The sequence below is a fragment of the Macaca fascicularis genome, chromosome 1 (assembly GCF_037993035.2).
Source record: "Macaca fascicularis isolate 582-1 chromosome 1, T2T-MFA8v1.1".
NCBI classification, from domain to species: domain Eukaryota; kingdom Metazoa; phylum Chordata; class Mammalia; order Primates; family Cercopithecidae; genus Macaca; species Macaca fascicularis.
The window spans coordinates 80,586,737-80,800,763 of NC_088375.1; the positions used below are offsets into that span (position 1 = coordinate 80,586,737).

Consider the following 214,027-nt stretch of genomic DNA (forward strand, 5'->3'; position numbering starts at 1 on the left):
TAAATTATATTATGTTAAATTATATTATGTTTTGTGTGGCATGCAGCTTAATTAGTGGTGGATTCTTTGGGTCATGTGAAATTTTCATTTTCAGTATAAGTCTTATTTGGTTTTAAATTTAGTCCTAGCATATTCCCCTTACTCTTTTGTATGGGTCTTTCTCCTAAGGCTTGGTTCTGGATTCTCAATTAAGTGCTCAAGGTATTAGTGAAGTTACTCCACTGCTAGGTTGGAAATCTAATGTCTTCCAGCACTGCCTCACCCTTAGTATCACTCTTCAGCCTTTCCCCTACAGCAGGCAAGCTCTGCTAAGTCTTGCAAGGTCTCGCCTGGCACATCTGTATCCTCAGTGAATTTCCATACAAGCTTTCAGTATTACCCCCTTCTCTGTCTCCGTCTCTCTCTCTCTCTCTCTCCCCTCCCCTCCCCCTTCTCTGTCTCTTTCGCTCTCCTCTCTCTGTCTCTTCCTCTCTCTCTCTCTCTCTTTCACACACACACACACACACACACACACACACACACACAGAGAGAGAGAGAGAGAGAGAGAGAGAGAGAGAGAGAGAGCGCTCAGATATTCTAGCCTACAAAATTTCAGCCATTCCAACAACCTTGAACTCCGATAATTTCCTCCTCAACTCAGCAAAGCCACCACTTTACTTAAGTGTCTCCTTCCTGATTATGGAGTTCACCTGCGTGTTTTGCGCTCATGGATCAGTCACGTGCTGCCTGTTTATCATTGCCTGAAAACAGTTGCTTTAAGTAGTTTTTCTAGTTTCTTACTCGTTTGTGACAGGAAGGCAAGTCCAGTACCAGGTACTTAGTCATGGTTCAAAGCGAACATACTAACTTCCTTATACACTTTTCCATCATTCGTGGTGAAGACACTCATTAAACGGCAAATTATAGAGAAACTCTGTAGCATCTCTTTTAATGTCCATGAAAACCAAAATCAGCTGAAGGAGTAAACCCCAACATGGGTCTACGAAAAATAAGCTGGCCAAAATTTATGAGGCAATATGACTTAAATGATCATATGTTTTACCAATAGTTTTATAAGCATGAAATCCACAATAACTAGACAAATAAATGTTAACAGATGGACTCAAAACTTTTTACTGCAATTCAATATAGTCCTTTATGATACTTTATTAGATGATAGTTCTGAAATTATTATAAAATACTAATGAACATAACAGATTAAAACGTTCTTTTCAACTGTTTTGAAACACGTTGTCATTTTCTACAACCCAAAGATTAGATACACCTCAAAATGCGCTAGAAAATACATTTCTTAAACCTCATCAAAATGAACTTCATTTGTTGTTTTTCACCTTTGACATGACACAGTGCCAAGATTTCTAGCTCTGTAGGGAGGAGACGTTGGTCCCAACAATTAGCAGCTCCTTGATCCCATTTCATACAACCGATTCTAGCAATAAAAAAAGAAAAAAAAATGCACATGTATTCTGCTGACCTTTCATTTACAATCTATATCAGGAGTCAGCAAACATTTTCTGTAGAGACAGAGAGTAAGTATTTTAGATTTTGCATGTCATACAGTCTTTGTCATAACCACTTGACTCTGCTGCTATATAGCATTAAAACAGCCATAGACAATATAGTAATGAATTAGCATGTCTGTGTTCTATTAAAACTTTATTTACAAAAGCAGATGTGAGGCTGGATTTAGCTCATGGGCCATAGTTTGCTAACCATTGCTCTGGAGTACCTATAAAGGTTTATACTCACAATAGAGGTTTGGTTGTGCTATATAACTAAATATGTATATATATGTATATACATAAATATAGTTTTAAAGACACATAGTCATATTGGTGGTGATTTTTGTGTCCAAAAAGAGATCTACTAAAAAATTACTGATGTCATCATGCATCTCAGTCATTATGACAGTCATTAACTCTATATTGCTTCTTCTGCAATCTCGAACATACAACTAGTAGATGTCAATGCTAGGAGTGAGTTTGCTGTTCTGTAGTGGAGGGCACTGATTATAATGGGGTAAATGAGGTCAACCATCATGAACCGATACATATTTATTTAATTTCAATTTCAGTTGTCATTCTAACGACCATGTACTAAGTCTCAACCTATATTCCCTAGGTCCTAATTGAGAAACATGTGCTTTAATTAAAATAAAGAAAAAGTCCTTCACATCCATTCCAAATAGGTCAAATTGTATCAATGGTTCAACTATTAACACGCACACACACACAAACAATAGAACTCATTAACGTGTAAATTTGAGGTAAGATAGTGCAGAAGAGGGAACAAATGTGAGAATGTGGAAGTAGAACAATATAAGACCCCTTTTGTGTTCGTTTTTTTAACTTTCTGTTTCAGTGGGTACATGCGCAGGTTTGTTATACAGGTAAATTGTATGTCTCAGGGGTTTGGTGCACAGATTATTTCAACACTCAACTAATAAATAAGCATAGTACCTGATAGGTAATTTTTCAGTCCTCATTCTCCTTCCACCCTCCACCCTCAAGTAGCCCCTGTGTTCTTTCTTTGTGTCCATGTGTACTCAATGTTTAGCTACCATTTATGGGTAAGAACATACAGTAATTGGTTTTCTGTTTCTGTATTAATTAGCTTAGGATAATGGCCTCCAGCTCTATCCATGTTGCTGCAAAGAACATGATCTCATTCTTTCTTATGGCTACGTAGTATTCCATGGTCTTCCGTGGTATTCCATTTTCTTATCCACCCTACCATTGTATAAGTATTCCCTTTTCTCTGCGACCTCACCAGCATCTGTTATGTTTTGACTTTTTAATAATAGATAGGATCCCTTTTGGAGGTCAGGAAATATAAATTCAGAAGTGTGAGACATCCTTTAAGGTGATGTTAGCTTTAAATGAAAAAAAAAAAAATGTGAAGCAAAGTCAGTTGAATATGGAAAGACTTTTGAGTTTATGTGGGTTTTACTGTTTTTGTTTTTATATTGATGTTATAATCTTCTCCTTTTTGCTGGTAAGAGAAACTACAGAAAACAGAATGTTTACAACCACAGGTGCCTTGTTAACTGATCAAATTTTAACAAAAGTCTCAAGCAGTGCATCTCAAACTGGGAGGGTGGTATCATTCCCACTAAGGGGAGTTTGGAAATGCGTGGGAGCAATTTTTATTTTGCTACCATGACTAGGGATGCTACTAAAAGTTCACGACCAGGGCATGGATGTTACACATTTGCACAGATAATATGCTCTGGTCCTTTACCTAACTGCAACTGTGTTTTCCTATAGCTCTGTCTAAAGGGATAAGGGCCTTCCTGAAGTCATATTATTTTCTTATCCATTTAAATGCAATGTTTAATTATTTTGTGTGTCATGACTAGTAAATGTATTTAAGATAATTATGAGAAGCGATAAAAGCATGACTAGTATAGGAGCTTAATGATGGCTTCTGGCTTATACTTTCTAATTGAAGACTTCACATTCATTTGAAATGGTGATAAAATTCTCAAATGTCCCAAAAAATATCTCAACCTCTGATTGCAAACAAAAACTAAGGTCTTTCAGATAGCAATCATTATTCTTTCTCTCTTCTGTAGAAGTTCCAAGAGAGCTTGGGCAGAAATATTTTAAATACTAAATGCAAGTTGAAGCTTTGCTTTTCTTTAAAAATGGTATATAGAAAATAATCTACAAATATATAGTGTGACTCTGGTGTTAATTTCCAATCCCTACTTTCTAGAGCTGTGGCTGTCTTTAAATGTGCCTAGTCTGCATTGGAATGTGCAGTAAATGTAAAATATACTTCAGATTTCAAAGACTCTATGTGAAATAAAGACTGTAAAATATCTCATTAATAATTTTTATATTGATAATGAGTTGAAATGATAATTTGCATAGATTTGGTTAAATAGAACATATTATTAAAATTAAGATCACCTATTTTGTTTAACTTTTTTTAAAAATTAATTTATTATTATTATTATACTTTAAGTTCTAGGGTACATGTGCATAATGTGCAGGTTTGTTACATATGTATACTTGTGCCATGTTGGTGTGCTGCACCAATCAACTCGTCAGCACCCATCAACTCATCATTTACATCAGGTATAACTCGAGTGCAATCCCTCCCCCCTCCCCCCTCCCCATGACAGGCCCCGGTGTGTGATGTTCCCCTTCCCGAGTCCAAGTGATCTCATTGTTCAGTTCCCACCTATGAGTGAGAACATGCAGTGTTTGGTTTTCTGTTCTTGTGGTAGTTTGCTAAGAATGATGGTTTCCAGCTGCATCCATGTCCCTACAAAGGACACAAACTCATCCTTTTTTATGGCTGCATAGTATTCTATGGTGTATATGTGTCACATTTTCTTAATCCATTCTGTCACTGATGGACATTTGGGTTGATTCCAAGTCTTTGCTATTGTGAATAGTGCCGCAGTAAACATACGTGTGCATGTGTCTTTATCGCAGCATGATTTATAATCCTTTGGGTGTATACCCAGTAATGGGATGGCTGGATCACATGGTACATCTAGTTCTAGATCCTTGAGGAATCGCCATACTGTTTTCCATAATGGTTGAACTAGTTTACAATCCCACCAACAGTGTAAAAGTGTTCCTATTTCTCCACATCCTCTCCAGCACCTGTTGTTTCCTGACTTTTGAATGATCGCCATTCTAACTGGTGTGAGATGGTATCTCATTGTGGTTTTGATTTGCATTTCTCTGATGGCCAGTGATGATGAGCATTTTTTCATGTGTCTGTTGGCTGTATGAATGTCTTCTTTTGAGAAATGTCTGTTCATATCCTTTGCCCACTTTTTGATGGGGTTGTTTGTTTTTTTCTTGTAAATTTGTTTGAGTTCTTTGTAGGTTCTGGATATGAGCCCTTTGTCAGATGAGTAGATTGCAAAAATTTTCTCCCATTCTGTAGGTTGCCTGTTCACTCTGATGGTAGTTTCTTTTGCTGTGCAGAAGCTCTTTAGTTTAATTAGATCCCATTTGTCAATTTTGGCTTTTGCCGCCGTTGCTTTTGGTGTTTTAGACATGAAGTCTTTGCCCATGCCTATATCCTGAATGGTACTACCTAGGTTTTCCTCTAGGGTTTTTATGGTATTAGATCTAACATTTAAGTCTCTAATCCATCTTGAATTAATTTTCGTATAAGGAGTAAGGAAAGGATCCAGTTTCAGCTTTCTACTTATGGCTAGCCAATTTTCCCAGCACCATTTATTAAATAGGGAATCCTTTCCCCATTTCTTGTTTCTCTCAGGTTTGTCAAAGATCAGACGGCTGTAGATGTGTGGTATTATTTCTGAGGACTCTGTTCTGTTCCATTGGTCTAGATCTCTGTTTTGGTACCAGTACCATGCTGTTTTGGTTACTGTAGCCTTGTAGTATAGTTTGAAGTCAGGTAGCGTGATGCCTCCAGCTTTGTTCTTTTGACTTAGGATTGTCTTGGAGATGCAGGCTCTTTTTTGGTTCCATATGAACTTTAAAGCAGTTTTTTCCAATTCTGTGAAGAAACTCATTGGTAGCTTGATGGGGATGGCATTGAATCTATAAATAACCTTGGGCAGTATGGCCATTTTCATGATATTGATTCTTCCTATCCATGAGCATGGTATGTTCTTCCATTTGTTTGTGTCCTCTTTTATTTCACTGAGCAGTGGTTTGTAGTTCTCCTTGAAGAGGTCCTTTACATCCCTTGTAAGTTGGATTCCTAGGTATTTTATGCTCTTTGAAGCAATTGTGAATGGAAGTTCATTCATGATATGGCTCTCTGTTTGTCTGTTACTGGTGTATAAGAATGCTTGTGATTTTTGCACATTAATTTTGTATCCTGAGACTTTGCTGAAGTTGCTTATCAGCTTAAGGAGATTTTGGGCTGAGACAATGGGATTTTCTAAATATACAATCATGTCATCTGCAAACAGGGACAATTTGACTTCTTCTTTTCCTAATTGAATACCCTTTATTTCTTTCTCTTGCCTGATTGCCCTAGCCAGAACTTCCAACACTATGTTGAATAGGAGTGGTGAGAGAGGGCATCCCTGTCTTGTGCCAGTTTTCAAAGGAAATTTTTCCAGTTTTTGCCCATTCAGTATGATATTGGCTGTGGGTTTGTCATAAATAGCTCTTATTATTTTGAGGTACGTTCCATCAATACCGAATTTATTGAGCGTTTTTAGCATGACGGGCTGTTGAATTTTGTCAAAAGCCTTTTCTGCATCTATTGAGATAATCATGTGGTTCTTGTCTTTGGTTCTGTTTATATGCTGGATTATGTTTATTGATTTGCGAATGTTGAACCAGCCTTGCATCCCAGGGATGAAGCCCACTTGATCATGGTGGATAAGCTTTTTGATGTGCTGCTGAATCCGGTTTTCCAGTATTTTATTGAGGATTTTTGCATCGATGTTCATCAGGGATATTGGTCTAAAATTCTCTTTTTTTGTTGTGTCTCTGCCAGGCTTTGGTATCAGGATGATGTTGGCCTCATAAAATGAGTTAGGGAGGATTCCCTCTTTTTCTATTGATTGGAATAGTTTCAGAAGGAATGGTACCAGCTCCTCCTTGTACCTCTGGTAGAATTCAGCTGTGAATCCATCTGGTCCTGGACTTTTTTTCGTTGGTAGGCTATTAATTATTGCCTCAATTTCAGAGCCTGCTATTGGTCTATTCAGGGATTCAACTTCTTCCTGGTTTAGTCTTGGAAGAGTGTAAGTGTCCAGGAAATTATCCATTTCTTCTAGATTTTCTAGTTTATTTGCATAGAGGTGTTTATAGTATTCTCTGATGGTAGTTTGTATTTCTGTGGGGTCGGTGGTGATATCCCCTTTATTTTTTATTGCATCTATTTGATTCTTCTCTCTTTTCTTCTTTATTAGTCTTGCTAGTGGTCTGTCAATTTTGTTGATCTTTTCAAAAAACCAACTCCTGTATTCACTGATTTTTTGGAGGGTTTTTTGTGTCTCTATCTCCTTCAGTTCTGCTCTGATCTTAGTTATTTCTTGCCTTCTGCTAGCTTTTGAATGTGTTTGCTCTTGCTTCTCTAGTTCTTTTAATTGTGATGTTAGAGTGTCAATTTTAGATCTTTCCTGCTTTCTCTTGTGGGCATTTAGTGCTATAAATTTCCCTCTACACACTGCTTTAAATGTGTCCCAGAGATTCTGGTATGTTGTATCTTTGTTCTCATTGGTTTCAAAGAACTTCTTTATTTCTGCCTTCATTTCATTATATACCCAGTAGTCATTCAGGAGCAGGTTGTTCAGTTTCCATGTAGTTGAGCGGTTTTGATTGAGTTTCTTAGTCCTGAGTTCTAGTTTGATTGCACTGTGGTCTGAGAGACAGTTTGTTATAATTTCTGTTCTTGTACACTTGCTGAGGAGTGCTTTACTTCCAATTATGTGGTCAATTTTGGAGTAAGTGCGATGTGGTGCTGAGAAGAATGTATATTCTGTTGATTTGGGGTGAGAGTTCTATAGATGTCTATTAGGTCTGCTTGCTGCAGAGATGAGTTCAATTCCTGGATATCCTTGTTAACTTTCTGTCTCGTTGATCTGTCTAATGTTGACAGTGGAGTGTTGAAGTCTCCCATTATTATTGTATGGGAGTCTAAGTCTCTTTGTAAGTCTCTAAGGACTTGCTTTATGAATCTGGGTGCTCCTGTATTGGGTGCATATATATTTAGGATAGTTAGCTCTTCCTGTTGAATTGATCCTTTTACCATTATGTAATGGCCTTCTTTGTCCCTTTTGATCTTTGATGGTCTAAAGTCTGTTTTATCAGAGACTAGGATTGCAACCCCTGCTTTTTTTTGTTCTCCATTTGCTTGGTAAATCTTCCTCCATCCCTTTATTTTGAGCCTATGTATGTCTCTGCGTGTGAGATGGGTCTCCTGAATACAGCAGACTGATGGGTCTTGACTCTTTATCCAGTTTGCCAGTCTGTGTCTTTTAATTGGAGCATTTAGTCCATTTACATTTAAGGTTAAGATTGTTATATGTGAACTTGATCCTGCCATTATGATATTAACTGGTTATTTTGCTCGTTAGTTGATGCAGTTTCTTCCTAGCCTAAATGGTCTTTACATTTTGGCATGTTTTTGCAATGGCTGGTACCGGTTGTTCCTTTCCATGTTTAGTGCTTCCTTCAGGGTCTCTTGTAAGGCAGGCCTAGTGGTGACAAAATCTCTAAGTATGCTTATCTGTAAAGGATTTTATTTCTCCTTCACTTATGAAACTTAGTTTGGCTGGATATGAAGTTCTGGGTTTAAAATTCTTTTCTTTAAGAATGTTGAATATTGGCCCCCACTCTCTTCTGGCTTGTAGAGTTTCTGCCAAGAGATCTGCTGTTAGTCTGATGGGCTTCCCTTCGTGGGTAACCCGACCTTTCTCTCTGGCTGCCCTTAAGATTTTTTCCTTCATTTCAACTTTGGTGAATCTGACAGTTATGTGTCTTGGAGTTGCTCTTCTCGAGGAGTATCTTTGTGGCGTTCTCTGTATTTCCTGGATTTGAATGTTGGCCTGCCCTACTAGGTTGGGGAAGTTCTCCTGGATGATATCCTGAAGAGTGTTTTCCAACTTGGTTCCATTTTCCCCCTCACTTTCAGGCACCCCAATCAGACGTAGATTTGGTCTTTTTACATAATCCCATTCTTCTTGCAGGCTTTGTTCATTTCTTTTTCTTCTTTTTTCTTTTGGTTTCTATTCTCGCTTCATTTTGTTCATTTGATCCTCAATCGCTGATACTCTTTCTTCCAGTTGATCGAGTCGGTTACTGAAGCTTGTGCATTTGTCACGTATTTCTCGTGTCATGGTTTTCATCTCTTTCATTTCGTTTATGACCTTCTCTGCATTAATTACTCTAGCCATCAGTTCTTCCACTTTTTTTTCAAGATTTTTAGTTTCTTTGCACTGGATACGTAATTCCTTCTTTAGCTCTGAGAAGTTTGATGGACTGAAGCCTTCTTCTCTCATCTCGTCAATGTCATTCTCCATCAAGCTTTGATCCGTTGCTGGCGATGAGCTGCACTCCTTTGCCAGGGGAGATGCGCTCTTATTTTTTGAATTTCCAGATTTTCTGCCCTGCTTTTTCCCCATCTTTGTGGTTTTATCTGCCACTGGTCTTTGATGATGATGGTGACGTACTGATGGGGTTTTGGTGTAGGTGTCCTTCCTGTTTGATAGTTTTCCTTCTAACAGTCAGGACCCTCAGCTGTAGGTCTGTTGGAGATTGCTTGAGGTCCACTCCAGACCCTGTTTGCCTGGGTGTCAGCAGCAGAGGCTCAGTTGAAAATGCAGAAATCACCGGTCTTCTGTGTCGCTCGCGCTGGGAGTTGGAGACTGGAGCTGTTCCTATTCGGCCATCTTGCTCCGCCCTTGTTTAACTTTTTAAAATGTGACTTCTAGAAAATTCAAATTGTGTATGTAGCTAACACATTTCTATTGGACAGCATTGTTCTAGGGAATCAGTGAGAAATAAACAAAAGTAGGTTGCAGGTCATGTTTAGATGTAGGTCATGTTTAGATGCTATATGTAATGATTCTGGTTGAATGTCATTCACTGATCCTCTTATGTATTCCATACCATTTCACATTCCACATGTATTTAGATAGCAGTGAACTTCCATACCAATTACAGCATACTCTTATTTTTTCTGTGTCAGTTGATCAGTATCCACACTTGAGTATAGTTTTCATAATGGTACTTATGTTCCTGTTTCTAATTTTATACTACATGTATCAATAAAAAACGCTGAAGATTCAGGAGGTTTGTCTTAATGTATGATCTATAACAAATCAGCTGTGATTGTATAGTATTCTCAGAAATCTATTTTCTCCTTCTCAGTTCTCAGTGTCTCCTCTAGAAGGCGCTTTCAATTTTCCAACCACAGCTTGGGAGGCTGTTCCAGTCTTGCTGACTTTTAGTGAGAAGAAAACAGTTTCCAGTGAAGGTACTATCTAAAAATGTCTCCTTTGTGTAGAAGTCATTGGTTTGCCATCAAACAATTCTTTTTTTTTTTTTTTTTTTTTTTGAGACGGAGTCTCACGCTGTTGCCCAGGCTGGAGTGCAGTGGCGCGATCTCGGCTCACTGCAAGCTCCGCCTCCTGGATTCACGCCATTCTCCTGCCTCAGCCTCCTGAGTAGCTAGGACTACAGGCGCCCGCCACCGCGCCCAGCTAATTTTTTGTATTTTTAGTAGAGACGGGGTTTCACTGTGGTCTTGATCTCCTGACCTTGTGATCCGCCCGCCTCGGCCTCCCAAAGTGCTGGGATTACAGGCTTGAGCCACCGCGCCCAGCCGGTTTGCCATCAAACAATTCTTGTTGCGTCATCAAACATCTCTTGACTGTAACAGCTTGCAATTTTGCTGTTTAATTATTTATATAACATAAGTAGACAATCTTTTTATGTAGTATCTGATTGCCTTCTCAAAGAAACACTATAAAGTTTTGACTTTAGCCCCAATTTTCTAGAAGAGAGATCTGAGACTCAGAAAAGCTAATGGCTTGCCTATAGTCACACAATTAGACTTCTGATTCCTAGCCAATGCTTTTGACTCTATTCCCTGCCTCCACTGTTGCCCTGGTAGGGAAGTAATTTATATCTGAAAATTACATGGAAAAGCCAAACTGTGGAAATTGAGTTGTACAGGCCACACCCTGCAATCTGTTCTACATTTGTTTCAAAGCACCAAATATTTGACTTCTGTGGAAATGGTGCCAAGGTAAATTAGGTGGAACCGGAAACAGGAACTTGCGTGTATGTCTGTATATTAGTAGCAATTTGAGATGTTTGAGTTTCTTTCTTTGTACAATAGAAATTGGAATAATATTTGCCAGGACTAGACAAATAGTACATGCTGATAGACCTTATATTATGGATGACTCATTCCCAATAGATCATAGCCTTTGACATGACTTTTTAGTTGTTGGGAGAGATTTTTCCCTACTAACCATGCCCAACACAAACTTCTGTTCTTACTGGCTTTCAGAACAAGATACTTGCATAAATTCCCCTGTAGTTATATGCTCCCTTTACTTAAAATCTGATAGCTTTCTGTATTTTATTCTATTAAATCTAAATTCTCATGCTGATTTTCAAGGGCTCTCAATAATCTGACCCATCCTAGCTGCCCAAACTTTTGTTTTTTCTTTCTTTTCTTTTCTTTTTTTTTTTTTTTTTTTTTTTGATGGAGCCTCACTCTGTCACCCAGGCTGGAATGCAGTGGCGTGATCTCAGCTCACTGTAACCTCTGTCTCCTGGGTTCAAGCGATTCTCCTGCCTCAGCCACCACCTGGGCTAATTCTTTGTATTTTTGGTGGAGACTAGGTTTCACCATGTTGGCCAGGCTGGTCTCAAACTCCTGATCTCAAGTGATCCACCCACCTCGGCCTCCCAAAGTGTTGGGATTCCAGGCTTGAGTCACCGCACCCAGCCTGTCTCCCACTTGTCTAATAGAACTCTTTCACTCTAGTAAGTTTAGGTCTCCGTACTGTCCTTTAAACAAATTGCTTTCTGCTACTGCTGTGTCTTTTCCTATCTTGTTTTCTTCATTTGCCCTATCCTCTCTGTTTAGAATCTAAATTCTATGTATTCACTAAGGCTCAGTTCAAATTCCACCACCATCACTTACTTTCCTCCTTGTTTTAACTCATTAGTGCTTAGAATTTATAGTAAAACACATTTGAGCACTTATTGTGTGGCAGGACAGGGTTCTTTGTATGCCCCACCCCCTTATTCTTACTGAGAGAAGTAACTGGTATCAGCAAGAGAGGCTTGTTTATCTTTTAGGAGTTCCCACTCTGAAGAATATGGATGAGGATTCAGAGTCATCCTCCACCCTCGGGGATGGAGCCAAATTTAGGGCTCCTTGGGCACAGGCATAAAGGTGGACCCATCTTCTAGACACTGGCCAAACACACACAAAAAGTGAGAACTTGCAGAAGAGGGAAGAAAGAAAAGAGACATCATGATGCCCAGCAGGAAATGAGATTTTGCAGGCTGACCTGATAGAATAAAGAAATATATGTTTGTTATCATTTTTCTGACTCACTGTATTGTGACCAATCATAGTGTTTTTATTTTTACTAAGACCTTTACCAGGCTTTACTTGGTTTGTAACTCTTGAGTTACCTTTAAGGATAATTGAATTTTATCTCTTTCTGTCTAACTTACAAATTTTCTCAACGTAAGTTTTTTTGACAACTCTACTTCAGTATAAAGGATATTTAAGTATTTTAATTGTACAGTTTTATGAGTTTTGACACATGCATATACACCTGAAGCCATCACCACATTCACGAGGGGGAGGACACCCAAATTTCTTTGTGTCCATCTCTTCCTTATCTTGCCTCCTTGCCCCTTCACCAGGCAGCAACTGATCTGTGTTCTGTCATTATAAATTAGTTTGAATTTTCTAGTATTTTACATAAATGGAATTACATAGTATGTCTTGTTTTTATCTGGTTTATTTCACTCAACCTCCCTGTTGCTAGTATTGATAGTTCCTTATTATTGCCCAGTAGTATTCTAAAATTTATTATCTATTTACTTGATGATGTGCATCTGGGGCTCTTAACTATTACAAATGGAGCTACTATGAACATTTGTGTGTACAAGTCTTAGTGTGGACATATACTTTTATTTCTCTGGAGTAAATACCCAGGGGTGGAAAGACTGGGTTCATATAATAGATGTGGTTTCACTTTTAAAGAAAATGCCAAACTGATTGTACCATTTAAATTCTAGCTGGCAATGTTATGAAATATCAATTGCCCTTATCTTGTCAATCTTTGTTATGATCAGCCTTTCCAATTTTAGCCATTCTAGTGGATGTGTAATAATAATATTGTGGCTTTGATTTGCATTTCACTAATGGCTAATGACGTTGAGTATCTTTTCATGTATATATTTGCCATATGCATGTCTACTTTGAAGAAATGTCTGTTCAAATCTTTTGCCTATTTTCCCCAATTGAATTGTTTTCTTTTCTTTCTTTTCCTTTTTTTGAGATGGAGTCTCGCTCTTTTGCCCGGGCTGGAGTGCAGTGGCATGATCTCGGCTCACTGCAACCTCCGCCTCCCGGGTTCATGCCATTCTCCTGCCTCAGCCTACCGAGTAGCTAGAACTACAGGCACCCGCCACCACGCCTGGCTAATTTTTTGTATTTTTTAGTAGAGACGGGGTGTCACCATGTTAGCCAGGATGGTCTCGATCTCCTGACCTCGTGATCCATCCACCTTGGCCTCCCAAAGCACTGGGATTACAGGCATGAACCACCACACCCTGCCTGGATTGTTTTCTTATTGATAAGTTGTAAAAATTATTTATATGCTCTAAATACAATTCTTTTTTTGAGTAGATGTTTTGCAAATACTTTCTCCTAGTCTGTGGCTTAGCTTTCTATTTTCATAACAGTGAATGTAGAGAGCACAAAAGTTTTTTGTTGTTGTGTCAGACAGGGTCTCCTTCTGTTTCCCAGGCTGGAGTGCAGTGGCACAACCATGGCTCACTGCAGCCTCAACCTCCCAGGCCCTAGTGATCCTCCTACCTCAGCCTCCTGAGTAGCTGGGAGCACACGTATGTGCCACCATGCCTAGCTAACTTTTTAAATTTGGAGGGAAGAGTTGGGGGGTGGGGTCCCTCTGTGTTTCCAGGACTGATCTCAAACTCCTGGGCTCAAACGATCCTCCTGTCTTGGCCTCCCAAAGAGTGAGATTACAGGTATGAGCCACCATGCCCAGCCAAAAGTGTTTAGTTTTATTAAGCCCAATAGATTAATTTACTTCTTTTAGAGATCGTGGTTGTGTGTGTATTTAAAAATCTTTGCCTATGTTTTATTCTAGAAGTTTTATAGCTTTAGTTCTGACATTTACGTCTATGATCTATTTTGAGTTAATTTTGTATATGGTATGTGGCAAGGATTGAAGTTTTTAATTTATTTTTTAGTTATGGCTATGCAGTTGTTTCAGCACCATTTATTAGAAAGATTACCTTTCTCCAATTGAATTCTCTTGCCATGTTTGTTGAAAATCAGTTGTCTATATATGTGTGTGTCAATTTTTAGACCCTCAGTTCTGTTCCATTGACCTGTATGTCTGTGTTTACACCAATACCACATTGTTGTAATTAATACAACTTAATAATAAATCTTGGTAAAGGCAATGTAACTCCTCCAACTTTGTTGTTCTTTTCAAAGATATTTTGGCTCTTCCCTGTCCTTATTATATGATTTCCATATAAATCTTAAAATTAGCTTGTCAGTTTCTACAAAGAAGCCTTCTGAATTTTGATTGGGCTTGTATTAAGTCCATCAAGTAATTAGGGGAAAATGGACATCATTACACATTTAAGTCTTCCAATCTGTGAAGATGGCATAGCTTTCCATTTAATTATTCTTTACTTTTTATCAGTAATGATTTGTATTCTTCAGTGTTCAGTTTTTTCACATCTGTTGTCAGATCATATTGATCTTTTATTCTGCAACTTTACTAAACTCACTTTTTAATTTAGTGGCTTTATTTTAGATTCTTTAGGATATTCTATAGTGCCAATCATTTTGTCTGCAAATTTTACTTCTTTCTTTCCAATTTGTAAGCATTTTATGTTTTTCTTGCCTTATTTCACTGGCTAGAACCTCTATTACATTGTTAAGTAGAAGTGGTAAAAGCAGACCTCTGTGACTTTTTCCTTCTTTGAGGGAAAGTTTTCTATCGATCACCAACATGACTGACACCAGCAGTAGATTTTTTGTAAAAGCACTTTATCAATTTGGGAAAGTTTCCTTCTATTCTCAGTGTGCTGAGAGTTTTTTGTTTGTGTTTATGTTTTTGCTTTTGTTTTTGTTTTGAGACAGAGTTTTGTTCTGTGGCCCAGGCTGGAGTGCAGTGACATGATCACAGCTAACTGCAACTTCTGCCTCCAGGTTCAAGCAATTCTCGTGCCTCAGCCTTATAAGCTGCTGGGACTACAGGCATGCTCCACCATGCTTAGCAATTTTTTATTATTTTAGTAGAGACGGGGTTTCGCCGTGTTGGCCAGGCTGGTCTCAAACTCCTGACCTCAAGCGTTCCACCTGCCTCGGCCTCCCAAGGTGCCGGGATTATAAGTGTGAGCCATGGCACTTAGCCAAGTTTTTATTAGGAATAAATGTGGGGGCCGGGTGCTATGGCTCACACCTGTGATCCCAGCACTTTGGGAGACTGAGGCAGGCAGATCACCTGAGGTCAGGAGTTCGAGACCAGCCTGGCCAACATGGTGAAACCCCATCTCTACTAAAAATACAAAATTTAGCTGGGCATAGTGGCACATGCCTGTGACCCCAACTACTCAGGAGGCCGAGGCAGGAGAACTGCTTGAAGTTAGGAGGCAGAGGTTGCACTCAGCCGAGATCATACCATTGCACCCTAGCCTGGGAGACAAGCATGAACACTTTGTTTGAAAAAAAAAAAAAAGGAAGGAAGGAATTTGTCAAATGTTTTGTGGCATCTATTGGGATGATCATATAGATTTTATTGTTTAATCTATTAATATGATAAATTACATCAATTGGCTTTTGAATGATAACCTTGCATTGCTGTGATAAAACTTGCTTGGTGGTGATGCATTACCATCATTATATACTGACAGGTTCAACTTGCTAAAATTTTGTTAAGGATTACTGCATCTGTGTTCAGAAGATGACAATCTTCTGTAATGTCATTATTATAAGGTTGTTTTCCGGTTTGGATATCAGAGTAGTACTGGTGTTAAAGAATTAATACAGACATATTTCATTCTCTTGAATTTTTTGGAAGAGTTTGTGTACAGTTGGTATTATTTCTGCCTTAAATGTGTAGTAGAAATCACCATTGAATTTATCTGGATCTGGAGTTTTCTTTGTTGGAAAGTTTTTCTTTTCCTTTTTCTTTTTCTTGTTTTTTGTTGTTGTTGTTGTTGTTGTTGTTTTTATGGAGTCTTGCTCTGTCACGCAGTTTAGAGTGCAGTGGTACGATCTCAGCTCACTGCAACTTCTGTCTCCTGGGTTTAAGCTATTCTCCTGCCTCAGCCTTCCAAGTAGCTGGGACTACAGGTGTGTACCACGGCACCCGGCTAATTTTTGTGTTTTAAGTAGAGACGGCGTTTAACCATGTTGGCTGGGCTGGTCTCAAACTCTTGACCTTGGGTGATCCACACACCTCAGCCTCCCAAAGTGCTGGGATTACAGGCATGAGCCACTGTGCCTTGCCTGGAAGGTTGTTTTTTTCTAGCCACCAATTAATTTCTATAATAAATACAGGGCTTTTCAGGTTACCTTGTTTTTAACTGAATGAACTTTGGTAGTCTGTGTCTTTCAGAGGCTAAATATTTTATCTAAGTTGTCTAACTTATTTCTTCTTCTAATGTCTAGAATTTGTAGTGATGTCCTCTCTCTCATTTCTATTATTGGTATTTAGTATCTTCTCTCTTTTTAACCCCCGGATCAGTCTGACTAGAAGTTTATGAATTTTATTGATATTCTTAAAGAATCAACTTTTAGTTTCATTGATTTTCTCTACTTTCTTTTTGTTTTACATAAATCTTATCCTTATTATTTCCTTTTCCCTGCTCACTAGGGTTTTAATTTGCTCTTCCTTTTCTAGTTTTTAAAGGTAGAAGCTGAGGATATTAATTTGAGACCTTTCTGGTTTTTCTAATAGAGGCAAATTAGGGTGATAATTTTATCTCTAAGCAGGATTTTAGTGGCTTTTTATATGTTTTCTTTTTCATTTTCAATCACTGTGAAACACTTTCTTATTTCTCATTGGATTTCCTCTTTGCCTCATGCATTATTTAAAAGTTTGTTATTTAGTGTATTAGTCTGTTTTTATGCTGCTGATAAAGACATACCTGAGACTGGGCAATATACAAAAGAAAGGAGTTTATTGGACTCACTGTTCCACATGGCTGGGGAGGCCTCACAATCACGGTGGAAGGCAAGGAGGAGCAAGTCACATCTTACCTGAATGGCAGCAGGCAAAAAGAGAGTTTGTACACGGAGACTCCCATTTTAAAAACCATCAGATCTCATGAAACCCATTCACTATCATGAGAACAGCACAGGAAAGTCCTGCTCCTGTGATTCAGTCATCTCTCACTGGGTCCCTCCCAAAACATGCAGGAATTATGGGAGCTACAAGATGAGATTAGGGTGGAGACACAGAGCCAAACCATATTATTTCACCCCTGGCCTCTGCCAAATCTGATATCTTCACATTTCAAAGCCAATCATGCCTCCCCAAAAGTTCCCCAAAGTCTCAACTCATTCCAACATTAACTCAAAAGTCCACAGTCAGCCAGGCATGGTGGCTCACGCCTGTAATCCCAGCACTTTGGGAGGCCGAGGTGGGCAGATCACCTGAGGTCAGGAGTTTGAGACAAGACTGGCTGATATGGCGAAACCCCATCTCTACTAAAAATACAAAAATTAGCCGGGTGTGGTAGCACACTCCTGTAATCCCCGCTACTTAGGAGGCTGAGGCAGGTGGAGGTTGCAGTGAGCTAAGATCGTGCCATTGCACTCCAGCCTGGGCAACAGAGTGAGACTCTGTCTCAAAAAAAATAGTCCACAGTCCAAAGTCTTATCTGAGACAAGGCAAGTCCCTTCCACCTATGAACCTGTAAAATCAAAAGCAAGTTAGTTACTTCCTAGATACAAGGGTGGTAAAGGCACTGCATAAATAGAGCCATTCCAAATGGGAGGAATTGGCCAAAACAAAGGGGCTAAAACAAAGTCCTTAATCCAGTGGGGTAGTCAAATCTTAAAGCTCCAAAACGATCTCCTTTGACCCCAGGTCTCACACCCAGGTCATGCTGATGGAATAGGTGGGTTCCCATAGTCTTGGGCAGCTCCAACCCTGTGGCTTTGCAGAGTACAGCCTCCCTCCCAGCTGCCTTCACAGGCTGGCAGTGAGTATCTGCAGCTTTTCCAGGTGCACGGTGCAAGCTATCAGTGGATCTACCATTCTGGTGTCTGGAGGATAGTGGCTCTTTTATCACAGCTCCACTAGGCATTGCCCCAGTAGGGACTCTGCATGGGGGCTCCCATTCCAAATTTCCCTTCTGCAGCGCCCTAACAGAGGTTCTCCATGAAGACTCCGCCCCTGCAGCACACTTTTGCCTGAGCATCCAGGCCTTTCCTTGTATCTTCTGAAATCTAGGTGGAGGTTCCTAAACCTCAATTCTTGACTTCTGTGCACTCGGAGGCTCAACATCACATGGAAGCTGCCAATGCTTGAGGCTTGCACCATCTAAATCCATGGCCCAAGCTCTACATTGGCCCCTTTCAGCCACAGCTGAAGCAGGTGGGATACGGGGCATGAAGTCCCTAGACTGCACAAAGCAGAGGGACCCTGGGCCCAGCACACAAAACCGCTTTTTCCTCCTAAACCTCCAGGCCTGTGATGGGAGGGGCTGCCACAGAGTTCTCTGACATGCCCTGGAGACATTTTCCCCATTGTCTTGGCTCCTTGTTACTTATGCAAATTTCTGCAGCCAGCTTGAATTTCTCCCCAAAAATGGGATTTTTTTTTTTCTATCACATTGTCAGGCTACAAATTTTCCATTTTTTTTTTTTTTTTTTTTTTTTTGAGACAGAGTCACCAGGCTGGAGTGCAGTGGTGCGATCTCGGCTCACTGCAACCTCTGCCTCCCAAGTTCAAGTGATTCTCCTGCCTCAGCCTCCCAAGCAGCTGGGACTACAGGTGCACACCACCACACCCAGCTAATTTTTATATTTCTAGTAGAGATGGGGTTTCACTATGTTGGCCAGGATGATCTTGATCTCTTGACCTTGTGAACCACCCACCTCAGCCTCCCAAAGTGCTGGGATTACAGGCATGAGCCACTGTGCCCAGCCAAATTTTCCAACTTTTATGCTCCATTTCCCTTTTGAAGCTGAATGCCTTTAACAGCACCCAAGTCACCTCTTGAATGCTTTCTTTTAGAAATTTCTTCTGCAAGATATCCTAAATCATCTCTTTCAAGTTCAAAGTTCCACAAATCTCTGGGGCAGGGGCAAAATGCTGCCAGTCTCTTTGCTAAAACATAACAAGAGTCACCTTTGCTCCAGTTCCCAACAAGTTCCTCATCTCCCTCTGAGACCAGCCCTGCCTGGACCTTATTGTTCATATCACCATCAGCATTTTTATCAAAGTCATTCAACAAGTCTCAAGGAAGTTCCAAATTTTCCCACATTTTCCTGTCTTCTTCTGAGCCTTCCAAATTGTTCCAACCTCTGCCTGTTACCCAGTTCCAAAGTTGCTTCCACATTTTTGGGTATCTTTTCAGCAACGCCCCACTCTACTGGTACCAATTTACTGTATTAGTTTGTTTTCATGCTGCTGATAAAGACGTATTTGAGACTGGGCAATTTACAAAAGAAAGAGGTTTATTGGACTCACAGTTCCACATGGCTAGGGTGGCCTCACAATCATGGCAAAAGGCAAGGAGCAGCAAGTCACATCTTACATGGATGGCAACAGACAAAAAGAGAGCTTGTACAGGGAGACTCCCATTTTAAAAACCATCAGATTTCGTGAGACCTATTCACTATCATAAGAACAGGATGGGAAAGACCAACCCCCATGATTCAATAATCTCTCACCGGGTCCCTCCCACAACATGTGGGAATTATGCGAGCTACAAGGTTAGATTTGGGTGGGGACACAGAGCCAAACCATACTATTTAGTTTCTAAAACTTGGGAGATCCTCCAGATATCTTTTTGTTATTGATTTCTAATTCCATGTAGTCAGAGAACATATTTTGCATAATTTGAATTTTTAAAAACATATTGTTCTGCGGCCCATGACATTGTTGTAAATATTCCACAAAAACTTAAAAAGAATATGTATTCTGTTGTCGATGAGTGGGGTTCTACAAATATCAATTAGGCCAAGTTAATTGATGGTGTTAAGGCTTCTACATTCTTACTGATTATCTGGGTTCTTGTTTGATCAATTATTGAGAGAGAGGTGTTGAAATCTCCAACTATTTGTGCAGTTCTCCTGTTAGGTTTTTATCAGTTTTTGCTTCATGTATTTTAAAGCTCTATTATTAAGTGTATATACATTTAAAATTGTTGTATCATCTTGATGAGTTATCTTCTTTAACATTATGAAATGACTATCTCTGGTAATATTCTTTGCTCTTAAATCTATTTTGTCTGATATTAATATGGCTTCTCTAGCCTAATTCGATTAGTGTTAGCATGGTTTATCTTTTTTTACATTTAATGTATTTGTGTCATTATGTTTCAAGTGTGTTTTCTTGCAGACAGCATCTAGTAGGGTATTGCTTTTGAATTGTGTCTAACAATCCCGCCTTTGACCATTTACATGTAATGTGATTATTGGTATGATTGATAAAATCTAGGGTCTTGTTATTTGCTTTCTATCTGTCCCATCTGTTTTTTTTCCCTTTTACTCTTGTCATCTACTTCTGAATTAACCACATGTTATCGCCTTTGTGAACTTACTAGCTATAACTGTGCTTTTTTGGTTGTTGCTTCAGGGTTTATAATATATATCTTTAATTTATTATACTATACCTTCATGGAATATTTTATCACTTCATCTATAGGTTAAGACCTTTATTTCTATTTCTTCTCTCCTGCTTTTATACTTTTGTTGTCATTCATTTTAATGTACATATATTGTATATTTTGTGATATACTGTTATTAGTTTGCTTTAAATAGGTAATTATCTTTTAAAGAGATTTTTAAAATAAGAAACATGTTTTATATATTTTAAGTAGAAAAATATTTTATATTTGCCTACATATATACATTTCCGGCATTCTTTTATTCTTTTTTGTATATTCAGATTTCCATCTGGTATTTTTTTTCTGCCTAAAGGGCTTCAACATTTCTTGTATTGTAGATCTTGTAGTGATGAATTCTTTCAGCATTTGTGCATGTGAAAATGTATTTTACCATATTTTGTCTTGCTTTATTTTGCATATTTAGAAATTTTTGACATGAGAGTCTTTTGGAGGGGTACAGCTTTATTGACCTGTAACTCGCATACCATACAATCCACCCACTTGAAGTGTACAGTTCTGTGGTTGTTAGTATAGTCAGAGATATGCAGCCTTCATCACAATCAATCTTAGAACATTTCCATCACCCCAAAGAGAAACGCTGTACACTTCATCTGTCAGTCCTTGAGTTCCCATCTCTTCCAGCCCTACTTTCTGTGTCTACAGATTTTTCTATTCTGAAAATGTCATCTAAATGGAACCACACAGTATGTGGCTTTTTGTGGCTAAGTTCTTTCATTTAGAAAAATGCATTCAAAGGTCGCTTATGTTGTAGTATGTATCATTATTTCATTCCTTATTGTATTGATATACCTACCATATTTTATACCTACCATTAATTCATCAGTTGAATGAACGTGTGGATTGTTTTCATTTTTTACTTTCATGAATAATGCTGTTATGAGCATTGGTGGACAAGGTTTTGCGTGGATATAAGTTTTCAGTACTCTTGGTTATATCACTAGGGATAGATTTATTGGGTAATATGGTAATTCTATGTTTATCTTCTTGAGGAACTGCTATTTTCCAAAGTGCCGGTACCACTTGATATTCCTACCAGCAATGTATATGTGTTTCCATTTCTCCACATTCTTGCCAACATCTGTTATTCTCTTTTATCTTATAGCCAACCTAGTAGTTATGAAATAGTGTCTCATTGTGGTTTTGATTTACACTTCTCTACTAGCTAATGATGTTGAGTATCTATCTTCTCATTTGCATAAGGGCCTTGAGTATTTTCTTTGGAGAAATGTCTATTCCAATCCTTTGCCCATTTTGGTTGTGTTTTGTTTTATTTTGAGATGGAGTCTAGCTGTGTCACCCAGGCTGGAGGGCAGTGGTGCAATCTCGGCTTACTGCGACCGCCTCCTCCCAGGTTCAAGTGATTCTCCTGCCTCAACCTCTCAAGTAGCTGAGATTACAGGTGCACGCTGCCACGCCCAGCTAAATTTTTTTGTATTTTAGTAGAGACAGGGTTTCACCGTGTTGCCCAGGCTGGTCTAGAACTCCTGAGCTCAGGCAATCGGCCTCGGCCTCCCAAAGTGCTAGGATTACAGGTGTGAGCCACCACACCTGGCCTCTTTGCCCGTTTTCAAATTGGGCTATTTATTTATCTTTTTGTTATTGAGTTGTAAGAGTTGCTTGTGTATTCTAGGTACAAGTCCTTTATCAGATATATTACTTTGAAATATTTTCTTCTGTTCTTTGTGACTGTCTTTTCATTTTTATTTTTTTAAATTTTGTTTTGATATAATGTCTTTTCATTTTCTTGATGGTAACCTTTGAAGCGTAGAAGTTTTATATTTGATCAAGTCTAATTTATCTGTTCTTTTATTTTGTTCCTTGTGCTTTTGGTGTCATAGATGAGAAACCATTGCCTATTCCAGGATTTACCCCTAGGTTTTCTTCTAAGAGTCTTATGGTTTTAGCTATTACATTTAGGTCTGTGATCCATTTTGAGTTAATTTTTATATGTGGTATGAGGTAGGGTTCAACTTAATTCTTTTGCACATGGATATTCAGTTGTCTTAGCATCATTCATTGAAAAGACTTTACCCCATCTTTGAAAGAAAGACTTTACCTCATCTTTGGTATATAATTCCAGAATGTCAACTTTATTTTCTTTCAGAACTTAAAAATGTTGATCTACTGCATTCTAACTGACATGGTTCTGAAAAGAAGTATACTGTCATTTTTATCTTTGCTCCTTTCTATATATTATGTATATTTTCTGTAGATCTTTTTAAAGTTTTTTTCCTTACCACTGGTTTTAGCCAATTTGATGGGCATTGGTTTTTTTGTTTTTTTGTTTTTTTAATGTTTCCTGTGCTTGCGGTTTGTTGGGCTTCTTGAATCTGTGAGTTTTCATTAAATTTGGAATACCTTCACTCATTATTTATTCAAAAATGTTTTCTGTCTCTTCATCTCCTTCAGAGACCCCAATTACACATATATTGGACTGGTTGAAGTTGTGCACACTGACAGTCTATTCATTTCTTTCCGTCTCTTTATTCTTCATGTTTCATTGTTTTATTTTTTTTCTTTTTAAAAGTTTTTGTTTTTCTTTTTTTGCTTTGTACATCTGTCAGCTCATACCTATGGGTTTCATTGTGAGGAGTTTATATTGCGACATCTTCAAGCTCACTAATATTGTCTTCTGTAGTATACAATCTTCTGTTAATCCTATCCAGTGTATTTTTTATCTCAGGCATTGGTTTTTTTTACCTAAGTTTGAATTCAATTGTTTTTATATCTTGCTTCTCTTTTATATACATATGTTTTCCTATAGCATTTTGAACATATGGACTATAACTGTGTTTAAATACTTGTGTAATAATTCTATCATTAGTGTATTTTTAAATAATTTCTATTGATCGATTTCTCTTCATTATGGGTTGCATTTTCTTACTTCTTTGCATACCTTATAATTTTTCACTGCATTCCAGACATCATGAATTTACCTTGTTGAATGTTAGATATTTTTGTATTCTTTTAAATATGCTAGAGCTTTACTCTGGAATGCAGTTAATTTACTTGGAAGCATTTTGATCTTTTCAAGGCTTGCTTTTAAGTTTTGCTAGGCAGGACCAGAGTAGCCTCTAATCTTGGGCTAATTTTTCCCTTTTACTGAATACTTTACTTGATGCCCTGTTTATTACAGATTTTCTACTCTGGCTGGTGATAATACAAACTGTTCTGCACTCTAACAATTGTCTCTTCCATTCCTCCCTGGTGTTCTTTTCCTGGCATCAGCTAGTTCCTCACACATATATGCTTATTGTTACTCAGCTGAAGACTTGAAGGAAATCCTCTGTAGATCTCTGGCGCTCTCTCTGTACAATTCTCTCTTCTCCGTGTAGCTTTTTTTTTCCCTGTCTTGGACTCTGCCCTGTGAACTCTAGCTACATTGGCTTCCTTAAACTCTCAAATCTGTCTCTTTAACTTGAGAAGATTTCCTATTTAAGTTTCCCTTCCCTGGCTGTGTCCTGGAAATCTCCAGGCAGTAAGCAAGGACAATCATAGCACTCATCTCATCTTTCAAGTTTATCTTAGGGATTACTGTTCTATATTGCTTATTGTCCAATGTCTGAAAATATTTCATACATTTTGTCCAGGCTTTTAGATGTTTAATGTGAAAGGGTAAATCCTGTCCCTGTTACTCCATCTTGGATGGAAGCTATAGTCCTCAATAAATGTTTTACTCCATTCTCTAAACACTGAGTGATTTCATCATTGGCAATAGACTAGGTTCTTACTGGTAACTTCAGTGTTAGACCTTCCGGATGTTCATGGCTAGGCACCATGGCAAGTTTACAATGATATGTATTATTGTGATGTCTCCTATTTGTTTCAGATATCTCTTGTTTTCTCATTTAGACTGCAAATTCCCTGAGGTCAGAAACCCTCCAATCTTATGTTTCTATGTATCTTCCACCCAAAACTAGACAAATCTATTTTTAACTCTTACTCAATCTTGACCCATTTGAAAATTCCATTTGAAGTGTTACCAAATAATACACGTAAGAATAGAGTTTATGTTAAACATCAATACCACGTATTCAAATGCTATGAGTGAAAATGAATGCTGATTCATCCCCTAATTTTATAAACTCTAGCAGGAAGAACCACCACCCTTACCTTCATTGTGGTCAGTTGAGAACTGTCTTCTAATTATCCACCGGCTTGTCAATATCTTTTTAAGAAAGTAATTTTTTCAAAAATGTAGATAAATCAAAACCCTATAAATTCTACACACTTAAGTAGCTAGTTCTTCAGTAACAGAGCGCTCTGACCTTTCATGTAAAAGCATAGTAAATATTAGTCAAATTAAATATTATTCACTTTGTAAAGTAATAATATTCAATTAGATCATTTTGGAATTTTGTTTTTTTCATCAACGAATTGTTATTAATTCTAATCTAAGGAGAAATAAGATAAAATCATGTTTTAAATCTGCTTTAATATTCTGGTAGTATATAGGGAAAAAATACGTGCTATTTCATCCACTCCCTCTGCAACAAATACACCCTCATTCAACAGTAAATACTTTTCAGGTTCTGTCTTTGGTGTTAAGGATGCCGCTGAGGGGAAGACACCAAATGCCTTGTTTTCATGGTATATTCCCTCTTGGTACTATTCATTTTATGGAGGCTTTATTTAGGTTAATAGCATAATATATTTATAATACGTGAAGATCCATGGGTTTATTCAACAAACCATTTGTTGAGTACCTTATATATTCCAGACATTGTTCTAGGCACTGATATTACAGCAGTGAACAAAACAGACAAATCCCCTGCTTTCATGGAGCTTATATTGGAGGTTGGGTGGCAGTAAAGTAGATAAACATAAGGCAGGTGGTAAACGCTCTAAAGAAAAATAAAGCAGGGTGATGAGCCAGCTAGTCATGAGAAGGAGTTCTGTTTTATGTAGGGGTATCAGGGAAGGCCTCACTTGTAAGATATGGCACTGTTACAGAGACACAATTGAGGAAACTAGTTAGCCAGGCAGACTATTTGGGGAATTATTCCATTCTGAAGGAACATTGCAAGTGCAGATACATGAATGCAGGAGTAGGCTCGGCGTATTTGGGTGGAACCAACAGAGCAAGGGAGGAGTGTCAGGAAATGAGGGTAAAAGGGGAGAGGAGTAAAATTAAATAAGACAGTATACTCCATAAAGAAGTAATTGCATTTTACTTGGAAATGGGAAGCCACAGGAAGGTTATGAGCAGGGGAGAGACATTACCACATTTATATCATAAAACTATTGCTTTAGCTACTATTGAGACTGACTTTGGAAGGGTAAGAGCAGAAGCAAGAAAATGACAAGGCTATTGCAGTTATTCGGGCGAGAGATGGGTGGCCTGGCCTGCACTGCTGCCACTGGAGATGGGGAGAAGTGGTCAGATTCTTAATATTTCAAATATTTATGCTGAGTGAAACAATCAGACAAAGAATGTATACTGTATTATTCCATTTATATCAAATTCTAGAAAATGCAAACCAATCTACAGTGACAGAAGGTTGTCTGAAGACAGCTGGAAGAAGGGAGGGAGGGATTATAAAGGATCATGAGAACTCTTTCAGAGGTGATGAATATGTTAATTAACTTCATTGTGGTAATGGTCTCATGGGTGTAGACATATGTCAAAAATTATCAAATTGTACCCTTTAAACATGTGCAATTTATTGTAGGTTAATTACACTTCAATGAAGCTATTAAAAAAGACATGGGATTGTCTGATGGATTGGACTCGGGTGTGAGAGAAAAGAGGTCAAGGATGATTTGTATGTTTTTGGCTTAAGGACCTGGAAGGTAGGAATTAAATTGTCATTCCTATTCCTATGTCAAATAGGGAAGACTGACAGGAGCAGAGTTTGAGAGAAAAAAATAAAGAGTTTGGTTTTCAACATATTGTTAGAGATGCCTATTAGACACATCTAAGATATTAAAACAAATAAATACACAGTAGAAAAGAAATGAAGAATGAACAGAACTACTACTTGGATGGAGAGTGCTTGTTCATGACCTTACCAAATGTATATTTTCTCAGGACTGCGTTGGAATTACATTGGCCCAATAGGATCTCTCACGGCTCCTACAGACAAAAATTAGTGAGCATCTGTTTACTGTTTTTTCCTTATTCAATATAATGGATTGCACAGACAAGCCACATTCTTTCTTCTTGCTTTTAAATAATACGGTTTGGGAAACCAGCTGCTGGGTTTGTTGTTCAAGGTTGATGAATAACCTTAGAGACTGCAATGAGAAGCTCCTGGTCACAGAAAAATGCCAAGTTCTTCAACCAGGGCTGGAGAGTATTGTAGCCACTCTTCTCTGGGCTGATCTGCTCATGCCATCCCCGCTTTTTTAATTGCACATATAAATAATCCAGTTATAATATGATTTAAATAAGATTTTGTTTTCCTACTCAGAAAGAAAGTACAAAAATTGCTTGTTGCTTGATGGAGGCTTTACAGAGTTGTGATTAAAAAGGAGCATACCACCTGGGTTTGAATCTTAGCTCCACACTCACTAGGTGTTTGAATGCCTTATGGTAGTCATCTCTGAAATGGGGATCATAATAGGACCTACTACTCTAAAGTGATATTGTTGTGAAGATTAAATTAATCTTAATTCATGTGTAGAAAGACCCTAGAATAACAACTGGGCATAAAGTACTCAATAAATGTTAGCTGCTATTAACTAATTTTCCCTACTCTGACATTTATTGTTTAGTTATTTTCATGTCAGTTGGTTTTCACTAAGTCGTGGACTTGTTTAGACAAGGTGCTCTCCCACCACCCTGGGTGCTTTATACAATGTCAGGCATGAAGTAAGTACAAAATGGAAGCTCATCACACTGTTATTGAATTAGTTTACTTTTTCCCTATGGATATAGATCTAGGAATCTCAAGATCTCAGCCCAAGGAATATTACCCATTTCTATTAAAGACCAAGCAGGCCACAGGCTCTGATTTACATCCTCAGCCCCCTATTCCATTCACCTCCCGCTTTCGTAAAGAGCATCACGGTATGGTGCCCCCAAGGAAGCCCTGGGAGGCTGAAGGGGAGGGAGCCTGAAACCAGAGACTAATAGTGGCAAATCGCGGGTGGGATTTGGTAGTTCAGAAAAGGAGGTACCATACCAAAAGTGGGGGTAGCGGGGTGAAGTGGAGGGACGCTGGTTCGGGACAGGCCACAAACCAGAAGCTGCAAGAAAGGGCTAGAAGGGACCTGTTGAGATGGCGCAGGGTTGAGGGACCCTAGCGCGCAGGGAGGGGTGAACAACGAATGGAGTCACGCGGAGGTTCTGCGAGGGACTGGGGCAAAGGCAGGTGATTGGACGAGGGAGAACACTTAAGAGTCCTGGTTGCCAAGGCAGCGACCAGAGGAGAAAGCTTCGAGGAGAGGACGAGGCGGCTGCCAGTCCTCCTCCTGGAGGTCTCCCGCATCCCTCCTAGAGCCTCTGCTGACGTGTCAGTCGAAAACTGCTCAGACCTTCCCGGGCGCCGCCCCTCCGCGCTTGTCTTCCCACTCGCCCCCGGCGCTCCGCCCCGTCCCTGCCCTCGTCCCTATCCCGGTCCCCGCCCCCGTCCCGCCCCCGCCCCGTCCCTGCCCCCGTCCCCATCCCCGCCCCCGTCCCCGCCCCCATCCCCGCCCCCGCCCCGGCCTCCTCCTTCGCGTCACCGGCTCCCCGAAGTGACCACAACATGGCTGCGGCGCCTGGGCTGCTCGTCTGGCTGCTCGTGCTCGGGCTGCCCTGGCGGGTACCGGGCCAGCTGGACCCCAGCACTGGCCGGCGCTTCTCGGAGCACAAACTCTGCGCGGACGACGAATGCAGCAGTGAGTGCGCCGGTGGGCGGCCGGCCTCGGGGTCTCCGCGGCGGCGCCGCCTCGGCTCTGCGGGGGCCGGAGTTCCGCAGCCCAGCGGGCCGTCCCGGGGGTCGCAGGCGGGACGGGCGGAACGCGGGGATGGGCGCGCTCCGGGTCGCTGTGTCTGCCTTCTCCCGCTCTGTTAGCGCTCAGCTCTGCGGGCCTGACCATGGGGGGCTGCACCTCCCACTTGTTGCCAGCGTTTTATTTTCCTCTGCTGGGGCTGGGGGTTGCTTGCGGTGGTCCCCGGCTTCCCCAGGAGTGGCTCACAGCGTCCCCGTCCCACCCCCCGCCATCCGCCCGGGCTGGGAGGGTAGATGATGTTGCGCGCCACGCGTCTGGGCTCCCCACGCCGCAGCCAAAGCTTTCCTGCCCGCGCTGCGGGGACCTCGGTGGGTGCAATACCCGGGCAGATGCGCTAAGGGCTCAGATGCCGGTGGGCGTTTTCCCACTGGCAGGTTGATGGTGGGGTTTCTCAGGAAAGGCTCTCTGGCGCTGCTCCTTTGCCCTTCTACTTTATTGGGATTTGGGCTTGTACCGCCTTTTGAACAGAAATTGGGAGTTTAGGTTTGGGACGAGTCCGGAGTCCAAGCACTCATTTTATTCCGAGGTCTCTGCCCCGACTTTGATCAATCCTGTCGTTTCTGTGCTTGGAAGCCTCCTTGCAGACTGCCAGGCAGGGCTGCAGGAAGACCAAAATCTTTCGCTCTGCGAAGAGACCGAGGATCTGCACCGGCCACCTGGGACCGGCAGCCTCCTCTTCTGTGCGCAGGAAGCGGAATTGCTCTCCAGTCTGGGATTGGAGGTGGGCGGTGGAGAGGGCACAGATCTTCAGGCTCGGATGAAGAGGGTTATTACAGGAATGACAGTAAATACTCCAAGGGTCTCATAAGCCAAGCTTGGTTTAGCCTTAGCCACTTGTGTGTTGAAACCTCTTCCCTTTGTGTTCGCCGGACCAGGATCATTTTAGGGCCTCCCAGGCAGGCTCAACCTTGTAACTTACTGATAGCCGCTGCAGAAACGGTTTTTCATACATTGTTAAGCAATGCCTATAGAAAAGTATTCATTTTAACAAGGCCAAGAACCCTACGGTTTAGCTATTTATATTCAAATTGATGTTATGAAAACCAAATTTCATAATATGAACTGTTTATATCTCTACAACACTAATCAAGAAAAGTGGTCTCTAATGAGTGTGAAGCCATTCCTAGAGAGAACCCTATGGTTGATGTAAATAAACACTACAAAAGCAGTACAACTGCCATGATTTTTCCCTTTAGTTTTCTTGGGTCAAAACCACACTGTTACCCATTTGCCGCTGGCAATGGCAAGATAGTTGGTATTCTTTGCTTGCAAGCGTTGCCCTGCCTGGGTCCCTCAAAACAGGTACCTGGAGAATCATCACATCACTGGTGCTTCTTCAGTACTAAGGCGTGATGTTAGAAGAGCTCACGGTTGTAACATAACTTGAGAAATGGTATGTGTTCAAACAGAGTAAACCAAATACAATAGGCATCAACAGGAGCAAGATCTAGATGCGTGTGTGTTGTGTTGTATAAAGTGTTTAGTAATGTGAGTGTGTATGGTGCCCTTGTGTGCTTTTCAAATAGCTGTTCCACAAGGTGCAGTTTTTTGGCCTCTGATATATTATTATAAATCCTCTATGATCTATTATGAGGGGGAGCAAGAAAAACATTGCCATTTTCAATTCTGGTCTTATTCTCAACCTTAAATTGTCCATCACCTTAAACCTGGCCTCACACTCAATTATATCTGAGCTACAAAGCTGACATGTTGGAAAATAATCAGAGTTTAGCTTCAAAAAACAAGTAACCCCTTCCAAATCTATATGCATGTACAGCCATTTAAAGGCAGGTTTTTAATGTATTTTATAGCAAATTGGCTTTTGGAAAAAATCTTATTTCCATTCATCCTTCTTTGTCTCTGCTATTTCAGCGTATTTATTGTCCATTTCGTCTTACATGGGAAACTGTGTATGTGGTCAACAAAAATAAAAGTACTGCTTCTACCAGTTTCTAGATCAAGTGTGATTGAATTACTGACCTATTCTCATAGTTTTGCTTAGTCCCAGCCAAATGGGATGTTGACTTTTGATTTTGTTTATAGAAAAATATACATAAGGGTATTTTTTCCTTTGTTTTGAAACTTAATGTTGGATACAGTCAACATTATTTACTTTCAGAAAAGATTCCCTTGTGATGTAATTGAATCTACAGTAGGGTGTGATAGATATCCTTTCCCATCAATTTATCCAGACACTGTACTGAGGGAACAACTTGGCTGCAAATGAAATTGACAGTGTTTACTGCTACATAGTAGCGGTTATAGCCACTTGAAGATAGAGACTTTTAGTGGTTAGTTCAAGTTAATTGACCTCTTGGGGGTTCCTGGGCACTCTAGCTCCCTATTACCCTTCATGTAGTCATGCTTAAGCTAGTCATCATCTGGGCTTGAATTTACCCATTTGCAAAAGGAAGCTTTTTATGAATATGAAACAGAAAAGATTGAGGACTAGAAGGTTAGAGAGGGAATCGAGAGTTTCACTTGGGTGAGAAAAGCCATGTGTGGCAGTTGACACATTGCTTTTTGTTTCTCAATATTATCCATAGAGAAAAATAGAGAAGGTTTTCCTTTCCCCTGTCTGCTTGTAGAAGATATGATTTATAGCAGTAAAGCTCTAAGGATTTGAGATACTTTCTTTGAGCACATGAAAGAAATTCCAGAGAGTACTGGAAAAACTTGGTTGTTGTTTATAGTGGGATTCTTATATTTCCTGATAAATCAATATGCACTGTGAACACTGAATCCTGATATCTGGCTATTTTTTTTTTCTCTCTCTCTCTCTTTATATACAGTGTTAATGTACCGCGGTGAGGCTCTAGAAGATTTCACAGGCCCGGATTGTCGTTTTGTGAATTTTAAAAAAGGTGATCCTGTATATGTTTACTATAAACTGGCAAGGGCATGGCCTGAAGTTTGGGCTGGAAGTGTAAGTAAAATTTTGACATACTTTATTTGCCTAATTTTTACTGGCTTCTTTAGCACTGTAGATTTAAATGACTGCATTTTCTTGGGACGCTTGATGGAGTTAACCTGTCCTCTCTGCCTGACTGTGAAAAAAGATGGCCCCGTGTACCCAGCAGACCTTGGGTCTGCACAGAGTAGGGGCTCAGCAGAGTCTTCTGAAATAGAACTGATTCTGGCAAGTTCCCCTCAGCGTCAACCTCTAGGATACTCCATACATATTAGGGGTTGAAATGGTAAGAGCTGAAAAATTCTTTACTTCATTGCTTCAAAAAGGAAAGATTCATAGGAATTAGGAATTAGACTTACTATGTAAACTATGTTTGAGAGAGTGTTTCAGGCATGTAAGTTTAAAGTTGATTTTATGTATATTTCTTTGTTTATATTTTTATTTATGAAAAAGTGGCAGTCTTGGGAACAGTTCCCTAATCATCTGTGCTATTATAAGTCTGTAAAAAAGCAAAATGTTGTGTTTCCCATGTGCTTTCTTGTTTGTTTTTTGTTTGCAGCTTTGGGTTCATCCTTGTCCTGCTTTTCAGACACTTGTGTCTGGAGGTTACCCCAGGGGCTCTGTTCCCAGCTGATTTTATGGGTGCCCTGATACCAGACATGGCAATCAATGCTTTAGTGTTTTTAACGAGGATATTCACTGGGAGTGACCTAATTGAGAGGCCTGTCTTATGAGTTATTGTCCTTTCCTTTTTAGAAAGAGTGATGTGTGGACTGTGTTTTTACTTTAAGTAGTAAGGGTCCTCGATATCTTTAGGATTGTCCCCACTTAGAGAAATACCCACCCCAACTATGAAAGTTTTCACTCTCAATAAAACAACAAACAAACAAAGAGAAAATAAGAAATCCCCTTGGGAAAAATAGACTGATTTTGTTGGCATTCCAGGTTCTTCAGGAGTAATCTTGGGAAACAACCACTGGTCAGGTTCAGCTCTCCTATTTAGAGAGCATCCCAAGTGGCTCCCTCCGTACGAAGACAAATCTATTCTGTTTCTTTCAAGTCTACCTAATGAGATTTGTTGATATTCTTTACTCTTGGAAATGTTTTTCCATGTATCTAGGCTGCGGTTTTCATAGAACAGTTAAGTTTTTTTTTTTTCTCTCCTCATCTATGAGCATTTGAATGAATGAACTTGACTTAACATTTTCCTCCCACTGCAGTTTTGCTCATTCACGTATTCACCTCTGGATGTCCTGTCAGTCTTTCTGGGTCGCACCTCTCATCCTGCCTTCTTAAGGAACGCTGCCTTCGGCACCCAGCCAGAAGGGATCTTTGCTGCCTGGTGATTGTTTAGGTGGCACTTTGTTTGCACTGTTCATGTGGCATTTGCTTTACTGCTTTGTATGGCAGTCAATTTGTATACTGTCTTAGCTCACATAAAGTCGAAGACTCTTTAATGGAAAGGCTCATGCCTTATCTGTCTTCCTTTTCAGTATTTCCTTACAGGGCATTGGCATTTATTTGTATTTGTCCTGATATTATCTTATGCAGAATTTGTTCTCTTAAGGTAATACTCTACTTTCCCCCCCACCCCCTGCCCAAAAGAAATCAACAGTACCTTGGCAGAAATGATGTGTGAAAGCAAAATTAGACATAAAGATTGCTTCTGGTCATGTGGACCTATGATTTTTTTTTTTTTTTTTTTTTTTTTGTCAAATCATAAGAAATGAGATGCCACCTGTGGTCCCAATTGACAAAGATTAAGGAAGGTAAATGTATAGTATTTCCCTTTCTCTCTATACCTCTACCTCTGATTTGTTTCCTTTTTCCAGGTTCTCCCTTAATAAAATAGTCTTCCCTCTAATTTGATGAACCTTATTCTTAGGAATTTAAAAACTCTGTCTTCAGCTTTCAAAATGATTCTCATTTCTGTTTCTTAGTTTTCATTCTGCAGTCTTTTTTGGTTTCTTAGCATTTTAGACTTGATCTGCCAATAACACAGAGTTTAATTGCCCTTATCTAATCTCCATGGCAGTATTTTACTACTACTACTGGCTTTCAGATAGTTTTCAGATAGAACGAGAGCACTCATGAATGGAGATGTTTTGTGAATTAGTGACATAATGGTCTTTTTTTCTTTTCATGCATTTGATTTACATGCCACCTCCTCCTTTAATGATTGGAAGATATACCTCTTCCTTTCAGACAGTAGCTAGTAAAAGACTGTATGTTTCTCAAGAGGGCACATTTTACTAGTGCTGAAAATGAATGGAATTATTTTCTATAGAGATTTTGGTTTGCATGAAACAAAAGCTTGGTGTGCAGATTAGTGTGTATTACATTGTAATTTTGTTTTGTCTCCAGTTACCTGTAATATCCTTTTGGAAAATGGCAGTATAACACATCATATCCGCAAATACAGTTGATCCTTGGGCAACACAGGTTTCAACTCTGTGGGTCCACTTATAATGCAGATTTCTTTCAATAAATATATTGTAAAATTTTGTGGAGGTTTGCAATAATTCGTTAACTCTCAGACTGCATAGCATAGAAATTACTAAAAAAATTAAGAAAAAGTTAGATATGTTATTAGTATGTAAGCTACATGTAGATCATAGTGTATTTTATTCTTTACTGCCATAAGACATACACAAATCTGTATAAAAAGTTACAATTTATCGAAACATACACACACAAACGCAGATCTTAATGGCGCCTTTCGCAGTCGAGTGAAATGTAAGCATGTAAAGATAAAATATTAAATTGTAATTGCATAAATTAATTGTACTACATACTGTACTATATATTGCATAGCCACCTCGTTTTGCTGTTCTAGTGAGCTTAAGTATTATGAGTATCCACTTAAAATGCCATGTAACGCTGTCATTTCCACGTGATTTCCACGTCATTTCCATGTCATTTCCACGTGAGCAGTTCATCTCTCCAGTCAATTGTATAGTGCATAAAAAGTGATCTCTTGTGGTTTTCATGTATTTTTTGTGTTTAGTGCAATACTATAAACCTTGAATAACACTCTGGGACCCATACAAGGTGTCACTAGTGATGTTGGAAGTGCTGTCAAGTAGCAGAGAAGAGTAATGACATTACAAGAAAAAGTTGATTGCTTGATATGTGCTGTAGATTGAGGTTTGCAGCTGTGGTTGCAAGATTAACAAATCTAGCTTTTATAAAAAAAGAAAAGGAAATCCATGAAGCTGTTATTGCAGCTATGCCAGCAGTTATGAAAATCTTACACTTTTTGCAAAATACCATTTTATGTACTATTAAAAATACAGCTTTTATGTGGGTACAGGCTTGCTGTTAGAAAGACATTCCTATAGACTCTAATGTGAATCAAGACAAAGCAAAGTCATTATATAACAACTCAAAGTAAAAGAAAAGTAAAGGGTCTAACACTGAAGAATTTAATGCCAGCAAAGGATAGTTTGATAATTTGAGAAAGAGGTTTGGCTTAAAGAAAGTCAAGACAACAGCAGAAGCAGCTTCTGCCAACCAAGAGGGAGCAGAAGAGTTTCTAGGTGCCATTAAGAAAATCATTTAGGAGAGAGGCTATCTGCCTGAACAGGTTTTTAATGTTGACAGAAGTGCCCTATTCTGGGGGGGAAAAGTGCCACAAAGGACATTTGTAAATAAGAAAAACAAATGTGCACCAGGATTTGAGACAAGAAGGGATAAGCCAACTCCATTGCTTTGTGCAAATGCAGTTGGGTTTATGATGAGGACTGCCTTCTGCTTTTATCTGTCTTGAAGGGAAAGTTGAATACCAACTGCCAGTCTTTTGGATGTACAGTAAGAAGGTCTGGATAATGAGAACCCTTTTTCTGGATTGGTTCCATCAATGCTTTGTCCCTGAAGTTAGGAAGTACCTTGCCAATAAGGAACTGCTTTTTAAAGTTCTTTTCATATTGGACAAATGCCCCTGGCCACCCACAACCTTGTGAGTTCAACACCAAAGGAGTTGAAATGGTCTACTTGCCCTAAACACAGCATCTCTAGTTCAGCCTCTAGATTAGAGGGTCATGAGGAACTTTAAGTCTCATTACATACATACTTTATGGAAAGGATCACCAACGCCTTGGAAGAGAATGCCAATAGAGAGGACATCATGAAGTTCTGGTAGGATTATATCATTGAAGATGCCATCATCATTATAGAAAAGGCCATAAAAGCTGTCAAGCCCTAAAACTGTATCCAGACGTTGTGCTTGATTTCACAGGATTATGATAGAGCCAGTCAAGAAAGTATGAAACAGATTGTAGATATGGCTAAAAAGGTGAGGGTGAAGGGTTTCAAGATATGGATCTTGAGGAAATTCAAGAGCTAATAGACACCACACCAGAGGAATTAACAGGAGACAACTTGATGGAAATAGGTGCTTCCAAACCAGTGCCAGAAAATGAGGAAGAAGACATAAAGACCACAAAACAAGTCAACACCAGACAATCTGATAGAAGGGTTTTAGTTGTTAAAGACAGCTGTTAACTTCTTTTATAACATGGACCATTCTCTGATAGGGGTACTGAAAATAAAGCAAACAGTAGAAGAAGGGTTGGTACCATATAGAAACATTTTTAGAGAAATGAAGAAGCAAAATAATCCAGACAGAAATTACATTGTGTTTCCACAAAGGTACATCAAGTGTGCCTGTGTCTCCTGCCTCCTCTTCTACCTCCTCTGCCTCTACCACTGCTGAGACAGCAAGACCAACCCCTCCCCTTCTTCCTCTGCCTCAGCCTACCCAATATGAAGATGATGAGGATGAAGACCTTTATGATTATCCACTTCTACTTAATGATGAATAGTAAATATATTTTCTCTTCCTTTTGATTTTCTTAATAACATTTATTTTCTTTTCTTTTTACTTTCTTTTTTTGAGACAGGGTCTCACTTTATCACCCAGGCTCAAGTGCAGTGGCGCCATCATGGGTCACTGTAGCCTCAACCTCCTGGGCTCAAGTCATCCTCCCACCTCAGCCTCCCTAGTAGCTGGGACTACAGGTGCATGCCACCGTGCTCTGCTAATTTTTTAAAAGAAATTTTTGTAGAGACGAGGTCTCACTATGTCACCAGGCTGGTCTCCAACTCCTGAACTCAAGCGATCCACCTGCCTCTGCCCAATGTGATTACAGGCATGATCCACCATGCCTGGTCTTAATAACATTTTCTTTTCTCTAGCTTACTCTATTGTAAGAAGAGAACATATACATATAACATATAAAATATGTGTTAATTGACTGTTTATGTTATTGGTAAGGCTTCTGGTCAATAGTAGGCTATTAGTAGTTCAGTTTTTATGGAGTCAAAAAAAGTTCTATGCAGATTTTTGACTGTGCCCCTAACACCTGTGTTGTTTAAGGTCAGCTGTATTTGCCTTTTGTTGTAGTGGTCATATATTTCAGAAACTCTGCATTCTTTTTACTTATTACATGGCTGTTGTTTATTGTTTAAGAAAGACTTATAAGTTCTGGGTTGTGAGCAATACTATGAAATGGGTAGGTACATTTTTGCTAGAGGTTATTTGGAATTGTGTTTATAACCAGCTTCACTATGCATAGTTTTAATAATATAAAAATATTCAATAATATTCCCTTACATAGCTCTTTTATCTACTTCTAAACACTAACTTTACATGTACTATGTTTAGAATTAAGCCGAATATAATAAGAAAACTTCCAGAGTTTTAGAAATGTTCGCTTAACAGTTTTCTGTACTTAAATTATCAGAGTAGTAATAATCTCAGTGTAATTATAACAGCAACTACCTACCTCTCTTAGTTATATCTACTTACCTATATATTTGTATATTTTCTACACTACTAAGAAGTCTCTCATTTATATTTCTCACACAGAATTTGATTGATATTTGTCCCTTTTGCCCATTCTTTTGTATAGGTTGGGCGTATTTTTGGATATTTTCCAAAAGATTTAATCCAGGTAGTCCATGAATATACCAAAGAAGAGCTACGAGTTCCAGCAGATGTAAGTTGTGGATTTCTGTCTTGCCCTCCGTTGTAAGTTGGCTTATAAGTGACTACCTAGAAAAGAAGAAAAATTTCAAAATAATTTCAATGAGATTTTATCATAATCTGATAGTTATCTAATATATTGAAATAAATGTTGTTTAGATATTCTTATATAAGGCTGTGTACTCTTTTTTTGTTTGTTTGTTTGAGTTGGAGTCTCGCTCTGTCGCCCAGGCTGGAATGCAGTGGTGCAATCTCGGCTCACTGCAGGCTCCGCCTCCTGGGTTCACGCCTTTCTCCTGCCTCTGCCTCCCATCTAGCTGGGACTGCAGGTGCCTGCCACCACACCCAGCTAATTTTTTGTATTTTTAGTAGAGATGGGGTTTCATTGTTAGCCAGGATGGTCTTGATCTCCTGACCTCATGATCCGCCCACCTCAGCCTCCCAAAGTGTGCTGGGATTACAGGCGTGAGCCACCACTCCTGGCCAAGGCTGTGTACTCTTATAAAAGGCTTCTCTTTCCTGCTTCATATGTGAAAAATTAAGAGTTCTGTAGTTTTGTATTTACTTATTAATGTTAGACGGCAAATAATTTCATTTCACAAGCAAAAGGAGAAATTTGAAAACTACTTATTGGATAGCTGTTAGACATTTTAAGGATACAGAAATCAGGTTAAATTAATTAAGCTCTAATTTTTATACTGAGCCAGAAATGCAAACTTACAAAGGTTTTCTTATTATTGACTCCTTAGTGATTTAAGGGATTATAGTTATAGATTTAGAAAAGGGAACCAGAGAGTTTCAGGTAAGGTCCAGTCTCGTATCTGTAAGGCACTAACTACACATTCTAAGAGCATTTATCTATAGCGCACAATGGCTTTATGACTAAAAGGATTTAAATATATTTAATATTTAAATATTTAAAAAATTGGCTCGGAAGTGTGCATGATGGAATGGGGGAAATCATTCATCTCTGGTATACTGGACAGGTCTCCCCAGAAGATTGTGAATGTTTATTTAGGGGAAGAAAAGTATCTTTGTTGTTTTTTTAACTTTTCCATCATTTTATGGCTCCTTGTGTGTCAATTTGCTTACTGGTGGAGGAAAGGAAAAATATAGATTTACTCAATATTCCTGAAAGCAGATCTTAGTGACTGCCTAGAATGCTTATTTGGAGTCAGGTACCTACCTTAGCGAACCTTGTTTTCAAGTTGTTCTTGTGGCAGTAGTAAAATGGGAAGCCTCCTTTACACCATTCTTTGTTCTCTTACATTTTTATATCTCATGCATCTGTATCTCAGTAAGTTCCTTCTGAAGCTGGTTTATCTTTCCCAGTCCAAGGAAAATATGAGTCCCAAATCCATGTAGACTGAGAACCTGACAGCCAGGTGATTCTGCCTGTTTCTGACTGGGGGAGCAGAAGTATGACATAGAGGGCACAATGTAGAGAAGCTGATGGTCTTTCAGCTCCTTCTGGATGCGTTATTATGAAGTGAATTCCCAGAACACCAGGCATAGATGTTGGGAGTTGGGGAACCCAATAAATGACACCTCACTTTTCCCCACCTGTGCTCAAAACAAATTGAGAGACCCAGAAATTGGGCAAATAGGAGATCAAAATGACCCCGTTACTTACTGATAAAGCTGTTTGGAATGTGCAGAACTAATGGGCTTTCTAACATGGCAGTCTAAACTAAGATGGACTTATCCAGTCACAGACAGAGCTACCCAACTAGGGGTCTCCCCAGGCGGGACCGTCTCTGTCAAATGGACAGCATGGAGGAGCAGAATATGTGTTTTCTCTCCAGCAGGTCCCAAACAGAAAACAGGAATGGGACTGAGCAAACTCACCAGCCACATGAATCATTCTTCCCCTGGGGAAGAGAGAATGAAGGGAAGCCAGGAGTATTACTCAGATGGGAAAGTGGGTTCCAGTGTCCTATCCACCCACTGCCCAAGAACAGTCAGTGCCCAGTGTTGATGCAAAAGCTCCTCTAGAGCCAAACGTGAATTTGAGATTATCTCAATCATTAACATGGATAAGAGTTTGCTCTGGTGACACTTGGCTGTTGACACACTAATGTTTTTCTTTTTCTTGCAGGAGACGGATTTTGTTTGTTTTGATGGAGGAAGAGATGATTTTGATAATTATAATGTAGAAGAACTTTTAGGGTTTTTGGAACTGTACAATTCTGCAGCTGGAGATTCCGAGAAAGCTGTAGAAAAAACTTCACAGGATATGGAAAAAAACTCTGAATTATCTACGGAAAGGGAACCTGAACCTGAACCAGTAGAAGCCAACTCAGAGGAAAGCGATAGTGTATTCTCAGAAAACACTGAGGATCTTCAGGAACAGTTTACAACTCAGAAGCACCACTCCCACGCAAACAGCCAAGCAGATCATGCTCAGGGAGAGCAGCCTTCATTTGAATCTTTTGAAGAAATGCTGCAAGATAAACTAAAAGTGCCAGAAAGTGAAAACAACAAAACCAGCAATAGTTCTCAGGTCTCAAATGAACAGGATAAGATTGATGCCTATAAACTTTTGAAAAAAGAAATGACTCTAGACTTGAAAACCAAATTTGGCTCAACAGCTGATGCACTTGTATCTGATGATGAGACAACCAGACTTGTTACTTCATTAGAAGATGATTTTGATGAGGAATTGGATGCTGAGTATTATGCAGTTGGAAAGGAACATGAGGAGAACCAAGAAGACTTTGATGAGTTGCCATTACTTACCTTTACAGATGGGGAAGATGTGAAAACTCCAGCAAAGTCTGGAGTTGAGAAATATCCAACAGATAAAGAGCAGAATTCAAATGAAGAGGATAAGATTGAGCTAACTGTGCCCCCTGGCATCAAAAATGATGATAAAAATATACTAACAACCTGGGGGGACACTATCTTCTCTATTGTCACAGGAGGTGAAGAAAATAGAGGTACGATGGATTTAGAGAGCTCTAGTTCAGAGGAAGAAAAAGATGATGATGATGCATTAGTCCCAGAGAGCAGACTGGGGAAACCACAGTCAGCAACAGATTATAGTGACCCTGACAATGTAGATGATGGTCTTTTGATTGTAGATGTTCCTAAAACAAATAATGACAAAGACCCGGAAGTAAACACAGACCATCACATTAAAGGAAAAGGGAGGGGAGTTCAGGAATCCAAGAGGGGCCTGGTACAAGATGAGACAGAATTAGAGGATGAAAAGCAAGAAGGCATGACTGTGCACAGTTCTGCTCACAGCAATAACCTCAACTCTATGCCAGCTGCTGAAAAGGGTAAAGACTCATTAAAATCAGCTTATGATGATAAAGCAAATGACCTAAAAGGAGCAGCTATTCATATCTCAAAAGGAATGCTCCGTGAAGAAAAGCCTGGAGAGCAGATTTTGGAAGGTGGCTCAGAGAGTGAATCTGCACAGAAAGCTGCAGGGAATCAAATGAATGACAAAAAGATTCAACAGGAATCCTTGCGTAATGCACCACTCATGGGAGATAACCACCCTAACGCATCCAGAGACAGTGTGGAGGGAGACGCTTTGGTTAATGGGGCCAAACCTCACACGCTTTCACTGGAGCATCAACGTGAGGAATTGAAAGAGGAATTAGTTCTTAAAACTCAAAATCAACCTAGATTCTCCTCTCCAGATGAGATTGATTTGCCCAGAGAACTGAAAGATGAGGTTCCCATTCTGGGAGGAAATCTTTCCTGGCAACAAGAAAGAGATGTGGCTGCCACAGTCAATAAGCAAATGAGTGAGAAGATAAGGCTGTCTGAGGGAGAAGCCGAAGAGGACTCCTTGGATGAAGAGTTTTTTCATCACAAGGCAATGCAGGGCACACAGAGAGTAGGACAGACAGAACAAACTGACAGCACAGGAGGACCAGCTTTCCTTTCTGAAGCAGAAGAGGACGATTATCCCTCTGAAGAACTACTAGAGGATGAAAACGCTGTAAGTGCAAAACGGTCTAAAGAAGAAAACCCTGGGAATCAGGGCAGGCAGTTTGATGTTAATCTGCAAGTCCCTGACAGAGCGGTTTTAGGGACCATTCATCCAGATCCAGAAATTGAAGAAAGCAAGCAAGAAACTAGCATGATTTTAGATAGTGACAAAAGTGACACTGCTGCCAAAGGGGTCAACACAGGAGGCAGGGAACCAAATACAGTGGTGGGAAAAGAACGCCCTCTGGCAGATGAGAAAGCACAGAGGCAATCTGAAGGAAGTGACTTTTCTGACAGCATAAAAACTCAGACTCCAGAATTAGGTGAAATGTTTCAGAATAAAGATTCTGATTATCTGAAGAACAACAACCCTGAGGAACATCTGAAGACCTCAGGGCTTGCAGGGAAGCTTGAGGGAGAACTCTCAAAAGAGGACCATGAGAACACAGAGAAATACGTGGGCACAGAAAGCCAGGGTTCTGCTGCTACACACCCTGAAGATGACTTGTTCCTCTGGACCCCACATACAAGTGTAGAGCCAGAGTATAGTTACAAGAGGGAGGACTTGCTTATCATAAGCAGCTTCTTTAAAGAGCAACAGTCTTTGCAGCGGTTCAAGAGGTACCTTAATGCCTATGAGATGGAAGCCTTGCTACAAGAAATGTCATCAAAACTGAAGTCAGCACAGCAGGAGAGCCTGCCCTATAATATGGAAAAAGTCCTAGATAAGGTCTTCCGTGCTTCTGAGTCACAAATTCTGAGCATAGCAGAAAAAATGCTTGATGCTTATGTGGACGAACATAGAGATATGGGAATGCAGGTCATATTTGAAGAGGCTGCAGTGCTTGATGACATTCAAGACCTCATCTATTTTGTCAGGTACAAGCACTCCACAGCAGAGGAGACAGCCACACTGGTGATGGCGCCACCTGTAGAGGAAGGCTTGGGTGGAGCAATGGAAGGTGAGGTGCCTATGGTCTTGCAGAATTGGGCTGGAGAACCAGGCGGGTGGGTCGCTGAGGTGCCTCCTATCTTGTGAAGCTCTGTTCAGTTTCCAATGTGCCTAAAGGAGAGGGACAACACAGGGAGGTCCGCATGTTCCTTCCTGCCTTCTTTCTTTTAGGCTGGAGCATGGAGAAGGATTTCTTGCTGTTTCCCTTAGAATAGTTGAGACTGGTTAGCATTTTCAAAAGGAAACTTTGTAAAAACCTAAAGAGAGAGATATAAACCAGAAAATAATGTACAAAATACAAATGTCATGTAAAATTATGAAAGGGTTTTATTGAACACAATTTTTCAATTGTAAAATAACTGCTCTCTAACCATGGATTGACTGGTATAACTTTTAGATCAATGTCTTGGCTAAATTCCTATGTTCTCCCCAATTTTGTCTTTTGTGGATGGCTTGTCCTTCCTGTTTCTTGGGAGCGCTTACTCCAGTTAAACCTTCCGGGGCCATAAAGGTCTTGCATTCAGATTAATCAAGGTTGGGACAGGGATGCCTTCTAATGCAGTGCTTGATGCGTGGAAGCCATTCAGTTGAATTAACCCTGAGCCAATATCCTGACATAAGCATTCTGATTCCTAGTTCCTTGTTCTGTTCTCTGCATCTGAGCTTTTCTCTTTCTTTTCTTTTCCTTTACCCACCCTTCCTTCCTTCCTTCCTTCCTTCCTCTTTCTTTTTTTTTTTTTTCTTTTTTTCTTAAGACAGGATCTCACCCTGTCACCCAGGCTGGAGTGCAATGGCATGATCATAGCTTATTGCAGCCTCCAACTCCTAGGCCCAAGCAAACCTCTCATTTCAGCCTGTAGTAGGCATGCATCACTGTGCCCAACTAATTTTTTATTTATTGTAGAGACAGGGTCTTGATATATTACCCAGGCCGATCTTGAACTCTTGGCCTCGATTGACCCTCCTACTTTGGCCTCCCAAAGTACTGGGATTACAGGTGTGAGCTACCGCACCTGGTGTATCCCAGCTTTTCAGACAGATGTATCTGAATTGAGAGTATCAAGGGGACAGGAAGCCACAGGAAAATGTACTACTCCAGAGTGCTAATTTTTCCTGAGAGTTGGGGGAGGAGAACTTTTTTGCATTTAATTAAAACATGTATTTTGGATAAGAAGGCAATATTCAGATGAATTTTCAGGGTAAAATATCAGGCTACAAGGAAATTCACCTTTGCTGTGGATCACATTGGACTGTCCCCTGAGCCTCTTAGGAAAGGAGATGGCTTCACTTTCTTTGACTCTTAGAGGTACTTTGAAAGTATTCGAAGGACATTTCAGCAAGCTGCCCTGGCATGGAATGTCCCTGTCTGTACTAGTTCTGTGAGAAAGGCATGCTTGTGTATGCAAGAGTTCATGTTACTTCTCTGCAGAATAGATGTTTCACATTTCTGCTCTTGAGTAGAATTCTCTTTTGCAAATTTATTTGTGTGGGCATAGGTTGATTTGCCAAGGAAAGATGTTACTGAAGTCCCTACCATAAATATATTTATGAAATACTCCTCTGTAGATTTTATGTAGATTAGTCATCATTTAAATGGAATAAAGTGAAACTCTTATTTCCCTGCCCAGTTATGCTCCATGGGATGCCCATGCATGGAGGGCAATGTTGAGGTGCCCTGGAGCTGGTATGGTCAGTGGGATTACCCTAACAGGTAATGTCATCAAGTTGTGCTAACCCAGTGTGTTCTTCTCACCTATAGAGATGCAACCACTGCATGAAGATAATTTCTCACAAGAGAACACAGCAGAACTTAACGTGCAGGTTTCTGAAGAGCCCACCCATTTGGGCCAGCATGTGATTGGGGACACTCATGCCTCGGAAGTTTCAACGAAGCCAAATGCTGAGAAAGACTTGGACCAGCATGTGATCCGGGACACTCATGCCTCGGAAGTGTCACCGAAGCCAAATGCTGAGAAAGACTTGGACCAGCATGTGATCCGGGACACTCATGCCTCAGAAGTGTCACCGAAGCCAAATGCTGAGAAAGACTTGGACTGGCGTGTGATCCGGGACACTCATGCCTCGGAAGTGTCACCAAAGCCAAATACTGAGAAAGACTTGGACCCAGGTAAAGCTTGCTAATTTTTTTCTACAAAGTGGAGACATCATAAAGAAGGCCTTCTAGGAGATTCATTGTCAAAGGTAGGAGCTAGAGACTTGTTAAACTCAAATGAAAAAAGGATCCCAGAGCTAATTGAGAGAAAAGCAGGCGTCAAGACAGATGGAGATCAAAAATAGGAAAGACACCAGAGGCTGTAACTAACCTACAAACCAGTGTTTGGCTGTCACTATCTTGTGTAAATTATTTCAATCTAAAATATTATTCTTAAAAGGCCTTATGCTCTAAAACAGTAGTTTTCAACCAGACCAGCAGCATCAGAAACTCTGGGGGTGGGACCAGCAGTCTGTGTTTAACAAGCCTTCCAGGAAAGACTGACCTGATGCAAATTACGGTTGGAGAACCACTGCTCTAAAACTCACAAATTCAGTTTTTCCTCTGCTTTACCCCTCTCTTTCCAAATACAGTGCAATGCAGTTCTTTTTTTGATTTGCTATCTGGACTTGGTAAATAAAACTTCTTAAAATACAGTGAAGGGGTCCAAGTATGTTTATAGCATAAGCTCATAGGAGACAGTACAGAACACTGTAGTGTGTAATAGTCCAGGATAGACTGACTGACACAAAGAGTATTTCACCACAGTGCACAGTAAACATCCAGTGAGAGATGAGAATGTTTACTTTCCAGGCACAGTACCTAATATTTAGTGGATATTCAGTCAGTATTTTTTTAAAAGAGAAACCATTCTTATTCTAAAGCACAAAATATCTATTTTCCTCCCAATTCCAGGGCCAATTACAGGAGAAGACACTCCTATGGATGCTATTGATGCAAACAAGCAACTAGAGACAGCTGCCGAAGAGCCAGCAAGTGTCACAGCTTTGGAAAATGCAATCCTTCTAATGTATTCATTCATATTTTATTTAACTAAGTTGGTAAGTTTGACACATAGTTTTTTTTTTTAACTAAAATGTTGATTATTACAGTTTTTAAGTTGATTTTGAGCATGAGGTGAAGAACTTAAGTTGTCTTTATGAACATGACTCTTGATCCTTTGAGGAGAGATCTTGAAATGAGCCACAGGTGTGTGGCTTTAATGCGCTCTTAGTTCAGCACATGCGGAGGCTTTGCTGTATGCTGGAGCTGGGCACAGGCACACCTGTCAAACATGGTTCTTCCTTTCAGGAACCTTTCAATTTAGCCAGGAGAGAAGGACATTCACTTGAAATGTAATATGATAATGGGCAGGAAGAGAAGTATTTACCTGATGGTAGAACAATCGATGGCATAAATTGGTTCATTGTGGAGGGAGAGTGGTAGGAAAGGCCAGAAGTTTGCTGAGACATGCTTTAAGCAGAGTTGAAAGATAGATGGGAGCTTGACTTGGAGTTGTCAAATAGAAGGGCTAGGGGAGGGAGATGGGCGGGGGTGGGGCGGGCAGCATGCAGTCAGGCAGAAAACACATTCAGAGAAATGGAGGCATGAAGAAAAGGTTATTTGGGGAAGTCAGGGAAGCATGGGTAGTTGGTGTTTTCTTTTGTTGTTGTTTTTTTTTTAAATTAAGACAGGGTCTTGCTCTGTAGCCCAGGCAAGAGTGCATTGGCGTAATCTCAGTTCACTGCAGCCTCTGCCTCCTGGGCTCAGTGATCCTCCTGCCTCAGCCCCATGAGTAGCTGGGATCACAAGTGCGCACAACCATGCCTGGCTATTTTTTGTAGAGGTGGGGTTTTGCCATGTTGCCCAGGCTGGTCTCGAACTCCTGAGCCCATGGGAGCCCACCTTGGCCTCCCAAAGTGCTGGGATTACAGGCAAGAGCCACTATTCCCCGCCAGTTGGTGGTGTTAAAGCGTGGAGTTAAGATTAGCTGGGCAGGGTGGGGCACACCTGTGATCCCAACTACTTGGGAGGCTGAGGCAGGAGAATCACTTGAGCCCGGGAGGCAGAGGTTGCAGTTAGCTGAGATCGTGCCACTGCCCTCCAGCCTGGGCAACGGAGCAAGACCCTGTCTCAGAAAAAATAAAAATAAAAAAGTATGGAGTTAAGAGGGGGAAAATCTGTTGGAGGGACGCAGGGAAAGTCAGAAAGGAAATAAGGAAATTGTGTGCCATGGTGAGTGGTCAGACCATTGTTGGCAGAGATCCTTGGAAGATTTTAAGCAGGAAAGGGATTGTCAGGTCTGCTTCTTAGCAAGAGTCACTTACGGCAGAATATTTATTCAGATCTTTCTAAAGGGAGCCATGCTCCAAATGAGACATTTAATGTCTAGAAGCTTATCTAGGCTTTTTAGGACTTAGCTCCCCCTTGTGGTACTTGGTAGAATTTGACATTTTTTTCTTGTTAAATTAGAGGAACAAGCAAGCTCTCGAAGTTGGAGCTCAGGTTGCCCTTAGGGCTACAGAGAAAGTATGCTCCTCACCAAAGCCATTTCCTTTAGGTCCTGTTATTTCAAGACTCGAATAGGAAAGAGCATTTTTGTTGTTTTTCTGTTAAAATCTATGGGTTTCAAGCCAAGATGATTTTATTTCAAATCCCAAAACTATCGATTAGAAGTTTAGGGAAAATTACTAAACTTTGAACCTCAACTTTCTCATCTGAAAAATTTAGATAATACCTACTCCAATTGTTGGTAAGAATTAAATGACATGGTAATGTAAAATGTCTGGTGTAGCATCTGGCATTGTGTAAGATCTCATCCCTCACCTAATTCTCATTTGGATGGTCAAAGGGCATAGAAAGACATTGAATACCTGGGGGTTTTAGGGGAAAGACCACCAGGATGGAAAACAAGTAGGAAATCCAAACCGTTTTTCAGTATTATTCATTTTTGTGCTGGTGATAGTCACCTGGGTAAAGGTGTGTATTTTAATTTGTACAGTTGGAATAATGAAATTTTCAGGGATTAAGACAGTCTCAGAATTCAGAATTTGGTTTCCAGAATGAAATTATCACTTGAAAAATTTAACAGCCCCAGTTGTAGAAGGAATTTTTTATTAATCATATTTCTAGATACACACAGAACCCTCTTCTAGGCCTGGGTTGGGGCATAATAGGAGTGGTGTAGGATACAATCTGTGATTAGGGGATAACAGGGAATGACCGACATGAATGGCAAGATATAAAGGCACAGTGTTATAAGATGCTGACTTGAGAGGGATTGTCAAAAGAGCATTTTGATGGCTAAATATGTACCAGAAATTGTGCTAGGAATAAAAGATTCCAAGAGGTATAAAGTGTAATTCTGACTTTTGAAAGGCTTAAAAAAACTTCTCAGTAGTCATAGCAATTCCCTGTACTCTAATCCTGCCTTTTTAGGACCTGTGCATCACCAGTTCCTAGTGTGAGCCGCCTACCTTGCAAGGCTATACATTCCTTTGTTGCCTAGTTCATTCTTATACTGACTCCAAATTTTCCTCCATGATTTCCTCTATAGAATCTAATTCTGTTTTTACATAGTAATCATTTAAATATTTAAAGTTATATTTTAATTTATTTTAGCATTTTATCCTGGAAAATTTCAAATATACAAAAGCAGAGAATCCATGGGACCATCGCCCAATAATTCCCAAAAGTGACTGTCCCATTTTATACTTCCATCAGCAATTAATGAAACTTCCATTTGACCACACCTCCCCTGACACTTGGTATTATCAGTCTTAAATTTTAGCTATCGTAGTGGGTATGTCTTTGCGGTTTTAATTGTAATTCCTGATGATTAACGATACTGAGCACTTTTTCACTGCTTATTGGCCATACTTTTTGTGTGTCAGTTCACTCTGACTAGCTGGAATTCAAATGTCTCGCAGCCCTGTGACAACTCTGGGAATTGTTTAGCTTACAGTTGTTCTTTTTTCCCTTAGTTATTCTTTGCCCATCCTTAAGGAGTCTTACCCTACACAGATACTGTTTAGAATTCAGGCTGAGGCTGAAGGGGAGACCTCCTTGCATATTTCTGGAACTCTTTTTGTTCATAGTGTCCATCTTTTTTTTTTCTTTGAGACAGAGTCTTGCTCTGTTGCCCAGGCTAGAGTGCAGTGGCGCCTTCTCGGTTCATTGCATCCTCCACCTCCTGGGTTCAAGTGATTCTCCTGCCTCAGCCTCCTGAGTAGCTGGGATTACAGGTGCCCGTCACTGCGCCTGGCTAATTTTTGTATTTTTCAGTAGAGACGGGGTTTCACTATTTTGGCCAGGCTGGTCTCGAACCCTTTGGACATCACTTGATAATGCCAAGAATAATGAGTTGTCTAGCTCATTATTTTGAAAATTGTTTAAATAAAGAAAAAGAATCAAATATTTACCCTGCCTTAACTATACAAGCCAAATCTCAGTGTAAAGAATGCTTGATCATAATTTTCTCTTTGTAGAAATACCCCAGCCTTTAAATGAAGGAACAATATAAGAGAATTTAAAAAAAAGAGGGACACCCAGATGTTAAATGCCTCCCGATAGACGTACACAACATCTCCTATTAGGTATTCTTGACAAACAAAATTGAATTTGAATTTGACTACTGATCCAACTACCAATTCCCAGGAAATATAAAGAACCAGAGAAACATGTTAAAATATACCAGGGGGATGTAGTCAGCAAAATCTAGACCATCATATACCTTAGGAGCCAAACAAAACTGTTTCTTCAATGAATGCACTGCAGTAACAACAACAACAACAACAGAAAGAACTCCATAGACAGCGTAACTGGGATGAGACTCACCCTCCCACTGAAAGCAATAAACAAACTAGACAAAATATATTTTAAAAGCTGTTTTTCATATAGAGAACAACAGGCAGCACAGAATTCTGACCCCTGAGAGAAAGGAAACAAATAGGTGAGCTCTACAACCTCCCAGCTTTCTACCTGGCAGTACTTTCTTGACCTCAGTGCAGGGATGGGGAACACAAGCGGAGTACACCCATCTTGCAGAGGAGGCAGAGATCAAAGTTCAGGGAGACTGAGACATCTGAAATATGCAGGAAAAGGTACCAGAAAGATGGATACTATGGGCTGGGCGTGGTGGCTCATGCCTGTAATCCCAGCACTTTGGGAGGTTAGGAGTTCGTAAGCATGTGTGTAACAGAACTACTCAAAGTCACAGAAATCATCTAAGTGATCAGAAGGAATGGTTTTTGACACAGGGCTAGAAATAGTGCCTGGAAAACCTAATAATAGTAGGGAGATCCAGAGTTCTTAGAAGGGTCTTGCCTCTGACTAAATGCTACTAATGTCTTGCCTGACAAATTTTAAGACTCAAAACCAAACTGTTTCCAAGTAATTGAATTGCATCCTAGAGCAAAGCTCAAGGATATGTGTTCGTAAGCATGACATACAATCAAAGATTATCAGGCATGCAAAGAAGCAAGAAAATATGACCCAGGATGAGGAGAAAAATCAAACCATCAAAGCCAACTAAGAACTGCCAGAGATATTAGATTTAGGCAAGGGTATTAAAACAGTGACTATTCCTGTATTTTGGATGTTAAAAAAGTAAGGAGAGACATGAAAGAGTTGTTTTTTAAAAAGACCCAAATCAAATTTCTGGAGATGAAAAACTACACAGTGCCTGAGACAATAAATGCACTAGAAGAGATTCGTGCCAGAGTAGCCACTGTAGACGAAAAGATTAGTGAACTCAAAGATACAGCAGTAGAAGCTATCCTCGATGAAACACAAAGGGGGAAAAAGACCCTGAGAAATGTGAACACAACATCAGTGACCTGTGGGTCACTGTCAAGCAGCCTAATAGATGTATAACTGGAATTTCTGTATAAGAGGGGAGAAAAGGCATTTGGAAAAATATTTGAAGAAATAATGACTGAAATTTTTCCAAAATTTATGAAAACTGTAAAGCCACAGACCCAAGAAGCTAAGTGAAACCCATAGCACAAGAAGCATGAAGAAAACTGCTCCAAGGTCTGTCATAATCAGATTGCTCAAAACAGAGCAGAAAGACATTTTACACAGAGAGAGGGGAACTATGTCACGGATGACATCAGACTTCTTGTCAATAATAAGGCATGAGAGCATACAATGGAGTAATAGCTTTAATATACTTGAAGAGCAATACTGTTGACCTGCAACATCAAACCCGGCAAAATATCTTTCAAAACCAAAGGTGATGAAATGAAGACCTTTTCTGACAACAACATACAAGAGCTGAAAGAATTCACCAACACACTTGCACCATAAGAAAGGTTAAAGGAAGTCCTTTAGACTGATGGAAAATGACAATATGACACTACACAAAGGAGTGAAGAATGCCAGGTGATAACCTTGTGGATAAATATATAAAACCATTTTCTTATTATTTAAATATCTTTAAATGTTAATTGACTTTAAAGACAATATCAGTATAATATGGGGTTTAGAAAATATGTAAAAGTTAAATGTATGATAATAGTGTAAAGGTCAGAAGAGGGAGAAATGGTAGTAACTACCATAAAGTTATTATTATATAAATGAAATAGTGTAGTGTCATTTGAAGATAGACTGTGATAAGTTGAGAATGTATACTATAAACCCTATAAAGCAACCACTAATATAACAGAGTTATAGCTAATAGGCCAATAAATGAGATAAATTGGAATAATTAAAAAGACTGATATAGGAGGCAGAATAAGAGAAAGAAGATGGGAACAAAGAACAGGTGGGACAAATTGAAAAAAAAGAGGATGCTAAACTTTTAACTATATCAGTAATCACAGTAGGTGGAACTTGTCTAAATACCCCAATTAAAAGGAAAAGTTTGTCAGATTGGGTAAAGAAGCAAGACCCAACTAGATGTCTGTAAACTTTATATAAAAAGATAGAAAAAAAGTTAAAACTAAAAAGATTGAGAAAAGATATCCCATGCTAACACTAGTCAAATGGAAGCTGGAGTGGCTATATTAAACCAAAGAAGATTCCAGAGCAAAGTACATGACTAGGGATAAAGAAAATCCATTTCTTATGATAAAATGGTCCATTAATTAAGAGGATATAAAAATCTTAAATGAATGTGCTCCTAGTAATGTATCTTCAAAGCACATGAAGCAAAAATGGATAGAACAACAATGAAAAATAGATAAATTTACAATTATAATTAGAGATTTCAGTACCCCTTCTCAATAACTGATAGAATAGGAAGTCAATAAGGATCTAGAAGTTATGAACATCATCATTAACCAACTTGACCTTATTGATGTTTATAGAACATTCCACCCAAGAAGAGCAGAATACATATACTTTTTAGTGCACATGAAGCATTTACCAAAATGAACTATATTATCAGCCACAAAACAAGTCTAATGAATATAAAATGATTCAAGTAGTACAAAATGTGTTCTCTTCACAATATAATTAAGTTAGAAATCAATAATGGAAATATCTGGAAAATCCCCAAATATTTGGAAACTAGGTGACACACTTTTTTCTTATCATCTTATGAGTTTAAAAGGAAAAGGAGAAATTAGTATTTTGAGATGAGTGAAAATGAAAACAGGCCAGGCGCAGTGGCATCTTAGCACTTTGGAAGGCTGAGGCAGGAGGATCACTTGTGCCCAGAACTTCGAGACCAGCTTGAACAACATGGTGAAATCCTGTTTCTACAAAACATGCACACACACACACACACAAAAGCTGGGCATGGTGGCACATGTCTGTAGTCCCAGCTACTCAGGAAGCTGAAGTGGGAGGGTTGCTTGAGCCCAGGATATTGAGGCTGCAGTGAGCAGGGATTGCACCACTGCACTCCAGCCTAAGTGACAGAATGAGACCTTGTCTCAAGAAAAGAAAAAAGAATAAAGACAATAAAATGAAAACAAATATATCAAGTGTGTACAATGTCGCCAAAGCACTAGTGGGAAATGTATAGCACTACCTATATTAGAAAAAAGAAAGGTCTCAAATAAGTGACTTCATTTTCCACTGTAAGAGACTAGAGAAAGAAGAGCAAACTAATCCTCAAGTAAGCAGAAGAAAAGAAATAATGAAGATAAGAGCATAATTTAATGAAATAGAAAACAAAAGGAAAAGAGAGAAAATCAATGTAACCAAAACCTGGTTCTTTGAGATTAATAAAATGGATTAACCTATAGCCAAAGTGAACAGGAAAAGAAGACAGGGAATACAGATTACCAATAGCAGCAATCAGAAAGACATCACCACAGATTCTTCAAATGTTAGAATTATAATAAGGGAATATTATGAGCAACTTACGTCAACTAATTTGACAATTTAGATGAAGAAATTCTGTCTAAGACACAGACTGCAAAAGCTCATTTGGGAAGAAACAGATAACCTTATGACTATTAAATAAATTGGATTTATAGCTAAAAACCTTTCCAGAAAGAAAACCCCACACCCAGATGGCTTCACTGCTGAATTCTATTAAACTTACGAGGAAGAAATAATACAAGTTCTACACAAACTCATCTATTAAACTGAAGAGCAGAAAATACTTCTCAGCTCATTGTATGAAGCTAATGTTACCAGGATATCAAAACAAGGCAAAGACAAAGACAAGTAAGAAAGAAAACCACAGACCAGTATCTCTCATCAACAGTGGTACAAAAACTCTAAACAAAAATTTTAGCAAATCTAATCCAACAATATATAAAAAAGAAAATACTCTATGACCAAATAGGATTTATACCGAGAATACAAAGTTTCTTTAACATTTGAAAATCAGTGTAATTAACCATAATGACAAACTTTAAAAAGACAATCCATATGTTCAGTTCAGTAAACACAGAAAACCACTTTGAAAAAAATCTAAAATTGATTACTGTGTAATTTAAAAAACAATAAATTTATCAACAAACTAGGAATGGAAGGGAACTTAAATCGCTTTTATGAAAGATTTAAAATGAACATCATACTTAATAGTGAATGATGGAATGTCTTCCCCCCCAAGATCCAGAAGTGAAACAAGAATGTCTGCTCTCATTACATCTGTTGAGTGTTGTAAGGCAATAGCCAGTGCACTAAGGCAAGAAAAAGAAATAAAATGCGTCCAGATTGGGAAAGAAGTAAAATTGTCTTTTTTTGCAGACAACATGCATAAAATCTGGTGGGATGTAGAAAAAATCTGCTAGATAAGTACTAAGTTTAGTAAGGTTTCTAGATAAAGATTTACATCTAAAAGCAATTGTATTTATATGTACTAGCAATGAACAATTGGAAATTGAAGTTAAATTCCATGTACAATACTATCAAAAATATGGAGTACTTACAGATAAATGTGGCAAAAAGTGTGTAAGACATATGCATTGAAAACTATAAAATATTGCTGATAGAAATTAAAGAAGACCTAAATACATGGAGAGATAGACCTTGTTTATGAGTCAGAAGACTATATTGTTAAGCTCCCCAATTTGATCACTTGCATTAACATAACCCCAATTAAAATCTCAGAAGGATGTTTTTTAAATGACAAGCTGATTTTACAATTCATATGGAAAATGCAGAGGACCTCGAATAGCCCAAGCATCATGTAATTTCAAGACTTATTATAAAACTCTAGTAATTAAGACAGCAGATGAATAGACCATTGGAACAAAATAGAAAATCCAGAAATAGATTTATACATGTATGACAATGGACTTCTGACAAAGGTGGAAAGACAATTAAATGGAAAAAGGAAAGTCTTTTCAACAAATGGTACCCAAACTATTAGATATTTATATACAAAAAATTGATCCATACCTCACATCATGTACATAAATTAACTCAAAGTGGATCATAGACTTAAATGTAAACCCTAAAACTATAAAACTTATAGGAAAAATTAAGAGAAAAATTTTGTTGAACTTGGATTAGGCAAAGATTTCTTACAGTTGACATCAAAAGTATGATTCATAAAGGAGAAATTTGATAATTTGGATTTAATCAAAATAAAAACATCTCTTTAAAAAACACTGTTATACAAACTACAGACTGGGAAAGAGTCACTGCAAAGCATCTATCTGATAAAATATTTGTATTCAGAATACATAAAGAACTTCAACATTCATCTAAAAAAATGTAATGCAGTAAAATTACACTTTACCAAGGAAGATACACCAATTGCAAGTAAGCACATTAAAAAATGTTCAGCATAATTATCAGGGAAATGCCAATTTAAAGCAGAATGAGTTACCACTACACACTTATTACATTGGCTAAAATTTAAAAAACTGATTATACCATGTGTTGGAGAAGATGTGGAGGAAATGGAAGTATCATACACTGCTGGTGGGGATGTGAAGTGGTACAGCTATCTTGGAAAACAGCTTGTCAGTTTCTTAAGAAGGTATACACCTACACTGGGCATATGATCCAGCCATTCTTCTCCTAAACATTTACCTGAGACACATTTACCCAAGTGAAAATAAATTATACATGCATAGAAAGACTTGTAGATCAATGTTTTTGACAGTTTATTTTTTCTGCCCAGCTGGCACATTTATTGGCATTAAACATAAGACCTTTCCCCTCCCTGGCACCAGGAAGCCACGCCCAAGGGGTATCCCTCTGCCCCATTTCTGCAACAAATTCTCAGGTCTTAGCAGTAGCCTGAGGTGCCCCCAGGGCTCTGGGCTGCTGAATCGTCTGGCTCATCATTTCTATGACAGCCGGTTTCATGGCGTGCTCCTGGAGAGCTGGTGGATTTTCTCCATCTGCTTGGTTAGGAAGTCTGTCTTCCTCTTGAAGAAGTCCTTGGCATCCTCAGCTATCTTTTCTACATAGTACCCAGTTCCTACATCGATGAGCACATGTTCCACATCATGCAGCTACTCAGGGACATACATCGAACTCATCAGTGGGATGAGTAATTCTCTTCCCTTGTTGCTCTTACTAAGCATGTTCAGACAGTCCTTGGCTTCTGCATACTTGGTCTGTACCACTTTGAGCTGGGCAAAGGACGTGGACAAGAACTCCACTTCCTGGTCCAGCTGGTTCTTGAGCATTTCTAGCTGTGGCAGATTCATCTCCATGATAGTCTTGGAAGTTTTATTTATAAAAGCCTAAAACTGGAAAAAATCAAATATCCATCCATAGATGACAGATAAACAGATTATGGCACACCCATACAATGAAATGCTACTCAGCAATAAAAACAAATGAACCATTATGGATATGTGCAGCAATGTGGGTGAATTTCATATTATGCTGAGAAAAGTCAGAGAAAATATAACCGTGCATTATTACATACATATAAAACTTTAGGAAATGCAAACTAATCTATTATGACAGAAATTGTTTCAGGGGCAGGGAGGGGTGAAAAGGGGCAGGAGATTACCAAGGGAATAAGGAGACTTTGGGAGGTTCACTATGTTGGTTGTGATGATGGTTTCACAGGCATATTCATATGCAAAACTGATCAAACTGTGTACTTTAAAAACATATAACGTATTGAATGTCGTATTTCCCTCAAAGCTATAAAGAAAAAAATCCTGACTTTCTTAGATAAAAGTAGTAGTCTACTTTTCTCTACCTTTAAAAAAATGTATTCTGACAGCATGCCCTAGCAGTATATAAAATTACTTTCTTTTATAGCTTTACAGTATACTCTGTTGTATTCAATATGTCTTTCATTCATGGCCATTTTGGTCGTTTCTAGTCTTTTGTTTTAAGTAATGCTGGAATAATACAGTTTTGTGCATATATTTTTTCAGCATTTGTTGTTATATCCCCAGTATCTTTGAGATAGATCTTTAGAAGTGGGATTGTTGAGTCAGTAGATAAATATACAAGTTATTTCTGGAGACGTTGCCAAATCATAGGGGTTGTATGATTTTATATAGAGATCAGCATAGAATGAGAGTGCCTGCTTCCTCCACATTCTCTCACCTATAGAGTGTGCTGTCAAATGTTTGGATCTTGCCAAGATAAGTGAGAAATCGTATTTCATTGTAGGTTCAATTTGTATTTCTTGTATTATGAGTGAGGCAGAGCATGTTTCCATATGTTTTTAAATTATTTGCATTTCTTTTCCTGGGATCTGTTCATTACCTCAGCCCATTTTCCTATAGGTTTGCTGGTGGCTATCTTCTTATTTGTAAAGCACTTTATATTTTAGGAATATTAATCCTTCATAATATGTTACAAATATTTTTTCTTAGGTTACCATTGCCAAACTTGGATTATTTTGCAATTTTTGTGGATGGGGTTGCGCGTTTTTTTGTTTTTGTTTTTCAGTAATCAAATTTACAAATCATTTTCTTTGTTGCTTTCGGATTTTGATACATAATTAGGAAGGTCTTGCCCACTCACATAATACACAGAGACAGTCACTCAATTTTTTCAACCATTTGTTTTCATGTTTTACATTCAGGTTTCTATTAACTTGGAATTTATGAACAATGAGAGAAAAAGATCCAGTTTTATTTTCCATATTGTTATCTAGATATGTAATACCACTTATTAAAAAGTCTGTTAACCGGCGGACTTGCTGTATCCCAAATTTCCAGGGCAGTGGGGTCTATTTCTGGATTTTTTATTCTGCCCCGTGGTGGGTCTGCATTCTTGGGCCAGTACCATACTGTTATTACAGATCCTGCCCTCCTCTTGTACCACACCCTTCATATGTCTTCTTTCTTAGGGTTTTCCTGCTTGTTCTTGCTTGATTGTTCCTCTGAGTTGACTTTATATTCAACTCGAAGATAAACCTTTAAAGGTCTAAAAATGGTATTTTTATCTACAGATACCATTTTTTCCCCCACAGATTAAATGTCCCCGGTTTCTTCAACTTTTGGAACGTGATTTCCATACTATTCATTATCCTTGTCCTTTTCCACAAGTCATGTAACCCCAACCTTAAGATGTGGCCGGCCACTTGTAGTCCCAGCTTCTCAGATGGCTTGAGCCCGGAGTTTGAGTCCAGCCTGGGCAACATAGGGAGACTCCCTCCCCTTTCCCGCAGCCACCATCTAAAAAAAAAAAGTGGGACCCATAACTGAACCCCTGTGCATGGGGGTGACACGATGACATGACTCCTGGGTAAGGCTTTTTAATAAGAGTGTCGGCAAGAATGTGAGACAGCGAGTGCAATGGAGGTCAGCAGGCGGAACGCTAAGCAGAGGACTGAGTAGGCAGGGAAGAAAGGCCGCGCACGGCAGCGGCGCCCCCTCTGAGCGGTGATCCTTCCACGCTGTGACAGGAAGGGTCAGCTCCGGGCCGGCACGAGAGGCCTGCCTTTCTCCTTTTCCCCAGCTGCTGCCCACAATCCTCCTCTACGTAGATCCCTGCCTCCTTACTCCGGGGCTCTGTAAGTCGCAGGTTCCTAGCGGAAGCGCCAGTCACTTCCGCCTCCCTTTACTTGAAGTCTTCCGCTCCCCATTCGCTCTTCTCCCCCGCCCCCTCGACAGTTGGTTCCGTCTGCTCTGGTCCCGCCCTCGCGGGCCAACTCTTTTGGTGCCTTGACATGCGCCAGGGGCCGTGGCTGATGACGTGCTTTATAGGCGGCATAAAGCGAAAGTGCCGGCAGCGGTGGAAGGCGAAGTTCAATCCCAGAGTCCGCCCCCTGAACTGGGGCCTTTCCGCAGGAGGAAGCTCTGAAAGACAGGGGACCCAGTGCCATTCCCCTGGGAATTGTCGCTTGCATTCAGCTGTTCTACACAATGGACTCAGTACCTGCCACTGTGCCTTCTATCACCGCTACCCCGGGGGACCCGGAACTTCTGGGACCCCTGTCGGTGCTCTACGCAGCCTTCATAGCCAAGCTGCTGGAGGTGACAGTCCCCATTCCCAGGGAGGGACTCAAGCTGTCACAGGCGGGTGGAAGAGTTCTGAGCAGAGTGGGTGCATTGATTGTGCAAAGGAGAAATGGAGTGTGTCAGATCCGAGGAAAGCAAGACGTTTTCTATGCTGTTTAGGGAGGCAGATGGGAGTGTGTTTGAGATTTCGTCCCTTTTTTTTTTTTTTTTTTTTTTTTTTTTTTTTTTTTTTGCGTACTTACGAAGTTACAGCACTTTATGTTATGGTGTGAAGTCACGATCAAAACACAGAGGGCTTACAGGTCTTTTCCGCATAACCCCCGGCTCTGTTGGGGGATGGGACCAGTATGATAGTGTACTTGTAGAGGGCTGTGAAAACGGCATAGATCAGACAGGTGTTTAATGCACTGTTTTCAAGGAAACATTTAGAATTAAGGCACTAAATTCAAAGCGGTTTATCTAGATCAGTTATCAGGAGCTATCCAAACTTAGCATTTGTTCTTTGTTTATGTAAGAGTCGATTTAAGATTTTAAATCTTAGAGGAATAACACATTATTTGTGGTATTCATTATCATCATATTGGTTTTATTTGCAGCCATAAAAAGTTGGTTACTTATATATATAAGGTTTTATATGTTGTGTGGTTTTTTCAGCAATAAAAAACAACCTATTCAAGAGAAATTCCAGCCATGTTTTAGATAACATATTGTATCAGGGCCTATTGTAAACTAGAAATATATGCCCAACCTAAAGACATTCAGACTCATAGTACTTCAGAACACAACAAGCCAAACAATAAGTGTGAGACTCCCAGTATCCTATTTTTCTTGAAGCAGTGAGAGCTACTGAAGATTTTTGAGGGGATAGGTATCTGATAGAGTTGGTTTAGAATTTCTATGAATGAGTCTTTGTGACTGCTTTATGGTAAGCTTCTTTAAGGTTTCTCATTATTTCTAACATGCCCATTTCAGCTAGTTGCTACATTGCCTGATGATGTTCAGCCTGGGCCTGATTTTTATGGATTGCCGTGGAAACCTGTGCTTATCACTGCCTTCTTGGGAATTGTTTCGTTTGCCGTTTTCTTCTGGAGAACTGTCCTTGTTGTGAGTAAATTAATGCATACTTTAACTCATAAATTCAAGTATGGTTTTATAATCACAGCCCTTTTGTTTCTTTTTCAGTTTCTAATGTGAACAGATATTAATGCTTTTAATTCAAGCTAACCTTGTACAATAGTTTAGTATAATTTTTGTGTTGGTACGTTCTTAAGTGGATAAGACAACATGTATAATCTCAATGGGAAAACTTCAGTTTATATGTCCCTTATATCAAAATCTAAATATTAAGAATTAGGTGGGTCTTTATTTCAACTCACAAAGAAAAAAAAGAAAGAATTAGGTAGGACATATGTACACTGTTAGTAGAACTAGGAATTCTTAGAGCCATCCTGAAAAATAGTTTCATGATGTGTATCATAAGCCTTAAAAATGGTTATATCCTTTTATATTGTATTAATATCATGTCTAGTAATCAATCCTAAAGAAATAACCAGTCGGCCAGACACAGTGGCTCAACGCCTGTAATCTCAGCACTTTGGGAGTTTGAGGCAGGTGGATCACTTGAGGCCAGGAGTTTGAGAACAGCCAAGCCAACATAACAAAACCCCATCTCTATTAAAAATACAAAAATTAGTGGGGTGTTGTGGCACATGCCTGTAATCCCAGCTACTCGGGATGCTGAGGCAGAGAATCGCTTGAACCTGGGAGGCGGAGGCTGCAGTGAGCCGAAATGCATCACTGCACTCCAGCCTGGGTGACAGAGTGAGACTCCTCCATCTCAAAAAAAACCAAAAAAAAGAAAGAAAGAAATAACCGATCATGCGTTAAATATCTTACATGGCCAGGTGTGGTGGCTCACACCTGTAATACCAGCACTTTGGGAGGCAGAGGCGGGTGGATCACATAAGGCCAGGAGTTCGAGACCAGCCTGGCCAACAAGACGAAACCCCTTCTCTACTAAAAATACAAAAATTAGCCGGGGGTGATGGCGAGAGCCTGTAATCCCAGCTACTCGGGAGGCTGAGGCAGGAGAATCGCTTGAAACGGGGAGGCAGATCATGCCACTGCACTCTAGCCTAGGTGGCAAAATGAGACTCTGTCTCAAAAAAAAAGTTTTAAATATCTACATAAGAGCATTCAGCAGAACAGTATTTATTAGAGTGAAAACTTTAACACAACCTACTGTGATTCACAGTGGGAAAGTTGTTAAATTATTGTATGTTCATATAATGGGATATTAGGCTGCTTGATACAATTCAAAGACATAGGGGCACAACAAATACTCACAATTTAACATGAAGTAGAAGAAAAGTAGAAACCAAGACTTTAAGGTATAAACTGTATATTACATCAGCATACACACAGAAAATAAATGCTGCAAGAAAATACAACAAAATGATAAAAATTCTTATATCTAGGAGATGAGGTAAGTTTTCAGTTTTTAAAAAATGTGTATTTCCCAGATTTTCTGATTTGATCATGTACTGTTTTAGTCAGAAAATACCTTTTTATTTGGAAATACAAATTATATCCTGTGTAAAGACACAACATTAATTTTTTTATCTTCTGTGCAGAATTTGTCTTTCAGACTTAAACATATGTATGTATAAGTGTGTATACTCATACTTGTACATACTTATGATTATACTATGTAGCATTCGGCTTCATAGTTATTTAACATAATTGGGAGAAGATTATTTTGTGTAAATGAACTTTGCAGATGAAAAGCTTCCTATTGAAACTTCACAGTTAAAATGGCCAAAATTATTGTGTGCCAATCTTTCTAAAACAGTACTGTTTTTCTGATTTCATAATTATATCACATATATCATCATTAATAAATTTTCTCTGCTTTCACAATTGATTGTAAAATTACTTAAAAAGAAGGGTCTTTTCTCCTGTGAGGCCTTCTCTAACCTCGTGGTGCTTTTTCTCAGATAAAAAGGGAGAATCAAAGGGTAAATGGAAGGGGAAAAGGTGAAAACATTTTACATTTCCCTCTCGTTTCTCCTATTTGTTAATAAAAAATATTCTGACGCCATTTTCATTTTTTAGAAAGTTGTATAGGCTCTGTGTCCTAACTGTCGTTCCTCAGCACTTGACTTTTGGAACCTTGGTCTCTACTTGCCTGTTAGTTTGGGTGAAATGGAGCAGAGGAAGTTAACTCTCATTAGCAAGGCCGTGACATTAGAGAGATAGTAATTTCTTTCCATGTTGGAATTTTCTGAATGCATATTCCTATAACAACGGTATTATAAGTGAGATTTAAATACTGTAATTATTAGGTATGCAGTATATTAATTACTGTATACAGTAATATAGTATATTATGTAAACAGTATATTTGCTGGGATTATGGATGATTTGTGGACTGGTGTTAGCATCTCATCAACATAATATTTGAAAGGGAAAATATGTTCTGGGTTGCAAAGAAATTTAGTAAGATTCTTTTTAAAAAATTAGTTACTGCTTAGATTTTTTTGTCCTATAATTTAGTGCTGTCTTTAGGGGATGATTTGGGTTTTGCCCTTTCAGGAAGATGATAGTTGTCATTTCTCTTGTTGCTTATGCATTTTCCTCTAGCAGTCTTCCCTTCCCTGTCAGGTTTATGAGCACTGTTTTTAGTGGTCTAGGAAAATCAAATGATCTAGTTTAGTATTAATAGAATTATTTTTAAATTCAGCCAGTAGTCAATTTTGAATAGGATTTCTGAGATGTTTTCTGGTGAGCAAAAGAGGTGTGTGTCTTAGTACGAAGATCATACCTTTAATTTTGTTTCCTCAGAGTCTTTTTGAGTAGTCATTGTTTTTAGATTTCATTCTGGCTATTTGGAGTTGTCAAATAAATAAAATGAATAAATAAGATGTTGATATATTTATTACAAAAATATTAGCCATTTCTGTTATTCAAGCTAAGTGCTTATTTCATAAAACTGGTGCTCATTTAGATATATAAACATCTCTTTAGCCGCAGAGTAAGATATTTACCTTAGTGCTGTATCTGTCAGACTACAGCATATCACTACTGGTTACATTTGAAATGCTTTTTAACCTTTTTAAATTTTTTTCATCTTGTGGATTCATGCTAAACCAAACTATTATTAAATTCTCATTTGGTTACAATTCTGCCAGTTGTATTAGAAACTATGTACATCTGTTAATAAAATGTTTGACATCAAATTTAATTTTATTTTTCTTTTCTAGGTGAAGAGTAGAGTATATCAAGGTAAATCTTTTGGCTTATTTTGTACTATTCCCTCTGTATTGTTGTTTGATATGGGTTTTATATATAAGTAGTTTTAGTGACTTCTGATATCTGACTGACTTATAGCTTCTGAAAACTTTACTATTCCTAGGTTGCCAGGTTGGATGATAGAGGAAATAGTGATGCTACCAACTGAGATAGGAGATGAAGAGGAACAAATTGCAGGAGTAGGGAGAAGATAATTAATTTGAGGCAGATTGACCTTAAATGTTGACGTAGTACCAATTTATTCCTTGTGACCAGTGTTCCTTTGCTAATGATTTAGTCAGTACATTAAATATTTATTTAAGTAGATAATTTGAGGACTAGAAATGTAAATCAGCATGACTGCGTTTTTTATTTCTCTTTGCAAATGACATATTTGAAGTGATGCCATTTTCTGAGAAGAAAGATGCTTCATGCAGGGAAGAATACTGAGCTATAACATTTTACTGTATTTCCTATCTTGGAAATAAATTAGACTCTCATTGAAATAAAGGTTCTTACTATATTTTTCTTAAATTGTAACAGTATTTTTACATCCTTATTCTTGTTAGCAGATTGGTTTTTGTATTAATCTGTTTTCACACTGCTATAAAGAAATACCCAAGGCCAGGTGTGGTGGTTCACGCCTGTAATCCCAACACTTTGGGAGGCCAAAGCAGGAGGATTGCTTGAGCTCAGGAGTTCGAGACCAGCCTGGGCAACATGGAGAAACCCCGTCTCTATTAAAAAAAAATACAAAAGTTAGCTGGGTGTGGTGACACACACCTGTAGTCCCAGCTACTCAGGAGGCTGAGGCAGGAGGATTGCTTGAGCTTGGGAGGTGGAGTTTGCAGTGAGCTAAGATTGTACCACTGAACTCCAGCCTGGGCAACAGAGCAAGACCCTGTCTCAAAAAAAGAAATACCTGAAACTGGGTAGTTTGTAAGAAGTTTAATTAGCTCATGTTTCTGCAGGCTATAGGAAGTATAGCGGCATCTGCTTCTGAGGAGGCCTCAGGGAGCTTTTACTCATAGCAGAAGGCAAAGCGAGAGCAGGCCTTCTTACATGGTGGGAGCAGGAGCGAGAGAGAGTTAGCGGGGAGTTGCTGCATACTTTTAAACAACCAGATTCCACAAGAACTCAGTCACCATCATAGAACAGCACCACAGGGATGGTGATAAACCACTTGTGAGAAATCTACCCCTGTGATCCAGTCACCTTCCACCAGGCCCCACCTGAACACTGGGGACACTGGGGGCTATAATTTGACAGGAGATTTGGTGGAGACACAGACCCAAACCATATCACTTTTTAAAACCATAATAGTTATGCTAAGAAGTTCTTTTTCCTGATAGTGCCAGATAACATGTCTTTGCTGCTGATCCATTGGGTAATTCAGTTTCATTTAGTGATCATAATAACCTCATTATTTTTTTCTTTTTTCAGTCACGGAACAGCAAATTTCTGAGAAGTTGAAGATTATCATGAAAGAAAATACAGAACTTGTACAAAAATTGTCAAATTATGAACAGAAGGTATAGTTATTCTTTTGTTTTTTTTTTTCCATGGTCCCAGCTTGAATTATTTTCACCTATCTTATAGTTCAGTTACTATGGTATTTTTAAGTAATATTTATTATTCCATTAATTCCTATAAACCATCCAGATCTTAAGCAGTCATATGTGTAAAGTACTGTTTTCCTCTGTAAGAGGTCAGTCACTTGAAATTGAGTTCTGGTAGCACTATACTTTGTATTTCTGGATTCTGAATGCTTTATTTTATGTAGATCAAGGAATCAAAGAAACATGTTCAGGAAACCAGGAAACAAAATATGATTCTCTCTGATGAAGCAATTAAATTTAAGGTAAAAACTTATTTTGGGGATTACATTTTAAAACAAAAGTATAAGTAATGACTATAACTAACCTTAATATCTTTTTTGTAGGATAAAATCAAGACACTTGAAAAAAATAATGAAATTCTGGGTGACGCAGCTAAAAATCTTCGTGTTATGTTAGAGTCAGAGAGAGAACAGAATGTCAAGAATCAGGACTTGGTAAGAGTTTTGCTGCTAAGTGTTACTAACAATTTGGGTTTTGAACTCTTTTGTAGATTGAGTTGAACCCTTTATTTTCCTTGCTGTTACGTGAAGTAAGAGTGCGAGTCAGGGAAGTTGAACCTACTTCTGTCCATTTTTGTGGAATTTTAAGTACTTACACAAGAAGTTATTCTTATGGGCCTAGGAAGTATTTTGGTTTTCAACTCTAGGTAATTGTCATATTGCTTGGCTCTGCCCTCTGAAACATGTGGAACAACTAGGAAACCACAACCCAGTTGAACAGTCCTGGGTGTTTTGTTTTGTTTTGTTTTGCAAAGTTTTTTTTTTTTTTTTTTTGCTGTAAACATTTTACTTTATTAATAGAATACTTTTAGAATGACCTAAAAGTTGCAAAGATAGTAGAGAGCATACCCATAAATCCCACACCCTATTAATCTTGATGACCTCACTGAGGTAGTATTGCCACATTTCTTCACTGTAAAATTACCTTTTTTTTTTTTTTTTAAACTTTTTGCATTATTGTACCCTTTGGAAGGAAGTTACTAACACAGCCCACAGTGAAAAAGGGTTATGCTCTGTCCCCTTGAGGAGCCAGAATCTTCATAAATTATCTAGAATTCTTCTGTATGGGTGATCTGTCTATTTTCACTCCAGTCCTACCATTTTTAATTTAGGCAAGAGCATTTTTAAAGTACCTTGGGGATTTTTTTTCTCTTGCTACAAGAAAAAAAAAGTCACATTGATTTGAACTGGTTTACTTAAAAGTTTTTTCAGTTTCTCTTCTTTCACCTTTTAGTCTGGTCATCTACCACATTTTATTCTAACCAGGAAGGCTGTGTATGCCATGAAATATTTATGCCTTTGATTATTTTCCCTTACCTCTTTAAGTTCTTGATTTTTCCCTAGGGCAAAACTGAAACACCTGCTTTTACCTGAAACATAGGGGATGGCTCTGGGACATACTTTGTTGATGTTTCTTCTTTTCAGTACATATCCCAGTGTTTCTACTGAAATCCTAATATACATTTTGTGTTCTGTTTTTACATGGCAGATATCAGAAAACAAGAAATCTATAGAGAAGTTAAAGGATGCTATTTCAATGAATGCCTCAGAATTTTCAGAGGTAAAGCTGACTGTAATTCCTGTAGGATATTAATACTATATTATAGTTTGATTGCAGAGCAAAAGTTTGATGTGTGCTAAAATGTGCAAAAAATGAAAACTACATGATGTTGGGCTGGGAAAGTAACTTTTTTTGATTTTCTTTGGAATTAATTCACTAATAGGAGTATTTTGCATTAGGTTCAGATTGCGCTTAATGAAGCTAAGCTTAGTGAAGAGAAGGTGAAGTCTGAATGCCATCGGGTTCAAGAAGAAAATGCTAGGCTTAAGAAGAAAAAAGAGCAGGTAAAGGAAAGTGCGTGTCCTAGGTCGTGTAAAATAGAGAACCCAGTATCATACCTCATGAATGCCTTTTCTCAGATCTATTTTTAAGGTAATATATGTGCAGGATTCTGTTCTTAGATATGCAAAGTTTAAAGTATGCTTCCAAAATTGAGTGTAGGTATACATTCTCTGTCTGTTCTGGATTTTCTGTTCTGTACAATTTATTTTGGCTATCAGAGTATGTAGTCTTGTTTTGTCAAACACCAATTGCTGTTTAACTTGAGTAGCCTCCAGTGGGTAATAGATTGGCTTTTTAGACCTAAGAGTTAGATATTTTATAACCCTCCTTTGAGTAGTTACTGCTTCACTAGCCAAGGGAATGTTACATGAGCAGGAGTCTGGACTTGGGAGATAGCAGGATGAACCCTTCTGTTCCTTCTTGAAGTGAATTATTTGAATTGGCTACCATTTTCTGAAGGATGCAATAAACGAGATCCAACTTCCTTGACAGCTCTGATGTTCTCACTGTAGCTCTGAGGGTTGGGACCACTCTCTCCTCCTGCTTAACTAAGGTCTTAGCACATAGTGATAGGCCAAGGAGAGGCATGGCTCCTTATTTCCCTGTCTCATTCACTTGGTCCTAATGTCTCCAGTACAAAAGCCCTAACCTGTGGGAATCTTGTGTTTTAACTTTTCAGTTGCAGCAGGAAATCGAAGACTGGAGTAAATTACATGCTGAGCTCAGTGAGCAAATCAAATCATTTGAGAAGTCTCAGAAAGATTTGGAAGTAGCTCTTACTCACAAGGATGATAATATTAATGTAAGTACGTTCTCATGAATACAAGCTTAATTCTTGTGAATTATCATGAAATCTGTAGAATTAAATGGAAAGACTCTTAATGCCCTTTTACTTCTTTTCTAGGCTTTGACTAATTGCATTACACAGTTGAATCGGTTAGAGTGTGAATCTGAATCTGAGGGTCAAAATAAAGGTGGAAATGATTCAGATGAATTAGCAAATGGAGAAGTGGGAGGTAAGATCAGTCCCAAGGAGGATGGACCCGTTTTGCCTTCCTGTCTTTAAGTGCACCAGTGCTACTTTTCACCTGGCTGAATTTCCTCTTAAGCTTTCGAGTTGTAAACACATATTGGATTTGAATGTATGTCTGCTTGCATTGCGCAGAGGTGGATTGCTAGGGTGTGGTGTAGCAATAAACATGCAGTGAACACTGACTTTGTTTTTACATTGAGACTAGAAGGGTGCATGGGAGCTGCACTGGTCATGTCTTACACCTCTAAGTATTGAACACATACAGTAGTAGAAACTTGTTTCTCAGTTTCATGAAGATAACATGTTAAAACTTGTCATCTCAGTAGCTGTGTGGTTTTAAGGCCCACAACTGTTTTTAAGAGTACTGAGGTGGTTGGAGGCATAAACTGACTAAGGCCATGAAAGAAAACCACAACTGGTTTTGAGAGTGCCGAGGTGGTTGGATCCATAAACTAAGGCCATGAGAGTGGAGGCTATAGGGTAGCAGTGTTTACTGATGAGGACAGTGTTTCTAGATGCCCTCTCTCAAGTTGGATATTGCTTGTGTAGTGGGTGTTTAAACCACACCTGGTAGCAGATTCTGGAGGAGAATAGGAGGGAATGTTTCTGAATAAGACACTAAGCCCAGATGGAGGTAGATATGAGAGAGAAGAAAGAGCTTTATCTCACATGTTTCTTCTTGCTCAAGAATGGCATGTATAACATGTTTATGTACAAATGGGAATTCACTCTTTCAGTCTTAAGTTTGCAGTTCTCTTAAAAGTCAGTCTAACCCTGTTCTGTTTTTGTTTGTTCTTTAAATGTTTGAACATGACAATTGTTTGGTTTTGGGTAAATCAAGAAAATATGGATTTAAAAAGCAAAGGAAGAAAAAGCAATGAAAGAAATCCTTTTGTTTTTTAGGTGACCAGAATGAGAAGATGAAAAATCAGATTAAGCAGATGATGGATGTCTCTCGGGTATAATCCTTTTTAGAGTCCCATGATTACCTGTGAATGCTTTTACTATGCCTCACTTTTATGAATACTTCTCTCTTCTGCAATTTTTAGACACAGACTGCAATATCGGTAGTTGAAGAGGATCTAAAACTTTTACAACTTAAACTAAGAGCCTCTGTGTCCACTAAATGTAACCTGGAAGGTAGGTTGCTTCTTGAGAAGAAATTGCTATATCTTGGAAAGATACAAAATTGCATTAGAAAGATAAAGAGCGGCTTCCTGCTTTCATTCGTCTCATTTCTCTCAGCACCAGCCCCCAAACAAGTTCTCAAGTTCTTGTGCACACACATAAAACTCTAATGTTTAGGCCGGGCGCGGTGGCTCAAGCCTGTAATCCCAGCACTTTGGGAGGCCGAGACGGGCGGATCACGAGGTCAGGAGATCGAGACCATCCTGGCTAACCCGGTGAAGCCCCGTCTCTACTAAAAAATACAAAAAACTAGCCGGGCGAGGTGGCGGGCACCTGTAGTCCCAGCTACTCGGGAGGCTGAGGCAGGAGAATGGCGTAAACCCGGGAGGCGGAGCTTGCAGTGAGCTGAGATCCGGCCACTGCACTCCAGCCTGGGTGACAGAGTAAGACTCCATCTCAAAAAAAAAAAAATAAATAAATAAATAAACTCCAATGTTTTATCCTTTACAGACCAGATAAAGAAATTGGAAGATGACCGCAACTCACTACAAGCTGCCAAAGCTGGACTGGAAGATGAATGCAAAACCCTGAGGCAGAAAGTGGAGATTCTGAATGAACTCTATCAGCAGAAGGAGATGGCTTTGCAAAAGTAAGACTGTCATCATTTCCTGTGAACTGTATTGTCATGTGACTAAATAAATGTGTAACTAATATAGATACTGTTATCATTTTTTAGGATTATTTATACTTTTTTACATCTGTAATTAGTATAAATTTGTCTTTCTTTCTTTCTGCTTTGTTTCTCATAAGCTGCATTTTTCTTTCCTTTCTAACCAGTAGTCAGAAACTGTTGCCTGTAGCTCCCTGAAGGGGGAGCAGTGTGCTGGTGCCAACAGGTGCTGCTGTGGAGTGCTTCTCTTTGGAAGATCTAGCCGTGCCTTGTCTGTGGCTCCACCACTTGTTTCACTTTCCTTTCTTTGTGGTCAATTATGTAATTTTAAAAGTCTGAGTGATTTTGTATGACATGTGTTTTAGTAGAATAAAAACTTCAAAAAAGGAAAATTTACTTATTGCAGATACATTTAGTTTTGGACTTCACATTCAAATATTCAAACTAAATATAATTGTGGCAAAGATACTAGGAGTTTTGAATATAAAACTATTTGGCGTGTATATTTAGATATTAATCCTCTGAAATACATGTCTCAAATTTCAAGCGAGGCACCTTTTGAAAGCTGTATTTTTATAGTTCAAGTTTTTTCTCCACAAAAACATCTGAATTCTCTAAAAATAGGTTATCTGTGGCAGTTGCTATTTGTGTTTGCTCTTATATTTTATTCTTTGGTGTATATGGCAGTGTGTGAGAAGGCCTCTCTTGCTAAGCAAATTTAACTTTTTAAAATGCTTAGACTGCTACTGCTGTATGCCATTAAATATTGAAACTATGCCATTAATGTTTTTTCTAATTCTTTGCTCACCAAGCAGCCAGTTTAGATTTTCCAGGTTTTGTTCAGGCCAGCTCTAAATGCCTGTTCTGCTTCAGAGAGACATTCCCCGTTTCATTACTTTTTAAAAACAAGCACTTCTCTGCCTCCAATAGTAATGTGAATTACTTAAATGGCAACTGTTTTTCTTCATTATACAATTAACCCATTGATGTGGCAGTATTTTACTCAACTTCCCCGACATTCATTCAGTCTCCTTGTGTGGTTTGTACTCTGCTGTCTACCACTAAAGTCACTGTGTTAGTTCAGGCCCTTGTCATCTTTTATGCCAGTCCCTAGCTAATCACGTATCTCCAGTCTTTCCTTTCCTTTCCTTTCCTGTCCTGTCCTGTCCTGTCCTGTCCTGTCCTGTCCTTTCCTTGTTTTCTTTCTGACGGAGTCTCACTCTGTCACCCAGGCTGGAGTGCAGTGGCACAGTCTCGGCTCACTGCAAGCTCCGTCTCCCAGATTCATGCCATTCTCTTGCCTCAGCCTTCCAAGTAGCTGGGACTACAGGCGCCTGTCACCACGCCCAGCTAATTTTTTTTGTATTTTTAGTAGACATGGGGTTTCACCCATGTTAGCCAGGATGATCTCGATCTCCTGACCTCGTGATCTGCCCGCTTTAGCCTCCCAAAGTGCTAGGGTTACAGGCGTGAGCCACCGCGCTCGGCCCCCCATCTCCAGTCTTTCTTATACAGCTTCTTCCCAGTTCCGATTGTCTATATAGTTGCTAGAGTTAACTTTTTAAAATACAAGTCTGTCCATGTCATTATGTGCTTAAAATCTGTCAAGGATGCTCCATTCCCTTCAGGGTGAATTCCAGACTCCTTAACAGGTAGAGGCCACTTTCCCCTCAGCTAGTCCTGAGCTGCCTCTCCAGGTGCATTTCCTGTAGTTTCTTCTGATGCTTCTTGAACTGCAGACTCAGAACCGTTCCTCCATGCCACTCTAAACCTCTTTGTCTTCATGTATGTTGTTTTCTCTGTAGTAAAAATGTCCTTTATTGTTTCTCCCTGGCAGTCTCCTACCTACTCAAATGTTTATGCTCCTAAAAGTCTTTTTGGAGTGAGTTGTAGCATAAATAAATAGGTAGCCATAGAGACTGAGTACTCATTTGCTTCTTAAATGTAATTTGTAAATATATGTTTGAGTTGAAATCTACATATTGGTATCTGCTCTCTATTTGATGGCCTGTTCTATGTTCCTTTTTTCATTTTTTTGAATTGTTAGAGTATTTTAAATGATTCTGCTCTTCTCTATTTAAACTTGGTGGTTACAAGTTGTTCTACTTGTCCTCTTGTTAAAGGCCACAGCATGTATCCTGGACTTTTAAAAAGTCTGACATAGTATAGTTACCTCTTTCTTAATAGAGGAGTTACCTGTTTCTGGGCTTTAACTTCCTCCTGACTTAGATGTTATTGTGGTCATGTATTTTAATGGTCTGTGTAGCTCAAACTCCACAAAATGTTTGTCTTTTACGGCGCTAACCTGCTGATACTCAATTTACACACCTATTTATAGTTCCTGTCATCCTTCATTTTCCTACATCTTCAGTCTTCCATTTGGGATCACGTTCATTCTACTTGAAGAATATACTTTAATATGCAGGTTCAGTGAGTTTACTTTTGTGTGGAAATGTCTTTATTTTGACTCTGTTTTAAAAGGGTCTTTCTGCTGGTTATGGAATTTTGATAGTTGTTTAATTTTAGCGCTTTAAAGATAACCAATTATCTTCTGGTTTTAAAATTTCTTTGAGGAATCTATTATCATTCTTATTTTCTCTTTTCTCTTTTTTCAAATGTATTATGCCTGCCCTAGCTGCCTTTAGTCATTTTTCTTTTTGGTTTTTCAGCAGTTTTCCTGGGAGGTGCCTACATGTAGGATTTTGTCATCACCCCTCCACCGCTACGCCCCTGCTTTTTCTTTTGCATTTATACCGCTTGAGGTTATAAACATCTCTTGAATTTGGGGACTCTTTTTTCACATATCAATTCTATCTCATTCTCACTTGTCCTGATAATCCAATTAAACATACTAGGATCTCCCACTCCTACCCCTCACCCAGTGCCTCCTACGTTCTGAATTTGCTTCATTCTGGTTGTTTTCTTCTGACCTATCTTCCAGTGTGCTAAAATCTCACCTCAGTTGTCTAATCTGCTAAAATCATTGAGTTCTTTTTGGTTTCACTGTTTTTCACTTTTATAGTTTCTAATCCTCTGCTGAAATGTGTAATCTTGACTTGTACTTCCTTCAATATGTAAGGCACAATTGTTTTAAAATCTATGTGGTAATCCTATTATGTGGATCCCTTATGAGTGTGTTTCTCTGGTCTTTTAGATTCTGATCACATTGTCTTGTCTTGTGGAATGCCTGGTTGGTTTTGATGGAGCGGTGAACTGTCAGGGAAATTTGAGGTCTAAGATGATGTTAGCGTCCTACAGAAAATATATGAGATTACCTCTAGTGGGTGGTCATTACTTTATTCCAGTTAGCAATTAAAATCATTCAAAAACGGCTTAATCCCTTTAAAGGACATTGTATTTATTGCCTGTTCAGTACTCCAAGTGTGCAGCTCTTTTCTGGTCTCAACCCAAAGCCTAGGGCTTTTACTAGGGGTCCTTCTCATTGGCAGTCCTGAACTCCACTTCTTGTTTCTCTGAACCCAGGGATATGTTGAAAGTTCTTTTCAACCTTCTTATATGTCTGCATTGTCTTCAATGCACGGATGAACCTGGGGGAAAATGGCTTAAGATGCCAGGCTTACTTATAATTCTGTGTTTTTTCCTACTGGATTTTCTTCACTGCCTTATTAGCTTTCTGATGCCTTTGAGCACATTCTTTATATTTTTGTCCATATGTTCTTATTTTCAGTGTTTGCAGACTAACTCATCCATTATTGGAAACAAAATTCTCTTGAATCTTTCTTCAAGACTTGTTTTTTCCACACCCCTTCCTAAGCCAGAGTCAGAGAGGGATTGTTCTGTTCTTATATGCACCTTTTACACATTCAACTGTGAACCCCTTTAGTGCAGAGGTGGTACTTACCATACCCATGCCTTTATCTTAGCCTCTTACAAGGTAACTAGTATATTATAGTCACTCATGAAATATTTGCTGAAGTATTGAATGAGCAGTTGTAAAAGAGTACATAAACTTCTTTCTCTTTAGTGTTAATAACCTTTTTTACTATTTTACTATAGCTCCTCTATTTTTGTTTCCAATTTATAGAAAATGTTCAGGTACCTTTTGCATCAGAACTATAAGTAAAGAAATATAAGGGTAGCTACAGGTAGCACTTTTAAACCATTAAACGTTGCTGCCTTTACAATCTGTGTTATAGTTGGCTGACCTCTTGAGCTTGAAGGTTGTCAGGTTAAAACCAGTTTCCAGTACATAGCACCCTGATTACGGTACAGTTTGGATTCCTTTTCTGTTCAACAGACATTGCTGATACTCAGATTTGTCTCTCTGCTTAATCATGATTCCATTGAAATAGGTAGGAGAGCTCCATGTCTGTAGTGTGAAAATGTTCTGGGGTTAATTGTACAGTTAAGGACATGTTCTAAAAAGCTCTTTCATTGGCTGTCTTTATCGTGGTACCATTCTTGGATTGAGAAACAGCCCATAAGAAAATTAATTAGTGGTCTTTCCATGGCTAGAAATAAGAGAAGTAATTATCTCCTGCATTATCCTAATAAGCTTAACTGTGTTAGGTTGATCAGTCCTGGTTTTCTACATTGAAGAAAAGTGCGCATTCATCATTTCAACACAACAGTCTTTCCCATGGGACACATAGTGCTTTTTTACATTTGTATTATTTACTAATGAGGAGAGAATTATGAGACATTAGAAAATGCAGGTGATGTATCAACAGGCCATAGTTGGATTTTTATCCTGAAGAACAGTTTGGGTTCCTTCCTATGACTTTGTATAATCTATGCATTTTTAAGAATAGGATAGGAAGTGAGATTTTATTAGAGTATTCAGACAGAATGCCAGGAGGAAAAGAGAAACACTTCCACTGACAACCAGTTTTATCTTAGGAAACTGAGTCAAGAAGAGTATGAACGACAAGAAAGAGAGCACAGGCTGTCAGCTGCAGATGAAAAGGCAGTTTCGGCTGCAGAGGAAGTAAAAACTTACAAGTAAGTTCACCTTCTAAAGAGGGTATCAGTGGCTAATGAAACTAGTGTTGGCTTTTTTTATTAGCACCAAAGCACAAATAAATGGTTAGAGGACATGAATACATCAGTTCACAAAAAAGAAAAACTATATTTTAAGTTAACAAATGGAAAAATATTAACAAATAGCCAGTGTTGGCAAAACTGTAAGAGAACTTGATTCATGCAAACAGTTCTGGGGGTCGGGGGGGGCGTGGGGGCAGTTTGTTGTTTGTGTCAAAAGCCATTAAAGTGATTTTGCCATTTGATAGACCCAGTAGTCCTAACTTTTGGAAATTTTTTTATAATATAATTAAAGGATGAAAAAAGGTTTATAGTGGAAGATATTAATAATAGGATTATTTGAGAACATATTTAGGAACAGTTAAAGAAATTTTAATTTATCAACTCAGAATCTCCAGCTGTTAAAGGAAATTATGTATCATTAGTTTTCATCATATTGTACTTTTGTTATAACCAACCATGTAAAATATGCTTTATATTTCTGGATAAGCTGTATTAGGGTACAGTTGTTAGGGTAAAGGTTAACATAGTCAGATGGTTTGGGTTTTTATTTGGTTGTGCTTTAAATGATAAAACCAAGTGTAATTCTTAGGCGGAGAATTGAAGAAATGGAGGATGAATTACAGAAGACAGAGCGGTCATTTAAAAACCAGGTAATAATTCTAGTGCTCTACTATATAGTGCCCGGAATTCTTTGATAAGTACTACAGGCTATTATAATGAATCTGTAAGCATATTTTGTGATATATTATCTTTTTCAGATTGCTACCCATGAGAAGAAAGCTCATGAAAACTGGGTAAGATTTGTTTTTTCTTTACCTTATTTTGTGCATAGTCTCCCACAGCTGAATTTGGATATTTTTCTTCAATAGCTCAAAGCTCGTGCTGCAGAAAGAGCTATAGCTGAAGAGAAAAGGGAAGCTGCCAACTTGAGACACAAGTATGTGATTTTGATGCCTGTATTTTCAGTGTGTGATGTCTTAAGGAATTGGTTTCTGTTTCACATTTAAGTCTTTCTTAAATATTCTTTCTCTATATTCAAGATTATTAGAATTAACACAAAAGATGGCAATGCTGCAAGAAGAACCTGTGATTGTAAAACCAATGCCAGGAAGACCAAATACACAAAACCCTCCACGGAGAGGTAAGGGAGCACCTTGTAAAGGGCAGCAATCTGTTTTTTGATGTAAAATATATATACGTGACTTTTTGTTTCTGTGTGTAATGGTATGGTACCCTAGGAATAATCCCAAGAACTGAGTAAAGAAAAAAAGTCTGTCTTAAAATGTTAACACGACGCTGCCATCTTTAGGTCCTCTGAGCCAGAATGGCTCTTTTGGCCCATCCCCTGTGAGTGGTGGTGAATGCTCCCCTCCATTGACAGTGGAGCCACCCGTGAGACCTCTCTCTGCTACGCTCAGTCGAAGAGATATGCCTAGAAGTGAATTTGGTGAGTATTCACGTGTTTCCTTGCAATACTCTTGGGTGGTTTTTTCCCTTTTATTTGAGAATTCTAATGCAAACACTTTAGAATTCGGGTCTGTCCAGTATAGAAAAGAAAATTTCTTACTTTGTCTTGGTGGATTCAACTGCAAGTATTCAACTGAAAGATTTTGCTTTAGAACAGAAGGCATTTATTACTTTCCTTTATTGTTTTCTTTCTTAGTTTTTTACTCTGAAGTATAAGCTTTTATCTTTCAATTAAAGTTCTGTGGGATTCCTCTCCCAAATACAGCTGACACTTGAACAACACAAGTTTGATCTGTGCAGGTTCACTTCTATGCAGATTTTTTTCAAAAAATATCTTGGGAAATTTTTTGGAGCTTTGCAATAATTTGAAAGAACTTGCAGATGAACCACATAGCCTAGAAATATTAAAAAATTTAAGAAAAATTTATGTATGTCGTGAATGCATAAAATATATATAAATACTAGTCTATTTTATCATATACTATTGTAAAATATACAAAGATCTATTTTTAAAAGTTAAAATTTATCATAACTTGCACAAGCACAGATGTACCTGATACCATTCACAACTGGGAAAAAATAAACACATGTAAAGATGCAGTTTTAAATCATAAATGCGTAAGATTAGCTGTAGTACATACTGTACTACTGTAATAATTTCATAACCACCTCCTGTTGCTACTACAGTGAGCTCAAGTGTTGTGAGTATCCACTTAAAACACCATGTGATGTTAATCTGCATGTGGGCAGTTCATCTTTCCAGTAAATTGTGTATCACAGTAAACATAATCTCTCATGGTTCTTGTGTATTTTTCATGTTTAGTGCAATACCATAAACCTTGAATAATACCATGGGACCCATATAAAATGCCACTAGTGATGCTGGAAGTATTCTCCAGAAGCAGAGTCATGACACTACTAGAGAAAGTTGAATTGCTTTGATATATACCATAGATTGGGGTGTGCAGTAGCAGTTATCAGTCATTTCAGTCAGACGATTCATCTTGTAAACAGACCATGTACGTGTACAGTACAAATACAATACAGTGCTATAAATACATTTCCTCTTATGATTTCAATAACATTTTCTTTAGCTTGCTTTATTAAAGTAAGAATACAGTATACAATATATATACAGAATATATATTAACTGTTTATGTTATTGGTAAGGCTTCTGGTCAATAGTAGGCAGGTTTTGGGGAGTCAAAAGTTACACGTGGATTTTTGACTGCGCAGGGGATCAGCACACTTAACCCCTGCATTGTTCAAGAGTCAACTGTATTATAAAGTAGCCTTAATAACTTTATAGTTTATGCGGCATACATGTTTCCACTTCTCATTACTGTAGTATGAAACGCTGTTAAGTCTATTTTGAATCCTAAATATGTCTATAATACTCGGTAAGATACAGAAGTCAGATTACATATACACTGAACAAAAATCACCATGTAGAATACAATACATGGAAGTCTGTAGCTTGAAGTGTAGAACCAGAGCCATTAATGTGCAGGATTTATTGTTCTTTCAGTGCAAGGCAGTTTTTATTTTAATTCTTTAAGTCCGTGCATAAATTGTAAGTGATTTCCCTTCATAAGGATTGGGAGACCCATTTTTAATATTACTTTCCAGATAGACTTGAACCCTGACCTGTCCACAATTGATTATTTCTTCCAAAAAATACATATAAGGGCTCTGTTATTTCTTTCTCAAGGATCAGTGGACGGGCCTCTACCTCATCCTCGATGGTCAGCTGAGGCATCTGGGAAACCCTCTCCTTCTGGTAAGGGAGCAAGAGTGTTCAAAGAGTCTAAAACCATGCAGGAAGTGGGCAGAGGAATTTTTTTTTTTTTTTTTTTTTAATCCTCCTCACAGAGTACACAAGTCAGAATAAGTCTAAATCAGTTCTCTGGTCTTTAACAGATCCAGGATCTGGTACAGCTGCCATGATGAACAGCAGCTCAAGAGGCTCTTCCCCTAACAGGGTAATCGATGAAGGCAAGGTAAATGCACCCATTTTGAATAATTAGTTATTTCAGGACATTTAGCTTTTCCTACAACTCTGTCTTTGCCTCATCTCCTATTTGTGTGTTCTACCTGTACTATCTCATTTATTTTTTAAAAAAGCAAACTGTTCTGCAAGAGCCTGAAGTCCCCTCAGTTCCCAGCATTACATCTTTGGCTGAGCATCCAGTAGCAGTAAGTACTTAGAAGTGTGGACTGAACTGGGCTATAAGTTGCATGGCAATATTGATCTTACTTTTATCCTTGACTTGGGAGTGTTGCTGAAATCTGATGGATTCATTGGCCTTTTCTCCTCTCTCCTGTTTAGTTAGACATTTAACCTGTGTAGAGCATCTGCTGTAACTGTAATTAACTTAAACAAAAGTGAAAAGTCCCCACTCTTGTGTGTTTCAGTGTTTAATGCTATTAGGCAAAGTAAATTCATTGTAAATTGTGTAATTCATTACTATGTCTTCATTTGGAAGTGTGGTATTTAAGAATACCTCCAATTGTATATTAGGCAAACCCTATTTTGAATGGTCTGAAATTACAGATCGATAACAGAAGAATGTTTGCTGGAAGTGAAATACTGAATAGTGAAAGTCTATAATTACCCATTGAGCCAGTTCCCAGCAGTGTCCTTAAACAGTGTTCACATAAGTATATTCTCTTGTAACTTGTGTAGCTGTTATGGCTGGTAAGTCCTCTGATCATACCTCACCGTGATTCTCTACATTGAAATTAAAATAAGTTTAATGATTGAGAGTTTCCAACCCACTTTCCCATAGGAAATTATTAATCAGTATCTCATAGTAGACAGTATTACTAGTGAATGAAGGTAGATAGAGCTGTGCCTGTGTAATTTGTGTACATAACATTGTTTCTCTTGGAAAATACTTCCAAATTCCAGCAGAGGACTCCAGGAATACACATCTCTTGAGAAATGTTTTTATCCAAGGGCAGCTTGGATAAGACCCAAGACCTCTTTGAAGTAGGAGACTTCAAAGAGTGTAGAGGCTGCTTTGTGAGACAGGAGAAGCAGAGGTGGAAAGAACGTGGCCTTGGAGTCAAACCTGGCATTGAATTCCAGCCAGCCTCTTACATGCTGTGTGACCGTCAGCAAATCTAATACTCTCTGTGCCTGTGTTCCTGCATATTTAGAACAAGATGGTCCTATTAGAGATTTAGAGATGTGATAATTCGAGTTAATATATGTAAGGCCTACAGAAGGTACTCTGTTCAATCACTATTACATGGTAGAGAATGGATTTTTCATTCCCATTCATTCTCTGCATCCTTAATATGGAAATTACTCTGATGGGAGGGATGTGCAGAGGGAGTGACTGCCTTAGAAATAGACGTATGAATGGCATAACTTCTATATTAGTCAGGAATGACCTCCATTTATAACCTGTGCGTTCCCTTCCATTTGCAGATGTAAGCAATAATACGATTATAGCAAGTGTTCACTCCTGTGGCGTACTTTTAACCTTTCTAAGCTATCAGTGGTAACAAATGAGAGGGGTAGAGTTTTTTGCACTAATTCTGCTCTTCGGACAAATGCCTGATATCTGCTTCATTGGGTTTTAGTTTTTACTGGTGTTGGTGCTTTTGTCTGTCATACCAGAGTATTTCAAAACTTCAATTGCTTCTACTCTGCAGGTTAATATGGCTCCAAAAGGGCCCCCTCCTTTCTCAGGAGTCCCTCTCATGAGCACCCCTATGGGAGGCCCTATACCACCACCCATTCGATATGGACCACCACCTCAGCTCTGCGGACCTTTCGGGCCTCGGCCACTTCCTCCACCCTTTGGTAAGATGATCTGAACAGTAGTGATTGACTTGTAAACACATTCATCTCCCTCTATCCCTTGCTAATACAACTGCAATTGCAGGGCTTTGCAATGCAGTGATGAAGCTGATTGAGTACATTGTTAACTTTTCCCCAAGTTCCTTAGGACACAAAGGGTGCTGCATAATCTCCTGTGATTAGATGGGCAATAATTGTCTCTAATAGAACAAGGAAAGGGGCTATTCATAAAAAGCCAGAAATATTAAGTACATGTTTATTGAACATTTGTGGCTGTGTACTAGGCTCTGCAATGGATAGCAAGGTAGATAAAATATATCCCCTAATTAAGATGTCTTGTAGGTCACAAATATACACACTCTACAACATAAAGCTTCTAATCACCCATAATGGAAGCATAAGCAGTAGGTCACAGGATATTAGGGAAAGATACAAACCCTCAGTCCTCACCTTGGGAATACAAAGGAAGGAGATATGAAAGAGAAGGTAGAATTTAACAGCTATCTAATGAATGCTGCTGAATTTAATTAGATGCAGCTGGAAGGCCTTTTCCAGCAGGGCAAGCACCTTAATTTTTATGGCATTATTAGCTCCATCTTGAGCTACTGCATAATTTTTTTTTTTTTTTGAGATGGAGTCTCACTTGTTGCCCACGCTGGAGTGTGGTGGCACGATCTCTCCTCACTGCAAGCTCCGCCTCCTGGGTTCACGCCATTCTCCTGCCTCAGCCTCCCAAGTAGCTGTGACTACAGGCGCCCGCCACCACACCCGGCTAATTTTTTGTATTTTTAGTAGAGACGGGGTTTCACTGTGTTAGCCAGGATGGTCTCGATCTCCTGACCTCGTGATATGCCCGCCTCGGCCTCCCAAAGTGTACTGCATAAATTTGTAACTGATACACAGTAGTTAATGGAATTTATCAAAATTTTTATTGCAATGAAGCCATATTTAGTCTGTCTTCTTGGTATGGTGGAGTGCAAATCTCTCTCTTTTTAAGATAAAGATGATAGGCCAGGCACAGTGGCTCACGCTTGTAATCCCAGCACTTTATGAATCCCACCATTCATTAGATGAGGCTGAGGCAGGTGGATCCCTTGAGTCTAGGAGTTTGAGACCAGCGTGGGCAACATGGTGAAACCGCCATCTCTACAAAAAATACAAAAATTAGCTGGGAGTGGTGGCATCCATCTGTAGTCCCAGCTACTCGGGAGTCTGAGGTGGGAGGATCGATTGTGTCCAGGAGATTGAGGCTGCAGTGAGCCATGGTCACTCCACTACACTCCAGTCCAGGTGACAGGCAAGACTCTGCCTCCAAAAAAAAAGAAAGGATGACAGACCGTATTAACATACCTGGCATTATCTTAGATATGTTCCTAGGAATTTACTAGAAATAATTTTTGTTTTCCAGGCCCTGGTATGCGTCCACCACTAGGCTTAAGAGAATTTGCACCAGGCGTTCCACCAGGAAAACGGGACCTGCCTCTCCACCCTCGGGAATTTTTACCTGGACACACACCATTTAGACCTTTAGGTCCACTTGGCCCAAGAGAGTACTTTATTCCTGGTGCCCGATTACCACCCCCAACCCATGGTCCCCAGGATTACCCACCACCACCTGCTGCAAGAGACTTACCGCCATCAGGCTCTAGAGATGATCCTCCTCCTGCCTCTCAGAGCACTAGCCAGGACTGTTCACAGGCTTTAAAACAGAGCCCATAACTATGACCTCTGACATTTTGTTGGAGAGAAAGTGTACTGTGCATTATTCATTACAGTAAAAGATTTCATTGGCTTCAAAATACAAAAGTTTATTTTAAAAGGTCTGTTGTTAGAACTGCGCTGCCTCGGCAGTGTGCATTTTTGAGCCAAACAATTCAGAAATGTCATTTCTTCCCTAAATAAGACACCTTTTAAGCTAGAGCGTCCTTACAACTTTGAAATGTGCAATAAAGAATACCTGTGTTTTAGCTAATGTAGCATATGTAATTGCTAAATGATTTAGAATGTCATGAAAAATATGAACATTTCCTGTGGAAATGCTTTAAGAACATGTATTTCCATTATCCTATTTTTAGTGTACACCAGCTGAATACGGAGCAATGGTGTTTATAAGCGTTTTTTTTTTTTTAAACTATCTGGTCACAAAGACTGTTACGCTAAAAATGTTTACTAAAAGATCACTAAACTTCATCTCCCCTCTTGCTGAAGTTCTTTGTAGTAACAGCTCATAAAAATTTGTTATTAATATTTCCCAAGTGTCTGTTGATTCATTGGACTGTTAATGAGGTTTGTGCGATTTGGGGAACATGTACACTCCGGCCCCCAGAACTGAAGATGGTGGCTGGTGGCACACTTCCGGCTGCTACCCCCTCACCTGTGAACTCTACAAGTGATGTCTTTTCATTTCAAAGAAGTTTATTTCCCACTTGTATAGCATTCACATGCTTTCTTTACGATCCTCATTGTCTGTTTAGAATGGTTTTCTGAGAGTGAGTTTACATTAGTAGCAAGAGTTGTTTGACCTGATGTTCTATTGCTTTTACCATTCCTGTAGAAAAAAGGTACACAACAGAAAAATGAAAATGATGTGTCATGGCCATAAAAGTACAGAAATCTTTAAAAATTTTTAAATGTACAGTCTCGTCTTTCCCATTCCTTGCCACTGATTTTTGAGGAATATAATAAAAAGATTGGAAGAGTATAATGCCATGAGAAAGAATGATTTAGGACTATGAGGCTTACAACATGCCCTAGGTCAGCAATCAAGGGTTGAAATCAGTTTTTTTTTAGGGAGGAAGGGGGGGGCGACAGGTGTTATTCCAAAATTAATATTTAAACATTGGTGCTTTTATTTAAAAATCAGTAACTAACCATCTGGAATTGTAGCATACTTAAAGTTTTATCCATTACTACACTGTGCCTTTAAAACAATGTTTCTTTAAATACTCTACAGCATTTCTAAGAACTAACTTCAGACATTTTAATTACAGTAATAATAGCACTCCTTTTAAGGAGTTTAAGATCTAGACTAAAACTAAAATCATAAAAGGCTGATACTTTTGTTTGCTGCTAGGTTACATTCTTCCATTCATTGAAGTCCTATGATGTAATATTTTTGAAACCTAGTGTATGTCTTGTCACTGTTGTGATATTTAATTGATTAAGAATATCTTGTAAAAAGGAATAAAAGCTTCAATGTGGAACAATTTTCTCTTTATACTAAACAACTGAAGATAGTTTAGAAAGATAAGGACTTTGAAAGAAGGCAACTCTGTCAAAGTTCATAAGGATATATAAATTCTTCAGGAAAAGAGAATTCAATCTATATGTCCTCCCATTTAATATCAAGAATAGAAGAAATTAAGAGGAAAACTCCACAGAGGAGCATAGGCCACTTTTAGCCAGATGTAAAATAAGATTAAGTCACAAATACAATTTTTGAATTTACCTGTCAGTCTCTTTAGGACACAAAACAATGCTGAAATTAATATAATTTCTAATTTTAAATGTCATTTAAGTGTAGATTATGCCATCTAGGAAGGTAAGTAGAATAGGTAAATTAAATCTATTTTTAAAATTCAAAATTAAGAGTATTTTTCCCCTCTAAAGCCTTTTTTGGTGATTATTCTGTATCTGACATAATTGAGAAACTGGCAAGCTGTGGAGATTCCAGTGTAGCTTCTCTGAGAAGTTGTGAGCCAGTCCATAACTGCTTCCTCTCACATCCATCTGATTGCACCATTTCTGCAGCAAACCCCAAAGCAGGGCGCCAAAACGCAGATGGCATAGGGAGTATCATCCCTCAGTCAAATCACTTTTCCATCTCTAAAGTTTCATCTATTTCGGAAGTCATCTCCAACTAATTGTGTCTGGATTTAGTTGCTAAAATTGTCTTATTTATGAAGCAGCAATATTCAGCCTGAAGGCATTTCTGCTATGGTTGTAGTGACATCGTCAATGGCTGATTTTTTTCATTGGAAAGTAAGTAATTTGTGGGATGTAGTATATTCTGTGTCAACTGCAAGACAATCACTCATTTTCTCATTATATTCAAGTCCGAATTAAGCTAATGACACAGTGTTCAATTTAAGCTTCTTTAATGTTGATGAAAGGTATTTGTAGTTCATATAAACCATACTTATGTGAAGGATAGCAGATGCTTCATATAAATTATCACTTTGATATACATATCTTACGGTTTATGAGAAAAGAGAAAAAATAATACATCGGTTTTGCTACATTTTAATCGTTTTTTTAAGGGATTATTTTTTAGTTCTTGTCAGCAACATCAAACAAAAGGTACTGAGTACTCCACAGGGTACAGAGTGCTGCCAAGCACCTTAGAAAAATTACATGACACGGAGAAAATGCGCTTCTTGCTCCTTGAAGAGCTTACAGTCTAGGGATTTGACAACTCACAGTCTTAGGAACTGAGTGAACAATAAAGTAAGGCAAATTCTTCATCCCCTAGAGCTATTGTGGACTGACTCATTTTAGAATTTGGAATTAATCCAATCAAGATGAGAGACAAGACTAAATTTGGCCGAGAATTCGTTCAGGCTCACATAGTTTTTATTAACATCCGTCTAGTAAACAGAATGGACCTAACAGACAACTGAAAGTAAAGACTAGATCTCTTGAAGTGCAAGGGCTAAAACAACTTAATTGTGGTTACTTATTTTAAAAAGCAAACATACTGAATGGTATGACTAGGGTGATTACACTAGTTTAAAAATAGGCCAGGTACTGACACTGCATTCCCCTCATGCATTGCTCATTTAAAATAGTGAATATTAAAATATGTGGGCTTTACATCTAACCCACAGAAAGCCCACCACAAATGTTCTGTGTATCAAATATCCACCTCATGTGTACTATGAAAGTTTTATTTATGCCCCATTAAGTCAAAAGTAAATAGTCAAATTATAGTAAGCTAATGACCTGCATATTTTCATATGGATGAATGTCAGTATATCTAAATAGGAAATAAATGGCAATCCTATCTACCTATATAAAAAAAATAGAATATCTTTCCAGATTTTGCATACTCCTCACTATAAGAAGAGGTATGCGGGTTTTAAGGTTTCACAATCAGTTGTCAGAAAAACAGCAGTTATGCCTGCAGTATCTCGTTAGCATCTGACTCAATTATTTTTAGATTACATGTTTAGAAGACATTGTAAACCCATCTAAAAATTTGTAATTACTTTGAGATGGTTCCAATGTTAACCCTAGAATCATCATCAGAAAGAGTAACAATGTGATGTAGAAGAACAGCTAATCAACATGACTAAAAATATGCTCATTTTCAGAAAAACAATCTGGTCATCTGGAAACAATCACAGCTACAACCTAGGGAACACTCCCATATGGGATACTGATCTGGCCAAGGCACACTTTCTAAGCAGGAAAACTATCAGATCAGGGTGAATTTAGGCCACTTCAGAGGAGCTGCCTATAAACATCCAGACAGACCTTCTTAGGCCGCAGAACTGGTCCAATTCCTCTTAAAGCAGTTTGACACTACCCTACCCACATCAACCCAAAGCTTGAAGTTAAGTCAAAAGAGCATACTGGAGCAAAAGTGAACAGATGTGTAAACTCTAGCACATTCTTATTGCTGTATTAAGTCTGAAGATGAGCACATCCTACCCACAACAGTATTGTTCCAGGAAGCAGGGTAGGAGTAGTGGTAAATTAGAAAATAGACTATTAATTGCACAATTAATAGAAAAGTAAAAACATGTTTCAAAATCTACAATAAACCTGTATCCAAAGGAGTCCTATATGTCAGTGATGTGCTGGACTTTGAATTCTGTGGTACAGCTTTGCATTGGACTCCCTCTGGCCTACTGGTCTGGGTGCGGCTTGCTTCCTGCCTGTTGAAGGGTGAATACGCTACACAGAGCTATGATGGTTTCTACTGAGTGGTAAAATTCACAGAAGTTCCAGGTTCATGATGTCAGGATCATTCCTTGTGCAAAGTTTGATGTAGATGAAGATAAAGTGGTTTCTTGGTCAATAATTGTAATTTCTTTCTTTTAAAGTCAGTGGGTTTCTTGTATCTGTAATCACAACAGAAGGATGATTGTTTAAAACACTTTGATAACTGAACTCTTCCAAGGTTAAATACTGGATATGGGGGATTTAGAAGAAATACATACTAGTCACCATCAAATTAGTACTAACTCTATATGCACACCACTTACAGTTCTATTACAATTGGCCCAGGTTTAATTTCATCCATCTCCATGAAAGCAAAACACTTGGTGCTGGTAAACCTTTTTTTAGGCTTGTAGTGTTTGAATTCAAAGAAGATAGCTGCACCTAAGGAATTAAAACAAGCCGCATAAACCACAGATAGCACATTTCTTGTGTGTCAATTCATTTTCTTTGATCACCAGAAGCATATGAACAGCTACAGCGGGCATAATTCGACAAAACAACTTGTGCCAGTCTCAATGATTTGACAGTAACTTACTATGGTTGTCACCCCAAACTCGTCTGTATCTGAGAAGAGTGACATTTCTCCTTATCATCCAATTCTACAAACTATAGCAAAACTTCTTGAGCTAGACTGCTTCAAGAATGTATAACAGTTATGTACACAGGTAGAATCATAAGCTGCTATAAAATACGAAATGCCACAGAAGAACAAAGAAGATACTTCAATACACATAGAAACTCATTAGGTAGAAAATGCATTTAAAAGAGTTCCTAAAAAAATTTAAACTTGAATTATTTCCCTAACCCCGAAACAAAAACTCAAAAATTCAATCCTGGGGGTATTTTGGAATTCAAACAACATAAATCACATGCTGGCTGAGCTGTAAAATGTTATCTCTTTCCCTAATACCTTTTGCAGTATTCAAAGCACTGTTGTGATGTTTTTCCTGGAACTGCATGTTTGTGTCAAGGCAGTGCTGTAGAAGACAAAAGGTTCAAAGAGCAAATCTATCTATTCTGCCACTCTCCTCCAATGAGCAAGTGATAATGAGAAATTTAGACAGTTCTGGCCAGGTGCGGTGGCTCATGCCTGTAATCCCAGCATTTTGGGAGGCAGAGGTGGGCAGATCACTTGAGCCCAGGAGTTTGAGACCAGCCTGGGCAACATGGTAAGACCCCACCTCTACAAAAAAATTTTTTAAATAGCCGGGCTTGGTGGCAGGTGCCTGTAGTCCCAGCTACTCAGGAGGCTGAGGAGGGAGGACTGCCTGAGCCCAGGGAGACTGAGGCTGCAGTGAGCCATGATCATGCCACTGTGCCCCAGCCTGTGTGACAAAGCAAGACTGTTTCAAAAAAAGAAAAAAATAAGCAATTTAGACAGTCCTATGTCCCCAAAGTCCAACAGATAAACTCTTCCCCCAATCCTGCAGGAAAAAGCTAAAAATGGAGAAATAAGTTGCCTCATCAATGTGGCCAAGAAAAATGAATTTCTAAAGAAGGCATGGAAAGTGAAGGAAGGAAGTCAGTGTCTCACTCTTCACTGGTTACTTCTAAATACTGCCTTAACCAGAGCAGTCCAGGAGCTTGGCTTTCAAAGATAACATACATTTAATACTGTCACTGATGACAAAACTCACAAGTCACTAGAAGTTCAGCAGTGTTCAGAAATGTGTGTACAGCATTGGCACTTGGGTCCAAATGGACCACATCACATGGCAAGCGAGGAAAGAAAAACCAGTTGTTCAGGAGACAATGGGATGTGGGTGAGAGAGAGATGGGCATATTCAGCCATCTACTCCCAACATGCTCGAAAGGATTACAATAGTTAGGTTACTGGTAACATCTCTTCCCTAGGTGTGTGACCTTGCCATTTCCACAAACGGTGGCTTCTCTTCTCCCTCCCACAATACTCAGAGGCATTTTGTCATTAGAAAACCTCAAAGATTTTTAAGATACCAGAGTCTTTTCAGCTAGGAAACCCATCTCCTCCTCATGATTGTGTCTTGAGGTTTGAATAAATGTGAATGATAAAGTCACATTTCAAAACAATGCCAAAGTTCAAATATGTTACCATCATTCTGAGGAAGTTAAATTATTAATCTGTATCACCTGTAAATAATATATTTCCTGCATCCCTCATCATGCTTTTTATAAGAAAGAACAAAACATAAAACAAGAATATCCTGGGAAGATTAAGTTAAAATGTTTGTAAACATGAAAGTATGGTCATTAACACTAATATCAGTTAAAACTACAGTAACGGTAAACAGTAAGTTTGAAGCTGGCGAAAACGAATAGAGTCAAATTTTTAATCTAGTTCTACTTTTATTATCTGGTGAGTCGAGTCATTAAGAAAGAACACAGTGTAATAAAATAGAAAAGTTAACCCATGAAACACTCCACCTTCTCCCCTCCACATCACAAACATTTCTTAAGGCAACAGAGTTAAAGAAATGAAACAAATCAACAGTTTTGTTCAGAAGACATACTTTGTAACTGAAATTTCTTCAACACTATTTATTAAGCACCTCCTACATACATAGTCTTCTAACACAGCGACTCTGGAGCTTTGGTGTATGTCAGAATCACCTAGAGGGCTTCCTAAAACAGACTGCTAGGCCCGTCCCCATGGTTTCGGATTCAGGATGTCTGGGGGTGCCACCTAACAAGGTTCCAGGTGCTGCTGCTGTTCCAGGAATCATACTCTGAGAACCACTGTTCTAACAGAAGCACTGAAAGGTCTTTTAGTAGAAGAACAGAGGAGGCTGCAGCATCAGACTTGAGAAGTGAAATATCGAATATTTCAGATGCCGAGGCAATCACTTCAAAAGGCACTTGAATATCCTATAGAGCTTGAACATTTCAGAAACTGCAATTGAACCCTCAGGTGATAAAGGGATTCTGAAGTCACCTTTTTGGAGAACACCGAAATTTTCACTGGGCAAAAAGCATGGGTATTTAATACTAAGAACTGTACTTGGAAATGTAACCTCACTGTTTCAAAAATTTGCTTTTGTCCTTTCCTATTTCCTAACAATTAACGGCAAGTTATCGTTCTACCAAACTAGAAATCCTGGAAGAAAACCCTGGTTCTTAATTTCAAGATTAAAACTTAATCATTAAACTTAATCATCAGGGAGCCTTAGGGTGCTCCTGCTTCTCCCAGCCCTTCAGTGTGTGAAAAACTTTGTTTTGTTGGTAAAGACAATAAAATTGTATTATCAAAGATTGTTTTACTATATAACAGTGTTATCAGACAAGTAGATAACACAATTCCTAATTTCTAAATTTTAAAAATACGTATATTTATTCAAATCAATAAACACTATGTTACATTTACTTCTGCCAGATACTAACTATGCTAGGTCCCTCACATGTACAAACACAAATAAGATGAGAATTCTGTCCATAAGAAGCCAATGATTATTTAGGATTACAAACCTTTGGTTAATTTTTCAACATGCTTCTGGAGCTCAATGTCCACATTAAAATGAACATATGTATCTTCTTTTCTTGAAGCCACAGGGGTATCTTGCACAGGAGTTAAGTCTATGCCATTCAGATCTAAAGAGAAAAGAAGTTTCTCTTTAGGAACATTCAAGTATACAGACTTAAAAACTGCAGGCCGGGCACGGTTGCTCACGCCTGTAATCCTAGCACTTTGGGAGGCCGAGGCAGGCAGATCATGAGGTCAGGAGATCGAGATCTGGCTAACACAGTTTCACCTGGCTAACACGCTGAAACCCCATCTCTACTAAAAATACAAAAAAATTAGTCGGGCATGATAGGAGGCACCTGTAGTCCCAGCTACTCGGGAGGCTGAGGCAAGATAATGGCATGAACCCAGGAGGCGGAGCTTGCAGTGAGCCAAGATTGCACCACTGCACTCCAGCCTGGGTGACATCTCAAAAACAAAACCAAAAAACAAAAAACTGCAAACTAGGTAGGGCATGGGGGCTCACGCCTGTAATCCCAGCACTTTGGGAGGCCAAGGTGGGTGGATCACTTGAGGTCAGGAGTTCAAGACTAGCCTGACCAACATGGTGAAACCCCGTCTCTACTAAAAATACAAAAAATTAGCCAGGCGTGGTGGTGCGCACCTGTAATCCCAGCTACTTGGGAGGCTGAGGCAGGAGAATCTCTTGAATCCGGGAGGCAGAGGTTGCAGTGAGCCAAGATTGCGCCACTGTACTCCAGCCTGGGCAATAAGAGTGAAACTCCGTGTCAAAATAACAAAAAACAAACAAATAAACAAAAAAAAAAACCCTGCCAACTACAGGGGGTATATTTCATAAGGATGCTTGCAGAAAGGTGAGAGGAAATTCTTGGACTAATAGAAATTCCCATTTGGTGTGAGCAGGTATCTGAAGAGTTGCAGGTGATCACAGAGGCATGTGGAGAGGCTGAGTGAGGGGATGGGAGGCTTCGCGGTGGGAAGGAGGAAACCTGTCTCAATCAGGTACAAAAGAAAGCTTGTAGAACACAAAATTTCATCTTTATAGGGAAGAAGTGAAAAGAACTTTTTGTTTTCCTTAGGAAATAGGCCACTATATTTTTGTCTGCAATAAAAACTTAGAATGTAAATAATATGCCTCAATGGGACCTTACCCCTAATTTCCAAACTTGATCAAGTATATGGTTTGGAAAGGCCTTTAAATCTAACATTATCAGAATCCCCCTGCTGTATTCAAATCTAAGGACCAAAAATGGACATGAAAATTGCCACTGAAACCCTTCCATCAATGAATAATTTTACAAATATTATCTAAATTCTCATTATATTTGTTATAACAACCTGTTTTATACCAACCAGACAGAACACTAAATTATTGTGTATGGTTTTAATTTTCTGGATCCAGGAATCTTCCAGTTTAATCAAATTCAACATGGACTCATTTAATGACTACTCAAGTGTTTACGTATTACTCAACAGATTTGTCTTAGAGAACTTAAAACAATATAGTTCATTGATTGTTTCAGTTCTTAAAGATATTTACAAAAATATGTTTTAGTTCAACATGTATGCAAAGGTAACTTAACAGCTACTACAATATCATTAAATATCTTTGTGTTTTACAGTGTACATTCCTGAATGAGTTACACAGTTCTGTAAATGACCGATCAAACTATAATGTAGAGTATATATACTTTCCAGTAGGCCATATATTTGATAACTGATAACATCAGAAGTTAAAGTTTCACAGCATTAGTGCTGTGGATCATGGTCTCCAAATAATCCCTCTCTGTGGCCAAATTCCTTTTTATTTTAATTGGTACTAATGAACTTTTGAATCTGAACTTATTTCTATGACTGACAAAAGTTCTCTTCATTTGATTTCAGTCCCTATCTGTTTCTTTGACTTGCCTCAAATTACAGATTAAAGTAAACCACTTGGATTAGCTGTGCAGTTGTTTCTGGATAGGAGTATGACAACTTCATTCTCAATTGCCCAATAATTATTTTTAAAAGACTGTTAAGTACTTTATAAAGAAAGTACTATATACAATGTTTGGCAACAACAAAAGAATTCAACCAATGTGGTTTCCCTCTGAAAGACTGAAAAGGTTAACTACCTTTTCACTGGATAGGAGAAAAAAACCAAATCCTAAGAATAATCATGCTTCCTAACCACAGTAACATAGTTAAGGATAAGAAATACTTCACTTGTTGAATGCTCCACAGGATTACGTTCAGAGCAGGCATGCTATGGATCTGTCCTCCTCCCTGTCCTCACTGATCATTCACTTAAGGCCTGATTCTCATCCACCTTTGGAGGACTCTCCAATGTAGACCTCTCTCTTGGACAGGAAGGAGAGGGCCTAACGCAGGAGGGAAACAGAACACTGGGCTTTGCAAACAAACCTACACACCTTTGGAAGGTGAGGGATATTCTGTTAACCTGTATCCTAAATGATGTATCTGCTGATAAAGATGTGTAGCCAGCACCCCAGGTGGGATTTTTAGAATAAAAAGATATACACAAAGAAAAACTTAAAAGCAAAACAGTGTAAGTTATAAATAAGAAAATAAGTAAATCTCTCAAAAGTGTTCAGTGAAGAAGTGATGATCTCTTTCAGGGACTTTGCCTCATTATATAATAGAATGAACTAAAACGAGTTGTCACATACAGAAGACTCCTTGCCCCACCACCAAAAAAAAGCTGTCCCAAATAAGAAGCAACATTATAAAATTCACCTGAGGGAAAAAAAGTAAACAGAGTTACTTACCCTTTACACTAACTGTAATATAGGGATCAATGCACTGCCCAGCATCTTTCAAACCAATTTTCTCAATTCTGATAGTGAGTAACGTCATTCCTGGTTCTGATGGCAACCTTGGTAATAAAGTACCTGGCAACAGGGAAAAAGCAATAAAAGCTTCATGTCATTTCACAATAAGCATTTTAACAAACACAGAGAAGATACAGCCTTGCTCGTAACTGACTTAATAACCAGCCAGGCATTATTTTGGTTCCCAAAACTCCCAAACGCTTGGCATTACTTTTTTCAAATGTTTAATTATACATAAGAGAAATCTGCACTTCCATGTCTCATAGTCACCACTAAAGCAGAAATTATTCAAGTTTGTCAGAAATTCAAGTCACTCCAGGAAGCCCAATTATAAATTACCACATAATTAATAATAAACTCATTACTTTGTATATGCTTATTTATATAATATACTTCGCATCTCAGTATGAAGTGGTAGAAGAAAAAACTTTTAAAATATTTCTTATATTATCCTAATGTTTGAGAAATATAATACCACAGTTGATCAACAAATCCTTTTAAATTACTTTTTATTTGACACAGGGTCTCACTCTTTCACCCAGGCTGGAGTGCAGTGGCACAATCACAGCTCATTGCAGCTCAACCTCCTAGGTTCAAGTGATCCTCCCACCTCAGCCTCCCGAGTACCAGGGACTACAGGCATTTGCCACTAGTTACTATTGATACAGGAAATAATTTACAACTTAGTAATTGTGTATTTAATGGAATAATCTTACAGTCTAATTTCCCATTCTTTTCCTTATGAACATTAAGGGAAAAAAAAAAAAACCCACCTGTTGAAATTGCAGTGAAGTTTAGATCAATTTTAGAAAGAATCACATCTTTAGAAATTGCTTCTTCCAATCCATCAACTGTTATCTCTCAGCTTTTTAAAGACTTTCAATTTTCTCAATGGAATTTTATTCTTTTCTTCACGAAAGTCTTATACTTCTTTTGTTGGGTTTATTATAAGATACTTGATATTTTTCTGATACTATTATAGATGTTATAATATTTCATTTTCTGAGCACTTATTGCTTATTTAAAGAGATAGGATCGATTTTTTAATAATACCTCTGCTGGTAGGAAGAACTGATTTTTATGTACAGATTTTATACTCAGGAACTCTACTCTCTTATTAATACTAACGACTTATCCATAGGTTCTCTTTCATGTTCTAAATACATATTCATAACATCTGCAAATAAAGGGACAAGTTTCCTCCAATTTTTATATTTTATTTCTTTTTCTTATACTAGTACACTGGCTAGAACTTCTAAAGCACTGTTGAGGAAAACAGTTAATAGTAGGCACCCTTGTTTTGTTCCTGATCTGAAAAGGAAAGCTTTCTATTTTATCACTAAATATGACTGAGGCACTAAATGTCATTATAGCTACCTTTTATCGGATTAAAAATGTTCTGTTCTTGGTCTGCTAAGAAAGTTTTAAAATCATGAAAGAAATTAGAATGTAATTGAAAACTTTTTCGGCATCTCTTGAGATCATGAGATTCTTCTCCTTAATCTGCTAATGTGAATTACCTTGATATATGCATCTTGCTGATTTAACAATATATTCTGAAAAAAAAAAAATCATGCAATAGTTTATGGAGATTTTCCTAATTATTTTCTGTAATAGTCCATGTGTTGGCTATTCATTCAGCCAATCTTCGTATGGCAGTTAGGTTGTTTCTAATAGATTACTATTACCAAAAACACCTCAATAGAGAACCTGGTGTATATGCAAGTATTTTAAAAAAATTTTTTTACACGTTATTGGAAGTGTATCTTCAGAGAAAATTCCTAGGAACAGGATTGCTAAACTAAGAAAACTTGTATATTTTTGTTATTATTGAGCTATTGCTGAACTCTCCTTTAAAGGGACTATATCACTTTCTATTCCCACCAGTGATGAATGAGCCCATTTCCCTATTGCCTCAACAGCAGTAGTTTTAATTTGCATGTCTTTTATCATGTGTGAAGTTGAGTATCTTCTAATATGTTCAAGAGCTATTTGTATATCTTGGGGGGGTGTGTGTGTGTACTATCTGTTCATATATTTTAACCAATTTTCTAATGTTTGGGGGGTGTTGTCACAACTTAAAATTTTCTTTATATATTAAGGATATTAGTCCTTTGTCATTTTGACTTTGATTATGGTGTTTTCTGACAGACAAAAGAGAGAAGTTCCTTTTATGATAGACTATTTTCTCCCAAGTAAACATTAAAAATTCTTCTACCTTTAGGTGAATCACTTTCATAACCTATAATTATCTAGATCTTTTAGTTGAAATAACGAGGCTAACATTTCTTTCTTCCTTACCAACAAACTTTTTTTTCTGCCTGAGAATATAATAAGGTTTAATCTAACTACTAAATATATTTCTAACAATGTAATATGGAGGCAGTGATTCCAAGCCGGAAAGATACCTAATTTATTCAGTTCTTCCCTAATTCAAGGTAGAACATAAAACATTGCACTCCATCATGAAGGTTCAGTTTTATCTTGACTAAGGAACAGCTGAAGCTATGTAATTAAGACGATAGATAGTACAGAAAGGTGTATTTCTCAGTGGTTTCTAATGTGCTCTCTCCCTGCCTAATCAACTCCTACACACCCTTCAAGTCTCAGTTCTGGCTAGATTACTTTTGCTAAACTCCTTCAGTCCTTTTTTCGTTCACTCATAATATACTGTGTCCACCTCTAACCATGATGATGTACTTTTTTTGGCTCTGTCTTACATGGTGAGCATCCTGAAAAACGGGAATGAGTAACTGTTCATTTTTCTATTGTTTGCACTAGTAATAAAGAGATCTTTGTTTTAGAAATATTTTGTTGAATGATAAATGAATTTTACAGTTTTAGAGATTATTATGCTCTAGTAAACACGTGGCCTGAAAACATATTATCAATGTACTGCCTTATATAATATGCATGAAAGAAGATAAAATACTAGGGTAATACCATACCATTCCAGGGCTAGATTAAAGTTAACATATTTGGGCCGGGCGCGGTGGCTCAAGCCTGTAATCCCAGCACTTTGGGAGGCCGAGACGGGTGGATCACGAGGTCAGGAGATCGAGACCAACCTGGTGAACATGGTGAAACCCCGTCTCTACTAAAAAATACAAAAAACTAGCCGGGCGAGGTGGCGGCGCCTGTAGTCCCAGCTACTCGGGAGGCTGAGGCAGGAGAATGGCGTGAACCCGGGAGGCGGAGCTTGCAGTGAGCTGAGATCTGGCCACTGCAACTCCAGCCCGGGAGACAGAGCGAGACTCCGTCTCAAAAAATAAATAAATAAATAAATAAATAAATAAATAAATAAATAAACAAACATATTTGTGTGTCAAAGATAAAAACATACAATAATTAAAAATCAAGGCAATGTATTAAAAGCCAGATTTCTAAAACAAAAATGGATGCATTCAACTGTATAGAGTAACATGAGAATAAGTAACTACATTTATAAAACTTTACCAACTGCAGTTCCTGCAATGGGCTTTGTACTGAGCAATGCAGGTTCACAGTGATGAAAAGAGACTATGCAGCCCCTATAGCAATTTTATTATAGGTCTTTGAGCCTCATATGGCAGTAAGCAGTTAAGATTATGCTCACTTGATTTGGTCCATTTAATTTTTTTTTTTCAGGAGACAGGGGAAGCCACTGGTAGCTGATGAGCTCTATACAGCAGTCTGATGTCAGCCTCTTCAGCTTCATCTGCCCCAACCTTCCCTTATGCACCAACAGCTGGAGCAAACATGCTCTACTTGTAGCAAAGAAAACTGGAGGAAATTTTTCAATTCAATGTGACTTCTAAAGAAGAGGTATGAGCTAGGAGAGGAAGGTTCTAAGCCTAAGCATAGAGACAATTCTAAGTAAAAACAATGAATTTCAAGCTTCTGAATCCTTTCACTGCACTAGTGCACTGGGGAACACAAAAAAGTCCATTTAATGATGAGACCTACTTATTAATAAGGTTGTACCTGGATGGATAATTTCCAAGTTGCATCATCTGTGAAAAACACTTTATCAATGCAGTGATGGATCCAACAAAATTGAAAAATCGCAACTACAAGTCACAACCATTGATAAGTAAAGATACTGATTATTTTGATATCCTAATGGCCATTTAAAATAGAGTAAAGCTTTCTTTTTTTTTTTTAAAGTAATGTTCAGTTAAAAAAGGCTCAAAAAGGAAATTAACAGCACAACGTAAGGCCCAGAGAAAGAAAAGTCACACAGTGGGCAAGGATCTCATAATGCCTGCATGTGAAATTACAAGATGTTTTTAGGACAAGATATAGTGTAAGAAATTTAAAAGATTCTACTCCCAAACTGCACAATAAGTGCACACAGAGATGACTTTTCATATCCTGAAGAGGTTTTGTGATAAACTATAAAAAAATAGCTTCTCTACTGAGTCTACAAATTTTACCAATAAATGACATGCTACAGCATTTGTAAGGTGTATAACTAATGGTGAACTCAAGAAAATTTTTTCTGCTGTGAAGGCCCCAAACAAGCAAAGGCCAAGCTGGATTTCACGCCCTGTCTTCACGTGTACCTCTGAGGAACTGCCCTGGGCTGTACACTGTGGTGTCAAACAGAAAACCCTGACACTGTCAACTCATGGCTTTCTTCACTGAGGTGCTACTGTCAAAATTCTCACAAATAAAATGAAAAGAGGTTCTAGGTATCACAGAAATGGCTAAGTTTGTTCAACAAAGACCAGTTCACTCAAGAATGTTTTGAAAATTAGCCGGGCACGGTGGCTTACACCTGTAATCCCAGCACTTTGGGAGGCCAAGGTGGGTGGATTACCTGAGGTCAGGAGTTTGAGATCAGCCTGGCCAACATGGTGAAACTCTGTCTCTACTAAAAATACAAAAATTAGCCAGTGTGGTGGTACATGACTGTAATTGAAGCTACTTGGGAGGTTGAGGCAGGAGAATTGCTTGAACCCGGGAGGCAGAGGTTGCAGTGAGCTGAAATTGTACCACTGCACTCCAGCCTGGACGACAGAGCGAGACTCTGTCTCAAAAAAAAAAAGAATGTTTTGAAAACTGTACAAGTGCCTAACCTAGCAACAAGGCAGGTTCTCAGAAGAGTGTGTTATAGCCACTGCCACCATGGGGAGGAGATGGGGACTGTGCAAGCAAGTCCTCTGTCCAGGCTGGCCATGTGAATCCCCGACCACCAAGGTGTCCAGCAATCAGTACCACTCTCCCTCCTACAGCTGGTACAGAGAAAAGTGGAGGAATATTTGAGGACCCTCACTTACAACTTCTCTGTTCCAAGAGGAAGCTGATAAAAATGGAGATCCCTGCAAGGAGTAGGATCTTCTCACATTGACTAGTTCTGTGTGTGGCCAAAGGCACTCTGGACAATGGAGATTATGGAGAACCAGACTATGAATGGATGAGGAGTCTGGGGTCACATGGAAGGAACTTGAAGTCAGGGAAATCCTTTAAGACCCTGTCCTCACAAAGAGAAGAGGAAGGCTGCCATTTCCTTTTTTGTCTCATTATTTCTGCTTTAAAAAAAAATTGCTATTGTTTACATCATATACCACAGCAAAAGGAAAATTTTTCTTTTGGTCCAAAAGGGCAAATGGCATGATGGTCTTTGTTCTAAAATAGTAGTGTATCATCACCTAGACCAGAACGTTAAAGAGGCAAAGCCTTCTCAGAAAATCACTAAGGATTGTATCTTCTGAAAACACTGTAATTTGAATTTGCTTATTAAGTTTGTTTGATTTTTATATAATATTTTATAGATGCTTGTCACAGGCACTGGTACTTCAATGAAAGGTCAGTCCTTATGTTGTCTTGGTGCTTTGAAAATTAAATGTCATGAACAAGGAATACATAATTTTTTTATCTACACTTTCAGGACAGAGTTCATTGAGGTGTCTAAAATGCAAACTCAACATTATCACATCATAATACATACATATGATAATATATATACATTTTGATAATATACGCATTGCTAGTTTTCACCATTTTTATCATACTTGTAATTAAATTTGTACATCTGGTACGTATCTGATTTTCTCTGTCATCCAAATTTGTTTTGAGTATATATTTCTTTGTGCTGCCAAAATATAATAAAAAAAGATATACTTGATAATGCTTTGCATTATTTTGAGATAATTTTTAACACAATTTAAGATAAAGATATTGCTCAAACTGGCTACAATATTTGGTAGATGGCAGATAACACATGAAATGTGTCTTGAAAATCTGGCAATAGAAAATCTTTGCAATTTGCATTGCACATAGATAACAGGTCATGGTGATACCATTTATTTGTTTGAATTGCTGAGTTACATTTAGAGGTAGAACTTGTGGTAAAATATTAAAATACATATACCATTTATTTTAGCTAGCAATTGATTAGCAGTTGAAGAACATGGGTTCCTCAAGCTTTTACGAGAAAGGCTTTGAAAATATAAGTTAGTTCATTTTGAAATTATTTTAAAAGTTTGAAAAAATTTTAGGGGCCATTATCATTGAAATTATATTATATGTAGGTCTGTTGAATTAAAACTATACCTGATTAAAGTTGTTTGTAAACATAACCATACACTTCAGGTGATATTAACTGCTTGGCCCCTAAACATGTTCTGGATTTCCATAAAAAAAAGAATGCCCTGATAGTCACAGGAAAGCAATGAACATTTGCCGCAGTTTTTGACTTTCTTACATGTGTGCGAGCAAGAAAAGAAACTGCTTCATTTCAGCTGAAAATAAAATCCATGTTTTCTTCTTTCAAGTTCAACTCAGAATTGAGTAGTTATACAGCAGAAAATAAATACAGGCTTGACATTAAATAGGTAAATTTCATTGTTTATTTTGAGTGTCAAAAATAATGTTTTATGCATACATAAGCCTATGTAAGAGATGAAGAACCAGTACCTATGCATAATAATTCTGAAACTGCTAGGACTATTTGAGCTTGAATCACATTACTTAGTAAGAAAATGCTTTTAAAAGTCTTGTAAAAAGTTGTGTCTTGGCTATTTTTAAAGTTATATTGCTTTGGTTTATCATTTTATAGCTTTACAATTCGAGAGTATCAGTAAATTTCTAGGTTATAAATAATAGGCTATAAGCTTATACTTTCTATTTAAATGAAATCTACCAAGACTATCTTTAGAAAAGTTAACTCCCATTTGGCTAAGCCAATTATATAACATAAATATGTTTGCCTTATGAAATGAAAAAATTTTGAAAAGGAAGGAAGGAGATTAATATCAAGAAAGGTAAGTAAGCTTGACTACCTTTTTTTTTTCTTTTCATGACAGACTGCCTAGAAAGTCATTTTTAAATTTTAAATCAGAAAAAAACTATTTTTGGTCATACCGTATCTACAAACCATACGTCATACCCTCACACCTCATTAGCTTAACAGTGGTAGTGGTTAGTATATAAGTTGTTCAAAACTCATTAAAGGTATATATTAAAAAGAGTGAATTTTTCTTTTTTCTTTTTTTTTTTTTTGAGACACAGTCTCACTGTTGTTGGCCTGGGCTGGAGTAAAATGGCACAACCTTGGCTCACTGCACCTCCGCCTCCCAGGTTCCAGCAATTCTCCTGCCTCAGCTTCCCAAGTAGATGAGATTACAGGTGCCCACCACTACGCCTGGCTAATTTTTGTATTTTTGGTAGAGATGGGGTTTCACCATGTTGGCCAGGCTGGTCTCGAACTCCTGACCTCAGGTGATTCACCTGCCTCGGCCTCCCAAAGTGTTGGGATTACAGGTGTGAGCCACCACGCCCAGCCAAGTGAATTTCACATATGTAAATATCCCAGTAAAACTGATTTTAAATCTTGTGTTCCCTTTGGGTCACAAGAAACTCTTTCTTGCTCTATAATTAAAAGTATCATCTTGCTATGTCAATGAATATAATTTTACAAGCTATTTTTCAATAAGACAGGCCCTGAACAATATGATCCCAAACCAAATATAGCTAATTAAACTATACATACTCTTTCTTTTAGGGGGAAAAAAATTCAGGGACTAGAATGGTTCAGTAATGCATTTGTATCTCTGAAACCGAAATATCACAATGCTGTATCAGAATATAAATTCAGTTCGGGCTTAATCTTACATAGCAAATGGATTTATGATAGAAGTTCCTTTTCAACTGGGCAATCTGAACCCCATAAAGACCTTCATCTGCCCATTTCATGATTTACATCATCTGCTTCTTGTTTGCTACAGAAGTACAATAAGCAGGAAAACAACCAAATCAGACAGAAATTTATAGAACTGGAAGCTACACCAATTACAGTATGTAGTTTGAAAAGGCAATAAAAATTATCGAGTCAGTGAAACAGCAAAATATCTCACCATCTTGGCAATCTTGAAATACCCTATAAAAGCAAGAAAAATATAGCTCTCTCTTCATAAAGCAAAGTAGATTGGAAATAATGCCCTTGTACCAAAGAAACATTATTAACAATAAGAGCTACCATTGATTGATAGTGCCTGCAATGTTTCCAATAACCCTGCAGTGTAGGTACTGTTATCCCCATGTAGAGATGATGATAAGAGTAACAGCCACCACTAATATTCAGCATATGAACAATACAATGCTAAATGGTTTATACTTAGTATCTTGTTAATCTTCACAATAACCTTATGTATGAGTTAGGCACTATCATTATCCCATTTTATAAAGAAACAGAAGTTCAGATTGGTTTAAGACACAGGTGCAAAGTACCTCAACTAGTGATTAGCAGAGCCCAGACTCAAAAGCCCAGTTATCTGTTGGTCCGAGCCTATATTGTTCCTACTCCAAATGACTCCTCCTCAAGAAGTATTCAAAATACTGGAATATTAATTATGATGAAAGCTATCTGAACAGCACACAGATTGTATTTAACTATAATGGAAAGCTTCTAGAATCTCTTCTAAAATGCATCACAATATTATAGCAGATTGCTATACTTCCCAAAGTAAACTAGTTTATCAGAAATAAAAACTATACTTTATAAGAACAGAACAGAACAGAGTAAAGCGGTAATTGGGAGAGGCAAGAAATTTACCCAGGCTGCTTGCCAAGGTTATTTACAGGGAGGGAAGATACTCATGGAGAGCTTCCAGAAATAAAAAAGTTTGCCATATATTCTTTGCTTCCTCAAAACAAGATGGGGAAGAAAGGGCAATCGTTCAGTATCCACTCCCATGGGTCCACTTTTAACCACCACAAATTGATTAATTAAAGAAGTACTTATGGCTGGATGCAATGGCTCATGCTTGTAATCCCAGCACTATGGGAGGCTGAGGCAGGTGGATCACCTGAGGTCAGGAGTTCAAGACCAGCCTGGCCAACATGGCAAAACCCTGTCTCTACCAAAAATACAAAAATTAGCCAGGCGTGGTGGCATGTGCCTATAATCCCAGCTACTTGAGAGGGTGAAATACGAGAATTGCTAGAAACCTGGGAGGCAGAGTTTGCAGTAAGCCGAGACCATGCCACTGCACTCCAGGTCTTAGGTGACAGAACGAGACTCTGTGTCAAAAGAAAACAAAACAAAATAAGTACTTATGACAGTATACAGAAAAGAATTAACATAGCAGGCCTAAGATTGTTATTCTTAGAAAACCTCCTTGCAAAGTCAGTCCACGGCTGGCATCTGGGATCTTGGATTTGGGGAGGGTTCCCACCATTCCCTGGTAAGAATGGTCATTGTGCCTAAACTGTGTAAACAATATGATTTGTGCTAAACACCTTGTTTCCTCTGTAGTCTGGAATTTTGGTCTGTGCCAGGCAGAAAGTACCCACATACCCAGTCCCCAATAAAAGCTTTGGGCACTGACTCTAAAGAGCTTCTCTAGTAGACAACATTGTGCATTTCATATATGTTGTCGCAACTTGTTGCATGGGAAATTAAGCACATCTTATGTGACTCTACAGGAAGGGGATTCTTGAAAGCCTGCACCTGGTTACCTCCAGACTTTGCCTGAATGGCTTTTCTGTTTGCTGATTTTGTTCTTGCATTCTCTTGTAATGATTCCTAGCTATGAATATAACTATATAGTGAGCCTCGTGAGTCATCCTAGAGAATCACTGAACATGGGGATGGTCCTGAGGACCCCTGACACGGAGAGTAAGATAACTTCACACCCTACTTATGAAATAGCTACTGCCAATAAAGTTTGCCTAAGATTAGCATGAGCTTTAGAGTGGTTGTATTGCCCCACTAGCAAACACCAAAGTAAGTTTCAAACACCCTGACTTTGGATGCAGTTAAGTAATGTTTATTTTTAATAAGTGATACCTACCGGGAACTCTAGCAGGAAAAGAATCAGGAGACCCTGCTCCAGCACCACCCTCTTCTTCATCTTCTTCAAATTCCAAATTCTCTTCTTCACCAGGTGCCAAAATTCTTCTACATGAAAAAGGGCAGAAAAAACAACGAACTGCAAAACTAAATATACTAGAGAAGCCTCACAAATACTCGTTTCCCAGGCAAGATACTGATATTTTAAAATGCTGATAGGCTGGGTGCGGTGGCTCATGCTTGTAATCCTAGCACTTTGGGAGGCCGAGGTGGGTGGATTGCCTGAGCTCAGGAGTTCGAGACCAGCCTGGGCAACACGGTGAAATCCCGTCTCTACTAAAATACAAAAACATTAGCTGGCCATGGCACCGTGCACCTGTAATCCCAGTTACTTGGGAGGCTGAGGCAGAAGAATTGCTTGAACCTGGAGGCGGAGGTTGCAGTAAGCCGAGATAGCGCCATTGCACGCCAGCCTGGCTGACAAAGCAATACTCCATCTCAAAAATAAAATAAAATAAAATAAAATAAAATAAAATGCTGATATACTGTTATCACTGTTGATGTCAATGATATCAATAGTACTAAAGTTGATATTTAAGAAAACCCAGAAATATCTGAAAAAGAGGTAAAAAATAAGAAAACAAATATAAATGTTTCTTTTACCTTAATGGGACAGGCTGAACATCAAATGGGAATTCTTTATTATATGTAAGAATATTCTTTAGGACTAGAATAAGAAGATAAAGAAACATGAATTCTTCCGTGAAGCAAAATAAAAAATTATATCTTAAATGATTAATTTTTAATCAATTTTATTATGCATATTAATATATATTTTTAAATTCCCAGCCTTACACCATTTGAGAGCTACACAGTACATTTGTCTACTGAAGGTCTTAGCAAAATTAAAATATCCATGGTGTACTCTAGGTACCAGTATCCTCAGAGTAATGTCAGATCTCCAAGAAGAGTAAGTTCCAGAGTCTCAGAGCCCTCATGGAAAATGAATCCTATCTACAAGGTCTTAGGTGAGACATGGGGTACCAGAAAAAGAGAAGGCCTCCTCCCTATAGTACTTTAATTAAAAGATTTGAGCCTGAGCAACACAGGGAGACTCCTGTCTCTACAAAATAAAAATAAAAATGAGCCAGGCATGGGGGTGCAGGCCTGTGGTCCCAGCTACTCAGGAGGCTGAGGTAGGAGGATCACTTGAGCCCGGGGGGGTCAAGGCTGCAGTGAGCCATGATCATGCCATTGCATTGCAGCCTGGGCAAGAATGATACTCTGTTTAACAAAAAAAAAAAAAAAAAAAAAAAAAAAAGTTGTATAGAAGATGCCCAGTTAGATACATGAGTACATTTTATTCTCAGTCCTGAGAAGATTTCCTCTCAATGTCATCAAACTGGTAGTTTGTAGCAGCAAGGTTATAATTCTCATATTTCTTTTATGATAAAATTTATTATACTGAGTCCTGGCATTCTGAGGCTTAAAAATTATTATAATCAGTCATGTACCACTTAATAATGTTTCAGTCAGTGACAGACCACATATGTGACAGTGGTCCCATTAGATTATAATGGAGCTGAAAAATTCCAACTGCCTAGTATATACTATACTTTTTATAGTATATTGTTTACATAGAACTTACTGTACTTACTATATTTTTATCATTATTTTAGATTGTACTTCTTCTACTTATTAAAAAAAAAAGTTAATTTTCTTTCTTTTTTTTTTTTGAGACAGTCTCGCTCCATCGCCCAAGCTAGAGTGCAATGGCATGATCTCGGCTCACTGCAACTTCCGCTTCCCAGGTTCAAGTGATTCTCCTGCCTCAGCTTCCCAAGTAGCTAGGATTACAGGCGTGAGCCACCACACCTGACTAATTTTTGTATTTTTATAGAGATGGAGTTTTGCCACATTGGCCAGACTGGTCTTGAACTCCTGACCTCAGGTGATCGCCTGCCTCAGCCTCCCCCTAAAAAAAGTTAATTATAAAACAGCCTCAGGCAGGTCCTTCAGGAGGTATCCAGAAGAAGTCATTGTTATCATAGGAGATGACAGCTCCATGTGTATTACTGCCCCGGAAGACCTTCCAGTGGGACAGGATGTGGAGGTGGATGACAGTGATATTGATGATCCTGACCCTGTGTAGGCCTACGCTAATGTGTGTGTGTTTCTTAGTTGTTTAAAAAAAAAAAAAGTTTAAAACGTAAAAACAAACAAAAATTAAAATAGAAAACATTTATAAAATAAGGACATAAAGAAAAAATATTTTTGTGGCCAGCGCATTGGTTCACACCTATAATTCCAGCACTTTGGGAGGCTGAGGCAGATGGATCACTGGCAGACAGGAGTTTGAGACTAGCCTGGTCAACATAGCGAAACCCTGTCTCTACTAAAAATACAAAAAAAATTAGCCAGGCCTAGTGGCACACGACTGTAATCCCAGCTACTCCAGAGGCTGAGGCATGAGAATTGCTTGAACCCAGGAGATGCAGGTGGCAGTGAGCGGAGATCATGCCACTGCACTCCAGCCTGGTCAGCAGAGCCAGACTGTCTCAAAAGCTGTCTCAAAAAAAAAAAATATATATATATATATATAGAATATATATATATTTGTACAGTTGTACAAAGTGTTTGTATTTAAGCTAAATGGTATTACAAAAGAGTCAAAAAGTTTTAAAAAGTTAAAGTCAATAAAGTTTATATATAGTAAACTAAAGTTAATTTGTTATTAAAGACAGGACAATTTTTACAATAAATTTAGTTTAGCCTAATTGTACAGTGTTTATAAAGTCTACAGTAGTGTACGATAATGTCCTAGGCCTTCATATCCACTTATCACTCACTCACTGCTCACCCAGAGCAACTTTCAGTCCTGCAAGCTCCATTCACAGTAAGTACCCTATAAAGGTATACCATTTATTATCTTTTATATGTATTTTTACTATCCTTTTTCTACTATGTTACATACATAAAAACTTACCACTGTGTTACAATTGCCTACAGTATTCAGTATGGTAACAGGCTGTAGAGGTTTGTAGCCTAGGAGCAACAGGCTCTACCAGCTAGGTTTGTATAAGTGCACTCTATGATGCTCACACAACGAAATTACCTAAGGCTGTATTTCCTTGACTGCATCCCTGTCATTAAGTGACAAATGATTGTATATATACGCATAGGTACTTACATATGTATATACACACATGTACTTCCATATTTATATACACACTTTCACAAAGAGGGATTTATCCTGAAGAGAAGTCTTCAAACAATATGGGATCACCTCCTGTGTTCTGGCTGTGATCAATCTGTATTTCAATGGTTACCTTCCGACATGTATACTTAAAGAGAGGCATCTTACAATTCTAGCTACCTCTGAAGGGTACTATAAGTATGTAATTCAGCTTCATTTCTGGCCTTATGGGTGCCCAGTAACTACCCGTGATTACATTAAAGTGAATTCACAGCGTTAACTGGAAGACCTAAAAGGCTTCCATGATTTTGTATTCAATTTATTCAATCTTTAATTTTGGAGTTCTGGAGTTCAGAGCTAAAATGGTTGTGGCATATTGGCATCCCAAAGGAGGAAAACCAGAGACTGCACGTTGCAATTCCATGACTTCCTCCAACATTCCTTCATCTTCTTCTTTTATATATATAATCTATACCTGTATATATATATAAAATCTTATATATAATCTATACTCTCCATACATATAATCTATACCTTCTTATATATATAATCTTATATACATAATCCATAGTATATTCATTCTTATATATGTAATCTATACCAAACCCTCCAGTGAGAAAGAACTCTGAGGCTTGTGTCTAGATTCTCATTTATTCTCTTTCTTTCTTCTTCTCAACAAATATGGATTGAGTGCCTATAATGTTCCAGTCACTGATTTAGGTGCTAAAGAGAACAGTGATCAAGACAGAGAGTCTTTGTCCTCATATATGGATCTCAGACTCTCATCAGAAAAAGCGATAAGCCAACAAGTAAGATAATGTAACTGTGATTAGTGTTATAAAGGACACAAACAGGATGAGTGTGCAAATGGATTAAGTAGAGAAGAAGGAAAACTTTAGCTAAGGTAGTCAGGGTAAGCCTTTCAAAACTAAATGATTAGAAGACATTGAGCCATGACCTAGGATGAGAGGCACCATCTGCAGGCAGCTGTAGGGAAAGGGCTTCCCAGGGATCAGCCTGGAGCAACAACAAAGGCTCTGACGCAGAAACTAGTCAGGCTTGTTCAAGGAATAGAATTAACTGTATAGCAAAAGTTTGATAAGCAAGGCAGAAGTGTCAGAAGATGAAAGTTAGAAGGTTTGAAATCAAATCCTAGCCCAAGAATTATGCCAATGACTTAAACATTCACATAGCCACTCTGAATCTCAGTTTCCTCAATTCTACAATGAGAACATTTCCTCAGAGTGTTGTGAGAATTAAAATCATGAAATTACACAGAAAAATTTAAAGTATAAACCTACATTATTGTACAACTCATTCTCTATCACTATTCAGCTGACTAGAATCTTTGCATTTCAGATCTCACTAAAAAGCACTATTTTTTAAAAAAAAATTATAAGAACATCCTTTCTAAACTTTGTACATGATAGCTCATTGTGAGTAAATAATAACTTCAACTCAATAAATATCAGTTAATCACTAACATAATATTGTATTAGATACTACGAATGGGAAAGGCGAACAGGTGACAAAAAGGACCATGTGTCCTTCATATCAGAAACAAAAACGTACAGTAATATTTTAATAATAAAACGGGGGAAAAATCAATCTTTAATTTGTGTAAAACACCAATTAAAAAGTTAAAAACTGTATCAGTTACTAGGAATATCTTCCATTTGTATTGTAATAGAAGAATTAAACAGTATTTTCTTTTCTTAGGTATCAATGCTTTGAAAAGGAAATGTTTGTTTTGGCATAATAACCTTTCATTATTTTGTTTTTGCAAGTGTAGAGTGTATCAAATATTTAATTTATGTGGATAATTTTGGAACCAAAAACAGATCCTTTCTTACTTTCTGTAGAATAGGTTTCCATTTTCATCAATTATAGAATAACAGGGATTCTCATGTACTTTAAAAACAGGATTTACCTTAAACTTTACATAGGGTTTTCCTTCCACTAGTAGTACTAATTATACTTTAGGAGGATGCAGAGAAGGGGAGAGGTGAGTTTATAATTTCATATAAGGTATTAAATGAACACAAAGTACACCATGGGCTGGGGACTCACTGGCTCATTCCGTAGACTCTACACACTGAGGACCTCTGAATGGCAGATGCGGGGACGTACCCCACTAGTAAAAACTGCACTCCCAGCTTGCTCTCACAGAACATGGACCTGCCACCCTCCTGAAGCTTACACTCTAGAAATGGGACACACACACAAATATCAACATGTGTTCTCTTTGCCACTGACTTATTTCATTTTTGTGGTAGGCAAAATGGGTAACTGTTCCCATCTGAAAGATTATTTTCTAATATGAGAGAAGTTTCCCTGAAGATATTCAATTCTATTCAATGTAACAAAATTTGCCATGCCCATACTACATACAAAGCACTGAATTAGGCTCTGTGGGAAAAATACAAAGGTTATTCACAATCTCTTTGAGGAGTGAAACAAATACAGGACAAACAATGAAGATGGATATAAAAAGTGTTACTATAAAAGATAGGAAGCCGAGTTTAATATGGCTAGAGGAACAGAGAAGGACGGGACATCTGAGGGACTTTGAAGGACGAATTTATTGAAGGGAATTTTACAGGGTCATGAAGAGATATGTTTGAGTAAGAAGTAGTATGTGACTGAGGATTATTATAAGCAAATTAAATGTATTTTCACAATCAGTATGAATTTCAGACACGATTTTCAAGACATTTTTTAAAACTCTGAATAATACATTAGCAAAACCAACCAACCTAGTTCAACATAATGCAAGTTACAGTCAATAATTTTCCTTAGAAGAGGCTACTAAGGGTTGAAGTGAAACAGCGAATTGTTTCAGCTTTGTTCAACTATAAAGTGAGAGAACTCAACTATATGACTCTTAAAACTCCTTTCTGTTCTAAAATGCTATGATTTTATGATTCCTTGCTTAGAAATTTGACTTAGATGGATAAATAAACTCTTTTTACATGAAAATGTTAAGATGTGCAATCTTGTCTCAATGAAAAATGAGAATACTGACTTAGATTCAGTTTTATATTCAACTCTTGTGCATTTGCCCATATTGCAAAGAACATTCATCCGAATTAGCAAAAAAGCTTTACGTGGCAGCACGCTAACCACCAAAACATTTGAATAAATTATTTACTTCAAAAAAGTTTTAAAGAGAAAGGAAAATGAAGACAACAAAAAAATATTTTGCAGAGCAGCTCCAACAGCTGGACTGTAGTTTTCAATGACATGCAGTGTAAATGGGCATCAATGACTAAAGCTTTACTTCCTCCACTAGATGCTGCTGCAAATGTTTACCAAAGTAACTGTGGTTTTATTAAAGTGAGCAAGACAAAATAAAGGCTAATACACATTTAGATGAGGTACAACCTCATACATTCTATAGCGAAGATAAAATCCAAAAAATAATTACTATAAATGTTACAGAAGTAACAAAAGCACCCAAAAAAAATCACATAGGACTAGATATTAACAGAAATAAATCAAATCAGAATCTTTGTTATATAGCCTTAACATCTATAATAGATTAATTTTCCAAAGGAGTATCACAAAAAAATATAAACTTAAACTTACTTGGTTCTAGCTTCTTCAGGTCCTCCAGTTTAAATTCTTCTTGAGACTGTGTGGACTAAATTTAAAATAAGCATATTACATCTTTGCACTACAAAGATTTCACTGCACCCTGTCTTTTAAGCGGCAAGAACCAAATATTCAAAAGGAATCTATTTCTTGCTTTCAAGGTAGAAAATGAAAAGTCTCAAACTGGTTTTTGTTTATTTTTGGAACACTCAGGCCAAAAATAACAGAAAAAACTGAAGTCATATATTTTATTTTACAATGTACAAAACATGAACTTAAAAAGTATGAATTTAATATATGCTGTTATAAAACACTTCTGAGACAATACTGCTTTTGAAATGAATGTCTAATGTTTTATGAGAATAATGCAGAATAATTTATTTTCCTTGTATAAGAGAGGAGAAAAACTCCTTACCTGTAAAGCTGCACTTCGCAATTCCAAGCATGTTGCAATTTTGCCTATGGTTTTCTGCAGAGGAATAGAAAAAGCTATAAATACCAAAACTGTCATAACTGTTAGTTCAAATCATCAAGTTAATTTTTATTAATAAAAGATCCATAATTCTCTTAAATAAGTTAAACTTTATTTCTTTCTGGCATCTTTCAGACTTCAGAGAAAAGAAATAAGAGGCAAAGGGTTGGGATGAGGGAGAGAAGGTGAGTATGTATATTCTCCCCTGACCTAATGTGCCACAACTAATTCTAACTCAAGTTTGCTTTGATGACAGCTGTAGATATGATTTGAAGGGCTGCCTGGTATCTTCTGTTCCAAGCTTCACCTTTTCTTCTCCATAAAGCCTAAAATTCACTTTTTAAAAGGCTTAAAAATATCTGAAAGTTAGCACAATGATATAACTAATTTAATTTTGACTTAAGTCCAACACCAACTTGTTTAATTAAATACATAGGCAACACTAAGCAAAACTGATATTGTGATAAACGGTGATAAATTTTATAGTTGGATCTGTTTTATATAACATGAGCTGTAAAATGGATATTAATGATAGGGCATAGATAGCATTTGCCTTTAATAAGCTCATGTTGTATTAGGAGAGATAAGACAAATACAGAATCATTATAAAAGAAAGCAGACATTTGATTGTATGAGCTTTAGCAAGATATGCCATTATATGACCTAAAGAAACAGAACAAGATCTGTATTAGGAATCAAGCCCCAATGACCAGGAGGATTTTTTTTTTTTTTTTTGAGACGGAGTCTCGCTCTGTCACCCAGGCTGGAGTGCAATGGCGGGATCTCAGCTCACTGCAAGCTCCGCCTCCCGGGTTCACGCCATTCTCCTGCCTCAGCCTCCTGAGTAGCTGGGACTACAGGCGCCTGCCACCTCGCCCGGCTAAGTTTTTGTATTTTTAGTAGAGACGGGGTTTCACTGTGTTAGCCAGGATGGTCTCGATCTCCTGACCTCGTGATCCGCCCATCTCGGCCTCCCAAAGTGCTGGGATTACAGGCTTGAGCCACCGTGCCCGGCCTGTTTTTTGTTTTTTTTTTAAACTCTTTCAGATCTGCCCTTTAAGAAGACTACTGTGGCCAGGTGTGGTGGCGCACGCCTGTAATCCCCAGCACTTTGGGACTCCGAGGCAGGCAGATTACTTGAGGTCGGGGGTTCAAGACCAGCCTGGCCAACATGGTGAAACTGTCTCCACTAAAAATACAAAAAAGTAGCCGGGTGTGGTTGCAAATGCCTGTAATCCCAGCTACTGGGAAGGCTGAGGCAAGAGAATCACTTGAACCTGGGAGGTGGAGGTTGCAGTGAGCTGAAATCACGCCACTGCACTCCAGCCTGGGTAACAGAGTGAGACTCCATCTCAAAAAAAAGAAGACTATTGAAATAAAAGTATACATAGATTGAAGTAGGAAAGGGCAAAGACTAAAGGCAAAATCAATCAGGTTATTTCAATTGTCCAGGTAAATAGTAATCAGAACAAAAATAGGAATAACTAGGGTGGAAATTAAAGAGAGATTCATATAAGAAACATGTATCAGGGCAGGCAGCTGAATTATGTCCATCAAGGCTTTTAAGTCCTTCCAAAAGAGATGCTTCTTAAGTTTTTATTAGGAATAAATCCAGATCATAAAAGTATTTATGTACAATGTCTGCAATGCCTACACAATGAATATTCTGGGAAGGAAAAAAGCATGTTTTTCTAAATGTATTGATAACTTGCAAAAGTTTAGTAAATTGGACTTGGTGGTTTTCTCTTTTATCAATTTTCTTTGGAAGGTGAATAAGCAGCAAAGAAGAGTAACAAGTGCTGTCCTGGCCCCAGCACTTATGCAAGTGGGCGCTACATAACTACAGCATGTACAATAAACGGCTGATACAACAACTCACAAAATAAACCACTACTGAGTAAGATATCACTCGATGCCGAAGAACAAGTGACAATATTGAACCATCTCTACAATCTCTAAAAATTCTTTTTAATCCCAATACAAGAGTTTAGAAGATGTCCAATTTTGTTCTGAAAACTTAAAGATTACATCTGAAAATTACATTTATATATGGCAACTACAAAAGATTTCATGATATTCATAGATTTATTCACTCTCAAACTGTTGCATAGAAACCAGCAATAGTCTTTTCTACATAGAATCCAACATCCTCAAATTATTGTTATTCAAACACACCACTCAATTCTAACACAACTAGTAAATAATTCTAAACATAAATATAATAGTAATAGTGATGGCTAACAACTACTGAGCACTTAGTAAGTGACAGGCTCTCCTAAGTGATTTACAAACATTAATTCATTTAATCCTCACTATAACTCTATGAGTTAGATACAACCATTTTAAAAGTGTGAAAACTGAAGCACAGGGAGGTTAAATAACTTGCCCTAGGCATCAATGCCTTCTCCCATACAAGTATTAATCAGGACCAACCCTGCTTAGCCTCCGAGATCAGATGAGATTGGGCACGTTCAGGGTGGTATGGTGGCAGACCAGCAATGCCTTCTATGCGATACAGCAATATAAACAACAAAGCAATATTTCTATATCAATACCATTTAGCTATACTTTTATGTTCTTTGAAAACTGATTTTTAAAAAGAATTTTGTCTGTATTAAGTGAGATATGTCAATTACTAAGTCTTTTAAAGCATTACTTTCTTTTCCTCTCTTTACTATAAAATCCATGCGATTTCATGCTTTTAACATTTAAGGTAAAATGTTGTAGTTTAACAACTATGAGTCCACTAATAAACTATTTTAAATTTAAACATTTCTTGAAGCAGAAGCAACAGTTTTTTGTTGTTGTTGTTGTTGTTTGTTTGTTTTTAATATACGGACTCTCGCTCTGTTGCCCAGGCTGGAGCGCAGTGGCACGGTCTCGGCTCTCTGCAACCTCTGCCTCCCAGGCTCAAGCGATTCTCCTGCCTCAGCCTCCCGAGTAGCTGGGATTACAGGCACCTACCACCGCGCCCAGCTAATTTTTGTATTTTTATTAGAGACAGGGTTTCACCATGTCGGCCAGGCTGGTCTCGAACTCCTGACCTTAGGTGATTTGCCCACCTCGGCCTCCCAAAGTGCTGAGATTACAGGCATGAGCCACTGCACCCGGCTGCAACAGTTTTTTATACAGAAATCTACTGAACTATGGCAAAATACCTCCACAGGCATTATTCATAACTATTTTAAGGAACCACACCGAACCTCAGTATTTAAAAAGGAGTAGAACACTATCATTTCGGCTATAGCATTAACTTTTAAAACATATAGAATGTATTGAGATCAAAATCAAGCGCTTGCTACTGTAATTGTTTCACTTAGAAACAGATGACTCAGAAAAATGATTAAGAAGCACAAGTTCACATGTGTCAGAGTATATGTACTGACAATTAAAACTTGAATTATTAGCACTCAAATTAACTGCTCATATCCAATATGGTATAAAAATGGAAAATGCTTTCATTTTCAAAATATTGGCGATTGTGATTGCTAGGAAAATTGACAGCTCAAAAGATCAGTTAAAGGAAAAGATGGAATAGAAATGGACAATTAAAGAGCTAAGTTAATTTTGCTAAAATGTCTTCAATCTGTGTAAGAAAAAATAGGTTTAAAAAATACACATAAGGTAGAATGTTCTCAGTTAATCCAGACTTAATTTTTTAGATTCAAACAGCCAGTAATCTACTGTCTAGCTGGGAGCTGGAGGTGGTGAAGGTAGAACTGGGGGGGAAGAGATCAGGGTAAGGGTGGAAAGGAGAGCCTTATAAAATATAAAACAAGCAGATAGTGCTGGAATTCTTATTACCACCAAATTTGACTCAAAACAGGGAAATGCTTTCTAAGCATCATGAGACAGGATATTCTATTCTGTCCAGAAATTTACTTGAGAAAATCTACTACACCAAAGTCCGGAATTCAGTGGAATGAAAGCTTTTGGCAGCTATTCGTTGGTTACTAAACCCAGTTGTTATAATGACAACACTATCAGGAACTGAAACGAAAGCTAAGTGAACTAATCATAAAAGAGGACCAAATAAGTGTTATGAATTTTGCACCAGAAATTGCCGAGAATATTAAGAATAAAAAAAATGAAGTTTTCATACTATTTATCACCAATTAATAAAGTTTAGAGAGCAGTAGTTCTGCTTTAGAGCTCGTTAGACTTAAAATAAATATCGTGAAAATGAATGTAAGTTATTCTCTCAAAAACGAGAATGTATCTAAAAAATCAGAATTAATCTTGTCTTAAATAACAGTCACATGCGAATAAATATCAACACCTAAGACACAGAATAGCATTTATTCATCAACTTTTTTTTTTTTTTTTTTTTTGAGACGGAGTTTCACTCTTGTTGACTAGGCAGGAGTGCAGTGGTGTGATTTCGGCTCACTGCAACCTCTGCCTCCCGGACTCAAACAATTCTCCTGCCTCAGTCTCCCAAGTAGCTGGGATTACAAGCATGTCTCACCACACCCAGCTAATTTTGTATTTTTAGTAGGGATGGGGTTTCTCCGTGTTGGTCAGGCTGGTCTCAAACTCCAGACCTCAGGTGATCTGCCTGCCTCGGCCTCCCAAAGTGCTGGGATTACAGGCGTAAACCACCATGCCTGGCCCATCAAATATTTTTAAGAGCTCACTGTGCGCTAGACAGTAACAAGTTTCATTAAAAAAGCACTTTAAAAGTATGGTTTTTGTTTGTTTGCTTGTTTTGAGAGGGAGTCTCGCTCTGTTGCCCACGCTGGAGTGCAGTGGACTGATCTCGGCTCACTGCAAGCTCCGCCTCCCAGGTTCTCACCATTCTGTTGCCTCAGCCTCCCGAGTAGCTGCGACTACAGGCGCCCGCCACCACGTCCGGCTAATTTTTTGTATTTTCAGTAGAGACAGGGTTTCACTGTGTTAGCCAGGCCATCCTCGATCTCCTGACCTCGTGATCCGCCTGACTCGGCTTCCCAAAGTGCTGCAATTATAGGCGTGAGCCACCCTGCCCGGCCAAAGTATATATTTTTTTTAAATCTTCTTTCAAAGTTGTACAAACTACTGAATGGTTGGCATAATTCTAAGATTTGTCACTGCTACGAAAACACTAAAAATAGTAAAAGCATAAAAATTCCAATTCAAGAAAGAACAATTTTGCTTAGCATAATGTAAAGAACATTCTCCATGTTCCTCTTTTGAAGAAAACACAATTGAGTTTTTTCTCCTTTGGCTTGCATGCTAGGTCTGGCATTTAATTAATTTTGCAGATCCAAGAGTTTATATCAAAATTTCCCATAATATGTTTCAGAACACTAAACTCAATGAAATGTTCTTTGAAGGGAGAGGGAGACTTCCAAAAGCAAACAAATTTTAAAATACTACATGCCCAAACTCTAAAATATTCAACATACACATGTGCATACTAAAGGTCGCAAGAAGTCACGAACTCTATCTGTTCAAATAACATCTATCAATTTTTCAGAACCAATGTTCCCCAGAATACACCTGGAAGATCTCCGTTTTCTAATTATTTACTAATTTAGAGCCTCTGATAACTTCTTCCTTATGTGACATTGAAATAAGGCCTACATATCAGTATGACTTTTTTTGGCCCACTGTGAATGTTTTACTTGTATTTTTAAAGAAAATTAAACTTTTAAAGTCATACAACTTGTCTTATATTCACAATGTAGTATACAGTGATTTGGGGTTTCTTATCCAAGCCCATAGAATAGGCAGGCAGGCACAAGCTCTCTCTGTAGTCTCAACTGGCAGCCACAAATGCCTCCTAGGCAGGTATCATAAATAATAAACGCCTCCGAAATCAGGCCTCTAGTAAAGAAGGAGGTGCAGAACACTTCAAAGTAAAGGACATGAGAAGATTCAGGGATACTCTAAAGCTCATTTAGAGTTCTCCAGTCCCTCATTTCGTACATAAGAAAATTAAGGCCACAGCCACAGCAAGAGCAAGACTCCCAGTCTTCTGATTCCAGGTCTCAGTTCTGTCCTCTAAGTCATGCTGCCTCCTGTGGCCAAAAATACAGTGGTCATGTGGCTGCTAAGGAAAAGCTATAAATTTAAGACTAAATAGCATTATCAAACACCAGCTTCAGCCTTAGAAAGTTAAAGAAAATTAAGAAAAAGTTAATTTTTTCTCATTAATCTAATCATTATATGATAGGCTCATTTCTTGATTTTTTTTTTTTTTTTTTTGAGACAGGGTCTCACTGTGTCGCCCAGGCGGGAGTATAGTAGCATGATCTCAGCTCACTGCAATCTCCGCCTCCCGAGTTCAAGTGATCCTCCCACCTTAGTCTCCCAAGTAGCTGGAACTACAGGCTTACACCACCACGCCTACCTAATTTTTGTATTTTCAGTAGAGATGGGGTTTCACCATGTTGCCCAGGCTGGTCTTGAACTCCTGGGCTCAAAGAATCCTCCCAACTCAACCTCCCAAAGTGCTAAGATTACAAACACGTGGCACCATGCCCAGTGGTATTTTTTTTTAAATATATTTTTTAGTGTGTTTTAGGTCAAATCACTTAATATTTGAGGTCATGTGGCTCATATATCCTATACCTCAGTGCTGGAAACAGGATGTAAGTAACTCAAACAGGTGATTAAAGATTAAACATTTTTTAATTCCCTGAGTTTTCATTCTGTTTCCATATTCATGACACATTCTGATAGCTATTTATATATGTAGCTATCTGATATTCTGTTTATCAAAATTTAGGTACCGTAACTCCCAATTCTGTGATGCCAGCTGATCATTTCCTAATCAATTCCTAGAGAAATTTCAGATTTTACAGAGGCTCCTTTCCTTAAGCTAATCAGTCATTTCCGCTGTGGTCATTATTTTCCAGGGCTAAAATCCTAAGACTCCTAATATCTACTGTGCATACTAGGAACTACTAAGAAAAAAATATATTCCTTTTTTTTTTTTAATTTATTTATTTTCGAGACAAGAGTCTTGCTCTGGCTGTCGCTCAGGCTGGAGTGCAGTGGTCCTATCTCGGCTCATTGCAACCTCTGCCTCCTGGGTTCAAGTGATTCTCTTGCCTCAGCCTCCCTAGTAGCTGGGATTACAGGCACGCACCACTACACTTTGCTAATTTTTGTATTTTTAGTAGAGATGGGGTTTCACCATGTTGGCCAGGCTGGTCTCAAACTCCTGACCTCAAGTGATCTGCCCACCTCGGCCTCCCAAAGTGCTGCGATTACAGGCATGAGCTACTGCACCCAGCCAAAAGAAAAAAAAATTCTTTTAAATTGTAGTAATTTTTTTTAAATACCAAATTAAAAAGTACATTAGATAAAGTAGATCATAAATATTTTTAAAATGCAAATATACAAACCTGCGTTAAGAAATATGTGTAAAATATTTTAAAATGCAAATATACAAACTTGTGTAAGCCCCTAATCTTTAGGGGCTTCTTCCCAAACTCCTATAAATAAGAATCAAATAAACATAGATGAATAGACTAAAATGAATGTTGTTAGGCTTACTGTAAAAGTGTGCAAAAAGACCGGGCGTGGTGGCTCACGCCTGTAATCCCAGCACTTTGGGAGGCCGAGACAGGCGGATCACGAGGTCAGGAGATCGAGACCATCCTGGCTAACACGGTGAAACCCCGTCTCTACTAAAAATACATTTAAAAAAATGAGCCAGGCGTGGTGGCAGGCGCCTGTAGTCCCAGCTACACGGGAGGCTGAGGCAGGAGAATGGTGTGAACCCAGGAAGCGGAGCTTGCAGTGAGTGGAGATCCTGCCACTGCACTCCAGCCTGGGTGACAAAGCAAGACTCCGTCTCAAAAAAAAAAAAAAAAAAAAAGTGTGCAAAAAATCATTACCACTCCCTTTGTACAGAAAGAATAAGTAAGAACAAATTAAGTCATCATAGTTTTCACACTTTTCTTAGGAGATGGGGGATAGACTGACAATTTTTTTTCATTATCTACAAGATTAAACATTGACTTAACACTAGATACTCTGAGCCAAGAGAAAATGGGAGTTGTTTCCTCCCATTTCTTCTCTTTTAAAGCTTCAGTTGCCCATTTTTCATAATAACTAACAGTTTAGAGACTCAACTTGACACACAAAAAATTTAATTCAAGGAGAAAAGGCACAATTGAAACATTTTGCAACCTTATGCATTTATTTTGCAGATGGATTTTTATGCCGAATTCTTGACTTGAACTAATTTTTTTCAGTGGAGAAGTGTTTTGGTTTGTCCTGGTCTTTTGTTTTTTGTGTGTGTCTGTTCATTCTGAGAGGAGGTAGATAGGAGTTATGAAAGTTCAGAATCAAATAAGTGCTGAGGTGGAATGCAACTACCCACAATCTTTCTATTTTCCCAAGGACTCTAGACACATCCCAGTCTCTGGGTTTCCCCAATCTTCACCAAAGTGTGGATTGGGTTCTCCCCCTCTTCAGCAAAAGCATGGATGGTCTCCACTAAAGTTAAGCAAAGTTAAGCAAAGCCTAAATGGCTGAGTACAACAATTTTATTGCTTTAAAGTGATAAGTCATATGATATCTCTAAATAATCACTTAATGTTAGGCAAAGCATAATCAGTATCATTCTTTTTACTTAAGTACAACAGTTTTTTGTTTATGTTTTGTTGTTTTTTGTTTTGCTTAATGAACTCAAAAGACAAAACACTTTTTGTTTGGAATCTGATATATCTACAGATTATTTTATGGTACCTTTTGTTCTTCTGTGAATTCAGAATTATTGTGTTGAGCTTGGGCCTCTTTTTGGAGATGTCTTGCTAATCTGTAAGAAGAAAACATGTTCTTTAGAATGCAAGAAAAGCAAACTACTGCAACAAAGTGTAACAATTTAAAGCTTTTTAACAATGTGAAGTACAATTATATCTTGTCCTGTTTTTAAAATATAAATCTACACTGAGAATCAAACTCTTCCAAAAAAAAAAAAAAACCAAACTCTTTATACAATGATGATGAAAGTAAGATACAATACTTTTCATACCATTTCACTGGGACAAACTTCAGCTCTAGGCAGTAAAAATGAGCTGGAAAGAATCTCAAAGGGCATCTAATCCAACTTTCTTTAGTATGGGTGACTTTATTCTATAATAAGCCAATAAGTAGTTGTCCAGATTCTGCTTAAACACTTCCAGAGAGCACCAGTGATAATACCAACCAGAGATACTTTATCAGTCTATCATTAATTTGGTAGTAAAATTAGTCCTAATCCAAATTACAGCAATGACAAGTGGTAATAATCCATCCTACTATCAATATATACTTTTGAAAACATGTTTTCATGGAAAATAAAGAAAATTCTCCACCAATCAGCAAGAGAAATCATTGTCTGTCCAATTATCATTACACTTTCAAATAGCAGCTAGGCCTTGCATGAGTTTTTAATGGATGGATCTATATTATTAGTCCAAGCTCAACAATGAGGACCCAAAGCTACTTCTGAGACAGCAAAAAACCCATACAGTTTAGTTTGTAAAAGTCAATCCCCTTACAAACTAAACTAGAAAACTATGGTTTCAACTATACAAAGACCAATTTTGGGCAAAGGATTTGAATAGACAGCTCTCCAAAGAAGATATAAAATGGTCAATAAACACAGGAAAAAATGATTAACATTATTAGTCATTAGGAAAATGCAGATCAAAGTCACAATAAGATATCACTTCATACCCACTAGAATGAGTACAATTTTTTTAAAAATGAAACTGCATCCTTATGGGGGAAAGAGAGAGAAGATAACAGGTACTGACAGGATGTGAAAAACTGGAACCCTCAGATATTGCTGGTGGGAACATAAAATGGTACCAGCCACTGTGGAAAACAATTTGGCCATTCCTCAGAAAGTTAAATACAGAGTTACTGTATGACCCAGCAATTTCAAAATCCTAGGTATATATACAAGAGAACTGAAAAATATATGTTTACAAAAAAAAATTGAACACAAATGTATAGCCAAAAAGTGAAAATAACCAAAATGTCCATCAACTGATGAATGGATAAACAAAATGTGGTATATCCATTCAATGGAAAATTATTCAGTCAAAAAGAGGAATGAAGTACTACTAACATGTGTAACACAGATGAACTTCAAAAACATTATGCTAAATGAAAAAAGCCAGATGCAAAAGATTATATGTGATATGATTCCATTTATATGAAATGTCCAGACCAGATCAATCCACAGAGACAAAAAGCAGATTAGTGGTGGCCAGGAGATGAGGGAACTGAGAGTAACTGATACCAAGTATGGGGTTTCTTTTGGGAGTGATGGGAATGTTCAGGAATTAGACAGTGGAAATGGTTGCACAACACCGTGAATACACTAAAAACCATGGAATTGTATGCTTTAAACTGGTGAGTTTCATGTGATGTGATATTTATCTCAATTTCTAAAAAATATAGGGGAAAAAACTAGCAAAAGAATTCGAACATTAAACTCCCAAACATACTATGTACTATTCTGTGTGGGCAATAGGAACAGGAATACAAAGGGTAGCAAGTGCTAGATTCTCTACCAAGCCAATTGCAGAAGATAGTTTATGTTTCCAAATAAAATGTACTAGATGGGAGTTCTATGCAATCATGTCTTTAAAGATAAGGCATAAAGTACCTTATTCTTCCTGGCCTCTATCCAATTTATGAAAGGTTTGCATCCTCCTTAACATAAAGCAGAATTAGCCACAAAAAAAAAACTTAGTATTTCCAAGATAGCTCCACTGTGTTACTTAGTTGAACTGCTTCCATTCATTTATTTCTTTTCTCCCAAAGCTGGAAGCCTCATATTTTCCCTAAAATGTCATTCATAGACTCACTTTTTGTGTATTCTGTACAGGAAAAGGTACAAATAGAAACAACATAGCCATTGTCTTTGTTCTGTACTTGGTTTCTTTTCTAACTCTTACTGGCCTACCACGTGCATGGAGTACTCCCAAGGAATCCATACTCTGTATCCTTAACAACATCAACTATACATCCCTGAACTCAGGGAAGTTACAGTGTGGAATGAGTTTCTTTCTTTGAGTAATTCTATACATAATTTGCAGTGGTGGCCATCAACCTAAGCAGAATCACTGTCAGAAGGGTGTAATGCTATACTCCTGTTCAAATGCTAATTGGCAATAGGGAAAGGAAGGATGCTCATTTCAAACAGAATCGTGCTACTAAAAATTACGCAAGGCTGGGCAGAGTGGCTCACGCCTGTAATCCCAGCACTTTGGGAGGCCAAAGTAGATGGATCACTTGAGGTCAGGAGTTCGAGACCAGCCTAGCCAACATGGTGAAACCCCCGTCTCTACTAAAAATACGAAAATTAGCTGGGCATGGTGGCCGGCGCCTGTAATCCCAGCTACTGGGGAGGCTGAGGCAGGAGAATCGCTCGAACCCGGGAGGCAAAGGGTACAGTGAGCCTAGATCGCCCCACTGCACTCCAGCCAGGGTAACAGAGCAAGACTGCGCCTCAAAAAAAAAAAAAATCACATACTGCATGATTTAAATTATATAAAATGTCTGGAAAAGACAAATCTACAGAGACAAAACGTAGATTAGTGGTTGTCTGGGGCTAGAGTGGGAATATAGAGTGACTGCAAATGAACACTAGGTATCTTGTGGGGGTGATGGAAATTTTCTAAAATCTGTAATGATGGTTGCACATCTTGGTAAATTTCACTAAAAAAATCATTAAATTGTACATGCAAAATAGATGAATTTCATGTATATAAATTATACCTCAATAAAGTTGTTTGTAAAATAACTTTTTTTTTGAGACAGGAAAAAAAAAAAAAAAACTTGCCCAGGCTGGAGTACAGTGGCATGATCTTGGCTCACTGCAACCTCTGTCTCCGGGGCTCAAGCAATCCTCCTACCTCAGCCTCCTGAGTAGCTGGGACCACAGGTGAGCACCACCATATCAGGTTAATTTTTGTATGTTTTGTAGAGACTGGGTTTTGCCATGTTGCCAAGGCTGGTCTTGAACTCCTGAGCTCAAGTATTCTACCCATCTAGGCCTCCCAAAGTGCTGGGATTACAGGCATGAGCCAGTGCGCCCAGCCTTAAAAAGAACTTTTCAAGCTGACATGAAAAATTAATTTTCTATATCCACAAATGAGTATACCATTTTAAGACAAAGTGACACCTGATTTTGTCCACTGAGGGAAATCTACTGATCTGAATATTAGATGAGCAAATAAAAGTTGACATTCTATTAGGAAAAGTGAAATAAATCTGTCAAATATTCTTCTCTAGAGACTCATCTCACCCTACAAAGGTGCCTACAAGTAAAACAGGACTATTCTCAAGGGAGAGTTTTAAACATACCTTAAGCACATACATAAGTAACTCCTGGAAACCCCACAGCATTCCGTGACACAGAAATTCGTGCTTCTCAAACCATCTGTAGCAAAGGATCACTTTTCCACCAAATTTGTTCTAGACTAATACTTACATAAAATACAATTTCAAAAATATCATGAGATGTCAAGTTGCTATAAAGTTTCCACATGTTTACTCTCAATTTCTTTCCTTACCTTACTGCACAGCAGTAACAGTTTGTAGACCATCACCAATTTGGGGACCACACTTTCAGCAGCAGAGACATAAAACACAGCAAAAATGACAAGTAGGGCTGGGCCCAGTGGCTCCTGCCTATAATCCCAGTACTTTGGGAGGCCGAGGCAGGCAGATCACTTGAGATCAGGAGTTTGAGACCAGCCTGGCTAACATGGTGAAACCTCATCTCTACTAAAAATAAAAAAAAAAATTAGCCAGGTGTGGTGGCATGCTCCTGTAGTCCCAGCTACTCGGGAGGCGGAGGCAGAAGAATTGCTTAAACCTGGGAGGTGGAGGTTGCAGTTAGCCGAAATTGCACCACTGCACTCCAGCCTAGGCGACAGAGCGAGACTCTGTCTCAAAAAAAAAAAAAGACAAGTGGCCATTATCCAGTCTTCAGACTCATCGATTCACTTAGCAGATACTTCTTTGTTTTTTTAAGACAGAGTCTTGCTCAGTCACCCAGGCTGGAGTGCAGTGGCACGATCTCCGCTCACTGCAACCTCCACCTCCTGGGTTCGAGCAATGATTGTGTCTCAGTCTCCTGAGCAGCTGGGGCACAGGCACAAACCAGCACGCCCGGCTAATTTTTTTTGTATTTTTAGTACAGAGGGGGTTTCGCCATGTTGGCCAGGCTGGTCTTGAACTCCTGACCTCAAGTGATCTGCCCGCCTCAGCTTCCCAAAGTGACAGGCGTGAGCCACCACACCCGACTAGTTAGCAGATATTTACTGAGTATCCATGTGCTAGATAAATACCTCAGGATTGATCCTGTGAAATGCCTGATTCTGAGCAACAGTTTCTGTGCCACTCCACCATAAGTTAGGGGCCACATATCCCCAAATAGCGAAATGCAGTTACTTTTAATTGACCATCTAATACTTTGGATGACTATTTTAGTCTTGACAGAATTAAAGTCTTCCAATTGTAGTTTGGCATCGACTCCTTAATGCTCCCATAGCATACTCCTAAATTCATCCATTCAATAGAATAACTACATAATATCTAAACAAATAATGACATGTGGAGAGCCTATTACTACTCTGGACACTAAGTATACAGTAGAGAACAAAATAGACAGCGTCCCAACACCCTGCAACATATGCCCATACTCTACCCTCAAAGAGCTTACAATCCAGTGGGGAGAGAGACAGTAAACAAAACAAATACGGAAAATATACTTTTGACTGTGGTTGGGCACGGTGGCTCACCCCTGTAATCTCAGCACTCTGGGAGGCCGAGGCGGGTGGATCACAAGGTTAGGAGTTCAAGACCAGCCTGGCCAAGATGGTGAAACCTCGTCTCTACTAAAAATACAAAAACTAGCTGGGCGTGGTGGTGTGCACCTGTAATCCCAGCTACTCAGGAGGCTGAGGCAGGAGAACTGCTTGAACCCGGGAGGCACAGGTTGCAGTGAGCCGAGATCATGCCACTGCACTCCAGCCTGGGTGACAGAGCAAGACTCTGTCTCAGAAAAAACAACAGAAACAACAACAACAAAAGAAAATATGTTTTCTATTGTGGTAAGTACCATGGAAAAAAATGAAGCAGGATGGAGAACAGGAGGTGTGAAACTGAGATAGAGGCAGTGGGGGTGGACAAGAGACTTTGCAATTTTAAACAGGGTGTGGCCAGAGAGAACCTCACTGAGGATATTTGAACAAAGACTTGAAGGAGGTGAGGAAGTGACCCAAACAGATAATGGGGGAAAAAGTGTCCCAGAAAAAAAAATACAAGAGCCCTAAGGCAGAACTACGTTTCAGGAAATAGCAAGGAATGTGGGAGCACTTATTCTTTTCATACTTCTATAATTGCAACACCCAGTTACTCCAAAATCTTCCATTGGATTCTCAGTGCTTTGAGGGCAGAAATCAAATTTTATTCATCTTTGTATCCCCAACCCTTACTTGTTGAGTAATGAAATTGTTTAAGCTACAGTATTACTACTGTAGTAATAATACAGATATGTACTATCATACTATCTGAGATAGTATGATAATACAGATATGTACTATCTCTCCCCCTACATCCCTCCCATAAAGCAGCTCCTGTATGTTGTATGGCTATAAAAAGACTGCTGCCTACCCAGTTAGAAATCCCAATTATCCTAGACTCTTCCTCCTTCTACACCCTCGATATCCAGTCAATAACTAAATCCTGTCAATTCTTGTTTACATCATTATAGTGGCCCTCAATTCATGTCTTTTGCTGCAGCCTTTCCTCCCAGGTATTTCAAATGAAAAAGATAATTTGCATTCATTTCTGGATATATTAAGTAATTTTAAACTCTTGACCTCATTTTATATGTAGCCTACATGTTTACAGAATTAAGCCAATCATTACATGTCTTCATTGAAATTTGACCCTGGCAGGTTTTATAATTTGAGGACTGCTAGAATCATGAAGTTCAGTGGTTAGTACCGAGGTCCAACAATGGATTTGCACGTGCCTATGGATTTGCACGTGCCTATCACCCTCACCTTCATGTTCCTAGAAATTCACACTAAACAGCTTGCATTTTCAATTTTCCTTTGTAATTTCAATTGGACATGGTATTCTTCACTTTCCATCGTGAAGTCAGCCGCCCAGTGTCAACAGCTGCTAGGTCTCACATCACAAGTAAGATATGGCTTTCTATTTCAAGCTATGCAATATTAGTTAATATACAGAATGGGTATACACAGGTGCTTACTGTCTAATTGGCTGCAGTATGGAAGGGTGTGTTCTCCGGTAATAAAGAAAATCTTATAATTTGTCTAATTCACTTACAGAATTACTCTCAGTGCATCTTAAGCGCTCTGTAGTAGAAATAGGATTTGGATTTTCTTCTTTAAATCCCAGATTTCAGTGGTATCAGCTTGTGACCTGAGTAATCTGTTTAACCTGAGCTTCAGTTTTCCTCATTTCGTAAAATGAGAATAATTATATTCTCACTGGGTTATTGCAAGAGCAAATGAAATCATGTGAAAGTGCAAAACAAATGCTACTAGTTGTTACACATCACAAAATGGCCCAGGGCACGGGTTTTTGTCGGAGCTTTTTGAAACTACAGGCAATTCAAAGTCAGTACCTACAGATTTAAATTATCTTAATAGATAAAAACAACTATTGTGGGGACAGGCTAAGAGTTTAGATCTTCCAAGTACGAAGCGTTTATTCTTTCCAGAAATCATTGTGTGTCAGGGGCGGAGAGGGGGTGGTGGGGAAGGCCGGGTTATTCTACTCATACATGGTTTAATACTCAGTGAAATCTCAAACAATAACTTGCTTTAAACAAAGAATAATTAATGGCGAGTTTGCAAACAATAGCATTTTGGCAGACAGTTCTTAAGTTCAGAAAAATGTGCAAAAACCTAAGCAAGGTTTTATGTGTATATAAATCTTGTCTTTTATTTTTTAAGACATCCCTGAAGTTTTCTGCGGAAACCAGAAAGGGCAAGAAATTGGTCTTAGGTTGCTCAAGGAAACTGGTACTCACTTGTACCCTGCGGCTATACATTATATACAGGAAAAGGAGGAGGGATCCAAGGAGGGAGTGGTGCTCCAGTGCGTGGTCCATTAATTCACATTTTGCTCTCTTCTGTTCACATCCTGCGCGGACTCCACCCAAGGCAACCGAGCGAGGGGGTGGGTGGGACTCAGAGCCTACCAAATAACAGTCCCAGAAACCGAAACGAAATCGAGGTGGAATTCTGAAAACACGGCTCACCAGAAAGAGGGGTGGAGAAGGAGCGCGAGAGGAGACCCTTCTTTTGGCAGAAGAGGTATCCCTGGCCCTCGCTGCTTCCTGGGGAACCCCCTCCCCTCAATCGCAACCAGTTCCCTCCTTTCCTACACATGGAAGGAGGAAGACACACACAGAGCAAGGCCACTCATTCTTGGAACGTGGGCGGAGAACACACAAGTATTCCTCAGAGAATTTCAAAGGGAAATCGAGGAAGGGCAACCTGGGAGAGGAGGAGGAAAGGAAACTGACTGCCAAGTGGTGAACCCGTGAGACCGTGGAAAGGAACTAAGTAGATAGCCTACTAGGGCCGGCGCCCCAAGAAAGAAGGGCTACCTGTTGAATGGAACTGTCCCTGCGGAGGCGGAGGGGTAAGAAGGCGAGTCACCCCAGAAAGCGGAGCCCTTGTCCCCAGAGCAGCCTCGCTGGGGCTGGTGGCGAGGGATCTCAGCCTCAGTGCCTGCGGGGCCCCACCCTGAGAAGCCTTGGCTGGCAGATACAGTGATGAGAGACACCGACAGAAACAAGGGAGAGGCGCACGACTGGAGCCGGTCTGGCCCGCTCCCGCGGTTAGTCACTCACATCTGATACTCGTCTATCGCCTCCACCAGCTGGCCCCAAGAGTCGAAGTCGGCGCCTCTCCTAAAACTGGCGCCCCAGCGCTGCAGCAGACTCCGGGTCACCTCCGACATGGCCGGTCCCCACCCCGTCCCCTCCCGCCCCTACCCCAGCACGGCCGGGTTCTAGGGCGCCATCCTCCCCGGGCCTGGCCCCGACATTAACAGGGCCAGGAGGAACCGCTACGGCCACCACCGCCACCCGCCGAGGAGCCGCCCAAGCCCATTTGCCGCCACAGCCAAACTTTGCGGCTCCAAAAGCGACCGCCCCGCCGAGACCCCGCCCCCGAGGCCCCGCCCCGCGTTAGGTTGAGGCCGCCCCACTCCGCCGAGGGCCGCCATAGCTATTGCGGCATCCTCCCTCCGCTCCGCAGGCAGGGACAACTCTTCTCTTCCTGTCTGGGATAAAGACCATAGCTCAAAAGGAAAACCGAGGGAGGAGAAGTTAGAAAGAGCTGATGAACGGAGCGTTTTGAGGGGACTGTGACGCCGCGGCAATCCCCGCCCTGGAACTGCGCGCACTACCGCCTCGGTAGCTGTCATGGCCGCCGGGCCACGTGACTCCGACTTGGCGCCGGCCTCGCTTTTCGTCACTCTGGTTTTGTAGGCTCGGTTCTCCGACTCCCTCTTTTTCCTCGCTTGTGGACTCCGATATTGCCATTCTTCCCTTAGAAGAACTGCTGTACCGACTCTGAGAAATTTGGTAAGTATGTCAGAGGATGGGTGTTTCTCAGTAATACCCGCTGTTTCTACGGAGTCTCAAGCAATAGGGTCACCCCCTTTTACATTAGTCTCCATAGACCCCTGGACAGCGGACCGAAAGTCTCCTTCTAATGCCTTGAAACAAACGACAGAAAGAAAATCCATATTGGTTCCCACAAATCAGTAGCATTAACAGCTAGATCCGCTGAATCCCCTTGCCCCGCATCTCCATCGGTCTTTGGAGAGCTTATAATACAAGCTAAACTGGGGTTCGTTCGGCCGTTGTCTGGCCACCTCTCCCGGGTTGACAGTATCGGCTTTCCACAAAAATGCCTGTTTGGAAAGAGGGGAACTCAAGTGTTGGCGCGTGCGCACGGTCGCCGCCCGCCGCCTCGAACGGGACTGGGCAGGGGAGGAAGAGGCTGGGTGGTAAACAGGAAGTGGGCCCTCAGAGCTCGGGGGCGGCGCTCAGGTAGGTTACTCCGGGGACTCGGGGCCTTTGGTGTGGGGATCCCTTGTCAGGAACGGGAGTCCTCTTGTGGAAGTGTGTTAGCTTACAGCTTCGATCCGAATGTTGTATTGGTGGCTCTAAAGTCACCCTTGTCCCTGCGGGTGGGTGTGTCCTTCTTCTATCCCACCCTAGGAACTCCCGAAAACTGAAGAGCGCCGGGTCGCAGAAGGGGAGAAGATGGGGCAGAAACTTACCCTCTTCTTTCCTGAAGTAAAGATACGCAAAACTTCAGACTTTTTCATCCAGGAAGTAGGAGGCCGCATTAAAAGAAGTATTTGTGGAAGATTTCGCAGCATCAAGTGCTGAGTGTGATACTAGCTCAAAGTTTATTTGTAGGCACTTAGATGCTGTATTAGGCTATCGGAATTTATATGGAAGATGTGTAGATGATGGTATTTTCTGAAATAGCTCGTTAAATGTTTCCAGTCCTAAATAAACCTGCTCAGTTTTTCCTTGGGTACACACTGCGTTCTCTATTCGTTAAATATGTGGTGCTCCTCAAAACAGGCTTTGTCATGAATAAATAAATAGCATAAAGGAAGCACTTAATGTAGGCATTTCGTACACTGTGCAGCCAACATTATTTTCTAATAATAGGAAAAGTCGATTGCCAGGCTTGTACAGTGCCTTCAAATTAAGTAAACCTTACCAGAATTTCTTTGTTGCTTCCTGGAAGCTAATTGCCATGTTTAGGTCTTCGCCTTGGCTTTCTCGGTAAAATCTGCTGCACTACCTACTCGAGGACATTTAGACAAGACATGCTGCTTTTTTGTTTTTTTCTTTTTTTTTTTTGAGATGGCGTCTCACTCTATCGCCCAGGCTGGAGTGCAGTGGCGCGATCTCAGCTCACTGCAAGCTCCGCCTCCTGGGTTCACGCCATTCTCCTGCCTCAGCCTCTTGAGTAGCTGGTACTACAGGCGCCTGCCACCACGCCCGGCAAATTTTTTTTGTACTCTTAGTAGAGATGGGGTTGCACCGTGTTAGCCAGGATGGCCTCGATCTCCTGACCTTGTGTGATCCTCCTGCCTCGGCCTCCCTAAGTGCTGGGATTACAGGCGTGAGCCACCGCTCATTTATTTTTTAAGTAGAGGGTATGGAACTTCAATTTTTTTTTTGAGTTGGCATCTCACTTAGGTAGTTTTTTTTTTTTTTTTTAATTTTTCCTTTTTTGAGACAGGATCTTGCCCTGTCGCCCAGGCTAGAGTGCCATGGGGAGATCAGGGCTCACTGCAGCCTACATCTCCTGGACTCAAGGGATCCTCCCCCCTCAGTCTCCCCAGTAGCTGGAACCACAGGCGTGGCTACGATGCCCGGCTGATTTTTGTAGAGACGGGGTCTCAACAAGTTGCCCAGGCTGGTCCCAAATTCCTGAGCTCAAGTGATCCAGCCACCTCGGCCTTCCAAAGTGCTGAGATTACAGGCGTGAGCCACCACACCCAGCCCAGTGTTTCCATTTTATAATAGAATTTATTGGTCAAGTATTGTATTACATTTTTATTTTAAGAATATTCTTTAGATATTTTTTGGAAAGTACATTTTATTGTAGAACACATGTTATAACCAATCCACTATTGTCAGCAATATGTCGGAAATACAGCAATTAACTTGAAACTTATTACAAGTAGCCTTAGCAATATAATCAGGGTTACCATTTGAACCCGTTTTGGAAATTACATTCATCTGGTCCTGTGCCCTTTTTACTTGCAGTTGTCCAACTGCTATTCAGAAGTGTGTGGGGACCAGCAGTACTTTGCTATTCAGAAGTGTGTGGGGACCAGCAGCATCAGCATTTCAGGTCCTGCCCCAGGTTAATGACTTAGAGCCTGCATTTGACAAAACCACCCACCCCCAGGTGATTTTTATGTATGTTAGAGTTTAAACATTACTGCTGCTATATAGGTATGTTAAGATTGAAGTTATTGTGGGCAGATTTTCAAATGCTGTTCTTTTTTTTATAGGCCTGGTTTGAACATAGACCATCATAAATAGACAAAACATACCTGAGGCCGGGCGCGGTGGCTCACGCCTGTAATCCCAGCACTTTGGGAGGCGGAGGTGGGTGGATCACTTGAGGTCAAGAGTTTCATTCCAGTCTGGCCAATATGGTGAAACCCCGTCTCTACTAAAAATACAGAATTAGCCAGGCTAATTTTTGAATTAGATTTTTATACTATTGAAATAAATTTTTATACTATTTACCTTGTTTATTAAATATTTTATATTTAATTTTTGTACATTTTTTACTTTTTTGTCTGTAGAAAACATCCGGAGAAAATGACCCATTGGTTTCATAGGAACCCATTAAAAGCCACAGCTCCTGTGTCTTTTAATTACTATGGTGTAGTCACTGGCCCTTCTGCTTCAAAAATATGCAAGTAAGTTTATTGATTAAACCACTCTTAGATGCAAGGTACTTTTTTTGGTTCCATGGGCAATACAAAAATATGTAACACACTGTTTCTAACTTTAAGTTCGTTATAAATTTATAAATGACATGTAAACAGTTAAATCATAGATTATTTAAACTTTGGTAGTCTTCTAGCCCTGGATCCTTAATTTTAGATCAGTAAATGAGTCCCAGAGAGGCTAAAGCAATCATAGTAAAACAGTTAATCTGTGTATTACAACAGTACAAGAGACTACACAAAGTAGTGTTTGAAAATTTTTATTTTTTATTTTTGTTTTTATTTTTTGAGATGGAGTTTCACTCTTTTCATCCAGGCTGGAGTGCAATGGCTTAATCTTGGCTCACTGCAACATCTGCCTCCTGGCAGAGGTTCAAGCAATTCAAGCAATTCTCCTGCCTCAGCCTCCCAAGTAGCTGGGATTAGAGGCACCCGCCACCACGCCCTGCTAATTTTTCTACTTTTAGTAGAGACGGGTTTTCACCATGTTGGCCAGTCTGATCTCAAACTCCTGACCTCAAGTGATCCACCCGCCTCGGCCTCCCAAAGTTCTGGGATTATAGGCGTGAGCCACCATGCCCAGCTGTATAGGGACATTTTAAATTGGCCACATATTAAACTTCTTGACTTCAGAGTAGGGAGAGATCCCTATGACCTGAAATGCCTTCAAAGTGTTCACATAGGAAAAAGTACTTGTGATAGGCCTTAAATGAATTGTATGGCTTAGATCAAGAGTTGACAAACTGTCCTATGGATTTGGATCATTGCTTGTTTTTATTGGAACACAACCAGCCCCACATTTATTGACATACTGTGTATGGTTGCCTCTGGCTGTTTTCCTCTACAACACCAGAATTTAATAGTTCCAATGGATACCTTATTACCAGAAAAGCCTGAAATGTTTACTATTTGGTGCTTTCCAAAAAAATATTTGGGTATTCTTGATTTAGATTGTCAGAGGGGAAAGGAGAAGGTTATTTCTGTCAGGAATACCTTTGTGCTAGTGATAGTGAGTAGAGCAGTTTGGCTGAAATGAAAGCGATAAATGCAAAAGATGTGTTGAAGGAGGAGTCAATGGACCTGATTGACTAATTTGCCTTGGGAGGCTGAAAAGGATTCAGTCTATATGAGATACAGAACCTAAATGATTAAGACATTGGTGGTACCAATAAAGGAAAATCTGAAGACTTGCCGCTTTTATGGGAAGAAGTGATTACAACAAAAGATAGGATAATCGGCTTATTAATCTAAACCAATGGTCCTCAGACTTTTTTTGAAAGCTGCATAGTATTTATTTTAGGCCTTGTGGTCCACATGCAGTCACTATTGCATATTATTCTTTGTTCATTTTTACAAGCCTTTTAAAAATGTAAAAACTATTCTTAATTTGAGGACTGAACAAAAATAAGCTGTGGAGTATACAAAAACTGGTTACAGTTTGTAGTTTGTCAACCTCTGATCTAGACTCCTGGAGGCAAGTCCCAGCTTAGCTGTTTTATCTGTACCATTGGGCAAGTCCCTTAACTTCTTTGGGCCTAATTACTAATCTATAAAATGAACAGCCTCAATTAAATATATCTGAGGTACATTTTTCTCAAATTCTGTAATTTAAGATGAATCGAACTTTACAAGTTGAGCTGTAGGTGATGATCAAGCATCAATATGGAAATGCTAGCAAACTATTTGAGTGCAGAATAGGCTTTAAGGATTCAAATTTCTGCCTAGTCCAGGAATTGAATCACTTTCCAGCTTCTAGAGATATACCTCAAACAATGATTAATTCATAAGATAGCCAGTCACATTTTCAGTCAGCTGTTTGTAATTGGCAATACATACATACACTTCTTGGAATAAGCCTCCTTAGAGTTAGTACCAATGAATAAGTACTACATCTAGACCATTCAGGATTAAGTCTGTGCTCTCTTCTAAACACCACTGCTACCTTAATCTAAATCTCAAAAGAAAATATTTGAAAAGTTAGTATTCTTCCACTCAACAAGTAATTTTGAATATGTGCTTTATCCTAGGCACCTACCCAATTCTGGATATACAGCCTCTACTCTGTTGATGCTTACCATGTAAATTTAGTCTTTCTTTAATGGTTTACACATATTTCAAGGGTCTTTGGTCATATCCATGTATTGTAATTTCGGAAGCCTCACTAAGCTAATTGCCTTCTGAATTCGATTTGGAACTGAAATAGAACCAAGTGAAAGCTAACGATGGAGAGCTAGGAATTGATACAGTTGAAGCTATACTAATCAATGAGATCTCAAAAGAGAGAAAACCAGAAAGCCAAAGACTGAACATTTCTGGAGTTGGGAATGAAAAGGAGACACAGAAAAAAATATAAAAGGAACTTTAAAATGATAAGGGGAACACCTGGAAAATTTGGTGTTATTGGAATCAAAGGAGAAATAATTTCAAGAAGGAAAAAGTGGATCTACAACATTTATTGCTGTAGAGAAGTAAAGGAGAATATAGATTAGGGAGCAGTTTTAAAACAACTAATGGCCACATGTTTTGCATATTCTTGATGTATATATTGAATTATACGTCAAGAATATGTAATTATATATAATGTAATTTTATTTTTTAAATATTTTTATGCAGTGTATTTTCACATTTTTGTGTTTTATGTCAGATTTAGAAACTTTAAGGAGATATTAAAATGATATACAGATAAATTTTCATTTTTCAGGAAACTTATTGTGAACTGCTTAGTTTTTTATTCATTCTTCTTTCCCTACATCTTAAATGCATGCATTTGTTTGTTTTTTAATGAAAACTTGCTATACATTTTTATTATGTAATTGAATTTAGTATTTGCCTCTTTAATTGGTCTGAGTTTATTTTCGTACAACTTTTAAAACAGTTATTAGAAATTTTTTCTCTAGATTTAGTTCTAATTAAATTCATTTCTGTGTATTTGGTAATCCCTTAGAGGAGGTGGGCATGTGCATGCATGTGTGCGTTTTAAAGCTTTTACGTTGAAACCTGGTGTGTGTGTGTGTGTGTGTGTGTGTGTGTGTGTGTGTGTGTGTGTGTTTTAAAGCTTTTACACTGAAACCTGGAAACCACTTTTATGTGAGATTGATTGCAGTACAGCTAACTTTACTGTCTTTTTCTCTCTCTTATAAGTGACTTGAGGTCATCCAGGGCACGACTCCTTGAACTGTTCACTGATTTGAGCTGTAATCCAGAAATGATGAAGAATGCAGCAGATTCATATTTTTCACTTTTACAAGGTTAGTTATTCATATGAACTTGAGGTTTTTTAAAAAACTGTCTAGAAGTTTACATTTAATTCTTTGACTTTTCAAATTTGATTAGTTTACTCTTCCAGACTATATTCTTTGGAAAAGGGCAAGAAGTTTCATTCAGACACCTGGAAAAGTAATCTGAAAATTTTTCCAAACAGAACACTCAATATTTCTTCTAAAACTAAAATGTCTTGTACTTTCTGTAGGTTTCATAAATTCTTTGGATGAATCTACCCAAGAAAGCAAGTTACGATATATTCAAAATTTCAAGTGGACTGATACGTTACAAGGACAGGTTCCAAGGTAAGCAACACTAAGGTAGTACTAAATTGGAGCCAGTTTTTGTAACTGTGTAGCCAGTGGTTAACTCATAGTCTCTGTATTTGGAGAAGAAAAATACAGGTCTGCATTTTCTCTTACCAGGAAATTAATTAAAAGAATTTGAGCTCAATCCTAGTACATAGTAAGTAAAAATATAATTTGTTTCTCCCAAACAAATCTATTTTTGAGGTAATCAATACAAATGTCAACTATAGTTGAACAGCCTTGACCTTTAATAACACACAAAGGATGATTTGAGGATTTGGAACCCAAACTGTATGTGCCTACATTCAAGCTGAGCAGAATTTAAGTTTTTCCCTTACTTTTCTTTTGCTGATGGATACGTCATGTGTCTTCCATTAGTCTTTCTCTGTCTCATTCTTTCTCTCCAACTCTATACTCTTGATTCACAGGATGTGTTTTCTTCCTTATCTCTCTTCCCTATTTCTACTCTTTTTAAAAACTTCTCTGCAGAGCTTATCACTCACTTGAAACTATTTCTAATAGGTTTAATTATAACAGGAAATAGATCATAAAGATGTTAATTTTTTACTTACCTACTGTTTTTCAACACCATTTTGTTGTTTAAATGCCCATATATTTTAATCTCAATTTGCTTTAGAATTACTATTTTATAAAAACAGAAAGGAAGGAGTGGAGGTTGATGAAAGACTAGAGCAGGCTATACATTACAGTGGAAAGAGTATGAACACTGGGTTTGTACATAGTTAGATGCAAGTCCAGGTTTTCTACTGCATGAACATCTGCTTCTTCAACTGTATCTTGGGGCTACAGATACAGTATTTTGTGAGAAGCAAAATAAGAAAATTTTTGTTAAGTGACTGATAACAGTACTAGGCTTATAAGACATTCATTAAATAAGACATTCATTAAATGTTCATTTCCTTCCTTCCTTGGGAATATTTTATGTAGAATTAATAATATTCTGGGATACTCAGATTTTCTAAGACCTTGTTTTCTGTTTTTTAATGTGACCCATTTGTTTTTAATCCAAAATTAAGGAATTTTTTTGAATTAAGACTTTTTTAAAGAATCAAACCTCTGTCATTATTCTGACAGATTCTATAATGTGTGCATTTCATGAATTTGGCGCTTTTCCAAGCATGCCACATTTTGCTTCCGTGTAGTAGTGAGCTAAAGTCGAGTACAGTGGCTCATGCCTATAATCCCAACACTTTGGGAGGCCGTGGCAGGCAGATCACTTGAGTTCAGGAGTTCGAGACCAACCTGGCCAACGTGGTAAAACACCGTATCTACTAAAAAATACAAAAACTAGCTGTGCATGGTAGAAGGTGCCTATAATCCCAGCTACTTGGGAGGTTGAGACAGGAGAATCGCTTGAACCCAGGAGGCCAAGGTTGCAGTGAGCTGAGATGACGCCACTGCCACTGCACTCCAGCCTGGGCAACACAGTGAGAGTCCATCTCAAAAAAAAAGAAAGAAAGAAAGAAAGAAAAAAGTGAACTACTATTTAACCTTTTTTCAGTAGCGTTATGAGATCGTGAAGAATTATGTGATGAAGACTTTAATACTAAATATTCTGCACAAGTGAGACTTCTAAATTACTTTATTCTTGATTGCTACTTACTCAGTAGAAATCATGTTGTGAGTTTATCTGTTCTGAAAAATATTTTTTCCATTATAGATGCTATGACTACTACTTTTATGTGGTGTCATAGAAATGGAGTGTTTGGAAACAAGGCATGTTGACATAAATGAAGGATTATAAAGGAAGAGAGTTATTTATGAGACTTCACATAAATTAGCCAAACCGTTATATTATTTAAAGGTAAAGTTATAAATTAGACATGTCCACTAGATCTCCAGATGTAATTCATTTAATAGTTTCCATGCAGAAAAGAATAAACCATTACACTATGTGTTAAATTTTTTTCAGGAGGATAAAACTGTTTTGAGAAGTTTGTTCATAACTGTCATTTTTGGATGTTATAATCTATACTAAACGATAGTTTAGACGTTATATTTTAGTTATTACATATAACACTTTTTTTTTTTTTTTTCATTTAAAAAGTTGCCATATCTCCATTTCTCTTAAGACAGGGGCAACAAGTAACTAAAAAATAAAAACTAGAGCGATAATTCTGGTTTCTTCTTCTTTTTGGGCAGCTTTTCTGTATCTTAGTATTACATGTGTAAAATAAGAATATTCTGCTTTCTTCATCAGTTGAGATAAATGAGATCATGTGTAAAAAATTTTCAGGTTCTTCTAAGAACAGTAGTGAATATATATTATGAATATCTTATTTGCTTGATATGCTTTTGCCATCTTTATTTCATACTTAGAATCTGAAGCAAACAAACAAGGTATAAAATATACTTGTGTTCAGGACCTTTTTCTGGAATACTGATTGGCTAAGCATTCAGAATCTTACACTGTTTGCCTTCAGCTTTCTTTTTGCCCTTCTTTTCCTTCATTTCTTGTTTACATACCATCTGCTTCAATCAAGCTCATTGGGTCACTTCTATCTGAAAAATTTTTATACTCCTCTTGTGCTTTGATGGCATTGTTTCCTTAGCTGGAATGTCCTTTTGCTTCCCTTCTAGTCGTCTTTCCAGGGACAGTTCAGATTTTATATATACCATTAAACCTTCTTAATTATTCTAGCCTGAAACAATCTTCTGAATTTGATTTTTCTAAAATGTTGTATAAGAGCCACACCTTTGAGAATCAACTGAGTACTTGTTAAAAATACAGATTCTAAGCCCCATCTCAGGCTTTCTGATAAGGCCCAGAAATCTGTATTTTAAAAAGCTACTCTCTGTACAGTAAACTTTGGGAACTCCTATTCCCATGCTTATTATTAAGTACATAGTACCTTCTGGACCATTATACTTAGGCATTTGTAGTTAATTACCTGTATGTCTTATCTCCCCATCTGTATGAAACACAGCCATTTTCCTCATACATACCAGTTAGCATATACTTCTTTGTACTTTTGAGTCGTTTGTCCAATAGGCTTCATGGTGTGATGTCTTGATAATTGACAGAACCTAATGATCCGTGTTTATAATTCCAGTGCCCAGCAGGATGCTGTTTTTGAATTAATTTCCATGGGATTTAATGTAGCTTTATGGTATACCAAATATGCTTCAAGACTGGCTGGAAAAGAAAAGTAAGTTAAAAGGAGAGAATTGTGTACATCTGTGTTATTTTTCAAGTATATGGTGCTTCATTATTTTAAAAATCTATTTTAAAAAGTACCACTTTGGACATGTGAAGGATTGCCTTGTAATGTTAGCATTTTGAGTGTCAGAATTACGGCACCTAGTGTTAAGAGGTAAAATAAATTTTAATAGTCTTGTCATATGGAAGGTCTTGCTAAGTAAGACCCCAAATCTAGAAACCATAAAGTAAAAGCATGACTATTTAACTACATCAAAGGACCATAAACAAAGTTAAAAAACAAATGTCAAGATTGGTCAAAAACATTGCAATTCATATGATACATTGTTTTTATAACGTATACTCTCATAAATCAGCAAAGGAAAGACCGTCAAATCAATTGAAAAGCAAAGGACATGAACAGGAAATTCACAGAAAACAAATACAGAAGGCTAATAGTATGTGAAAAGATGTTTTGAAGGATTAAAGAATTATAAAAGGTGATACAATTTTTATAATAGCAATAGTTGATACAGCAATAGGAAACTCAATTTATGGTTCATCCATACGTGGAAACAATATGCAACCACTTGAAAATGATGTCAAATTGTATGTGCTGTTGTAAAATTATCTCTTAAAGTAAAGTAGGTGATTAAAATAAGAGCAGAGTAATGATTATAGCTACCATTGTATATCTATGTGTTTCTTAAGCATATATATGCGTTAAGTATGTAATATTTTGTCTTAAAAATTATGTACAAATGTCTGTAAGGAAAAATAAGAAGTCTTTGTCCGGATTTTATTTTGTTTTGTTTTTTTGTAGAGGTTAGGTCTCACTATGTTTCCTGGGCTGGTCTCAAACTCCTGGCTTCAGGTGATTCTCCTGCCTTGGCTTCCCAAAGTACTGGGATTACAGGCATGATCCACCATGCCTGCCTGCAGATTTTACCCCTAGTTAGCGTCTCTCTTTTTTCATTTGTAGTGTTTTCTTTTTGGAGACATACTGATAGACTTTTGCCATCTTAATGTTACCTTTATGTCGTATACTTGTTTTTCATTTGTAGTGTCTTCATTTTGGAGACATATTGATAGACTTTGCCATCTTAATGTTACCTTTATGTCATATACTTGTTTTCAAGACCTTTTTGTGGAATACTGATTGGCTTGGCATTCAAAATCCTTTACAGTTGTTACGAGTTTTCTATAAATGTACATTTCATGTGTATTTGTTCCTTTTCTAGGTGTCAAAATTAATTTTTTTTTGGTGGGGGGTGGATGGAGTGTTGCTCTGTCACCAGACCAGGCTGGAGTGCAGTGGCACGATCTCGGCTCACTGCAACTGCCGCCTCCTGGGTTCAAGTGATTCTCGTGCCTCAGCCTCCCAAGTAGCTGGGATTATAGGTGCCTGCCACCATACCCAGCTAATTTTGGTATTTTTAGTAGAGACAGGGTTTTGCCATGTTGGCCAGAATGGTCTCAAACTTCTGGCCTCAAGCAGTCTGCCTGTCTCAGCATCCCAAAGTGCTAGGATTACAGGCGTGAGCCACCCTGCCTGGCCTCAAAATCAGATTTTTTTAAAAGGAAGAAAATTAGCAGTGAGAAACATAAATGACTACTTTGGATATATAATAATGTATTGGTTGTTGTGTTTTAATACCAGAAATGGAATTCATCCTCTAACTAATGTAACCCCTATCTTTAAGTATAACAGAAGATGAAGCAAAAGAAGTTCATCGAAGCCTAAAGATTGCAGCTGGGATTTTTAAACATTTAAAGGTAAAACAAACAAACAAAAACCATTATTTGTTCTTAATGCTTTAGTTCTTGAGTAATTTTTCTTTTTGGGGGATATGGGGAAAGAATTGTTTCATTATACTAAAAAAGGTACTATGTGTTCTGTTTACCTTATGTTAAGTATGTTACTGATGAGTGCAGCCAGTTACTAAATATTAAATGTCTCCATTTTTGTTTTAAAATCACCAGTGACTTTTATAATTAGAAAACTAAAGTTTTAGTGCTCTGCTTATTTTTCTGTGTCCTTGAAAACATAGGAGAAAAGAAAGCAGAAGTATTGATGGTTCTTACCTACCTCATTACTCTCCACAGAAGTTACCAGGATTAGTCCTGATTCTGCAAAACTGAACTTCTGATTGTATTCTCTGTATCTCACTAAAAACATTAGAGGGACAATCAGTGCACTCTAATTATATTAAATTGCCGGGAGATGTGATGGGAATTAGGAGAAAGAATATCGTGTTTTTTAAGCAATGTCCCCCCAGTTCATTCTAATTAAATCACTTTATTGAAGGCCTCCTAGAGGCCAGTGTTGAGTTTTTTCATGTTAAAATAAGATGCTTTTTATAGTGATTAGAAAACTCTGATCCTGAGTTAGATGTAGAATTGTAGTGGTTTTTTTTTTTTCTCTTTGAGACAGAGTCTTACACTGTTGCCCGGGCTGGAGTGCAGTGACGCGATCTTGGTTCAGTGCAATCTCTGCCTCCTGGTTCAAGCAATTCTCTTGCCTCGGCCTCCTGAGTAGCTGGGATTATAGGTGCCCGCCACCACGCCTAGCTAAGTTTTTGTATTTTTTAGTAGAGACAGGATTTCACCATGTTGGCCATGCTGGTCTCAAACTCCTGACCTTGTGATTCGCCCACCTCAGCCTCCCAAAGTGCTGAGATTACAGGCATGAGCCACCGCACCCAGCCTCTTTATATCTTTAATTATTAATGTGAATGAACATTTCAGGCTATCCCGCAAAAGGAATTTTGGTTACTATTTCAGTTAATGTTTTTCAAGATGATAGTGTGACTTGGGTATCTCAGCAATCTATCATGACTTAAATTTTGCTCTTGAATTTCTTGTTCTTATAAAAGCTGTTTTAGTACACAGGAACTTTTATTCTTTATAAGCTCACTGTTGTTAAGTTTTTATAGTTTTTGTTTATACCCCGAATTTCTGCTAAGCATCCAAATTGAATGTCTTGTAACTTTCATTTTCTTCATCTCTAACAACTGGATTAAAATGAAATCTGGCTGCTTTATTTTTTGTCTTTTTTGTCGTTGTTCTCAGGAAAGTCATACCCCAAAACTCATTACACCTGCAGAAAAAGGAAGAGATTTAGAGTCACGGCTCATAGAAGCATACGTTATTCAATGTCAGGCTGAAGCTCAAGAAGGTATCCTAAATATTGTAAGATTTTTTTAAATGAAAGTCTATATTGTCATTTAATTCCTCTTTAAAAATCAGACATTGGGCACTGTGGCTTATGCATGTAGTCCCAGCACTTTGGGAGGTCAAGGTGGGCAGATCACTTGAGCCCAGGAGTTCAAGACCAGCCTGGGCAATGTGGCAAAACCCCAGCTCTACAGAAAATACAAAAATTAGCTGGGCATCGTGGCACATGCATGTAGTCCCAGCTTCCCATGAGGCTGAGATGGGAAGGATGGCTTGAGCCTGGGAGGTCAAAGCTGTAGTAAGGCAAGACCATGCCACTGCACTTCACCCTGGGCAACAGTGTGAGACCCTGTTTCAAAAAAATTAATTAATAAATAAAAATCAGAATTAACTAGAATCAGGTTTTAGATTTTGAGAAATTTTTGAATGAGGAATAAGTTTACCTTTAGCATTTGCCTTCACTCTTAGTTAGCAGGAAAAGGCCCTACAGTTTAATGGCTCTTTTTAAGAGGATTTTGATTTCACGTTATTTCTGTGACAGTACAACATTAATTCTTTAATTCGTCTTTTCTCTCTCTCCTGTGCTCATTCTTTTTTCTCTTTCACTCTTTGGCTTACCTTAAAGTCTTCACCTTTCAATGGCAAGTAATAATGACACTCAGCGTGAAACAGTTAAGAAACTTTGTAGGCTTTTGTTTTTCTTTATTTCAAACTCTAGTGTTCCTCTGAAGATGGCTGGGCTGGTGGCTCACGCCTGTAATCCCAGCAGTTTGGGAGGCCGAGGCAGGAGAATTGCTTGAGCCCAGGAGTTTGAGACCAGCCTGGGCAGTATGGCAAGACCTCCATCTCTACAAAAAGTTATTTAAAAAATTAGCCAGTTGGCTGGGCGTGGTGGTGGCTCACACCTGTAATCTCAGTGTTTTGGGTGGCCTAGGCAGGCGGATCACCTGAGGTTGGGAGTTCAAGACCAGCCTGACCAACATGGAGAAACCCTGTCTCTACTAAAAAATACAAAATTAGCTGGGCATGGTGGCGTATGCCTGCAGTCCCAGCTACACGGGAGGCTGAGGCAGGAGAATCGCTTGAACCTGGGGGGTGGAGGTTGCGGTGAGCCGAGATCACGCCATTGCACTCTAGTCTGGTCAACAAGAGTAAAAGTCCATCTCAAAAAAAAAAGAAAAAGAAATTAGCCAGGTGCCATGGCATGCACCTGTAATCTCAGCCACTTGGAAGACTGAGGCAGAAGGATCACTTGAGCCCAAGAGTTTGAGGCTGCAGTAAGCCACGATCAAGCCACTGTGCTCCAACTTGGGTGACAGCAAGACCCTGTCTTGAAAAAAAGAATTTGCTGTTAGGTCATGCTGTTTTGTAGTAGTGATTCTCTGTGATTAGCTAGTAATTCACTGATGATTTATTTAAAGAAATAGCATCAGAACCAACAAGCTCAGTGTTTTTTGTTTGTTAATGTTTGCATTTTCTATAACTTTGCATGTTAAAACGTTTAACAAACTGTATTAAAATCCCAGAGAGATTGTCAGACTGTCTTTTGCTATTATAATTGAATTTAGGATGAATAGAGTGAACTTAATTATAGATTCACTTTATTGTGTTTGGTTACAGTAACAATTGCTCGAGCAATTGAACTAAAACATGCTCCTGGACTAATTGCTGCACTGGCGTATGAAACAGCCAATTTCTATCAAAAAGCTGGTAAGCTTCTAATTCTGTTGTTACATTTTTTAGTCTTTAGCTTTTCAGATGTATTTGATCTTGAATTAATACGGAACAAAACAAAAGGTTTCTCAGATTCTGTCATTATTTGCAAAACTGGAGTAATACTTTATCGCATTTAAAATAGAGCTGTTCATATTTAGTATGCTGCATAACTTATAATGGAAGGGAAAACCAGTGATGTCTAATAAAATTATACAGCTTTTTTGGCTTAAAAATTTGTTTTGGTCTTTATAACAATCTTATAGTTACTATGCTTTAGACAAGAATCTGAAATCCAGAGAGTTAACATGACCCATAATTTAACTGCTAGAAAGTGGGAGATTGGGCATAGAACACAGCTACTGTGATAAGCCTATTACTCTTCATTTACTTATTTAGGAAACATGCATGTGTTTTTATTTATGGGATAGTTACTGTTTTTGTTGCTAAGGAGAGGTAAATAGAAAAGATTTGCAGTTTAGGGAAGAAGAACATGTCACCCCATTATTAAATCCTGAAGTAAGACACCACAGCAGTGAATTAGGAACCTTAACAAGCTGGGCATGCTAGAGAAGGACTCTAGAAGAAGATGCTTTAGTCTTATTGTGAAGTGTAAATAAAAATCTTATGTTCCCTAGGAAGCTTTAGAGTTTGGGCGCAGAATTCTATAGTAAGTACAGACATAAGAAAGAACTTAGCACATTCTGGAAACTTCAGACAGTTGCTCTTACCTGAAACACAGGATGAGTGGTAGGAGAAAGTTTGAAAAAGTATGCTTGCTTGGGAATCAAACATTGGTTTGTAAGCCTTTGACCTTTCATTCTGTAGACACTTGGGATCTGTTAGAATACTAAAAGGCTGACTTGATTGGATTTGAATTTAAGGAAGGTCCCTATAGTTGCAGTATTAGAGATAGGCTTGCTCCATGAAGGAGTAATAGGCTAACTTAACTTAGCACTTAAGAAATTCTTCAAGTTTATGAAGGAAATGATGAAAGCTTTGGCAAATACAGCAAAGTAGCAAATAGGAAAAAATAGATTTGAGAGATGTTTGGTAGAAGGATATGTGAGTGAATATGTGTGTGTTTTATATAAAATTCAGTGATGGGGTGGAGAGGAGAGTATCCTATTTCTGACTTGAGTGACTCGTCTACTATTTGCTTTGCTATATTATATACGTTTTTTAAATTAGCTAATATAACGGTATAAACAGTATTCACTTTGAAGTTCTTGGTCACAATCTGTTTTTATCATTATCTTTAACTTAAAGTTGTATTAACCATCAAATCAAAGAGCTGCTATAGTATTTAATCAATCATGTGTAACTGAAAGTATAGATTTGAGAAAATCAAGTAAAGGTGTTTTTTTAAAAAAAAATTAAATTATTGAGTTTTAGACTCGAATGGCATTCTTTCTGCTTTTATCATCAGAACACATGAACTAAAAGTCTTCTAGTGAATCAGGATGAAATTATATTTTGCTTTTTAAAATGTAACTTTAGATCATACTTTATCCAGTTTGGAGCCTGCATATTCTGCCAAATGGAGAAAATATCTTCACTTGAAGATGTGTTTCTACACAGCTTATGTAAGTATTCATAATGCTAAAAACAATGTAAATTATTGTTTCTCCAGTCCTTGGAGTGCCAGGTCTCTCATCTCACCAGAGTCTTTCATTAGCATTTTACAAATAATGGACAGCTAACTCTCAGTAAATGTTCACTGAGAGTCAGTGCAACCATTGTGAACTAAAGTGGGTGGAAAGAGATGATGTAGGATTGTAGAAGTGGATTATAGCAATAGAATTATTGTTTGATTCAAAACCCACTTTCAGCATACTTAATGAAATTCTTTCCATTGTTTCATTCTGTGCGTTGAGAAACATATTTACTAATTCTAATATTAAGGCATACCACACAATATATCACCTAGCTTAGTGAAGAACCATCAATAAACATCATTTTGGAAGTTACATATCAGTCTGTTATACACACCAAACTTAATTGTTTTGTTAATTAGAGTATCATATGAGAGATCATCGAAACCTTTTTCAGGTCTGAGTAGATAATATTTCTTATGCCTCCTTCTTCCTCTGCATTAGCACAGTTTCCTCCTTTATCTACTATTTCCTAATTTTAAATACAGATTTCGGCAGATAACTTTTGCTCAGTACATGGTTAGAAGGCTGTTTTGGCTCAAGACTTGACATATTTCCACCTTTTCTATGAACAAAGGTTGGAGAAGAGCTTACTCAAGTAAAGAAATGTAAGGGATTGCATTGATACTTAAGTGTGTGAAGGTACTAATTTATCTGATAGATACGTAAAACAGTCATAGGGGAAAGCATCTTGAAGGGAGAGAATGAATAAAAATTTGTTTATTTCATCAGGCTTACTGTTACCATGGTGAGACCTTATTGGCTAGTGATAAGTGCGGTGAAGCAATCAGGTCTCTCCAAGAAGCAGAAAAATGTGAGTATTCCTGCCAGAATATTAACTCCCCTTTAAAAAACAAATGACTTTATCACAAAAGGGAATATGTGCTTAAAGAGATTTTGGCTGAGTTCATGAAAGGGAAATGGGAATGGGTGACGTAATTGGAGAAAAGAAAAAATTTTTCAAAAACCTAGAACCGTAGAAAATCCACAGCTTCTACTTACAGTATTATTATTGGTATTGCTATTATATTAGGTAAAGAGCAGTAAATGTCTTACCACCTCCACTTTAAAGCCTTATAGGGATAAATGGGCCATGTTAATTATAATCAAAAGACTTTATATCTCTTTCTTTTTTTTTTTTTTTTTTTTTTTTTTTTTTGAGACGGAGTCTCGCTCTGTCGCCCAGGCTGGAGTGCAGTGGCCGGATCTCAGCTCACTGCAAGCTCTGCCTCCCGGGTTCACACCATTCTCCGGCCTCAGCCTCCCGAGTAGCTGGGACTACAGGCGCCCGCCACCTCGCCCGGCTAGTTTTTTGTATTTCTTAATAGAGACGGGGTTTCACCATGTTAGCCAGGATGGTTTCGATCTCCTGACCTCGTGATCCGCCCGTCTCGGCCTCCCAAAGTGCTGGGATTACAGGCTTGAGCCACCGCGCCCGGCCAAGACTTTATATCTCTTTCACATGCAGTGTATGCAAAGGCAGAAGCACTGTGTAAAGAATATGGAGAAACCAAAGGACCTGGACCAACAGTCAAACCTTCGGGACATCTATTCTTTCGGAAACTTGGAAACCTTGTGAAGAACACCTTAGAAAAATGTCAGAGAGAAAATGGATTTATGTGAGTACAGCTTAATATTATTTTGGTAATATTAATATTATTGATATTGATTTATAATTAAAATACTAATATTTTAGTAATACCATTTTTGTTAGTCTCTATTCCCAAAAGTTTTATGCTGAATAGCACTTATGGGCTAGGCGTGGTGGCTCACAACTGTAATCCCAGCACTCTGGGAGGCCAAGGTGGGTGAATCCCTTGAGCCCAGAAGTTTGACACCAGCCTGGGCAACTTGGCAAAACCTGTCTTTACAGAAAATACAAATAAATTAGCTGGGCATGGTGGCACACGTCTGTAATCCAAGCTACTCAGGAGGATGAGGTGGGAGAATCATCTGAGGCTGGGAAGTCAAGGCTGCACTGAGCCATTATTGAGTCATGGCACTCCTGCCTGGGCAAGAGTGAGGCACTGTCTCAAATATATATAGTGTTTACATTTCACATTAATTTTCTCTTTAAATTGGTGATAAAGTTCAATTGTGTAGGGCCTTTTATTCTACTTAGGAGGATAATATATAAAAGCAGACTTTAAAAGTTCAATTGTGTAGGGCCTTTTATTCTACTTAGGAGGATAATATATAAAAGCAGACTATAAAACATGAGTTGTTAACATAGAGTTCACTTCATTAGGACACTCACAGTATCCTGATTTTCTCTGAACTCTGTTTCCCTGCCGTTCTTCCTCCATATGTTTTAAATATATCTTCTCAACCTCCTTTGCATATTCATCTCACTCTGGTTTCAGCTACCTATAAAGAGGGAAAATAAATTTTCTCTCCAGTTTTTCTTGTTTTTTTTTTTTTTCAAGAGGTTTTCCATTATTAAATCAGTGCTGTTCAAACTGTAGATCACCATCTGTGTAGGTGGGTAGACTCAATCTCATTCCTGCTTTTATCTTCTTACACTCTTCCCCTTATATTCTTCATCTAGTCATACTGAGCTTTTCACTTCCTTAAACATGCCTAGTTCATCTTTAATCACTTCCTTTGGAAGTCACTGAACTTAATTCTGGGTTAATTCCCCTTGTCTGCATTCTCATGGCACTCTACATACATGGTAGCTCCAATTGCATTGCATTGTAATTGACAAAATTTCTTGACTTTTTCGCTTTCCTACATGAGGCAGAAAAACCTCTTATCCATCATTAAATTGTCATTGTCCCAAACAGGACCTTGAACATACTAGGCACTCAAATAATGAACAAATGAATGAATTGCTATTTAAATTACTTTTTGCAGTTACTTTCAAAAAATTCCAACAGAAGCCCCACAGCTGGAACTCAAAGCAAATTATGGTCTCGTAGAGCCTGTACCTTTCGAATTTCCTCCTACAAGCGCTCAGTGGACACCAGAAACATTGGCTGCATTTGATCTCACCAAAAGACCCAAGGATGACAGTGTATGAGATTTTTTTTTTTTCTCTCTCATTCACAGAAGTTTAAAGGAAAATTCACAGTTCGCATTTTGATATTTTTCTCTAAATAGATACATATCTTTGTCTAAATGTTAAGTTAGCTAGTTATAGTGCTTAGTGTAATCTGTGGTAGAACACTCTCAGAGATAAGACCTCTAAGCCTTAAATGTCTTCTGATTTTCTACATAATGACATTCTTTTCAACACATTATCTTGCCTCTTTACAACTTGTCAGTGCCTCCTTTAAGAAGAATGTGGGAGAAAAGATCATCCATGTTTGTATTGCTGTGGCAATACTCTGTTTTAGCAAATTGCAGAGTGTTTGAAGATTTGGCCTAATTTCAGTATTCTGTGAATCCAGGGGCAAAATAAGAATGCTTTTATTTATTGGTATCTAAGTACATCTTGGTGTTCTAAATCAAATGGTAAATTAAGTGGAAATTTTGAGGTCTAACTACCAAAAGACTAGGGATCTGTGACAAATGAACAGGAATTATTTTACAGCCATTGCTCTTTTCTTGAGATTGAGTTGTATTTATATAATTTCCTTTCCATATTAAAATTTATTCCTTAAAATAACTATATTCTGTTCAGCTATAAAATAATGCCCTAAGAGACAGCCTATTACTGTCATAAGTTATGTCTAAGCTTTAGGGTTCTACATGTATAGATAGTTCACTTAGAAAAGAGCGTGGAGTAGGAGTACCAGTATTTTGATTTTTGCCTACCTAACTAGGTTTTCATCTCTACTGAAATGTTGTTTTCTGATTATATCTTAAAATGAATTGGTCTGTAGTTTCTGGAAATAGCTTTGTCAGTATCCGTGTTATATAATTTAATATAGCATCTTTTAAAAGTCTGAAGTGGAAAAGATTTGGTGTTTGTTTTCTCAATCTTAGTTTATGTACTTAAACTGTGGTTTTTTCTCCCTAGACTAAACCCAAACCAGAAGAAGAAGTGAAACCCGTGAAAGAACCAGATATCAAACCTCAAAAGGACACTGGGTGCTACATCTCCTAAAATACTCCTGAAATACAGTTTGCACTTAGAATTTCTCTAATAGGAGATAAGATAAACCACAGAATTTCAGTTCTTATTTCTCAAAATGATTTCTCTGAAGCTTGTAGAATAACTATTACATTCAGAGGGTTATCTGCCTTCAGCTTACTTGTTCTTGATTTTTAATACAGTGGAGATGTTTCTTGCTTTGTTTTCAGCCTCTCCTTTTTAATCAGGACAACATTTGAAAGATTTTATTGTGCCTCTAAAGGGTATATTTGGGGGTTGGGTCTTTTTATTAAACTCTGGATAGTAATAAGTTTCAGGTCAATATAGGCCCAAATCATGTGGTTTCAGGTATGTTTTTCTTTTTCTTTTTTTTTGTTTTTTTGAGGCGGAGTCTCCCTTTGTTGCCCAGGCTGGAGTGCAGGGGCACGATCTTGGCTCACTGCAACCCTCCGCCTCCTGGATTCAAGTGATTCTCCTGCCTCAGCCTCCCTAGTAGCTGGGATTACAGGCACGTACCACCACACCCAGATAATTTTTGTATTTTTAGTAGAGACGTGATTTCACCATGTTGTCCAGGCTAGTCTCGAACTCCTGACCTCAGCTGATCTGCCCGCCTTGGCCTCCCAAAGTGCTGGGATTACAGGCGTGAGCCACTGCGCCTGGCCTCAGATATGTTTTTCTATCTACACAAAAAAATTTATTTTCCTTCCTCTTACTTGATATCAGAATAATGACAGGAATCAGTTTTTAACAGAGATAGTTTTTCCATTTCTCCATTGTGTTAATCAGAGCACAGACTTACATCCTCAGTCATTTATCTTTTCTGGTGGGGGATAAAAAGTCACTTAAAGATGAGAAAATTATCACACCAAATCCTTTACATATGTTAGAATCAATAATTTACTAAAAAATCAGTTTTTATAGGTATGTTGGGACCTTATCCAAGAACTTATCCCTGTTCCAGTAGCCCTGTGCTTCATTCAGTATCAGTAACCCTGCAATGATTTTTACAAGTATCTTTTCTAGTGGGTTTTTTACTTAGAGGACAGAACTTTGTAATAGCTCTTAATGTTTATATATGAGAAGACAGAATGGAAAATGTTTTTTGAAGTCAAATATTGCATGATGTAAAGAAAAAACTTAAATGAGTAGGTTGTCCTGAATTACACTGGTAACTCTACTTCTTTATTAAAGAAGTTATAGTAAGATGCCTTTGTTACCTGATTTCAGTGTATATTGTTTTTATGTGGTTTTCTGATAATGTCCTATCAGAATTGTATTGGTTTAGGCCAAAGGCCATAGCAAAAACAGAGAACAAATACAGATACAATATGATCTTAAAAATAGATTGTAACATTTTAAACAATTATGTAATTTGGGAAATACTGGATGCGTAATACTTTAACAGAAGTCACACATCTGTAGGTTTATCTTTTGATTATTCTCCTGGGTCATTAGATAATTTTTCTATTATAAGTGACAAATTGATTCACTTAATATAAATAATACAAGTAGCATACACTAAAAGCTTACTGTGTGCCAGATACTGTGCTGGACACTTACATAGATAAGCTATTGAATCCACAAAGCAGCCCTGTGAGAAATAAATAAAATCTGCATAAAGTGTTGAAATAGGAATACGCATTTCATTATGAAAAATGAGTAATTATGCCAATCTGAATCAATATAGCATTCAAATAAGTGATGACTTAAATCATATATCATAGTTTACACTCCTTAAAAAAAGGTACATAAATTCAGTGAGGTTTTTTCCTTAACATATAGAAATACTAAATAATGCTTGCAACATAGTATTAATATTTGAAGCTGTAGTTTCCGGATTAAGTGGAGTAATAACTAAACAGGCATTTAATTTTATTTCAGTATCTATGGAAAAAATACTTCATTACATCTCACTCTATTTTATGTTGTCTTTATTACAGAATCACTTGTCTGTTTGTTGTGTGCCACTTACTGACAAAGCTTTAAACAGTACTTGATGCCAGCTCTTTACTCTCTGGCTGTGGGACCTATTTCTCTTAGGTACTTGTGCTTATTAATCTACTTACTAAATTGTCACATTGACAATTTTGGGAATGATACTACCATATCTGAAATGGAAAATGTAATATGCTTAGTACTTCTGTAAAATACAGCAATACTGGTATTACTTTACATCAGTAGGCATCTTTGACGTGAGCAGATAAATATTTTGTTGACTCAGCAAAGGTAACACTTTGTGACTAAAATATCCCATTATATATAATGTTTTTTGAAATGTTTGAAATTTGGGGAAATTATCACATATCTAGAAGTTGCATGAAGGTTATAGAGAGATGTAACTATTTGTTAACTATTACATGGATTTCATACTTGGCAGTGACAACTAACGTTACTTCAGCTAAAAGTGTATAATGGGTTATCTTTTTATTTATGAAAATAAAAGTAATTTTACTTACAATTTCATTGAGATCTTTCATTTTCGACAAATATTTTTATACTTACTAAGCCAGTAACAGTTAAAACAGTGCAAAATTATTCTTCACAGTAATGTTCTAAAATGACAGATAACTAGGCATGGTGGCTCACACCTATAATGCCAGCACTTCAGGAGGCTGGGGCAGGAGGATTGCTTGAGCCCAGGAGTTGAGACCAGCCTGGACAACGTGGTGAAACCCTGTCTCTGCAAAAAATAAAAAATTCGCTGAGTGTGGTGGCACGTGCAGTGAACTATAGTCATGCCACTGCACTCCAGCCTGGGCGACAGAGTGAGGCCCTGCCTCAAAAAAAATAAAATGACAGATACATTTGCATCAATTGTTTTATGCTTCATGGGTTCGTTAAATATTCAACACTCCTTGATTTGTTCGGTTTCTACTTAAGTTTATTGGTACCTATCACTTCTTAACCTCAAAGGATTTTGATTGGCCTGTTTATGTCTCATGCTTAGTAAAATCCAACATGATGCAGTATTTGTACTATGGTATGCTAAGCTAAAGAGTTTATCATTGTACAATAATCTGTAGAAAACTTTATTCCTTGCAAACTTGAGGCAGCACTTTTAGCGTTGTATAAATGCATGCAGAAATAAAACCATATGCAGAATTCTTTTAGAATTAGAGTAATCATGCTTTAGAAAATACTGCCTTTCTTATCTCTTAATGTGTGTAAAATAAACTTGGAATGTCACTTTGGGTTACCTTAAGTTTGTATCTAAAGATTTTATTTGACATTTGAATAATTTGTTTAAAATTTAAATTTTTATTTAAGACTGTTGTAATAATAAAGGGATCAAAATAGTTAATCTGGAAGGGGAGTTGACAAATTATAAAACAGAAAACTATATTTGTGCATATTCAAAAAGCCAGAGCTATCATTTCAGCAATTTAATGTATCTAATGCCTGTGATTTTCTTGAGGTTGGTAGAAGCTTATATAGTCACTTTCAGAGCACTCCCCTGAGATGTCAGACTTGAATTTGCTTCTCTAATGCAGAGCTTCTCAAGTGGTTTGTCTCGAGGCCTTCTGGGTGACTAGCTGGGCAGCACTTAAGGTGGCTGGAGCTCCCAGGCTGGTCGCCTCCAGAATTCCAAACAATTTTCTCTATCTGCCATGATGTAAAAAATGTTGGGAAACACTACAATGGGACAGGCATGCAGGCAGTGGGGTGCATGTGTGTGGTTTAATACTGAAAATAAGGATACAAAAATCCTGCCAGGTGATGCTCTGTAATTCTCAAGGAACAGCAGTGATTTCTTATTTCACATTTTTCCTCACTCTGCCCTTGCCCCTGACACACACACTGCAAGTCACTGATTGGAGCAGGCCAGTTCCCTCAGGCGAAGGGGCCTAGAGAAATGTCAGTGAATACTGTGCTGTGAAACGGCATCTGAGGCGCACAGTGGGGCTTTGGCTCTCCTCTCACCAGGGGTTTGACCTTTCAACCACCTCAGAAAGAAGGAAAGGTGGAAGCAGGAAGGGGGACCGGCAGCTCTGGGCAAGCAACGCTCATTAGCTCCAGTGTAATGACGCAACGTCAGTTCTCAGCTGAATGTTAACATAGTCCATTTGAAAACATTTTCTAGATCAATGAAAATGGCCAAGAACTCTAGAAAAATGTTTAAGTGTTATATACTTAAAATAGTATATTTACTTATTGAAACTAAATGCCAAGATGTAGAACTAGTGTGTTATTTTCTTGGTACAGATTACAATGCTGTGTTTCAGTGAAGGAGCTAATTAAAATGAAATGATTCGTAGATAGATGTAATCAGAAAAATCTTAAATGAAGATAGTCATTTCTAAAGCAGGAAAGAAAGACAGTTACAAGTCTGCTCTTATTTTTCCAATCTGTTATATACCTCCTCCCACCCATTAACATTAACTACATGTGTGATTCATTTGTTAAACAAATACTGAGTTCCAGCTATGTGTAAGGCATTGTAGGGGCAGAAGATACAGCAGTGAACATAACAGGTAAAACCCTCCCCTTCTGCCAAGGAGCGGGACAGGGAGGAGAGGGAAGACAGAGACACGTGGAATATGAAGTGTTCAGCGTTGGTAAGTGCTAAGGAGAAAAAATGAAACAGGAGGTAAGATGCAGAAGGTGGTGGTGAAGGCAATGGGAGGTTGCCTTGAAAGCGGAACTCAGCATAGTCTCCATTTGAGTTAAAGACTGGAAATGAGCAAGGAAACAGTCTAAGGAAAGAAAGACTAATAGAGCAGCCAGCACAGAGCTCTCTGCAGAGAGAGAAGGCGGACCTGTGTGGTCAAGGAATTGCAGTAAGAAGGCCCGTGTGGTTCGAGTGATGTCAGTGGAGGGAGAGTAGTACAAGATGGCATCAGAAAACTCATAAGGGTTAGATATACAGCCTTTTGGGCCATTGTGAGGACTTTGGCTTTCATTCTAGGTGAGACGGGAACCCACTAGAGAGTTTTAAGCAAATAAATGACATGATCTCACTTAGGATTTAACAATTCTGGCTCCTTTTCGAGCATAGACTGGAGGGGGCCAATTAGGAGGCCGCTGCAATAACTAGGTGAGAGACAATAGCAAGGGTGAGAGATGATAGACCGGGGTGGTGGCAGTGGAGTAATGAAAAGTATGATTCCAGAAATATCCAAGAGAATTTCCTGGCAGATTTGATGTGAGGTGTGATTAAAGAAGAGCCAAGAATGACTTTAGTGTAGTTGGCCTAATCAACTGGAAGTTGCCATTTATTGAGATGAGAAGGCTGCCAGAAGAGTAGAGGTAAATGTGTGAGTATGTGCATGTTGGGGGAATGGAGGGAGAGTTGCACTGACAGCGTGAGCAAAGATTTAGACAAATTAGGATTGAGATGTCCATTAGATAACTAAGAAGAGATGTCAAGCAGGTAGTTGGATCTGTGAGATTCAGGGAAAAAGTCTGACCTGGAGAATATAAATGTTATAATCATCTGTGTGTGGATAGTATTGAAAACCATAGGGCCAAAGGAGATCATTAAGAAAGCAGATAGAAAAGAAGTCCAATCATTGAGCCCTGGAGTAATACAATATTTAAAAGGTCAGAGAGATTATATGGCCTGTTAATTACATTACATACTTAGGAACTATCCTTCATAATCTATATTTGGCGTTTTTAAGAAACAAAATGTAGAAGTGCTCTCAAGAATTAAACTGAGCCGGGTGCGGTGGCTCATGCCTGTAATCCCAGCACTTTGGGAGGCTGAGTCAGGAGGATCGAGTCCAGAAGTTCAAGACCAGCCTGGGCAATATAGGAAGACTTCATCTCTACAAAAACTCCAAAAAAAAAAAAAAGAAAGAAAGAAAGGCTGGGCATGTGGCACATAGCTGTGGGAGGTTGAGGTTGCACCACTGCACTCCAGCCTGGGCAAAAGCAAGACTGTGTCTCAAAAAAAAAAAAAAAAAAAATTAAACTGAAGCCAAAAGAAGATCACTTACAAAACATCCACATCTAGGTGTGAAGCTAGCAGTTCTCCCAAGGTTTTTGTAAATAAGTTGAGTTCCAAGCTGTTCACTATTGAGACCCCTCTGTGTGACATGCACTGATTACAAAGATGAATTTTGCATAGCATATTCTAAAATGCCCATTAGGTGGCAGAAAAACATTCAGTAAACCAGCTGTGAGCTAGCTAGTGTTCACTCTTGTGCTCATTCAGTCTCTCTCCACTCCCCTCCAACCTCCCAAAGAGCCCTCTGAACTTAAAGATGTGTATAGCTATTAATGCACAACACCATAATCATGAAGAACGAAGACTGGTATTTTCTTCAGAGAGCCAACAGATATCATCAGTCTGTAAGCTAATAGAGGCGAACCAGGTGTACAGGGGATGAGGGTGTGTGTGTTTCATTTGGTTTGGAAATGTATGAATTTGGACAGTCTTAAGAGGAGTAAATTGACTATAATGAGACTCTTAGGCCTTATTTTTAAACGTTTGTTATTTAAGTTTTTTAGCTTGGGGCAGGGTGAAGAAGTGTTCAGAAAGTCAAAAGCAAGAAAGCCTCTTGGAAAAAAAATAGACAAGATGTCTTACAACTAGCCTGATGTTTAAGCTTTCTGTAATACACTGAATCCCTAAATCACAAGTCTCTTTCTGTTTCAGTTTCAAAGTTTCTTCTTTTCTCACTCTCTTTAGGGCACTGGTCCCCAAACTTGCCTGAACATTGGGATGACCTGACAGCTTCAAAAAATACTAGTGCCTGAGTTCCACCCACAGAGATTGTGATTTAAGTGGTCTGAGGTGTGGCCTGTCTTTGAAATTATTTAAAAGACCCCCAGATGATTCTCATAACAAAATAATTTTGAGAACCACTGGGCTTAGCTAATATTGGATGTGTAAATATTGACCTTCCCACAACTCAAACATGTTCCACCCTGTAAGACATGCAAGAGAACACTTCCACGTCAGCATATCCAAACGCACTGTATGGCCTCAGCCTACAGAACCCTTAACTCTTAACTTTATCATCTATTGAACAATTTATAACATTAAAATTTGTACTACTTTCAACATCACTAATTAATGAAAAATACAGAGGAATCATGTAAGTTACTTTTTGAAAATGTTTTATTTTCTTTTGTTTGTTGCAGAATGTGTTTTGTTTCTTATGGCACTGATAGTATTTATTTGTGCAATAGTATTATGCTTAACATATTGTTGATCTTACATACCAAATTAAAATGGGTATTTTTTGCTGCTCTTCAGCATCAGAAGCTAAATGATAATACCTCTTCCTACTTCTTACTGAGGCTTTTCTATGATACACCATCACTAAGTCAGGGGAAACCATGTGTACCATTCAGAGGTCCCCAGACAGGGCAGATATCACATCATCTTGCTGTGGATGACAGATGTAACCTTTGGCAGATCTTTTGCAACTCTGACCTTTGACAAAGGCATTAAACTCAGCATTGTAGCAATAAGATTTGGTGATTTATTTGTACATATATATATAAGAGTATGCATGTATGAATATATATGTGTATGTATTCAATCATGTTTGCATTGCCCGTAAAATATTTTTAAAATTTGATCTGCTAGTCTTCATTTTAATGGATGGCTGACAATCCATTTGCATTTATTATGATTATTGACTTACTTGGAATTAATGCTAATATTTTATTTAGTGTTTCTTTTAATCATGATTTTTCTTTACTGTTTCTTCTTTCTTGCCTTCTTTCAGAGTGTTTCTTTTCTTTTTTATTTTCTTCTGCTGGCTTTGAAGCTATACATTCTAATTCCATTATTTGTCTATTTACCTTTCAATTGTTAATATGCATACTTAACAACATATCTTATCCAGCCAATCCCAACACAATACTTAGAAGTCAATTCACATTTTTTGTTATTATCTAATACTTAATACTGTTTTGTCTTTATACTGTCCCCACCAAAGTAGCGTTTTTGTTTTTTGTTTTTTGTTTTGTTTTTGAGACGGAGTCTCGCTCTGTCACCCAGGCTAGCGTGCAGTGGCACCATCTCGGCTCACTGCAAGCTCCGCCTCCTGTGTTCAAGCGATTCTCCTGCCTCAGCCTCCCGAGTAGCTGGGACAGGCACCCGCCACCACGCCTGGCTAATTTTCTGTATTTTCAGTAGAGATGGGATTTCACCATGTTAGCCAGGATGGTCTCCATCTCCTGGCCTCGTGATCCACCTGCCTCGGCCTCCCAAAGTGCTGGGATTACAGGCGTGAGCCACCGCGCCTGGGTTTGTTATCCTGTTTACTAATTTTTTACTTATATTTATTGCATCTTACTTTTTTTTTTTTTTTTTTTTTTTTTTTTTTTTTTTTTTTTTTTTTTTTTTTGAGACAGAGTCTTGCTCTGTCACCCAGGCTGGAGTGAAGTGGTGCAATCTCAACTCACTGCAACCTCTGCCTCCTGGGTTCAAGCGATCCTTCCACCTCAGACTCCTGATTATCTGGGACTACAGGCACATGCTCCCAAGTCCAGCTAATATTTTTGTGTTTTTTTTAGTACAGACGGTTTTTCACCATGTTGGCCAGGATGATATTGAACTCCTGGCCCAGCCTTGCCTTCCCAAAGTGCTGGGATGATAGGCATGAGCCACCATGCCTGGGACATCTTACTTTTTCTTACCTCTGGGTTTAGTTTTCTTCTTCTTGACATAGAATTTCCTATTATTAATCTTTCAATAAAGATGCCAGAATGGTTAATGCTCCGTTTTTGTAGGTCTGAATATATCATTACGTTACTCCCACTTATTGTTTAGCTGGATATTGAACTCTTTTTTTTTTGGAGATGGTATCTTCTCTGTCTCCCAGGCTAGAGTGCAATGGCACAATCGCTGCTCACTGCAACCTCACCTCACACTCCCAGACTCAAGCAAATCTCTCACCTCAGTCTCCCAAGCAGCTGGAACAACAGGCATGCACCACCTTGCTCAACTCTTTCTCTTTCTTCCCTCCCTCACTCCCCTCCCCTTCTTCCTTCCTTCCTTCCTTCCTTCCTTCTCTCTCCCTCTCTCTCTCTCTCTCTCTGTCTGTCTCTCTCTCTCTCTCTCTCTCTCTTTCTTTCGTAGAGACAAGGTCTCACAATGTTGCCCAGACTGGTCTCAAACTCATGGCCTCAAGTGAGTCTCTTGCCTCAACCTCCGAAAGTGCTGGGATTATAAGTGTGAGCCACAGCACCCAGCCTGTATTCACTTCTGAAACTCCTATTAGACGTACTGAACTTTCTCATCTATTCTTTTTATCACCTAACGTTTCTTTCACATTAAATATGTATCTCTTTTTCTCTCACCCCACACTCCAACATAAATTATACTATATTGTGAGAGCTTTTCTCAGATTTTTTCGTATGCTTAATCAATATCCAACTTACCACTATGTGACGATATTTTTTTTCTGCAATTTTTTCCTGCAGTTTTTCTGACTTTTTTCAAGTCAACCTTCTTTTGGGATTTTATATTTTGCCTCTTTTATGTTTTTGAATATATTAGGTTGGTGCAAAAGTAATTGTGGTTTTTCCATGACTTTTAATGGCAAAAAATGGAATTCCTTTTGCACCAACCTAATATTAAGCACACTAATTTTAAAGCTTCCTGTTGTCCTATCATTCCTAATTCTCAGGTGAGGATTTCCAGTTTTCTCATCAGCTGAACCTTCCTCCAGATGCTTAGTTTCCTCATGTAGTTTGTAAGTTTTTACAGTAAGCACATCCTCAGCAGGCATTTGCTGGGGGTTTTGTTTTGTTTCGTTTTTGTTTTTTGATACAGAGTCGCATTCTGTCGCCTAGGCTGGAATGCAATGGCATGATCTCAGCTCACTGCAACCTCCGCCTCCTGGGATCAAGCAATTCTAGTGCCTCAGCCTCCCGATTAGCTGGAATTATAGGCTCCTGCCACCATGCCTGGCTAATTTTTTATTTTTTGTGGAGGTGGGGTTTCACCATGTTGGCCAGGCTGGTCTGGAACTCGTGATCTCATGCGATCCGCCCGCCTTGCCCTCCCAAAGTGCTGGGATTACAGGCGTGAGCCACCTTGCCCAGCCAGGAATTGTTTTTAGTGGAGATTAAGTATACCGTGTCTTGTTGAATTATTCCTCCAAGATGACTTTGTACTTGGCGTCTGACAGAGTTCAGTGGATTACACTGCCTTTAGTTCACTCAGCTTTATCTTAGGTTTTCACAGCATATGAGGACTATGAATTTGGGCCACACACCAGCATGTGGTACTGGCGGGGGTTTCCAATTTTTTTAGGTGACTATTTCTACCCTTGTTGCTAGGAGATAGCAAATACTTTGCTACTTTTGCAAGCCAGGGGATAGATTTTCCTGTCCATATTTTATAGATAAGATAGTATTTTATTATCTTAGTTTTATGCAGGTGGCTTCATTTCAGCTCTCCACACTCATGGGATCTGAGATTTGGACTCTCCTCTCTCTATGGGTATTAAAACTCCAGCCCCAAGGCCTATATCTGGTTCCAAACCCCCCAACAACCATCTTGGCTTCAGCTCATACTTACAGTTTTGTTCTTTCTCTTATTCTGACATCTAGACTGGCTGACTTGCTTTCAACCCCCTGCCCCTCTCGCTCTCATCTCTATCCCTAGGGTTATCTCTTTTTTCTACTTCCTTGGTGTACTTACGATTTAACGTTTTCATTTCATTTCATCCAGCATTTCTGCGTGTTTGGAATAGGAAGAATTATTCTACATCAGTTCAGCCATATTTGTTGATATAATCTTAAAATATCTTAAATATTAATTAAAACAATATGAGGCCAGGCGTAGTGGCTCACGCCTGTAATCCCAGCACTTTAGGAGGCCGAGGAGGGTGGATCACCTGAGGTCAGGAGTTTGAGATCAGCCTGGGCAACATGGTGAAACCCCGTCTCTACTAAATATACAAAAAAGTAGCCAGGGGTGGTGGTGGGTGCCTGTAGTCCCACCTATTCAGGAGGCTGAGGCAGGAGAATCACTTGAACCTGGAAGGCAGAGAGGTTGCAGTGAGCCGAGACCATGCCATTGCACTCCAGCCTGGGCAACAAGAGTGAAACTTCGTTTCAAAAAAAAAAAAAAGCAACAATACATGTGTACATATGCTTACAACACTGGAATACTGCCTGACATATACACTGCTAAGTAAATTATAGGTACTTAATAATAGCCAGCTTTTATTAACCAGTTACCATTTGCTAAGAATTGTTCTAACTTCTTTATTTATCTTTACTCATTTACTCTTCATAACAATTTTATAAGGTTGCACTGTATCATTTCATACTATTATTTTATAGATGAGAAAACCAAGACACTGGGATATTAAATAATGGGATTTTAAATCCAGGAGGTCTGTCTCCAAAGCTTTCCAGCTTTATTAAGATATACCTTAAATACAATAAAATGAACTAATTTTAAGTGTAGAATTTGAATCATTTTGACACATTATACAGTCAAGTAACCAACATTATGATCATGATATCTATTAGAACATTTCCATCACCCCAAAAAGCTCCGTCACTTTATAGTTAATCTTAACCCCCTACCCACTCTCACCTAGCAAACAGTGATCTGTTTTCTACTATAATTTTGCCTTTTCTAAATTTCTACATACATAGAATTATATACTATGCAGCGTCTGGCTTCTTTTGCTTAGCATAATACATTTGAGAGTCACTTACAGTGTTGCAAATATTCATTATTTATTACTTTTAATTGGTGAAGAGTATTCCATTAAATATATGGACCACATTTTGTTTATCCATCATCAGTTGATGGACATTGAGTTGACTCCAGTTTGGGGCGTTCACAAATAAAACTGCTACGAATATTTCCATACAAATCTTTAGGGAGACATATGTTTTCATTTCTCTTGGATAAATATCTAGATGTGAAATTACAAGATTTTATGTTTAACTTTTAACAGCCCAGGCATAGTGGCTCACATCTGTAATCTCAGCACTTTGGGAGGCCAAGATGGGAGGACCTTTTGAGCTCCGGAGTTCCAGACCAGCCTGGGTAACATAGTGAGACCCCATCTCTATAAAAAAATATATTTTTTAATTAGCCAGGCTTGGTGGCACACACCTGTGGTCCCAGCTACTCAAAAGGTTGAGGCAGGAAGATCGCTTAAGCCCGGGAGGTCAACGCTGCAGTAAGCCATGATTGCACCACTGCACTCCAGCCTGGGCGGACAGAGCAAGACTCTGTCCCTGCACCTGCCCCAAAAAAATTTAGGCCAGGCACGGTGGCTCATGCTTGTAATCCCAGCACTTTGGAAGGCCGAGATGGGTGGATTACTTGACATCAGGAGTTTGAGACCGCCTGACCAACATGGTGAAACCCTGTCTCTACTAAAAATACAAAAAATTATCCAGGCATGGTGGTGAGTGCCTGTAATCCCAGCTACTCGGGAGGCTGAGGCAGGAGAATCGCTTGAACTCAGGAGGCAGAGGTTGCAGTGAGCCGAGATCACGCCATTGCACTCCAGCCTGGGCAACAAGAACGAAAGTCTGCTTCAAAAAAACAAAAAAAAAAATTAGCCATTCTGGTGGGTATGTTATGATATCTCATTATGATTTTAATTTGCATTTCCCAAATGACTAATGACATTCATCGTCTGTATATCTTTATTAAATCTCTACTCAAATATTTTGCCCATATTTTAATTGAGTTATTTGACTTTTACCTATTGAATTGTAATCGTTCTTTACATGTTCTGAAAATAAGTCCTTTACCAAATATATACTTTGCACATGTTTTCTCCTGTCTGTGTGAAGTCTGTACTCTTAACCATTTCCTACATTGCTTCTCAATATTTATTGAAATAATCAAGAAACTTCTGCAGGGCAGTGACCCCTTCCTTCCAGCAATTATGGGTTTTAACGTTAACAAAAGGTAAGAAAACCCTGTTGACACTTTTGTTTGAAGACTGAAAGTTCACATTTTCACTACTTATCAAATCTCTTCCATTTTGGTACAGAACAGAACAATCCTTTTTTGGATTTGAAGAATTGATGAGGTCACAACTGTGATTACCTCTGAATTCTGTCTTTACTATCCATTGAAAATAACTAGATAACTCTCAGCTCTGGGTAACTTGCCCTAAGGTGCCCTGTTTTTAATTTTCTAGTGGTTTTGTTTCATTATGGAGATAGACGGTTTCCAGCAGTTAGACCTAGAGAAGAGTGTACCTTCCAAAAAGACGACTCCTAAAAGGATTATCCATTTTGTTGACGGAGACATCATGGAAGAATATAGCACAGAGGAGGAGGAGGAAGAGGAAAAAGAGGAACAGAGCACAAATGCAACACTTGACCCTGTAAGCTTAGTATATCAATATTAGGGAACATGGTGAGGGAGGCGGTGAATGAACAAGAGATTGAGCCAGATAAGGTGTATAGAAAGAAAAGCTTTAAGCTAAGTCCTTGGTCTCCTTTTTTGCTTTCTAGATCCATGCGTAGGCAACTTATAGTTTTAATCATCTTAGTCTCTTCATCTGTGACAGAGAAAATGGAACATATTACGTACAGCATTTTGAAATCTCTACATTAAAACAAATCTGCAGTCACCATTCCTCTTATTAATTACTCTATCTCGATTTCTCCTTTTTTCAGTCTAAACTTTCCTGGGGACCCTACCTGCGATTTTGGGCAGGACGGATAGCAAGCACCTCATTTTCTAGTAAGTAGTGCTAAGGTTATGTTTTTTCTATCCTAAACAAATATATATATATATATATCGATAGGCCCTCAGAGTTATGTGGGACTTCCAGTTGTGTAAGCCACTCCATCACGTCCTGAATAAGTGAGATCTGGGCTAAGCTTTCATTCCTAAAGGCACAGAACCTCGCATCCTCAGGCAGACCCTTCATCTTTTACCAACTCTCATCAGGAAATTCTTATCTCGGCCCAAATGTTATCTACTTCTAAAGTTCCTACTTATCTTTCTTAGAACCATACAAAACTGGTCTAGATGCGTCTTTCATAGGACAAAGGTTCCCATATTTGAGGGCAATAATCAGTCCTCCCTGGGTTGATTCTTCACCTAAATATACTTCCAAGTTAAAAGACAATTATTGTTGTATGACACAGTTCTAAGCTTCTAACTTCCCTAAACATAACTGCTTTATTATAAACATGAACTTTATTGATCCCTTTTAGGGGCATAATGAATGGGCTAAGTGAATATTTATAACAACTAAAATACTAAATCTTATTTTGCTTGACTTTCACCAATTTTTTTAAGACATAGTTGACAACATCTAATTACTCATTTCCTTCTAACTTGCACATCTTGTGAATATGATAGGAAGGCAAACTACTTTAAGAGTCTGAGAAAATAGAAGCTATATTAATAGCTCTTAGAAACTGATCTTCATTCATTCATTTAAAAAACATTAGTAACTGTCTACTATATGCTCAGCACTGTGCTGGACCCTGGGACACAAAGATGAATGACAGTCTCTGCTTTCAAGGGACTCAATATTCAGTGAATCGTATAGACCAGCAAACATGCTCGCAATTATAATTTGTTGTCACAATTGCCAGGGTAGGAAGTGCATAGGGACTCTGACCTGGAAGACTCGGGCATGCTGACATATGGAGGAGGCACTTTAAGAGAGCTATGGAAGTGTGACTGGCTAAGGCTAGCTTGAGGACCATGAAAGTGACCAGGGAGTCTTTAGATTACAGTAAAAAGTAAAGATGGGGTGATTTAGGCAGATAGTATGAACCTTCAAGAAATAAGTGCTTTTACGCAAGCGCAGAGGGTTAGTGATTTGGAAGTTACATTGAAAATCCCAGTGAATACTAACCCTACCCTGACCATAATATGTTAACAGAAAAAAAAATTGCTGTCTTCCAGGGAGCTCTCTACACTTAGGTTAAGGCAAAAGGGTTTGAAAAGATATGTTTTAGAGGGAGGGAATCAGAGAAGATTAGGCTGGGTAAAAGAAGCAAAACTCAATATGGGATTGAGAGTATGGAGAAGCAGAGTGATTTGCATGTTGGGTTTTGATTTAAGATTGCAGGGATAGGATGCATGGTGAGCCTAGCTTCCTTGTAAGTTCCAAACAGAACTGCAGTGGTAAAATGCTCCTGACTGGAGCTTCAAGATTGTAGTGGAGGCATAAAAATGCTAGCAGTCAGTGCTGTGGTCTCTCTACACAGATATTTTGTCTGAATGGAGCTAGAACCCAGATGACACTGGTAATTAACTTTTTCAATTTAAAATTCTAGTAGGTCATAAACAGGAAAGCTTCCTAAGATTTATTTTAATATTAAAAAAACCCTATCTTCTACACATGTACTAGACACTGCAGCAAATAAACAGGACAAAGAGATAGCATATTAATGAAAAGATAAGACATATTTTAAAATAGCATCATTTTGATGCCCTATATGAGCAATATCCCAAGAGGCAGAATGAGTCAGAGGAATCAGAAAGTCCTATAATTGGGGGGTAAGAGAAGGCTGTCAGAAATCCTGTAATCGTAAAGGAAAACTTTTCTAGGAGACAGCTTTAGGAAACCACTCATTATTCATGCTACGCCTTTATCCCTGACTCTAACAATCCCAGTGCTGAGCCTGCAGGCCACCTTGCTACTGAAGGCAGACAAAGAAGGCCTTAAACATCTTCTGAGAAGTCTGTCTGGATGCATGGAAGAATTACTGATGTGGGTCTTGGTAACACTGGATTGAGTTTGGGTTTAATTTGAAATATACTTGGAGAGGATGTTTAGCTGGTATGCATGGGGATAATGAGCAGTACCTGTTCTGATTGCTCAGGACCCATGCTATACCTGTTGTGAAAATATATTGAAAATCTCTCCTGATATATACATCTGGAAAAAAATAGTTTATATATGATCCCATATAAAGATAGAAGATTTGACAGATTTCCTTTGAATCCTAGAATCTTTGAGAGGCCAAGGCAATTGAAATGTTTTGTCGGCCTTGAAGTTAGGTATAGTAATAGGTCATTTGCAGAGTAGTTTAAACTCTGGGCATCTCAACTGATGCAAAGCTTTAGTTAGTAATTCAGTTTACGCAAGTGCTTGTTCTTTCTTTTAGCATGTGAATTCCTTGGTGGAAGATTTGCTGTCTTCTTCGGTCTTACCCAACCCAAATATCAGTATGTGTTAAATGAGTACTATAGGATACAAAACAAGGTATGTGACACTCTGATGGAGGCAAGGGGCCTGAGATGGGAATATTGATTGCTCCAACTTTAGGCCAGTATAGAAAAGTACTTTTCCCACCTGGTCATCACGCACTACGGTTTCACCAAGCTCCCATAGTCAGACTGACTTATTTTTCTTGTTCTCCTTGCCCCAGGACACTTCTTCATATTTGCCTCACTCCTGCGAAGTTAGGATGCCATGAGCTGTGTTGTAGAAGAAGGTAGTTGGGTGTGAAGCCTGAGATTGCTTAAAGTAGAAGCTTCTTCCATGGGCATTATATACAAGAGGGGGAGTTCAGAGGTCTTTGTTTGTACAGTTAAACATTTCCTTATTTCTCTCCAAAACAGAAAAGTGACAACAAAAGTGGAGGGAATGGATCAAAGACCCAGGCAGCTGAGGTTCCTAATGAAAAGTGTCACTTGGAGGCTGGGGACCGAGAGTATGGAACCATACAACAGGACACAGCAGAAGCCACTTCTCAGTGAAGCACCTCATCCAGGGAAGGTCTGGTGGCAGATCCTAGCTCATGACGGCAGCAAAGACTATAGTTTCCCGGGATCTCTGTTCCTTGGCCATCGATTACCATGGCAACAACACCAGAGCTAGCACTTCTGAGCCAGATCTGAGCCTAATCTCCGTGTAACTTAGTCTCAAGCATCCAGGAATTACAAGCAATAATGAGAGTAATTTTTGACACTTTCTCAGAATAATTTTTATATGCAAGCCACCCCACCTCAACTCCACCCCAGTGATACAAGTCCAATGAGTACTGACATTTGCATGGTAGCATAAATGCCTTAAGGAACTTTGGGACTGGGAGTTTTTGGCTGAAATCCTCTGTCATGGGATGAGGGTACAGTAAAGAAGCTCTATTCCTCAGAAGAAAATGTGGGCACCACAAAGTCTAAATAAATCCCCTTTCAGGGTTTGACATAGGTGTGTACTTCCAACAACCACCCTGGCTTAGTTGGGGATTGCTTTACAATAAGTAAACATTGCTAATAGCTCTGTTATAAGATCATTATCAAGATCTTTGAGAATCAGGTATATCCCTCCAAATTAAAACAATCAATAAATAATATACGCTCTAGAAAAAATATTTTCAATGGATTATTTTCTTATTCATTTGTCAAGAAATTTTCAAAACCTGGAAAGATCAAACATGGAAATCATTGTTAGATAACACAGGGTGTGTCAGCCAAAGTAACTGTGATACATTAATAGCAAAAAACAAAAAGAAAAAAAGAAAAAAAACACAGGGCCTGCAGTAGTAAGATATGAGTTCCAGTTTCACTTCTCCCATTTACTAGTTGTGTTATTTGAGGTGTCCAGATTTCTGAGCTCCAGTCTCCTTTGTAAAATAGGGGTGACTTGACTTTGCTTGTTATTGTTATACAGAATTATGAGAAATAACAATTTATTGTTGTTTTAAGCTTTGGAGTGGTTTGTTATGCAGCCATATATAACTGAAATTGTAGCTGTAAAAGAAGAGGAAGTTGGAATTAATTTAATATGAAATCAAAGACAAAAGTAGTCCTGGAGCATAAGGGGTTGTTAGTTGAATATAGTAGGATAAGACAGATTATGCTGCACAGACACCTCCAAAATCTCAGTGTCCTAAAATAAGAAAGTTTATTTCTTTCTCTTGAGAAGTCCACTGTCAGTTTAGGTGGCTTCCCAGACAGGTGTTCTCCATGTGATAGCTCAGTGTTGCATGCTTCTTTGATCTTATGTTTCCTCCATACTGTGATGTGCTTTCGGGGTTGCTGGAAAAAGAACAGCATGGAGAGTCAAGCAGTGGCAATCAATATCTCCACTAAGAATGAATCATGTCACCTCTGTGTATGTTTCTTTCACCAAAGCAAGTCACATGACTATAATTAATTTTACGGGAGTCTGAGCCTCCTAAGATAGCTGAGAAAAGGAAACACTCTCTTCTAATGGCATAGGAGCTCAAGGGTTAATATGATATTGATTTAACCTCAGCTCTGCTGCCTCTTTGTAACCCAGTAGCCCTGTGCAAGTTACTCAACTTTTCAACATTCTCAGATATAAAACAGATTTGAGACAGGAAGCAGGAAGCAAATATAATTTGAACCATCTTTGTGCAACAAAAAAGAATTTTGGGGAAAGTACACTGAGTTATCAAATGGATGCCAAGGGGAGATTAGTCTCAATAGGATCTGAACAATGTGACAAGTAAGCACCCAACAGATACTCTCTGTCCCTCTCTCATCTTTCTTGCACATGAGGAAGATGCCCACTCTACAGCTCTTCATAACTCTTCTGTTCAAGTGACTGATACACTAGTCTTTCGTCCCCATTTCAAAGTATAGTGGGAATAGAATCTGTTTCGCTCCTTTTTGTCAAGTATCGCTCTCTAATTCAATCAACTGTGGCCAGGGAGATGGAGCCTTGTAGTAGCAACATGGTTATGGGACCTATTTCTGGGTAAGGATGGTTCTCAGGAAAAGGAAATTGAGGTGAGCTAGGTAGGTATCCCATGACTGTTTCATGTTAAAATTAAGGAAAAGCATGTAAAGCTGTGGCTCTAATTAGATGCTTGAGTCATAGTATCAATTATTATTATTAATATTGATGAGGTTAATTCTATATGTCAACTTGATTGGGCCACAGGATGCCCAGATTAAACATTACTTCTGGGTGTATCTGTGAGGGTGTTTCTGGATGACATTAGTATTTGAATTGTTGGACTCAGTAAGTGGGTTGCCTTCCCAATGCAGATGAGCATCACCCAATCCACTGAAGGCTTGAATCAAACAAAAGGCCAAGGAAGGAGGAATTTGCTCCTTTTTTCTGCCTCACTGCTTGAGCTTGGATATCTCATCTCATTTCACCTTCTTCTGCCCCTGGACTGGGATTTACTACATTGGCTTCTCTGGTTCTTACGCCTTTTAACTCAAACTGATTTACATCACTGGCTTTCCTGGGTCTCCAGTTGGTGAATGGCAGATTGCGGGACTTCTCAACCACCATAATCGTAATGCATTCAATTCCTCATAGTAAATCTCATTGTATCTATCTATCCAATTATTTGTCTATCTACCTATCTACCTATGTCTCTATAAATCTATCCTATTGGTTCTGTTTCACTGGAGAACCCTGACTAATACAACATTGAATGAGAATCCTGGTTTCATGGATTCCGAATGACTTGTCCCCACTGAAGAGTCAGTCTTAGTTCTTCATCTGACATGTTCCGTTAGCCCAGTGTCAAGGCGAAGTAAATCTGAAGGTTTTATCATATTGCAGAAGAAGTGACCAAGTCTAGCAGTCAAGCATTTGTTACTTCAGTCAAGGGTCCGGTCATACTAACGATCTATGCCTGTTTACTTACTATTTTGCTTCAGAATCGCCCTAGGAATGGACTGTTTTTGACTTTTCCACTTTCCTTTTTTTTTTTTTTTTTTTTTTTTTTTGAGACAGAGTCTTGCTCTGTCACCCAGGCTGGAGTGCAGTGGCGCAATCTCGGCTCACTGCAAGCCCTGCCTCCCAGGTTCAAGCCATTCTCCTGTCTCAGCCTCCCAAGTAGCTGGGACTACAGGCGCCAGCCACCACGCCTAGCTAATTTTTTGTATTTTTAGTAGAGATGGGGTTCCACCATGTTAGCCAGGATGGTCTCTATCTCCTGACCTCGTGATCCACGCGCCTCAGCCTCCCAAAGGGCTGGGATTACAGGTGTGAACCACCGCACCCGGCTGACTTTTCCACTTTTCTGAAGAATTATCCACTTCTTGAATATCCACTTATTGATGATTCTAAGGAACCAGGTGGGCTTTTCCCTTTCAGACACCCCTCTCTCTCATGAGAGAAAGAGGGCTGCTCTCCTTTCTCTTTCTTTTGCCCATTAAACTTCTGCTCCTAAACTCAAAAAAAAAAAAAAAAAAAGAACTAGGCAAAACAAAGTGTGATATTTGAACTGAAGAAGTGGATTTTTATCTAGCAAATGTTATACTCTCAATTTAATTTTCTTTTTCACTAAAAGAAAAGATTCTCTTATGGTCAGTGACCATATGCAAATCAGTTGAATCTTGAGCAAAATATAATAAAGAGGACAAATGGAACCAAACAACCAGATCTTATCAGACTGTTCCTGCAGGATAAGTCCACGGTTTCTTTAATATTAAAATTAATTCATTATTTAATATTAATTGGACATCTACTGTGTGCCAGTTTTTTCTTTTTGTTTTTTTAAGGTACTATCAACCAAACAGACAAAAATCTCTACTTTCCTGTTGGTCCTTAATTCCCAACAGATAAATTATTAGGACATTCAGTCTTTGTATGGCCAGCCTCTCAGATGGTCCTCAACGATCTCCACTTCCTGCTATTCATACCTCGTGTAGTTCCTTCTCACACTGCACCAGGGTGATTTATGTAACCAAAATAATATGGCAGAATTAATGATATGCCACTCCAGAGATTGTTCTAAAAGATACTATGGCTTCTGTCTTGATCTTTCTCACTACTTTTCTCTTGGATCATTCATTCCGAAGGAAGCCATCTGCCATGTTATGAGGACACTCAGCCAGTGCAGCAGACTGAATATGTTCCCCCACAAATTCATATGTTGAAACCCTAATCCCAGTGTGATGATTTTGGAGGTGGGGCCTTTGGGAGGTAATTAGGTCATGGGGGTACAGCTGTCATAAATGAGATTAGCACCCTCATAAGAAAGGCCAGAGAGCTAACTGGCTGTCTTTCAGCATGTGAGAATACGAGAAGTCAGCAGTCTGCAACCCAGAAGTGTGCCCTCACCAGAACCTGACGATGCTGACGTCCTCATCTCAGACTTCCAGTCTCCAGAGCCATGAGAAATAAATTTCTGTTGTTTACAAACTACCTAGTCTACAGTATTCTATTATGGCATCCTGAACTGAACTGATTAAGACTTGGAGAGTTCATTGTGCTAAGGAACAACCGGTGCTAAGGATCTCCAGTGAACAACCTTTAAGGAACTCGAGGACTGCCTACAACCACATGAGCGTGCTTGGAAGACCGCCTTCCTCCAGTCTGCAGAGGATTGCAGTTCTAGCCAACAGCTTGCTTGCAACCTCATGAGAGATGCTGAGCCAGAACCTCCCAGCTAAGCCACTCCTGGATTCCTGGCTCATAGAGAATATTAGATAAATGTTTATTGTTTTAAGCTACTAAATTTTATGGTAATTTCTTATAGTGCAATGGATAACTACTGCATTTTTTATTCCTAAATATTCCTAAGGACTTCTAAGGATAAACTCATCCAAGAACTATAATGCACCCAGAAGGAGTGCAGGGATTTTACCTTACTCCCTCAAGGCTAGATGAAACTCACTGAGCTGTATCAGATATGCTTCCTGCCTTACTGCGCTGTGTGGGGGGCTAACTAGGCAACCATTACCTGTAAGTTGAATCTGGCTGTTTTATTTACCATCACTGCCAATTCCCATATTTGCCACCTGCTGATTCACCCAAAGGGGTTTTCAATATACCAGGAAAAACACTTCTCTGAAATATTAGTCATGAACATCCCAAAGCAAAAAGTTTAGGTTCCCAGAAAGTACAGCTTTTTAGCGATAAAATATTTTACTCAGAGAACCATACCATTTTCACCAAACCACAATCATAATGTCAAGTTGACTCAGTAGGAAGGTGTATTAGTTCATTCTCACACTGCTATTAAGAAATACCTGAGACTGGGTAATTTATAAATAAAAGAGGTTTAATTGGCTCATGGTTCCACAGGCTGTACAGAAAGCATGGCAGCATCTGCTTGGCGTCAATCATGTTGGAAGGCAAAGGGAAAACTGGCCCTTCGTATGGCCAGAGCGGGAAGAAGAGACAGGGGGAAGGTGCCACACACTTTTAAACAACCAGATCCCATAAGAACTCTGTCATGAAGATAGCACTAAGGGAATGGTGCTAAACCACCAGAAACCTCCTCCATGATCCCATCACCTCCCACCAGGCCACATCTCCAACGTTGGGGATTACAACTGAACATGAGATTTGGGTGGGGACAACCATATCAGAAGAGGTTCCACCACTGGCCATACTCTATCAGAACCAATGCTCTTCATCAACAATCTGGACACTGGTATAGTACTTGTCAGGGGTCCAGACTCCCCCTCTTTTATAGTAGATTTCCTCTTGAGCTTTTATTATCTTTTCATGCCACCTGGTCTTGGTCAGTGTCATCCCAGCCCATCTTAACTCATTTTTCTCCCCTTGAACCTGAGAGAAGGAGTTGCAGTCCTAGTCCTTTTCCTCCCAGGAGGTATTTCTGCCCCTTGTAAATTTATGGATGCTAAACAAAATGTGGAGAAAACATATTGCCCTGCTCTATCTGGCAGCTTCCAAGATTCAATGATACATTGGAAAAGGAGTGGCTCACTTCCCCTTCCAGCAACATGTAAGCCCTAGACTCTTGCCAAGCCAAAAATATCCCCAATTAAACAAATTATGTAGCAGAAAGTCTTTTAATTAATAAACTAAATTGGAATAATTTTCTGGTTCTTGATGTTTTTAGTTATTTATTTTGACCATACTCCATTGTGCGTAATGCAGGTAAATGAAAGTTAATTTTATTATTTCTCTTTCTAGTGATGGAGTCATAGAAACCTTAACCTTCAGAGTGACAATTCAGGGAGTCTCAAGTGATCAAAGAAACTCTTTAGCAAATGCATACAGGCAACAACACCCCCCCCCCCCCCCCCGCCGATACCCCCTACCCCCCGCTCCACCTTTATCTTCATACATACATATTTCAAATGGCTTTCCCTGAATGGGCAGTCCTGCCAAGATTTGTTTGGGTCTTTCTCATCTTTGTTGGTGAGGTGGTTCTTCAATTATCTGTAAATGTTTCTATCCTCTGCCAAATTACACCACTTCCAACTGCAAGATATAATTATTTCCTCTACCTACAGCAAAGTGAAGCCAAGTACACCTTGAACCGTTTTCATTCTCAGGTACCTTATATAGGTTTGCCAAGAGCTGGGAAACACAGTGGTCAGCTTTTCGGGCAAAAGTGGTGAAAGCTCTTTAGGGAAAATCTTCTCTGTAAGTTTTCATTTAAGTTGGGAACTAGAGGGGAGTGGCATGTTTCTATCAGTCTGAATTTAATCTGGGTGGGAATTATTTTTACTGGGAAAAAGAAAATGAAGGACCCCCAACAAATTACTCAAAAGGAAGTGGATACTATTTTCCTGGAACATTTTCTTAATCTGTCATCTTCAAGCCTGCCCTCAGGCTGGCTGGCTGTATAAATCAGGGCAAAGTGGCAGAAACAAAATTCTCTTCAGAATTGAGTGAATTTCTGTAGAAAATGTGTCCTAAGGTAAGCATTTTATGATGGTCTTTGGGGTCTTGGGGAAAAAAAATTGTTTCAGTGACAGAGCGAGATGACCCCAAGAGTAAGACAGCTCCCAAGAATGTGGTGATGGTGGAAAAACCTACTTCTTTCTCTTCAAATTGTAAGAAGGTAGTTCTCAAAACTTTGTATATAAAATTATTAGTGCCAATTTTAAGGAACTGATCAAAATATCAACTTTTCCTCATTGGCTGATGTAATGGCTAGTTTCATATATCAACTTGGCGAGGTTCTAGTACCCAGTTACTTAATGAAATATTAAGCTAGGTGTTGCTGCAGAGGTATTTCATAGATAACATCTACAATCAGTTGACTTTAAGTAAAGGAGATGATGCTAGATAATATGATTGGGGCCCCATCCAGGTAGTTGAAGGTCTTTAAAAGCAAATCCCTGAAAAGAAAGAAATTCTGCTTCAAGACTATAGCATCAGCCAGGCATGACGGCTCATGCCTGTAATCTCAGTACTTTGGGAGGCCAAGGCAGGAGGATTGGTTGAGCCCAGGAGTTCGAGACTGGCCTGTGCAACATGGTGAGACCCCATCTGTACAGTCAGAAATTAGTCTGGCATGGTGGCATGAACCTGTAGTCCCAGCTACTCGGGAGGCTAAGGTGGGAGGATTACTGGAGCCCAGGATATTCAGGCTGCAGTGAGCCATGATGGTGCCACTGCACTTCAGCCAGGGTGATAGAACGAAATCCTGTCTCAACAAAAAGAAAAACAAACCAAAAAAAAAAAAAAAAAAAAAAAAAAAACCTCTACAACCTCAAGTCTTATATGAGTTTCCAGCCTGCTGGCCTACCCTACAGATTTCAGACTTAGCAGCCCCTACAAGTATGTAAGCCAATCCCTTGAAATAAATCTCTTTGATTCTGTTTCTCTAGAGAACTCTGATAAAGCTGTTACACAACATGCATTTAGGACGTTACAACTACCATATTTAGTTAACTATTATGTGGGCCAGTTGGCCAATATTCTCATCATGCAGTGTGCAGGACAGCTGTCTTCTCCGCTTCATCTTAGTTCACACAGGCCAGATTTAAACAGCTTACACTCTCACATTCTTGCACAAAAACCTTTCAAATGACGTTTAACATCTTTATATTTACGAAGAAGTACCTGGGCCTGTGTTCACTCTTTCTACAGATTAATTGCGATCACATAGAACCGCGTAACTGAGAACTAAAACCTTTCCATCCAGCTGGCTGTGGGGCAGCGAGTGGATAAAAGACAGGCCCAGCAGTTCCTACCAGAGGTGGAACGTGGATGCCTGGAATCTGAGAAGGGAACTTGGAGATTAAAGGAAAAGCATAGTGAGTATTCAAGAGCCAGGAAACCTAGATTTTAACTCCAGGATCTCTAGTCATTAGCTGGGGGACCATAACACAGGCCAAGTATCAGACTTGTCCTCAAAATGAGGATAATAAAAAACCAGCATCCCTAAGAAAGGTGAGAATTAATTGAGATCCTGTATGTGAAAGCATTAATCAAAGCTCTATACCAATGGCACATCAGTGTTACCTTATCTCCTTTGGTCTCTTCAACCCCTATCAATAATATCTAGAAATAGAAAACTGGACAATGAGAACATGTGCTAAAGATTATTCCTATGCCCTTCTCTGCATTAATTCCCATAGGAGGTGTGATTTTATGGAAAACAAAATATGTTATATTCACCCCCTCCACCCCATATTTATACAGTTATAAATGGTTCAATTTAGTCCCTATCTAAGGAGACATGTCATTGTGTGGGAAACATATATAATAATATACTCTTCACCATATAATAAGCTCTTCACCAACCTTAGGGGTTTGAGAGAGCTTCTTGCCTGGGGTGGAAGTGAGGGAAGTGGGCAGGATGGGGCAAATGGCGTCTCAAACCCTTCAGCTGATAGTAGTTTAGGAAAGAGACACCGATCATCATCTTCATAGCAATTAGAAACCTAGAGAGGTGGGAAGAACGCTGGATAATGAGTCATGAAAATTAGATTCTAGTCCTGACTCTGCCACTAAAAAGTTATATGACAGTAGAAAAATTTACTATCTATGGGTTTGGTTTTCTAATTTATGAAATGAGGTGGTTTGGACTAAATTGGCTTTACCTAAAGTATGTTCTTCTGAATATTAATAAATTGTTTGTTTTGTTTTGTTTTGTTTTTTGAGACAGGGCCTCGCTTTGTTGCCCAGGCTGGAGGGCAGTGGCACAAAAAAGGCTCACTGCAGCCTCGAGCTCCTAGGCTCAAGCCATCCTCCCACGTCAGCTTTCCAAGTAGTTGGGACTACAGGTGCATGCCACCATGCCCCTCTAATTTTTTTTTTTTTGGAGACGAGATTTTTCCATGTTGCCCAGGCTGGTCTCGAACTCCTAGGCTCAAGTGATCCACCTGACTTGGCCTCCCAAAGTGCTGGGATTACAGGCGTGAACCACTGCAGCAGCCAAATAAGTTTTATATAAAAAAGGAGGATCTGAGAAACTTAATTTTTTGGAGGAATTTGGTTAAACAAAACAAAAAAGTATCATTGCCACAGAGTTTTTCAGGGTATTAATAAACTAATGTGCCTCATTAAGCTCCAAAAGGCAGATAGTCGCAACCACTTGGGAGGCCGAGGTGGGAAAATCACTTGAGCCCTGGAGTTCCAGGCTTCCGTGAGCCATGTTCCTGCTACTGCACTGCAGCCTGGGCAGCAAAGGGAGGCCCTGTCTTAAAAAAACAAAACAAAACAAAAATACACAGTATACAATATTTCCCAATGTATTTGGTCATAAAATCACTTGTGCACAGAGTATTTCCGGAAGTAGCAGGCTGAGGAACTTACTTTGAGAAACACTAACTTAGAAAATCTATAAAGTGCCTTTTAATTCTAATGTTCTTGTTCTGTAAAGCTGGTGTGGTGCCAAGAAAGTGGACATTTGCCAGTTGTATGAATGACATGCTAGAGTAGAAAATAGTTTTTATTTTACCAGTGTCTCCTTTAAACTTTCTCCTCTTTTAATGGCGTCACTATTCTTGCTGTCAGCCAAGCTGGATACTTCAGTACTTTAGGGGCCACTTTGACTCTCGGCCATCAATCTGTCCATTGCTAAATCCTGATAATTCATCTGAAACTCACTTCTGCGTCACTAATCCTGTTTCCAGGCTTTACTGATGGACCTGTGTTTTGATTGTTGCTTTTGCTGGCGGAAACCCTGAAAATTTCTCTAGCAAAGACAGGAAAAGTCTCCTTCTCTCTGCCGGTCTATTCTTTACCTTCATGCCAGAGGTTTTTCTTGCAAACCATGAATCTAATCAGGTTACTCCTCTTCTCAAATATTTTCAAAGGTCCTACATTGTCACAGAATAAAATTTTAAATTCTTCAAAGTCAGTCAATGTCCAGGCCTAACTTTCCTTTCTTATCTCTATAAGCCAAGTTCCCTGCTCCTTAAAGATATCTTATTTCACGCTTTTTCATCTCTTTTCACATAACTTTCTGTCCTTGAGATTCCTCCTTTATTAAAACACTTGTCTCCAATAAAACATTTGTATCACTCAAGACCCAGCTCTAATGCAACCTCTTCTTTGAAAGGTTCCCTTGCACACTTATTTAGATGTGAGCTCTCCCCCCTCTGTACTTGGCTAGTACCTCTCTCATCTAATATGCCCCCCCTGGTATTATGATGATCTATAAAGTCATGCTAATCATTCTTCAGATAATACATTTATTGAACACAGGGGTACAGTGAATGACTCGACTAGGCACAAAAACTGCAGCCAGTTCAATCATCTCTGATCTCATTCATTCAGTCAGTCATTCAACAACTATTTATTATGTGCTAGGCACTAGGGAACATAAACATGGTTAAGACCTTACCATCAATTCCTTGGTTGCCCTAGTTCGGTTCCTAGTCCTCTCCTTCAGGAGAGGTCTCATTGCAAGTCCATCCCAAATCTCTCACATTCTTCTTGAGCCAGTTCACAGTTCACAGTTCCTCTGTTCAAACAGTAACTGCACAAGCTCCGAATGCCACTGTTGAATGTCCTTTTTGTCCAGGTGGTAAGTGTTCTCTCATTTGAGTTCCTTAATGTTTCTTAAAAACTCAACATTAAAAGACACCTGTCCTTTGATCAAACCTCCAAAGCCTCATTTTCAGATTCATCCTATTAAGGCTCTGGAACAAGCCTGCACTAAACCCTCCACAAATCCTGATGCACTTACTTGAGTATTATTTACTGTAACCTTCATGAATGTGCAATAAACACACAGAAGTTCCCAACGCTGAAGGCTGGAAAGACGTGGCAGGATGATAAATAAGCTTTGATGATGATTTCAATGGATGGTAATTTCTTGCTTCCACAGAGACGCCACAAACACAGCTGTCAGAAGTGCATTGTGTAAATCAGATGCTAATTAAATTAAATTCCCACTGGAATTAAGGCAGCAAAGTATTTTGTCTTGTTTTCTTGCAAACTAGGCCTCTCAATCAAGACAGCTGGAGCACTGGCATTTCAGGTACGTGGAGGCAACAGCTGCAGTGAAGCAAAGCAACTGCTTTCATGATTAAATTGCCATCGGTAAAAGGAAAAGAGATGCCATTTTTGACATTAGTAATGCTAAAAATTCAAACAATTTAGCAGAAGCAGAGCTGGACCAGGAAAGAAGAGGTCTGGGTTCTGATGTAAGTTTTGGCGAAATCATTTTATGACTCTAAGCTTCAGTTCCCAGCTTCTTCTCCCCTTCTTCCTCCCTTTCCTCCTTCTTTCGTTGTTTCTGCTAAATATTTATTGAATGCCAATTACCGCCAGGCATGTACTGGGTCCTGAAGACCCAAACATAGGACATTTTTTGTCCTCTCGGCGTACCTGGTCTTTTTGAAGAACCAGGGGCTGGGACTCTATGATCATGGCACCTTCTGGGAGTTCTATCATTCTAAATATAAATGTTTTTAAAACCAGCATTTAGGTGATATTGACTTCACCCCACTTCTCTGTTAAGGGATACAGAAAATACATCCCTGACCCTGCCTTTAGTTTTTAGTCTAGTGAGAAACCAAAGCACACGTGACTGGTACAACATTTGATATTCCACAGCCAGAAATAAGTAGACGTAAGAAAATATTGCCTAAATTACGTAGAGAAGGACTGGGAAGCAGAAGCTTGAGTAAATAAGTCATTCAATGAATGCTTTTTTTCTTCATTCAATACTTCATGAAACATTTACTAAATGCTTACTATGTGCCAGGTTCTGTGCTGGGGATACCAAGGAGGCAGTCTCTGCCATTAAGGAGCCTCCAGTTAATTGGACAGGCAAATATACAAAATGGTAATTATGGTAAAATATGGTTACAGCAATGTTAGAAACATTAGAAATCATTACAATAGATGCATGGCACAGGAATAGGTTTACTAGAAAAACAAACTCAAAGCACTACTGAAAGTATTCTATCTCATCTGTTCTTTCAGTTGTCTCTACAGTTCATATTCCACAAATCACTCCTTCTTTCTTTATTTATTTATTTACTGAGGCAGAGTCTCACTTTGCCACCCAGGCTGGAGTGCAGTGGTACAAACTCAGCTCACTGCAACCTCCATTTCCCAGGTTCAAGCAATTCTTCTGCCTCAGCCTTCTGAGGAGCTGGGATTATAGGCACGAGCCACCATGCCCAGCTAATTTGTGTATTTTAGTAGAGATGGGGTTTCACCATGTTGGCCAGGCTGGTCTGGAACTCCTGAACTCAAGCGATCTGCCCGCCTCCCCCTATCAAAGTGCTGGGATTACAGGTGTGAGCCACCACACCTGGCCCCATTAATATCTTAAGACTTAAAATCCTAGAGAAAGTAACTGTGTGTTGTGTATTTGCTTTGTACAAGGTGGATCCCAGTACAGGGTAGCAATATCCCTCACAAATACAGTCTGATGCTAATGATTATTTGCTCAAGAATATATGGTGTTATAATAATTAAAAATGGAAGACAAACTGGCATATTCATAAAATGGAATACAACCCAACAATAAAAAGGAATGAGCTACGAATATGTATACATGCCACAAGACAAAATCTTAAAAACTAGGATAGGCAAAACTAATCTATGATTGAAAAAAATTAAAACAGTGATTTCCTGTGGGAAGCAGGAGAGGGGATTGATTGGGTAGTAGCATGAAGGAACTCTCTGGGGTCATGGTAATGTTCTCTCTTGTTAGCAGTTTAAAATACAAAGATCTGTACATTGGGTTACACAATGCATACTTAAGATTTGTGCGTTTTGTTTAATACACATTTTACCGTAAATGAAATTTGTAAGAAGTATTAAACTCCATTTAATAATCTGTATGCTGTCATTCTGATACCAAAGCCTGGCAGACACATAACAAACAAAAGAGAATTTTAGACCAATTTCCCTGATGAATATTGATGCAAAAATGCTCAATAAAATACAGGCAAACCGAATCCAGCAGCATGTCAAAAAGCTTATCCACCATGATCAAGTCAACTTCATCCCTGGGATGCAAGGTTGGCTCAACATATGCAAATCAATAAACGTAATCCATCACATAAACAGAAGCAAAGACAAAAACCACATGATTATCTCAATAGATGCAGAAAAGGCCTTTGACAAAATTCAACAGCCCTTCATGCTAAAAACTCTCAGTAAACTAGGTATTGATAGGATGTATCTGAAAATAATAAGAGCTATTTATCTGAAACCCACAGGCAATATCATACTGAATGGGCAAAAACTGGAAGCATTCCCTCTGAAAACCGGCACAAGACAGGTATGCCCTCTCTCATCACTCCTGTTCAACATAGTCTTGGAAGTTCTGGCCAGGGAAATCAGGCAAGAGAAAGAAATAAAGGGTGTTCAATTAGGAAAAGAGGAAGTCAAATTGTCTCTGTTTGCAGATGACATGATTGTATATTTAGAAAACCCCACTGTCTCAGCCCAAAATCTCCTTAAGCTGATAAGCAACTTCAGCAAAGCCTCAAGATACAAAATCAGTGTGCAAAAGATCACAAGCATTCCTATACACCAATAACAGACAAACAGAGAGCCAAATCATGAGTGAACTCCCATTCACAATTGCTACAAAGAGAATAAAATACCTAGGAATCCAACTTGCAAGGGATGTGAAGGACCTCTTCAAGGAGAGCTACAAACCACTGCTCAACAAAATAAAAGAGGACACAAACAAATGGAAGAACATTCCATGCTCATGGATAGGAAGAATCAATATTGTGAAAATGGCCATATTGCCCAAGGTAATTTATAGATTCAATGCCATCCCCATCAAGCTACCAATGACTTTCTTCACAGAATTGGAAAAAAACTACTTTAAAGTTCACATGGAACCAAAAAGCAGCCTGCATTGCCAAGACAATCCTAAGCAAAAAGAACAAAGCTGGAAGCATCATGCTGCCTGACTTCAAACTATACTACAAGGCTACAGTAACCAAAACAGCATGGTACTGGTACCAAAACAGAGAGGCAGACCAATAGAACAGAATACAGGCCTCATAAATAACATCACACATCTACAACCATCTGATCTTTGACAAACCTGACAAAAAAAAAAAAAAAAAAGAAATGGGGGAAGGATTCCCTATTTAATAAATGCTGCTGGGAAAACTGGCTAGCCATATGTAGAAAGCTGAAACTAGATCCCTTCCTTACATCTTATACAAAAATTAATTCAAGATGGATTAAAGACTTAAATGTTAGACCTAAAACTGTAAAAACCCTAGAAGAAAACCTAGGCAATACCATTCAGGACATAGGCATGGGCAAGGACTTCATGACTAAAACACCAAAAGCAATGGCAACAAAAGCCAAAATAGACAAATGGGATCTAATTAAACTAAAGAGCTTCTTCATGACAAAAGAAACTACCATCAGAGTGAACAGTTAACCTACAAAATGGGAGAAAATTTTTGCAATCTACCCATCTGACAAAGGGCTAATATCCAGAATCTACAAAGAACTCAAACAAATTTACAAGAAAAAAACAAACAACCCCATCAAAAAGTGGGCAAAAGATATGAACAGACACTTCTCAAAAGAAGACATTTATGCAGCCAACAGACACATGAAAAAATGCTCATCATTACTGGTCATCAGAGAAATGCAAATCAAAAAACCACAATGAGATACCATCTCACACCAGTTAGAATGACGATCATTAAAAAGTCAGGAAACAACAGGTGCTGGAGAGGATGTGGAGAAATAGGAATGCTTTTACACTGTTGGTGTAAACTAGTTCAACCATTGTGGAAGACAGTGTGGCAATTCCTCAAGGCTCTAGAACTAGAAATACCATTTGACCCAGCAATCCCATTACTGGGTATATACCCAAAGGATTGCAAATCATGCTACTATAAAGACACATGCACACGTATGTTTAATGCAGCACTATTCACAATAGCAAAGACTTGGAACCAACCCAAATATCCATCAATGATAGACTGGATTAAGAAAATGTGACACATATACACCATGGAATACTATGCAGCCATACAAAGGGATGAGTTCATGTCCTTTGCAGGGACATGGATGCAGCTGGAAACCATCATTCTGAGCAAACTATCACATGGACAGGAAAGCAAACACCACATGTTCTCACTCATAGGTGGGAACTGAACAATGAGAACACTTGGACACAGGGCGGGGAATATCACACACCGGGGCCTGTCGTGGTGGGGGGCAGGGGGAGGCATAGAACTAGGAGGAATACCTAATGTAAATGACGAGTTAAATGGGTGCAGCAAACCAACGTGACATGCATATACCTATGTAACAAACCTGCACATTGTGCACGTACCCTAGAACTTAAAGTATAATAATAATAATAATAATAAAACAATCTGTATGCTGAAGTATTTAGAAGGAAATATATTATTGTCTGAAATTTACTTTCAAATGCATCAAAAATAAGATGGACTCATGGATGGATAGGGGGATAAATAGATGGACAGATATATCATAAAGCAAGTATAGTAAAAAAAAATTAATTTTTTTGAGGCAGAGTCTCATTCTGTTGCCCAGGCTGGAGTGCAGTGGTGTGATCTCAACTGACAGTAAAATATTAATTATAGAATCAAGATGCTATGGATATAAGGGTATTCACTATCGTAGTCTTTGAACTTGGCCGTATTTCATAATAAAATTTGGGGGCGGAAAGGATACACGATGGTCCCAAATTGCTGACACCTGTTGGGTGCTCTCTTACAGAAACTGTGCATCTTTCTAAGTCCTAGTGTAAGAGAGCACCTGGGATCCTGTGTGGCAGCAGTTCCTAATCATAGGTGAATGTAAGAATCTCTAGCTGAATATGGTGTCTCACACCTGTAATCCCAGCACTTTGGGAGACCGAGGCAGGAGGATCACTTGAGCCCAGGAGTTTGTAACCAGCTGGGGCAACATAGTGAGACCTCGTCTCTACCAAAAAAAATTTTTTAAATTAGTGCCCAGCTACTTGAAAGTGGGTGCAGGCTGAGGTGGGAGGATCACTTGATCCCAGGAGGTGGAGGCTGCAGTGAGCTGTGATTGCACCATTGTACTCCAGCATTCCAGCCTGAGCAAGAGAACAAGAGACCTTGTCTAAAAAAAAAAAGAATCTCCTCCATGAGTTTTTACAAATTCACATGTCACAGAGACACCCTTGGAGACCTTGATTTCAAGAGGCTTGGAATGGGAACCTGGACATTTGTGTCTGTAAAAGCACTCCTAGTAAGTTTTATATGAACCCCTAGTATGATATCCTACCACAAGGAATGAAATTCTCTGTCCACCAAATTGGCTCTAAAATAAAAATAAAAATAAACCCTCCAACAATGGGATTGTTCAGCACCCTCCGGGATCCCTCCTTGGTTTGTAAATAAAATGATCTAAGTGATGGTGTGACAGCCTCCTCCAGCAGGGCCATCACAGCAGCTTGGGCACATCGTTTATACCCAGCAAGTGAAAGGGTATTAAAGGCATGACCACATTGTGGTGTATCTTTGATCTCAGGAGCTCTAATACCAGAGGAAAGACAGTGCCTAGGCTGGGGATGGAAAGAGGGTAGGAGAACTTGGGTAGGAAGTGGTTAACCAGGCTCCAGGTTTTTGGCAGCTTATTTCTACTCCCTGGCTTCTAATTGGAAGTAGGATTTGCTCGATTCCCCCTTCTTTCCTTTCATTTTTCCTTTCCCCTGCCCTCTTCTCACATTTCCTGACACCTTTATCACTTTAAAATGAAAATATGAGGACAATACATATATGGCTATGTCTATACCTGCTTTCTGCTCCTTTCCCTCCCACTGAGGCTCTGGAAGACCATTCTGTTCTGTACATTTGTAGTATCCATAACACCTAGCATAGGACCTATGCATATGGAAGGCACAACAATGAATTTAATTAAAAAGATAAGGTCAAGATTAGAGGTGAAAGGTGGGTGGGGTCTATTTTTCACCTAATCTAAAGAGCAAATGAAAAATTTGACATTTCTCCATGGCCCTGAATGTACTACTGTAAGTCAATTCTTTGTCATCAGTAGCTATCTTTTCCTATGTCACATATTTTTGAAGGCATAACAGTTCAGAAGTTATCCAGTAGTGACATTTAGTGAGCTGACTTTAATTACTATGTGAAGTTGGCAGTTTTTCATACAGTCTTTCTCAGTTTCCAACACAGCTCAAAAAACCATTGTTCTGAGTTGATATTTCTGGAAGAAGAAACTTAAAATTGCCCATATTACTCCAAAGGAAAAAACAACCCACTAATCTGTATATGAAACCTAATGGAGCAAGCCATTTTCAATGGTTAGACCATTACTGCTCTCCCCAGTCCACTTAAAAAGTATGTTATAATGTTTGTCTTTGCCCAGGACTCAACCTACAAAAATATTACACTCCATTACACTGGAAGCTTCTGTAGACTGATTCCTGTGGTGAACATCTGGAAATGTGCCCCAGAGTAGGGGAAAAAAAAAGAAAAAGAAAAAGTAAAAACCTTTCATTTGCCACTGTAGAAACAAAGATTAAAAAACTTCGACTGGGCAGCCATAAATTAGAGAATAAACAATAAGGTAGTGTATAAAGGGACAAAAAAAGTAGATTTAAAAAAGGTGAGCAACTTCCAAGAAACAGCCAAATAAGTGGTTTCCAAATTGGTAGATACAACTGCTAACTCAGTATTTCCTATAGTGTGATCCTTAGAATACCAGTACCACAAAATGCTCCATTAAAACACATACACACACACACACACACACACACACCCCACCATGGTCAAATAAAATTGAGAAATGCTACATATCAGAATCCCTTCTTGCAGATTTACAGTATGTTTTTTACCTCTGAGATGTCCTGCAGTAGAGAATCCTATTTCACTTTGCTTAACTCAGAGTGTCTTAAACTTTGACCACCAATTAATAGCTATTCATATCCCATGGAACTAATGTTCTAAGGCAGTGGCTCTTGAACTCTTTGGTCTCAGGACTGCTGTATTAGCTTGGGTCCAAAAAGAAGAGAGAAATCACATGGTAATTTGAACAGGGAATGTTTACTATAAAGAATTATTACTATAACATGGGATTGGCTAGTAAGAAGTACAGATAACTCTAAAGAATATAAAAATAGCAGATAGAAGCAGCATTCACTAATTTCCCTAGGACTGACATAGAGTATACAAAGGAAGAGCCCTCATAATTCAGGGCTTAGATCCAAACCTTATTGGAGAAGGCAAGGCCCTGGTTCCGTGAGTGGCAGAGAAATTACTATGGTTAATGTTGATGGAACTTGCTGGAAACTTGCTCTCTGAAATTGCTAGAGAATTGCCCCTTAGGGTGCTAGGAAAAGCTGTTCATGGAGAGGTGTCTCAGTGGAGGCAATCTGTTACAAAACCACCTGAGGGAAAAAACAACAACAACAACAACAACAACAACAACTACCTGAGGGAAGGGATGTTGGGGACATTGCTGTCTCCTGGGTGCTGCTGGGTGCTGCTGGGTGCACATCAGAGGCCTGGTGCTGGAGAAGCTGCCTGTGCTGCAGGAGCAATGTGGTAGTGAAGCCACGCCTATGCTGCAGGAGCCTCTGGAGAGATCACATCAGAACCAGGAAGGAAAACATCCACCTTCTTCGATGTCTCTCTAGCTCCCTCTACTGACAAAGGCTACTACCAACTAACAAAAGGGAAAAAAATTAAAGGGCCCAGATCCATCTTCACAGAGTGAACAAGGAAGGGTGAATATGGAAATGAGAGGCAATTGATATTTAGCATGGCTGCAACAATTTGAAATTATATATTCATATATTACTTAATAGCTAATGTTCATTGATCATTTTTCATGTGCCAGGCATCATGTTAACTACTTTATGTCAATTGTTTAATCCACACAAGTCTTTAAAGAGTACTATCCTACCACTATTTTTCATATGACACAACCAAGGAATATAAAAATTAAGCTTGTCCAATGTCATACAGCCAGCAAGTGGCAGATCTAAGATTCAAACCCAGGCATGTGAATTCAGTCTCTCTCTCTCTCTTACCTGAGATTAGGGAGCAGTTTTGCTTTGTGCAATGCTGTGTCTGCTGTGCCTACATAAAGAAAAAATTCCTAAACATTTATTGAGTGTATGGTTCAGTGTTTCTCAACCTTTATACATCATTGTCCCCTAAGGGGCCTTTTCAGACATCTTTTCTGAATTGTCTCCCACCGTGAAATTTTAATACTGTACATATACTTTATATACATATTTATGTACTATATGTATATCTGTATTTTATACATAAAAAGAGCAAGACTCTTGCCCCCAACCCGGAACGAATTTTTGCTTCCCTGGGGGGAATATCACTCCTGTTGAATATGCTTTTTAAAAAAATGACAGCTATACAAGTGGCATGGATTGCATGCTGTGGAGGTCAGGAAAGGTATGTATGGACTAAGGAATATGAACTTGGGTGAGTCACTTCACCTCTTGGCCCCAATTTCCAGGACTAACAGGGTGTTAGTTCAAATGTCTACATGATCCAAGTTTGTAACATAAATGTGTTAATCAGGCCAGTGTAAAAATACTATGTGGGAGAGACCATGGAAAACTAGAGACACTAAATCTGGTTAGAGCCATTTGCATTAAATTTGTAAATAACGCTGTGCCTGCCAAGCAAAACACTTCAGTAGGATGGGTTTGTCCCCAAAGGCTGCTAGTTTGAAATCTTTGAACTAAAGCCCCATTTTAACTCTAAGATTCTTCATCTTTAATTAAGTAAATAAATGACTCGTGGTACCTCTTTGTCACTATGAAAGTTGGAGAACTCGTGTGGCTTCCAGTTTTTTCTCTTATGAACAGTATTGCCAAAACCATTCTTGTACATGTTTCATGATGTTCACATGTAAGAATTTCTCTTGGATTGTGTCAGTTGGTCTTAGGAAGCCAACACTAATACAGAGTAAGAAGCCCAAGAGATTTCTTGGGGGTAACATCTGTGAAAGATAAGGGGCATAGGGAGTGGGAAGGCAGGGAGAACCTTCAGACCATGGTGCTCGTCTCACCTGTGAAAGGAGAGGAGGTAGGAAAGAGGTTGGGTAGGAAGAGCCTCAGATATTTCTGCAGTGCAGCTCTGAGAAAGTCTCAGCCAGCCCAATGAGAAGCTCTAGAACAAAGATTGCCCGTGGAAGGGTCCCTTGTTGGCAAAAAGTGACAGTTCTTTTGACCAGTTTTTGGCTGGGGACTGCCCAGGAAGCACATAGCCTCAGCTTGAAAGCTGGGGCAGGCCGGGTGCAGTGGCTCACACCTGTAATCCCAGCACTTTGAGAGGCCAAGGTGGACAGATGGCTTGAGGTCAGGAGTTCGCAACCAGCCTGGCCAACATGGTGAAACCCTGTCTCTACAAAAAACACACAAAAAAATGGGCCAGGAACAGTGGCTCACGCTGTAATCCCAGCACCTTGGAAGGCCAAGGTGGGCGGATCTCCTGAGGTTAGGAGTTCGAGACCAGCCTGACCAACATGGTGAAACCCTGTCTCTAGTAAAAATACAAAAATTAGCTGGGCTTGGTGGCGGGCACCTATAATCCCAGGTACTCAGGAGGCTGAGGCAGGAGAATCGCTTCAACCTGGGAGGTGGAGCTTGCAGTGAGCTGAGATCACACTACTTTACTCCAGCCTGGGTGACAGAGCGAGACTCTGTCTCAAAAAATAAAAAACAAACAAAAATCCCCACAAAAGTTAGCCAATTTTTGCGGTGGTAGGCATGGTGGTGGGTTTCGTGGCCAGTGCCTGTAGTCCCAGCTACTCAGGAGGCTGAAGCAGGAAAATTGCTTGAACCCGGGAGGCGGAGGGTGCAGTGAGCCAAGATCATGCCACTGCACTCCAGCCTGGGTGACAGAGTGAAATCCTGTCTCAAAAAAAAGAAAAGGAAAGAAATAAAAGAACAAAAACAAGAAAGCTGAGGCAGAGCCTAGAGTCACCCACAGCTGAAGGCTATCAGTCGCATTCCCTGTGGCAGCATCTCTCTTAAAAGGAGTTATGGGCAGCACATCTTTGTGGCTGCCGTATGAGTGTACGGCTAGGAATGCATTATGTCTTTTTGGTTCTCTTACTATTTTAAAAAACTGCATGTATTATATTGTTTAAAAATCATATAATTTTAAACAGCAACCAAGAAAACAAACATTTAAATATTTTTTTACAGGAGCACAGGAGACTGAATGTAAGGCCCTGATACTGTCCTTCTGCTCACTCCAGCTACCAGCCATCTGTCCTGAGTGGATGATCTCAGAGGGCAGTAGGCAAGTGCATTCTGGAGGATATGAACAAGGCCTGGGGCTTTGCCACAGCAGGGGCATAAAAAACCTTGAAATAACTTTATTCCCCTCTGGATCCTACCAGATGTTGAAGATCTACAGCAGAGCTCTGGGGCAGAGATTAGAGTGTGTGAATTATGGGTTTTCTTAGAGGAAGGGGAGCCACAGCCTTTGTAAGTGCTCTGCGAATTGCGGGGTTGGGGGGATATTCTGGTTTCCCTGGCCCCTAAGTGGGGAGCATGGAGGGAATTGGAGAAGCAGGCTGGGTCCTTCCTACTCCTGAGGCTGGCAGAGCACACCCTATCGCTGAGGAGACTGGAAGTTAAAGGGTTTCTTTCTTGACAAGGAACTGACAACTTGCCAGCTGTATGTGTCTTCTTCTTCTTCTCTCTCTCTCTTTTTTTTCTTTTATTTTAAATTAATTCAGAGCCTCATTCTGTCACCCATGCTGGAGTGCAGCGGTGCACTCTCGGCTCACTGCAATCTCTGCTTCCTGGGCTCAAGAGATTCTCCTGCTTCAGCCTTCTAAGTAGCTGGGATTACAGGCACACGTCACCACACCTGGCTAATTTTTCTATATTAAGACGGGGGTTTCACCATGTTGGCCAGGCTGGTCTCTAACTCCTGACCTCAAGTGATCCACCTGCCTTGGCCTCCCAAAGTGCTGTGACTACAGGCATGAGCCACTGCGCCCAGCCATGTATGTGTCTTCTTGTAGCTCACCGAATGGCTGCTGCTGAAAGCACACTAAGGAAGTAGATCTGGGTCCCAACAGTGAATAAAGCCATGTGAAGGCAAAGTTATATAATGCTGCACTCATGAAGACTAGCAGCCAGATAGAAACAGCAAGCAGAATACACAGAAAAGGCAACTTCTAGGAAATATAACTGGGACACAAAGTTACAGCAAAGTATTTTCTGGAACTATAAAGAACTCTTACATTCAAAAATTTAGTGGATAAATTGAAGGGAAAAGATCTCACGGTTGAAACACTAGTTAGTTCCCCAAAAGCTCAAACAGAAGCAGTATCTCAAAGCACAGGGCAAAAAATACAGAGAAGTAAATGTGGTGCAGAAAACAAAAACAGATGGATTGCCTGAGGCCAGAAGTTCGAGACCAGCCTGGCCAACATGGCAAAACCCTGTCCTATTAAAAATACACAAATTAATCGAGCGTGGTGGTACACACCTGTCTTCCCAGCTTCTTGGAAGACTGACATGAGAATTGCTTGAACCCAGGAAGCGGAGGTTGCAGTGAGCTGAGATTGCACCTCTGCACTCCAGCCTGGGCAACAGAACAAGACTCTGTCTCAAAAAAAATAGAAAATAAAATAATAAAAATAAAAGATTGGAATGACAAATCCAAAAGACCTTACATGTGAAAAATAGTAGTGGGAAAGAGGGATGAATGGGGGAACATATAGCATTTTTAGGATGGAAAAACTACCCTGTATGATAGTATAATGGTAGATACATGTCACTATACACTTGTCTAAACCCAACAAAAGTACACCAAGAGTGTGTCCTAAAATATGGACTTTGGTCCATAGTGATGTGACCGTGTAGAGACTTCAAGAGAGAAGAAGAAAAGAGATGGAAACAACGATGAGAAATGAGCCTTACAATGTGTACTAAAATTTAAATAGATAATGATTGAGTGGGATTATATAGGTGGAAATCGAATTTTTGAAATAGAAAATATTTTCCGCAAGAAAAAATTTACTAAAAGTTAAAATTACAGGTACCAAATTATCTCAGCAAAACCTAGGGATAGAGGAAAGAGAAAGGAGGGAAGTAAACCAACTCTTGGAAGTAAACCAACTCTTGGGTCTCATCTTATTTTGGGGCAGGAGAACAGATATGGATAATGGGCAATAACATTCTAAGGGTTTCATATTCTTAGGAGGGAGACCAGTGGTAAGTAAAGCACCTGGGTGGGGACAGGTGGCATCTTTTTTGATGAAATAGTCAAGAAATATATTTGGTTATAAATGTCAGAGAAGAGAAGATAACCATCAGGAATGGGAAAATATGGTAAAAATTTCAAGTTAACAGGGAGAAAAGGCTGGGTGCGGCGGCTCATGCCTGTAATCCCAGTACTCTGGGTGGCCAAGGCAAGCAGATTGCTTGAGCCCAGGATTTTGAGAGCAGCCGGGGCAACATGGCAAAACCCAGTCGCTACAAAACATACAAAAATTAGCCAGGTGTGTTAGTACATGCCTGTAGTACCAGCTACTCGGGAGGCTGAGGTGGGAGGATCGCTTGAGCCCAGGAGGTTGAAGCTGCAGTGAGCCATGATTGTGCCATTGCACTCCAGCCTGGATGACAGAGTGAGACCCTGTGTCCCAAAAAACCAAAACTAAAACAAAACAAAAACAGAAACAAAAAAACCCACAAGAATTATATAGGAATTTTATTACACCACCACAAACAATGAAAAGGGAAAAGAAAAAAACACAAACAAAGTACCTAATAAAAATAAAAATGGAAGTGATGAAAAGAAGCACATCAGTTATTTTACTATGTATGAACAGGATAATTTTATCCATTTAAGACAGAAACTTTTTGATAGAGTAAAAGACAAAAATAAGTATATTTGATTATAAATGTCAGATATATCAACATATCATGCTTAAGGTGACAAAGATTAACAATAAAAGGATGGACAAATAACACTAGATACAATGCAAACAAAAAGAAATCAAGAATGGCAACTATAATATCAGACAAGGTGGAATGTAAGTTTAGAAGCTTGAAACAGGATAAAAAAGAATATTATATAATGATAAAAGACACAATCTACAAAGAAGATGTGTAATAATTACGTATATACTAAAGAGCATTGCATTATATATGAAGTCAAAATTAATTAAAATATGAAACCTTGATAAAAAACGTACAGTTACTCTGAGAGATTTTAACTCATGTCTTTCAGATCAATAGATACAGTAGTAAAAAACGTAAGACATATAAAGACTGAATAAAAGTCCAAAGTTTTATGTCCCGTAAATAGAGAACTATTTTATTGTTTGTGAAGCATTTTCCAAAGCTGGTATTACCTTGACCATAAAGGTTAACAAAAATTTTAAAGTAAATATTTTTTGCAGGCAACATTCTTTAATCAAATACCAATTACATTAAATATAAATAACTAAAGGATGGTAATTGTATTTTTTTTCTACTTGAAAATTAAGAAGTGCCTTACTAAATAAATCCTGGATCAAAGAAGAACTAATAAAAAACTATGCTTTTAGTTAGGAAGACAATATAATCTTCCAAATATTAATAGGCAAATAGAATATACTTCAATGAGATTCACTTTTCTATTCTTTTTTCTTCAGAGATGGGGTCATGTTATGTTAGCCAGGTTAGTCTTGAGCTCCTGGCCTGAAGCAATCCTCCTGCCTCAGCCTCCCAAAGTGCTGGGATTCCAGGCAAGAGCCACTGCACCTGGCCACTATTGTATTCTTAATGAGATAAAATTATCTTAAAGCTTTTATAGAAGATTAAATGTTAAAGACTTTTTAAAAATTGTGAAAAAGAAGAATAATGAAAGATACTTGCCTTTCCAGATATTAAACATATGTTAAGATCTAGGTACTAAAATTTTATGGTAGTTGCTCATTATCATTATGATTGACTCTCTTTATCCCTAGTAATATTGCTCACCCAGATGTCTACTTTGTCTATATTAATATAGCCACTCTAGCTTTCTTTCTATCAGGGTTTGCATAAGATGATATTTTTTTTCACTGTTTTACCTTTAGCTTACATGTGTCCATATTTAAAGTGGGTTTGTTGTGGACAACATATAGCTGGGTCTTACTTTTCAACCAGTCTGACAATGTTTGCCTTTCAATTGGGATGTAGAGACCATTTACATTTAACATAATTGTTAATATTGTTGGGGTTCTATTTTTTTATGTGTTTTATCTGGGTTTTTTGTTCTTTTTCCTCTTACCCTTCCTTCTTTTGGATTAAATATGACTTTATCTCCTTTATTGGCCTATTAGCTGTAACTCTTTGTTTTGTTAATTTACTGGTTGCCTTATAGTGTACATCTTTACATAGCACAGTCTACATTCAAGTGATATTATACCACTTCACATGTGATATAATACGCTTACTTCTATCAACAATACATCAAAGAGAATAGTTTTTATCTATTATTGCCTCTAGGTTTGTCTTGGTTAAAAAGTTCTTTTCAAACCCAAGCTTATACATGTATTCTCTTAAAATTGTCCCATAGTTTTTGTTTACATATGGATTTTAAGTTTTTATGGAAATTATTTTTTGTATATGGTGTGAAACAGGGGTCTAACTTTATTTTCCTTCAGGCCAGTTTTGTCCTAACCAGTACAAAATAAACCATTGTTTTCCCATTGACTTCAAATAGCGCTTTTGGCATACAGTCAGATGTTGCTTAACAATGAGGATATGTTCTGAGAAATGCATCATTAGGTGATTTTGTCATTGTGCAAACATCACAGAGTGTGCTTACACAAACCTAAATTGTATAGCCTACTACACACCTAATGCATGGAAAATAGAAAAAGTATACTTCTATTTTCTCCTTCTTGGCCTTTGTATTAACCTTATGATATTGGTATCTTAATAGGCAAAAAGAAAAGTAGAAGAGAAAAAAATGTCCAGAAATAGATGTCAGTATATATATGATAACTTAATATATAGTCTGGCACTATAGAACTACATTTTGGTCAACAGTGGACTGCATATATGACAGTGGTCCCATAAAATTATAATACTATATTTTTGCCATACCTTTCCTATGTTTATATACACAAATACCACAGTGTTACCATTGCCCACAATATCAGTACAGTAACAAGCTGTACAGGTTTGTAGGCTAGGAGCAGTGGGCTGTACCATATAGCCTAGATGTGTGGTAGGTTCTATCATCTATGTTTATGTAAGTGCACTCTGTGATGTTTATTCAAAGGCAAAATCACCTAAAGATGCATTTCTCAGAATGTATTCCCATTGTTAAGCAATGCATGGCTGTATGCCAAAAGTGCTATTTCTAGTTAATGGGAAAAACAATGGTTTATTTTAAATTGGTTATGGCACAACTGACCTAAAGGAGAATAAAACTGGGGCCTCTGCTTCACACCATATACAAAAATAAATTTCCAGAAAAACTTAAGCTGTGTATATAAACAAAAACTATAGAACAATTTTAAGAGAATATATGTGTAAGCTAGGGTTTGGAGAGAGAAACCTTTTTAATCAAGACAGGAGCCTAGAGGCAATAAAACATAAAATATATTTATTTGATACATAAAATATAAAATGTTATATGGCGAAATAAAAACAAAATCAGAAGACAAAAAGATTGATAAAAAGTATGTGCCACAAAAATAACTCACACATAAGGAAATGAATATGCATATCAGTCAGAAGGCTCTTGCAAATAGATTATCAACAGAATACAGAAATAGAGACAAATAAATATAAAAAGTCAATTTATAGAAGAGAAATGCAAATGGTCAATAAACCAATAAAAATATTTTCTAATATGGAGAAAATGCAAATTAAAGTAACAATGAGATATCTCAACTTATCTACCAAATTAGCAGACAATAAAAACTTACTATTGATGAAAATGTGAAAAAACTTATTCTCTGCATATTGCCAGTGGAAATTTGGATTGTTACAGCTTTTATGGAAAGCAATCCAGATATATATTTTAAGTTTTACAATTTACAGACTGATGGAGAAATCCTTCTGGAAATCTATTATAAGTGAAATTCCAATATGTAAAAATATAGACACAAAGACATTTATTTACCACAGCATTGTTTTTTTTGTGGCAAAAAATTAGAAACTCAGTAAATGCCTTTCAATATGGTGGAAGAAACTGTGATACAATTAGGCCGTGGAATATAAGTTAATTATTGAAAAGAATGAGTTGCAGTGGGGCATGATGTCTCACTCATGTAATCCCAGCACATTGGAAGGCCAATGCAGTAGGATTGCTTGAGCCCAGGAGTTTGAGACCAGCCTGGACCACATAGGGAGATCCTGTACCTACAAAATTGAAAAATTAGCCAGGTGTGGTTGCTCAGGAGGCTGAGCTAGGAGGATTGCTTGAGCCTAGGAGGTCAAGGCTGCAGTGAGTCGTAATTGCACCACCGCACTCCAGCCTGGGTGACAGGGAAAACACGTCTCAAAAAAAAAAAAAAACAAAACAAAGAATGAATTGAATGTATACCATTGAGAGAAATTCCATAACGTATCAAGTGGAAAAAAAGTTAAAAAAAACTAGACACACAGCAATAACTATAATATGATCCCATATTTGTAAAACACACATTAATTAGAAAAGAAAAGTTTATTGAATATAGTTTATATGTGATTATACAAATACAAATGAAGCATGAAAGAATAGATAACAGATTGCAAATTTTGGCAGAGAAGAGGAGTGAAAGGAAACAAACAAAAGGAGACTAAAGAATTTTTCTGTTCTTTTATTATTATTATTATTATTATTTTTACCATATGATTACTGATTTTTTTTTTTTAAACAGAATCTCACTCTGTTGTCCAGGGTGGAGTGCAGTGGCATGATCTCGGCTCACTGCAACCTCTTCCTCTGGGGTTCAAAAGATTCTTGTGCCTCAGCCTCCTGAGTAGCTGGGACTAGAGGTGCATACCACCATGTTCGGCTAATTTTTGTATTTTTAGTAGAGACAGGGTTACACTATGTTGGCCAGGCTGGTCTCTAACTCCTGACCTCAAGTGATCCATCCACCTCAGCCTCCCAAACTGCTGGGATTATAAGTGTGAGCCACCATGTCAGGCTATGATTTTTTATTTAGTAGGAATGATAAAAAATCTATGAGGATACCAATTTAAATACTGATATATAGTTTTAAAATGAATTATGATTTTTCTTTTCTCTTTTATTTTAAAATATTTATTTGACAAATATTGTATATACTCAAGGTGTACAATGTGATGAAGCATGTGCATATACATTGTGATATGCACAAATTAACCCATCTATTATCACCTATGCTATGTATTAGATCTTTATTATTTTAAAACCGAAAGTTTGTACTCTTTGACCATCATCTCCCCATTTTCTCCACTCTGAACTCCTAGCAACCACCATTCTACTTTCTGCCCGAGTTCAACTTTTTGAGATTCCACATACAAGCAAGATCATACAGTATTTGTCTTTCTGTGTCCAGCTTATTTCCTTTAGAATAATATCCTTTAGGTTTATCAATGTTGCCACAAATGACAGGATTTTTTCTTTTTTATGACTGAAGAATCTTTCATTGTATCTAACACATTGTATTTACTCATTCATCTGTCAGTGGGCACTTAGGTTGTTTCTGTATCTTGGCCATCGTGAATAATACTGCAACGAATATGGGGATATAGACATCTCTTCAAGGTACTGATTTCATTTCATTTGAATATATATCCAAAAGTGGGATTGCTTGATCATATGGTAGTTCTATTTTTAATTTTTTGAGGCACCTCCATACTGTTTTCCATAATAGTTGTACCAATTGGTATTTCCACCAACAGTGTACAAGGTTCCCTTTTCTTTATGCCCTTGTCAACACTTGTTTTTTTTTTTTTCTTTTTGATGATAGCCATCCTAACAGATATGAGGTGATATCTCATTGTGGTTTTTTATTAGCGTTCTCTGGTGATTAGTGATTTTGAGCACTTCTTTATATACCTGTAGGCAATCTGTATGTCATCTTTGGAAAAATGCCTATTTAGATCCTCTGCCCATTTTTTTATTGGGTTACTTGTTTTCTTGCTGTGGAGTTTGTTGTACATTTTGATATTAACCCTTTGTCAGATATATAGTTTGCATATGTTTTCTCCCATTTCATAGGTTGCCTTTTCATTGTGTTGATTGTTTCATTTGCTGTTCCATAGCTTTTCAGTTTTATATAGTCCCATATGTTTATTTTTGCTTTTGTTGCTTGTGCTTTTGTTGACATATCCAAAACAATCAGCAAACAATTAACAGAATGGCAATAGTGTGTCCTTATTTATTAATAATTATTCTAAATATAAATGGATTACATTCACTAATCAAAAGACACAGAGATGCTGAATGGATTAATAAACAAGATCCAATAATACACAGACTCCAAGAGATTCATTTTAGTCTCAAGGGCACACAGACTGAAAGTGAAGGGGTGGAAAGAGATACTCCATGCAAATGGAAACCAAAAGAGAGCAGGGGTAGCTACATTTATATTAGACAAACTAGACTTTTAGTCAAAATCTGTCACAAGAGGCCGGGTGCTGTGGCTCGTGCCTTTAATGCTAGCATTTTGGGAGGCTTAGGTGAGAGGTTCACTTGAGCGCACGAGTTCAAGACCAGCCTGAGCAACATGGCAAAACTCCATCTCTACAAAAAATACAAAAATTAGCCAGGTGTGGTGGCGTGTGCCTGTAGTCCCAGCTACTTGAGAGGCTGAGGTGGGAGGATGACTTAAGCCCAGGAAGCAGAGGTTACTGTGAACCAAAGTTGTGCCACTGCACTCCAGCCTGGGCAGCAAGCCAGACATTATCTTGAAAAAAAACAAACAAAATCTGTCACAAAAGACAAAGAAGATCACAATATGATGATAAGAGGTCAATTCATCAGGAGGGTAAAACAATTGAAAACACATATGCACCTAGCATTGGAGCACCTAAATATGTAAAGTAAATATTAACAGAATTAGAAAGAGAAACAGACAGCAGTGCAATAATAATAAGGGACTTCAATACCCCACATTCAACAATGGATAGATCATCTAGAGAGAAGATTAGTAAAGAAATAGCAGATGTGAATAAAACTATAGACAAATCAACCTACCAAACATAGGCAGAACATTCCATTCAACAGAAGCAAACACACATTCTTCTCAAGAGCACACAGTACCTACTCCAGGGTAGATCACATGTTGGGCCAGAAAACCAGTCTTAAATCTAAGAAGATTGAAATCATATCAAGTATCTTTTCTGATCACAATGTTACAAAACTAAAAATTGACAATAGGAAGAATTTTAAAAAATTCACAAATACGTAAAATTAAACAACACACTCCTAAACAACCAATAGATCAAAGAAGAAATCGAAAGAAACTCACAAAGTATCTTGAAACAAATGAAAATGGAACACAACATATCAAAACTTACGAGATGGGGCAAAAGTGGCGCTAAGAGGAAAGTCTATGGTGATAAATGCCTACATTAAGGAAAAAGACAGACACCAAGTAAATAACCTAACTTCACACCTCAAGGAACTAGAAAAACAAACTAAGCTCAAGTCAGCAGAAGGAAGGAAATAAATATTAGAGCAGAAATAAATGAAATAGTCTGGGCGCGGTGGTTCATACCTGTAATCTCAGTACTTTGGGAGGCCGAGATGGGCAGATCACCTGAGGTCAGGAATTCAAGACCAGCCTGGCCAACATGGTGAAACCCCATCTCTACTATAAATACAAAAATCAGCCAGGAGTGGTGGCACGCACCTGTAGTCCCAGCTACTTGAGAGGCTGAGGCATGAGAATCACTTGAACCCAGGAGGCAGAGGTTGCAGTGAGCTGAGATCATACCACTGCACTTCCACCCTGGGTGACGGAGTGAGACTTCTACAAAGAAAAAGAGAAATAAATAAAATAGAGATTAGAAAGAGAATAGAAAATATCGATGAAACTAAGGGTTGGCTTTTTAAAAAGATGTAAAAAATGTGGCAAACCTTTAACTAGACTAACCAAGAAAAAAAAATACTAAAATAAATGCAATTGTCAATGAAAAAGAAGGTATTATAACTGAAACCACAAAAATACAAAGGATCACAGGAGACCACTATGAACAATTATACATCAACAAATTAGATAACTTAGAAGAAATGAACAAAGTCCTGAAAACATGCAGTCTACCATGCCTGAATCATAAAGAAATGGACAATCTGAACTGACCAATAATGAGTAAGGAGATTGAATCGGAAAATCTCCCAACGAAGAAAAGCCGAGGACCAGATGATTTCATGGTTGCCATCTATCAGACGCTTAAATAATTCATGCCAATCCTTCTCACATTCTTCAAAAGAACTGAGGAAGAGGGAACACTCTCATTCTTTTGAAAGAGAATAGCTTGAGTGCCTTCAAGCACAATCATAGGAGCATCCACAGATGTTGAACTTAGATGAATGTGTGCACACGTGCTTACTCTGTGTCAGGTATCACTTAGGTGAATGTTGATGGTTACAGTGATTTTGAACATTACACAGTTTTTAATTTTTTTTTGTCATATAACATTTATAGTTATAATGAGTCATTCAAGAGAGAACTACTAAGGAACATGATGGGGAAATATATTAAAATACTGCAACATATAAAAGTGATTTAATTCTACAAGGTTTTTTGAAAAAAGTGGCCAAAACTCAGTCTGACTTGGATAACTCGAGGATCACAGCTCTGGGAGTGATGAGCAGAGACGGTGACAATGCCCAATGGAGGGCAGAATCTTATCTATGCAAAGCACGGTGGAGACCAGCAGTAAGAGTTTCCAGTTCCCTGGAACTGGGATTGGCAACAACAAAGTGGGACAGGAGTCTCTAGCCACAGAGTTTCTTGTTTTCCTTGGGGCCTTCAGTGGTGGGGTTAGCTGGAATAGGGAAGAGATAGTGAAACCTTGGAAATCTAGTGAAGGCGGACTAAGCAATCTGGACTCCTGCTGGAATATGCTTATCTATTTCTCATCTAATTGTGTTGCTGAAGTACCCACAGTGTTGGCATCAGGAGAGAACATTAAGTTTTTGATGCCATTTTGCCTTCTTAGAGGTCTCATGACTGTCTTTCCAGGGTATCAAAAATAGGAGGTTTCAGTGTCCAAATGCCCCATCCAGTGAGGGCTGTTCTTGGGCAGCAATTCTCCATATGTCTCCAGAAGGAAGGGAAATAAGGCAGTAAATTTTAGTGTTATTGGCTAGATGCTAATTTCCAGTGTATCTGTGCAGAATTAAATTGGACTTGGGAATCATAATTCTTTCCTCTCTCTGAAAAGTAAAGAAAGACTTTGTCTTTTGGCTGATAAGCCAATAGATCCTTTTTCATGTTTGAAATCTCAGTTCTAGGATATTTGATTGTGTGAAGAGAAAAAATAGAACGAAACTACTGCCTGTGGTAGTATCTAACACTGACAATGCAGAGGAGAGGCTAAGAAACAAGATATAAAAGAAAAACAGACTCTCAGGATTTGTGCTCTGAACATCAAGTAGGAAATGCTATTACTGCAGACACTGATTGGCATTTGTTAAGTGCCTATCATGTGCCAGGCAGAATGCACAGTGCTGAGAACTTTCTTTGTTGAATTATCAGACATTAGCTCTTTGTCCAAACCTCTGTGGAGTGAAGAACCTACAATTGTCCTATTCTTTTCCATTTCGGTGTTTTATTTCTCCATCAGAAAGATTTGTCTGAAGAGGTAGTCCTCTATTTCAGAGTTCCTCACCCTCAAGGTCAGAACCAAAACGTTTTGAAATTGATTAAATAAGCCTCAAACATCAGTTTAAAAAAAAATGAAGTGGAATAAAAAAGAAAGTATCAGAAAGCAGGTAGTAAAATAGTTCCATGAAATTTTTGTTTTGATTTTATAGATGTGTGTGTGTATTAGGTCTCTGTGGAAATGTATTTCTTTCTCTGGGTAAAGGTTAAAAAGTTTGAAGAGCACTGACTGATTGATTTCACTGCACTGAAATGTACAATGGTTTACATCCAGTGGAAATATGGGGAGTGAATTATGTGTGATAACATCTCGTTAGAAAAAGGGGTCATGCTCTGTTTCTTTAGGAATATTGCCAAACATGCTTACAGAACGAATAGATGGTAAAAGATAAGCAGACTGAGAGATTTCTGATCAGATTGAGTTTTCCTGAAAAATCACTTTCCTGAAGATTGCATATCATGTGCCACTTGTTGAAGCTCAGAGCAAAGTGTTCAAGCATACAGCTTTCCTTTGCTAATTATACCTACCCTCATGTCATTTATTGCATTCACTAGTTATAAGTCATTTTCTTCTTCTCTCAAAAGAACCCCTTGCTATATTTCTTAAGTCCGTGTGCGATCACCTAAAAACAGACTTTATAAATCTCTGGAGTGAAGGATGTAGTGGGAACAGATGATACAGTTGTGCTTGAATTATTTAAAGCAGCACAGATCTTGAGTGCCTAAAATGAGAATTCAATTGGTAGTTTAAAACCAAAATCTCAAGGAAGATATAACGTAAACAATGAAACATTCTTTGAATTTTGTATGTGGTATTTTAAAAATGAATGCTGACTAGGTTGTTTGTGTAAATCCTTTGCCAACACAAAAAGCAACAGAATCTTGCAGAGCATGCAAAACAATTTCTTAGTCTTTTAGCATGTGTGTTTTGATTTTGAGGAAGGACAGAAATTGTATTTTTGCAACTTCAAAACAGATCTTCAAGATCTTATGTACTCTGGAAGCTCCAAAGTGCTGAATTGAGCCTACTGTCAATAAACTAGGTTGAAAATCTTGCACTGCCATCATCTCAGAGAAACGGACAGGAAACTTGAGGTCTGAGAACTGAATTGTGCCAGATGCTTGACAGTCTTTTCTTCTCTTCTTCCCCCAATTTTTTTTTTCAAAATATCAAACCTACACAAAAGTTGAAAGAATAGCACAGTAAACATCTATAGAGGTACCTTCTATTTCAGTTCACCAATTGTTAACATTTTGTCACATTTGCTTTCATATATATGTATATATGTGTGTATGTATATAGATATATTAATAGATATATGTGTGTATGTGTGTATATATATGGGGGTGTGTGTGTAAGTTGCAGATATCATAACAATTTTCCCCTAACTACTTCAGCAACTATCTCCTAAGGATAAAGGTAATCTTCCACATCACCATAATATTTAACATTGATTCAGTAATGTCTTCTCATGCAGAGCCGAATCTAAATTTTCTTATTGTTTCAGCACCTGGTATTCTTGGTCCTGTGCCAAGACTGCATTCTTCAGCTCTTCCAATTCCTAGACTGAACAATTCTCTTAAACCTGCAATATATCTTCCTTACCCCATGCAAGGGACTGTTTTCTAGCCAGGCCTATATATTAGTATTCTACCCCCAAACCCCCACCGGCACTGAGGGATGGAAGGAACATGACTGACATAACAGAGAGAGGAGATTGCCAGTCTGGAAGTCCTCCTGGGGAAAGCAATGTTCTTTCTTTAACCCTGAGCAGATGAGCCGGGAATCTTCAAGCTGTAGGACACTGGTTCCAAACTTGCTCCTACATAAAAGGTCTATTGTGCTGGAGGGATATTTGCACTTAATGCCAAGGCCAAGTCCACCCTACCTACAGTGGCATACAAGGCCCTTCATGAGCTGGCTTCTGTTTATCTCTCCAACCTTATCTCCCTCCTCTCCTTAGAACCTACTCTCCAGCCTCCCTTAACAAAGTTCTCTTTGACCTCTAGGCTGTCACTCATGTTTCTTTTGCCCAGATGATGATTTCTACCCTTTCACTCCCAGGATTCCCCACGATGCATTCTCTGAGCACCTCTGGCCTTCCAAACCTAAGCTGCTTCTCCCCTGGCTCCCATCACTCATCCCTTCTCCTTTGTACACTGCCACAATCTATTGTAATTGCCTGTTTATTTGCCTGTAGCCCAGATGGTAGAGACCATGTGGGTAGAGCTATGTCTCCTCAGTCCCTGGCATAGCACCAGCTCATAGTAGGTGCTCAAGCAGTATTTATCAAATGGACATTTATATGGTTCATCAATTCCTGTTGTTGAGGAACTGAGCCCCTCGTAGTTTATGCATTCCTTGACACCCTGTTTCATGTGAGGTGCTCAGTGGCTATGTACTATATGGTGGAATATCCACCCTCCAGGAGTTATGCTCTCAATAGGGAGGCAAATCTAAAATGCACAAAAGACCAAATACTAGTATAAAAAACTGGGTGAGAGATGGCCAACACACCTGCATCCACAGGTCTGACTGTGCATTGGAATCACCCAAGGGGACTTGCTAAAAATACAAATTCCTGGTCTCCCTCAGAGGTTTTCATCAAGAAGGTCCAGGGATCTCTTGACATAAGTGACTCAGGGAATTCTGATGGACCATGGACTAAACTTTAGGAACCTTTTGCAATTAGGGGCAAAACTTCATCAGATGGAGTGGTCACAGTTAGGGCCCTTCCACTAGACCCTTTGGTGCCTCTGTGTGAATGAGAAAAAGGCACCCCCTCAGAAGGATACGACCAGCGGACACATGGCCTGATTTGTGGAGGCCAGGTGCGCTCTGCTTGCCGTCCTCATCTGGAAGCCCTTGTAGAGGGCACAATGCTTAGATTTTACTCATGGCTTTGTCCTGGATGCCCCTGAAACAGTATCTAAGCACTTTTTTCACATCCCTTCAAAGTGCTCCTTAAATGCACATAAGGAGATAAACAACAGTCATTATAATGTATCTCAACCTCTTCCATGTTAGCTGGTCAAGTGAATCCCAATAAACATAGAAACCACACAAAACAAATGACTTAAACACTATTATTTGCCTTACAGCCTTACGCCTCCCACTTCAAGGCAGCCGAACCCCAGGAGCAAAGGGAGGTTACATTCCAGATGTGAGATCCTCCAGTGAGCTTTGTGAACAGCATATGTTTGTAGCACTGAAAAAGGAATATCTGACTGTACTGATACAGACTCCTACAAAACCCCAAGAGTCAAACACTGGGTCACAGGGTAACCAAATAGCCATTTTCCAAAGAGATGAATCCTGGTGGTGCAAAGCTCCCTAAGTAATCCCTAGATGTTCAAGCCCATCAACATTTATTGGGTACTATAATATACAAGGCACTCTGCTCAGTGCCAGTGGTGGGTGTGTGAAGGTAAAGAAGGCATGATACCTGCCCTCAAGGAGATAAAAATATAGTAAACAGAAACTCCACCTAAGTAAGATGATGTTGTAACACCTCTAAAAATGATTCAGACACAGTGCTATTGGTGAACAGAAAAACGAAGATTTTATTCCACATAGAAGGACTGGCAAAGGTTTAATGGAACAGGTAGAATGTTCACAGAGTGTTAAAAAATAGATAGGGTTTTGACACATAGCACTGGAAAAAGATATTGAGGCTGCTGGAATCTTGGCTGTGAAACTAATTAGCTGTATGACTGTAAGAAAGTCACTTAACCTCTCTGAGTTTTAATTCTCTTGTGATTAAAATTAGGAAAATGATGACACAAGGTGCTATCATCTGAATGTTTCTGTCCCTTGATAAATTTGTATGTTGAAATCCGAACCCCCAAGGTGATAATATTAGGAGGTGGAGCTTTTGGGGGAGGTGATAGGTCACTGGGGCAGAGCCCTCATGAATGGGATTAATGCCCTTACAATAGAGGCCCAAGGGAGCTTCCTTGCTTGCCCCTTTCATCATGGCACAGTCAGGAGGTGCTGTACTATGAACCAGAAAGCAGGTCCTCATCAGACACCAAATGTACCAGCACCTTGATCTTGGACTTCTAGTCTCTGAAACTGCAAGAAATAAATTTGTTTATAAACCACCTAGTTTATGGTATTTGTTATAATAGACCGAACAGTCTAAGACACAAGGTTGAGTAAAATATGAAATGACATGCATGAGAGTACTTACCGTGGTGTCCAGCACCTAACAGGTTTACCCAGTCATGTGTTCTGCTGTTCCTATATAGAAGAGGAAATAGGGTGAGCAGGCTGAAGACTTTGTGGGGAGAATGGGAAGAGGCCTCATTGGAGAGGAAGGTAGGGTAAATGAAGAACATGGCTGGAAAGCTGGTTTGGGGCCAAGTGGGAGTGGCCTAGTGCATGAGAAGCACTTGGAGGATGTGCTGAAGAGCCTGTCCTTGATTTGTCATGTAATAGTGGACACAGTTATCCGAATCCAATCAGAATACTGTTAATTATTCCTCAAATCCAATCATAATATAATCTGAATACTCTGTAACTAAATATTAATTTGTAAAGTTTACCTCCCACAAAATTAATCTCCAACAAAGACTAACCATAACTGTTATTTTAAGAGCAGCAACTTAATACAAATAACTATTAAATAGGTATTAAAGAACTAAAAATAACTAAGGTATCAGAAAGGAAGCAGGTTCAGGGAGAAGCTTTGTTCCCTAGGGCTTAGGAAACTAATAGGAGAATATGGAGTTATTAAAACTTGGAAGTATGGAGCAGTATGGCAGTTTCTCAAAAAAATTATAATAGAATTACCTACAATGTAGCAATTCCACTGCTAGGTATATATTCCAAAGAACGGTAAGCAGGGACTCAGAGACGTTTGTACACGTGTTGTATTCTCACAGTACTATGAAGAACTACTTGAGACTGGGTAATTTATGAAGAAAAGAGGTTTAATTGACTCACAGTTCTGCATGGCTGTGGAGGCCTCAGGAAACTTACAATCATGGCAGAAGGCAAAGGGGAACCAAGACAGGTCTTCACATGATGGTAGGGGAGAGAGAGAAAAGAGGGAAGTGCCATACTTTTAAACCATTTTGTGGTTTAAAGTTTTGTGATTTTGTGAGAACACACTCACTCTGATGAGAACAGCAAGGGAGAAATCCACACCCACGATCCAGTAACTTCCCACCAGGCCCTTTTCCTGACAAGTGAATATTTCAATTCAACATGAGATTTGAGTGGGGACACAGAGCCAAACTCTGTCACTCATGTTCATAGAGGCATTATTCACAAGAGCCAAAAGATAGAAGTAACCCAAGTGTCCATCAATGAATGCATGGATAAACAAAATGTTTTAATTACCTACAATGAAATATTGTCAACTCCAAAAAGAGAGTAAATTCTGACAAATGCTACAATGTGGATGAACCTTGAGGATATTATGCTAAGTGAAATAAGCCAGGCACAAATAGACAAATATTGTGTGATTCAACTTAGGTAAGGTACTTAGAGTAGTCAAAATCATAGAAACAGAAAACAGAAATGGTGGTTGCCAGGGGCCTGTGGGAGCGATATGGTTTGGCTCTGTGTCCCCATCCAAATCTCATTTCCAACTGTAATCCCCACGTGTGGAGGAGGGACCTAGTGGGAGGTGATTGGATTATGAGGGCAGTTTCCCCCATGCTCCTCTTGTGATAGTGAGTGAGTTATCATAAGATCTGATGTTTTTATAAGTGGCGGTTTTTCCCGCTCTCCTTTTTCACCTGCTGCCGTGTAAGACGTGCCTCCTTCCTCCTCCACCATGATGGTAAGTTTCCTGAAGCCTCCCCAGCCATGCAAAACTGTCGGTAAATTAAACCTCTTTTCTTTATAAATTACCCAGTCTCAAGCAGTTATTTACAGTAGTGCAAAAATGGACTAATACGGGGGGAAGGGGAAATGGGGAGTCATTACTTAATGGGTATGGAGTTTCAATTTTGCAAGATGAAAAGAGTTCTGGATATTGGCTGTACAATCATGTAGATGTACTTAACACCACTGAACTGCACACTAAAAATGGTTAAGGTAGTAAGTTTCATGTTACATATTTATCAATATTTAAACAAAACAAAAACACTTGTAAGTTTGGAAGAAGAACCTTGCAGAGCTAAAACTCAGGCCTTGGAGTGTTGGTGTCTTTGAGCTCAGAGGAAAGGCCCTGTGGGGCTGGGACCTGGACCTCTGGGCATGGTGGGGATGGACTGACTGCTACTGGTGTCTCTGAAGGAGCCACAATGATCAGGCTGCCTCTGTAAGTGTTGGAAAAACTGCAAACTGGAACCAAGTGCTGGTACTGGGACTAAACGAACAGCTGCTGCCTGGTAAGGAAGAATTACTAGGGTGAGACTGACAGGAAGCAGAAAGAAATTCCTTCGTTCTTCTCCAGCCTTGCAGTCTCCCTCTACCAACCTCTCTTGGCAGAGTCTAACTTGGAACCAGCTGGCAAACAGAAAAGTGGTTTGCAAAGTCCTGATCCCAGCAGCACCAAGCTGAGTATAGAAGAGGGGTCTGAAAATGAGACAATGGCTGACACAGTGGGCCATTGAACATTTAATTTATGAACAAGGAAATGGCATAATGAGAGTGTTAGAATGCTAACTCTGGTGGCAGTGTGAGAAATAATTGAAAAAAGGGAGACTTAGGAGACTATCAAATCTATCCAGGAAAGATGCAGTGAGAGTCCAGCCTTGGGTTTGCTCCAGTTCTGACATCAAAGTTTCTGTCCCGTTCCTGAATCCTGAGTCATTTTACCCATGTTTTCCTTAGTTCTTGCAAGTGGATACCTTTCCAATTTCCGTTGCTGTGCCTGACTTTTTAGATTACCCAAGACTGCCCATTCACAAGTCGAGGACAGTTGAGAACTCTACACTAGACAGCCTGCCTGGTTCCCCTAATATGAACTGCTTTAAATAGCAGCATGTTCCAGGAAACTCTTCAGACATCCTGCTATTCCTCTGAAATCTCTGAAGCTAACTGCTTACCTAGTCCTACTACGTGCCATACCTAAGTGTTAGGGTTTCAGAGATGAATGAGATTCTCTACTCAAGGGGCTGGGCATGGTGGCTCATGCCTGTAATCCTAGCACTTTGGGAGGCTGAGGCAGGAGGATCATTTGAGCTCAGGAGTTAGAGGCCACCCTGGCCGACATAGGGAGACCTCATCTCTAAAAAAAAAAGGAGAAAAAGTATTCTATACTCAAGGAAACTGAAGTTCAGGGAAAAAGACATAAAATGTAAACAAATAGAATATGATGATAGAAAAATAATTGCTAACATTTATTATAGGATAGGCATTTTTAATTAGCTTGAGATATATTAACTCATTTAAACCTCATAACAAACCTAGGAGGTTGGCTCTGTTATTACTCCCATTTTATAGGTGGTGAAACTGAGACACAGAAGATTAAGCGATTTGTTCAAGGTCAGGCAGTAAGGAAGTATTAGAACTGGCATTCAAGTCCCAGAGCAGTCAGCCTCTGAATTCAGGATTCAAGGACTGAGAGCAGGAAAATTTAAAAAGGTTGCTGAGGTTCAAATGGAAATCAACAAGAGGGGCTGACAAACTGGATTAAGTTTTCACCTGTAGGTAGAAGGGGAAAGTGTGTGTGTGTGTGTGTGTGTGTGTGTGTGTGTCTGTATGTATGTGTGTGTGCATACATATGTGTGTATGTGTTTGTATTTGCACGTGAGCACGCGTGTGTGTGTGTAACTGCATGGCTCTCCTTAGAGACGCTTCTTTAAATCCCCTTTCTCTTTCCTACCACCGCTTATATCTCACCTTTTCTGCAACAAAAGGCAGAGATGAGGACCTGCGTACACTCTATGATAAATTGTTGGAGTAAAACCTGTTCAGAAATGAAACCTTCCTCTTTGGCTGCCCACCACTGTGCTGGATTCAATCATAACAAGTAGCCCAGACCCCAACTATCTTCTCTACATCAACCTCACCTTTATTCTACAACAATATCCATCGGTTATCAAACGAGATAAAGTATAGGAGAGCATTTTATAAGTTATCAAGTGTCATACAAATATTATTTTCATCGTTACTACCACCTGCAAAACTGGTCAATTTTGATGTTTCCTTTTTTGCATGTCTGAGTTCTATGAAAAACTTCACTAAGAAGCTTATTGAAAAATCCCCATGTTGTTTTTGGGAATGATCACTAGGTGTTGCTATTTGATAACACATTATCAACACCCTGCCCACCCCCAAATGCCTGTATTTTTTTGCAGAGGTACTGAGATTGATTTTTGTCTATTTGATTTTGAGAATTACCTGTTGTGTTTCACATAATTTGCAGTGAAATAATTTGAAGTCAAGTAGGAGTAACTGGCCTTATTCTTGCTTCCTCTCTTTCTCCTCTTTCATGCCCTCAATTTTAACAACCATCTCTCTCACTGCAGTGCCTGCAATGCAGATCACTCCTCAATCCCTATTTCATGTATTCAACAAATATTTATTGAACATTATATATAAGCCAGACATTGACTAGGAGCTGAGCATACAGGAGTGAATAAAACAGACAAAGTTTTGGCCACCATGCAGCTTACTCTTACGGCTCGCTCTTGGACAACAGACCCACATTTTCAACTTTCTATTGCGATAGGAACTAAACTTATCTTTGCATCTCCCACATTGAAAATCTCTCAGGTAGCACCCATGTAGCTGAGCTGCTTCTCAAACTCATCATATTCATCCACAGCACCACCTTTTGACTTGAATGGAAACATCACTTGTTCTCTTAAGTCATCAAGCTCAAAAACCTCAGTTATGCTAAGTGAAATAAGCCAGGCACAGAAAGTCAAATACTGGATGATCTCACTTATATGTGGAATCTAAAAAAGTAAATTTCATGGAGACAGTGAGCAGAAAGATGGTTGTGGTTACCATAGGCTGGTCGGGGGGAGAAGGGTGGGAAAAGGGAAGGAATGTTGATCAAAAGGTTCAAAGCTTCAGTTTAGACTGAAGGAATACGTTTAAGTGATCTATAATAATGTATTGTGTATTTCAAAACTGTTAAAATAATAGATTTTTAACATCTCACAAGAAAAAAAGATAAATTGATGAAGTGAGAGATATGTTAATTAGCTTGATTTAATCTTTCTAAAATGTGTGCTTGGATGAAAACATCACATTGTACCTCATGAATACACATAATTATTTTTGTCAATTAAAAATAAATAAAGTTTAAAAACCTAAACTTTTTTTTTTTTTAACTGCTTTCTCTCCTTTGCTTCCATTCCTAATCAATTGTCACATCCAAGGTTTGGAACAGGTCTTCAGTGCCCCTGGCCTGGGCCACAGTGATAGACTTTCCTGCCTCCTTTTCCTCTTACCTCCAACAAATCCTCTATATTGCTGACAGAGTAATTCTCTTGAAGAGTACTTCTCACCACACAACCCCCACCCCCATTCTTTATTCTAAGCATTTAAACTCCTATTCTTAGCATCTAAATCTCTCCATCACCTGACTTCAACCTCCATAGTCTGCACTCTACCTCTAAATCAACAAAAAGTGGGTTAAGAAATGTTTATATATCATGCATTGGACTAAGGCACATGGAGTAGAGATATGAATAAGACCAGAGCCCTTCCCTCATGATAAGCAGAAGGTTACTAAGTAAGTGTTATAGATTGAATTGTGTCCATTCCCAATTCATATGTTGACATCCTACCTGCCAGTACCTTAGAATGTATTAGGAGATACGGCCTTTACAGAGGTAAAGAAGTTAAATGAAGTCATGAGGGTAGGACACTAATTCAGTAGGACGGTGCTCTTGTAAAGGGTGAGAGATACACCACGGACGCACACACACAGAGGAGAGGTGACGTAAGGACACAGAGAGAAAGAAGACAGCCATCTGCAAGTCTGGAAAGAGACCTCAGGAGGAACCAAACCTGCCAACACTTTGATCGTGGACTTCCAGGTGATGACAGTGGAAGGCCATTTTGAGCAACCATTGCCAACATGCCAGCTGCAGCAGGGAGGCACAGTCGGGCTGCATGCTCCATAAAGCTAGCAGGAGCTGGGGAGAGTGGGAGCCCCACCCCTTCTGAGTTGGGACAGGAGCTTCCTGGATGCCACAGCTGCAGACCCAGGCATCCCTGTGCTCTTGGGGCCCAGGAGCAGGTGGGCGCTCCAACCTCTGGTGCACAGCTTCAGCTGCCCAAACCGGGGCTGCAGACCCAGGCCTCCCGCTCCATGGAGCAGGCAGGAGTCACCTCCCCTCCTGCCCCTCCTCCACCCCAACAACTGCAGCCTCCCAAACTGTGGCTGCAGACCCAGGCATCTCTACACTCTTAGGGGCCCCGGAAGGCCTCCTCCTACCCTCACAGGTTTGGAAGTGCCTGCTCCTACTGCCTGGCTTCTTCCTGCTGTAGGCACCTGCTTTGATCTTGAAGCAAAGTCAGGCTGAGCCCAGGCACTGTTGGAGCCTGGCCAAGTGTGCATATACTTGGGGCAGCGCTGACATGCCAGCTCCTTGCCATCTCAGCCACTTCTGGACTTCGGGCAACAACAAGCATAGGAAGGAAGCCAAGGAGTGCTGAGGGCAGCTCGATGCTGGCCTGCAAGTGCCCCTTGTCAACTACAGCCTGGATACCGTGGATGGCAGCTGGAGGCAGACAGGTTCCTGGGTGGAAGTGGGCAGATCCCTGGTGAGGCTCCACATTCAGGCAAGGGAGGGCCTGAAGACTGTGGGCTGGACTGCCAGTCCTATGGACCAGAGTATGGACCAGAGTAGGAACTCATGGTGCCTTTTCCAGGCCCACCCATGACCACCCGTGGACCAATCGGACACACTTCCTCCCCTCGGAGGCCCATAAAAGTCCTGGGCTCATCCAGAGCGGAGCACACATTGGGATGAACAGCTGCAGAGAGGAGCTACCCACTCCAGGGACTCCTCTCTGCTGAGAGCTGCAGAGACAATGGCATAACTTGTCTGCAGAGAGGAGCTTCCTACTCCAGGATCTCCTCTCTGCTAGGAGTTGAACACTTGCTACTGGGACACCCTGGCTACAGAAAGGAGCTGCCCTCTGTGGGAGAGTGAGCTGTTCTATCCCTCTATAAAGCTCCTCTTCATCTTGCCCACTCTCCACTTGTCTGAATACCTCATTCTTCCTCGTCACAGGACAAGAACTCAGGACCCATTGAATGGTGGGGCTAAAAGAGCTATAATGCAAACAGAGCTGAAACATGCCCCTTGCTTGCCATGTTGCAGGCAAAGCGAAGGAGAGATGAGCTGTGGCCTTTCAAGGAGCCCAGACCTCGGAGCTCCCCGAGCCAGGGCTGTGACTCCCTCTTTAAAGCCCTGCAGTTCCTGGGATCTCCAAGCTTCCAGGTGTCACCATGTTCCACAATGCCAGCCATGGGAGCTACTTGTGTTGCATCTGGTTCAGCTGCAGCTTCTCAGAGAGCTAGCACCCATGCCAGCACCTGGAGCTGCCCACCCCACTGCAGCAGCCAGCACGTCTGTCTGGTTGCAGTGGCCGGACCCCAGACTCATTTACACACCCCTCACCATTCCATGCCTGGCTCATCCTTGACAAGCATGGGGCCCAGGCCAGTAGTGTGAGACAAGTGCAGCCTGCCTATAGCCAAGTGGGAGAAAAGAGCCCAGAAGGCCCGAGCAAAATTTGGGCAAAGTTACCACCAGCTACAGATATTTCCAGCCAGAAAAATGGCACCGCAAAGATCCCATAACACAGTCTTGATTTTGGATTTCCAGAACTATTAGAAAACAAATTCTGTTGTTGAAGCCACACAGCCTGTAGGTACTTTGTTATGGTAGCCCTAGCAGACAAAGACAATAAGTAAATGCAATAAATGTTTGGAGAAATGGTGTTGGACAGAACACTGGGACCACAGGAGGGAGGGGTCAACATATCTTTCTTTTGTATTATTATTATGCATTATTATGTGTTGCATTATTCATTGTTTTCCTAATATGCCAGTCTCCATAGCTTTGCCCTTACTGTTTTCCTCACTGGGCAAATGCAGCTCCCTATCTTCTCTCTACTATCAAAATCGGCCCATCTTTTAAAGCCAATGCCATTACCAAATTCTCTATAAAGACTTTCCTCTGTTCCAAACTTGATTTTGCCAGTCTTTTCTCTTGGTTCCCTTACCACATTTTGGGTGTGCGCATGCCTTTCTCATAGTCCTCATTTTCTGCAGCTTTAATTTTGATTCTTTGTGTTTTTTTGTTTTGTTTTGTTTTGTTTTTTGAGATGGAGTTTTGCTCTTGTTTCCCAGGCTGGAGTGCAATGGTGCGATCTCGGCTCACTGCACCCTCTGCCTACCGGGTTCAAGCAATTCTCCTGCCTCAGCCTCCCAAGATTACAGGCATATGCCACCACGCCTGGCTAATTTTGTATTTTTAGTAGAGATGATGTTTCACCATGTTGGTCAGGCTGGTCTTGAACTCCCAACCTCAGGTTATCCGCCCACCTTAGCTTCCCAAAGTGCTGGGATTACAGGCATGAGCCACTGTGCCTGTCCAGATTCTTTGTATTTTTAACTCACCTATTCTCCCAATTTTAAGTGCCTCAACGGAAGGAAATGTCTGTCACTCATTTATATGTACTTACTGTACCTATTACTGGGACTTGCACACAGTAGATGCTCAATAAATATTTATTTAATCTGTACAAGGGGAAACTCCTGCAAGAATAAAGAGAATTATACATTTTTGCTGACATTTTAACAAAAATATATACTTTCTCCTTTTCTGAAAAAGAAATGGTGGGGTTATTTTCCATTCTCTTGCAAATTATGAACTTAAAAGGGGTAACTAAAAGAAACTGACCATCCAAGTTTCTATGTCTTCAAGCGTCAGTGTATCCAAATCTAGAAGTTTGGGTTAAACACACACATTCAGAGTTGATCTCTAGCACACTTCTCTGTAGGTATGAAACCAGTTGGGATTGAAGAGTTACTGGAAATTTAACTTCTAGAGAATGAGAACTCTGACCTAAAAGTTTAACTTCTTCTTTTTTTCCTGTCCCCTACGTTATGTCCTCAGCTTCTGAAGCCCTTTCTTCTATACCTTTTGCTAAATTTTATTAAGATCTAGCATTCACCTTAAAACTTCAGAGGGCTCACAGAATAGCTTCAGAATTCCCCCACTAACTCTCGGTACAAACAAGTACTCTTAACCCTAAATGCTTTCCTCTTCTTTTCTTTCAGTTAAACCTTAATTTTAAAAGTGTAATGAAAATATTTCTGACCTGGTGCAGTGGCTTATGCCTGTAATTCCAACACTTTGGGAGGCCAAGGTGGGTAGATAGCTTGAGCTCAGGAGTTCGAGCCCAGCCTGGCAAACATGGTGAACCTCTGTCTCTACTAAAAATACAAAAACTAGCTGGGTGTGGTGGCATGTGCCTGTAGTCCCAGCTACTTCAGAGGCTGAGGTGGGAGGATCATCTGAGCCCAGGGGAAGGAGGTTGCTGTCACCCTCCAGCCTGGGTGACAGAGTGAGACCATGTCTAAAAAAAAAAAAAAAAAAAAAAAAAGTCTAAAGAACTTCAGTAACTCAAACATGAGTCATGCTGGAATTAAACAGAAAAAATACCTGTCTTGCTCTGTTGAGCTGTTAACACAATAGTCTTCATATAAACCTAAGCTAGGAAATCCTATTCTCATTTGCTCAATGGAATGCTACACAGAAATGAAAGACCATAATGTGGAATGAATGAAGCTACTCAAAAGAATACATACTCTTTCTTTATTACAAAGCTTGAGAATGAGCAAAATTAATATCTAGTTGTTGTAAGGATTAAATGAGTAGGTTCATGCAAAGCCCTTGAATGAATAGATTAATTGAAACTAGTCACTTTTATCACCATGAGGGTTGGTCACTGAAACCCCTCTGAAATAATTGTACTCATTAAGTGGTCTTTTTTTGACACAGAGTCTCACTCTGTCACCCAGGCTGGAGTGCAGTGCTGCAATCTCGACTCACTGCAACCTCTGCCTCCCAGGTTTAACCAATTCTCCTGCCTCAACCTCCCGACTACAGGTGTGTGCCAAAACGTCCAGCTAATTTTTGTATTTTTAGTAGAGACAAGGTTTCGCCACATTGGCCAGGCTCATCTCGAACTCCTGACTTCAGGTGATCTGCCCACCTCAGCCTCCCAAAGTGTAGGGATTACAGGCGTAAGCCACCGCACCCAGCCGCATTAAGTGGTCTTAATGAAGAATCTTAAGCCGCCCTGATGACATGGTGATGAAACCTCCAGTAAGCTAACTTCACTCAGAAGACTGGTCATCTCCACCAGGACTTGCAGGTAGAGGTGATGCTAGCAGTAAAATAAAGCTCACTGAAGGGCAGGAAGCAGAGGAGGGTATGGCTCAGGCGAGAGATCCAGTGAAGAGTGGCTAGCAAGGTATTTCTGAGAACAGCATGGGGAGGGTGGGAGAAACAGGAAAGCGGGTGTAATAGAAGCTCCGGAGTAGGACTTTAAAGAAACCCCCACACATGATAACTTCCATTACCCTTCCTCAAGCTATCCCAAATAAGTGCAATCCACGGGCAGTACTTTTTATAATGTAAGAGAAAACCATAGGCTCGCTTCGAAAACAGCTTCAGGAGATGTTCCTTAGCCCTGTTCTTAACCAGGACATCCCTCCTTTAACACTGAATCTGGAGCAGCCCCTGGGTCCTTGGTCCCTCATTCCCTAAGACAACAGCCTGTTCATCCTGCCTTAGATGGTCCAATGAGGCAGGTGTGAGGGACAGGAATGCATCCCTTCTCTGGTTGCAGAGTTATGTCCCACAGTGGTATTTTTCATTGTACTCTATCTGGCTATATGTTGAACCTGCAAACATGCTGTTAATGCTCTTTTTAATGTTCTGTAGTAAGAATGTATGCATGCTCAAAAATGTTGAATAGCAGAAATATCACTTTTTAACAACTGCGACCTTTCTATTTATTTCTCTCCTTTTCCATCTACTCTCCTTTTACTCAGGAATTTGCAGATTCAAAGTAACTTAACTAGTGGTTTGGAGATTTATAATAGATTTTATCAAGAAGGCTTTGAAAGTACTTTTAAAAATACTATATTCCTTATATTTCACTCTATAAATGTAAAAGTGTCTCCATAAAGAGCTAAACTGCACTTAAACTGTCATTTTCAAATTCATGGACACTCATAATCCAAAATTAATTATAATCCTCAGTAATTATAATGACACCATTAAGTTCTTCACATCTCAGGATTTGTTCTACATGAGAATGAGAAGAGAATGATCTTAACTCGATTATACTTCAGCAACCTGAGTTGTCACATAATTGCTCTCTGAAACTCACGAATGGTGACACCACAGGTACTTAACAAATGCTGTTGGATTTTCTTATCCTGATCATGTTTCCTTTTTCCTCACCTCTAAAAAAAATGATGTAGGAAAGGTAAAGGCATGGAAAAGGAAATATAAACTGTTCATGACACTTTTCAAATGAAATGATAATTCAAATTATGTTTTGGGTAATAGAAAAATGGAGCCTTAGGCAAAAATTGTAGACTAGTTGGCATTCCTCTAGCTACAATAAGTGAAGACTGAATCTTTGACTCTACATCTTGAAAGTACCCTAAGGGGAGCAGACTTTGGGTTAGTTCTGATAGTGTGGTTTTCTCAAGAAAAGTCCCACAGGCTGGGTGCGATGGTTCACATCTGTAATCCCAGCATTTTGGGAGGGCCTAGGTGGGCAGATCACCTGAGGTCAGGAGTTCAAGACCAACCTGGCCAACAAGGCAAAACCCTGTCTCTACTGAAAATACAAAAACTAGCCCGATGTGGTGGCAGGCATCTGTAATCCATCTACTCAGGAGGCTGAAGCATGAGAATCGCTTGAACCTGGGAAGTGGAAATTGCAGTGAGCTGAGATTGTACCACTGTATTCCAGCCTGGGCAACAAAGTGAGACCCTGTCTCAAAAAAAAAAAAAAAAAAAAAAAAAGAAGAGTCCCACAAACTTTGTTCCCTAATGAACTGTGCTATGTTGAACCATATGCATTTATAAATGCAGGGCATACTTTGTCTCTAATAGATTGGGTTAACTTTGCCTATGTAATCCATCACAGTTTCCCAAGATAAGGGATCATGGACCTAACAGGATCATCCATGAGCATATTGTATGTAAAATTGTGTGTGGGAGCATGGGTTTTTTCCTGGAAGAATTGGTGTATATTGTGGATCATATTTTCAGAACGGAAATCATTCTCATGATAGAAATAAGGGCAAAAAGCACTGACCTCTGGGTGAGAACCAGAAAAAAACAAAAACAAAAAAACCAAGGAGCCCAAGAGCAAGGTCTAATGCTGGTACAAGACAGCCGGAGGGGTGGGTGGAAGGAATGGCACAGGCAATGGTTCTGAAGCATCAAACTAGAAAATAGCTGTCCAAGAACAGAAAGCCATCCATCCCAGAATGATAGGGTTTATTTATTGCAAATACTCTGAGTTCATTTGCCAGAATTGATTTTTTTGAGGCAGGCTCACACAAATCATTCAGGTCAAAAGACTCTCCAGCCAAGCCCTAATGGACAGAGGAAAGATGTCTGATGTGAACCATAGGTGGGTAACCACTTCAGCAAACACGCAGGAATTTGATGAGGAGGAGGGAATATACTGGCTGAATTCGTGTGCTTAGACCTTAACTGAGGACCAGATAAAGGACTCATCATATAGGTGGTTCCTTTCAGGTCTTTTCAGTTAGTTTATGATTTGGCCAGAGGTCATTTTTCTCCAAAATAGCACATCTGTTTTTATTCATTCACTCTTAGCTAGGAATTCAGGATGTATGGTGACACTGGAGCAGTTAGATGCAGGGACAGGAGGGAGGTGGGAAGGGAGAGACACAAGGGGAAGGGCACATGGACTGAGGGACAGCAGTTCTGCAGAGCTTCACATCTCCCAGGAGGAAGAGTGGAAGGGCCTGGGATCATAGCACTGTTCTGGTAAACTGAGGCCCTCCTGTTCCATATGTCAATCCACTATTAATGCTTCATTTCATTAATTCTTGAAAGCCTTTTTTTTTAAATGAATATTTTCCAAGGAAATATTCATTTAAATATTGGGAGGATCAATGCTTAAGACCTCTTCAGCTTCCACCTCAAATTTTAGTTAATACCATAACAAGGGGTGGGAACACAGAGGAAATATGAGAGAGTGATGATTATGTTCCATAATTTTGCTAAGAAACCTACCTTTTTCAGTGTTCCTGTCCCAGCAGTATTTAAAATCATTATTGGCTTACATGTCAAAGGTTCAGGGATCGAATTTTTGAAATAAAACTTTCCTCCAGTGAACTGACAAGTATAAGTATACTTACATGGATAATAGGATAGGATACCTGAGATTATAATGAGCTTTACCAAAGGTGGCTGACTCCCATTTCACTTATGAGTTACACCCTTCCCAACCTACAATTAGATCTGCTGGCTAGATGCCACATGAAATGTAAAGTAAACTTTTCTTCCCCTTAAAAATTGTAGAAAAATTACTGGTCTAAAGTTTTGGGTAATATTATACTTTTTATTTAGACACTTTGGTTTAAAGACTTTTATTGTTTAAAACTGTATATTTTATTGTCATATGTTTTAGCTGTCAAGAAAAGTTTATTATCAACCATAACAAACTTATTTAAAAAGTCCACAGTAAATAGCTTTTGATGGTTTTAAGAATATCTGAATGCTGGCATTCTGGGAGT

General features: G+C 38.9%; 4 protein-coding genes and 1 pseudogene across 19 annotated transcripts; 3 read left to right on the forward strand and 2 right to left on the reverse strand.

The window, feature by feature from the left end:
• The first annotated feature begins 28,241 nt into the window (after positions 1-28,241).
• Positions 28,242-81,574, forward strand: MIA3 (MIA SH3 domain ER export factor 3). 6 transcript variants are annotated; one of them, XM_074036934.1, is made up of 29 exons: positions 28,242-28,810; positions 31,295-31,428; positions 37,326-37,412; positions 39,498-42,309; positions 44,059-44,427; positions 45,208-45,353; positions 59,061-59,192; positions 62,350-62,371; positions 63,821-63,909; positions 64,161-64,238; positions 64,320-64,430; positions 65,485-65,556; positions 65,736-65,840; positions 66,518-66,640; positions 66,743-66,854; positions 67,775-67,830; positions 67,921-68,011; positions 68,510-68,648; positions 73,530-73,631; positions 74,263-74,323; positions 74,432-74,467; positions 74,543-74,610; positions 74,714-74,814; positions 74,983-75,120; positions 76,852-76,920; positions 77,061-77,140; positions 77,265-77,336; positions 78,804-78,954; positions 80,360-81,574. In XM_074036934.1, exons 1-29 carry the CDS (start codon positions 28,588-28,590, stop codon positions 80,668-80,670), a joined length of 6,090 nt encoding a protein of 2,029 aa, XP_073893035.1. In that variant the 5' UTR covers positions 28,242-28,587; the 3' UTR covers positions 80,671-81,574. The 6 variants fall into 6 exon arrangements, with proteins under 6 accessions (XP_073893035.1, XP_005540968.3, XP_073893039.1 ...); XM_005540911.5 differs by having other exon boundaries at positions 28,242-28,388; XM_074036938.1 differs by lacking the exon at positions 77,265-77,336.
• On the reverse strand, positions 54,809-55,511 carry LOC141410051 (prefoldin subunit 5 pseudogene; annotated as a pseudogene).
• A 1,603-nt stretch (positions 81,575-83,177) lies between the features above and the next one.
• AIDA (axin interactor, dorsalization associated) lies at positions 83,178-125,860 on the reverse strand. Of its 4 annotated transcripts, XM_015440188.3 has the most exons (10): positions 125,564-125,860; positions 117,412-117,481; positions 108,670-108,723; positions 108,249-108,303; positions 102,128-102,191; positions 101,466-101,572; positions 91,126-91,248; positions 88,339-88,461; positions 85,161-85,278; positions 83,178-85,016 (listed from the first exon to the last, which is right to left on the reverse strand). In XM_015440188.3, exons 1-10 carry the CDS (start codon positions 125,671-125,673, stop codon positions 84,920-84,922), a joined length of 921 nt encoding a protein of 306 aa, XP_015295674.1. In that variant the 5' UTR covers positions 125,674-125,860; the 3' UTR covers positions 83,178-84,919. The 4 variants fall into 4 exon arrangements, with proteins under 4 accessions (XP_015295674.1, XP_065398410.1, XP_073893076.1 ...); XM_065542338.1 differs by lacking the exon at positions 102,128-102,191 and having other exon boundaries at positions 101,466-101,603; XM_074036976.1 differs by lacking the exons at positions 83,178-85,016; positions 85,161-85,278; positions 88,339-88,461; positions 91,126-91,248 and adding an exon at positions 100,544-100,692.
• A 60-nt stretch (positions 125,861-125,920) lies between these two features.
• BROX (BRO1 domain and CAAX motif containing) lies at positions 125,921-148,990 on the forward strand. 7 transcript variants are annotated; one of them, XR_012433395.1, is made up of 13 exons: positions 125,921-126,301; positions 129,070-129,186; positions 132,358-132,464; positions 132,686-132,782; positions 135,860-135,955; positions 137,649-137,721; positions 139,018-139,123; positions 140,743-140,832; positions 142,352-142,421; positions 143,223-143,304; positions 143,959-144,109; positions 145,347-145,506; positions 146,455-148,990. XR_012433395.1 is itself a non-coding variant. In XM_065542312.1 (13 exons), exons 2-13 carry the CDS (start codon positions 129,086-129,088, stop codon positions 146,539-146,541), a joined length of 1,236 nt encoding a protein of 411 aa, XP_065398384.1. In that variant the 5' UTR covers positions 125,921-126,301; positions 129,070-129,085; the 3' UTR covers positions 146,542-148,990. The 7 variants fall into 7 exon arrangements, 5 of the variants coding, with proteins under 5 accessions (XP_065398384.1, XP_045253509.1, XP_005540971.2 ...); XM_065542312.1 differs by having other exon boundaries at positions 142,336-142,421; XR_012433394.1 differs by lacking the exon at positions 125,921-126,301 and adding an exon at positions 126,736-126,772.
• Positions 148,991-150,967: 1,977 nt separating this feature from the next.
• Positions 150,968-163,909, forward strand: FAM177B (family with sequence similarity 177 member B). Of its 2 annotated transcripts, XR_012433412.1 has the most exons (6): positions 150,968-151,088; positions 151,643-151,779; positions 159,624-159,812; positions 160,108-160,174; positions 162,071-162,662; positions 163,022-163,909. XR_012433412.1 is itself a non-coding variant. In XM_015450358.4 (4 exons), the coding sequence occupies exons 1-4, from the start codon at positions 159,639-159,641 to the stop codon at positions 163,157-163,159; spliced, it is 477 nt and encodes a 158-aa protein (XP_015305844.1). In that variant the 5' UTR covers positions 159,624-159,638; the 3' UTR covers positions 163,160-163,268. The 2 variants fall into 2 exon arrangements, 1 of the variants encoding a protein (XP_015305844.1); XM_015450358.4 differs by lacking the exons at positions 150,968-151,088; positions 151,643-151,779 and having other exon boundaries at positions 162,565-162,662; positions 163,022-163,268.
• Positions 163,910-214,027: the final 50,118 nt, after the last annotated feature.

What these genes read in the sequence shown, in the direction of transcription:
- FAM177B (XM_015450358.4), top strand. Translation starts at nt 159,639, where the DNA reads ATGGAGATAGACGGTTTCCAGCAGTTAGACCTAGAGAAGAGTGTACCT. An exon ending in AGCAAGCACCTCATTTTCTA is followed by an intron (nt 160,175 to 162,564) that starts GTAAGTAGTGCT and finishes TCTTTCTTTTAG; the next exon opens with CATGTGAATTCCTTGGTGGA. An exon ending in ACTATAGGATACAAAACAAG is followed by an intron (nt 162,663 to 163,021) that starts GTATGTGACACT and finishes TCTCCAAAACAG; the next exon opens with AAAAGTGACAACAAAAGTGG.
- BROX (XM_065542312.1), top strand. Translation starts at nt 129,086, where the DNA reads ATGACCCATTGGTTTCATAGGAACCCATTAAAAGCCACAGCTCCTGTG. An exon ending in TCTGCTTCAAAAATATGCAA is followed by an intron (nt 129,187 to 132,357) that starts GTAAGTTTATTG and finishes CTCTCTTATAAG; the next exon opens with TGACTTGAGGTCATCCAGGG. An exon ending in AGACTGGCTGGAAAAGAAAA is followed by an intron (nt 135,956 to 137,648) that starts GTAAGTTAAAAG and finishes CCTATCTTTAAG; the next exon opens with TATAACAGAAGATGAAGCAA.
- AIDA (XM_015440188.3), bottom strand. Translation starts at nt 125,673, where the DNA reads ATGTCGGAGGTGACCCGGAGTCTGCTGCAGCGCTGGGGCGCCAGTTTT. An exon ending in AATTCACAGAAGAACAAAAG is followed by an intron (nt 108,724 to 117,411) that starts GTACCATAAAAT and finishes ATTCCTCTGCAG; the next exon opens with AAAACCATAGGCAAAATTGC. An exon ending in TTTTCCTGCTAGAGTTCCCG is followed by an intron (nt 91,249 to 101,465) that starts GTAGGTATCACT and finishes CCCTGTTGCCAG; the next exon opens with GTACTTTATTACCAAGGTTG.
- MIA3 (XM_074036934.1), top strand. Translation starts at nt 28,588, where the DNA reads ATGGGGGGCTGCACCTCCCACTTGTTGCCAGCGTTTTATTTTCCTCTG. An exon ending in AGATGATGGATGTCTCTCGG is followed by an intron (nt 67,831 to 67,920) that starts GTATAATCCTTT and finishes TGCAATTTTTAG; the next exon opens with ACACAGACTGCAATATCGGT. An exon ending in GAGGAAGTAAAAACTTACAA is followed by an intron (nt 73,632 to 74,262) that starts GTAAGTTCACCT and finishes TGTAATTCTTAG; the next exon opens with GCGGAGAATTGAAGAAATGG.